Source organism: Adiantum capillus-veneris, chromosome 6 (assembly GCF_014529385.1).
Source record: "Adiantum capillus-veneris isolate H3 chromosome 6, ASM1452938v2, whole genome shotgun sequence".
Lineage (NCBI taxonomy): Eukaryota > Viridiplantae > Streptophyta > Polypodiopsida > Polypodiales > Pteridaceae > Adiantum > Adiantum capillus-veneris.
In genome coordinates, this window is record NC_140936.1 from 52,683,202 (window position 1) to 52,971,559 (window position 288,358).

The 288,358-nt window shown below is 41.2% G+C and overlaps 1 pseudogene; it reads right to left on the reverse strand.

Annotated features, from left to right (window-relative positions):
• Positions 1 to 30,381: 30,381 nt before the first annotated feature.
• Positions 30,382 to 30,960, reverse strand: LOC147455509 (uncharacterized; annotated as a pseudogene).
• Between the last annotated feature and the right edge of the window lie 257,398 nt (positions 30,961 to 288,358).

The following is a 288,358-nucleotide window of genomic DNA, read 5'->3' on the forward strand; positions in this document are numbered from 1 at the left end:
TACCCATCACTACCAAGGGATTAACTATAAAGGGAATTCTTGATGGTGGTGCGGGAGTTAGCATCGTTACAAAAGATTGTTGGGAATCCATGGGAAAACCCCGCCTCAGTGTTACTAACATTGTGGTAAAGATGGCAAATGGTACCATAGCCAAACCTATGGGGATGCTCAAGGATCTTAAGATCAAAGTTCTAGGACACAAGGTACGACATACGTTCATTGTAATGGATTTCTCTAAACACCTTATGTCGTATGAAATGATTTTAGGACGACCATTCATGAGGGAAGCACAAATGGTTCACGATTGGTCTAAAAATCATGTCTATTTGCAATTCCAAGACTCTGTCCTTAGAGTGGATTTGGTGAATGGTAAGGTACACCCCTTAGGGAGTAAAACCATTATTGATCATCGCTCTGACACCACGGTTCACTCGGCCCCACTACAATATTGTTACACTTGTAAGAAGGATACAGACATTGGCCAAGATTCTCCTTACATGGATGTGTTACCGGGTATGACGGAATCAGACAATGTGGATTGGGTCCACCTAGCATCAACCATAGACACTTGGGGAAATAGGGGGACGACCTGGGTAACACCTGAGGGGGATGAAATGCCTATACCCTTAAATATGCTACAAGCAATGCATATCGCTTCCGACAAGACTCATCCTAATGTCACGAAAAAAACATACAAGTGGGTCCCTAAAGCTTCTTTAGTGACCATAGCTAGTGCTAAAAAACAGAAGCCTTGTAAGAAACGTACCATTCACTCCAAGAAAAGTAAGAAAATGTTGTGATGGATCCCTAAACGACTCTTGGAAGCCCAAGGCTACTATCAAGGAAATGATCAAATCTGGGTACCAAAACGTAGATTGTGCTCTTACCTATCACCTGACCCAAGTGAGCCCAATCCCGTAGCTCCAAAACGAATCAATGATCGTGGAAAGAAAAAAATCACAGAATGCTACACACCCGCTCCCGAGCTAGTTTGGGTACCAAAGAAAGGACGATTTGTTCCACCTAGCTCAGGAAGGGGGGAGTCCCATGAAGATTCTAGCTCCTCATGTAATACATCCATAGAGGTAAAAGATTCTACACAGCCTCCATCTATAGTAGTGGACCTCCATGAAGCTACAAAAGAATCCACACCTCTCAGTGTTCAAGAATCACCTGATGAACCACTTCAAGTTCGATCCTGGGAGAGAACCTTACCACCGTTGCAACTTGACAAGGCACCTAGGGTAATAGAAAACTACTGGCAAAAATCCTCACCTATTACCAACTGGAACAATTGGTTTCAAAGGGTGACAAGCTCATTTCAAACGGTATGATCTACCCAAGGAAGGGGGGAGTGTTTGCTGATAGTCATCATTCATTTGTTTCCCTCTCAACCTTTTTCCCTGACCTCTTAATCTCCGATCTTAGGGAATGTACATATAAAGCTTTATACTCAAAAAAAAAAAACAAAAACAAAAAATAAAGAGCAAGAGCAATTAGCAAACGAGTATGCACAATAAAAGTCAAAACATTGACTCAGACCTACACATGTCACATCTGGTACAGTGAAACAGAAACCTATGCCATAAAACACCTTTGATCCTCATCACTTGAGTGATGGAGGGTAGGTAAGATTAGTACGATAGGAGTGTTTTTGTTTTAGAGTTGAGTGATTAACAAAGTTCTCTTTTCCCACTGATGTGCCTCCTGGAGGTATTCCTTGTGTTTCATAGTGTGTACAGGAGCGTGTTGCTATTGATAGGATTTGGACCTTCATGGAACCTTTCTCTCGTTCACACTTCAAATCAAGCGCAACCATCAACACAAACAGGTGTTTCTTGTCCATTAGCATTGCCCTTATCTTTTTTGCATCTATGATTGTCTGCTTTGATTGTGATTGGTAGCATACTATTCAACGCATTTGCTTAGTATCAAACATTTAATTCAATGTAATGTTTTGTCATAATCACTTGTCTAGGTTTAAAAATCAAGCAGTCCGACTAAGGTAGTTTGACCAAGCTAGGTATTAGAAATCTTCTCTTAATACCATGGGGAATGCCTTCCTAATAATCAATGGTTACTTAGGTTCTTAATCCGATTTAGGCAGCATTGTATGAAATGTACTAGGGCTTTCTAGTGGGCTTAACCCTAGTGACCTTTAGCTTAAGTATTATAAAGGGAGTTTACTAATGTGATGAGCCTGGGGAATGTAACAGTGTTATATGGCCCCCCAAAGTTACAAAATTAAAATGTTGAAAATGAACAAACAAAAAATCAAAGTGCCACAATGTAAAATTTTAAGCTGGAAGAGAACTCTCAGCTTGATTTGGTACTTCACTCACATGTATTGCCTATGGTACTAGAGCCCTAGAGGTTCCCAGCGTGGGCGCTTTTTCTTGAAAAGCAAAAAACCCAAGGCATACAAAATAAGCACACACATCAAATTGAATCACTGTGAAAAGACTTTGGGGGGTCAAAGAAAAAGTAATCAGTCAGGCGATGATTTCATGAGAAATTCCTTTTATGGTAGCTTAACTACAAGATTTTCTAGATATAGCCTCTAGTCAGCCCTTGAACATGAATACTTGGCTCTCGCGATTAAACAACTTAATTGACCACTGAAAATTAAGAAGCTTACCCATGGTATTAATATTCGATCTCTAGTGCTTTTCGACCGTCATATTAGCGACCCCAGACTTGTTTAATTTTTTGCCTTTACATCTGTTTATGCATTTGATTACATTGCAATTTAATGTTCATTGCTAACAAATTGTTTGAAATTCTTTTACCAATCAATGTGTCTACCTAAAACTGCATATGCTTTTTAAGAGAATGCAATTACTGTGCCAATGTTGTTTGATTTTGCAGTGACTGAAGAAGGCTAAGGACATTCATCTCAAATGCTCTTCCACCTCGACGAACCAGCTTCAACTCAATAGCTTCCGAGGACGGAATCTACATCAGGAAGGGGGGCATGTTAACCCTCACGACACACGGACACCCTATGATCTATAAACGTTGTATTATTTAGAGTCAGGTACCGGGCTTGTCGGACCAATAGGGAAAGGTAGAGTGATCGCCAATGAGAGGCGCACTTTAACTTGGACATTCAAGGGATTAGTTGGTTAAGCATGGGCGCCCAAGTGTGAATGGGGTGAGCTCCTATAAAAGCCAACTAAACCTAATTTTTACTCATTCTCTCATTTGTGCAATTGAAGAGTGCTCTTGCTCCATCTCCATCTTCTTCTTCTTCACCTCCTTGTGTGTGTGTGTGTGTGAGAGAGAGAGAGAGGGAGAGTGTGTGTGCGATCGAGCATTACGAAGGCACGACGGCGGCGAAGCGGTTGAGCGCGGCACGACTGCAGCTTCTTCTTCATCGCGGCGAGGAATCCACCACGAAGGCGAGCGTAGAGCGGTGAGTGACACACCCTTTGTTTTCTTGAGCTTGCTAGTTTAGACTTGTTGTGTGCTTGGAGCCGTTTGTGGCTCGCATACGGTGTATTGGCAAGTCCCTTGCTTCGACAGTGCGGCAAGGAGCGCACATTAGGCAAGGCCGCATCTTAGGACACATTGTCTCAAGAAATGGCATAACCACAGACCTAGACAAAATCAAGGTCATAGTAGACCTGCCCTGGCCTACTAATGCGAAACAACTGAAATCCTTCATGGGACACTACGGGTATTATCGAAGATTCATATATATGTATGTAGTCATCGCACAACCTCTGTATCGTTTGGTAGTCAATTTCGACTGGACTGAGGAGTGTGAAACTTCATTCAAAAAGCTGAAGGAAAACCTTGTATCAGCACCTGTACTTAAAGCACCAGATTGGGAAAAGATATTCCATGTTCACATTGATGCTTCTGCATATGCAATCGGGAGTATTCTGGCTCAACCTGGAGACGGAACAATGGATTTTCCAGTTTGTTATGCAAGCCGACAGTTAAACAGTGCAGAAAAGAACTACCCAACCATCGAAAGAGAGGGGTTAGGAATGATTTATGATGTAAAGAAATTTCGGCATTATTTGCTCGCAAACAAATTTGTGTTCTTCACAGACCATCAAGCTCTTTTGTATCTGGTAAATAAACCATGCAATACAGGGCGCTGGTTTATTATATTGCTAGAGTTTGATTTCACAGTGGTAGTCAAAAAGGGTAAAACTCATCTACGAGTGGATCATCTTTCCAGGCTACATAACGGGGAAGCTCCTGAAGGAGTAGATGACGACATACCAGATGCTTATCTTTTCAATATTGAAATGATACCCAAATGGTCTCAGGAAATTGTTAGCATTCTTTCCTTTGGAGGTAGGTTTGAACGCAGAAAACAGATCTAAACAACAAACAATTCGACAAACAAAAAACTTCTAGTTGATTGCAGGACGGTTGTATCATCTAGGATCGGACCAAATTCTACGACTATGTATAAATCCGGAGGAATTCGAGTGTTATCTTGAAGCAACGCATGCGAGGATTGTGCATTTCATTGTTCAACAGTGAAAACACACCAGAGACTGAAACAGTTAGGGGTTTATTGGCCAACTATGTACGCTGACACACATGCTTATGTTAACAATTATACTATATGTAGTGCCTAACGACCAGTGGATCACGCGACATTGTTTCAGGTAAACATTGCATCTGCATGGAGTCAATATATCATTGATTTCTTAACCACAAGGACGTTTCCTAAAAACATAACAAGAGCACAGAAAAGGGCTATAGAGATGGATGCTTGCGACTATAATTTAATTGGGAACCAACTCTATAAGCGAGGAAAGGACAATCAACTTAGAATCTGTGCAAGTGAAAGTGAATACCTGCTGATTCTAGAACACGCACATGGAGGCATAAGTGGAGGCCATTTTTCAGATGATAAGATGGAAAAAATTGTCTTAATCGCAAGAATATGGTGGCCTACATTGCATATGGATGCTGACGAGTATGTAAAGCATTGTGATGCATGTCAGCGCACCAAGGTGCCGATAAAGAGAGATGAAATGCCACTATGGCCAATGATGGGAGCAAGGGAATTTGCAAAATGGGGCATTGATTTTGTGGGGCCTATTTCACCCCCTGCATATCGCACCCATACCCAATATATCATTGTTGCTACGGACTATCTCACGAAATGGGCGGAAGCCAAGGCAACACAAAAAGCAAATGCACGAACCACTGCACAATTTTTGTATGAGAATGTTTTTGTATGATACGGTTTACCAATAGAAATTGTCAGTGATCGAGGAACATATCTTCTTAATGAAGCATTGAATATCTGCTAGAGGAATTCATGGTCATACATAGAAAATCTGCTCCATATCATCCACAGGCAAATGGACAACCTGAGGCCACAAATAAAACATTATGCACGGTTCTCACTAAAATTGTATCAGAGTCAAGAACAGACTGGGATCAGCAGCTACACTCAACACTATGGGCATACAGGGTAGCTTACAAAACATTGATAGGAACGACACAGTACAACATGGTGTTTGGTCTAAATGCTATATTACCCATAGAGTTTTTAATTCCAACTCTACGAGTAGCGAAACGCTTAGACTGGACAGGGCATGAGCTCTCTTCAAGAATAGATGATCTTGCAAAGCTAGATGAACTTCTCTTGAGAGCTGTAGCTTCGATCTATGCTAAAAAGAGAAGACAAAAAGAGTTTTTTGACAAGCATGTGTGCACGAAAGAGTTCAAAACAGGTGATTATGTACTTGTTTATACCTTGAAGCAACATGCCAAGAAACTTAAAAAGCGAGGGATGGGACCCTTTGTGATTAGTGACCTATCACAAAGTGGAGCTGCAAAGCTTGCTACATTAGCAGGAGAAGAAATGCCAAATTTGATTAGTGGGTGTCGATTAAAGAAATATCATTTACCACTAACACAGGACATGCTTCAACAAATACATCAAGAAAAACAACAGATGAAGGAGAAACAGAGGGTACGGTGGGAAGAAGCCCAAGCAGAAGCAAAAGAACGCATTGCAAAAAGAAGGCTTCTACGACAACAACAACAATGTGGACCACCATTGCGAATAAATGCTATTCGACTAACGAATTTTGATGAAGACACAGTGGAGCCAATAATTGCAGTCAAAGTGGGTAGCAATCAAGTTGAATTGATGGCATTGCTTGATTCTGGAGCTCAAGCAAATTTGATCTCTTACAGATTATACAAACAGCTCAAGCCCATAGGTCAACTTCATCCAACTCCACAAGTGCTGGAAAGTAGTACATCACATTCACTGAAAACATTGGCCTGGACTATATTGCATGTACAAGTACATCAATATATTTACCCACACAAGTTTTATGTGGTGGAGGATGAAAGCACACAACACCCCATGTTGTTGGGACAACCTTGGCAAAAAGAGTACAATGTGCAGATAGATTGGAATGCGAATGCAGTCAAGATTTAGTATGCACAAGAACAACAGGTGATATCCTTTGCTCAGCAACCCCGGAAGAATCAGCTGCCAACAATGCAATCAGTGGATAAAGAGACAAAAGGAAGGGTGCCACTAAAGAACAATAGGATACCCAAGGCGAACAAAAAGGGAACATCCAACCATGTTCACTCCAAACATAAAAAGTCACAGACCACAGTGAAGAGATCGGAGTTAGCAACATGGGAAAAACAAGTATGGGTGCAGAAGGATAGAAGTGATATGGCAAACAAACCACAATACAACAGAAGAATTCAACAGAAACAGATAGTTCAACCAAAAACCAAGGGAATAAAACAGGTATGGATCCCAAAGAAAATTCTCAGCAAAAACTCAAATACGACTCGCATTTGGATCCCGAAATCGAAGCAAAAGGAACTCCCTTCAGTACAAGCAACATCGGAAGGCAGACAACTGCATATGAAATCAACAAACCGACTTATGTGGATGCCCATCAGCAACAAAACAATGACAACCGAGGCAGTAGCAATAAACCTACAAAAACTGGCAAGGCAAAGCTACACATGAAAAAAAAAGAGACAAGGTCTACGGCCAATTCCGCCACGGAAATTATCTCCAAGGACACGACTACGACTATATCGACAGTAGCGGCAACACTCACGACTTTTGCAAGAAAAACGATCAAACAAAGAGCAATAGAGTTACAGCTTTTACTTGCAAAGAAAACACGAAACCTCGACGGCGAATGCCAATAAGCATCTTGCTTATACCCTTCTCTTGCACAGCATTAATTTTTCTATGCATTGACCGAGTATGCATAAAATAGGGCCACATTACATGGCCAAGCATTACCACAATTTTTTTAAACCCATGCAAGGCACATACTCCGAGGCGATATCTTGTCATCCGGGAGGACTCCGGCTAGGAGGGGGAGAGGCATTCTCAAATGCCGACCCAATGGCAGAAAGAGCATGTTTTTGGACTATTTTTAAGGGTTGTTGTTTGATTGCAAATTTTTTTGGACTAACCCAAGTACATATGCCCTTATACAGCATGAATCTATAGGTATATGGGGCCAAACGCCAAATCAAGCCCCTAGGTGTGTGTATATAAGTAAAAATAGCAATTTTTCGGGCAAAATATTGATAAAACGGAGAAATCCGGTCATCAAAATTTCATGTGAGTGTATATAATGTTTTGCGGTGATGTTTTTGATTTATTATGATTTTTGGGTATTTTTTGGGTTTGATTTGCTATTTTCCTTGTAATTTTTCTAATTTTCGACAAAAAAACTTCAAAAATACAAAAAGCAGGTGAAAAACGGTTGTAATGAAAAAAAATAAAAATGGGGATGATCGATGACTATAGGACAACCTATGGTACAATGGGGGTGCAATTATGACACTGGAGCGAAAAGCGTGTTTTGGCTAGATTTTGACCGAAACGTCAAATTTCTTGCAAACTGGGTAAATGGAGTCCAAAATAAGAAATTTTTGAGCCTAAACCGCATCTCGCAAGAAGTTGGGAGCACATGTCAAATTTCATGAAAAGTGGTTCGGAGACCCCCATTATAAGAAATTTTCACTTCATTTTAAGCTCATTTCCACAATTGACCTTTGAGAGAGAGCTCCTGCCACCTAGAGCGAACGGAACTTCCAGCAACTTCTACGACGCACACGACTACCCGACGGGCTCCAGACATGAGAGGTAGGCTCACCACCTTGAGCTTTTCGCGCATGTTTGTCGTTTTGTCGCGAAAACTAGCGTAGGGTTCACACAGAAAGCGGGCAGTAGAGACCTACAAGTAGAAGTGGCCACCTAACAACTAACCCAAAAGCAATGAGACTTCATCAACAGCTTACCCTAGCATAGGAGACCAGTCTTGGATGCCCAAAGGTAGTAGAAAACCATCGGGAAAAACCCTAATTCCTAGAGCCCCGCAAGCGGCCACCAAATGGGAAATCGACGGAGAGGCGCCCAAATGCTACCAAAATTCATGGGTAGGAGCATCTCGACAGGCTCGACAAGTCTATGTAGCCCACATGACCAAAAGGTGACCCGAAGCAACACTAAACTTCAAAATCGGCATCAGACACACAAAGCGTCAAATAGCTCTTGCGGCCAAACCGCATGTCCATTTGCCACCAAACTTCACGAGCAGCTTTCCTAGACCATCAACAACCAAGTCCTATGGTGGTAGACCACCATGAGTCATCGAAGACATGTAAACGCAACCACAGGTGCTTCTAGAATGAAAAATTGCCAAATGGAGCTCCAGTGAAGCCAAAGTCGACAAAAACCATACGGCAAGGATCCCCAAGGAATCGGGAAGCTATGGAGACCAACATCAAGAAATTTCATTGCCGAAAAGCACTCCAAAAGTCAGAAAACGGCTCGGAGGTTTTGAAATTCACACAGGGAGTTACTTTCTATCTATTTGACTTTTTTGTTGAAATTAGGCTTAAAAGGGACTCAGGCGGACTAAAGGCAGGCACCAGTAGTAGCGGTCTCCACAAAAATTTCATCAGGAGACATCCTACGCGTAGGATGTCTCAAGGCCATTTCTGGGCAAAAAATCTAACAACTCTCATCACACACATTTTCTGAATAGCCTTTACATGCTAACCACCAAGCTTCATCACATTTGGACAAAAAATGACCTCATATGTATGAAAAAACGCAAAGTCAAGGCATAGAGGCAATAATGGGCCATAGACCTACCAAAACTTGTCCAAATCACATGAAACTTGCACAATACAGTCATGAGCACATTGCCAACCAATTTGTGTGGTCACCTGCAAAAAATGATGAAGTAGACATCCTACGCGTAGGATGTCTAAATGACATTTTTGGCCTGCAGAGTGTGTTTTTCAATTCCAGATCTATTTATACCACCTTCAAGAGCACATATATCAAGTTTCAAGCCATTTGGATATCGTTTTTGACCCCCAACACCTCCAAGATACACTTTTTGAGCCCAAAAACACTACACATGGTCTTACCAACATCAATTCTTGTCCAAACCAAAATCCAAGAGCAGGGCCATGTTCCACATGCCAAGGGCTACCCACAAAATCCCAAGCAATTTTGAAGAAATAGACATCCTACGCGTAGGATGTCTCAAGCATGTTTTTGAACTTCTGTGCAAGAAATGACATCATGAGAGCCATTACCATGGTACAAGGAGCCCATATATCAATTTTCAACCCATTTGGATATCATTTGCCACCTGTTGTGGACATCCTACCCAATTTGTGAGCCTAAAGCCTGAATCTGCCCAAAAATGCACTTTTTGATGCCCAAACTCAATTCCAATCATATAGCCATGTTGCACATGCCAAGGGCCACCAGCCTGCCAAGTATCACCAAAAACTGATGAAAAATACATCCTACGCGTAGGATGTCTGAATGATAAATTTTGTCCAGAATCATACTGTGAACACATGCAGGGTTGCCCAAGTTCCTTTTAAGTTTTATTTTCAATTTTCAAGTCATTTGGATAGTTAAAACTCAGTTTCTCAGTTGATATGGAAAAAACGCTAACTTCGGACTACTGAGTGTAACAGGATCTATGGCAGCCGCAAAATCACCGGCAAAAAAGAAGAGGATGACCATAAAAGACTATTTGGAAGAAGTGGAGCTATTTGTAATCCCAGAAGAAACTCTAAAGCCAACCAGCCGGTGGATTCAAGAGGACTTGCTAGAGTCTAATGATATGAAGATCTACCAAGGCGTGTTCAAAGACACTGAAGGAAATGTAATAGAGCTACCCATGCTACCACGGGAGCTCAATGAGTTTGTCAGAAGCAAGATGGCAGAGTACCCAGAGAAGATAGATCTCCGTAATTATTTTGAAGTTGTACCAGCCGAAATTGACATAAAAAGAGTATGGGAATTTGTGACTACAATCAAAGAAGATGGAGTGGCCAGAGTTACGGATCTGCAGGGCAAGCCAGACACTATGATTTTAATCACAGAGAAAGTAGTGGCAGCTGCACTAGACCTCTCCAACAAAGGGGATAGTGTAACCAAAAGAAGAGATGAAGTAAAGGTGTACACAGAAAAGAAGAGCAACTACACCTTTGAAGACATTGCAAACCCTAAAGTGGCCATCATGAGCCAGCTTTACAACCAGTATTTCCACATGTGTACAAAGCGGCCACAAAAGTACAGAATGCCACCTGGAGCAATTGCCACAACCTTCACCTGGGCAATGCAGAAGAGCAAGCCGAAGGTGATCAACTATGCTGCTTATATACATGACAATCTGGTGAAGATGGGCAACAAGAACCCCACCTACATTGTGCCGGGTGAGCTAATCACGAAAGTGGTTTATGGGGCATTGCATGCGAAGGGAAGATGGCCTGACCCTCCATCACAGAATGGCTGGCTAAGACTGAAAGAAGATAAAGAGGATGAACAGCCAAAAGCACCCAGGGTAGCAACACATTTGAAGCGCCGGTTAGAGACCGTGCAAGAGGAGCAGCCAGAGTTGAAGAAAGGAAAGAAAGAGAGTGTCCAAGTGCCGATCAAAGAGACAAAATCACAGAAAGAGGCACGGCTAGAGCGGCTAATGGAAAGTTTTAGAGCCGAAAGAGCCCTCAAGGGAGATTTGAGCGAGCTATGGAAGTCGTCACTAGAAGCAATGTCGGGATCATCGCGAAGGGTGCACAGAGACAGATTTGAAGATTATATTAAGAATTTTGAGATTCTACATGCCACGGCAGAAAATATCCCAAATGTACCATTTACAGAAGCAGAAGTGGAGGAAGTCCTATGGCAACTGCTAGAAGAGCAGGAAGGCCAAGAGAGAGAGAGAGAGAAAGATAAAGGCGGACAGGGACTTCAAGAAAAAGCCGGCAACTCCACCTTCCAGCCCGGAGTCTAGTCCACCGCCATCATCACCTCCTCGTAGCCCTCCACAAACTCAACAGAAGGAGGATCTAGACAAATCTGAAGATCAAGAAGATTCAAGGCAAGAACAGAGCCAAGAGCAAGAGCAAAAAGAAGAAGCTAAGCCCAAAAGTGAGCAGCCAGAGCCAAATGAAGCAAGGTATAACACATTTCTAGATCTACTAGCTACTGGATATTCAAGAGAAGAGGCAGCCATAGTCGACGAATTTGACTTGGCAAGCATAGGGCCCAAAGAGCAGATGCAGAGCCTGCGGTAGTGGAGCTAAAAGACATGGCCACTAATACAGTGGACCTGCAACCACCCACCAATGATTGGGATGTGGTGATGACCAAGCTAACCGGGCTCAGGGCACAATCAATGGCCACAGAAAGTGAAATGGCTACTCTCAAATCCAATGAAGTTTTTATCAAATCTGAAGTCGACACTCTACAAAAACAAAGCCAAAAGCATATAGAGAGAGAAGCAGAGCTGCAAGCTAGTCTGGCAAAGGCATTGCAAAGATGCCAAGAGATGGAAAGAGAAAATCAGGTAGCAGCTCAAAGACTGCAAGGAGCTGAAGACGAATACAAAAAACTCAGCAAGTCATTGACAGATGCAGAGAGGGAAAGGGACAACCTAACCCTACAACTTGCTGAAGAGTCCAAGGAAGTGGAAGCCATGCGGAATGACAAAGAGAAGGCAGAAATAGAGCAGGAGGCTAGCCAGGATGAGGTCATTGAGTTCAAGGACTAGATTAAAGTTAAAGATCAAATCATCCAACGGCTACGGGCATCTCCTGCCAGAGTCAGAGCGACTAGCTCGACTCACACCGCTTCAGAGAGTCAGCTTTATGAAGAACAAATGAAAGAGCTCCAAAAGGAGTTGACCTTAGAGAAAAAGCAGAGGCTGATGATGGCCGAGGGGTTAGTAGTCATGCAAAACTGCATGGAAGAAGAGCACAAGACAATGCAGAAGGAGCTGGAAACCATCAAGAGAAATCTCGAGGAGGCGGAGAAGATAAATGCCGAATTGAACGACTTCCTTGTGAATATGGGAGAGCAAGCTGAAGCAGAAAAGCAGACATTCCAAAAGCAAATAGAAGAGCTGAGAGGCCAGCAGACAGAAGAGCAGTTCAGCACCGGGCCAACAGCCATGGAAGGAATAGATTTAGAGAATGTGGCAGATCCTGTGGACACACCCATGCAAGAGGAAATCCTTGTAGGACCCTCTCAAGAGCCACAAGATCTGACACAAGAAGAAGAAGAGAAGCTGCGAAAGGCCATAGAAGCGAAAATCAGAGACATGGCCAAAGAAGCCTTGGAATGGGAGCAGAGGGTCTTTAAATCAATGAAGATTCAAAAGATAGACGCCAGCAACCTTCGGCGTGAATGGCTACAGCCCTCTCTCCCATATCCTCTGCTAACGTACGAAGCTGCCACAATCAACAAAAGAATCAGAGAGGAGCCAACAGTGCCACTGTACACAACAGACATCTCCAAGCCTGAAGGGGTAAAGTTGATAGTCGACTCTCAACCCAGGTGGAGAAAGGCATGGCTGACAAAGTATCCACAATACCTAATCCATCTAGTAGAGGCACCAAAAGTCATCAGAGATCACTTAAGCTTCTGCCCTCTACCAAGGATATGCACGTAGAAGGCCCATGAGCTACTGCAAAGAAGCCAACCTACTTGGCTAAACTATTCGAAGCTGCCAGGCTTGAAGGTAGGCGAGAGAATAAGTGTTCAATACATGGTGAAAACCCTAACGGGTGCCATCAAATTGTTCACTAGCTCGCCTGACCTATCTTGCATTATGATGAGAAAAATTTGAAAAACATTTTTGGCAGTCCTCGAGACGTTCAAACCAGGCTAGGGGACAGACAATATCTTCTTCTTTCAAGATACATACTGATGTGCATACGATCTGTCTGGTCAGCCTTCCAAGGAGGTGATACATGCATTGTATCAAAGGATCATGTTTTTGCCATCCTATCACCTCCAGGCCTTTGAAGAAGCTTTCTACACCGGCTTCTTCACAATCAGCATTGACATATTTGGCTCGACACTACTGGCTCAACATGCAAGATATGAGTCCCTGCTCAAGATGAGAGAAAGCCTAAGATGAAGAAGCAGCTCAACAACCATGTCGGGGATGACATGAGCAAGGAGGGGGGGAGTGTTAGAAGCTGGACACACCCTACGGAAAATGACTGCTCAACAGATTATTTTTTTTGTAATTATTCATTTATTGAGAAAACCCGACATTTCACCTTTGTAGATATTGGGGCTTACAGAAGTTTCCAGATTGTATCCCAGTTTTGACATTTAGATTGAGTAGATGGTTAAATTGGAAGATTAGGGTTTGAGAATTGTAAGGTATTTATACCACTTTTTGACCTTAATGAAAAACCTTTTGTCATTTTAAAAAGTTGGAAGTCTGTGAGTGAGCGTATTGTGTACGAGAGAGAGAGAGTGAGAGCTTCATCTTGACGCTACGTGCGCACCGGTGTTCAGAATTGAGTGCGGAGAAGTGCAGCGTGTTGCCCTCGACTAGAGCTACGCACCAATACCTACATTGCGCGTGTACGGTCCGGTTTTGCGAGCTCCATCTACGAGATTCATCTGGTGATTCGGTGAGCATACGTTGTCCGATTTTGCATTACAGTATATCCACGCGTTTGCATTGAGTAGAGCTACACATTAGGCACTTTAGATTTTGGAAATGAAGACATGCAAATTTCGACCAGACATCCTACGTGATTTTGCACCAGGTGTTTTGGGTTGGGATTTTTGGTTCATAGACCTTAGGGAGAGCGACCTATTGGTGTTAGTAGGGTCTCCTTCAAGTTCTGTGGTGTTTTGAGATTGTTTGATGGGTATTCGACTCTAGAAAGCATTGTAGGAAGTTTCCTCTTATGCACTCTTGAAGGATGTAACTTAGACATTGGGTAGAACCTCTGTAGGAATTAGTTAGGAGTCGGTCGAGTGTAGGTTGACACCTTATGCTTGCTTCCATGCACCTGCGGGTTGAGCTTCGTCCTTAGCTGACAAATCTTGTTAGGTGAGTTCTCGCTGTGCTGACGTCCGTCGCGGCGTATCCGTCCAACAACGGCCGATGCCGCTTTCAAGGGACAACAAGCTTCCGTCACTCCCTTGATTAGGAAGTTGAGGCTTCATGTCCAAAGCTATGTCAACAAAGAAGACTTCTTCATCTCTCCTCTCCAACATGAGGATGTTATCCTAGGGATACCATGGTTCAACCGCATGGCTGCCAACATGAAGTTCCCTCAAAGGAGAATCTACTTCACCCTATAGGGAAAAGAACATGTATATAGATGCTAATGAGTCTAGTCGTACTATACCACTTGTAAATCCTCTTGACCTTGATAAATCAATGAAAAACTCAGTTTCTGTGTACATGATTTTTGTCAAAGAACCCCAAAAAGATCCTAATGAGTCATCAAAGGTGAATGGTAGAAATCAAGAAGAGTTAGACTTGTCTAACTTTCTAAAAGGATTCCAAGATGTGTTCATTGATGATATCCCTATGGAATTACCTCCAAAACGAGGGGATGATGACCATCGAATTTAGCTCCTATTAGAAAGCTCACCGCCTAACAAATCTCCCTATCAAGTTTCACAAGCTCAACAAGAGGAGATCATGAGGCAAGTACAAGAATTGGTAGACAAAGGAATGGTGAGGCCTAGCTCCTCTCCCTTTTGCTCTCCAGTCCTTTTAGTGCAAAAGAAAGATGGTACATACCGCATGTGTGTGGACTATCATGCACTAAACCATATCACTATCAAAAACATATTTCCCGTACCCCGGGTAGAAGGTCTGTTTGATAAGCTACAAGCTCTACCTACTTCGGTAGGATTGACCTTAAAAGTTGCTACCATCAAATAAGGATAGTGAATGAAGATATCCTAAAGACTGCATTTCGTACAATGTGTGGCCTTTATGAATATCTACTCATGCCTTTTGGCTTGACTAATGCACCAGCTACATTCAATCGATTAATGGAGAAAATTTTTAGACCCTACCGCAAATTCACTGGAGTATTCTTTGATGATATCATCATCTACTCCACATTAGGGCCAAAAGGAACTCAAAAAGGGTTGTGTAAGGAATTGGTTAGTTTGCTAATTAGTGGAGCATTTGACGGTCAAAACGGCTCCAAATTTGACCATTTTGGGCATTCAAAGCATATCTAGAGCATTTAAAGAGTATCCCGATACAGATCTTGCAATATGAACAAAAGATGTCATTGTCACACTACTTTCTCCCCTACTGGACCTATTTTGTTGGCTTGGCGGCAAATACAAAATTTTCACTTTTGAATGATGGTTTTCCTCACTACTCTTTCTCTCAAGCCATTTCATTAGGCTCTCTTCACCCTCACTTTCCAAGCTCTCTCTACCTTCGCAAGAGGACCGCCATTTCTGGTCTGGCTAGAAGGACCACTGTGGTTTTGCACTCTTCACCATTGCAAGAGAACCACCATTTTGTTCTCTTCACCCTCACAAACTTTCCAATTTTTCTCACTACTTTTGCTTGGCTACAAGCTCGCTTCAATCTCACAAGTTTTCCCCATCATTTCTACTCTGCATAGAAACCATTTTTCTTTGCTCGCCCTCACAAGATTTCCAAATTTTCTCACTAGTTTTGCTCTTCCTAGAAGCTCACTTCAGCCTCACAAGTTTTCCAAACTGACTAGTTTTGCTCTGGTTAGAAGCTCCCCTCAGCCTCACAAGCTTTTTCACCATTTACACTCTGCCTAGAAACTCATTAAGTTGTTCCATATGAAAATCAAGCTCAACTAAGTGTAAGAAACCTTGAGGGTTGTGTATCAAAGGTTTCATGCGTCTGGGCTCAAGCATTACAAAGCCAAGGGAGCAAGCAAATGAATATGGACAGAAGTCAACTTGTATCCTGTTGATCCACGAACCGGAAGGTAAATAGAAAAAATTGAAGCCTTACTTTCATAAATAGATTTCCATGGTGGCCATCTGCATTTGGAGAAGGATCCAACTGTTTCTAAAAGTACAGGAAATGTTTTGCAGGATTCTTCAACAGGAGGTTTAAAAGCTAAAAGATTCACTTAGTTTTCTTAGAAGTCACATTATCAAGGACAACTTCATTTTTCATATCAACAAGAAAGGGAGGATGACAAAGAAGAAGCAATGCACTAAAATAACTAAATCGGTACCAAGGGAGGCAATTATAGAGGATGAGATGGAAGAACCAACAACAACCACCTTGCTGTGAACATCACAATCATTCCAAGGAGGAGACTATTTAAATGCAAGCTCTTTTGACTCAACTTAAAATTATAACTTTCAAATAGAGCAAAATGACAAAATTTTAACATCACAAATGAGTCCAAAATGCCCAAAAACCCCAAAAACGACCGGCTATATGTCTCGTTCTGACACTCAGAGAGGTCGGTATGGCCAAAAAAGGCCTCCGGAGGCACTATCCTGTACGGTGTGAGGAGAGGGGTAGGTAGAGGCACTATCCCGTACGGTGCGAGGAGAGGGGTAGGTAGAGTCCTATCCCATACTGCCTACCCCTCTCCTCGCACCGTACGGGATAGGACTCTGCCTACCCCTCTCCTCGCACCATACGGAATAGTGCCTCTGCCTACCCCTCTCCTCGCACCGTCCGGGATAGTGCTCTGCCTACCCCTCTCCTCGTACCATACGGGATAGTGCCTCCGGAGGCCTTTTTTGGCCATATCAACCTCTCGGGGTGTCAGAACGAGGCATATAGCGAGTCGTTTTCGGGGTTTTTGGGCATTTCGGAATCATTTGTGATTTCAAAACTTCTAAATAATATAGATTTTAAAAGCTACAAGTATTATATTTTGTAAAATAAAATTAAGTAATTTTGTGACTATGCTTGGGTCCAATATGCTTAATAGATCTATATATAAAAAGACATCTATAGTAGGCAGGAAAGGTGAATCTGTGAATGCAAATAACCCACATGTCATGATTGGGGTAATGAGATTCTAAAACTAACCCCCTATCCTGTTGTGCAAGTAAGGCATAGTGTGGCACCCAATTGGCGTTCCAAAAATGACCCACACAGCATGAGGGGGCAGTGAGATTCTAAAAATACCCCCTATCCCGTTGTGCAAGCAAGGCATAATGTGGCACCAAATAGGCCTTTTGGTAATATCTTGTATGCATGAGAAAAACCAATGGAATCCAAATAATAAGGTCACTCAATATTTTTTTGCATGGTGTGTGCATGCAGCTAGAATGATGTGATGAGGGGGGGAGTGACAAACTGGATGATGCCCTCTTCGCGCGGTCTGGGTAGGAGCAAAAATGACGCAACATGGGGAGTGTCAAAGTCTCTGAGCACTTTTGCACGTGGTTTAGAAAAATAAATCCAAATAATAAGGTCACTCAAGATTTTTTTGCACATGGTGTTTGCATGGAACCAAAACGACGCGATGAGGGGGGGAGTGACAAGCTGTATGATGCCCTCTTCGCGTGGTGTGGGAAGGAGCTAAAATGATGCAACATGGGGAGTGCCAAAGTCTCTGAGCGCTTTTGCACATGATTTAGAAAAATAGTCCAAATAATAAGGTCACTCAAGATTTTGTGCATGGTGTGTGCATGGAGCTTGAACGACGCGATGAGAGGGGGAGTGACAAGCTGTATGATTCTCTCTTCGTGCGGTGTGGGCAGGAGCTAAAATGACGCAACATGGGGAGTGTCAAAGTCTCTAAGCGCTTTTGTACATGATTTAGAAAAACCTTAGGGATCCAATTAACAAGGTGATTCAAGGTTCGTATGTGGTGTGGCCATAGAGCTAGAACAAGGTGATAGGAGGGTGACAAGCTCACACATGACAAGAGCACTGTGGGTAAGAGCTGGACCGGTGCGATAGGGGGACGAGTGAAAAATTCATTGAGTCCTTTTGTGCACGATGTGGGTACACTACCGAAACAGGGCGAGTGGGGGTAGAGCGACTAGATCAATCAAGCCACAATCGCATAGTGTGGTCCTTTATCCAAAACAATGTGAGAAAGGATGTCTTCAGGTGTGGTCCCATGTAGATGTAGATATTATGTACGCACGTGCTGAGTGCAAGCTCTCGATGCGGTGTTTAGAAGTAGAGGCTAAGTGAAAAGTAGACATTAAGAAAAATACGGGTTAGTCATTAATAGGTGTCATCATCACTATTTGAAAAGAAAGATTTCGTATCTTCTAGCTTAATATTGTACAATATTAAATAGAAAAGAGCACTTGTACATCAAGCCCAGAATATGATGTTATCCGTAAAAATTAACAGGAACGCCATCAAGTATAGGCAATTTAGCCAAATGAAAGTGACATTTACACGTTTTTCACTAAAGTGGAAGGACAAAAGCTCAAGCTAGAGGAGACAGGAATGCGATACTTTTGTATACATGTCAAGTGAGTATTGGCCTATTTCTTAATCCTTGGATTACCAAACAATCCTTTTTTAGACATTCTTGGCCCTAATGAATTCCTTGGACGAACAGAAGAAACATCTCCAAGTGATTTTTCAAGCATTAAGGGAGAATAAGCTTTTTCTCAATCAAAAGAAAAGCGATTTTTTCCTTCAAGAGATTCAATACTTAGGTCATATTATCTCTCGAGTATGGATCCATCAAAGCTGGAGGTAATAAAAGCATGGCCTAATCCAAGGAATCTACATGAGCTAAGAAGCTTTATTGGTATGTGTGCATACTATAGACGCTTCATAGCAAAATTCTCTCAAATAGCAGGACCATTACATGACTTAACAAAGAAAAACGTTAAGTATTCATGGATTGCTAAGGAGAAAAGTGCTTTTGACAAGCTCAAAGAGAAACTTATATCCCAACCAGTCCTTATGCTTCCGGATCTCTCAAAGCCATTTGAGGTCCAATGTGATGCTTGTGGTGATTGCCTTGGAGCAATCTTGCTTCAAGAAGGGCATTCCATAGCCTATGAGAGCTGAAGGCTCAACACGGATGAACGGGTCTTAGGCATTTATGAGAAAGAGCTGTTAGTTGTTCTACATGCCCTAGACACATGGAAGCAGTATCTATTGGGGACTCCATTCATCTTACGAACAGACTATCAAAGTCTCAAGTACTTCATGACGCAAACAAAGCTTTCCGACAAACAAATGAGGTGGGCAAATTTTCTTTCACATTTTAATTTCCACATTGCTCACATTGCTGGTAAGCACAATCAAGTGGCTGATGCACTTTCGCGACGACCAAAAGTTAATGCTGTGTCAATAGAAACTCACAATGATCTATCTTCTATGATAGATGAGTATGCTACTGACCCTGACTTTAAAGACATAATGTCAGCCCTTGCTTTGGGGAAGAAAGAGGAACCATTCACCTTGCAGGATGGTTATCTTCTCCATGGCAATAGGCTATGTGTTACCCACTCCCTTCGTGAGAAAGTCATGTATGAATCCCATGCTCCTCCCTATGCGGGGCATAGAGGCATTCAACCTACTCTTCGAGGAGTAGAGACGTACTTTTATTGGCGTACCATGAAAGTGGACATACAAGAGTATGTTTCCAAATGTGTAGTATGCCAAAAGACCAAGTATGATAGAGGGAAGCAACTTGGATTACTCCAGCCATTTCCAATCCCTAATTCACGATGGGAGAGTATATCCATGGATTTTATCTCTGGATTACCAAAATCTATCCATGGGAATACGGGAATATGGACAATAGTCGACAGGTTTAGCAAGCAAGCACACTTTATCCCTATCAAGAAGACTATTAAGACACACCAAATGGAAACTCTCTTCATATCACAGATTTTCAAACACCATGGATTGCCAACATCCATCGTGTCAGATAGAGATCCTAGAATGACCAGTAATTTTTGGAAAGGTCTCTTCAAAAATCTAGGTACAAGATTGAATTTCTCTTCGGCCTATCACCCACAAACGAATGGCCAAAGTGAGATAGCCAATCTTACGATTCTTGATCTACTAAAGACCTATGTTGCAGAAGCAGATCAATGCTCACATGGGAAAAGTACCTACCTCTTGTAGAATATGCGTATAACAATACTATCCATACTTCTACGGGAAAAGCACCTTTTGAAATCATAGAAGGAAGACCTAAAAGTCCCTTGCTACTTAAAGTACATGGGAAGATCTTCGCTGCCGATGAGTATAGCCGTGACCTGCAAACATCTTTTCAAAAGATTAAGGAGGCTATATCCATTTCCCAACTAATGCAAAAAGCTGCTGCTGACAAGCACAGAAGGGCCTTAACGTTCAAAGAAAATGATTGGGTCTTACTTAAGTTTCCTAAGGCTCGATTGAGGCAAACGACGGGCAAAAACCCTACGGGCCATCAAAAGTATTATGCTAAACTAGCAAAAAGATACTACGGTCCTTTTCAAATTTTGAAGCCAATCAATGAGGTAGCTTATCAACTCAAGTTACCTAACCATTGGCTCATACACAATGCTTTTTATGTGAGCCTACGCAAGCCCTTCAAAGGAGAGCCTCCAAATGAACCAATTATTGAAGACCCTCCCAAAATCAAAGATCAAGAAGAGGTACTACAACCCGAAGCTATCCTTCGGCATGAAGACAAGGTACTATGCCATGGTAAGATTATCCGACGGTATCTTATTAAGTTCAAAAATTATCCTTTTGAAGATGCTAGATGGATGCAAGGAATCCAGCATAAGGATAGTATGAACCTTGTCAACACTTACAATGCTACATTAGAGTAAAAAAATGTACATGTTTCTTTCAAATGATTAATGTTTTTGTCTTATAAGACTAATTCTCTCTTTATTGTGCACAAATTTAAGTAGTATGCATACTAAGAATCATGTTTGGGATGACGAGGTCTCTCAAAAACCATGTAGAATTTGTCACTCTACTTGGGAGGATGAAATGGACTAAAGAGCAGACATGCTTGCGGCAGCTATGTCTCCCAAGCACCAAATGGATTAGTCATCCATCTTGGAATGATGTCATAGGGTAAAAAGGGATCCTCTACCCGCTAAGATAAATTGACTAATGACTATGAATTTATCTCTTTTACCTCCTAGTCGAGGACGACTATGATTTCAAGAGAGAGGTAATGTCATCAAATATCTAATATCTAACCAACCCAAATGATTTTCTCATATTAAACTGATCATTTAATATGGGATAATAAATGGGAACAAGGGTTAGAATATAGACATGTGCTTACGGATCTATCTCTACACGGGGCCAACGGTAAAGGGGCTCAAATGAGAGATGGTTTGTCAAAGAGCAAGGTTAACTAATAAAGCTTAAAAGACCTTAGGGTTAGCTTCATTAAAGACCTCCAATGGTTAGTGTTAAAATTCCTTTTGACCTTAAGCAAGCTAGGGTTGTGCTTGAGGTGAGAACCTTAGGCAAGCTAGGGCTGTGCTTGAGGTGGGAACCCGATCTGAACTTAGGCAAGCTAAGCCTGTGCTTGAGGTGGGAACCCGACCTAAACTTAGGCAAGCTAGGACTGTGCTTGAGGTGGGAACTCCACCTAAGGTGCTTGTCATGCTTGATGACTAAGGTACTTGAGGTACGTGTCACATTTAATGAGGAAGTTGCTTGAGAAGCTTCCTATGCATGGGGGTAAGATGCTTGAGTCAAAAAGAGAACCTACTCACTTAATGAGAAAGTTGCTTGAGAAGCTTCCTATGCATGGGGGGTGAGATTCTTGAGTCAAAAAGACAACCTACTCACTTAATGAGGAAGTTGCTTGAGAAACTTCCTATGCATAAAAATCGCAAAGTTAGGGGAATTCTAAAAGAGCACATGGGACACATGTCAGACTCTCACTAAGCTTAACCACATGGGTGCTTGAATGCTATTGGTTGGGTTAAAGAGGGGTCCAATGAGCTTTTAATTCCACCTAACAAATATCTAGATATTTTCAAGCTCTCTCTCTCTCTAAGGGGTAAGGAGGAAACTTGTCAAAAGACTACCCATGTGATTGACTACAGGCTGCATGTGATTGGCTAAGGGGAGAGGGGTCCAATGAGCTTGTAGCAAGTAGAATTTTCGCCCAAAGAAAGGGGGGGGGGGGGGGGGGGGTGCTAGGAGGATATACACCATCACACACACTCACTTGAGAAGCCATTCTCACTTGGTGAAAGTAGAGGAACACCACCTCCCTCTCCAAGCTTGTGAGAGTGAAAGCCTACACCAACACTCTTGGCTATGGAATGCAAATCCAACCAAGAGTCATGCTTCAATGCTTAAGCTTGCCATCTTCTCCATCTCCATTACTATGCTATTATGTATGCTAGCAAGAAGAGTAATGATAAGTGAGGAACTACTTCTTTTTGTTATGGAATCTTTCTTCTTCCTCTTCCCTATCCTCATTCCCCGCTAGCTCTTTTCACCTTCGAAGGTGTTTGAGGCCTTGGGACTGAGGCTTGGGATAGTTAATGCTTTCTTTAAGTTTATGCTATGCTTGTGATGCATGAAGCTTTCCATCTTCATTGCATCACGTAGGTCACAAGGAACACAAAGATTGTATTGTACCAAGTCTCTCTTGATGGGAGAAACTATAATACAAATGCCTATTGGAGGGGGGACCGGCTCCATATGAATCCGGTCCTCAACTATTGTCATGTTCTCTAAACTCTTTCTCTCTTGCAAAAGTATTGTTCATGCCAAGTTAACTAAGTACCATGTTTATGTTGCTACCATCAAATAATCTCACCCACTATGCTCACAAAGAATCTCTCAAAAGTGCTTCACCTAATTTCCTAATTCCGCTACTCTCAAAGTTCATAGGCAATTTCCATTACACGACAAGTGGGAGCAAAAGTCTCTTCATAATCTATGCCTTTTTGTTGTGCATAACCCTTTGCAACAAGTCGAGCCTTATGGCGAGGCGATCTCACCATCCGGCTTGCGTTTCAACTTGTAAACCCACTTCATACCAATGGCCTTTTTGCCAGGAGGCAAATCACATAAAGTACATGTGTCATTTTCTATAAGTGCATCATATTTTGATTGCATGGAAGCCATCCAATTTTCTGAATTCTGTGCTTCATCAAAAGACAGAGGCTCCTCAACATCATGTAAGCTAGACACAGCCAAAGCATAACAATCTGATGCATAAGATGCATGGCGAGAGCCTGAACGAGTACGACTAGACGTCACACAAGTGTGCACTAGCCATTTTGGTATACCTCTAGCCTGCTCATTTTCAGCCCTTTCCTCATCAAGTACATCATGTACATCTGCATCAGTAATAGGCTGATCTGTAACATTTCAGAAACCCCTATAGGCTGTACATTTGCCTCATTGGAACTTACATTCGTATTTCGACCACTGAAAAGAGGCAACAAAGTGTCATAAATGTCCTATGAGCTTACATTACTGTCTCTAGTACATGACAGCAAGGGCTGAACAGAATCTTCCACAAACACTACATCCCGTGAAACCAGAATACGCTTTGTTTGTGGATGATATAACCTGTAACCTTTGCTTTCAGCACTATAACCAACAAAAATACATTTGACAGCATTATCATCCAATTTTCTGCGCTGTGTTTGTGGCACCAAAGCATATACCAGACAACCAAAAACACGCATGTGCTCAATAGAAGGATTTCTATCATGCCATGCTTCATATGGAGTAATAGACTGCAAAGCTTTCATAGGACACCTGTTAAGTACATAAGTGGCACACATGATGGCCTCAAGCCAAAAAGAATGCGGCAAAGCTTGACTTTTGACCATACATCATGCCATTTCCGTCAGTGACCTGTTTTTCCTCTTAGCAACACCATTTTGCTGAGGTGTATAAGGCACTGTACATTGGTGTTTTATCCCAGGACTAGCCAGAAATGCATTAAATTCATGAGACATATACTCCCCCCCTCGATCGGAACGAAGGGTGCCCATAGTACATTTAGAGACATTTTCAGCCATAGCCAGAAATTGTTTGAAGCACATAAAAACTTCGGACTTCGCTTTAAGCGGAAATACCCATGCATGCCTGGAGTAATCATCAATGAAAGTCACGAAGTACAGGTAATTGCCCAAGGACAGAGTTTGCATGGGCCCACGAACATCACTATGCACAAGCTGCAACCTACATGTGGCCCTAACTGAACCATCCTTTGGAAACTTAGAACGCTGCATTTTACCCAAAATACAACCTTCACAAACATGTTTGACAGGTGCTTCAAGAGGCGGCAAAGAAGCAACCATATCAGATTTCTGCAAACGTAGCAAACTGGCAAAATTCAGATGACCAAAACGTGCATGCCAAAGTTTTGCATCTAAAATAGCCCTTGAATCTGCAACAACATTTGCAAAATTTTGTCCACACTTGTCATACAAAGTGAGCTTATACAGCCCACGGCACAAAAGGCCAGATACAACAATTTCATCACCAAAACAGTGATCATGAACTGTACATCTTTCATCCACAAATTTGACTACAAGTCCAAGTCTAGCAAGTGCAGATACAGACAAGAGATTCTTCTTGATCCAAGGTACATAAAGTGCATCAATAAGTGTGAAGGAATTGCCATTTGCAGCAGTAAGCACAATCTTTCCAACTCCCTGAACCGGATAAGAGGCATTGTTGGCACAAGTGACTGAATTCCCATGAGGGACAAACTCGAGAGAGGTGAACAATTCACGATGTGAGGTAATATGCTTTGTTGCACCACACTTTTGAATCTACAGCAATTTACAAGCTTGCATCATGGACAGTAGGATTGTAAGTGCACTCTGCGCTAAAAGCCCATTCTACATCAACATCAGCAACACAGTCTCCTTTCATAGAAGACTGAACAATGCCTGCATTTGTAGTGGAACCAACATTTGCAGTGGAACTACCCTCTTTCTTCTTAGCCTCTTTGGCCTTCAACTTAGGACACGACTTGATCAAGTGATCATTAGCTTTACAATAATGGCAACGCATCTTCTTTTTGCCCTTATCACCAAAATTTCCAGAAGAATTGCTACCAGCAGAAGCATTAGGAACAAAAGTTTTGCCACTCGCAGCAGAATTATAAGAAGTGGCTGCATTGCTGTTACCACCCTTTCTTTGAGAAGTAATAAAAGCCTGTTCAATTGCACGCTGCCTAGTCCTGTTTTTTCTGGAAAGTGACTCTTGCAACAGTAATGTGCATAATGTATCAAACTTCCAGAAGAATTGCTGCCAGCAGAAGCATTAGGAACAAAAGTTTTGCCACTCGCAACAGAATTATAAGAAGTGGCCGCATTGCTGTTACCACCCTTTCTTTGAGAAGTAATAAAAGCCTATTCAACTGCACGCTGCCTAGTCCTGTTTTTTCTGGAAAGTGACTCTTGCAACAGTAATGTGCATAATGTATCAAACTTGACAACTTCTGGATTTCCTTGGGCCATAAGTCTCCAAGTACTAGCAAAAGTCTGGTAAGAATTTGGTAAGGCATCAAGTACAGTCTGCACAAGGGAACTGTCTGAAATGACTTCACCTGCAGAAATAAGTTGCTCATTGATATCCTTGACACTAGCAAGGAAAGTGTCTATATCATCTTCCTCATGCATAATCTTCGACTCCAGCTCTTTACGCAGCAAAGCAGTTTTAGCCTCATTGCGGCTTGCATAAAGACCTGCTAGAATATCCCAAGCCTGTTTTGCAGATTTTGCTGAACGGATGTGAGGAACAATGGTGCGCTTCATAGACAACACAATCAATGCATGAGCCTGCGCATCCTTTACATCCCAAAAAGCTTGTTCTACCATAGGCAAAACAACTCTAATAGCTGCAATCCTTGCAGCAAGACCTGGAACATCCTCAACATCGCCTAGATCCTCAGAACCAGGATGTACATCAATGCCCTGCACAATGTTCCAGATGCCCTTTGACACAAGAACATGTTGCATCACATTCCCCCCCATAGGGTAGTTGTTCCCATCCAACGTGTCCTCAGCAGCAAACATCTTGAACACATCTGTGTTGTTGTCAGCCATGGTAAATGCTGCACGTGATGTGAAAACTGCCCGAAAATAGGAGAAACGGAGCGGGAACAATACGTGCTATATAGCACAAACCGTAGAAGACTATGAGACACCCGATATACAAAAAACGGCACTGACAGAAATTCTGCACAAAATGACGAAATTGCCTGTGCAGACCTTCATGTAGTGGAAACGGAGGCCGAAATGAGTCCGAATCAAAAATCTGAGTAGACTAAGCTCTACGAGCCCTCCCGAAATATTTGTCGACCTGCGAACGCTTGCCAGACCTCACTGAAATCGGAGAAAGTGAGCAGGCGTGTGCCTGAGCAGCTGACGACTGAGCCCGGGAGGACGCAACCTGCTCTGATACCAATTGTTGGAATTAGGGTTGCAGAGAAACACACACAGCTTGGAGAAGACGAAGGAATCTCAAGGCACACAATAGAGAGTGTGTCACTTAGTGTGCAATGGAAAGATAGATAGCCCTAGAGTGATGGACGTATATACAATGCTCGGGGGAAAAAACCTCCTAAAGAGGGAAAAAATTGCCCTGGCGGTCCTAGTGTGTTCACACACATCACTACCACATGTATATGGTAACAGTTGCGGTTTATTCTCCCACATTAAATGATCAGTTTAATATAAGAAAATCATTTGGGTTGGTTAGATATTATATTTTATGACACATAAATTTTTTTGTTGTGTTTTAATATGTAATTGTATTATCTATTATTAAAAAGTGTCTCCTACGGGATCACCTAAAATAAAATACATAATTGAAGATGCCTTCAAGATTCCATATGCACTCATTGCCTAGTCCTCATCTCCTTCGCGTGTCGCCAAAACCTTCTCCCGCATGTGTGTTGCCCTTCCCTACCTCTCCACACATCCATGTGAGCCTGCAAATTAGCCTTCCCTGCGAGCTTGCACCTGAGCTTCCCCCACCATGCATGAACTTGCACCTAAAGAGAAGTCCCCCCATGTCATCTCCACTATGTCTGTGTCGAGTAAGGATGCAAGAGTTAGAGAGAGAGAGAGAGAGAGAGAGAGAGAGAGAGAGAGAGAGAGAGAGAGAGAGAGAGAGAGATGAAGACGAAAAAGAGATTCTATTTGCCTGTGCGTATGAAGTGTCCCTACCTCTGCTCTACGATGAGAGAGAGAGAGAGAGAGAGAGAGAGAGAGAGAGAGAGAGAGAGAGAGAGATTCCTAATTGGGAGACATGGCCTCCACGTGGCCGGCCTCCCCCTTCTCACTCTTCTACCTCTAAATCTCCTTAGGTAGCTTCTTGTCATCTCCACTAATGGGCCATTTTTAACATTTTTTTTCAATCGATATCCTCTACTCACAAATGGTTTATATATAACGAAGGGCCCCACTTAAATAATAAGATAAAAGGTGCACATTGCACATCAGTATTTTGAAACAAAATAAAATAAAAGAAAAATTTACCAAAATACCCCTCTAATTTAAGGAATTTTTTTGGTTAGATTATTCAAGATTTTCTAATATTCTTCATTCCTCTTTGACAATTAGGATCTGTTTTTGTGTGCTTAGCATGTAATTCGTCACTAATTATCTGGAAAAAGAAGGCAATTATGTCTAAAAATTATGAAGCAATTCATCTCCATAGTCTACATAACCAACTCAAATTCTAGTTTTAACATCTTGTGTTGATAGACGAGTAGTCTTCTCATGAAAAGCTACAAAATTTGAAGGGCATTTTGGGAATTTATGACAAAATAATGGGAGTATTTTGAGATTTTTTGAAATTTGAGGGGTATTTTGGGAATTTCGCCATATCAGAAGAAAATTTTCCAAAATAAAAAGACACATTAAAATAAAACCAAAGAATATTTTAATGCTTTCTTATTATAAGAAACGATACAATATTGATAAGCATAGAAAATGTCGTTAAATCCGGTGTTGCATCCGTCTAGGGCTGGTCCGTGGCCGTAGGCAGAGCAGAAACGCAGCACCAAATTATGGGTGCGCTTTCCAGTCGCATTCTCAGTATGGCCTTTCTGCTTCACTACATGATCCTCAAGTAGCACAGGCCGCTGGCAAGGGCACTGTCGACTTCACGATTACAGAGATCCCTCTTCAGCACAGCTCCTCCTGGACGTCCACGGCAAGCTGCTGGCAGCCAAAAGGCTGAACCACAGGTGGACAGCGGCGCAGCTTGCTCGTGAAAAACGCCGAAGGCAGGCGCCACCTGCTCCGCCAAAAGAGACACGAGTCGTGTCCGGCTTTCAGTATGCAGATACCGACTACTTTGCCCGGCTCACATGAGTCGGCGGTCGCGACTTTTACCTCACCATGGACACAGGCGGCCAGTTGACGGATCCAATGCCAGCATTGCTACGAGCAATTCGACCAGCCCATCGTCGACCCCTCCCTCTCTCCCACCCTCATCGACGTCATGGGTGGCTCCCCTCTTTGCGACCGCCTTCCCGGACGGACGTCCGGCCGCGACAGCCGCACTTGCACGTACACGGTTACATACGCCGACGACTCCACCTCTTCTGGCAGGCTCGTCGCCGACACTTTCACGCTGGGCTCCGGCCACAGCTTCCGTCTCATGGCATTCGGCTGCAGCAACCGAAGCATCGGCGACTTCAACCCAACGGCCGGAATCCTAGGCTTGAGCCGCGGCTCCTTCTCTTTCCCTTCCCAGCTGCGAGCAAACGGTCACTCCAGTACTTTCTCCTACTGCCTGCCGCCTATGTTCTCGCCGGCTATCTCTTCGCTCACGTTCGGCGGTGCCCGCCTCACCCCCAACACCATCTTCACTCCGCTCATTGCCAACCATATCGCCGCTCTCCAGCATTCTACTACGTTCACATCACGGGCATTAGCGTCGGTGGAGAACGCCTGCCTCTCCGCGCCGACCTCTTCGACATCAACCCCGAGACCGGCGCCGGCGGTACCGTCATCGACTCCGGCGCAGCCGTCACTGAACTGACTAGTCAGGCATACAACGCACTGCGTGACAGATTAAAGGCCGCCATAGCTGCTGCTGCCCAGCACCTCTTAGTCGCCGCCCCTCTTCGACACCTGCTACCGCTTAACGGGCGGCGTAGAAGAAGATCTTCGTGGCGATGGCGTTCCGTCCGTTGTTATCCACTTCGCAGGGGGCGCTGACCTTGAGCTTCCTCCCGACAATGTGATGGTTTTCTTAAGCAATGAGGGACCTGACAAGCGTGTGTGCCTAAGCTTCAGGAGTGCCACTGGATTTTTGGGCATCTTTGGCAGCCTTCATCAGCAACACATACGCATGACCTTTGACACTGACAATACCAAATGCCTGCTAATGGCAAATTGCAACTCAGCAGCGCGCCTCTCAATGTCATCTTGTAAAATGTACAAGGGCTTCTATGGGGAATGTCGATGTGCTTCATTTTCTCTCAAAATTCGCTTAAACCATACAAGAAGAAGAAGAAGAAAAATACTGCCCCGCCAAGGGTATTGATTTCAAAGATCCAAAAGTTAGTTAATTCATAGACTAATATTAAGTCCCATTACTTTAATTCTCTCTCACGGCTATCAACTCTCTCTAGAAACGAGTGGAGCCGAGTGATAGGATTTGAACGGGGTAAGTGATAGGATTTGAAGGGCTACCCCGAATGTCCAGTGACAAGCATGTGTAGCTTATGCTCTTCTACATTGAAGGGAAAATTTTACAAATGCCGAACAAAAGAAAAATTTTGCACCCTTCTACCTCAAAATTCCAGAAAAATTAATATTTCGTTATCTTATACTCTCATAGATTAATATTTCACTTATCTCACTCTCTTCCATGCATTTTAACCATTCTTTTAGTATAACTTTGACAAAATTCATTATTTAAACAATGTTTTCTCAAACCACGATCCACGGACCACAACTTGGTAAATTTTTAAAGATTACATAGAAATAGAGCAAATGAAACCAATGACATAATGAATATGAATTCATTTTCATCATTAAAGTACAAAATTGAAGAATAAAAACTGCCTTGAAATAAGATTAAAAGTCCTTCGATACTAATACAATGCAAAAGAGCCCTTGACAACAAAATCATATCGCTTGGCTTGAATATCTAAGCAAATAAAACTCCATAGTAACAATCAATTTGTTTCCAAGCTTCCTATCCTTCGCTTCCTCATAAATTTCCACATATCAAAGCATTCTTCCCACAATATATCTTGAGGACATGAAGCCTTCCGAGTATTGAGTCCAACAAACATTGCTAAGCCCAATGATAAAAGAGACAATCTATTAGGAGACTTGTTTTTTATCTTATTCAATTTTTAGAAGCCTCTTTCACAGGCAACTGATGAAAGTGGAAGTAGAAGCAGAGCTCTCTGTAATTTCATGGTCCATGGAAAAGAAACCTCCCATTCTTCATGGTTGCAACACTCTTGCCAAGCTGAATGCATACTCTTACCTTTGAAGCAATTACGAGTTCGCGTGATAAAAGATATGCGTTCTCCTTTGCATTCTTCTTCATTAATGAAAGAGTTGGCTCCTTTTCCAAAATGTTTGCACAATACATCTAGCCACCTTATCGTAAAGAAATCAAGTTTTTGCAAGTTTTGATCATAATCCTTCGGGCTAAAGTACTTTGCTGCTTCAAAGAGATCAAAATCAACCTTAAAACGATTTGACAATGAATCCATCAAGCCTTTGATGTACATAATTGCCATGTAAGCCAGATTATTCACCACCCCGTGCAAAGTTTCATGTGGATCAAGCACATCCTCATCACACATAGGGCCAAGATGTAGTTGATGAGAATGTGAATTTCCTAAGGAATCAATGTAATCAACGATGCCATGTTGATTTATCCCCTTTGTAAAAAAAAAGGTGAGTATACATTGCCTCACACCCAAATACATTCCCTAGAAAAGCCATTTGCAAAGACTCTATAGCAGCCGTCAAATGGTTACCGATAGCAGAAATATCAATGTGATCCTCTTGAAGTTTACAACTCAAGACATTGAGCTCTCCAAGGACACCTGCAAAGAAGTGTAAAAGGAACTGTATTTTGTAGTTTGTGAGGTATGCATACAAGTCCGCTTCTTCTGCCTTCAAGACAGTCAATAACGTTGGCATTAAGTGCACTACCCTTATCATAACTTGCCCTTTTGAGATCCATGGAACATCGTGCCTTTTTAACAACTTTAGTTTTCCATTGCGACCAATATTGAAGTCGTTTACAACTTCTGCCAATGATAGATGTCGCTTTGCAGGTTGGAACCCCATTCATACAACTTTTTGGCCACTTTGTCCACAAAATTGAATTCCTTGTATAGTTTGAATGCATCACCTACAGCTAAAGACTCCCTATGTGCAACACAATGAAAACTCAAAAGATGTGGCACAACCTTCTTTAATCTCAAAACCACATCAATATTAGCACCTATCATAACACTAGCACCATTAGTTGCAATGCCTATCATTTTTTATGCAAGGGCATCTTCATTTTGACCAGAAATGCCATGAAGGTAGAATACAAGCTTTCAGCTTCAGCATTTTTGATATGCAACAAATCCACAAATGACATGCATATAGATCCATTGCCATTCTCCCACATGTAAGTAACATAAAGAATCATGTAGTGTTGAGTGCTCTGTACTCTCATCAATTTGCATAGAATAAAAGGGACTAGCAAAAATTTCCCCTTTTAGTCTCTCCCAATAGACCCGTTTGATGGCATTTGCAAACTCCTTTCCTGCGCTTGTGCTCGTATAAACAGAATATTCACTTGTAATTGGCATATTTGGTGTCCGCATGAAATGCTGAAAATCGCAAAGCTTTGAAAACTCATCAAAAGGCAAATTCTACGAACCACAAACCACAAAGTTTGCATGATTGAGATGATTCTTTCTCTCTCCTCATCTGTTAACACTTCAACGTGTTTCTCTATGGGAATTGTGGTTTGTTTAGTGTGAGCATTCCATATTGCCTTTGCATCTAAATGCGGACCTGACGTCGCATGCTTATCTAATGCAGACCTTTGCAAGGTTGAAGATCCTTCTCCACTAAATTGAGTCTTTTTATGTGCAAAGATAAACCACCTACATTTGACTCTCTCTTTTCCATCATTATCAACTGTTGGAAAAGCCCAAGGATGAGGTATCCTCCAGCTTTCTATCCATCGTCGAACATACTTCTTTTTGCTTGAGCTACCTTCAGCCTCAGTGTTACCTAAAGCTATAGTAGCCGCCTCACCAGCCTCTTTGTCAAGAGAAAGTTGAGGATCATGCAAGCCAAGGACTTCTTGAATGGTCCTTTGCTTTTTATTTTTCTTGGGTCGTCCAAGAGGATCCATTTACAAATAAATTCCAAAAACATAGTATAAACTATCTTCATGACTATGAAAAGATATATTTAAAATATACAAAATAAAAACACTTGCGATACATTGATTGAAAACTAAATAACACATCTTTGATAGCCAACATCTACTCCAAGAGAAAGTTATATCTTCGATAGCCAATATCCTATTACAAGGAAATTTCACTTTAACTCAATAAAAGGCTGACATCATTTCTATCAATGGCCGCAGACATTTGGTCCCATCCAATTGCATGTGGTGATATTCCCTGTTGAGAGCCCTGACATAGTAGTAATGTTGGGTTCCTCTGAACTGCTAATACACTTTGACTATCAGTGTAGATAGTGTTGGCAGTGTCCTGTCCAACATCCAAATCAATCCTAAGGCGTCTGAGCCATACACACTCAACCGTAGCTGTGAAGACTGCATTGTACTTAGCCTCACAATTGTAAGTGGCCACAGTTGGTTTCTTCTTGCTCAACCATGATATGCATGAGCTGCCAAGCATGAAACAAAAACCACTTATGGACACTCATGTGTCAAAACAACCAGGCCAATCTGAGTCCGAAAAAGCATGTAAGTCTGGCGGCAATGATCCCCCCATGGGATAAAACAATCCAAGATGTAAAGTTCCACTCAAGTAGTGGAAAATCATCTTGACAACCTATCAATGCTTAGACCCTGGGCTATGCATAAATGTGCTGAACTGTGAGACTGCAAACTAAATATTCGGCCTTATGTTGCATACATAAATGAGGCATTCAACAGTTTGGTAAAGTGTGACTTTTGTAGGATCACCAACATCATGAAGACTCAATTTCAAACCTCTTTCCATGGGAGTGGCAATAGGTTTGGAATCCTCAAGTTCAAACTTACATAGCAATGTCTCTATGTAACTTTTGTGACACAAGGCAATACTACCATCACACTGCTTAAATTGTATACCCAAGTAATGATGCAGCATCCCCAAATCTTTCATCTTGAAAGTAGCATTCAAATCAGCCTTAAATTCAGCAATATGTCTCTCATTTGGTCTAGTGATCAGCAAATCATCCACATAAAGAACCACAATGAGAAGTACATCACCCTCACGCTTTACATACAATGTGCTTTCTATTGGACTATTACGAAATCCTCATTTGACCAAATGAGTGTCAGCCTTCTCATACCACGCACGAGGAGATTGCTTCAACCCATGCAAAGCTTTGTTACATTTGCACACTTTATCCTCTTGTCCTTTCTTGACAAAACTGCGAGGTTGTGTCACATAAACTTCCTCAAATATGTCACTATTCAAGTAAGCAGTAACAATGTTTGATTGATGTACATCCCAAAAAAAATGAGCTACCAATGCACATAGAAAATGCACAGTAGTCATAAGACAAGTAGGAGCAAAAGGTTCTTCATAATCTATGCCTTTTTGCAATGCATAACCCTTTGCAACAAGTCGAGCCTTATAGTAATCAATCTCACCATCTGGCTTACGTTTCAACTTGTAAACCCACTTTGTACCAATGGCCTTTTTGCCACGAGGCAAATCACATAAAGTCCATGTATCATTTTCTACAAGTGCATCATATTCTAATTCCATGGCAGCCATCCACTTTTTTGAATTTTGTGCTTCATCAAAAGATAGAGGTTCCTCAACATCATGTAAGCTAGACACAACCAAAGCATAACAATCTGATGCATAAGTTGCATGGCGAGAACGTGAACGAGTACGACTAGACAAAGGTGCATCCAATTTATTGTCACACAATGTATGCACCAGCCATTTTGGCATACCTCTAGCCTGCTCATTTTCAACCCTTTCCTCATCAAGTACATCATGTACATCTGCATCCGTAATAGGTTGATTTGTAACATTTTTAGAAACCCCCATAGGCTGTACATTTGCCTCATTGGAACTTACATTTGAAATTCTGTCATAATAATCAATATCTAATTCTCCTAAATGATTTTCTCATATTAAACTGATCATTTAATGTGGGGAAGTGCCAAGGGAGAAAAAGCTAGAATATTGGTTAAGCTAGCAGACCGGCCACAGTAGGGATCCAAAGGAGGGAAAATAGGGATCCAAAGGGGGGGCCATCTGCAAAAGAGCCATGTGAAACAATGGGCCAAAAAGACTCTAAGGTTCAGCCCATTAAGACTTCCAAAATGCTAAGGTTCCAAAATTCAAAGGTTGAGTCCAAAGGTCAACCCTAGGGAAAATTGGATGCTTTGTGTGTGCCCTAAAAGTCTTTGCACATCCCTACATGGGAGGGGGCGAGCCCCAAAGCTAGGGGATGAGAGAGAAAACCACACACACACACACACACACAGGCTCCCTTTACACAAAGGGAATAAGGGACACATGTCAGCTCCCTAGGCCAGATGTCCACAAGGTGTGCCCAATTCCTATTGGAAGACCCTTGAAGTGGACCAATGAGAATTAAGCTAGAGTAAATCTAGTTTAATTAATTTAAAAACATTTAATAAAAGAAACCAATAAGAAATAAGTCTCCTAGAAGACTATTGGGCAGTCTCCCAAAGGGTCCAATGAGCATTCAGGAGCCCCATGGCTTGCCTGATTCCTATTTGCCAGGAGACAAAGGGGTCCAATGAGAGTTTTGTTTAATTATTTAATTATCTAAAGCTCTCACAAAAGGGGAAAGGGGGACACATGTCTAAAGGCTATCACTTATGCTGCTTAATTCCTATTGGCTTGACCCGGGGAGGTCCAATGAGGCAAAAGCCAGACCTATTTAGCAGCTAGGGCTCGCCCAAGAGAGAGGGGGGGCTGATTTTTGCTTGGCATTGACACACACACTCTCACACTTGACTATGTGTGAAGGGAAAATACTCTATCTCCTCCCAAGCTTTAATGGAGAGCTCATCACCTACTCCAAGCTTGTGAGATAGAAGCCTACATCAACACTCTCTTGGCATGTGGATGCAAATCCAACCAAGAGCCAATCTTCAATGCATGCTCATCTTCTCTACCAAGCTAATTACTAAGCTAAGCTATGCTAATATGAGTGATTATGTGAGGAGATGTACGTCTTTCTCGTAAGATACTTCTTTTTCCTCTCAATCTACTCTCATACCCTGCTAGCTCTCACCATCTTCGAAGGTGTGTGAGGTCTTGGGTCTGAGAACGGGGATAATTCAAGTTGTGTTTGATTAAGTGTTTTGCTTGGTGTATGAAGCTTCCATCTTCATTGCACTAGCTAGTCTTGAAGGAACACAAAGAATTGTATTGTACAATGTCTCTCTTGATGGGAGAAACCATAATACAAAGCCTTTTGGAGGGGGGACCGGCTCCATGCAAATCCGGTCCTCAACTGTTGTCAATAGCTTAATTGCTCTCTCTTTTGAAAGTATTGTCGATGCTATCTAACTAGGTGTTATGATTTTTGTTGCTCTCTCCACCCAAGCACTCTTGTAATTCTCATTAGGAATCTATTCTAATGAAATGCCCACTATGTTCATGCTAATTTCCGCTACACATAAGATTTTAGGCCATTAAATGTTACATTGGTATCAGAGCTCAAGGTTTCTCTTTTCTTGCTTAAGAAGGGAGGTCCTCAAGCTAGCTACAAATGGTTGGTATTATTAATTGCCTGTGAGTAAGTAGAATAGGGATTTTTCAGCCTTGCAGTGCGCCTGCCTTTGTGCAGTTAACGGGGCATCACCGTCGAGAGCTATGGTCTTAATAGTGGAGTCCTACGGGGCTTGCCTATGGCTTAACCACTATTGAGCTATTAGAAGCTTGACAGGAGCCGGTGCTGTCTTGGTGTCGAAAGACCCTCTCTTCTATTCCTTGCAATTAATGGTATTCGAGCCGCGGGTACAGTAGCTTGAGTGCTTTTTCTAAAGGGGTAAAGAGGAGTAGCAACTAGGGCTTGAAGTGCCAAAGTACACCTAAAAAGTTTACACCTAAAAGTTGTTAGAATGGCTGACAATAGTAAAGAGAGTGAAATTAATGTTGATAACTTTGATTTTGCTCATGAGCAAGCTACTAATGATGCTTCAATGCTTGTTAACTATCTTGTTTCTAGGCTTCAACAAGCCATGGGCAATCCATCTCTCCAAAGTGAAGTGCAACGGCAGCTCCGTGCTCACGGGATTCTCCAAGCTCATCACCATGACGAGAGAACACCTAGGAAGCCTCCTTGTGAGACTACCAAAAGAGGTCTCTCTCCGATTCGGGAAGAAGAAGAGAATCCATATAAAGGGCTCAAGAACTTACTTCTTGATGATGCATCTCCTTCCCAAAGGAGAACTCAAGAGCCTCCACCGAAGGAACGAGAAAGAAGCGAGTCTCCCGCCACCTCGGCGGAGATGGCTCCACGAAGACGGCGGGCTAAACGCTCTCCATCACCACCAAAGCGGAGAAGACCATCATACTCTTCTCCACGCCATAATTCAAAGAGGGATGATAAAAAGCAAGAGAAGAAAAAGGCGAGAAAGAGGACACCCTCTTCTCCATCTTCTTCATCCTCTTCCTCTTATGAAAGCTATCGTGAAGACGACAAAGATCAAGACAAGAAAAAGGCGAGAAAGAGGTCACCCTCTTCTCCACCTTCTTCAAATTCTTCATCTTCTGAAGAAAGTGATGGTGCAACTTTTGAACCATCAAAAAGAAGAGGCCATAGGAAATCCTATGCCGCATGGAAGAGGTCGTCCAAGCTGAAGAAATTCAAAGAGGGAGGGAAGAGCATCTCTTTCCTTACCTATGATGGCACCTTCGGTGCTACAGACAAAGTTTTGGCCTTTATCTAGCAATTCGATGCGGCGTTTGGAGATGAGGGCTTCACGGAGTCCTCTAAGCTACGCCATGTAGCTATGCACTTTCAAAAGTCCGCCAGACAATGGTGGTCTAGCCTACGAGCCAACGGTGAAGCTCCACGAACATGGAAGGCTTTAAGAGCTTCCATTATGAAGCAGTTTTTGGCCACCGATGCCAAAGACAAAGTACTCACCGAATGGCGAAGCTTAAAGCTCTCTCCCAATGAATCCATCCACAAATATGTAGACAAGTTTTGGGACCTACAACTCAAAGCCACTGTCTTCAAAAAGTTGGATTTTGGAGAGCAAAAGCAACAATTTTGTGTGGGCTTAACCGAAGAAATGGCGGAGTATGTCAACTCCCAAAGGCCACGTACCATATCGGCGGTAATACACCATACTATGGTGGCCTCGCGAATCAATTTCCAAACGGGGGGTAAAAGAAATAATAAGCCCCCGGAAAACAAGGGTTCCAATGAGCCTAAGGGGAAGGACAATGTCCAAAAGTCTCCTAAGGGCAATTCCAACAAAGCTAAAGAGAAGGGAGTTTACAAAGGAAAGAATAAACTCTCTCCTGAAGAGCTTGAGCGTTATCGTAAAGATAACCGGTGTTTCAAGTGCGGCGAACAAGGGCATGCGTACCGCGCTTGTCCGCAAAAGAACAACCGCCAAGATCCTCCTAGAGCTTCTTTGGTTGAAATCCAAGAGGAGGAGATTCATCAAACTCACCACAAAGGATCTCCTCTATGCCATGCTTGGGGAAAGGTAAGAGAACATGATGCTTTTATTCTTTTTGACCCTGGTTCTACTCACAATTTCATATCTATGGAGTTAGCCACCAAGCTAGGCATACAATCCTACGAGATGGGAGATATCCTACCCGCAGACAGTGCCTTCAAGGGGCAAGAAGCTTCAGTCACTCCCTTAATTGGGAAATTGAGGCTTCATGTCCAAGGCTATGTGGACAAAGAGGACTTCTTTATCTCTCCTCTCAAGCATGAGGATGTAATCCTAGGGGCACCATGGTTTGACCGCCTGGCTGCCCATGTTAAATTTCCTGAAAGGAGAATCTCCTTTAAGTTCAGGGAAAAGGACATGTATATAGATGCTAAGGAGATGGGTAACACCATCCCCATTGTACATACACCAGCTTTCAACAAGTCAATAAAGAGCTCTATTTCCGTGTACATGATTTTTGTTAAAGATTCTCAAAATGAACCTAATGCTTTAGCAAAAGAAAATAAAAGCAACCAAAAGGAATTAGAGTTATCCAATTTTCTCAAGGGGTTTCAAGATGTCTTTATTGACGACATCCCTTGTGAGCTACCTCCTAAACGAGGTAATGACGACCATGCAATTGAACTTCTTCCAGGAAGTTCACCGCCTAACAAACCTCCTTATAGAGTTTCTCAAGCTCAACAAGAGGAGATTATGCGGCAAGTGCATGAGTTAGTTGAGAAGGGCATGGTTAGGCCTAGCTCATCTCCATTTTGCTCACCTGTGCTATTAGTGCAAAAGAAAGACGGCACATATCGTATGTGTGTCGACTATAGAGCACTAAATAGGATCACTATCAAGAATAGGTTTCCCGTTCCACGGGTAGAAGACCTATTTGATAAGCTACAAGGATCGACCTACTTCAGTAGGATTGACCTAAAAAGTGGCTACCATCAAATAAGGATAGTTGATCAAGACATTGTAAAGACCGCATTTTGTACTACATTTGGTCTTTACGAATACATTGTCATGCCTTTTGGCTTGACTAATGCACCAGCCACATTCAACCGCTTGATGGAGAAGCTGTTCAGGCCTCATCGAACCTTCATTGGAGTGTTCTTTGATGATATTATCATCTACTCTAATTCATTGGAGGAACACAAGCAACACCTCCAGGTAATATTTCAAGTTTTAAGAGAGAATAAACTTTATGTTAATCGAAAGAAAAGTGATTTTTTCTTGCAAGAGATTCAATATTTAGGTCACATTATCTCTCAAGATGGAATCCAAATGGATCCATCCAAGTTAGAGGTAATAAAAGGATGGCCTAAACCAAGGAATCTTCATGAACTAAGAAGCTTTATAGGTATGTGTGCATACTATAGACGCTTCATAGAAAAGTTCTCACAAATTGCGGGACCATTACATGACCTAACAAAGAAAAATGTTAGGTATACGTGGTCTGCTAAGGAGAACAATGCTTTCGAAAATCTTAAAGAAAAGCTTATCTCTCAACCTGTGCTTACACTACCGGATCTCTCAAAACCATTTGAGGTCCAATGTGATGCTTGTGGTGATTGCCTTGGGGCTGTTTTGCTCCAAGAAGGGCACGCCATAGGCTATGAGAGTCGAAGGCTCGACCCTGTTGAGCAAGCTCTAGGCATATACGAAAAAGAACTCCTTGCAGTTCTACATGCCTTAGACTCATGGAAGCACTATTTATTGGGGACTCCTTTCATTCTGCGAACGGATCACCAAAGTCTTAAGTACTTCATGACGCAGACCAAGCTCTCCGACAAACAAATGAGGTGGGCAAATTTCCTTTCGCAATTTCATTTTCATATTGCTCACATTGCTGGCAAGCATAATCAAGTAGCCGATGCACTCTCAAGACGACCGAGAGTGAATGCGGTTTCCATAGCAACTCACAATGATCTATCTTCAATGATAGATGAGTATGCTATTGATCCCGATTTTAGAGATGTGATTTCAGCCCTTGCATTAGGGAAGAAAGAAGAACCATTTACTTTACAAGATGGTTATCTTCTCTATGGCAATAGACTATGCGTTACTAACTCACTACGTGAGAAAGTAATGTATGAATCTCATGCTCCCCCATATGCGGGGCATAGAGGGATTCAGTCTACCCTAAAGGGAATTGAAACATATTTCTATTGGCCTACCATGAAAGTGAACATACACGAGTATGTTTCCAAATGTGTGGTATGTCAAAAGACAAAATTTGATAGAGGGAAGCAACTTGGATTGCTTCAACCCTTGCCAATCCCTAATTCACCTTGGGAGAGCATATCCATGGATTTTATCTTTGGATTGCCTAAGTCTATCCATGGGAATACGGGAATATGGACGATAGTAGACAGGTTCAGTAAACAAGCTCATTTTATACTTGTCAAAAAGACTATCAAAGCCCATCAAATGGCAACCCTCTTCATTTCACAAATTTTCAAGTACCATGGCTTGCCAATGTCCATAGTGTCGGATAGAGATCCTAGAATGACCAGTAATTTCTGGAAGGGTCTCTTTGAGAATTTGGGAACAAGGCTAAACTTCTCTTCGGCCTATCATCCACAAACTGATGGCCAAAGTGAAATAGCTAACCTAACCATTCTCGATCTACTAAAAGCCTATGTAACGGAAGTAGATCAAAGATCCCAATGGGAGAAGTACTTACCTTTAGTAGAGTATGCTTACAATAACACTGTACATACTTCCACAGGAAAAGCACCTTTCGAGGTAATTGAGGGAAGATCAAAAAGTCCCTTGCTACTTAAGGTACATGGGAAGATCTTCGCTGCAGATGAGTATAGCCGAGACCTACAAGAATCTTTCCAAAAGATTAAGGATGCTATCTCTATCTCACAGCAAAGGCAAAAGGCTGCTGCTGACAAGCACAGAAGAGCCCAAGCCTTTAAAGAAAACGATTGGGTCTTGTTAAAGTTTCCCAAGGCTCGTCGATTAAGGCACACGACGGGCAAGAATCCTACGGGCCACCAAAAGTACTATGCTAAACTAGCAAAAAGGTACTATGGTCCCTTCCAGATTCTTAGGCCAATCAATGAGATGGCCTATCAACTTAAGTTGCCCAATCATTGGCTCATACACAATGCTTTTCATGTGAGCCTCTTAAAGCCTTACAAAGGAGAGCCACCTCAAGAACCAACTATTGAAGAACCACCGGAGATCGAGGACCACGAGGAGGTGCTGCAGCCCGAGTCCATTCTCCGACATGAAGACAAGGTATTAAGAGGCGGTAAGACTATCCGACGATATCTTATTAAGTTTAAGAATTATCCTTTTGAAGATGCTAGATGGATGCAAGGCATACAATTAAAGGATAACCTAAACCTTGTCAATGCTTACAATGTTTCCCAAGAGTAAGCAAATGTACAAAATGTTAAAAATGAACAAAATTTTTTGTCTTATAAGACTCTCTTTTTCTTTATTTGTGCACAAAAATGAAGTAGTATGCATGCTTAGATCAAGTTTGCGGAGACGACGTCTCCCAAACACCAAGTAGAGCTTGTCACTCTACTATGGAAGACTGATAGGACTAATGTGCAGACATGCTTGCGGCAGCCTCAGGCTCTCAAGCGCCAAATGGACTAGTCATCCATTATGGAATGATGTCGTAGGGTAACATAGGGATCCTCTACCCGCTAAGAAAAGGACTCATGCATATGCTTTATCTTCTCTACACCATAGTCGAGGACGACTATGATTTCAAGAGAGAGGTAATGTCATAATAATCAATATCTAATTCTCCTAAATGATTTTCTCATATTAAACTGATCATTTAATGTGGGGAAGTGCCAAGGGAGAAAAAGCTAGAATATTGGTTAAGCTAGCAGACCGGCCACAGTAGGGATCCAAAGGAGGGAAAATAGGGATCCAAAGGGGGGGCCATCTGCAAAAGAGCCATGTGAAACAATGGGCCAAAAAGACTCTAAGGTTCAGCCCATTAAGACGTCCAAAATGCTAAGGTTCCAAAATTCAAAGGTTGAGTCCAAAGGTCAACCCTAGGGAAAATTGGATGCTTTGTGTGTGCCCTAAAAGTCTTTGCACATCCCTACATGGGAGGGGGCGAGCCCCAAAGCTAGGGGATGAGAGAGAAAACCACACACACACACACACAGGCTCCCTTTACACAAAGGGAATGAGGGACACATGTCAGCTCCCTAGGCCAGATGCCCACAAGGTGTGCCCAATTCCTATTGGAAGACCCTTGAAGTGGACCAATGAGAATTAAGCTAGAGTAAATCTAGTTTAATTAATTTAAAAACATTTAATAAAAGAAACCAATAAGAAATAAGTCTCCTAGAAGACTATTGGGCAGTCTCCCAAAGGGTCCAATGAGCATTCAGGAGCCCCATGGCTTGCCTGATTCCTATTGGCCAGGAGACAAAGGGGTCCAATGAGAGTTTTGTTTAATTATTTAATTATCTAAAGCTCTCACAAAAGGGGAAAGGGGGACACATGTCTAAAGGCTATCACTTATGCTGCTTAATTCCTATTGGCTTGACCCGGGGAGGTCCAATGAGGCAAAAGCCAGACCTATTTAGCAGCTAGGGCTCGCCCAAGAGAGAGGGGGGGCTGATTTTTGCTTGGCATTGACACACACACTCTCACACTTGACTATGTGTGAAGGGAAAATACTCTATCTCCTCCCAAGCTTTAATGGAGAGCTCATCACCTACTCCAAGCTTGTGAGATAGAAGCCTACATCAACACTCTCTTGGCATGTGGATGCAAATCCAACCAAGAGCCAAGCTTCAATGCATGCTCATCTTCTCTACCAAGCTAATTACTAAGCTAAGCTATGCTAATATGAGTGATTATGTGAGGAGATGTACGTCTTTCTCGTAAGATACTTCTTTTTCCTCTCAATCTACTCTCATACCCTGCTAGCTCTCACCATCTTCGAAGGTGTGTGAGGTCTTGGGTCTGAGAACGGGGATAATTCAAGTTGTGTTTGATTAAGTGTTTTTCTTGGTGTATGAAGCTTCCATCTTCATTGCACTAGCTAGTCTTGAAGGAACACAAAGAATTGTATTGTACAATGTCTCTCTTGATGGGAGAAACCATAATACAAAGCCTTTTGGAGGGGGGACCGGCTCCATACAAATCCGGTCCTCAACTGTTGTCAATAGCTTAATTGCTCTCTCTTTTGAAAGTATTGTCGATGCTATCTAACTAGGTGTTATGCTTTTTGTTGCTCTCTCCACCCAAGCACTCTTGTAATTCTCATTAGGAATCTATTCTAATGAAATGCCCACTATGTTCATGCTAATTTCCGCTACACATAAGATTTTAGGCCATTAAATGTTACAAATTCCATCACTAAAGTGTCATAAATGTCATGTGAGCTTACATTACTGTCTCTAGTACATGATAGCAAAGGATGAACAGAATCTTCGACAAACACAATATCCTGTGAAACTAGAATGCATTGTTTTGTGGATGATACAACCTGTAACCTTTGCTTTCAGCACTATAACCAACAAAAATACATTTGATAGTCTTATCATCCAATTTTCTCTATTGTGTTTGTGGCACCAGTGACCAAAGCATATGCCAAACAGCCAAAAACATGATGTGCTCAATAGAAGGCTTTCTATCATGCCATGCTTCATATGGAGTAATAGACTGCAAAGCTTTCATAGGACACATGTTTAGTACATAAGTGGCACACATGATGGCCTCAAGCAAAAATGAATGCGGCAAAGCTTGACTTTTGACCATACAATGTGCCATTTTTGTAAGTGACTTGCTTTTCCTCTCAGCAACACCATTTTGCTGAGGTGTAAAAGGCATTGTTCATTGGTGTTTTATCCCACAAATAGCTAGAAATGCATTAAAATTATGAGACATATACTCCCCCCTCGATCGGAACGGAGGGTGCCCATAGTACATTTCGAGACATTTTCAGCCTTAAGCTAGAAATTGTTTGAAACACATAAAAACTTTGAACTTCGCTTTAAGCGGATACACCCATGCATACCTGGATTAATCATATGAAAGTCACGAAGTATAGGTAATTGCCCAAGGACGGAGTTTCCATGGGCCCACAAACATCACTATGCACAAGCTGCAACCTGCATGTGGTCCTAACTGGACCATCCTTTGGAAACTTCAAACGTTGCATCTTACCCAAAATACAACCTTCACAACATGTTTAACATGTGCTTCAAGAGGCGGCAAAGAAGCAATTATATTAGATTTTTGCAAACGCAGCAAACTGGCAAAATTCAGATGACCAAAACGTGCATGCCAAAGTTTTGCATCTAAAATAACCTTTGAATCCACAATTGCATTTGCAAAATCTTCCCACACTTGTCATACAAAGTGAGCTTATACAGCCCACGGCATAAAATGCCAGATGCAATAATTTTATCATTGAAATTGAGATCATGTACAGTACATCTGTCATCCATAAATTTGACTACAAGACCAAGTCTATCAGTCCAGATACAGACAAAAGATTCTTCTTGATCCTAGGTACATAAAGTGCATTAACAAGTGTAAAAGAACTGCCATTTGCAGTAGTAAGCACAATCGGATAATAGGCATTGTTCGCACAAGTAACTGAATTCCCATGAGGGACAGACTCAAGAGAGGTGAACAAATCACGATAGGAGGTAATGTGCTTTGTAGCACCACTGTCAAAATACCACACATGTGAATTTGCAGCAGCTGACATGCATGCATCATGGACATCAGGATTATAGGTACACTCTGCACTAAAAGTCCACTCTACATCAACATCGGCATCACAGTCTCCTTTCGCAGAAGACTCAACAATAGCTGCATTTGTAGTGGAGCCACCCTCTTTCTTCTTTTCCGCTTTGGCCTTCAACTTAGGATACTACTTGATCAAGTGATCATTAGCTTTACAATAATGGAAACACATCTTGTTTTTGCGCTTATCACTAGAATTTCCAGACAAATGGTTGCCAGCAGAAGCATTAGAAACATGTGATTTTCCACTCGTAGAAGAACCATGAGGAGTGGTTGAATTATTGTTACCACCTTTTCTTTGAGCAACAATAAAAGCATGTTCAATTGCACGCTGTCTTGTCCTGTTTTTTTGGGAAAGCGACTCTTGCAACAGCAACGTGCATAATGCATCAAACTTGACAACTTCAGGATTTCCTTGGGCTATAAGTCTCCATGTACTAGCAAAAATCTCTGGTAAGAATCTGGCAAGGCATCAAGAACAGTGTGCACAAGGGAACTGTCTAAAATGACTTCACCTACAAAAATAAGTTGCTTATTGATATCCTTGACACCATCAAGGAAAGTGTCCATGTCATCTTCCTCATGCATAATGTCATAAAATCTAATATCTAACTTTACCAAATGATTTTCTCATTTTAAACTGATCATTTAATGTGGAGAGATAAAAGGGGACCAAGAGTTAGAATATAGATAAGTGCTTTTACACCTATCTCTACCAAGGGCCTACATGAGAGATGATGGCATCTCTACTATGGATAAAAGAGGGATGGTCTATCCAAGAGCTAGGTACAAGAAGTGCTTTAGGTTCATCTCACGACGGGACCAAAAGAGAGATAGTTTTATCTCATTACAGGTCCATATGGGAGATGGCCTATAAAAGGGCAAGTACACTTAATGAGCATTAAGACCCTAGGGTTTGCTTCATTAAAGCCTCCAAGTGTTAGTGTTAAATGCCTTTAGACGTAGGACATTATGTTGCATTTGTTAATTTTCCAAGGTGGGAACCTATGCTAAGCAGTTGGTGACTAAGCGGCTTGAGGTGCTTATTGACTAAGCACTATGACTAAGGTGCTTGAGGTGCTTGAGTCAAAAATCGGGCCTACAAAGGAGGGGGCGAGCCCTAAAGGTAGGGGATTAGGGAGAAGAATATCTCTCTCTCTCTCTCTCTCTCTCTCTCTCTCTCTAGGCCATGCCCCTTATGGGCCAAAGGACACATGTCAACACCCTAGGCCTCCTGCTCCCATAAGGTGCTAAAAGGCTATTGGCTAGCCACCTTAAAGGTCCAATGAGCATTTAAATAATTGATATAAGCATATCTTTTATTAGGAAAGGAAATTTCATTTTCTAGTTAATGCTAAATGATGCTAAAATCCTATTGGGTAGCCTACCAAATGGACCAATGAGAATTAAGATAAATTATCTTAATTCCTATTGTCTAGTTGACTGAGAGGCCCAATGAGGATTTATATAAAGTATTTTTGATTGCCAAAGCTTGTGATAATAGGGGTATCAAGGAAACTTTTCACAAGGCTACCCCTGTTGCCTTGGATGATCGAGGCCAACCATTGGCCAGCCCGGAAAGCATCCAATGAGAGAGTAGGTAGTGTAAGAAGCCCAAATTCGAATTTCCTTCTCTCTCTCATGAATCCTAGGCCCCATTCTTGTGTGGAGGAGTTTTGAAGCTCACAAGTCTTCTCTCTCTCACACATGCAAGAGGAAGGGAGGTGCCTACACCAACACCTCTTGGCTATGGATGCAAATCCAACCAAGAGCCAAGCTTAAAGCATGCTAACATCTTCTTAATATCTATGTAAGCTAAGCTATGCTACTTATGAGTGATTATATGTAAGGGGATGAAAGCTTTGTTGTAGAAATACTTCTCCTTCTCTATTCTTCCTCGATCCCTGCCAGCTCTCCTCACCATTTATGGTGTTTGAGGTCTTGGGATAGAGGCTTGGGATATTTCAAGTTCTTGTTTTGCTAATAAGTATGCTAATGGTGGTGCATGAGGCTTCCATCTTCATGGCACCCAAATGATTGAATGAACACAATGATTAATGAGTTCACAAGTTCTTATTAATGATTTCAAGCATGCTAATTGTTTTACAGCAAAGTCTTGGTACATGAAGCTTTACATCTTCATGCTATCAAAGAGGTCTTAAAGAACACAAAAGATTGTATTGTACCAAGCTCCTCTTATGAGGAAATCTATAATACAAAAGCCTTTTGGAGGGGGGACCGGCTCCAAGTAAATCCGGTCCTCAACTGTTGTCAAATCTCTATATCTCTCTCTTTTACAAGTTATTGGTCATGCCATGTTAATTAGGAAGTGTGTTTATTGTTGCTCTCTCCATCCAAACACTCTCTCCACCCACATGAAGGAATCTTCTTAATAAAATGCTCACAAAGTTATTCTCCTTCCGCTACAATTTAAGTTAATCGGCCAATTCCATTACATTGGTATCAGAGCACATGGTTTCTCTTTTCTTGCTTAAGAAGAGACGTCCTTAAGTAGCCTATGAATGGTTGATTTTGTTAATTATATTTGGGTAAGTGAGACTGGGATCTATTATCGGTTTTGTCAAGCCCACTTGGTGGGGTATGGTGCACACCATTGGGAGATTTGGTCTTAATAATGGAGTCTTTCTAGACTTGCCTTTGGATTTACCATTATTGAGCTACAAGAAGTCCAAAAGGAGCTATCCCTTGGCAACTCGGCTATGTTAGACCCACTCCACTACTCTCTATAATTAACCGAATTCAAGTCGTGGGTGTAGATGCTTAAGTGCTAATTTTCAAAGGTTAAGAGGAGTAGCAACTAGGGCTTTGAAGCTAGCAAAGCATAACTAAGTAAGCACATAAAAGTTTTGTTAACATGGCTAACAATAATAAGGAGAGTAGGATAAAAATTGATGATTTTGATTTTGCACATGAAGGTGCTAATTATGATACTCCTATGCTTGTTAACTATCTTGTTTCTAGGCTTCAACAAGCCATAGGAAATCCCGCTTTACAAAGTGAAGTTCACCAACAACTTCACAGCTTTGGAATTTTACCAATTCCTCAAGAAAAGAGAGAGCCTAAGAGGTCTCATGGTGAGACTTCCAAAAGAGGACTCTCTAAAGGAAAAGAAAAGTACCCTCAAGATGAACAAGCAAGAAGTGAATCTTCTAATGCTTCAATGGATGATGATGTCGCTCCACGAAGACGGCGGGAGCCAAGATCTCCAACTCCCCCAAAGAGAAAGATATCACCACATAACCCTTCCCGTCAAGAACAAAAGAAAGAAGAGAAGAACTCAAGGAAGAAAAAGGAGAGAAAGAGGTCACCCTCTTCTCCATCTTCATCTTCTTCTTCTTCCAATGAAAGCAGTGGCTATTCCTCTAAGGATTCCCAAAGGAGAGGCCATAGAAGGTCTCATGCCATTTGGAAGAGGTCCAACAAGCTTAAAAAGTTCAAAGAGGGAGGAAAGAACATCTCTTTCCTTACCTACGATGGAACTTATGGGCCACGGACAAAGTGTTGGGCTTTATCCAACAATTTGATGCCGCCTTTGGAGATGCTTCACGGAGTCCTCAAAGCTACGTCATGTTTCTATGCACTTCCAAAAACCCGCCAGACAATGGTGGGCTAGCCTACGGGCTAATGGAGAAGCTCCTAAAACATGGAAGGCCTTAAGAGCTTCAATCATGAAGAAATTCCTTGCAAGCGATGCTAAGGATAAGGTCCTCACCAAATGGCGAAGCTTAAAGCTAACTCCTTATGAGTCTATCCACAAGTATGTCGACAAGTTTTGGGATCTTCATCTCAAAGCTATTGTCTACAAAAAGTTAGACTTTGAGGAGCAAAAGCAACAATTTTGTGCTGGGCTACCTAAAGACATGAGTGAGTATGTTAACTCTCAAAGGCCCAAAAGCATTTCGACGGTCATACATCATACTATGATTGCCGCAAGAATCAATTTCCAACAAGGGGCTAAGAGAAATCTTAAGCCCATGGAAATAAATGAGAGACATGAGCCTAAAGGGAAGAACAATTCACAAAGTTCTCTCAAGGGCAACACTAACAACAACAAAGCTAGGGAAAAAGGAGTCTACAAAGGAAAGAATAGGCTCACTTCCGAAGACCTAGAGTGCTATCGCAAAGAAAACAAGTGTTTTAAGTGTGGAGAACAAGGACATGCTTATCGTGCTTGTCCTCAAAGAAATGCACACAATGAGTCGCCTTGAGCTTCTTGAGTAGAAGCCCAACAAGAGGATACTCATTGCCAAGGACTTTTCTTTCTCCATGCTAGGAAAATAGACATGTACATAAATGTAAATGAATCGGGTAACTCTATACCCTTTTGTAAATATGCATGTTTTTGATAAGGTCATAGAAAAGATCTAGTTCCATGTACATTATTTCTCTTTGTTCTTAAAGAGTTTGCAGATGTTTCTAATGTCTCAACAAGTAGCAATAAAACAAAAGATGAGAATCAATAGGAATTAGAGATGTCTAATTTCCTCCCTAAGGGGAGCTATCTCCAAAATGAGAGGAGAGTGAACATGCAAAAGAGCTTCTTCCTAGAAGCTTACCGCCTAATAAGCCTCCTTATTGAGTTTTACAAGCTCAACAAGAGGAGATCATAAGGCAACTGCATGAATTGGTAAGTCTTGAAAGAGACTAAGCTTTCTTTTAATGAAAAAAAAAGTGATTTTTTCGTACAAGAGGTTCAATATGTAGGTCACATTATCTCTTAAAATGGTATCCATAGGGATCCAACAATGATAGAGGTAATAAAAGGTTGACCTAATCCAAGGAATCTACATGAAAAATGAAACTTTATTGATATATGAGTATACCATTGATGCTTCATAGAAAAATTCTTGCTAATAGCAGGACCATTACATGACTTAACAAAATGTTAAGTATAAATGGCTGCAAAAGAACATTCCTTTTTAAAAAAAGATCAAAGAGAAACTTATCTCTCTCCTTAGGTTTACAAACTCGGATCTCTCAAAGCCAATTGAGATCAAATGTGAATGCCTATGGTGAATACCCTTGAACAAATTTTGTTTCAAGAAGGGCATGCCATAGCATATGAAATTAAAGGATTCAACTCCAAGGATAAAATGACGGGCATATATTCAAAGTAGCTATATGCTATTCTACATGCCCTAGGTACAAGCAAATACTATCTTTTAAGGACTCCGACTTCTACAACGGATCACAAAGATTTTGAAGTATTTCATGACGCAAATCAACCTTTCTGACAAACAAATGAGGTGGGCAAATTTATTTTTGCAATTCAAAGTTCATATTGCTCATATTGTTAACAAGCATAATTAAGTGATCAATGCATTTTCACAATGACCAACGTCAAATGGGGTGTCGATAACTACTCACAATGACCTATCTTTTAACACTAGAATGGTAACCTAACAGGACATAAAAGTGTCCTTTCAGGGTTTTGGGAAAAAATTCCAAAACCATAGTAGATCCACTCATTTTGAAAAATCCTTTCATGAGCTTATAGTTCAATAACTAATTCATATGGAAAAAATGGGAAACTTGTAATTTTTCTCATCACTCGGTCACTACAAGCCTCCAAAGTTGATGGATCAGTGCATTTTGCCCAAAACAACAATTTCTTACGGTTGATTGCGTATAAATAAGAGTGGAGATTTTTGTAGGACATGAGATAAAATGCCCCGTTAACTTCAATGGGTTGTTAACCAAAACATATGGTTGCTTTTACCTCACTAATTTTTTTTTGGGCAAAAAAAATAGGTACAAAAAAGTTGCATTTTTTCCATTCTGCGGACCTATCATCAAAGTTTCTATAGTCACGCTCAACACAGATACTATATACATTTTTTCTTAGTTCCCTTTGGGCCTTTGGATTCAAAAGGAGCCATGGAGCATGTCAAAAGGATAATGGATCTCTTACAGTTGGAACTTTGGGGGCAATGATAAAGTGCTAAATACAGCAAACATGAAAAAACTGGGTTTAGCATTATGACCTCTAGAAACCCATAAAAACTACTCAATATCTAGCCAAGTTTGTAGTCTATGATTAGATATGGTTACTACCTACAAAATACACACAATTGGCCTAAGAAACTATCAATATTGAGAAAGTTATACTTGCTACTCCAAAATGTATCGTATTCTTCAGCAATCAAAAAACTCAACCATCATGATATACTATGCTATATAGCATATCAGGTCCCCCAAAACTCAAGGAAGATTAGCTTTATGTTATACATTACACTTACACAATCAAAATTGAATTTGGATATCAAGAAAGCCACCCAAAAAATCATAAAAGTGCTAAGTTTGGCCAAAAAAAGGATTATGCAATTCTTGTAAATTGGTCATAACTTTCAATTTTAACACTAAGCTCTCCCTACAAGCATCAAAACATGTTGAGAACTATGAAGGCCTAACATCTAACCATCTAAACCTCACAAACATGAATTTTAGAGTGGTATAGTTGCCAAAAATTGAAAAAAAGCCAAAAACAGGACCCGTTTTTTCACACAGTTTAGGTTCAAAAATGTTGTGCAAGAGTAAGGTTAATGGTGAGATCGGTACTAAAAAAAAAATGCTAAGTTTTTTTCAGCTCATAAGGCAACTTTGTGGATATATAGCACCTAGAAATTCATTTTCATACTCTTCAAATAATTCAAGCAAAATGGTCACTTAAAAGGACACAAAAGTGTCCAAGGACATAAAAGTGTCATGTTACCATTCTAGTGTTAAGATAAGATGAGTATGTTACTGACCTAAAATTTAGGTATGTAATCATAGCCTTTGCATTTGGAAAGAAAAGAACCACTCACCTTAGAGAATGGTTATCTTCTATACGACAATACAATATGTCTTCTTCACTCATTCCTTAAAATAAGTCATAAATGAACCCCATTCTTTCCCCTTTTGCGGGGCATAAAGAAATTCAATCTACTCTTTTAAGAGTAGAAACATATTTCTTTTGACCTACCCAAAAAGTAAACATAAAAGAACATGTTTCAACATGTGAGAAATGTTAAAAGACCATGGCTTATCTAAACACCTATTATGTCGGCGGATATAGAGATCCTAGAATAGCCAATAAATTTTAGAAGGATCTAAGTACAAAGTTAAGACCTAATTAATGGAAGTACAATAACGCTCAAAAAGGGAGAAAGCACTTACCTCTAACAGAGTATGTGTACGATGACATTGTACATACTTATTCCAAGAAAGACACCTTTTAGAGGTAAAACAGAAAAGATCTAAAAGTCCTTCCTATTTGAGGAACATGTGAAGATCTTCAATGTTGATGAATATAGCCAAAATCTAAAATAATCTTTCTAAAAAATTAAAGAGACTATATCCATCTCAAAGCAAAGGCAAAAGGGTTGTTGCTAATAAGCACCAAAGAGCCTTAACCTTTAAAGAAAATGATTAGGTCTTGCAAAGGAGAGCCACCAAGAGAGGCCAAAAATTAAAGACCCTTCACAGAGCAAGGACGAAGAAGAGGAGCTGCAACCAAAATCACATCCTTTGACATGAAGACAAGGTAATAAGACATGGTAAGATTACTGACGGTATCTTATTTTAATTTAGAATTATCCTTTTGAAGATGCTAGATGCATACCAAGAACATAGCTTAAGGATAATATGAACCTTGTGCATGCTTACAATGCTAAAGAAGAGTAAGTAAATGTAAAATGCATTTTAAATGACCAATGTTTTTGTCTTATAAGACTGTCTCTTTCTTTTATTGTGCACAAATTTTAGAAGTATGCATGCTTAAGATCATGTTTGTGGTAGATGACGTCTCCCAAACACCAAGTAGAACTTGTCAATCTAATTTGGAAATATGATATGGACTAAAGAGCAGACATGCTTGCGGCAGACGGTGTCCCTCAAGCACCAAATGGATTAGTCATCCATTATGGAATGATTTCGTAGGGTAAAAAGGGATCCTCTACCCGCTAAGAAAAATGGAATAATGACTATGCTTTATCCTCCTTAGCTCATAGTCGAGGACGACTATGATTTCAAGAGAGAGGTAATGTCATAAAATCTAATATCTAACTTTACCAAATGATTTTCTCATATTAAACTGATCATTTAATGTGGAGAGATAAAAGGGGACCAAGAGTTAGAATATAGATAAGTGCTTTTACACCTATCTCTACCAAGGGCCTACATGAGAGATGATGGAATCTCTACTATGGCTAAAAGAGGGATGGTCTATCCAAGAGCTAGGTACAAGAAGTGCTTTAGGTTCATCTCACGACGGGACCAAAATAGAGATAGTTTTATCTCATTACAGGTCCATATGGGAGATGGCCTATAAAAGGGAAAGTACACTTAATGAGCATTAAGACCCTAGGGTTTGCTTCATTAAAGCCTCCAAGGGTTAGTGTTAAATGCCTTTAGACCTAGGACATTAAGTTGCAGTTGTTAATTTTCCAAGGTGGGAACCTATGCTAAGCAGCCGGTGACTAAGCAGCTTGAGGTGCTTATTGACTAAGCACTATGATTAAGGTGCTTGAGTAAAAAAGGGGGACGACAAAGGAGGGGGCGAGCCCTAAAGGTAGGGGATGAGGAAGAAGAATCTCTCTCTCTCTCTCTCTCTCTCTCTCTCTCTCTCTCTCTAGGCCATGCCCCTTATGGGCCAAAGGACACATGCCAGCACCCTAGGCCTCCTGCTCCCATAAGGTGCTAAAAGGCTATTGGCTAGCCACCTTAAAGGTCCAATGAGCATTTAAATAATTGATTTAAGCATATATTTTATTAGGAAAGGCAATTTCATTTTCTAGTTAATGCTAAATGATGCTAAAATCTTATTGGGTAGCCTACCAAATGGACCAATGAGAATTAAGCTACATTATCTTAATTCCTATTGGCTAGTTGACTGAGAGGCCCAATGAGGATTTAATAAAGTATTTTTGATTGCCAAAGCTTGTGATAATAGGGGTATGAAGGACACTTGTCACAAGGCTACCCCTGTTGCCTTGGATGATCGAGGCCAACCATTGGCCAGCCCGGAAAGCATCCAATGAGAGAGTAGGTAGTGTAAGAAGCCCAAATTCGAATTTCCTTCTCTCTCTCATAAATCCCAGGCCCCATTCTTGTGTGGAGGAGTTTTGAAGCTCACAAGTCTTCTCTCTCTCACACATGCAAGAGGAAGGGAGGTGCCTACACCAACACCTCTTGGCTATGGATGCAAATCCAACCAAGAGCCAAGCTTAAAGCATGCTAACATCTTCTTAATATCTATGTAAGCTAAGCTATGCTACTTATGAGTAATATGTAGGGGGATGAAAGCTTTGTTGTAGAAATACTTTTCCTTCTCTATTCTTCCTCGATCCCTGCCAGCTCTCCTCACCATTTATGGTGTTTGAGGTCTTGGGATAGAGGCTTGGGATATTTCAAGTTCTTGTTTTGCTAATAAGTATGCTAATGGTGGTGCATGAAGCTTCAATCTTCATGGCACCCAAATGATTGAATGAACACAATGATTAATGAGTTCACAAGTTCTTGTTAATGACTTCAAGCATGCTAATGGTTGTTTTGCAGCAAAGTCTTGGTACATGAAGCTTTACATCTTCATGCTATCAAAGAGGTCTTAAAGAACACAAAAGATTGTATTGTACCAAGCTCCTCTTATGAGGAAATCTATAATACAAAAGCCTTCTAGAGGGGGGACCGGCTCGAAGTAAATCCGGTCCTCAACTGTTGTCAAATTCTCTATCTCTCTCTCTTTTACAAGTTATTGGTCATGCCATGTTAATTAGGAAGTGTGTTTATTGTTGCTCTCTCCATCCAAACACTCTCTCCACCCACATGAAGGAATCTTCTTAATAAAATGCTCACAAAGTTATTCTCCTTCCGCTACAATTTAAGTTAATAGGCCAATTCCATTACACATAATGTTTGATTCCAGCCCTTTACACAACAAGACCTACAACATCCTCAACATTGCCTACATCCTCAGAACCAGTACGTACATCAATTCCCTACACAATATTCCAAACACCCTTTGACACAAGAACATGTTGCATCATGTAATAAGCCCACATAGGGTAATTGTCCCTATCCAATCTGTCGTCAATAGCAAACATCTTGAACACATATGTGTTGTTGTTGGCCATGAAGAATGCATGCACCTGATGTGAAAACTACCCAAAAAAAGGAGAAACAAAGTGAGACCAACACGTGCTATATAGCACAAACCATAGAAGACTGTAAGGGACATGTTATGCAAAAAACGACACTGACAAAAATTCTGCAGAAAATGACGAAATAGCATGTGCAGTTGTCATGCCAAGGGTAGGACCGGGCAGGGCAAAGACGGACATGCATTCAAGGGGGTATCTATGTTTAGCAGGCCAAGGGTGCATATAGAGCATGGCTTGGTGGAGATTAGCATGTTCTAGTCCCCTCTGTCTCACATTGGTATCAGAGCTCAGGGAAAGGGAGAAGCTATGGACGAGGGAAGGAGAAGGAAGAGCATGGCTTTGCATGTGTATTCTCTCTTTCTCTTTCTTTTCAACTCCTCTCTCTTGGTATCTCACCAATGCAAGGCTATGGAGATTTTTTTCTCTCTCTCTCTGCACAACCGTGGCCAAGCTCCATGAGGAAAACCCTATTCTTGATGCTGCACGGTGGGCATGGCCCCTTGAGTAGAGAATGAGTATCTTGGTTACCGGCATGGGAGGGGCCGCTAAGCAGGGATGGCCCACAATCGAGCTCAGTAGGGTCACACGGGCGAGGGGATCCATTTTTTATTCTGCTTGAAGGGTCAAAGCGGGCTATAGCGACTGCTCCGAGCGGATTTTCCCATGTGCTACCTGCGAGCTGCTGCTACCATAGCTTTTGATGAGCTTTCACATGTTGGGTGTCCAAATGCAAGTGTTTTGGCCAAACACCCCTTGTAGGGGAGCTTTTCCACACGAAGGCAAAAAATGGTTAGTTGCCATGGCATGCATAAACATGCAAGGGCCTCTGCAAAGGGACCATATTTACATGGCCGAGTACAACGGGGAATCAGATGAACTCAATACTATCATATTTGCAGTCATTCAGAGTTCACTATTGAGAATTCAAAGGCAAAATTTCCAAGGCAATCAAGGCAAAGCTCCGACTTGTTGTAGGCACGACCTTGGTCTTGGCTTTATTTGCGGTGACAACAGCTTACTGTCGTGTCCAGAAAGTGCCACTATACACGTTTAAGCTCTCAAGGAGGGCCAACCTTGAAGCAAAAAGAAATTTTCACTTACAATCAATGGAAATTACGTAACTCATGCAATGCATGGTGTTTGGTTGTGGATTGTGATCGACATGCGAGTCGCAACCAAGCGAGTATAGCCTTCACATTGAGCCTTCATCATGACCATCAACATTAAAATTTTGATGCATATATTATTGGCAAGGATCAGTGACTAGTTTGCAAACCCACATCAAGCACGACTTGTGTACAACCTGCCTCTCTAGCATCTCAAGGAGATCGGCACGGTCAATTGCTAGACTTGGTCCTACCGTAGGAGGAGACTACTCCAAAGGAAAGGTGTAGTATGGAGTTTTGTTTTTTTAATCGATCATGTACGATGCGCAATGGCTATGAGCTGCAATCGAGACGATAAAGTCTCCGGACCACTTGTTCTAGCTTAAGAAGCCGGCATGGGTTTCTCTATGTCATAGTTTGGATTTGCAATTTTGTTAGGACATGGCCCATAGGAAAACATGCTTTACACATTTGTCGATTAAGATAAATCTATATGGTCAAGGACAAGGATAATCATGCCAACAAGCAAGTATGAGGTACGTCCTTTGCAAGTATTTTCCTGCGTTTCAATACGTCCAATACGATTCAACAAGGTCAATTATCTGTGAATGCTCGACACGGTCGACTTTCTTTTGCTATTTCATTGTAAATTGGCAAGAGTATATGTTTAGAAGATTGTTAAAAATTGCCAAAGCAGACTCAAGATTTCACTTTTGGTTAGCAAAAACTTATCCAAATTCAAAAAGATTCTGGGGATAGGCTACAAACATTATAAGATATCAGCTGGCCAAATCCCAAGTTTAGAAGTGACCAAACATGAATCGCGATCCATGTACCTCATTTGAGCTTTGTTGCAAAAACTATATCAGCATGTAGCAAAGACCATTGTGAACAAAACTTCCCAAAGCAAGATTGCCAAAATAGTCCAAAAAGCGAATCAAAAGGGCTAAAAACACTTCAAAGTGAAAACTATTAAAACAAACCCAGGGTTTCACTTTTGATGATCAAAACTTGTCTAAATCCAAAAAGATACTGGGAATAGCCTAGAAATACCTTCATCTATAGGTAGTTCAAATTTGGGGTCAAAAGCTCTTTAAACATGGATTACGATCCATGTACCTTTTCCAAAATTTTGAGCCATAACCAAGCCACTATGATCTATATGCTATTTCTAGCCTATTCCCAAATTTTCATCTCATTTGGACATCAAAACTCAAGTCAAAATCCCAAAATTATCCAAGTACTCTGAGAAAATACAAAAATTGACCTAATTTTCACTCTAGAGTTCCAAACTCAAAAGGTTTGATATCATAGCATCTAGTAATCATGTTGACCCTAATGGTACCAAGAAAAGCCAGTTTGGCTTTCAAACATGGATCGTGATCAGCTTGACGTGAGGCTTTCCCTGACTATAGTGCATACATAAGGAGACATATTCCCAAGTCCAACTTTGGAAAATAATTGAGTAAAAAGGCATCAAAATAGAAGACAAATTGAAAATCGTAGAGCAAACCTAAGGTTGGGCATTTGACCTATCAAAACAACTCCAAAGTCAAAAACATTTGAGATATAGCTTGTGGTGGACATAGAGTGTAAGAAGCTCCCATAGATCAATTCTAGATGTGGTGGAACATGGATCGCAATCCATGCACCTCAACCTCAAAAATTGATACAGATCTTGTTGATGAACTTGTTTAGCTACTATCAAAATTTTAAGTTAAAATTGGATAGAGGAACATAGATCGCGATCTATGTACCTCTTTATAGTGGGGGTATCTAACTTGATGAGCTTTTAGATATCCTTGAGTGCATCCAAATTGCTATAACTTTTGATACACAATTCCAAATTGAGTCAGGTAAAGCTAGGATAAAATTTTAGTTATAAAACTAAATTTTTTCAGGTTTCCTGATTCCAAACTTTTAGGGTATCCAGAACCAGTTTCCATAGACCAAAGAGCCACAAAGACTTGACTTTTGAGAGACATGATCAAGAAAAAAGGAGATAAGTGCAATACGCAACCATGGGCTTGTTAAATACTCTCTTGAGAGTATTGAGCAAGTCTTAACCATGACAAATCATCCACCACCAAGGTTTTCTACTCAACTCAAACACATGCAAACCACATGAAATTTTGCAACAACCTCAAGAGTGAGAATCGATGAAGGCCTAGAGGAGAGGCATCCACTAATCAAAAACCCAACATGAGAGTCATCAAAACCAATGAAGCCATGAAAGTTTCAATGGATTATGCTCATGAGGGCTTGTATAGGCTCATAAAGGGAATCAACATATCTTCCACAAGTGTGTAGAACCCAATGCCAGAGAGTTGATAGACCATAAAAACCTCTATGCAATCACGTATACAAATTCCCATGGAGTGCAAGTTTTGATGGTAGATAATTATGGAAGAGAGTACAAATTTGTTGATCCAATTGACCTAGAAAGATATAAATACAAGGATACTTCTATGTACTTTCAATCGCGTGTCGGACACAGATTTCCAAATATGATGCCAGAGCACGTATCAGAGAGGATTTCACCAAGATTCTCTCCAAGATGAGACGAGAGAGTGAGACATGTATTTGTAAGAGACCCCGGATTGGTTAGATTGGTGATGGAACCACAACAAATGAGATCATCTCAAGTGGCCAAATGTGTCAAGACAAAGTATAATGGATCAAGGGATCCATATACGCATGTCTCACTCTTCAAACGAGTATTTGAGAGCTAAGCAGGTTGTGGATTTCCATACTCAGTACAAAGGATTTGGGTTGACATTGGAAGGAACAACCTTGTTGTGGTTTCAATTATTGAACAAAGATGATTTTCTACACATTCAACAACTCTTGCAAGAATTTGCAAAGGACTTCTCTAAAATAAAGATCAAGCACAACACGGTGTCACAAATCTATGCTTTCAAGCAAAACGAGAATGAGAAAGTGAATGAAGCTTTTCTTTGCTTCAAACAATACATAGAGATATGCCCTCTAAGAGAGTAACCACAAGACAAAAGGCTATCATCTCTCTTCATAGAGGGATTGAAGAATGAAACTCTCAAGAAGGACCTACATTTGAAAGCATGCACAATATTTGAGCAAGTCTCTAGAGAAGCCACCACGTTGTTAGAGGGTCGTCACAATGGGCGTCTATAGCATAGCTATTTGGCACTAACATAATATGTCAATACTCAGGGAAGTGACTTGAATTTTGCATGGATACTCTTTGAGGTTTTCAATCCTCAAGAAGTGAACCTAACAAGCAAACGCATCAACTCAACAAGCAAATCACCACTCCATGAATGGAAAATATGCCTATGTCCTTTTTCACTACTCTCAGTCATCATGCCATTTTGTCAACTAAATGGACTCAAATTGTCACAAAACTTTAAGAGAAGCATCACTAGGCCTATAGGGAAAATCCTACAAAGTCTGACAGCATTCTAACAAGGTACATGGATCACGATCCATCATGACCAAGTCACAAAAACTACAACAACAAAACTGTCCAAATAGGTTTCCCTAAGGTCTAGTAACACTCTCCTATGGTCAAAACATCAAAAAGCAGTGATTTAAGCACTCAAATATGAAGATTAGGTTCGTAGATGTGTAGTTGTGAACCACAACGGCATTTGCAATGCTTACACTTAATTGCAAGAGCATGGAAAGAGGAACACAATGCAAGTTTTGGAATTGAAATGAGATTACCCAACCACAAGATATGTTGATTACAAGTTGGTGCTGCTTGGCTGCTTGAGCATACGTACAATAGAGTTCCTTTGTTCTCCCAAAGATAAGCCTCACCTTTCACACTAACATTATTATCTTTCATACCTAGGGCTTTCTGAATGACCAGTGGCCAGCTCACATGGGCCTTTACACATAGCATGAAATAATTACAACTCAAGGTGTTGACCTACTACTCTGGGATCAAATTTACACACAATGTAGCTTCACTAGATTGGAAAAATAATAGAGTACATATACGGTGTCCGTCGGCCAGGAAGAGGGTGTTCTCGGCTATGTGTTAGTCGGCTAGGTGGATGCCCGTATGCTAAATTGCCAAACACCCAAGGCCTTGAAAGTAGCAAGAAAAAAAGTTTCTTATAAGATTTTATGAGCACGCTCAGGGCCTCCACGTGGTGCAAAGAATACCACATGGGGTATAAGCTTGATATAAGGAGCGTATTGCCCGTAGTATGTATAGTACAAAGTGACTACCTCAAAGGCATCACAAGGAAGAGCCATGGGCTCTTAGAGCACCTAGCTATGGCATTCCGGTCTCCTTGCTCGTGATGGGCATTGCATGCGGCCCTACATGGTGGTGATAGGCGCTCTCGAGCGTGTCTTGGAAAAGTTTGCAGGAGGCAGAGGCACGACTGTTGGTTGACGGTCCCAATAACAGATGATGATTGTTGTCGTGGCCGTTGGGCCTCTATTCACACGCGGGGTCCCCATTTTAAATTGGAGAATAAGGAGCACTAATGCCCCCCCCAAGCTTGATAAGAATGAGAGAGTAAGTGATGGAGTTGACTACGGGGTGCCAAGCCCTTCAAAAAAATACCAAATTGGGTGTTTGAAAGGTCAATGAGTGAGCAGTTGCTAAAAATGGTCGAGAGGTCCCTATAAGTTTTTTTAATCATTTTTGGGGGGTCTTTTTGGCAGTTTGTAGAGACTTTCTTGTTTGTGAGACCTCAAGGAGGCGTTTTTTTCCAAGCCAGCCATAGAGTGGCACTCGAGATGTTGTAAAGATCTTTTTAATCAAGGTCAAGCCATGCATTGCTCCATTTTTGGTGCCAATTATCCCCTTTCCCTCCTCTTTCTCCTCTTCTCATCTTGTGTCCACGGTGCTGGCAATGTGGATGTGTGTGCCCACCCAAACAGGCGGTGTGGAGAGAGAGATAGAGCATTGATGTGTGTGTTGAGAGGGTCAAGATGGATATTGATGGTGTATGAGTGTGGTATGGTGAGCTTGTTGTGCATGTGTGTGTTGGTTTGCGTGCAAATGGTGCCTTGTTAGTGTGAGTTGGCTATTTTGAAGGTGTTTTTGGGAGGACAGGGATTCCTTGAGCTATAGGGAGGCCTTGTGTTGTGTGATGGGTGTGTCTTGCCATTCCTCTCCCCATCTTTTGGTGGCCCCATTGAGGAGCACACTAATTGATCCTAAGTTGACAAGAAGGCACAATTTTTTACACTGGTGGAGATGGCTATATGAAGCTATGGACCAATTTTCATAGTTAAGGAGAATCCAGAGGAGTGGATACTAGATTTTGAGCTGTATATATTGTCATAATGTATGACTAACAAGGATAGCAAGATGAAAATGTTTCGGTTGGTGATGCATGGCAAAGCTAAGGTATGGTATGAAGCATTGGAAGGTGAGGTGAGGCATGCTTGGCCAGCCCTATGGGTGTGATTTTTGCACAAATTTTCATAAGGAAGCGTCCCTAATCAAAATGGATGCAATGTTGAAGGTGCTTAAACAAGATGTAAGGGAGGATTTCAATTTGTTTTTGGATTTCCTTGAAGCATGTTGGGTAGAGCTAGTGCCAACCATGCAGTTGGCTAATGGTGACTACTTTAAACTAGATAAGTTCATGGCATGCCTACATCCTACAGTGAGGGAAAAAGGTGGACTTGGAAGCTCAAAGAATTACAATGGTGTGGTGGTGATTGCACGAGCAAAGAGCACGAAGATTAAGAAGAAGATTGAGCAGGACGTGTTGGGCTACAAGATGGTGGCTCCTACCCAACCGCAGATCCCCCATGATGTTGTTCAGGAGAAGAATCATGGAAACCAAGGCAATCCATCTTAGGAGATGCAAAAATTACAACTAAGCATGATGGATAGAGGACAACTAAGAGGAGTGAGAGGCAGGGTGATGCCATTTCTTGGTAGGTGTTATAACTATGAAGAGAGAGAGTCATTATGCGCCAAATTGTCCGCATTCACCTAGAGAGAGAGGAGGCATATACCTACTGTTTAGTAGAAAAAGAGGATGGGGGCAGTCTCATGGCTAGAGAGAGCAGGCAATTGAGAACCCTATACCACCAGCTCCACCAGACTATGGTAAAGTTTCTAGAGTTAACATCATTGGAGTGGACAAGGAGGATGTGGAGGTTCTAGCTAAGCAAAACAGAGACCGAAAAAAGACCAAAGATCATAAAGGCAAAAAGAAAATGTACAAAGGTAAAGAGTAGTTGGAGACTAGCAAAAGAAGGAGGCATCAAAAGATCAAGGAGATGGACTTTCAGTTAGGGCGTGGTTATCGTGAGTATGACCAGATAGTTGATGTGTAGATTCGAAAGGCTAACATTACTTTTGGGTAGCTATTGGCATTAAGTCCGAAGATGGGGAGGCAATGGTCTACAAGTGCTACATTAGGAAAAATATGAACCCTCTAGGGGCCCTTTGGGATTAAGGTTAATTAGAGGCCAGGCAATGAGAAGAGGGTGGTGGACACACTCTATGCCCTCAAAATGTAGGGGGACAAAGTAGTCTTACACTTCTTAAATGGGCTCTTACCTAGTGCGAAGGTGGGGTAGGGGGGGGGGGGGGTGGGCCATATGGAACCTCCAACTTCCCTCCTTTTTGATCCGGTTATGAAAAAATCCCAAAAATTTGAAATTTTTAAAAATTTTCAAAACTCAAATTTCATCTTCTTAAAACCCCCCTAAAACTATTTTATGGTCAAAAAAGCATTTTTTGACCTCAAAAAGTCAAAACGTGCACCCAAAAACCCTAAAATTCAATTTTTTTAAAAAACTTTTGAAAAATATTTTTTTGCTATCTAGAGCTCCCCCAAAAGTAGTTCTTAGGCAAAAAGTGATTTTCTCTCTCTAGAACCCCTTTTCCAACCCCTCCTTGGTTGCAACCATCACACTCATCCTCTACTCCAACACACTCTCTCTCTCTCTCTCTCTACATCATCTCCATTGCTGCAGCAAGGAAGCTCCTCTCTTCTCCCCTACCACCTTCCATTGCCACACCAAGCAAAGGTTATCCACCTTCTCCTCCCATTGTCACACCAAGCAAGGGTTATCTACCTTCTCCTCCCATTGCCACAAGGGTTAACCACCTTCTCATATCACTTTATCCCACCTACATTGTAGCAACAAGCAAGGTCCTTCTCCTCCTCCTAGTTTTCTTTGCTCAACCATGTCCAACTCTACTTTGCAAAGGCGGCCAAAGGATGAGGTCATAACACTTGCATGCCGGAACACTAGAGGTGTAGATGATGAGTGGGTGCCACAAGAGTTCACCAAAGATGCTTGGGTATACATGCAACCATTTGCTATTGGCCCTCATCGTGTGCGGAATCGTGCAAACTTGGATCTTCATTGGAAAGGAAAGCTCCTTGGCTTGAAGAACCGCAAAGACAAGGGGACCGTAGCCATTGTGCAACATGTTTTCTCAATGTCAACCATGCATTTGCAACAACCACCTCGATTTCCAACACATTGTAAGTACATGTTTTGAGAATACAAAGCTAGGTGTGAAATCATAGTGTAATGTTATTATGGATTCATACTTAAGATTTGTCATGCATTTATAGTCATATTTCCATGCACGTTGGTGGAGGAGCAGCCACTACATAGTCTCTCTGGCACATTCAATGCTATACATGCGGATATTGGAGCAATAATGTTCCCACATCTTTGCCCAACCAAATTGGTTCAAAGAAGGATTTTCTTCTATTCTCACTCCTATATTGTCCCTACTTCTACATAAGCGTTTGGAACGCTTGAACCCATCAAAGTAACTTCCTTATTAAGTATGGAGTGGCCGGTGCTAGATTTGTGGTCGGTAGCATCTTTCAAGCAAAAGATGATAATGGATGTCCAAAACTCTTTGAAATACTCTAAAGCTTCTAGGTCTGTGGGCTTGAGTTGGTGTTTGCCTATTCATTGTTTTGTGCACATTTTTAAAGAGTTTGGATTTGTGGAGACTACCACAATGCTTGTATGTAAAGGTGCGCATTACGAGGAATTAGGAAGGCTTTTAGAAGAGGACTGGGGTTTTGTGGAGGGCATGCACAACGGGGACCAGTACCGTTGTAAGGTTGGAGCTTTAGGTATTGGAATGCGCTATTTGAAATCCCGCACCTCCTTGTACATACGATTTCACTATGATCATTGGATGTGCAAGCTTGGAGTGTGGACTCCCTTACAAAGTGTAGCCGGCGCTATTGCAAGCTTTGACATTGCAATGAAGATGCCTAATGATGCCTTGGAGGGTGTCCAAGTGAACAAGCATTGGACTCTCAGTAATGTTCGAAAAAATTTGGTTATTATGGGTTTTGAGGCCCTTCAACAAGCACAATTTTGTTTACAAGGTCACAAGGTGAGAATCCTTCCACCACATTTTCAATACATCATGGTTTGTCGATCATTGGATGCTTATTGTAATGAATGTCCGCAGATTGGGAAGAGAATGGAAGACAAATTGAAGGTCGAGGAGGACTGGGGGATGGATGGAACTATGCTATCGATCTTATAACTTTGTAACTCTTGCAATTTTCAAATTGATCCCCGCTGTAATCAACATGATTTGCTTCGGCAAATCATGCCTTTGAATATAATTTTTTGCATTGGGATGAGAAATCATTTTTTGGTGAAAGTGCCTTTTTTTTAATGTCGTAAAAAAAGGGTCCATTATAAAAGGGGGGCCACCTAACTCATTCACTATTTTCACTTTTGCAACTCTTGAGCTCCTCCACTCTCTATCTACACCCCAGGCTAGACATGGATTCTTCCACAGTCTCTGCATCTGCAGCCACATCCACCTTTTTGACACGATTCATCCTCTTCCTCGAGGACACCAAATACAAAGGGAAGTTGGACCTCCACACCTTTTTTACTCGTCTCCCTGACCTTGATGCCACATTTGCACTTCACATGGATGCATTTTCTGAGATTTTTGCGTTCATGGAGGAGCACATCATAAAATATTCTGTATCTATCCCCCCACATGTAGGGATCTGGGTGCCTTGCAATTTTTTGCGCTATATACACAAAGGTGATCGCCCATTCTCCAAGCGGTTGCAACGATTCCAAGAAATTGAAACTGGTGCAGGCCATTACTTGGACGAGAAAGCCCCAGGGGTGTCAGCGCTCAAGAAGCGCAAGTTGGGGGTGGAGTACCTTTCTCGGCTCGCAACATTTATCTTCTTGGTGAGCGAGGAACCTGATTTGGAGGAGCTTCGCTTACCACACCTTCAGGTTGGGTCCTTTATCAAGGACACCAAGGAGCAACAGGTTATCCCCATGAACCCTGCAGCGGAAGGAAAGGCACACCGGCTCGAGTACCCTAGGGGTATTGAGGAAGTGGTTGAGAAATCCATAGTTGCGGCTGGCCCTAGTGACAATCTAGTGCCGCTACCATTGACGGATGTGGATATCCCAGAGGTAGAAATCATCCGCTTCTCCTCAGTGTTAGTGGATGGGGAGGAGTATGTGTTCCTGCATGATTTGGAGAAAGCATTTGGCCTGCGCATGGATGAATGCTTGGGCGTGCTATGCAACAGCACCGAATGTCCCTTAGACAATACGCCAGATGCCCTAGAAAGCAAGCTCTTGCCAGATGGGGACTCTATTGTTGACACTATTGCAGTTGTATGTGCGGAGGTCCTCGCAGCAGAGCAGTTGCACGTGGCTGATGAAGAATTCCAAGCCACACAAGCCAAGGTTGAGGCAGCTAGGATGCCTATGCCATTATGCAACCTCCCATCTGATGATCCAAAGGTCGTATCTGTGGTGCATGGGAGCATTGACTTGGATGCAAAGGACAACAAGGAGGAGGAAGACAAGGAGCAGGAGGTAAATTGTATCCTAAATTTCATGTTACTATTTTATCCTTCATTGTATTTTTTCTCAACCTTCAGCATGGCTCGACGCCATGGATGATTATTTCTTAGCAGCAGGAACTGCTTCAGAGAATCAAGCAATGTTAGGAATGTTCCGACTCACCGGAGATTCCAAACTCTGGTGGAAACAATACTGTAGAGATAATCCTTCCATTAGTCCCTCTTGGGAAAGAATGAAGCAGGCAGTGAAAGAAAGATATCTTCCTCCAGCTCACCAAGCTATCAAGATGAATGAGTTCTTCGCCCTCAAACAGTTAGGGCTTACTTTGGAAGAGTATTATACCAAATATGTGTCTTTACGACGTTACGCCCCTCCAATGATTATGGAACAACAGATTGCTCGTTTTTGTCAGGGTTTAAACAAACCCTTGAGTAACCGGCTGGAAGCTATGAGACCCACCTCTATTCAAGATGCTCTTCTAAGAGCTAAACCACTTGCAGCGGAAGGAAGCCCTCCTACCGGGAACTATTACAACTACAATAACTCTAGAGGAAGAGCAAGGGGGAATTATAATCAAGGAGGTCAACGAAGGGCAGTGTCAGCTGCAACCACTATAGAGCAGACTTTTCCCAACATCAGATGCTATGGATGCAATAGAATGGGACACTACAGGAGTCAATGTCCTGAGGGGCAAAATCCTCAAACTGCTACCGGAACCCCTTCTCATACTCAAATAGGACAAGGGAATAATCAAAGAGGTAGAGGCAATAGAGGACGAGGCAGAGGAAGAGGTAGAGGAGCGAGAACTTATGCTGCATTAGGAGAGCCTACATTGCAGGATGAGGAAGATGAAAGAGCTACTCTTTTTGCTGCCATTGATAATCCTGGAGCTCGGCAACAGTACGCTGTCATCCAAACCACTGCAAACAGAGAAGGTGAAAAATTTGAACTACTTATAGATTGTGGCAGCACACACTCTTTTCTCTCTCCTAAATGTTTAAGAAAACTTAAATTGAACCAATATCCTACCAAGAAATTAGTAGTAGAATTAGAAAATGGGAAAGAGGTTCTATCTCAATTTATAGCTGGGAAAGTTGAGTTTGAACTAGGGGGAACCCTGACTTCATCCTACTTTCGAACTCTTCCAGTAGGAATCTATGATGGTATCCTAGGAATGGATTGGCTAATCAAAAATCAAGCCCAAATTCACTGTGCTCAAGGGAACTTAACCTTCAAAAATCACTTAGGCGAAGAAACATTAGTACAAGGATTAAATGAGAAACCTAAGGCTCATTTAGTCAAGGCTAGCCGACTTCTGAAGGGGTTACGTAAAGGGCAACAGATCTTTGTAGTAAAACTTAATAAGGCAGATGATTCAAGGGACAACCCAACTCCAGAATGGCTTAAAGAATTTTCAGATATATTTTCGGAAGATCTTTCAAATTTACCTCCTCCCAGAGATATAGACCACGAAATTGAAACCTTTCCAGGTAGTGAACCAATTTCAAGAAGACCCTACAAAATGTCCCTCCCTGAAGCTATTGAATTAAAGGAACAGCTTCGTCAGCTTATTGAGCAGGGATTCATAAGACCAAGCATTTCACCTTGGGGAGCACCTGTTCTATTCCAAAAGAAGAAGGATGGATCCTTACGTCTCTGCATTGATTATAGGGGGCTTAACCACGTATCAGTAAAGAATAAGTACCCCATTCCTCGCATCGATGAATTGCTTGATAGGCTACATGGAGCCAAGGTATTCACAAAAATTGATCTCAGATCAGGTTACCACCAAATCCGGATTAAGGAGGCAGATATTTACAAAACTGCTTTCAACACTCGGTATGGGCATTATGAATTCATAGTGATGCCCTTTGGCCTTACGAACGCTCCAGCCACTTTTAACCGTCTCATGCAAGATATATTCAGAGAATATCTAGATGATTTTGTGTTGGTGTTTTTCAATGATATCCTGATATATTCTAAGGATGAAAAATATCATGAAGACCATGTACGTAAAGTACTCCATCTTCTACGCCAACATCAGTTATATGCCAAGATGAGTAAATGTGTGTTCTCCACACCAGAAGTTAGTTATCTTGGTTTTATAATCAACCTTGAAGGAATTTCAGTAGACCCCACAAAACAGTCAGTGAGATTAGAGGATTTTTGGGCATTACAGGATGGTATAGAATCTTTGTCAAAGATTATGCAGTTATCGCCGCTCCCTTGACGCAGCTACTTAAAAAGTCAGCCAAACTTACCTGGGGGAAAGAACATGAAGATTGTTTCTTCAAACTAAAACAAAATCTCACATCAGCTCCCATACTCAAACTTCCTGACTTCACTCAAGAGTTTGAAGTAGTAACAGATGTCAGCGGTCACATCAGCTCCCATACTCAAACTTCCTGACTTCACTCAAGAGTTTGAAGTAGTAATAGATGTCAGCGGTCTTGCTATAGGAGGAGTCTTAAACCAAGAAGGTAGACCAGACGCCTTTACTTCGTGAAAATTAAGAATCCACGAGCTGAACTATCCAACTCATGATTTGGAACTTCTAGCTATCATCCATGCTCTAAAACTCTGGAGTCATTACCTTCTAGGAGGAAAATTTCAATTGATCATCGATCATCAGAGTTTAAAATGGATTTTCTCACAAGAAACACTCAACATGAGGCAGAGAAGATGGATTGAACTGTTACAGGAATATGACTTTGAGATAAAGTATAAACCGGGGAAAGAGAATGTGGTTGCTAACGCTCTTAGCCGTAAGGTTTTTCTTGGGGCTATTTCCACAGTTGAAAATCCAATCCTCTACAAGGTTAAAGAAGCTTCCCTGGAAGATAAGGATTATCAAAAACTTTGACAGGTTATCAATCAACAGGATCTAAAAGAAAAAGAGAAAGACAAAATCAAGGATTATTCACTTGAAGAGGGGCTTCTCTATTATAAGTATCGGCTTTACATTCCTAAGAATCCAAAATTAAAGGAGTTAATCCTTTATGAAGGACATAATGCTCCAGGTGCCGGCCATCCCGGTTATGCAAAGACCCTTAATGCCATAAGGAAAACCTATTTCTGGCCAGGAATGAAAGGAGATATACTTTGCTACATCAGACAATGTCTCTCCTGTCAAAGGATTAAGGCTGAACGAGTAATGATGCCAGGAAAACTTCAACCTCTGGATATTCCTCAGATGAAGTGGGAACTCATTAGTATGGACTTTGTAACAGGCCTTCCCACTGGTCAAGGGGGTTACGACTCCATTATGGTGGTAGTGGATATGTTGACTAAAGTCTCCCACTTGATGCCTGTAAAAACAACTTATACTGCATCAGACATAAGCCGTCTCTTTATCAAAGAGATCTTCAGATTGCACGGGCTTCCTAAGAGAATAGTCAGTGACAGAGATGCAAAATTCACTTCAAAATTCTGGAAAGCTTTATTTGAATCCTTAGGAACTCAGCTATGTTTCAGTACATCCTATCACCCCCAGACAGACGGCCAGATAGAAAGAGTAAACCAAGTCATTGAAGACATCCTTAGAGCCTATTGTGGTAGAGAACCCCGGAAATGGATCCAATTTCTTCCTTTGGTGGAATTCGCCTATAACTCTTCTTTTCATCAAAGCATTGGGATATCACCATTCAATGATCTTTATGGGCATGAGTGCATATCACCCCTAGATTTTTCTGACCCTACTACAAGGGTAGAAGTCTCAAAGCAAATGTTGGAGGAGATGGAAGCCCAAACCAAAGCCATAAGGCAAGACATTCAGGCAGCCAACGATCGCCAGAAACAATATGCTGATAAAAAACGGTCTGATCGGGTTTTCAAACAAGGAGATAAAGTATTCCTAAGGGTTCGGCCAAAAAGAAGCGCTCTATCCTTGGGAAAATACAAAAAACTAAGCCCCAGATATTGTGGACCGTATGAAGTGATTAAAGTAATCAGTGATCAAGCTTATAAACTAAAATTTCTTGAGCATCTCAAGGTCCATAATGTCTTCCATATCAGTCTTCTAAAACCTTACATCCCAAATCCAAATCATACTCTAGATGACGAACAAATTGTGATGCAGAAGCAAGGAATTCTTGAACTCCAACCAGATTGTATTCTCGATACCAGGGAAAGGAATCTAAGAAACAGGGTTATCAGAGAATATTTGGTCAAATGGAAGAACTACCCTACCGAGGATGCCACCTGGGAGGATGAAGTATCCCTTCACAAGGATTTTCCCAATTTCGGTTGAGATGAGGACATCTCAAAATCCTTAAGTTGGGGTGATTGTAAGGTTTCCAGCTTCCGAAACCTTAACGATTGTACTAAGTTTGCAAAACTTAATGGAAAACACTATTGCAGGACTCCAAACACTATTAATTTTGGTATTATTGGAATCATAAGCAGAGCTTTACTATGTTTAGAAATTTTCAGAATCTGATTCTGATAAAAACGGGAATAGTTACGGGTCCTGGAAAATTACCATAGAAATTTAATTAATAACAAAAATTGGATAGTTTTATTATTAATCATTAGCAAAGACTTCTTTACACTAAGGTTCTAGAGTTAGATAGGAAATTCCAAATTTCATCATTAAAATCTGCAAAAATCAACCAGGCAAATTCTAGAAGGTATGGGGTGAGTGTGGAAGCTGGGGAAACTTTCCAAGAGCAGTGATGGCTAAAAATGGCGCAAATTTCAAGCTGGGGGGATGCTTGGACTAGGGGAAAGCTGCCAAAATCTACCAGATGCCCAGAAAAAGTTATAAATAGGACCTTTCTCTTCATATTTTGTTAGACTCGGAGCCTTGAGAATTTCTCTCTCATCTAGGGAGAAACACTACGCAGAAATCATTAGATTTTAATCTCTAATTGATTAACCCTAACGATAATTAACCTAATCCTTCTTAATTAGTAAGGTTCGATTAAGATAAATTGTTAATAAATCAAATATTAGGCCTATGCATGCTCCTTAAACCTCTTTAAATTAATTAATCTCTACTGATTATTATAATTAAGCTTAGTAATACTAAGCTAATTATTTATCCTATCATATTAGGGTGGAATTTTGCCAATTTAACTATGAGTTAATGGTAAAAATATTAATTAGGATTAGATTAAGTTGAATTATTTATCAAAGATACATTAGATAGTTATTAATCTAGGAAAATTATCCTATAATTTTCTGAGAAATTTTCCTAATTAATTAGGCCTAATTACTCTGTTTTTTGAACAATTTTAGTAGGGGAAATTAGTAAATGGAATTCAAATGCTTCCATATCATTATCAGTAGTTAATTAGGTATTCAAGAACCCGTGATAATTAGAAGAAGTTCAGAAAATTAATTTAGCTAATTATTTTAGATAAAATACCGTGCTTTTTGAGCAATTTTAATAGGGGAAATTAGTAAATGGAATTCAAATGCTTCCATATAATTATCAGTGGTTAATTAGGTGTTCAAGAACCCCTGATAACTAGGAGAAGTTCAGAAAGATAATTTAGCTAATTATTTTAGCTAAAATACCCTGTTTTTTGAGAAATTTTAATAGGGAAAATTAGTAAATGGAATTCAAATACTTCCATAAAATTATCAGTGGTTAATTAGGTGTTCAACAACCCGTGATAATTAGGAGAAGTTTACAAAATTAAATTAGCTAATTACTTTAGCTAAAATACCATGTTTTTTTTTAGAAATTTAAATAAGGGAGATTAATAAATGGAACTCAAATGCTTTCATATAATTATAAGGATTTAATCAAGTATTAAAAAACCTATGATAATTAGGAGAAGTTCAGAAAGATAATTTAGCAAATTACTTTAGCTAAAATACCCTATTTTTTGGAGCAATTTAAATAGGGGAAAATAGTAAATGGAATTCAAACGGTGTCATATAATTATCAGGGGTTAATTAAGTATTTAAAAACCTATGATAATTAGGAAAAGTTCAGAAAGTTAATTTAGCTAATTACTTTAGCTAAAAAACTCTGTTTTTTGAGCAATTTAAATAGGGGAAATTAGTAAATGGAATTCAAATGCTTCCATATAACTATCAGTGGTTAATTAAGTGTTGAAAAACCAATGATAATCAGGAGAAGTTCAAAAAATTAATCTAGATAATTACTTTAGCTAAAATACCCTATTTTTTGAGCAATTTAAATAGGGGAAATTAGTAAATGAAATTAAAATGCTATGATATAATTATCAATAGTTTATTAGGTGTTTAAGAACTTGTGATAATTAGGAGAAGGTCAGAATAGGGGATATTAGAAAATTAGTTTAACTATATATCCCAGTAAAATTACTCCAATTTTTGGGAAAAATAAAAAGGGAAATATAGTAAAGTAAATAGAAACCCTTTGATATCAATACCAGAGAAGGAATATACCTTGGGAACTCTATGATAATTATCCTAACCTTAGATAAATAGTTTAGGTGCGTATTTTGGTCAAAAGTAACCAATTTTTGTATATAATGGATAAGAAAAATTAAGAAATAAAATTATCTAACTGCCAAAGAATTAACCCAGGTCCAAAATCCTTATTTTTGGGTAAACAAGGAAAAATAAATGTTATTCAATTAATCCTCTAATGGATTAAGTCTTTTTATAAGGCTGCCGAAATGGCTCCCAAGAGAACCAAGGGGAACCCTTTGACTGAAGATGAAGATGTTAGTAACAAACGCAACAAAGCAACTGATGACCATGAAGCAGGGCCTAGCCATAGGCCAACAGAGGAGAGTTTACGGGCACCTGCCCCACAGCAGATGGATGACCAGTCCCAGGTGGATTTCAATTATGCCATTAATAGCTTTTAGAGTTCATTTTAAGTTAAGCATTGCATACGTAAGGTTAGGAAGGAAAAAAAATTGGCCGTAAATGGAAGGTAACTTCCACGAAACCCGCGAGAAATGATTGTAATTAGAAAAGGACTGATTGGGTTATGACTGGTTGAAATAGGAAAGAAATATTTGGCCATCCTTAAGACAGCTTGTCTCAAGACACATATGATTCCTTGGAAATATTTTACTCCAGGTAATGAGTAATGATGGAGATACCATCATGGAGGAGTCGGTTACCTCGGCACGTGTGGAGTCTTTACCCCGTGCTTGTTTATGTTTATGGATAGTACTTTTAAGTTTATCCTAGAGGAACCGCCTGGTTGTATGGGCAACTAGTTTTGGTGTATGGGCGCCCGGACTTTGGGTGAAGACTTTCCACCCCGGTTATATAAATAAGGAATGGGTGCCGTTTTTCACTCTTGTATAGGTGGTCTTGAGACAAGTTAGTATTGGTCACTGATACTTAGAAATGACAGTACCTTGTCTTAAGTTTAAAGATGCTGTTTTCTGAAAGAATGCTTTCAATACTGTTTTCAAAGGTTGTCTTAAGGAAATGCAGTTTGAAAAGTTAAAAAGGAATCATTATTTTAATTGTGAAAAGAATGTGGTAGTAATTAAACAACAATAGAATCATGTGTGAGTGCGGGGTGGTAAGTGGGGATTGACCAAGGTTGTCAATCATGGACGGGTGGACCTGATTAGTCAGGTAACTATCCATTCCCGCGCACTAAAACGATTAGAAACTTCTTCACTTGGACAAGGAATCCACCAGCGGTTGTGCCCTCACATATGCTAGAGGGAAAAAAACGTTGGCTAAGGAAACCTTAATCTAAAGGATGAAGATTTAGGGCCGGATTTTTTTTTATAGGGTCCCATTTCCTCTGCGAGACAGGACTAGGTCTCTTCTAGGGCTATAAACCTAAACCATTATCAATGGTAAGGGTGAATTCCCTGGAACTTTCCTTGTTTAAAGACTTTGACCTTAGTAGGCCTAGAGACCTGTCAAAGGTTCCATCTCGCTTTTGGTGTTGGTGGGTTTGGAGACCTTACAATATCCCTAAGCTCAGCATACTACTTAAATGCTTGTATATGAACATCAAGGTCATCCTTTTTCCCCCTTTGACTATTGCAAATGATATTTTCAGACTGGTGGAATGCTTGTAATTGTTGGCTCTGGTTTTGGAAACTAGTTTCTTGTCCTTAAATTTTTGCTTGCTGTAATGATCACTATCCGCTTCCTAGTCATTGTCTAAATTTTCTGTTTCGGTCACTGTATCTTCAACTTTCTTCTTTGCTAGCTTGTGTCCTATTGAATGATGTCTTCTCTTGCTACCCTCACTTTTCTTCAACACATCCTTGGCTATGCTAGGATCCATGGGATTGGTTACGTCATTCTGCTCTCTCAATCTGTCTACGCCTAGAATGAGATGAATGTTGAGAATCCCTCAATTCATCAGCTATTTTTTGTCGTGGAGGAACATTGGTTTCATTCCCAGGGGCTCTCTTTGTTGTAGAGCCTCGGTCTGACTCTTTTGGTACAGGGCTGACGCGATCCAGATTCTCTATGAACCTCATAGCTAGCCTTCTGTCTCGTGATGTTCCTCTGGGCGGCATGATTGATTATGTTGGCTCTAACACCAACAGGGAGATTAATCTGTCAAAAAAAAAAAAAGCTTAGGTCACTGTGCTCGCCAAAATGGAATGATCTGGAAAATTTATGATAGTTATTCCAAGTTGGTTTAGGAGTTGATTCAGACTAGACATAAGACTTCAAATCTATGGACCCCAAATCTAGCATGTTGGTTACTTGTAGTGACAGTAGTCTACTCCACAACTTTGTTTTGCATTTGAACAAATTTTTAGAGTTATGGTGTCACTCACCCAAATATGGTTTTCTGTAGTTTTTTCCTTGAACTTTTTAGCTCAATTTGATGGTAATGGTTGCTACTTAACCTACACCAAAAAGAACCCCCTATGGTTTAGGAACACTGTCCTATGGTCAAAATGTCAAAAAACAATCATTTTTGCACTCAAAACCGCAAATTTAGCTCACAGACAGGCATTTGCAAACCACACATTTTCAAACCACAATGAAATTGAGAATGATTACACTTAACTTTAAAGAGCAAGAGACAAGAAACACAATGCACTTGTCAAAATCAAAATCTGGTTACCATTGCTTGAGAAAAATGGAAGACAATTTGATGGTAATGGTTGCTACTTAATCTACACCAGAAAGATCGCCCCTATGGTTTAGGAACACTCTCCTATGGTCAAGTCAAAAAACAATCATTTTTGCACTCAAAACCGCAAATTTAGCTCACAGACAGGCATTCGCAAACCACAGTGAAATTGAGAATGATTACACTTAAGTTTAAAGAGCAAGAGACAAGAAACACAATGCATTTGCAAAATCAAAATCTGATTACCATTGCTTGAGAAAAATGGATTACAATGTGCTTCATAGTAGCCGCTCTCAGTCATATGCTCAGAGTTCTTCAAAACTTTAGATAAGATACAAAAGGTGTGTGTCAAAACTTGAAAATTTGAACTTTATGCATAGGGATTAATTGACCAATGGCTAGCTTATAAGGCTTTTAGATTAGGACAAAAGGATTATAACCCAGATTTACAATGATGTGTCTCAATAATCTTTGCTCCTCTTTTTAAACAAGGCTTTCTCGAAAAAGTAGTATGATTACAAAATATCTCAAGTGGCCCTATGATGATGTGGTTGGCTAGGAGAATGTCTATTGGGTACATCTGCTAACACTACCATATGACATCCAAATGGTGAACAATTGATTTCTTTTCATGAAAATATACAAGTTGTAATGAAACATAGACAATTATGGATAGTATCAACTTTGAAAATAGCACCGCCCACCCATATGATTTAAAATAAGGAAACGGTGTTCCTTGCATTAAAATAAGGAAAGGGTGTTCCTTGCAATAGTATGCAAATCGTATTAAAGCACAAGGTGCCAAGTTCTATGGAAGCATGTGAGTTTTGAGCGTGATTTTTGCAAGATGAAAAGAGACATGCATGTTGGTATTGCAACATAAAGGCAGATCACCTTGTCGGTTTTGATTCTCTCTCTCTCTCTCTCTCTCTCTCTCTCTCTCTCTCTCTCTCTCTCTCTCTCTCTCTCTCTCTCTCTCTCTCTCTCTCGTCAAGGATATATATCCTCCTCTTGCATGAAGCAACACCAACATTTCACACTTATTCTTGACAATTGCAAGTTGCAAGTTCAAGATTGACTTGGTGATGTCAATCAGGCTCACACACGTAGTCATGCGGAGGTGGCACCATGAGAGGCTGACACAAGTTGAGTGCCATGAGGGGTAATAGCTTCTTGCTAAATCTATTCTAAGGTTACCACATTAATGTTAACATTAGGATGCCCTATTAACCTTCTACCCTTCTCATATTTTGAAATAAATAATGACATGTGGTGCATTCATTTAAAAGATGTCAAAGTTGTATCAACGCTTTTAATAGCCTAAGGTTTTATCTTTAAAATCGATGAAATCTTTCTTTGTCTCATTGACTATGCTTCATGATCAATGCTAACCAGCAACTGCACGAAGCTAATCCCTATATATAAAATTTAGTGCATGTGGTAGAAGAAATATTTTGCAAGAGTATGATGGCACTTAGGATAATTGTCTTTGGCACTTTGTTGTGTGGCCAAATTATACCTAGATACTAGGTAGCAAGGAATCTCATGGCCTTACAGTAGATTAGGCCTTCCAAAAATTGGCCTTACATGAATAATACTCAATCTCAATGTTAAGATTCCAAGCCATATTCTTTCAAAAGACAAGCATTTGAGGATAGTACCTTGCCTTACGGATGTGCATAGCTGCAAGTTTTCCCTTCTAATGATGAAATATCACAAAAATTACAAGTCAATTTTGTCACCCAACAACATGTTTTGTGAAGAACATGAAAAGGTAGCTCTTTTAATGCAAGACTCATAAATGCTTTGACCTTCCCAAAACAAAAACATTCCACAAGAAGGGTAGACTAGCTTTACAGGTATAATAGACTGGCTTTATGGAAATAATACACATAATTCAAGTTGGCCTTGTGGGTATAGTGCTCACAACTCTAGAATTGTTGCATTTGACAACCTTTAAGAGCCAAGTCCCACACCACATCTATGATATTATTAGAATTAGCTTCATTTTCCTCACTACTAGTCAAATTGGGTTTCTTTTGTATTAGTAGAGGGTAGCAGTTGGAGGAAATTTTAAAAAAAAGAGAGAATCCTAGTTGATGCAATCGACCCCCCATTTTACAAGGGCGTGGAAGGTGCACAAGGTGTCAGGTGGGTGTGAGGGCCGACTGTAGGAGGTGTCAGGTGGGAGTAGGGGCAAGTGTGCTAAGGAGGTGGGCATTGCAAAGTGTAAGCAATTACCTTTTTTAATACATATGTGGGCACTCATCAAACAACGAAGCTCGTTGGGTGAGCTGGCTATTGCACCTAGAATGGAATCATTAATGCATATGTTTGAGTTCATTCGTGCTTGGGAAACTTCCATTTGAGTTTTTGACTCACACCCACAAAGGTTGGTTGAGGAGTGGAGCAAAATCTACAAAGATTCTACCTTTGTAGATTCCAACTAGACCAGCCAATAGGTAGTATGTAGCAGACAACGACCTTATTACCTTTGTATAAGTCATCCAAACAATAAGAATTCACCTTTACTTGCCTTCAACATTGCAACGTTTTGCACATCCGTTAGAAGGAAGCTAACATTCAGGAGACAAACGTGCAACCAATAGCTTGTTTTGTTGAAGGATTAGTGGGGCACCTGCACAATAGATTTACATATTAAATCCACTAATATCACTGAACCAAAGTGAGATCCTACTCTAAGGCATAAGAATTTTCAGAGTTCCACAAATAGCTCTATTGTGATGTTCTTTGAAGGTAGGAGACAATGCCAACTCCACTAATATCACTTAACCAAACTCAAACCTTGCTCTAATGCAAAAGAATTTTTTGAGAGCTTTACAAATAGCTCTATTGGGAGGTAATTCTAAAGACAGACCATCGGTAGAGCTAGAGGCTATATATAAATATATTAACCTACCTGTGTGTGTGTGTGTGTGTGTGTGTGTGTGTGTGTGTGTGTGTGTGTGTGTGTGTGTGTGTGTGTGTGTGTGTGTGTGTGTGTGTGAAGAGGAGGTATCGAGCAGCTTGGCCCTACGCATGTTTAGTACTGCACACATTTAGACCTTATGCGATGTGAGCCTCTACACGTTGTTAGCTTTGTGTGCCCTCGGCCCCTTCATTCTGTGTGAAATCCTGCATGCACTTGACCTATCTCTGTGAATTAACTATCCGGAGCGCTTTGAGTAATCTCTTGCAATAGTTAGCCCTCTACATAGCAGTTGGCCCCTGTGTAATCTTCTTTATTTTTGATACATCTTGTCTTCTGAGTTAGTGTGGGTGGGTGTAAGTGTGCGTGCGTGCGTGCGTGTGTGTGTGTTGTTGTTTTTAGATTTATACTTTTACACAAAAGAACATAACGGTTCAAAAAGCAGCTGGCTTTGGACAAAGGACAATGATTAGCACAAAAAAACTCAGTCTTTGATTCATTTTTGTACATCATAGTGAAAATGAGGTATAATGGACAACAAATTAGCCAAAAAAATCTAAGTAAAAATAGAGTCCTCACCTGCATCAATATATACAAGACAACATATTTGTTAGCTTTGAATAGGTATTACGTTGTCAACACACCTATCATTTGTTATCCATGTCCTACTTAAAAACTTTTTAACTATACCTACCATCCATGTAGTGTTACATATCAGCAAGTATCCATTCTAAAAACAGTAAGCCACATATGAAAGTGACATGTGTGTGTGTGTGTGTGTGTGTGCGCGCGTGTGCATGCACCCTAACTTAGGCACCATATTCAATGCCGATAGTAGGCCCATTGAGTATGGGCCTACTACCTCATTAAGTTTATGAGAATAGAATAGTCAAATCTGAATCCAAAGAGCTATATCATATTAGAAAATCCATGAGTCTCATTTGGAGCTATAAGTGACAATGTTAACGGAGAGGATTTTACCCTAGTTGGAGTTTTAAGGCTTTGTTAGCCAATAGAAAATAGTATGGATGCTGTTCATAGTCAGTTGCATAGAAGTTTTCCATGCTTTAACCGGTTTCTATGGATAGTCCTCAAACGAACCGTCCATCCAAGAGAGTTTTTTTATAGGTAAAATGTTCCTGAAATCATAAGAATCAAAATAATTACACAAGGACAAGTAATTTTGTATTAACCTGCCACCTAAAACCGACAGAGTCAAAGAATACAATAGCTATGAGCAGAATCCAATCTATAGACAAGGAAAGACCACCTAACACATGTCAAACCTAACAAGGAATTATAGACAGTGGGTCCATCAAAGCCTATAAACAAAAATCTCCAAAGTTAGTGTACTGGTTTCCTAGATTTCTGGGAGAATCTTGTGTTTAGGATGTGTGTGTTGCTATGTTTATATTTATACTTATACACAAAAAAACATAACATCTCTAAAGACAGATTGCTTTGGACAAAGGACAATGATCAACACAAAAGAAACTCAGTCTTTGATTCATTTTTATATATCATAGTGAGAATGAGGTATCATTCTACTGTTTTGTGCATAAGATAGTCACAATAACAACTTATCTGAAATGAAAGAGGTTAGGCTAGCCAAAAAGATCCTAAGTAAAGATAGAGTCCTCACCTGCATCCATATAAACAAGACAACATATTTGTTAGCCTTGGATACGTATTACAGGTGTCAACAAACCTATCAGTTGTTATCCATGTCCTACTTAAAACCTTTTTAACTTATACCTACCATCCATCTAGTGTTAAATATCAAGAAGAATCCATTCTCAAAACAGTAAGCCACAAATGAAAGTGACATGTGTGTGTGTGTGTGTGTGTGTGTGTGAGGAGAGTTAGTTCTTCTGGGTAAGAGTCCACAGATCATCTTGGTGGCATTTCTTCTCCATCATTTTTTCTAGGGTTCTTTTCATTTGTCTATTTTCTCAAAGGGTGTGGTGGTCTGTTCATTATGGTAGAAGAAGTAGTATACAAGCACTGAAAACAGGTTGATCTCTCCTCAATCATTAAAGAGTGTTTGCTAGAGGACTTTGTGGATGCCGGGAAGGCCATGAACCTACCACTGAAGTGGTTATTCCGGTTCAGGAGCTTATGGATCCGGTTGCACGATATGCATCGAATGATGTTATCTTGTTTTCCTTGGAAAAATGCCCTGGGCACGAGATGTAGGTGGGGCATATTTTGGTACCCAAGGTTTTTATGAGGTCTTATTGGTAGACATGGACACTCGTTGGCAATTTTTGGAAATGTTGTCTTTTTTTTCCAATATGCAAATGACACATGTATTGCCATGGAAGCTTACTAAAGACAATCAAAGTTTGATCCAACATAACTGTCTAGTTTGGGTAGAAATAGTGGGATTTCCATGTACTTGGAAGCACTTCTTACCTCTCTTGGCTTCTCGGTTGGGCAAAGTGATATGTCCCGCAAACTTGGATACCAATACCAATAGATTTTGTATGCTGTGGGATACAAATAAATCGATACCCACATGAATTACGGTCGATTCTAGTGATTGGGTAGTGGAAAAAAGACCATTTAAATTCAAATGGGAAAAAGTTGCAGGTGCATGTTTTAGCTGTGGTAAATTTGGCCATATGCAATATGAATGCCCAGAAACTTTGTTAAAACTGCCACCTTCTATTGTTCCTACATTTGGAACTCATGTTGCCTATCCCTACTCTTTGCCTATGAAGACAAAGCTGGGGGATTCTAATGGAAACATGCAGTCTCAAAAGGACAAAGATAAAATTAAGCATTTGGCTATGTGCAGTCTAGTGCAAAGCCTGATACCAAAGGTAAAGCCAAAATGGGTGATTCCACTGATGGTTAGCACACTCGAACTAGTCTTGCTTGGTGGGCCTTTGCTATGAATAATCTGATAGACTTTGGAGCGCATGTGGTTACTTGGGTTAGTGGGTTGTGATTGTTGTCCCCTTAGGTTTTGTTGTGAAACACGAGAAAATGAGTAGAACCAATTGATAGGCACCAATAATAGCTCAGCTTGGGATTTGATGAGCATTGGAAGAAGCAAGTTGTGTCCCATAGCGATCTCTATACAACAAAGGGCTACTAAAGAGGGTAAGATCAAGCAAAAGGGTTGCAACTTAACCTAGTAAACATGTACGTAGTGCATTGAATATTTCAATATATAAGTTGAATTGCCAAATTGTGAGAAAAGAAATGCGTGTCTATTTGATATATAGATACGCTCATCTAGATTGAGCATGCACTGGTGAGGAAAACATGTGGCTAAACTAAACTTAAGGAAGCTTTGACAAACTCAAAAAATACAGGAATCATAAACAGACTATAAAAATTGAACTACACTACCGACCTGATAATATTGTGCGAATGTCATCCAATTGTGCAAGCGAGAGGACAATGTTTAAGTCGAGCTACAAAAACGCAATGTGAATAGCTAAAAATATTGCCTTGCAATGAAACATCATAGGCTAAAATTGCAAAGTATACAGTGCACGTCATGCAAATGTGGCATACAAAAGTATGGTGGAGAGCTGGCAATGTGGTCTCTCCAAAAATTATAAGAAACGGAAGTCGTGTCCTACCCGGTAGCATTTATGTATTGCACCAAGAAAATGCATAGGCATGGGAGATTGGATGCAAATAACGGACCTTGTCATGTTGTCAATTTGGAGTCACACTTGTGCAATTGAAACATCCAGTGTTGCGAATATATGACATCTCTACCATACACAAAACACGCATTAAAACAAATACAAAAGATGTAAGATATTCATTAAGCTTAAAGAGAAGTAGATCTAACTTTGTGTTCTATGTCCTTCGATCAATATTAGCTTCTCCCTCTCTCTCTCTATGTGTGTGTGTGTGTGTGTGTGTTGTAAGTTGCTTTGGTTAGCACCTTTGTCTTCTTGCCTCCTTGCTGACCAACCCACGTTGTATATCCCCGTTTCAAATTATGCATCAAACTCCCTCTTTTAGCTACTTTGTCATCCATTATCTTTATAATGCGGATCATTGTTTCTCTATCCCAAACCATCAACACCATCACCCTAACTTTAGGACACGGTTAGAATGGCCAAGTGGTGGATCTAGGTGACATCAAAAATTGTATCTACAATTCAAGCCTTTTTTATAATGGCGAAGTGGTGGATCTTTGATGCACCTACTTACCAATTCTTACTCTAAATGGACAAGTGGTGAATCTAGGATCTACTCATCCCACAAACATTGTGTAAAATTACAAGTGTTATGATGGCCAAGTGTTGAATGCACCTAACTTTAAGACATGGTTAGAATGGCCAAGTGGTGGATCTAGGAGACACAAACAATTGGATGCACTTTTCAAGAATTTGTTATAATGGCCAAATGGTGGATCTTTGATGCACCTACTTCGCAATTCTTAGTCTAAATGGCCAAGTGGTGGATCTATGATCTACTCATCCCACCAAAATTTTGTAAACTTACAAGTGTTATGATGGCCAAGTGTTGAATGCACCTAACTTTAAGACATGGTTAGAATGGCCAAGTGGTGGATCTATGAGACACCAACAATTGGATCCACTTTTCAAGCCTTTGTTATAATGGCCAAGTGGTGGATCTTTGATGCACCTACTTCCCAGTTCTTAGTCTAAATCGCCAAGTGGTGGATCTAGGATTTAATCCCACAAACATTATGTGAAATTATAAGTGTTATGATGGCCAAGTGCTGAATGCACCTAACTTTAAGAGATGGTGAGAGTAGCAAAGTGGTGGATATAGGAGACACCAACCATTGGATCTACATTTCAAGCATTTGTTATAATGCCCAAGTGGTGGATCTTTGATGCACATACCTCCCAGTTCTTAGTCTAAGTGACCAAGTTGTGGATCTAGGATCTACTCATCCCACAAACATTGTGTAAATTTTCAAGTGTTATGATGGCCAAGTGTTGAATGCGCCTACCTTTAAGACATGGCTAGAATGGCCAAGTGGTGGATATAAGAGATACCAACAATTGGATCCACACTTCAAGCCTTAATTCTAATGGCCATGTGGTGGATCTTTGATGTATCCAATTCCCAAATTTCAGTATAAATGGTTAAGTGGTGGATCTATGATCTAGTAATTCCACAGACATTGTGTAAAATTACCAATGTTATGATGGCCAAGTGCTGAATGCACTTAGCTTTAGGACATGGTTAGAATGGCTAAGTGGTGGATCTAGGTGACACCAACAATTGTATCTACAATTACGGCCTTTGTTATAATGGCCATGTGGTGGATCTTTGATGTCCCTACTTACCAATTCTTACTCTAAATGGACAAGTGGTGGATCTAGGATCTACTAATCCCACAAACATTGTGTAAAATTACAAGTGTTATGATGCCCATTTGTTGAATGCACCTAACTTTAAGCCATGTTTAGAATGGCCAAGTGGTGGATCTAGGAGACACCAAGAATTGGATCCACATTTCAAGCCTTTGTTATAATGGCCAAGTGGTGGATCTTTGATGCACTTACTTCCCAATTCTTAGTCTAAACAGCCAAGTGGTGGATCTAGCATCTACTCATGCCACAAACATTGTGTAAAATTACAAGTGTTATGATGGCCAAGTGTTGAATGCACCTAATTTTAAGACATGGTTAGAATGGCCAAGTGGTGGATCGAGGAGAAACCAACAATTGGATCCACATTTCAAGCCTTTGATATAATGGCCAAGTGGTGGATCATTGATGCACCTACTTCCCAATTCTTAGTCTAAATGGCCAAGTGGTGGATCTAGGATCTACTCATCCCGAAAACATTGTGTAAAATTACAACTGTTATGATGGGCAAGTGTTGAATGCACCTACCTTTAAGACACATGGGCTAGAATGGCCAAGTGGTGGATCTAAGATATAACAACAATTGGATCCACACTTCAAGCCTTCATTCTAATTTCCAAGTGGTGGATCTTTGATGTATCTAATTCCCAAATTTTATTCTAAATGGCCAAGTGGTGAATCTAGGATCTACACATCCCACAGACATTGTGTAAAATTACCAGTGTTATGATGGTCAAGTGTTGAATGCATCTAACTTAAGGACATGGCTAGAATGGCCAAGTGGTGGATCTAGGTGACATTAACCATTGTATCTACAATTCAATCCTTTGTTATAATGGCCAAGTGGTGGATGTTTGGTGGATCTAGGATCTACTCATCCTAGAAACATTGTGTGAACCTACAAGTGTCATGATGGCCAAGTGCTGAATGCACCTAACATTAGGACATGGTTAGAATGGCCAAGTGGTGGATCTAGGTGACACCAATGATTGTATCTACAATTCAAGCCTTTGTTAAAATGGCCAAATGGTGGATCATTGATGCACCTACTTCGCAATTCTTAGTCTAAATGTTCAGGTGGTGGATCTAGGATCTACTCATCCGACCAACATTGTGTAAACTTACAACAACTGTTATGATGGCCAAGTGTTGAATGCACATAGCTTTAGGACATGGTTAGAATGGCCAAGTGGTGGATTTAAGAGACACCAACAATTGGATCCACATTTCAAGCCTTTGTTATAATGGACAAGTGGTGGATGTGTGATGCACCAACTTCCCAGTTCTTAATCTAAATGGCCAAGTGGTGGATCTAGTATCTACTCATCGCACAAACATTGTGTAGAATTACAAGTGTTATGATGGGCAAGTGTTGAATGCACCTACCTTTGAGACATGGCTAGAATGACCAAATGGTGGATCTAAAGATACCAACAATTGGATCCACACTCCAACAATTGGATCTAAAGATACCAACAATTGGATCTACACTCCAACAATTGTTATAATGTCCGAGTGGTGGATCTTTGATGCACCTACTTAAGTGGTGGATCTTTGATGCACCTACTTAAATGGTGGATCTAGAATCTACTCACCCCACAAACATTGTGTAAAATTACAAGTGTTATGATGGCCATGTGTTGAATGCACCTACCTTTAAGACATGGCTAGAATAACCAATTGGTGGATCTAGGAGATACCAACAATTGGATCGACACCTGAAGCTTTTGTTCTAATGGCCAAGTGGTGGATATTTGATACCCCTACTTACCAATTCTTACTCTAAATGGACAAGTGGTTGATCTAGGATGTACTGATCCTACAAAAATTCTGTAAAATTACAAGTGTTATGATGTCCAAGTGTTGAATGCACATAACTTTAAGACATGGTTAGAATAGCCAAGTGGTGGATCAGTGGTGGATCTAGGAGACACCAACAATTAAATCCACATTTCAAGCGTTTGTTACAATGGCCAAGTGGTGCATCTTTGATGAACCTACTTACCAATTCTCATTCTAAATGGACAAGTGGTGGAACTAAGATCTACTCATCCCACAAACATTGTGTAAAATTACAAGTGTCATGATGGCCAAGTGTTGAATCCACCTAACTAGCCAAGCGGTGGATCTAGGAGACACCAACAATTGGATCCACATGTCAAGCCTTTGTTATAATGGTCAAGTGGTGCATCTTTGATGCACCTACTTCCCAATTCTTAGTCTAGATGGCCAAGTGGTGGATTTCTACTTATCTCACAAACATTGTGTAAAATTACAAGTGTTATGATGGCCAAGTGTTGAATGCACCTACCTTTTAGACATGGCTAGAATGTCCAAGTGCTGGATCTAAGAGATACCAACAATTGGATCCACACTTCAAGCCTTTGTTCTAATGTCCAAGTGGTGGATCTTTGATGTATCTAATTCCAAAATATTAGTCTAAATGGCCAAGTGGTGGATCTAGTAACTACTCATCCCATAGACATTATGTAAAACTATAGTGTTAAGATGGCCAAGTGCTAAATGCACCTAACTTTAGGACATGGTTAGAATGGCCAAGTGGTGGATGTAGATGACACCAACAGTTTTATCTACAATTCAAGCCTTTGTTATAATGGTGAAGTGGTGGATCTTTGATGCACCTACTTACGAATTCTTACTCTACATGGACAAGTGGTTGATCTAAGATCTACTCATCCCACAAACATTGTGTAAAATTACAAGTGTTATGATGGCCAAGTGTTGAATCCACTTAACTTTAAGACATCGTTAGAATGGCCAAGTGGTGGATCTAGGAGACACAAACAATTGAATCCACATTTCAAGTCTTTGTTAATGTCCAAGTGGTGGATCTTTGATGCACCTACTTCCCAATTCATAGTCTAAATGGCCAAGTGTTGGATCTAGGATCTACTTATCCCACAAACATTGTGTAAAATTACCAGTGTTATAATGGTCAACTATTGAATGCACCTAGCTTTAAGACATGGTTAGAGTGGCCAAGTGGTGGATCTAGGAGACACCAACAATTGGATCCACTTTTCAAGCCTTTGTTATAATGGTCAAATGGTGGATCTTTGATGCATCGCAATTCTTAGTCTAAATGGCGAAGTGGTGGATCTAGGATCTACTCATCCCACCAAAATTGTGTAAAATTACAAGTTTTATGATGGCCAAGTGTTGAATGCATCTAACTTTAAGACATGGTTAGAATGACCAAATTGTGGATCTACGAGACACCAACAATTGGATCCAGTTTTCAATCCTTTGTTGTAATGGCCAAGTGGTGGATCTTTGATGCACCTACTTCGCAATTCTTAGTTTAAAGTGGTGTATCTAGGATCTAATCCCACAAACATTGTCTAAATTATAAGTCTTATGATGGTCAAGTGCTGAATGCACCTAACTTCAAGAGATGGTGAGAATGGCCAAGTGGTGGATCTAGGAGACACAACCATAGGATCAGCATTTAAAGCATTTGTGATAATGGCCAAGTGGTGGATCTTTGATGCACCTACTTCTCAGTTCTTAATCTAAATGGCCAAATGGTGGATCTAGGATCTACTCATCCCACAAACATTGTGTAAAGTTTCAAGTGTTATGATGACCAAGTGTTGAATGCGCCTGCCTCAAGACATGGCTAGAATGGCCAAGTGGTGGATATAAGAGATACCAACAATTGGATCCACACTTCAAGCCTTAATTCTAATGGACAAGTGGTTTATTTTTTATGTATCAAATTTCCGAATTTTAGTTTAAATGGTCAAGTGGTGGATCTAGAATCTAGTAATTCCACAGAGATTCTACAATTCAAGCCTTTGTTATAATGGCCAAGTGGTGGATCTTTGATGCACCTACTTACCAATTGTTACTCTAAATGGACAAGTGGTGGATCTAGGATCTACTCATCCCAGAAACATTGTGTGAACCTACAAGTGTTATGATGGCCAAGTGGTGAATGCACCTAACTTTTGTTTCACATTTTAAGACTTTGTTAATGGCCAAGTGGTGGATCTTTGATGCACCTACTTCCCAATTCATAGTCTAAATGGCCAAGTGGTGGATCTAGGATTCACTCATCCCACAAACATTGTGTAAAATTACAAGTGTTATGATGGCCAAGTGTTGAATGCACCTATCTTTAAGACATGGTTAGAATGGCCAAGTGGTGGATCTAGGAGACACAAACAATTGGATGCACTTTTCAAGACTTTGTTATAATGGCCAAATGGTGGATCTTTGATGGACCTACTTCGCAATTCTTAGTCTAAATGGCCAAGTGGTGGATCTATGATCTACTCATCCCACCAAAATTGTGTAAAATTACAAGTGTTATGATGGCCGAGTGTTGAATGCACCTAACTTTAAGACATGGTTAGAATGGCCAAGTGGTGCATCTATGGGACACCAACAATTGGATCCACTTTTCAAGCCTTTGTTATAATGGCCAAGTGGTGGATCTTTGATGCACCTACTTCCCAATTCTTAGTCTAAATGGCCAAGTGGTGGATCTAGGATCTAATCCCACAAACATTGTGGGAAATTATAAGTGTTATGATGGCCAAGTGCTGAATGCACCTAACTTTAAGAGATGGTGAGAATAGGAAAGTGGTGGATATAGGAGAGACACCAACCATTGGATCTACATTTCAAGCATTTGTTATAATGTCCAAGTGGTGCATCTTTAATGCACATACCTCCCAGTTCTTAGTCTAAATGACCAAGTTGTGGATCTAGGATCTACTCATCCCACAAACATTGTGTAAAATTATAAGTGTTATGATGGCCAAGTGTTGAATGCACCTAACTTTAAGAGATGGTGAGAATAGGAAAGTGGTGGATATAGGAGACACCAACCATTGGATCTACATTTCAAGCATTTTTTATAATGCCCAAGTGGTGGATCTTTGATGCACATACCTCCCAGTTCTTAGTCTAAATGGACAAGTGGTGGATCTAGGATCTACTCATCCCGAAAACATTGTGTAAAATTATAACTGTTATGATGGGCAAGTGCTGAATGCACGTACCTTTAAGACACATGGGCTAGAATGGCCAAGTGGTGGATCTAGGATATACAACCAATTGGATCCACACTTCAAGCCTTCATTCTAATTGCCAAGTGGTGGATCTTTGATGTATCTAAGTCCCAAATTTTAGTCTAAATGGCCAAGTGGTGGATCTAGGATCTACACATCCCACAAACATTGTGAAAAATTACCAGTGTTATGATGGTCAAGTGCTGAATGCATGTAACTTTAAGACATTGCTAGAATGGCCAAGTGGTGGATCTAGGTGATATTAACCATTGTATCTACAATTCAAGACTTTGTTATAATGGCCAAGTGGTGGATCTTTGATGCACCTACTTACCAATTGTTACTCTAAATGGACAAGTGGTGGATCTAGAATCTACTCATCCCAGAAACATTGTGTGAACCTACAAGTGTTATGATAGCCAAGTGCTGAATGCACCTAACTTTAGGACATGGTTAGAATGGCCAAGTGGTGGATCTAGGTGACACGAACAATTGTATCTACAATTCAAGCCTTTGTTAAAATGGCCAAATGGTGGATCATTGATGCACCTACTTCGCAATTCTTAGTCTAAATGTTCAGGTGGTGGATTTAGGATCTACTCATCCCACCAAAATGTAAAGAAAGAGGATGCAAGAGAGCTACACAAGACAAGCACAAAGTACACAGAGATGGAAAGCTTCTTCTTCTTCTCACAGAAAAGAGAGTACAAACTGACTAAGTGCTAAAACTGAAAAGTAGCACATATGTACATGCGGTCACTAAGTGTGAACACGCTAGAAGCGTAATAGGCTGCCACTATAAGTGTAGTCCAGCTGTAGAATCACTGGCAGAGATCCTACGTGTCGGTCACCTAACGCGCCAGTGAGTAAACAAGACTCGTAGTGGATGCCAGCTCAAGATGTAGAGCTCGACATCTCAACACTCCCCCTCGAGCTCTGCATGTTGCAGAGTCCAAGCATAGTCCGGAAACATCGAAGCTTCTCAGCTCCGAGGGCCTTGCTAAAGATATCCGCTATCTGTTCCTCTGTACTGACGTAGACCAAGTCGATGTCGCCCGCCAACACTCGCTCTCGAACGTAGTGGTAATGGATCTCTATGTGCTTGGTCCTGGCATGGAACACTGGGTTCCTAGCCAACTGCATGCTGCTGAGGTTGTCACAATGAATGACAATCTGCTGGTCCACCTGCACTCCCAAGTCCTCAAGTAATGTGCGTAGCCAAGCTACCTCGCACGCTGCAACTGTTGCACCTCTGTACTCGGCCTCTGTGCTCGATAAAGCAATCGTAGGTTGATTTTTTCTGCTCCAAGTAATAGCAACACTCCCAAAAGAGAACATGAAGCCACTCGTAGATCTCCTATCAACAATGCTACCTGCCCAATCTGCATCTGTATACCCATACAATGCTAATGGCGCATCTGCTGCATAGAACAGTGCGTAGTCAAGAGTCCCTTGCACATACCTAAGTGTGCGTCGTACTCCATCCAAATGTGGCTTCCTCGGAAGCTGCATGAACTGACTCTCCAAGCCTACTGTGTAGCTCAAGTTTGGCCTCGTGATAGTCAAGTAGATTAGACTACCCACAATCTTCCTGTACATCTTGACATCCTCAACAACATCACCCTTCTTTGCACTCAACTTTGCATTCACATCCAAGGGAATAGAAATTGGCTTACAATCAGCCATACCATACTTTGACAACATGTCCAAAGCATACTGTCTCTGTGACAACCATACACCCTCTGGAGTCCTGATCACCTCAATGACAAGAAAGTAGCGCAACTCGCCCAAATCTTTCATTTCAAACTCCTATTTGAGAAGACCCTTCACATGGTCAATCTCCATAGCATTGTCACCCACAATAATAAGGTCATCTACTTATATGGTAATGACCACAATCCCCACATCACTCTCACGTACATAGAGTGAATGATCAGCATGAGCTCTCCTAAAACCAATACTGACAAGATACTTGGCAATCCTGTCATACCATGCTCTAGAGCCCTGCTTCAAACCATACAAATCTTTGAGAAGTCTGCATACGTAATCTGGGTAACCTGGATTGACATAACCAGGTGGTTGATCCATATAAACTTCCTCTTGCAACTCAACATTCAAGAAGGCATTCTTTACATCCATTTGATGCATAATTCATCCTCTAGATGCAGCGACTGCTATGACAGCTCTCACAGTCGTCATCTTTGCCACTGGAGCAAAGGTCTCCTCATAGTCTATGCCATACGTCTGTGCATAACCCTTTGCGACCAGCCTTGCCTTGTGACGCTCAATGTTACCATCAGGCTTATGCTTGGTTTTATACACCCATTTACAGCCAATAGATTTCTTGCCACTTGGCAATGGCACCAAATCCCATGTGTCGTTTGCTTCCAATGCAGCCATCTCTTCATTCATTGCGTCATCCCAATGCACATTTCCAACTGCATCCTCAAAACATGTGGGCTCCACATCCTATATCACCTTAGCCATGTAGGCTTGGTGATGCGCTAGATACCCATCATAAGTCAATTTCTGAACTGGATTTCTGACTCTGTTAGATCTGCGTGGTCCTGGGTCACTCCTTTTCCCTCTAGCATCTTCTTGTACTTTCCTTACACTAGGTGTCCTGACAGCCGGAATTCCAAATTCCTCATCAAGACTTTGTTCAGAACCATCTGAATCCATGTCTACATGTGAAAACCCTGATGATGCATCAGCCATAGAGGGAGGTTCATCAACCTTTTCCTTTCCTTTTCGTGATACATTCCCTGTACCTGCTGGTGGAGTAACTTGCGTACATAGTCCACCATTCCATGGCTTCTCAACAGAGCCACGAGAACATGACTCTTGTGGTCCACTCAAAACCTGTGACTGTCGCATTACTGTACCAGCTGCTCATCTCATCAAAGGATACATCTCTGCTCACTTGTAATTATCGTGTAGTAGGATTGTAGCACCTGTACCCCTTTTGTTCAAGGGAATATCAAGAATACATTTCTCTGCTTTAGGATCCAATTTCCTACGCAACTCATCTAGTACATGCACGTAAGCTATGCAGCCAAACACTTTTAAGTGTGCCAAATCAGGCTTTGTATCTGTAAACTTTTCCTCAGGTGTTACATCATGCACCGCAGTTGTAGGTGTCCTGTTCATAATGTACACAGCTATATTTACAGCTTCAGCCCAGAAATGATGAGGCATGTTCTTCTCATTCATCAATGCACGTGCAACCTCTGTAATGTGCCTGTTTTTCCTTTCTGCGATCCCATTCTGCCGTGGAGTATATCTGCATGTAAACTGCCTACGTATACCATGCATTCGCAAAAAATCTGAAAAATCATTGGAGAAGTACTCTCCCCCTCCATCGGACCTCAATGTCTTGATTTGCATATCTATCTCCTTCTCAATCATGACTTTGAAGTCCTGAAAGTGACCAAACACTTCACTTTTGTTACGCATGAAGTAGACCCATACTTTCCTTGTATGGTCATCAATGAAAGAGACATAATACCTGCAACCATGTATACTTGCAGTATCGGTTGGACCCCAAACATCTGTGTGCACCACCTCAAGTGACTTTTTACATACATTGCGCTCATGTGGAAATGAGCCCTTTGACTGTTTTCCAAACTGGCATGCTGCACACACTTTATGCATACCATCCACCTTGAATTTGGGCAAACCTTTTACAATCTGTTTTGATTGCATGCTGCGCAATCTCTGCTCATTGACATGGCCAATGCGTTTGTGCCAAATGTCAACATCAGCCACAACACCTGTGCCCTGTGCAAATAATGCAGCTTTTACCTCAGGCATGTCTACATTCAGCGTAAACATTCTGCCCACACATTTTCCCTCTGTGATCAGCTTACAGCCATTCTGGAAATCTTCTACATAAGAGCCATTTGGATTGAAGCGAACCTGCAAACCCTGCTCAACCATTTGTCCAACAGAAACAAGATTCTTTGTAATGTTTGGGACATGAAGTACATCTGCTAAGTACTTTGAATTCCCATTCTTCGTATTTAGAGGTATGTCCCCTACATGAGCAATGGGGTGAGTTGTGTCATCTCCTGTCTGCACATAGCCTGACACATCTGGTTTGCGCATATCTCTAAACCACTCTCCACGAGACGTCATGTGATTAGAGGCACCTGAATCCACATACCAAACATCATCTTGGGTGGAATTCTCTACAGTCATTGTATTCATTACATGCTGCATAACAAACATGCGCTCGTTTTTGATGTCATTTGCATCTCTGCTAGTAGATGCATAGTTGCCGTGTTCTCTCTTTCCACTTGCTTTTCCCTTTGGACAGTCACGTGACATGTGACCTCTTTCACCACAAGTCCAACATTCTCTGCTATCTGCAGTATGTTGCTGCCTGCTTGATCCTGCACCACGACCTCTTTGACTCCCCCTGCCTTGAGACTGGTTTCGCCTGCCACCTGTATTGTTTTGATTTGATTGACCTTCTTGAAATTGGCCCCTGCAACCCCTTGGGCCTCGACCACGACCTCTACCTCTACCTCTGTTGGAGTTAGAATAGAAGGCCTGTTCAGAATTATTTCTGCCATGATAAGAAGATGTGTCAAGGTTCTTCTCCTCAAGAATAAGCATAGAAATCAAATCTTGGAACACGGGGATGTCGTCTCTTGTATTCATGGAAGACCTGAAATGTACATACTCATCTCCTAAACCATCCAAGCATGCACGGACAATGTCATCGTCTTCCACTGAGACTTTAATAGATCCAAGAGCCTCAATGATACTCTTGATCTTCAAAGCATAATCATTGATGGAGAGGTTGTTCCTCTTAACCTGATTTAGCTACGACTTTAGTTGAAGCTTCCTGGCCTTGGTGTTCACCTCGAACACTCTGCCTAAGTTTTTCCATGCAATGGCGGGGGTTTTAGCATCCTGTAGATATCCCATCATGCCATCTGTGATGCTCATAGAAAGCCAATACATCACTTTGCTCTGGCCTTGTTGCCAGTCCCTCAAAGCTTTCCTTTGTTCTGCTGTAGCATTTGCCTCGGGAATCTCTGGTTCCTTTTCATTGTCTCCTTCTACATAGTCCCAATAACCTTTTTCTTTTAGGAAATTTGTTATTCTGAACTTCCATGCAGGGTAGTTATTTTTCTCAAGCTTCTTAGTAACAATCTGACTGAAACCGTCAGACATCTTGAAGCACTAAGACAAAATAGCTGCAATCTGCAAAAACCTGCAAATCTGCTGAACCTGCTATAGTGGTACCTGTAACGCTTTCTACACTCAACGAGTATCCACAATCAAGCGTACATACAATCACTGTACTTGTACAGTAAATCTCTGTATACTTGTTAAGGCGGTTATGCCGCTAGCGGAAGCTAAATAGCGAGAACTCAACCAACAACAGAATTTGTCAGATGAGGACGGAGCTTGACCCGCAGGCGCATGGAAACAACTAGGTGGGTGTCAAATCACCTACTCGACCTTCTAATGACAATCACTACTAAGGAAATCAATTCTAAGTTCTAAAATACGCAAGTGACTGAAATCCGTACTACGAACGAATGCTATACGAAACAAAATCTAGAATCATTGAATCAATCTCAAACTCAAGGGGAAGTCTATACACTAGGTAAGAACAACACCCTAAAGACTTGAACTGCAAAATCAACCTATAACCACTCCGTGCGGAAAACGCGTATGAAGACAGGCCGAAAAATACAGGTGATCGAAACTTGACCCCGATGGTACTAATGTGTAGCTCTACTCGTTGTGGTTCTATAGATATGCTGCACGCTCCATTCCGACACACGAGTTGGAAGAAAACTCACACCGAAGCTCGTAGGAACTTACCACAGATAGAAGACGATAGCGCGCACTCTTGGTATCTGTGCGTAGCTCTCGCCGTTGCTAACACAATGGCGGTGTCGCTTCTCCAATGGCGGCTCCGTAGCTCGCGTAGCAAGTAGATAAGACTCTCACTCTCTCTCTCTCTCTCTCTCTCTCTCTCAGACACAGTCACGGCGCTCAAAAAACTCACTTTGATTAATAATCTGAATCCCCTTAGGTTACAAAAACTTTGGCTTATATACCTCATCCTTGGAGGTGAGAACATCTCTAACTAATTACATCAGCAAGTGAAATTACTTCGGGATTACAAGCTGGAAACTCAATTGAGTCCCGTTACTTAATGAATGGCTCAAATCAAAATTAATGTCGAAAAGACATTTATTACAATCAATGGTTACAAAATGATGAGTGTGAGCAAAAATGTGGGTGTGATCCTCTGCTGGCTCAACACTCCCCCCCCTCCGCGTTCATGTCGTCCCTGACATGACTTTTATGCTTGGTCAATAAAGTCCTGTCGTCTTGAGCATCTGCAAATGTGATTCGTATCATAGGTTGCCGATGGTCAAGGTTGGGCCGAATATTTTGCTTTCGTGGGTGAAAAAGCCGGTGTAGAAAGCTTCTTCGAATGTTTGCATGTGGAAGCTAGGCAAAAATATAATCCTTTGGTATAGGAGGTGTAACACTTTTGGAGAAGGCTGCAATGAAAGATCGTACATCATATCAGTCACTGTGTCGGCCGTCGATAGTAGACTCGAGGTCGTGGCTTTATCTGGCGCGAACACTTCAATGCAAGCTAAGAGAGTCCTACAGATTTTCTTGAGCATCTGACATGAAAGGTCAGGAGAGCCAGTAAAGAGCTTGATGGTGCCCGTTAGGGTTTTCACCATGTAGGCTTTACCTATTCTCTCTCCTGCCTTTGGTCCTGGCATCCTGGGGTAATTAAGCCAATTTGGCTTCTTTTCTACAATCTTGCCATGCTCATTCCAGTTTCTGACTCTTGGCACTGGGCAGAAGGTTGCATCCTCCCGAATCTCCTTTGGTGCCTCCACCAAGTAGATGAGGTAGGCTGGGTATTTGTTCAGCCAACCTTTCCTCCATCTAGGTTGTGAATCTACTATCTTCTTTGATTGTTCCTCCTTTGTGATGTCGCCTTCGTAAAGAGCGACATACTGCTCCTCCTCTATTCTCTTTTTCATCTTTAGCACTTCAAATTTCATCAAAGGGAAAGGCAGGCTGGGTTGCATCCACTGTTCATGGAGCACTTTTGTGTCTAGTCCCTGAAGTCTAATGGAGATTAGGAGTCTCCTCTCCCATTCCATTTCCGCCTTGGCACTCTCCTCTGCTGACTTTTCTATTTGGTCATGGAGCCTTTGTTCTTCTTCTTCAGAGATTCTTGAAGTCGAGGCCACCTCTTGAGCTGGGGCTGGATCTTCAATTGTGGTTGCCTCTCCAGTTTCAGGTAGCTCTATGGCTGCTCCACCTGATTCTTCTTGTGGTGTCTCTGTTTCTCTTCTTTGTTGCTCTTGTATATCTTGGAGCTGTTTGCGGAGGGCCTCATTCTCTGTCCGTAGTGTTTGATTTTCTAATGTGAGCCTCTCTTCTGCGGCCAATGATCCCTCCGCAATGTGCAACCTTTGCACTTGCTCTAATCTCAGCTCTCTTTGTAAGCTTAGGACCTGGTCTTCCAAAGCTGGTATGATAGCTCCCTCTTGTTCAGTTCCTGCTCTGCTAGCTCTAGGGGTAGTCTTGAGTCTAATGATTGTTCTTTCTTGGAGCTCGACTCTCTCCCTTAGATCAATGAGCTCATCCTTGGCCGCCTCCAACTCATCCTCTATCCGCTCCCTTGCTTCCTGTGCACTTGTTACTTCTCTTGAAGCCTCGGCTAGTTGGAGTATCAAGCCGTATCTCTCGTTTTCCGCGTCATAGAGTGATGCTTTATGACTTTCAGATTCAGTCATAGCATTCTCTAATTTTCTCTGCAACTCCGCTTCCCTTTGTTTGGCTGTCTCAATCTCTACTTCCTTTGCCTTGGACCTTTCTTTTATCTTGCTGAGCAGTTCATGCACCATGTGCATGTCTTTTTCATCATCATCTGTCAACTGTAAATCTCTTTCCGCCACTACCTCCACTGGCTTTGGCTCTTCAAGTACTTTCGGTTCATCCAGTTTCTCTTCACTTTCTTTTTTACTCTTTGTTTTTTCCTCCGTTCCTCTCCGTTCATCTTGTTTTTGTAGGGTGATCCCATAAACTGCCTCAAGGGCCTCTTCTTCGGTGTATCCTATCTCTACCAGATCCTCATAATCATTTCTCTTTTGCTGAACTGGATCTATCTTCTTTTCTTTGGTCTCGGCCTCTGGCTCTTCCAAATCATCTGTGTCCACCTCTACTGTGGTCTCTTCCACAACTTTTTCCGTCTTCTTCGGGCTTGGTACATCAGTCATAGAGGGATGTTTGTCCTCAGCTTCCTTGGCTTTCCCCTTGTTGGCTTGCCCATCTTTCTCTTGAGGCTTAGTAGACTCATCTACTTTCCTTTTCCCCTTGTCGTCTTTTTTCAGCTCAGCTTTTAATTGTTGTACCTCCTCTTCAGTGTATGGCTCGACAGGTTGCTGCTCCAGAATAGCCTATGACTCCTCATAAGCTTTAATATATTGATCGTATTGATCAATATGTGACCTGGCTGAGCTAGTTCCGACTTTAGTTGGGTCTGGCACCCACTTTTCTTCAAAGTCACCCTTTAGAGCTCTTTCCGCTCTAAACTGCTCCACTAATCTTTCCATTCTTGCCGCTTTCTGACTTTTGGTTTGCTTGGGAGCAACCTTCTTCTTTACTTTCTTCTTAAGTGGCTAGTCCACATCCTCTTCAGGTTCTGAAACTACTTCTAGTTTCCGGCGTGCTCTTGTGGATGCCCTCTTGGGTACTTCGGGCTGTTCTTCCTCCTCGTCGGCTTCTCTAAGCCACTCATTCTGGGAGGGAACCTTTGGCCACTGATCTCTAGCTCCAATAGCTTCATAAGCTATTCTTGTCAGAATTTTCGCTCCTCTTATGTACTTTGGCTTCTCGTTGTGCATGGCAATTACTTGCTCGTGGATGTGTTGAGCGTAATTCACCTCTTTTGGCATATTGCTCTTTAATGCCCATGTGATGGTGGTCGCAATGGCATGGGGTGGTGTCGTATACTTTTGCGGTCTTTTACTGCAAACATGAAGAAATTGGTTGTACAGTCGGCAAAGGGTTTCCGCTCTTGGGTCCGCCATATCTCCATAGGTCGCATTCTATTTCTTGGGCCCATAGACCTCTATGGCCTCTCTTCTTTCCCTTATCGAGCTCCCTTTGTTGTGCAGCTTCAATGCGTCTGCAATTAGCTGTGGAGTGATCTGTACTTCTACCCTCTCTCCATCCATGGCTGTCAATGTGGCTTTTCCATCCTTGTGAATGGATGTTGCCAACTCGTACACTCTTCTTGTATCCACACCTGATGGTCTCGAGGTGAAGAAACTGTGCAAGTCTGCCCTTTCCAGGTACCTGCTGATGTCTTCTGACCTGCTATAATCTACCAATTCCTTTGGGATCATCGGTACATCCACCGCTTGCCCTTGAGGATCTCTGAAAGTCCCCTGGTAGATCTTTATTCCCTCTTTCTCCAATACTGCTTCCTCCACCCAAGTTTTGGTTGGCTTGAGGGTTTCTGCTAGAATGTCAAAGGGTTCCGCTTCTGCAAGAGCATCTTTGATTGTCTGTCTTTTTCTCTTCGTTGCCGATGACTTGGTGGAATCCATGGATCCTATAACTCCAATTTCAAAAGTTAGCGTCTTTTTTAGTACTGAAAGCCGAAATGAAGCTTTTAACTATTCAAATGACTTGAAAATTGAAACATGAGCTATTCAGGGCCTAAGGATGCAAGGTAGGTGAAAAAATATGCAAAATGGGCTCAAAATCATGTTGGAGACATCATACGCGTATGATGTCTTTTGTGTCAAAATGGCTTCATATTGGTTGTGCTTGTAGCTGATAGTGTATACATGAGTATCATATGCTTGTATTTGAGTTTGGATCCCATTTGGTCAAGTTTTGGCCAATTTATTCCAGTTCCGGCTCTTGGCAAAATTTTGAAATGGAATTGGATTTTATGATCCAAATTGGATAAAACTTGGTGGTTCACTTTCAAATGGCATGTAGATCACTTCTTTTTGGTGGTTGAAGCCATGAGGTGCCAAAATCACATAGTGAGACATCATACGCGTATGATGTCTTTTAGTGTATTTTGGACCAAATTTCTCTATAAGCTTGGATTTGGCTTTAGATAGGCTTATTCAGTGGATTTATGAAGTTTGGATAGATTTTGGGCTAAAAATGGCTCTGGAGACATCATACGCGTATGATGTCTTTTTCATCAATTTTGCATGGGATTGGTTCTATGGACTCCCCATACTAGTGAAGGACTGTTTCTACTCAAATGTTGGTTTGGACTTGAGTATGTTGGATTTGGGCCAAAAATAGGCTTTAGGTGAAGGATTTTCCCTCAATTGGGCTAATGGGGTGATCCTCTTGACCAAATGGTTCCAAATTTCATATGTAGCATGTATTAGATATATATAATGGATGTATGATGACAAATGAGCAGTTTTGGCTCTGTAAGTGCAAATAGACATCATACGTGTATGATGTCTTTTGTGTCAAAATGGTGCTTTTTGGTTCCAGATAGCTTGTAGATGTGTTAATCAACAATCCTACAAAGTTTCAATGAGTTTGGAGTTATTTTGACAAAATTAGGACCAAAAATCAATTTTATGGCCTACTTTGCGTCTTTTTGGTTTTCCTTGGGTTTTCTAACTCCAATTCTCATGATACTTGGTTCATAGGATGTGATTAACATGTGGAATGAGGCTATGCACTCAAATGTTGGAATGGATGTGAAATTCATGCTGTGAGACATCATACGCGTATGATGTCTTTTCTTGAAATGTTGGTCTTTTTGTGCAAAGAATGCTTTGTGCTAGTGCCCTAAGCCCTGCTAGCTAGTTTTCAACTTAAAAAGTCATCAGTTTAGCTAAAAAGCCCCCTTATAGGCATTTCAGTCTCCGAAGTCGTCTTTTTGCCTTGGAGTTGAATTTCTTCAACTTTTCTTCTCGAGAGTTGCATTTCCAGCTCATTGGATATGTTGTGAAGCCATCTGTTTGGTTGAACTTGACTTTGGCTCCCCGTTCTCCATCTTTCTCCTTTTGGTTGCCCGAAAGCGTCTTTTTCACCATCGGTAAGTGAATCAGCTTTCTTTTGGGTTTTGCTTGCAAACATAAGTCATCCATGTATATTTGAAGCTGCTTGTGAAGTTTCATTTCATTCGGTCGTCAATTTCAGCCGTTATGCCAAAATGACGCTTTGTGTGTCTGTCGTCGAATTGGTTGTTTTGACCCACTTTTGGTGGTCCAAACCTGGAGATACTCCATGGTTGCATTGCCCTCGATGTTGTTAAGCTTCCTGAGAAGTTTTGTGTCGTTTCGACAACTTTTTCCTGTTTGCCTCTTGCAGGCTCCGTTGACCTAGGGTTTTTCCAGTCGTTCTTTCTCGAGCTTTGAGTGTTAGAAACCCATATTCTATACTAGGGTAACCCACCTATAAGTTCTTGCAAGGTTTGGTTAGGCGGTTGTGCCACTACCTAGCATTCTACCGCATTCCCCGTCTGCTCTTGTTTCTTGGTTTTGGTCAGTTTTCGCGACAAAAGTTAATGATAAGCATCAAAAGCTTATGGCAACGAGTCTACCTCTCATGTCTGGTGTCCTCTGAGCTCTCGTAGCAGTCGTAGAAGGCTATAGAAGGTTGGATGCTCCTGTGTGCTCTTTGCCCTCTCCAAGAAGGTAATAGTGGAAATGAGCTTGAAAGTGATGTGAAAAATACTTAACTTCGGACTTCCCGGATCACTTGTTACCAAATTTGACATGTGCTCCTATCTCGTCGTGAAATGCACTTTAGGATTAGAAATTTCTCAATTTGGACTCCGTTTGACCTGTTTCTGAGAAATCTGTCCACTTTGCCAAAATTCTGTCATTTCGGGCTTTCCGCAACTTTTCCCGAATTGTACTCAATTTTTACCATGGGTTGCCCTTGTCATTAGGATCATCACCATCTATTCTTTTCTTTTTTTTGATCTCGTTTCACCTGCTTTTTTATTTTTCTTTTGCTTTTATCAACAAAATTATAAAAAATAAAGGAAAATAGCAAATTGAAGCCAAAAAATTCCAAACATACACAATAAATAGCTGGTAACCCTGTGTATATGAATATACACTTATTTGTGATTTCTAGACTTGGATTACCACTTTTTTCCACTTTTTAGCTCCAAAAACACTCTTATTTAGTGATATTTACACGTCTAGAGACCCAAATTCATCATTTGATCTCTTCTTGTTGCAAAACAAGATATATAAGGGCATAAATATTATCAATATCCACAATCAAACATAAAAATTGCAAAATCATGTAAGACACTGCCCTTGTTATATATATATATATATTTTTTGTAGCTACTTTGTAGCTCCTGTATACCTGTATACCTCCCCCCCCTCCGAGTTTGAGTCCTCCCGGACGACTATGAAGTGTTTGTGAGCGAAGCATTGTAGTTGTTTGGGTCATAAGTTCCCAATGCAATTGTAGAGCGATGATACAACAGTCTTTCCAATAAAGCTGCTCTTTGTTTGATTGAAGGATTGGTAGTCGGGTTTTGGGTTGGTTTTGGCACTTCGGTAGTAGAATCAGTAGATGTATTCTTCTTTACCTTGTTGTTCTTTTTCACAATCCAAATCTGCTTCCACTTCGCTTGTGCTTGCCACAAACTCTTTGCGACCCAAACCTGCTTTGTTCTTTGTGTTGATTTCCTCGCCTTGAAATACCTAGGAGTTTCCGTGGATTGTACTAAAGGGAGTTCCTGTTTACAAATCCTTGGGATCCAAATTTGCTTGCTATAGCTTTGTGCCGTCATGAACTTCTTTGGAATCCAGATCTGTTTCACTGTCCTTGATTGTCTGAAATCACTCTGTTGTCTGGTATTGAAGACTCTGTTTTCCACCTTTGTGTTCTCTGGCACAACCCTTTTTGGTCTCCATACCAACTTTGACTCCGTTTTTTGCCAAGGTTGAGCTGTTATATTATTGCTTGTCTTCCTTATCCAATGTTGAGAGTTCCTCGTCGAAGAGCAATCCAGTTGTATAGAAACTTTTGGTTGCCATTGCTTCTTCTTTTTCTCTGGTTGTTGTTTACCTTTGTTCTTGGATTCTTCCTTTGGAGTTGGCTCTGCTCCTTTGGTGAACTCAACTGATTAACTTTCACCTTCGTATTTGATAAGCACTGATTTAGAACTTCAGTCAATCATTGCATTGTATTGCTTCTGCCATGGTTTTCCTAGCAATAATGGATGTTGTGTAGCTTGGTCTTCAACCACGTAAAACATATGAGGATACACATACTGGTTAATCTGTATATGTAAAACTCTACATCCGACAGTTTTGATTGAATTCTCAGAGTAACTCTTTAACTCTTGCTTTGCAGTTTGTAATTTAGTGTCATTTGTCAATTGTCTATACAAACTGAGTGAAAGTAGGTTAGTTTGAGCTCTTGAATCCAATAGTGCTCTGGCTTTGATTTGGTTGGTTCCTACTTTGCATTCAATGATGGGTTCTTCTTTGTCATTATCCATTTCTGTTATACTGACTGCGTTTATTCGTATTGCTCCTTCATTGCGCTGTTTCTGACGCAGTAGTCTTCTTTTCTCCATTCTTTCCTTTGCCTCGGCTTGTGCTTCCTCCACAATCTTTTTCTTTTTCTGGACACGCAGCTTTTCTTGATGTATTTTGAGAAGCATGTCTTGGGTTAGCGGAAAAAGATACTTTTTCACTCTGCATCCACTAATCCAATTGGGCATTTCTATTCCGTCTAATATAGCAAGCTTGACGGCTCCACTTGGTTATAGATCTTTAATCACCAGAGGTCCCATCCCTCGCTTTTTAAGCTTCTTAGCATGCTGTTTCAGAGTGTAAACTAGGACATAGTCCCCAACCTTAAACTCTTTAGTCCGCACATGCTTATCAAAAAATTCCTTTTGTCGCCTTTTTTGAGCGTAGATAGAAGCTACTGCTTTTAGGCGAAGCTCGTCTAGCTTTTCCAGGTCATCTATTCTATCAGAAAGCTCGTGCCCTGTCCACTCTAGATCCTTAGCCACCCTTAAGGTTGAAATCAAGAATTCTATTGGTAAGATAGCATTTAGCCCAAAAACCATGTTATATGGGGTCGTTCCTATTGATGTTTTATATGCTACCCTATATGCCCATAATGTTGAATGCAACTTCTGGTCCCAGTCAGTTCTCGACTCAGATACAATCTTCGTAAGGACCGTGCATATGGTTTTGTTTGTTGCTTCAGCTTGTCCGTTTGCTTGTGGATGATACGGGGCTGATTTCCTATGGATTACCATGAATTCATCTAGAAGGATCTCTATCACTTCATTTATAAAATGTGTGCCTCGATCACTCACAATTTCTATTGGCAATCCATATCGTACAAAGACGTATTCATATAGAAATTGTGCCGTGGTCCTGGCATCTGCTTTTTGAGTTGCCTTTGCTTCGACCCACTTTGTTAGATAGTCTGTAGCCACAACGATGTATTGTGCATGAGTCTTATATGCAGGAGGTGAAATGGGTCCGACATAATCAATCCCCCATTTTGCAAAAGCTCTTGCCCCCATCATTGGTCTAAGCGGCATATCATCTCTTTTAAGTGGTACTTTGGTCCGCTGACAGTCATCACACCGTTTAACGTATTCCTCAGCGTCCATATGTAATGTTGGCCACCATATTCCTGCGGCTAAGACAAGTTTTGTTGTCTTATCACCTGAGAAATGGCCTCCACCTACTCCTCCATGAGCTTGCTCCAGGATTATCACATACTCAGACTCTGATGCGCAAATCCTAAGCTGGTTGTCTTTACCTCTCTTATAGAGTTGATCTCCTATTAAAGCGTAATCTCTAGCTTCTGTCTCTACAGATTTCTGACGAGCTTTTGACGTTCCTTCTGGGAAAGTTCTATTTGTGAGATATTCAACAATATACTGACTCCATTCCAGCGATCATTATCTGATATAATGTCGAATACTTGCTGGCGGTTTTGATGAACATACAATACATACAGTGACATATTCATGTACGCTTTCTTTCATTCCTGGCCAATAGACTCCCAATTGTAACAAATTCCTATATGTGTTCCTTCTTGAACAATGAAATGCACATTCCTGAACATGTGCTTCGCGCAGATATATATTATATTCCTCAGGATTGATGCATAGTCGTAAAACATGATCATTTCCCAATTGATACAACCTTCCTGCAACCAATTGAAGATTCTTGGATTGCTGAATAGCAATATGTTTCTGGTTGTATTCTCTTCTATCAAACTCTCCTCCATAGGTTAATAAGCTAACGACATTTTGAGACCACTTCGGTATCATTTCTATGTTGAACAAGTACGCGTCTGGCATGTCGTCATCTACTCCTATAGGGTCTTCCCATTCGTCAATCGCGAAAGATGATCAGCTCTAAGATGTGTTTTTCCTTTCTTTACTACTACCGTGAAGTCGAATTCCAGTAAGATAATGAACCATCTCACTATTCTCCCGGTATTGCATGGTTTATTCACTAGGTAGAGCAAGGCTTGGTGATCCGTAAAAAACACAAACTTGTTGGCTAGAAGATAATGCCGAAATTTCTTCACAGCATATATCATTCCTAATCCCTCTCGCTCTGTTGTGGTGTAATTCTTCTCTGCATTGTTGAGCTGTCGACTGGCGTAACAGATAGGAAAATCCATGTTTCCTTCTTCTGGCTGAGCCAGAATGCATCCTATTGCATATGCCGAAGCATCTATATGCACATGGAATATCTTCTCCCAATCTGGTGATTTCAAGACTGGAGCAGTAATGAGTGCCTCTTTCAATTTCTTGAATGATTCCTCACACTCCTCTGTCCATTCAAAGTTCACTATTAGCCTGTAAAGTGGTTGGCCTATTATAGCGTACATGTAAATGAATCGTCTATAATATCCGCAATGTCCCATAAAGCTCTGTACTTGTTTCGCATTGGTTGGTCTAGGCATATCCACTATAACTTTTATCTTCTCTAAATCCGTGGATATTCCGTTTTGTGAGACAATATGTCCCAGAATTCTGCCCTGTCGGACCATAAACACACATTTCTCAGGATTGAGACAAATGCGATATGTCCTACATTTCTCAAATACTTTTCTTAGGTGTTCTAGATGCTCATCTCTCAGAAGAGAATGTACACATAAGTCATCCATGTATATTTCTAGAAACAACCTTAAGTATTCTTTGAAAGCATGCGTCATCAGCCTCTGGAAGGTTGCGGGAGCATTGGTTAGACCAAAAGGCATAACCCGATAAGCATAAATTCCCCACTCCGTTGCAAAAGCTGTTTTATGTTGATCTTCCGGTGCTATGGCTAGCTGGTTATATCCTGAAAAACCATCAAGAAAGGAGTATGCTGTTTTCCCTGATACACGCTCTAGAACATGATCAGTTATCGGCAGGGGATAATTGTCCCTGATTGTTGCAGCATTCACTTTCTTTAAGTTGACACACACTCGGAGTTTTCCGTTCTTCTTGGGTACCACCACAATTGGAGATACCCAATCGGTGTGTTCAATCTCGTATATGAATTCAGCTTCCATTAGCTTATCTATCTCTTCTTTGATTCGCTTAGCAAACGTATCATTATATGTGTATGGTCTCTGTCTGCTAGGCTTTGCGTCTTGTTTTAGTGGGATTGTGTGTTGGCATATCGATGGGTCAACTCCCTTTAAGTCCTTATAAGACCATGCAAACACATCCCTGTACTCTCTGAGAAGACTCAAAAGTCTCTCTTCCTTGCCTAGAGACAAATCTGTGGCTATGTACACCGATCTAGGTGTCTCACCTGGAGCTGCTAAATCAACTTTTTTTGCATCCTCCGGTCCGTCATAAGATTCGTTCTCCTTTCTCTCTCGAATAGGTTGGGTTAATACCACCTTCCTATCCTCTATTGTGAATTTCTTGTAGTGAGAGGGAACATCCATGTTTTCCTTGATTTTGGCATTTTCGTCCTCTCCACTCTCAATTTCTGTCGTCCAAACTTCTTTCAGAGTTTTCTTGAGCTCTCTGTACTTGTTTCTATGTTCTAACTTGGACTCCGTTTGTTCTCTGTTGCGCTTGTTCTTTTCTGATTTTTCTCTTTCAGTTTTCGTTCCATTCCTTTGAACTTGATTTCTTGAGCCTCTTTTGTCTTTTCGTAAGCTCTTTTGATCATTGCCTCTCATTCTTCCAGTAATCTTGTCCTTAACACAATCTTCCGCCTTTACTAGCATTAGGAATTGATTTTTTCCTCTTATTCTAGGCATCGGATTGGTTCTAATCCCCTTTGTTTTTCTCTTTGCTCTATAGCGTTTCTGGCGTTGTTTAGTTTGGTTCGGAAAATCATAAAATCGGACATCCGTTATAGTTTCTTCGTTTCCGCTTGAATTGTCCGTTGACTCGTTGTCTGCTTCATTTCCCCACTCTAGATGATCGGGCATGTCGTGAAACACCTCTTCTTCATCTTCCTTTTCCAGTGTATCGTTCTTTTCAGTTTCTTTTTCGAGTACAGTTCTCAACATGAAGTACGGAACCACGTCGTACCCGTCCTTGTCGCAAAATTTCGTTGTGGGACCATCCGGAATTGCACAAACATCTAGGGTTGCTAGAATGTGTGTCCATTCTAATGGTTCAAGCGTGTCCTCTGGAAAGGGTTCTCCTATATAAGTTTCGTCTTCGATAGCCCTTTCTAAAACATATTCTTCTCGCCTCAGACTTCCACATTTCGAGGCTCCACACATCCATAACTCCTTGGGCTTACCTAACCAAGCTGGAAATTCGGATCCCGCCAAAGTAGCTGAATCAAACTCCTCTACCGGTGTTCGGTTCACATCTTTGTAGCTATGGTCTTTCAGGTTCACACGTGTAGTGGTTTCCATATTTCTCAGGTATATGTGATCGTAGCCCCAATCCTGGACCATTTTCAACTGTCTCATGAATGGTCTTCCCAGTATGATATCATAGTTATTCTCCTTGCCAAAATCGACAATAGCAAAAGTATGTTCGTATTCAATGCCGCAAGAAGTCACTACGACTTTCTCTAATAACCCCATAGGTTTCTCCATGTGTCCATCTGCTAATTGGAGTTTCAACCTAGTCTTCCTTATTGCTGGTTTCCCCCATTTTTTCCAGATTTCTTTTGTAGCAATGGCTACCCCAGCTCCGCTGTCTAGTATTGCCATCGTGTTCACTCCTTGGAATTCAACTGGTAAGGTTGTATTCCCCTCTTCACCTTCGCAATACTCTCCGACCTTGTTTAAGGGTACAGGCTTAGCGTTCTTTTGTGGTTTGCTCAGCTCTTGTATACCCTCTTGCAGTCTCGATGTTGGGTCTTTTATCCCAAATTTCTCCAAGCATTTTCCTACAGTGGTCCACATATGTGGTCTTAGCCTCAAAAGCTCAGCTAGAGTGATAGTGCATGTCACTGGTGTTGACAAGATCTCTATCAATCCTTGCGAGTCCATGACTTTTTCTGATGAGATTCTTCGTGAGGGAAGTGCTCTAATCTCGGATTTTGCTTCACACTCTCCTAAGTATGAAGGTAAGGTATTCAGTGAATGAGGTTTGCTCTCCATTGTTCTAACAGAGCCCCCATCTCCCCAGTAAGATTGCAGATCCAAGTCCACTTGAGATCGTGCCTCAAATTCCACTATGGGAGGATTCCTGATGTCCTTTTCCCAATTTGTCTGATTAGCTTGGCAACTTAGCTCGTTTGCAAAGTTTGCCTCTCTCACTTGTTTCCAAAATTCATTGTAATCCTCATCTCTTCCGTAAGACCTGTGTATGACTGGATGAAAACTCTCTATCTCCTGATCGGTTGTGTTCAATACTATGTGGTCATCCTTGTGTGTATTTTTAGGCTTTTGTGCACTGGGAGTCTTTTTAGCTACACGTGAAATGATAGTCTCTTGCTGAATTGGGTTTTCCGTTCCACAATTCATTGTTTCTCTTGGTATTTTCAGGCTTTTGTGCACTGGGAGTCTTTTTAGCTACCCGTGAAATGATAGTCTCTTGCTGAATTGGGTTTTCCGTTCCACAATTCATTGTTTCTCTTGGTGGTTCTAATAAGGCTTGTGCAGTCTCGATCATTCTTTGGAACATTTCAAGTCTCTGCTTTTCCAATTCCGCGTTTGGGTATGTCATCCACCTCTGTTCTTGTGTTTGGTTGGTCTTTAACCTAGCTTCGTAAGCTCTCATCAGTGCGTCCAATGGTTCGTGTACTTTGTCGACTAGCACTGATCCCCCTGAGCTTAAGCTCGTTGTCTCTTTGATACTCTTTTGTTTCGTTCTTTCCGGGCTCATTTCTCGTTTCCCTTTTTGACTCTCAAGTTTTTCTAATCTATCTTTAGTTTGCTTTAGTTCCTCAGCTAGAATAGCGTCTTCACGTTCTTTTCTCAACTTCATGCGTGCTTTTCTAGCTTTCCATGTGTTTCTCTGACTCCGCGATCCTTGACTAACCACTTCAGTCGCTAACTTTCCATTCTCAGGTTCTCTAGTGGTTTTCTTAGCTTGAGCTCTAGTAACAACTTGCGTTGGTATCAGAGTTTCATTTTCAAACCCACTGCTGGTAGGAATAGTTTCTAGCATATTCAATGTTGTCTTTTGCACCTTGTTTGGATTCTTTGAACAATCCTCAATGAAGTGAGTAACCCCACACTCGGTGCTATAAGCGTTAATTCTAATGATTTCCGTATGTGGACAAACATTCATCAGATGGTCACCTCCACACTTGTAACAGGGTCCTAGTGCTGGTCTTGGTCCCACTTGATTCGTCCTTTGTGGATAGGATGGTCTTTGTCCTGTTAACCCTCCATGAGCTATGAACATCAATGTTCTTGTGTCCAAATTGTATCTCTCTTCATCAGAAGCACTTGTAAATGTTGGTGTTCCAACATTCCCAATCATGCCCCATGGTTCTGGTTGTTTGGGTTCTTTTGGTGGGTAATACACAGTTGGAGACATGTGTGCACCAGATTCTTCATAATAGGCTTGAACAGGCACTAAGGCTTGTTCTTCCTGATTCTCTAAGGTTGGGGCATATCTAATGCCCACTGGTCTTGCTCCTGGTAAAGGTGGTTGTTGTCCCAATACCGGTTGCGGTCTTTCTATCCCCATAGGTCCTGGTACATTTCCCGTTGGGTATCGAGGTACTGGATGTACCTGAGGTGGTGCTAATTGAGCAGGAGGTGCATACTGACGCTCCCTTACATACCCTTTGTTGTAATAGCACTCCTCTATTGGGTGGTTTGTCTATTTTTGTTCAATAGCACACCATTTCAATGGTTTTGGCAATGGTTTTTGGAATGGTGCCATCCTTTTTAGAGCATCTTCTATCATTTGCTCTACATTTGGCATGGTTGTTGTTTGAACATTCTTTTTAGTGGTAGTCTCGCTCGCTACGGAGGAAGAGCTACTAGATACAAGATCTGTATCCGTTGACACCTCTCCATAAACCGTACAGTTATCCACTAAGTACAATGCTTCTCTCATTACTTGCTCGAAACTTGTACAAGCTTTCAAGTGCAAGTCCTTCTTGAGAGTGTCGTTTCTCAATCCTTCAATAAAGAGAACATATAGTCTATCATCTTGTGGTCGTTCACGTACTGGACATCTCTCAATGTATTGTTTGAAGCGAAGTGAAGCTTCCTTCACTTTTTCGTGTTCTCTCTGTTTAAAAGCATATATTTGTGAGACCGTATTGTGCTTAATCCCTCGTTTTGAGAATTCCTCAGCAAACTCTCTTAGCAAATGGTCAATGTCATGGAATCCCCCTCTATTCAGTGGTTGAAACCATGTCAATGCCGTACCTTCTAGAGTAAGACCAAATCCCTCGTATTGTGTATGAAAATCTGTTATCTGCTCAGCTCTTAAGACTTGCTTAAAGAGTGACACATGTGCATACGGATCTCCTGAACCATCATACTTCTTTGGCAAACACTTGGCTACTTGAGATGGTCTCATACGTCTATGGTCTGCTACCAATCTCATTGCTCCTGTGTCCCGGCTAAAGATTTCTCTAGCATCATGGACTTCATGGGTAACCCCTTGTCGGTTCCCCTGCCCTGAATCTACTACTAGGAGGTAAATGTGATGGTTTCGCTTCGAACCTTGGACCTGGAGTGGTATATGTGGGGATTGGAACTGCACTACCTCGATTCGTATCCATTGACTCTCTAGAATGTAATGATCCCATTGGTCCGGGCTTCGAGTACTGAGGTTGACTGAAAGAGTCAGCAGCCTGAGTTCTTTGTCCTCCTGTTGTCATTGGGTTTTGCACTCCATTTGTTGGTGCTGGTCTTTGTGAGCTAGAAGTAACATAATACTGATGTAGTGGTCCCCCAAAGTATGTATATCCTTCTAATTCTTTCTTGCCCATTGTTGAGTATTGCCTCCCATACTTGTTGTAAGCGGCAATTTTCACTTCCGATCCCTCTGTGTAAGTAAAGACATAAAGTCTTTTTTGGTCTGTCAACTCTCCGGTGTAGGGTTCTTCACATCTATAATAGAGATCTTGCTCCCCATTATTATACTTGTATAGCCCCACATAGATGTTATCAGTGTTGATCCTTGTAGTTTCATTCTCTCTTCTTAACCTCGCATCAGGGAAGTTCATTATTGGTGCTTTCTCTTGAAGTTCTTCATCTACTTTGGCTTTGGTGCCCATCAATCCCCACTTGTCCACAATGTTAGGGTTTAGGACTACCAAGTACATGGTACCCTCGTCATCTAGATATCTATCTCCGCTATAGCTCACAGGCACTAAGTCCTTGAACTCACTAGGTCTATCTTCTATCTTTACACAATAGCGGTCCATTCCATCTTTGTAGATCTTGGCACCTTGCTCATTGTCGTACTGGTATTTTATGAATAATAGCTTCATTGTGGCGGAAGGGTTTGATGATCCTGCTGCCATATTTTCTCTGTTGTTCAGGTTCAAGTGTTCCAAGTGTTCGGTGAAAATCTCGTAAGATCTCTCCGAAGAAGTATCAGAAACACTTCCTTCAAAGATCGGCTCTAATGGTTGCACCCAACTTTGGTTTACACTTCCCTCGGTTGATATGACACTTGCTTGTTCCCCTTGTTTTGGTTGGTTATTCTGGAGATTCCTGCCCGATCTCAAATTCATCAATTCCCCTAAAGGACTTTAACTTTTCCGTCTCGGCAATTTGTTTTCCCAAGTTTTTGTGGTCAGAATTGATCCAAACTGATTGATACTTGGTCAATTGTTTAATCTTGTCAGTTGGACAACTTCTGTTTCATCAAGTGAGAATTTTGTTGAAGTTATGCTGAAAAAGACATTATACGCGTATGATGTCTTTTTTCACAGATTTGGACTATTTTGGTTATGCTCACTCTCAATAGCCCCCTTATGCTCTGTCCACTCACAAAATTCAGTTTGAACTCTGTTTGAGCAAGTTATGGCTAATTTAGGCTTTTCTTGGCAATTTTCCGCTTTTGACTTGTTTTGGGTCAATTGTGATCCAAATGGGATGAAACTTGAAATATAACCTCTAGACAGCTATTACAATGGATCTGTGTTGGCAAAGTATCAAAATATGTCCAAAATTAGGTCAAAGACATCATACGCGTATGATGTCTTTTTCATCAATTTGGGTCAAGACTTGATATTTATGCTTTCTACAGTGTTTGTAATAATCTTGTCAGGTCAGATATCAAAAATAAGCGGTGGATGTGCTAAAAGACATTATACACTGTGAGCGGGATGAAAACACACACAGAGCCTCTATAACGACCCGACACACACTCTTGGAAAGATACACACACACACTATGGGGCACCACTCGGCTTAGACAACACACCTGGCCGAGACAGGGAACACACCTCTGAAGTGAGAGGAGAGAGACTATCCACTTGCCCACTCCACGCAGACACACACACACACACCCAAAAAACTCAGCTCAAAAGAGGAGAATTTTTTACTTTTAGATACAAATGATCTTGGGCCAACACCAATGGGGCAAACAGCTCACACAATATAGGTAAAAGATACCAGATACAATCACAAACTAGAGCAGAAACTTCGCTCATAGGAGAAACTTACACAGAAAAATAGCAGGAAAAGAGTGAGGAATTTGGCAAAATGGACAGCGCCATCGCGTCCGGAACGGCCCAAAACCCCAGTCTACAATGTCAAAGTGCTCAAATCCGACCTCGGATGAGCAGTTTACGGCCAAAACATGCTCCAAAAACCCAAAAAACACACTTGCGGCTTTTCCTCCTCTCTTCTCAACGTTTTTTCTGGTCTTTTCTCTCTTTTTTCAGTTCCCACACTTAGCTTTATTACTTGGGCACCCTTGGCCTTTTAGATGACCTCAAACGGACCCCGAACAGGCCAAAAACTGACCTCGCAGTGCATAGTTGTCACCTTTTTGCATCATTCGCACACTTGGCACTCAGCTTTTTTCCAATAATGCATCTCGCCACCACGTGAAGTGGCCCCAAAAAGTGGTCCTAATGATGACCTTTCTGCATAACTCTCACCAGAAAACACCCACGTTTTGTTGGTCCTCATCCGCGTGCAAATATTGACCTCGTTCGCCCTCCTGACGCCACTAGATGCCATCTGATGCACCTGCTTACCTCACGTCGTCGGCCCACGGATAGCTTCCTCGAGAAGTTTTACATGCCATAAACTCCTCATTATTGTAGAAAAACACAGTAGTACTGGTAATAGCGAAAATCGATGCACTATGTACACCCTGTCCTACCTGTACACATGTGGGCCCCACGTAACCACCTGGCTCTGAAAAATGGGCAATTCTTTATTTGATGCACCATGCATGTGTATGTACATATGCACAATCCCTTGCTCCAAAAAACTCCTGACATAATTTGCCCACCCCCTAGCCTGATAGAGCATTCATGCTCAGTAGCAGCACTAGTAGATGCTCATTCCACCTGGATCAAAAGGCCAAAGGCATATTGCTTGATTCACAAGAAGCATCATAACACCACACCTATATTTGTCAACAATCAACCAAAATGCACCATAGGCATATCCAACTAACACATCCGCCCTGTCTGGAGTTCCAAAAGCATAAATATTGCACGCCACATTCAACCCAACCAATCGAGACAACTCAAGTGACTCATCACCTGGCATCTTGGCTTCACTAGCCATAGCAACAACATGCAAATCATGCACCCAAGTAGCTAAAAGCATTGTGTGAAGGTAAAGTTGTTGATATCCAAAGCACAAAAGTATCCCCGCGTCACACATATCCCTAGCATAGGCATCCATATATCTGAGATTGGACTCATATATGCCAAACCCCTTCTCATCATCATAAGCATACTCATCATCACACATAACTTCATGCCAAACCCCTTCTCATCATCATAAGCATACTCATCATCACACATAACTTCATCCACATCATAATCATGGCTAGCACCACTATCCATAGCTTCTAGCATGGGTTCATCAGTCTCCAAGAATACAGATCCCTGCTCTAAACCACAATCATGCTCACAAATCGGTTCAATCACTGCACATACATCAAAATATGGATTCAAAACAGGCTCCACATCCAACAAATCCACAAAATGGCTCTCAACCTTGCCCTCTTCCCTAATTTCCAAGGAACTAGTATCCAAAGATACGTGCTCATCATCAATAACCTCAACCTCACACTCACACCCAGAATCACAAGGTACACAAGTAGCCAATGCATCCTTTTCAAGACTTTTCAATCCTGTATCCAAAGCATTACTCACCTCTTTAAGCTCTTCCATAAACCTGTCAACCTGCAAGACCTCTTTACGCTTCACAATAGACCTTGGGAAGAAACGAGAAACATCATAGGATAGGCTACTTTTCACCTGCTTAGGCTTAACTTCATCTTCCATGTCAAATCCATCTTGCACATGCATACCTGTACTGATACCATGTTCCTCAAGACGCTTAAAGTTCCATTCCTTGTGCTTTGCAATGCATACTGCATCTTCAAAAGACTCGGGCGTCTTCAACTCAACCTTGAACCGCAACCAAGGTGACAAACCATCAACAAAAAAACTTTTCTTCAATGAATAAGGGGGGATCTCATCCTTAAGAGCAACACACCAACGAGTCCATAAATCTGTAAAACCTTGTACATACGCATCAACACCTTGACAACAACCTTGCTTAAAAGCATTGAGCTCATTCCATACTGCATTTGCATCTTCAAAAACCTGGAAACGCTCTAAAAAAGCTTCTATAAACTTGTCAAGACTCAAACCATAAGAAGAAGCCACTGCTTCTTTAGCTTCCAAATCCATGAACCAAACACGGGCCTCATCTTTCAAAAGCAATCCAAATAGCCTCAAAATCTTGTCCTCATCACACATTTTGTTTCTTATGCATGCCACCTCGACTTGCTCCAGAAATTCTTCCGCATCTTCACCACTTCTTCCATGAAATTCTAGATAAGAGAAAGCCATGGCTACCCAAATTATGATGCTTTGAGAACCCCTTCGAACACACGTGCAAGAACCCAAAACTTTTCACTACCCAATCCCCAGAAACTTCAATGGAGCTCAGCTTTAGATGAGAACAAACACATGCACATCAAATGAGTTTTCATAGTTAATCATCGGAATGACAACAGGCAAAGGACATTCCAGGATCTCTCTCAATCTTCTTGGCCCAAACATAAAGACTATGCGCTGTTGGAAAAAGATCTTCCTGGACACATGAACATTAATCTGAATTCTTTGAGTTAAATGAAAAGGAGTGAACTGAGGGCCATTTTGATCATCCATTAAAGCCAACCATGCAGCTCCCAAGAAGGCACACCTGACTTATCCTCTGATTTTGCCAAAATTTCAGCAGCATAACAGCATAAATGGCTCAAAAGACCAAAAAACCAGCCATCATAACTTGGAAAAATTTTGACAGAGTTTCCCCAGAAGTAGAGCAGTAGGAACCCAAAATATAGACTGTCTATGTATGCATAAACTGTCAACAATAGAACCCGAGCATCAAGTAGGACTCACTAGTACATAGCCTATGGCGAGGTCACAAAAAGGGTGCTCTAGCTACCTGTATCACCGAAAGGATCTCCACATTTGAGAATCCCCCAGCTCAATAAAAACCTCACGCTATCGACCCTCACACGAAGGCTAATGCAAATCGCATATAGTCAAGTCTCAGAAATGACTATCTTCCAGACCAAGTCTCAGAAATGGCTGGGACTGCCAAATACAACCAAGTATGGCTCCACAAATGCGTACAATGGCAGTTTCCACAAGTAACGTACAATCCAGCAGACAATGTGCTCAAATAGGCGCCAAGTGATGCATTCCGGCCACAACAACTACAAGTGACATCACTGCTAGTATATCACTGTACTCCAGCTACCTGTACCTGTGTGAATCACCTGTACCTGTACCTGTCCCTGTAACCTGTAACCTGTAATCTGCAACCTGCAACCTGTAATCCCGAAGCTCGAAGCTCGAAGCTCGAAGCAGAAGGTACTCGAAGAAGATCCTCCGTGGGGACGCCAAAAGAATGTGAGCGGGATGAAAACACACACAGCGCCTCTATAACGACCCGACACACACTCTTGGAAGGATATACACACACACACACTATGGGGCACCACTCGGCTTAGACAACACACCTGGCCGAGACAGGGAACACACCTCTGGAGTGAGAGGAGAGAGACTATCCACGTGCCCACTCCACGCAGACACACACACACACACACACACACACACACATACACACCCAAAAAACTCAGCTCAAAAGAGGAGAATTTCTGATTTTTAGATACAAATGAGCTTGGGCCAACACCAATGGGGCAAACAGCTCACACAATATACGTAAAAGATACCAGATACAATCACAAACTGGAGCAGAAACTTCGCTCATAGGAGAAACTTACACAGAAAAACAGTAGGAAAAGAGTGAGGAATCTGGCAAAATGGACAGCGCCATCGCGTCCGGAACGGCCCAAAACCCCAGTCTACAATGTCAAAGTGCTCAAATCCGACTTCGGATGAGCAGTTTACGGCCAAAACAGGCTCCAAAAACCCAAAAAACACACTTGCGGCTGTTCCTCCTCTCTTCTCCACGTTTTTTCTGGTCTTTTCTCTCTTTTTTCAGTTCCCACACTTAGCTTTATTACTTGGGCACCCTTGGCCTTTTAGATGACCTCAAACCAAGAACAGGCCAAAAACTGACCTCGCAGTGCATAGTTGTCACCTTTTTGCATCATTTGCACACCTGGCACTCAGCTTTTTTCCAATAATGCATCTCGCCACCACGTGAAGTGGCCCCAAAAAGTGGTCCTAATGATGACCTTTCTGCATAACTCTCACCAGAAAACACCCACGTTGTGTCGGTCCTCATCCGCGTGCAAATATTGACCTCGTTCGCCCTCCTGACGCCACTAGATGCCATCTGACGCACCTGCTTACCTCACGTCGTCGTCCCGCGGATAGCTTCCTCGAGAAGTTTTACACGCTATAAACTCCTCATTATTGTAGAAAAACACAGTAGTACTGGTAATAGCGAAAATCGATGCACTATGTATACCCTGTCCTACCTGTACACATGTGGACCCCACGTAACCACCTGGCTCTGAAAAATGGGCAATTCTTTATTTGATGCACCATGCATGTGTATGTACATATGCGCAATCCCTTGCTCCAAAAAACTCCTGACAACGCGTATGATGTCTTTTGTCCCAGATTTTGACTATTCTTGGTTTTAAGCCTTCTCCAATGTTTATAATTGAGTTTCAAGTGTTTTTGTCAGGTTTGAATGTAAAAACAAGATCTGAATCCAAAATTTCCTATTCTTTGCGTTCCTATTCTTTTTGGGTTTCTTTGAGTGTTAATGCTCTTGTTTTAAGTTGAAATTAGGGTATAACCCCCCTTTTGAACACTCTCGTAAAGTCAAAATTTCTGTTTTGGTCTCTGTTTGGTCATTTAGACATCATACGCGTATGATGTCTAAAGTTGCAGATTTCCAGTTTTTTGGCACAGAATCCTTCCTAAAGCTTTCTCAAGTGCTCAGCAACTCCCAGATACACAGAAAATTTCTCTGACTTTTGTTTATTGAAAGTTTCACTACTAACTCGACGGTTTAGTGATCTATCATGCAATCAACCATATCAAGCAAATACTCCAATGATTACTAGCTCCAGATCAGGATCAAATGAAGTCCTACCTAAGCTATTCCTAATCATAAAATGGGTTTGGTAATTGTGATTTTAAAGAGATCTACTGTCACTCACGGACTAGCAAATTCTTCTTCTATCAACAACTACTCAACAAAAAAACAACAAACAAATCTAAGCTAAACTAAAAATACTGTCAACACGGAAGACCCAGGAATACCCCACTTCCTAGTATCTCTCGAGATCTTCGGAGTCCACCACTCCTAGATCTTTTCTAACTAAAGTATACAAAGTAGTTTATACAACTCACCTCGTAGGATTAGTCTAAGGTCACCTACTTAGGGCTCTCGTCCCCGACAGCGGCGCCAAATGTTAAGGCGGTTACGCCGCTAGCGGAAGCTAAATAGCGAGAACTCAACCAACAACAGAATTTGTCAGACGAGGACGGAGCTTGACCCGCAGGCGCATGGAAACAACTAGGTGGGTGTCAAATCACCTACTCGACCTTCTAATGACAATCACTACTAAGGAAATCAAATCTAAGTTCTAAAATACGCAAGTGACTGAAATCCGTACTACGAACGAATGCTATACGAAACACGATCTAGAATCATTGAAATCGATCTCAAACTCAAGGGGAAGTCTATACACTAGGTAAGAACAACACCCTAAAGACTTGAACTACAAAATCAACATATAACCACTCCGTGCGGTAAACGCGTATGAAGACAGGCCAAAAAATACAGGTGATCAAAACTTGACCCCGATGGTACTAATGTGTAGCTCTACTCGTTGTGGTTCTATAGATATGTTGCACGCTCCATTCCGACACACAAGTTGGAAGAAAAATCACACCGAAGCTCGTAGGAACTTACCACACATAGAAGCCGATAGCGCGCACTCTTGGTATCTATGCGTAGCTCTCGCCGTTGCTAACACAATGGCGGTGTCGCTTCTCCAATGGCGGCTCCGTAGCTCGCATAGCAAGTAGATAAGACTCTCTCTCTCTCTCTCTCTCTCTCTCTCTCTCTCTCTCTCTCTCTCAGACACAGTCACGGCGCTCAAAAAACTCACTTTGATTAATAATCTGAATCCCCTTAGGTTACAAAAACTTTGGCTTATATACCTCAGCCTTGGAGGTGAGAACATCTCTAACTAATTACATCAGCAAGTGAAATTACTTCGGGATTACAAGCTGGAAACTCAATTGAGTCCCGTTACTTAATGAATGGCTCAAATCAAAACTAATGTCGGAAAGACATTTATTACAATAAATGGTTACAAAATGATGAGTGTGAGCAAAAATGTGGGTTTGATCCTCTGCTGGCTCAACAATACTGCACTTTGGAGACCTATTCAGAAACTTGGTCGTGGATTGCGAACGAAGGGATTGTGATGCTCTTGCTCTCTTAGCCTCTCTTGCCTGCACCAGGCTCTGATACCATGTAAAGAAAGAGGATGCAAGAGAGCTACACAAGACAATAACAAAAGCACACAGAGATGGAAAGCTTCTTCTTCTTCTCACAGAAAAGAGAGTACAAAATGACTAAGTGCTAAACTTGAAAAGTAGCACATATGTACATGTGGTCACTAAGTGTGAACACGCTAGAAGCGTAATAGGCTAGCACTATAAGTGTAGTCCAGCTGTAGAATCACTGGCAGAGATCCTCTGTGTCGATCACCTAACGTGCCAGTGAGTAAATGTAGTAAGCGACCAAGACTCGTAGTGGATGCCAACTCAAGATGTAGAGCTCGACATCTCAACACAAAATTGTGTAAACTTACAACTATTATGATGGCCAAGTGTTGAATGCACCTAACTCTAGGACATGGTTAGAATGGCCAAGTGGTAGATCTAAGAGACACCAACAATTGGATCCACATTTCAAGCCTTTGTTATAATGGACAAGTGGTGGATGTGTGATACACCAACTTCCCAATTCCTACTCTAAATGGCCAAGTGGCGGATCTAGTATCTACTCATCGCACAAACATTGTGTAAAATTACAAGTTTTATGATGGGCAAGTGTTGAATGCACCTACCTTTGAGACATGGCTAGAATGACTAAGTGGTGGATCTAGAGATTCCAAAAATTGAATCCACACTCCAACAATTGGATCTAGAGATACCAACAATTGGATCCACACTCCAACAATTGTTATAATGGCCGAGTAGTGGATCTTTGATGCACCTACTTAAGTGGTGGATCTAGAATCTACTCATCCCACAAACATTGTGTAAAATTACAAGTGTTATGATGCCCAAGTGGTGTATCTAGGAGACACCAACAATTGGATCCACATTTCAAGCCTTTGTTATAATGGACAAGTGGTGGATGTGTGATGCACCAACTTCTCAATTCTTAGTTTAAATGGCCAAGTGGTGGATCTAGTATCTACTCATCACACAAACATTGTGTAAAATTACAAGTGTTATGATGGCCAAGTGTTGAATGCACCTACCTTTAAGACATGGTTAGAATGACCAAGTGGTGGATCTAGAGATACTGATGGGGGCTTTTCACAAGCCAAGCTCCCATACCCCTCTTCTCTCGTCCCCACCCCATGAAAACCACCTCTTATGGAGGAAGTGATAAAAGGCATTGGAAAAAGTAAGAAGAAAATAAAGTATGATTATGTAAATATATAAGAAAGGTAAAATAGGCCACCTCATGCCTGCGGGGTAGCCCATCCCCACCTTGCCTCCTTTTTCTTCACTGTTGCCCCACCGCGTGTCCCTTTTCCTCTCCTCCACTCAAAAGGTCAACCCCCTCTCTCTTCCCCTTGTCCTTTCTCCTTTCTCTCTCCCCTCAAGCTACCCCACCTCTCACCAATAATGCATTCTAACTCACCAATAATGCACCCTAACTCACATGCCACCTCTCCTATCTTCCAAAACAGTATACCCCACCCCCCCTTTTCTCTCTCCTACACTCTCCCATGATCCAAATACCCCCCTCTCTCTCTAAAATTCAAAATCTCTCTTGTCTTGTAGCCAGATGGCCTCCCCCACACTCACACACACTCAGTTTCACTGAAAAAGGTGCCCACAGACCCATCCCCACCCAGTGGTTACCTGATTTTCTTGTGTTCACACACATCTGCACAGAGATTCACCTCTGAACACACTCCCCTCTCTCCCCTCTTGTAGTTACTTTATTCTCCATGTCACCTCTCGTTTTTCCATTCACCCATCTCTCTCTCTTAGTCTCTCTCTCATGAGACTACTGTTCTGGCACATATACACATAGCCAGACAAGTGGGGCACACAGTCACATGGACTATGTAGATAATGATTTCTTCATTTCTAAATTCTAGAATTCCTCCCCCCTCCTCCCCTATATAAAGAGGGGTCACCATCACACTAAACACACACACACCATCACCAAAGAGTACACTATGCACTGTGTGTGCCTAGTGCACACACACACACACCCACACCATCACCATCACCATCACCGCAATCACCATGCTCGTCTTGAGCATGACCTCTACACCCTTGGGCTATTGAAGATGAAGGGAAACTAAATGAAGGATGATGGTCATAACCCTCGTGCGATTCTTCGCCATCAACTCCCACCTATCCGCCATGTGCTCTACCACGCTCTCCCTTCTCATTCCCCTACCCTATGCTCCCCATTTCATCGCCTTATTCTCTAAATAAATCTTGAGGTTTTGTGAGTATGTTTTCTTGCAATGTTTTGCCCATGTGAGGTGTGCGGAATCGCCGCCTAGTCTTGTGTTTGGAGTGAGCTTGTGTATGTGTGAAGGGTGTGCGGATTCGCCATCCTTTTGTGGTGCCTAAGTACTAAGCCGCTACACCCCCTCCCTCACTCTCTCTCTCTCTCTCTCACTTGATCTCATTCCCTTTCCTCTTCATCATTACTCCCAAGCATCCATCTCTCTTGGATGAAAACTTTGTTATGGTGGTGTGTTGTTTGCGTCCTAGCCGCTGAAGCTAGGTGGTGCCCCCTGTTTGCTTTACCATGATAGGCTCGAGGCGCGCCATTCGGTCCCCGGTGTTTTAGAGGCCGTCGGGGTTTGGGGTTCGCTTTGCTCCCGTCATTTGGTGCCCCCACTGAGGATCTTTTCATGAAACCCTTCAGTTTACAAGACTGAAACCCCTAAACTATTGTGAATGGATGAATGGCTAGCAGGATTTGCTTATTGGACGACAGAAGAAGAAGAGCTCCAAGCACAACTAGACGAACTCCGCATCTCCATCGAAGCTCGAGTGCCAGGTGTAACGGTAATCGATTTGCAGTGCTAGAGTCAACCAACACGCCAAATCCAATGGATATACATAGGCCAAGTGCGAAGAAGAAGAAGGAGAAGGTCAAAACCATGTCCGCAACCTACAACCAACCCACAACAACAAAATGGAAGGATCTCTACACAATAGAGAATCAACACTATTCTACTTTGAGAATCGGGTAGCTCAAGTCACCGAGGTAATTATCACAGTCAGTTTTCAAGTCGCACCTGATGCTGCAGCACAAATAACGGAAGCATTGACTCACACTCTCACTAGAGGAACTAGGGATCTACTGAGTTTGTTTCAGGAAAGAACACCACCCTCTCCCATAAGCTTGGACAGTGACTAAGCACCTCTAAGCTTCACATGAATCACCACAACCTACCTCAAGACAGATCACACATACCAACACGTGTACGCTCCATCAAGGTAATACTGGATTTGAAGTCTCACTACCAGCACGTCATTGACACCATGTTGGGTGGGGAGCGGTTTTTTGAGGTTCTGGCATCAGATCAACCATTTGTCTTACCTTTGGTACAAGGCAATGTAGCGTTTGAAGTCTTTATCTATGTCCTGGTATAAGAGGTATACACACCTCCTTGTAAAGAAGAAAAAAACTTTTGCAAGTTAAGCAGTGTGTCTTTCCAGCTCTCTCTCAGTAATCATGGCAAGTGTAGCATTTCCAACATTTAAAGGAAAGAAGGGGGAGGATTTGGTGACAGACTTCCTAGATGACTTTGAAGTAGCATGTGTAGTGAGCAACAAAGATACGGATGAATCCTGGGTTAGAATGTTTAAGCATCTCATGAAGCTAGAAGCTAGATCATGGTACAATGCACTTCCACAAGCAACCAAGGATGACTGGGAACCCTTAAAAACCGCTTTTAAGAGGCGCTTTGGGGGAGGTACAAGTTGAGAGACTTGAAGCAGGAGGGTCTTTTAGAATATGCCACCTATGAGTCCAAATTTGTGGATTTGTGGGAACGGTGGGTTGAGTCACTCGCAAGGGGGGAAGCTGCACCCAATTTCCTAAAAAAAGATCGGTTCATGCATGGCTTATGTCCGCTTCTCAAGGAGAAGGTGAAAGGTAGATTCCCGGCTACGTACGAGTTAGCCGTTGAGATTTCTCGCCTTAAGGACAAGAAGCTGCAAATGAAAGCCAAAGAAACCGAGTGAATAGAAGCAGGAACATCGCGTCGACCAGCAACTATGACAACCACCATTCCACCACCACCACCGGCTCTTGGGGTAAGAGATGACCAACAATATATGTTGGCCCATATTACTGACCAACTGCAGAGTTTGTCTGTCCACTTAATACATCAAGGGAGGAGTCAAGAAAGAGATCAAGACCCTGGAAGAGCATGACGACAAAACAGGGAGTATCACTGCTACAACTACGGAGAAGATGGTCACGGTATGTACTACTTTCCCAAACCACAACAAAACTATAATAGAGAACGTAGGAGGAACCAATTGTCACCCCCTAGAGAAAGAACACCCCCACCCCGAGCACCAGCCCCACCAACACAAATTCTACGTCCGCCACAATCACCACTTACAATCATCCTACGCCCACCACCAATTGGTACCCGCACACCAAGTATCATTGGTCTTGCAGAAGAGGTCAAAATGAGTGTAACAGAAGAAGGATCAAGTAAGAAGACTATTCAAAGAACTCAAGCAGTGGAACAAGAGGTTATAGAATCAAAAGATGCTACCCATGTGGGGGAGGTAAGTCAAGAAAATTGTGTTACAAATGTGAGTACATCTTTAACCTTGAATGAAATAGGCACCAAAGTGATCAATCGACAGCATTGGGCAGTAAGGATAAGAAGGTGTAAAGTGTTGATTAGGCATCGTCAGAGTAAGAGGAATGCAAAGGTCATGAAAGATACAAGAGAAGAGGAAAACCAGCCTGTTAGCAAGTCTTTGCAAAAGATGGACAACATATCAAGCAAAGGGGAGGGCTTTGAAAACGGAAGCCTGTGCACCAACATGGACCCAAGACAGTGTAGCAAGCTAAAGGAATCTTGCATCAAGGCAGTTTCACTTAAGGACCATAACGAAGAGGTAAGTATGACTGAAGACTTGGAGTTGGATATTTCTCCAGAGGCTTGGCAGCCGAGCAGGACTTTATTGTGTAGTGTTATAGACTTAGAGATGGGTAATGCCTCTAGTCTACTGAAAGATGTTATAAACTTGGAGATGGGTAATGCCTCCAGTATATGTGAGGATGTTCAGAGTAAGTGTGATGATCAATATGTTGCCAACCTTTTAAGGATGTTCCAAACTCCTCCACAACACAGCATTGTGTTTGCATGGGATGCATCAGACCTATGGCTATGGCTAGCCGCTATAACATATAGAGAGAAGATCAGCATTGAGATAAGAGCTAAGGAGCCATGGATAGACAAAAGCCTGATAGAATGCAAGAATGAAGACCTCCTTCGCAATTTGGTACAATTTTTTACAAATAGTGCATCCTCTCTTTGGAGAAAGGTAAGTGGATTACGCTTGTATTTAAGCCGCAAGGTAGGTGGCTTGCTATTAGCATCAGTAAAGGAAGTTGACATGTTTGAGCACACCCAAAAGAAGCATGATATGCTTGCAGTTTTTTCTAATGGCAGTAAGCAGGACTCTGAAGACAACTTGAGCTCACCACACCAACAAGGCGGCCATATATGGTGGATTCTTGGTACACTCTTGGGAATCATAATTTTCAGTTCTGCCTTTGCAGGAGCCAAGATGCTCATTTCCCCTCTCGCTACTGGTGGTTACAAATTTGGTCCAATTTGGCATGCAAATTATATTGTTCAGACACTGCAGACAATGATCCTATTTTTCACTTGGGATCCAGGAGGACACTGGCAAAAAGTTCTGGAAGCCATGGGCTTCCCCTTTAATCAACCGACACTATTCCAAGGAACAAGCTATCACCCGGACCTGTTACAGATTCATGAATATTCTAGAAATCTCACCAATGGCCAAATGGAATGGCTAATTCAGAAGGCAACTCGATATCGGATCCTATGGCTAAGCGGAAGAAGAAATAGATGAGCTAGACGCATGAATGCCTCTAGCCAAAAGCGGAGGGCTAATGATGGGGGCTTTTCACAAGCCAAGCTCCCATACCCCTCTTCTCTCGTCCCCACCCCATGAAAACCCCCTCTTATGGAGGAAGTGATAAAAGGCATTGGAAAAAGTAAGAAAAAAATAAAGTATGATTATGTAAATATATAACAAAGGTAAAATAGGCCACCTCATGCCTGCGGGGTAGCCCATCCCCACCTTTCCTCCTTTTTCTTCACTGTTGCCCCGCCGCGTGTCCCTTTTCCTCTCCTCCACTCAAAAGGTCAACCCCCTCTCTCTTCCCCTTTTCCTTTCTCCTTTCTCTCTCCCCTCAAGCTACCCCACCTCTCACCAATAATGCATTCTAACTCACCAATAATGCACCCTAACTCACATGCCACCTCTCCTATCTTCCAAAACAGTATACCCCACCCCCCCTTTTCTCTCTCCTACACTCTCCCATGATCCAAATATCCCCCCCTCTCTCTAAAATTCGAAATCTCTCTTGTCTTGTAGCCAGATGGCCTCCCCCACACTCACACACACTCAGTTTCACTGAAAAAGGTGCCCACAGACCCATCCCCACCCAGTGGTTACCTGATTTTCTTGTGTTCACACATATCTGCACAGAGATTCACCTCTGAACACACTCCCCTCTCTCCCCTCTTGTAGTTACTTTATTCTCCATGTCACCTCTCTTTTTTCCATTCACCCATCTCTCTCTTTTAGTCTCTCTCTCATGAGACTGCTGTTCTGGCACATATACACACAGCCAGACAAGTGGGGCCCACAGTCACATGGCCTATGTAGATAATGATTTCTTCATTTCTAAATTCTAGAATTACTCCCCCCTCCTCCCCTATATAAAGAGGGGTCACCATCACACTAAACACACACACACCATCACCAAAGAGTACACTATGCACTGTGTGTGCCTAGTGCACACACACACACCCACACCATCACCATCACCGCAATCACCATGCTCGTCTTGAGCATGACCTCTACACCCTTGGGCTATTGAAGATGAAGGGAAACTAAATGAAGGATGATGGTCATAACCCTCGTGCGAGTCTTCGCCATCAACTCCCACCTATCCGCCATGTGCTCTACCACGCTCTCCCTTCTCATTCCCCTACCCTATGCTCCCCATTTCATCGCCTTATTCTCTAAATAAATCTTGAGGTTTTGTGAGTATGTTTTCTTGCAATGTTTTTCCCATGTGAGGTGTGTGGAATCGCCGCCTAGTTTTGTGTTTGGAGTGAGCTTGTGTATGTGTGAAGGGTGTGCGGATTCGCCATCCTTTTGTGGTGCCTAAGTACTAAGCCGCTACACCCCCTCCCTCTCTCTCTCTCTCTCTCTCTCTCTCTCACTTGATTTCATTCCCTTTCCTCTTCATCATTACTCCCAAGAATCCATCTCTCTTGGATGAAAACTTTGTTATGGTGGTGTGTTGTTTGCGTCCTAGCCGCTGAAGCTAGGTGGTGCCCCCTGTTTGCTTTACCATGACAGGCTCGAGGCGCGCCATTCGGTCCCCGGTGTTTTAGAGGCCGTCGGGGGTTGGGGTTCGCTTTGCTCCCGTCAATACCAACAATTGGATCCACACTCCAACAATTGTTATAATGGCCAAGTGATGGATCTTTGATGCACCTACTTAAGTGGTGAATCTAAAATCTACTCATTCCGCAAACATTGTGTAAAATTACAAGTGTTATGATGGCCAAGTGTTGAATGCACCTACCTTTAAGACATGGCTAGAATGACCAATTAGTGTATTTAGGAGATACCAACAATTGGATCTACACGTGAAGCCTTCATTCTAATGGCCAAGTGGTGGATCTTTGATGCACCTACTTACCGATTCTTACTCTAAATGGAGAAGTGGTAGATCTAAGATCTACTCATCCCACAAACATTGTGTAAAATTACAAGTGTTATGATGGCCAAGTGGTGGATCTAGGAGACACCAACAATTGGATCCACATTTTAAGCCCTTGTTATAATGGTCAAGTGGTGGATTTTTGATGCACCTACTTCCCAATTCTTAGTTTAAATGGCCAGGTGGTGGATTTCTACTCATCTCACAAACATTGTGTAAAATTACAAGTGTTATGATGGCCAAGTGTTGAATGCACCTACCTTTAAGACATGGCTAGAATGGCCAAGTGCTGGATCTAGGAGATACCAACAATTGGATCCACACTTCAAGGCTTTGTAGTAATGTCCAACTGGTGGATCTTTGATGTATCTAATTCCAAAATATTAGTCTAAATGGCCAAGCGGTGGATCTAATAACTACTCATCCCACAGACATTCTATAAAATTACCATTGTTAAGATGGCCAAGTGCTAAATGCACCTAACTTTAGGACATGGTTAGAATGGCCAAGTGGTGGATGTAGATGACACCAACAGTTGTATCTACAATTCAAGCCTTTGTTATAATGGCAAAGTGGTGCATCTTTGATGCACCTAGTTATGAATTCTTACTCTACATGGACAAGTGGTTGATCTAGGATCTACTCATACCACAAACATTGTGTAAAATTACAAGTGTTATGATGGCCAAGTGTTGAATCTACTTAACTCTAAGACATGGTTAGAATGGCCAAGTGGTGGATATAGAAGACACAAACAATTGAATCCACATTTCAAGTCTTTGTTAATGTCCAAGTGGTGGATCTTTGATGCACCTACTTCCCAATTCATAGTCTAAATTGTAAAGAATGAGGATGCAAGAGAGCTACACAAGACAAGCACAAAGCACACAGAGATGGAAAGCTTCTTCTTCTTCTTCATAGAAAAGAGAGTACAAAATGACTAAGTGCTAAAGCTGAAAAGTAGTACATATGTACATGCGGTCACTAAGTGTGAACTCACTAGAAGCATACTAGGCTGGCACTATAAGTGTAGTCCAGCTGTAGAATCACTGGCAGAGATCCTCTGTGTCAGTCACCTAACGCGCCAGTGAGTAAATGCCGCAAGCGGCCAAGACCCGTAGTGGATGCCAGCTCAAGGTGTAGAGCTCGACATCTACACACTCCCCCTAGAGCTCTGCATGTCGCAGAGTCCAAGCATAGTCCGGAAACGTCGAAGCTTCTCAGCTCGGAGGGCCTTGGTAAAGATATCCGCTATCTGCTCCTCTGTGCTGACGTAGACCAAGTCGATGTCGCTCGCCAACACTCTCTCTCGAACGTAGTGGTAATGGACCTCTATGTGTTTGGTCCTTGCATGGAACACTGGGTTCCTAGCCAACTGCATGCTGCTGAGGTTGTCACAATGGATGAAAATCTGCTGGTCGACCTGCACTCCCAAGTCCTCAAGTAATGTGCATAGCCAAGCTACCTCGCACGCCGCAACTGCTGCACCTCTGTACTCGGCCTCTGTGCTCGATAAAGCAACCGTAGGCTGCTTTTAGCTGCTCCAAGTAATAGCAGCACACCCAAAAGAGAACATGAAGCCACTCGTAGATCTCCTATCAACAATGCTACCTGCCCAATCTGCATCTGTATACCCATACAATGCTAATGGTGCATCTGCTGCATAGAACAATGCGTAGTCAAGAGTACCTTGCACATACCTAAGTGTGCGTCGTACTCCATCCAAATGTGGCTTCCTCGGAAGCTGCATGAACTAACTCTCCAAGCCTACTGTGTAGCTCAAGTCTGGCTTCATGATAGTCAAGTAGATTAGACTACCCACAATCTTCCTGTACATGTTGACATCCTCAACAACATCACCCTTCTCTGCACTCAGCTTTGCATTCACATCCAAGGGAATAGAAATTGGCTTACAATCAGCCATACCATACGTTGACAACATGTCCAAAGCATAATGTCTCTGTGATAGCCATACACCCTCTCGAGTCCTGATCACCTCAATGCCAAGAAAGTAGCGCAACTCGCCTAAATCTTTCATTTCAAACTCCTGTTTGAGAAGACCCTTCACATGGGCAATATCCATAGCATTGTCACCAACAATAATAAGGTCATCTACATATATGGTAATGACCACAATCCCCACATCACTCTCACGTACATAGAGTGAATGATCAACATGAGCTCTCCTAAAACCAATACTGACAAGATACTTGGCAATCCTGTCATACCATGCTCTAGAGCCCTGCTTCAAACCATACAAAGCTTTGAGAAGTCTGCATACATAATCTGGGTAACCTGGATCGACCTAACCAGGTGGCTGATCCATATACACTTCCTCTTGCAACTCACCATTCAAGAAGGCATTCTTTACATCCATTTGATTCATAATCCATCCTCTAGATGTAGCCACTGCTATGACAACTCTCACAGTCGTCATCTTTGCCACTGGAGCAAAGGTCTCGTCATAGTCTATGCCATACGTCTGTGCATAACCCTTTGCGACCAGCCTTGCCTTGTGACGCTCAATGTTACCATCAGCCTTATGCTTGGTTTTATACACCCATTTACAGTCAATATCTTTCTTGCCACTTGGCAATGGCACCAACTCCCATGTGTTGTTTGCTTCCAATGCAGCCATCTCTTCATTCATTGCATCAGCCCAATGCACATTTCCAACTGCATCCTCAAAACATGTGGGCTCCACATCCTGTATCACCTTAGCCATGTAGGCTTGGTGATGCGCTAGATACCCATCATAAGTCAATTTTTGAACTGGATTTCTGACTCTATTAGATCTGCGCGGTCCTGGGTCACTCCTTTGCCCTCTAGCATCTTCTAGTACTTTCCTTACACCAGGTGTCCTGACAGCCGGAATTCCAAATTCCTCATCAAGACTTTGTTCAGAACCATCTGAATCCATGTCTACATGTGAAAAACCTGATGATGCATCAGCCATAAAGGGAGGTTCATCAACCTTTTCCTTTCCTTTTCGTGATACATTTCCTGTACCTGTTGGTGGAGTAACCTGCGTACGTAGTCTACCATTCCATGGTTTCTCAACAGAGCCACGAGAAGAGGACTCTTGTGGTCCACTCAAAACCTGTGACTGTGGCCTCACATTTTGTACAACCACATCATCTTTTACATCAGTCCCAATAGTGCCATGTGCATTACTGTACCAGCTACTCATCTCATCAAAGACTACATCTCTGCTCACTTGTAATTATCGTGTAGTAGGATTGTAGCACCTGTACCCCTTTTGTTCAAGGGAATATCAAGAATACATTTCTCTGCTTTAGGATCCAATTTCCTACGCAACTCATTTGGTACATGCACGTAAGCTATGCAGCCAAAAACTTTTAAGTGTGCCAAATCAGGCTTTGTATCTGTAAACTTTTCCTCAGGTGTTACATCATGCACCGCAGTTGTAGGTGTCCTGTTCATAATGTACACATCTATATTTACAGCTTCAGCCCAGAAATGATGAGACATGTTCTTCTCATTCTTCGATGTACGTGCAACCTCTGTAATGTGCCTGTTTTTCCTTTCTGCGATCCCATTCTTCTGTGGAGTATATCTGCATGTAAACTGCCTACGTATACCATGCATTCGCAAAAAATCTGAAAAATCATTGGAGAAGTACTCTCCCCCTCCATCTGACCTCAATGTCTTGATTTGCATATCTGTCTCCTTCTCAATCATGACTTTGAAGTCCTGAAAGTGACCAAACACTTCACTTTTGTTACGCATGAAGTAGACCCATACTTTCCTTGTATGGTCATCAATGAAAGAGACATAATACCTGCAACCATGTATACTTGCAGTATCGGTTGGACCCCAAACATCTGTGCACACCACCTGAAGTGGCTTTTTACATACATTGCGCTCATGTGGAAATGAGCCCTTTGACTGTTTTCCAAACTGGCATGCTGCACACACTTTATGCATACCATCCACCTTGAATTTGGGCAAACCTTTTACAATCTATTTTGATTGCATACTGCGCAATCTCTGCTCATTGACATGGCCAATGCGTTTGTGCCAAATGTCAACATCAGCCACAACACCTGTGCCCTGTGCAAATAATGCAGCTTTTACCTCAGGCATGTCTACATCCAGCGTAAACATTCTGCCCACACATTTTCCCTCTGTGATCAGCTTACAACCATTCTCGAAATCTTCTACATAACAGCCATTTGGATTGAAGCGAACCTGCGAACCCTGCTCAACTATTTGTCCAACAAAAACAAGATTCTTTGTAATGTTTGGGACATGAAGTACATCTGCTAAGTACTTTGATTTTCCACTCTTCGTATTTAGAGGTATGTCCCCTACATGAGCAATGGGGTGAGTTGTGTCATCTCCTGTCTGCACATAGCCTGACACATCTGGTTTGCGCATATCTCTAAACCACTCTCCACGAGACGTCATGTGATTAGAGGCACCTGAATCCACATACCAAACATCAACTTGGGTGGAATTCTCTGTAGTCATTGTATTCATTACATGCTGCATAACAAACATGCGCTCGTTTTTGCTATCATCTGCATCTCTGCTAGTAGATGCATAGTTGCCCTGTTCTCTCTTTCCACTTGCTTTTCCCTTTGGACAGTCACGTGACATGTGACCTCTTTCACCACAAGTCCAACATTCTCTGCTATCTGGAGTATGTTGCTGCCCTCTTGATCCTGCACCACGACCTCCTTGACTCCCCCTGCCTTGAGAAATTGATTGACCTTCCAAAAATTGGCCCCTGCAACCCCTTGGGCCTCGACCACGACCTCTACCTCTACCTCTGTTGGAGTTAGAATAGAATGCCTGTTCAGAATTATTTCTGCCATGAGAAGAAGATGTGTCAAGGTTCTTCTCCTCAAGAATAAGCATAGAAATCAAATCTTGGAACACGGGGATGTCGTCTCTTGTATTCATGGAAGACCTAAAATGTACATACTCATCTCCTAGACCATCCAAGCATGCACGGACAATGTCATCGTCTTCCACTGAGACTTTAATAGATCCAAGAGCCTCAATGATACTCTTGATCTTCAAGGCATAATCATTGATTGAGAGGATGTTCCTCTTAACCTGATTTAGCTCCAACTTTAGTTGAAGCTTCCTGGCCTTGGTGTTCACCTCGAACACTCTGCCTAAGTTTCTCCATGCAATGGCGGGGGTTTCAACATCCTGTAGATAGCCCATCATGCCATCTGTGATGCTCATAGAAATCCAATACATCACTTTGCTCTGGCCTTGTTGCCAGTCCCTCAAAGCTTTCCTTTGTTCTGCTGTAGCATTTGCCTCGGGAATCTCTGGTTCCTTTTCATTGTCTCCTTCTACATAGTCCCAATAACCTTTTCCTTTTAGGAAATTTGTTATTCTGAACTTCCATGCAGGGTAGTTATTTTTCTCAAGCTTCTTAGTAACAATCTGACTGAAACCGTCAGACATCTTGAAGCACTAAGACAAAATAGCTGCAATCTGCAAAAACCTGCAAATCTGCTGAACCTGCTATAGTGGTACCTGTAACGCTTTCTACACTCAACGAGTATCCACAATCAAGCGTACATACAATCACTGTACTTGTACAGTAAATCTCTGTATACTGTACTTTGGAGACCTGTTCAGAAACTTGTACGAAAAAGCGGGTTCAGATTCATTACTTTCTTGATCTTTGGATTCCTCCTCTCGTATGGAAGAGAGTCTTCTTTTGGGGGTGTCATCAAGAGGCCTCCTAAGCTCTCTCTTCTCTTGGAGGGGAAAGGAAATCCCATAAGCACGAAGTTGTTGAGTAACTGAGGCATACAAAGCGGGGTTGCCCATAGCTTGTTGCAGCCTAGCGACAAGATAATTAACAAACATGGGGCATTATCATTAACACCTTTGCATCACCTAGGTCACAAGGAACATAAATATTGTATTGTACCAAGTCTCTCTTGATGGGAGAAACTATAATACAAATGCCTATTGGAGGGCGGACCGGCTCCATATGAATCCGGTCCTCAACTATTATCATGTTCTCTGAACTCTCTCTCTCTCTCTCTCTCTCTCTCTCTCTCTCTCTCTCTCTCTCGCAAAAGTATTGATCATGCCAAGTTAACTAAGTACCATGTTTATGTTGCTACCATCAATTTAGTTCACCCGCTATGCTCACAAAGTAATCTCACAAAAGTGCTTCATCTAATTTCCTAATTCCGCTACTCTCAAAGTTCATAGGCCCTTTCCATTACATTGGTATCAGAGTATTTGGTTTCTCTTTTCTTGCTTAAGAAGAGAGGTCCTTAAGTAGCCTATTAATGGTTGATTTTGTTAATTATATTAGGATAAGTGGGACTGGATCTATTATCAATTTTGTTGAGCCCACTACGTGGGATATGGTGCAAACCTCAGGAGCTTTGGTCTTAATAATGGAGTCTTTTTAGACTTGCCTATGGCTTTACCATTATTGAGCCATAAGAAGTCCAAAAGGAGCTATCACTCGGCAACTTCTCTATGTTAGACTCACTCCACTACTCTCTATAATTAACCAATTCGAGCCGTGGGTGTAGATACTTAAGTGCCTATTTTCAAAGGCTAAGAGGAGTAGCAACTAAGGTTTTGAATTGCCAAAGCATACACATAAGTTTAATTAACATGTCTGACAATAACCAAGAGAGTAGAATGAATATTGATAACTTTGATTTTGCACATGAAGGTGTTAATGATAATGCCCTATGTTTGTTAATTATCTTGTCACTAGGTTGCAACAAGCTATGGGCAACCCCGCTTTGTAGGCCTCAGTTACTCAACAACTTCGTGCTTATGGGATTTCCTTTCCCCTCCAAGAGGAGAGAGAGCTTAGGAGGCCTCTTGATGACACCCCAAAAAGAAGACTCTCTTCCATACGAGACGAGGAATCCAAAGATCAAGAAAGTAATGAATCTGGTCATGGATTGCGAACGAAGGGATTGTGATGCTCTTGCTCTCTTAGCCTCTCTTGCTTGCACCAGGTAAAGAATGAGGATGCAAGAGAGCTACACAAGACAAGCACAAAGCACACAGAGATGGAAAGCTTCTTCTTCTTCTTCACAGAAAAGAGAGTACAAAATGACTAAGTGCTAAAGCTGAAAAGTAGCACATATGTACATGCGGTCACTAAGTGTGAACTCACTAGAAGCGTACTAGGCTGGCACTATAAGTGTAGTTCAGCTGTAGAATCACTGGCAAAGATCCTCCGTGTCGGTCACCTCCGGGTCTGATACCATGTAAAGAATGCGGATGCAAGAGAGCTACACAAGACAAGCACAAAGCACACAGAGATGGAAAGCTTCTTCTTCTTCTTCACAGAAAAGAGAGTACAGAATGACTAAGTGCTAAAGCTGAAAAGTAGCACATATGTACATGCGGTCACTAAGTGTGAACTCGCTAGAAGCGTACTAGGCTGGCACTATAAGTGTAGTTCAGCTGTACAATCACTGGCAGAGATCCTCCGTGTCGGTCACCTAATGCGCCAGTGAGTAAATGCCGTAAGCGGCCAAGACCCGTAGTGGATGCCAGCTCAAGGTGTAGAGCTCGACATCTCAACATAAATGGCCAAGTGTTGGATCTAGGATCTAATCATCCCACAGACATTGTGTAAAATTACCAATGTTATAATGGTCAAGTGTTGAATGCACCTAGCATTAAGACATGGCTAGAATGGCCAAGTAGTGGATCTAGGAGATACCAACAATTGGATCCACTTTTCAAGCATTTGTTATAATGGCCAAATGGTGGATCTTTGATGCATCTACTTTGCAATTCTTAGTCTAAATGGCCATGTGGTGGATCTAGGATCTACTCATACCACCAACATTGTGTAAAATTACAAGTTTTATGATGGCCAAGTGTTGAATGCACCTAACTTTAAGACATGGTTAGAATGGCCAAGTGGTGGATCTAGGAGACACCAACAATTGGATCCTCTTTTCAAGCCTTTGTTGTAATGGCCAAGTGGTGGATGTTTGATGCACCTACTTCGCAATTCTTAGTTGAAAGTGGTGTATCTAGCATCTAATCCCACAAACATTGTGTAAAATTATAAGTCTTATGATGGCCAAGTGCCGAATGCACCTAACTTTAAGAGATGGTGAGAATGTCCAAGTGGTGGATCTAGGAGACACAACCATTGGATCCACATTTATAGCATTTGTGATAACGGACAACTGGTGGATCTTTGATGCACCTACTTCCCAATTCTTAATCTAAATGGCCAAGTGGTGGATCTAGGATCTACTCATCCCACAAACATTGTGTAAAGTTCAAGTGTTATGATGACCAAGTGTTGAATGCGCCTGTCTTTAAGACATGAGCCTGCCTTCAAGACCTGGCTGGAATTGCCAAGTGGTGGATATAAGAGATACCAACAATTGGATCCACACTTCAAGCCTTAATTCTAATGGCCAAGTGGTTGATTTTTGATGTATCAAATTTCCGAATTTTAGTTTAAATGGTCAAGTGGTGGATCTAGAATCTAGTAATTCCACAGAGATTGTGTGAAATTACTAGTGTTATCATGGCCATGTGCTGAATGCACCTAACATAAGAACATGGTTAGAATGGCCAACTCGTGGATCTAGGTGACACCAACAATTGTAGCTGCAATTCAAGCCTTTGTTATAATAGTCAAGTGGTGGATCTTTGATGCTCCTATTTACCAATTCTTACTCTAAATGGACAAGTGGTGGATCTAGGATCTACTCATCCCAGAAACATTGTGTGAACCTACAAGTGTTATGATGGCCAAGTCGTGAATGCACCTAACTTTTGTTCCACATTTCAAGACTTTGTTAATGGCCAAGTGGTGGATCTTTGATGCACCTACTTCCCAATTCATAGTCTAAATGGCCAAGTGGTGGAACTAGGATTTACTCATCCCACAAACATTGTGTAAAATTACAAGTGTTATGATGGCCAAGTGGTGGATCTAGGAGACACAAAAAATTGGATGCGTTTTTCAAGCCTTTGTTATAATGGCCAAATGGTGGATCTTTGATGCACCTACTTCGCAATTCTTAGTCTAAATGGCCAAGTGGTAGATCTATGATCTACTCATCCCACCAAAATTGTGTAAACTTACAAGTGTTATGATGGCCAAGTGTTGAATGCACCTAACTATAAGACATGGTTAGAATGGCCAAGTGGTGGATCTATGAGACACCAACAATTGGATCCACTTTTCAAGCCTTTGTTATAATGGCCAAGTGGTGGATCTTTGATGCACCTACTTCCCAATTCTTAGTCTAAATGACCAAGTGGTGGATCTAGGATCTAATCCCACAAACATTGTGTCAAATTATAAGTGTTATGATGGCCAAGTGCTGAATGCACCTAACTTTAAGAGATGGTGAGAATAGGAAAGTGGTGGATATAGGAGAAACAACAACCATTGGATCTACATTTCAAGAATCTGTTATAATGTCCAAGTGGTGGATCTTTGATGCACATACCTCCCAGTTCTTAGTCTAAATGACCAAGTTGTGGATCTAGGATCTACTCATCCCACAAACATTGTGTGAAATTATAAGTGTTATGATGTCCAAGTGTTGAATGCACCTAACTTTAAGAGATGGTGAGAATAGGAAAGTGGTGGATATAGGAGACACCAACCATTGGATCTACATTTCAAGCATTTGTTATAATGCCCAAGTGGTGGATCTTTGATGCACATACCTCCCAGTTCTTAGTCTAAATGACCAAGTTGTGGATCTAGGATCTACTCATCCCACAAACATTGTGTAAATTTTCAAGTGTTATGATGGCCAAGTGTTGAATGTGCCTACCTTTAAGACATGTCTAGAATAGCCAAGTGGTGGATATAAGAGATACCAACAATTGGATCCACACTTCAAGCTTTAATTCTCGCGGCCATGTGGTGGATCTTTGATGTATCCAATTCCCAAATTTCAGTATAAATGGTCAAGTGGTGGATATATAATCTAGTAATTCCACAGACATTGTGTAAAATTACTAGTGTTATGATGGCCAAGTACGGAATGCAACTAGCTTTAAGACATGGTTAGAATGGCCAAGTGGTGGATCTAGGTGACACCAACAATTGTATCTACAATTACGGCCTTTGTTATAATGGCCATGTGGTGGATCTTTGATGCCTCTACTTACCAATTCTTACTCTCAATGAACAAGTGGTGGATCTAGGATCTACTCATCCCACAAACATTGTGTAAAATTACAAGTGTTATGATGGCCATGTGTTGAATGCACCTAACTTTAAGCCATGGTTAGAATGGCCAAGTGGTGGATCTTTGATTCACTTACTTCCCAATTCTTAGTCTAAACAGCCAAGTGGTGGATCTAGCATCTACTCATGCCACAAACATTGTGTAAAATTACAAGTGTTATGATGGCCAAGTGATGAATGCACCTAATTTTAAGACATGGTTAGAATGGCCAAGTGGTGGATCTAGGAGACACCAATAATTGGATCCACATTTCAAGCCTTTGATATAATGACCAAGTGGTGGATCATTGATGCACCTACTTCCCAATTCTTAGTTTAAATGGCCAAGTGGTGAATCTAGGATCTACTCATCCCGAAAACATTGTGTAAAATTACAACTGTTATGATGGGCAAATGCTGAATGCACCTACCTTTAAGACACATGGGCTAGAATGGCCAAGTGGTGGATCTAGGATATACCAACAATTGGATCCACACTTGAAGCCTTCATTCTAATTGCCAAGTGGTGGAACTTTGATCTATCTAATTCCCAAATTTTAGTCTAAATGGCCAAGTGGTGTATCTAGGATCTACACATCCCACAGACATTGTGAAAAATTACCAGTGTTATGATGATCAAGTGCTAAATGCATCTAACTTTAGGACATGGCTAGAATGGCCAAGTGGTGGATCTAGGTGACATTAACCATTGTATCTACAATTCAAGCCTTTGTTATAATGGCCAAGTGGTGAATCTTTGATGCACCTACTTACCAATTGTTACTCTAAATGGACAATTGGTGGATCTAGAATCTACTTATCCTAGAAACATTGTGTGAACCTACAAGTGTTATGATAGCCAAGTGTTGAATGCACCTAACTTTAGGACATGGTTAGAATGGCTAAGTGGTGGATCTAGGTGACACCAACGATTGTATCTACAATTCAATCCTTTGTTAAAATGGCCAAATGGTGGATCATTGATGCACCTACTTCGCAATTCTTAGTCTAAATGTTCAGGTGGTGGATCTAGGATCTACTCATCCCACCAAAATTGTGTAAACTTACAACTGTTATGATGGCCAAGTGTTGAATGCACCTAACTTTAGGACATGGTTAGAATGGCCAAGCGGTGGATCTAAGAGACACCAACAATTGGATCCACATTTCAAGCCTTTGTTATAATGGACAAGTGGTGGAAATGTGATGAACCAACTTCCAAATTCCTATTCTAAATGTCCAAGTGGTGGATCTAGTATCTACTCATCGCACAAACATTGTGTAAAATTACAAGTGTTATGATGGGCAAGTGTTGAATGCACCTACCTTTCAGACATGGCTCGAATGACCAAGTGGTGGATCTAGGAGACACCAACAATTGGATCCACACTCCAACAATTGGATCTAGAGATACCAACAATTGGATCCACACTCCAACAATTGTTATAATGGCCGAGTGGTGGATCTTTGATGCACCTACTAAAGTGGTGGATCTAGTATCTACTCATCCCACAAACATTGTGTAAAATTACAAGTGTTATGCTGGCTAAGTGTTGAATGCATCTACCTTTAAGATATGGCTAGAATGACCAATTGGTGGATCTAGGAGATACGAACAATTGGAGCGACACCTGAAGCCTTCGTTCTAATGGCCAAGTGGTGGATCTTTGATGCCCCTACTTACCAATTCTTACTCTAAATGGACAAGTGGTCAATCTAGGATGTACTGATCCCACAAACATTCTGTAAAATTACAAGTGTTATGATGGCTAAGTTTTGAATGCACATAACTTTAAGACATGATTAGAATGGCCAAGTGGTGGATCTAGGAGACACCAACAATTAAATCCACATTTCAAGCCTTTGTTACAATGGCCAAGTGGTGGATCTTTGATGCACCTGCTTACCAAATCTTAGTCTAAATGGACAAGTGGTTGATCTAAGATTTACTCATCCCACAAACATTGTGTAAAATTACAAGTGTTATGATGGACAAGTGTTGAATCCACCTAACTAGCCAAGTGGTGGATCTAGAAGACACCAACAATTGGATCCACATTTCAAGCCTTTGTTATAATGGTCAAGTGGTGGATCTTTGATGCACCTACTTCCCAATTCTTAGTCTAAATGGCCTGGTGGTGGATTTCTACTCATCTCACAAACATTGTGTAAAATTACAAAGTGTTATGATGTCCAAGAGTTGAATGCACCTACCGTTAAGACATGGGTAGAATGGCCAAGTGCTGGATCTAGGAGATACCAACAATTGGATCCACACTTCACGACTTTGTTCTAATGTCCAAGTGGTGGGTCTTTGATGCATTAGGAAATTTCGGAGGTCATTTGGAGGGCCTTCTAAGAAAATGTATTTTTTGCACTCTCTCTCTAGAAAAAATGACAAATAAAAGAGCTGGGTCTTTCATAGTAAAACTTCAAAAAGTGTACTTTAAGTAGATTCCTTACCCCTCTGAACATTCGTTCGTAGTGATTGAGGGATAATACTCTTTTTAGTTGTATTGAATGAACAACGTCAATACGGAGGGAATGAGGCTAACATGGAGGGACGAATCCGCAGCCGCTATTCACTTTCCATTAAACCTGCACATTTGGCTAATGGCGCACTCCTCAAATGGCACAAATGTTACCCACAAACGAGCCAAATATCACCTTCACATTGATTTGGACAATGAGTACCAACCATTGATTAAGCGCAGTAAAACAAACACACATATACCTCCCACCTCCATAGACACGCTCAGAGCTCAAGGAGCTAAACACATAGATATCTGGAGGAGAGGCTCTCTCTACCCTAAGAATCCAATAACTAATGCGTCTCCACCGTTTGTCAATCCTACAAGCTTATTGACCTTTGCTGGTGATGGAGAAAACGGCCTTCTGGGTTATTGTAAATCACTTACAAGAGAAGTTGGAACTTACAAGAGCATTCTCCAAGCTCAACAATGTGAGATTGTTCGCCTTTCACATTTACATTCTACAGATCAGGTTACCATTTTGCAACATAAAACAGAGGTACAAGAACTGAAAGAAAAGGTGCAAAGTTGTCAAATGAAGGACACCATCTTGGGTGGTCGTATCCGAAAGAAGAAATTGCGCAATCTTGAAACATTGCAGGTTGCATCAGGAGGTCTCAAGAAAAGAATCCGAGCATTAAGGTGATGCTTCTTGGTTGGCTACATTGTCTTAGTTAAGTAATCTCTTTGTTTTTTCTTGTTATGCATTGTTTTCATGTGCCTAAATAGTGTTAGTGAAGCAAATTTTCTGTTATTTACTTATGCATTGTCTTCATGTAGAGACTCAATCTATCCTGACAAGGAAAACATTGACCCCAAAGCCAATATAGGAAAGAGATTGAAGCCACTTATAAGTAGAAGCCTGGCAGCAGATATAGTACATGACAAGAAGTTTAAGGTTCTACAAAGAAATGTAGTGGACCGCTTTATTTCAGAGAACTCAGTGCCTGCAAAAGAGATACAAGGCACACTTGATTCACTTGGTGTAAGCAAAAGAGGATATTCGGCTATCCAAAAGTCTGTCTCATCCATCTTTGTTAGGAAGGGTATAAAATCCAAACTTCTACCATCAGCCTCAAGTGTTTGGAAAGAGAGGCTTCAGCTTAACGAGGCACAGGGAGACTATCTTGGACAGCCCTTTCATATTAAAGCAACTTACAGTGGCCATGGAGCCAACATGGCATATGATGAGTTCAACAATATTTTTATGGACCTGCGGATACTACAGAAGAGAATGGTGGAGTTTTACAACATCACATTTGAAGAGTCACGTGGACTATTACATTTTGTGTTAAAACTGGATGAGTGTGAGCTTGTTAAAGAGAAAAAGCTAGAGCGTGTTACTATTACTTTAATGAATAGAGCCCTCTCAAAGTGTCCCAGTGATGATCCTTTATATTTTAGTGTTCAATCAGAATCTAACATATGGTGGCTTGGTGCGTTTGAGGTAAGCGATATTCTCAAGTAAGCTCAAATATTCAGATCTACTTAAGTCTCATTTATTTTGTGTTGCAGGTAAAGAAAGAAGATCATGAGATTCTATATTGGGTGTTCCATCGAACTAATATTCCGGAGCTGATTGATCGACAGACTAACCAGGGAGAGGTACTACGTCTAGATGGAAGGGGAGACTTTCAAGTTCAGTGGCATCTTGCAGGTGACCTTAAAACATTAAAGTGCATGTATAATTGTGGAATGGGTGCAATGGCAAAGTCACCGTGTTTGTTCTGCATGGAGCCTGCAAAGGTCATGAACCCAAAGTGGTGGAGAAAAGCTCCAACACGTCACATTGAGGATCCTGCTTTTCGACCAGTTTTGAAAATACCACTTGTGAATGTTCACATTTGTACAATGCATGCCCTTTGTAGAATTGTAGAGAAATTGGTCTACTTATACATCGGGTTTTCTTAGAAGATTAAGAACTCTGCAGAACGACAAGTAGCCTTGCAGTGCTTAGAAATGGTACTGTCGGATATGGGGCTTCATGGTGGCAATGTGAAAATCCAGCGGGATGAAAAGAGATCAACTGCTGAGAAGGATGTCCCATGCAAACCATCCATCGGTGGGGTGAAGGCACGGAGGTTTTTATCTAAGCCCCAAGGTACAAGAGATCCAAAGCTAACAAAACATGGAAAAATATATAACACATCTTATGTTAGCAAGGTAGAGTATCAGAGCTGGAAAAAGCTACATATTGCAGTCAAAGACCACGAACCAACTACTCGTAACGCGAAGGCTGAGGTTTGGCGATCAATAGACATCCTATTTTTGATGTGCGACAAAGATGACTGGTCACAAGGTGATATGAACAAGTTCAAGGAAAATCTCAACCTTCTGAAAAAATCATTCAAGACAGCATGGACAGACACCCAGATTACTCACTACATGGTATTATCATGTATTTCTTTCTCTCTTATGTGCAAATATGTGAGTGTAAAACATTCTAACTAATCTGTTTTCATATCCAGCACATCATCTTCAATCATTTGCCATATTTTATACAGAAGTATGGGAACCCGGCAATATGGAATACCCAAGGGATGGAAAAGTCTCATTACATGGCGAGAAATGCGTATTTCAGGCACACACGACATGGTGGCTCTCGAATCAAGGCTAACAGTTTGAGAGAACTATTTGAATGGTTCTATCGTAGAATCATTCATCGAATGCAGGCAAAAGAAGTCTTGGCAAATTCAGCAACAGCACAAGCCATCAGACATTTACAACAACAAAAAGCTAAAAGATCAATGGCATACAACAACTCCGGAGCTCGTGAAAGTCAACGAAGGTGGAGAGAGACAATGGTGTATGTGAATCACAAGTGGAGAAAGATACTCTGAGTGGATGGCATTGTAAAAAATTTATGTAATACATGATCTTATACAATTGCTACTTGAAGTGTATCAAGATTTTGCAGGTTCAATTTTGTTTTTTGGCACGTCACCCTTGTAACGAATCATGAGATGTTTGCCATACTCTAAAAGTTCATCTGGATTTTGTCTACCAAGAGCTAGTGCCATTGCTGTGTACGTGTAGTAATACGCTGCCCGACCACCTGTATAGCCTGGGCAGTAACCAAAACAATCTCTAGCAAACACTTTGTCAACAAGAATGACTTTATCTGCACTTTTGGGCAGCACCGGTCCACCCAAGAAGCGTGATAGTGTCTTGAATGTGTAAGTTGCTATTGAACCCTCTTGTGACATGGAATTGTGAAAAACTACTATCGGTGACTCGCAGAGCTTTGAAAGGTACTGTGCTAGGGCTGCATCCCTTCCTCGATACTCTCTTGTCCGGCGCCGAAGGAAGTCATCCTTGTCAGCAATCCAAGACTGCACATACAATGTCAGAAATGACACAAACACACACAGAGAGAGAGAGAGAGAGAGAGAGAGAGAGAGAGAGAGAGAGAGAGAGAGAGAGAGAGAGAGAGATACCATGAAGCTCTCATCCTGCAGAAAGAGGTTTTCTTGCCACAGGTCTATAGATGTAGTTGACCCCTGACCTGAATGGTTAAACCAATCCTCCACTTCTTTGTTACTTTTCGATGGTCTTAGGCTTTGTCTTATTGCTTGGAAGGTGGCTTCATCAGGTAGTGTCTCCTTGTATTTTTCAGCTTTCTCAAAGCATCTTCGAAGGCATTCCATTGGATTGCTGGATGTTTCCATTGCCTCATCATCACTACTATCCTCTGAAACAAATCCACTCCTCTCCTCTTGGACTCTGGAAATAATAGCCAGGGAGAAATCCTCCCTTAAATAAAACACACTTTGCACATCATGTAAGAAGATATAGGTCCTGTCTCCAATCCTGAACTCAGGCACAGCTGGCAACATCATCTGAGCATGCTTCTCAGTGAAGTTACTGACATCCAATGGAAGTTTGATTTCTGTGGTTTTCACAGAGAGCATCTTACTTCTTTGTACTTCAATTGCCTCAACCTCAAGGTCGACTGTGTCTTCAACCTCCTCGACTTCTTGCATATGAGTTGTCTCCTCGCATTCCTCTTCTGGTGCTGCATCCTGCTCCTCTAACACCTCATCAGGATTCTGCATGAGGAATCCAAACAGGCTGTTGAGGTAAATCATAAAGCCAAAGGCTTCCTGAATGAGTTTGCATTCTTTTTGGTGCAAAGGGCAGACTGAATGTCGGCAAGAGGGTGGTAATTCCCTATACTTCTTCACTCCCTGTCCCTTTCCACCACAGTCATTTAAATGCACAAGAGTCATAGTAGGCAGAACAACCCTTCCTACCTGCACCATCACCTCAAACTTATCTCTGTAGGACTGCAAGAAATTACTGTGCTGAGCTAATAGGTCTTCAATGTCAAACTTTGGATTAAACATAGAATGAATTAGATCATACTTGTCCCCAGCACCACAAGATGCTGCAAAATCAAACAGCCTCTCATCAGTTGCAGCTGGGTCTTCCAGAGAAGACACATCCTCCTTTTCTTTACATTTTGTACTTTCTAGCACATCTGCATCATCTGAGAAGTCTATATTTCTCTTTCTGGTATTTTTCTTGAGATGTACCTTACAGGGCACCACACCCTTGTCGGGTGAGGAATCTTCTTGCCCTGGTGACCTCTCTGATTGGTCTTCACCAAGAAACTTTTCCTCAGATATGTCCTGACAAAAGTCAACAGTTCTTTTGGCAGATACATTAAGCAACTGAGCCTGCAAGGTTTGAAATCCTGGCACAAGCCCTGGATCTGGTTTCAGCCTCTTCTGCCTACTGGACCTTAATCCTAATCATCAAGAAACATAACAAGTCAAAACCATGAGCAAACATGACAATTCTGCCAAAACCAAACCATCATGATCTCTCTCTCTCCCCTTATAGATATAAATATATCTATAAATATAAATAAATAAATAAATAAATATATCTGTCTCTCACCAAAACAGAAACACACCTAGTCTCTCTCTCTCTCTCTCTCTCTCTCTCTCTCTCTCTCTCTCTCTCTCTCTCTCTCTTTGCATTTGTCTATAGGACTAAAGGCGCGCGAGGAAGGAAATGTGCCTTTTGCAAACCTCTCCGCGCGCCTTAAGTACAACTGCCAGAGAAATAACATTACTAACGGCGCGCGGAGAGAGTAGCAAAAGGAACTTTCCCTTCCTCGCACGCCTTTAGTCCAATGGAACAAATGCAAAGAGAGAGAGAGAGAGAGAGAGAGAGAGAGAGAGAGAGAGAGAGAGAGAGAGAGAGAGAGAGAGGATGTGTCTGTGTCTTTGTCTATGGAACTATGGGTATTGAGGTGTGTGTGTGTTGAAGAACACACACACACACACACACACACACACACACCAACTGCTAGAAATACAGAGAGAAAGAGTGAGAGATCACCTTTTTTTGGTGGGGTTTGCAGGAACTCAAAGGGAGGTGTCTCCTCCATTGCTTTTCTCTGTGTCAAGCGGAGTCTGTCTTTCTCCCTCCCTCTCTCTCTCTCTCTCTCTCTGAGAGTAAGGACTCCCTCTTTCTCTATCTCTCTCAATCTGTGTCTCTCCCTCTCCCTATCTCTGTGACAAGCTGATCACGCTTTCTCTCTCTCTGAGACTCTCACTCTCTCTCTCTCTCTCTTTGTGACAATCTGCTCTCTCTCTCTCTCTCTCTCTCTCTCTCTCTCTCTCTCTCTCTCTCTCTATTGTTCTCTCTCTTTCTCTCTCTCAAAATCACACCTTTAACGGATACACACGGCGGCGCCCCACGTGTCACAATAAATTAAAATATATTTGCATGCGGTCGCACGTGTGGTCATTATTATTTCCGTATACTTTTTGTACGCCATATAAAGCGGTCAAGAGAGAGAAAAACTACACCTCGTGAAAGAGAGTGAGTGAGTGAGAGAGTGAGATAGAGAGTGTGCAAGAGCAAAGCCTGCGTCTCCGACAGCAACCCCACGCAGCGAGATAAAGAAGGTCTGCTTCTCCCTTTGGCTTTGCCTAAATCTCTCTATCTCTGTTTCTGTCACCCACACACAAACACACACACACATATACACACCCACACACACACACACACACACACACACACACACACACACACACACACACACACACACACACACTCACACACACACACACACACACACACACACACACACACACACACCCACACTCACAAACACACACACTTACACACAGACACACATCTTAAAAATACACACACACACACACACCCACACACACACACACATTCTCTCTCCCTCTCTCTCTCTCTCTCTCCCTCTCTCTCTATACCAACGGCGCGCGTAGAGAGTCATACCCGTAGTTCATGTGTCTATGCGCGCCGTTAGTACAGTCCATTGAGCAGAGAGAGAGAGAGAGAGAGAGAGTATCGGTGTGTTATTTTAACCTATACTAACGGCGCGCGGACGTGTTTGTTGAAAGGTCTGTGCGCGCCTTTAGTAATGTGGATTCTCTCTCTCTCTCTCTCTCTAGTTATATATGCTAAGCTAGAGAGAGAGAGAGAGAGTCACAGAGAGTCAGAGAGAGAGAGAGAGAGAGGTCAGAGAGAGAGAGAGAGAGAGAGAGAGAGAGAGAGAGAGAGAGAGTAGTTATATATGCTAAGCTAGAGAGAGAGAGAGAGAGAGAGAGAGAGAGAGTCACAGAGAGTCAGAGAGAGAGAGAGAGAGAGAGAGTCAGTCGGAGAGAGAGAGAGAGAGAGAGAGAGAGAGAGAGAGAGAGAGTCAGGGAGAGAGAGAGAGAGAGAGAGAGAGAGAGAGAGAGAGAGAGAGAGAGAGAGAGTCTGAGAGAGAGAGAGAGAGAGAGAGAGAGAGAGAGAGAGAGAGAGAGAGAGAGAGAGATTCATAGAAAGAGAGAAGGGGATTGAGACTCTTCTTTTGGTGTACAGTAAGATGGCTAGAACAAAAGCCACTGCAAGGAAGGCAGGCAAGGGTCCAGGATTAGCATTGAAAGCAAGTGGTAGATCAGCAACCCCAAAGAAAAGACTTGGAAAACCAAATAAAATTCTGAAAGGGCCAAGGATGAAGAAGCTCCAAACCTGCATGGGACTTTTCAGAGAAATCAGAAAGGCACAAAAATGTGTAGATTTATGCATACCAAAACTGCCCTTCCAGAGGATGGTGAGGTCCATATGTGATGAAGCTACCTGGGGCACCAAAAGGTGGAAGGTGGTGGCATTGATGGCTCTACAGGAAGCAACTGAGGACTTTCTACTGGAGTACTTCAGTGACATGACCATTGTTGCAGCCCATGCCCACAGGGTTACTATAATGGACAAAGATAGTGAGACATTGAAAAGAATAAGGTGGAGGTATGACAAACTGCTGGTCTTCAATGTCTGCAAGGATAAGAAAATGAGAAAAATTTTGTTATACCCCCCGGAGCTAGTGCCTCAGCTCACAGTTGTAGATGTCACACATGATGTGAATACAAGGGCAAAGGCAGAGACTATTGCTCGCCAAACAGAGGAAATGAGGGAAGCAGAGCTTCAGGAGAAAGCAAAAGTAGCAGAGGTGTCCCAGAAACAAACAGTGTGCAATGTGACCCTGTCTATAGAGGCAATGAATCAAGAAACTCTGCTTTCAATGAAGAATGGTTTGCTTGCAGAGATACCATTTGTAGATGGAACCAGAAGCCTAGCTCTGGAAAAGGTGGACATTGATTTATTGCGGAATCCAGATGCTCAGATTTCAGACACAATTATCTATGCTTGTCTTAAGTAAGTGTTACTATCTTGCTAGCTTTGAAAACTCAGATAATAGGTTTGCTAACTCAGGTAGAGTCTCTGCAGCCTGATCAAAAGTCAACTCCCACTGCACACTCACACAGAGGTGTTTCTCCTTGATCCACAAATGTCTGTAATTATTAGACAAAAGAATAGTCCATCTAGGACATTTGAGAGCTGGTTCCGCCACTGTGCTATGCTGGAAGTTACTGTGATCATCTTCCCATATGAGAACAACCATCACTGGAGTCTCATATGCCTTGATGTTGACCAACCAGCAGTGTGGGTGTTCAATTCAATAAAAGGAACCCACCCTGAAATTAGGCTGTAAGTGTTTTGTGTCAGAAAGTGTTTATTATAGATATCCATGTAAATTTGAAGCCTCATGCTAACATCTTGACATTGCCTAATGCAGTTGTATAAAGAGGTTGTTGCTTGCCTATGGCAAGCTATGTGGAAGGTATGAACTATACAAGGCCACAATCAAAGAAGTACCTGTCCCAAATCAAACCGATGGGAATTCTTGCGGCTGGAGATGTCTTCTCCATGCAGAATATGTCCTGCAAAGCTACTTTGCATTAAAACCTTTCATGACTAAGGTACCCATTTTGCAATGCATTCAGTTAGTTTTGGTTTAGTCTATAAAAGAATTCTCATCATGTGGTCTTTCAATTTTGCAGAGTGCTTTAAAAAACTACACATATGATTATTTGCAAAGATACCGGGTAAGTTTAATACAACACCTGCTTACTATGTCTAGCCCTAGAGAGCTTGAAGATAGCGGCTTGGATGAGCGCACTATTGATCTTACAAAACATGACGTGCCACCACAACAAACCCCTACATCCGATACAGTGGAATCGCATCGGGCCGAGGGTGTCATATCAGCAGAAGATCAAAGAGTCGAGGATGAGGAAAGGACAAATGAGCATATGGAAGCAGCTAAGGTTCAACCGGAGGAGACAATAAAAGAGGCAAGTCAGCCTGTGGAACAGCCAAAAGAGCCTATGGCTGAAACCGAAGATGAGGAAAGCAGGCCTATAGATGAGCAAAAGGATATGGATGAGGAAAGCAGGCCTCGGGACGAGCAAAATGATATGGATCAGGAAAGGATGTATGAGGCAAGCCGATCAACCTTGAATCAGGCAGAAAGGGCCATGGGGGAGACCCCTGATGAAGCTTTGAATGATGACTATGAAGATAAAGCGGAGGAGAGCAACAATGACATGAACACTACAGAGACCCAGTATGGACCCTTGCTACCTGTAGATACGGTTGTTCCGGTAATGTCTATTCAAGTATGGCAAAATATGTTCAGCTTCTAACTACTTATATGTACTTGTCAACTTTTACAGAGGTTGATTATCTTGGACGTCAATGGATTGCTGCTGATGCGGGTGCCTCTCGGTGACAGAGGACCCTTTGATGATTTGCAAACGTTTCGGATGGGAACTTGTCGAGTCGTGGTTCGTCCAAGGAGTTTATTGAGTTTCTTCTTCCGCGCTTCAGAGTTGGCATATGGTCTTCAATGCAAAGGCAAAACTTATCGCCACTAGTTGCAATAGTTTGCAGTGTATGCCAAGCTCACACGTCAGATTTTGCCTTTTTGTATGATCAAAGAAAATGCGTTACTGTTGAGGGCCACTACCACCCTAAAAAACCAGGATTACCTCTTTTGTACAAACCGTTTAGCCAAATCGGTGTACCCTTTGATGCAACTAATACACTACTAATTGACGATACTCCCGAAAAGGGAGAACTAAATCCGCCGGGAACAACTATCTCACCACCTTCTTTCGAGGGGCATTCCTTCGATTTTTACCTTGAAGATATTCTGATTCCATACTTACAGAAATTGTATCTCAGTCCATTGTTCACGGACGAGTTTGTACTTTCTAATGAATTAAGATGATTCTTCTATCTGTCTTTGTCTTGTCTAACACATATATATATATATATATATATATATATATATATAATATATAGACAGAGAGAGAGAGAGAGAGAGAGAGAGAGAGAGAGAGAGAGAGATTTGACGTGGTAAACAAATGTATTTCAAGCACACTTTTTCACAGGGCACAATTGAAAAATGAGATCAATAAACTTCATGTCTTGAAAGTCATTTGTATACACTTGGGTTTACAAGAATATCTGTTACATTGACACTACTTCAACCCGACCATCCAACTCTTTGCACAAAATATCTTTTTCTCTTCGCCGCATCACCTTACGGCCAGCTAAGAAAAAGGAAAAATCTGATAGTTCCTTGTCCATTGACTCTTCAATGATGTCATTTCGCAAATGCTGAAGACTGCATAGCTCCTTATTGTAACCACCAATAGTAGGCCATTCTCTTTATCAATCACTTCCACATCCACAGTAGGATTATCTTCCAAACCTGCAGAAACTTGGTCCATAGGAATGTACTTACCGTTTAGCATTTGTGATCGCATATACCAAAATGAGAGTAATAGTGATTGGCTTGCAATCATGTACTTGACAACTAGAGTATCAAGCGCGACCTCGCACCGTAAACCAATCTCTTCCTTTGCATACCATCCTTTGTCAAGAAGTTTGTCACAGGATGACTGCTGAAATGACTTGCGCATGAACATAGTTTTTGTAACTCTGATGTTGTAGCTATGAAACAGCTCTATGAAGAGTGCAACAGGACAAAAGTTTGCAATTCGAACCAGTTTGGTAGGAACAGAGCTACGCAGAGACCTTTGTATATCCTTGTAGAGCTTACTTCGCATTGCCTCCACCATTGTTTCCTCGGGAACTGGCCAGTCCACAGTGTTCCAATCGGTCGGTAGAGGTAGTTTCACCAACATGCCATTCTTATTGCCTGAGCTGAGTTGGTAAAAGTGGTCATAAAAAAAGATTCCCTCATCAGCCAATCTTTTGCTGCTCCTCTCTGAATACTGTAGAGAACCAATATGGGCATGTACAACATGGAAGAGGCCTATTATGCACTCCACAGGCTCCCATTGCTCATAAGAAGAGGGATAAACATCTGCAATATATATAAGAAGAGTTAAACTAAGAGTATCAATAAGTACAAATGACAAATCTAATGTAATTGAGTTGTGAAGAGTAGAGACATTACTCATAACAAACGGGAGAAACATTGCAAAATATATAAGAAAAGTTATAATGAGAGTATCAGTAAGTTCACATGTCAAGAGTACTTACAATTGCAACGTGGTTGATGTATATTTGATACATTTCCACCGTTTGCTATCACCTCTGGATGGGTAAACACATGCTGAACAAGAACTTCCTTTACAGATCTTTTGCCGATCTCAACTTTGAAATCCAACACCCTGGCCTTCCATGCTGAGCGGTAAACGTTGATACCACTAAACCTCTTGGGTCTTCTTGGTTGCATGAGGACCCATGAACCTTTGTTTATCCTTTGTCCAACCCATTGGTTGTCTGCACTTATTGAAGCTGGTATTGTAATTGAGGATATGCTACTACTTGGCCTTCTAGGCAAAGTGCCGTTGTTGTTTGTTGGTGTGAGAGACAGTAAACACCTTGAGGCTCTTGGGCGAGAAGACGTGGATGCCATAACTCTCAGAGAAAAGCTTTAGTGGAGGGAGATTCACTTTGAAAGCATTCTAATGGAGGGAAAGTGTTTCAAAATTCCAATATCTTGTGCGGGCTTAATGGTCACCCTCCAGTACGTTAATGACCATGAGAGAATATCAGAAGTGGGACCACACGCAAGCACCTAAAAGCTCGGTAAAAGTAAGGAAATTACTATGCTACAATCCTAGTTTCGTGAAAGTTTTATGCTATTTTCCTATTTTTTGAGTTTTTCCAGGTACTTTTCTACGTAACGTAGCCTTCATGCTCATTGGACGCGCTCTATTTTTCTCTCTCTTCATATGGCCCTCCAAATGACCTCCAAAATTTCCTAATGTATCTAATTCCAAAATATTAGTCTAAATGGCCAAGTGGTGGATCTAGTAACTACTCATCCCACAGACATTCTGCATGTAAAATTACGAGTGTTAAGATGGCCAAGTGCGAAATGCACCTAACTTTAGGACATGGTTAGAATGGCTAAGTGGTGGATGTAGATGACACCAACAGTTGTATCTACAATTCAAGCCTTTTTTATAATGGTGAAGTGGTGGATCTTTGATGCACCTACTTACGAATTCTTACTCTACATGGACAAGTGGTTGATCTAGGATCTACTTATCCCACAAACATTGTGTAAAATTACAAGCACCTAACTTTAAGAGATGGTGAGAATGGCCAAGTGGTGGATCTAGGAGACACAACCATTGGATCCACATTTAAAGCATTTGTGATAATGGCCAAGTGGTGGATCTTTGATGCACCTACTTCCCAGTTCTTAATCTAAATGGCCAAGTGGTGGATCTAGTATCTACTCATCCCACAAACATTGTGTAAAGTTTCAAGTGTTATGATGACGAAGTGTTGAATGCGCCTACCTTTAAGACATGGCTAGACTGGCCAAGTGGTGGATATAAGAGATACCAACAATTGGATCCACACTTCAAGCCTTAATTGTAATGGCCAAGTGGTGGATTTTTATGTATCAAATTCCCAAATTTTAGTTTAATTGGTCAAGTGGTGGATCTAGGATCTAGTAATTCCATAGACATTGTGTGAAATTACCAGTGTTATCATGGCCAAGTGCTGAATGCACCTAACATTAGGACATGGTTAGAATGGCCAAGTGGTGGATCTAGGTGACAAACAATTGTATCTGCAATTCAAGTCTTTGTTATACTGGCCAAGTGGTGGATCTTTGATGCCCCTACTTACCAATTCTTACTCTAGATGGACAAGTGGTGGATCTAGGATCTACTCATCCCACAAAAATTGTGTAAAATTACAAGTGTTATGATGGCCATGTGTTGAATGCACCTAACTTTAAGACATGGTTAGAATGGCCAAGTGGTGGATCTAGGAGACACCAACAATTGGATCCACATTTCAAGCCTTTGTTATAATGGCCAAGTGGTGGATCTTTGATGCACTTACTTCCCAATTCTTAGTCTAAATGGCCAAGTGGTGGATCTAGAATCTACTCATCCCATAAAAATTGTGTAAAATTAGAAGTGTTATGATGGCCAAGTGTTTCATGCACCTAATTTTAAGACATGGTTAGAATGGCCAAGTGGTGGATCTAGGAGACACTAACAGTTGGATCCACATTTCAAGCCTTTGATATAATGGCCAAGTGGTGGATCTTTGATGCACCTACTTCCCAATTCTTAATCTAACTGGCCAAGTGGTGGATCTAGGATCTACTCATTTCAAAAACATTGTGTAAAATTATAAGTGGTGTTATGATGGCCAAGTATTGAATGCAGGTGACCTGCCTTTAAGACATGGCTAGAATGGCCAAGTGGTGGATCTAGGAGATACCAACAATTGGATCCACACTTCAAGCCTTCATTCTAATGGCCAAGTGGTGGATCTTTGATGTATCTAAGTTTTAAATTTTAGTTGAAATGGCCAAGTGGTGAATCTAGGATCTACTCATCCCACAGACATTGTGTAAAATTACCAGTGTTATGATGGTCAAGTGCTGACTGCACCTAGCTTTAGGACATGGCTAGAATGGCCAAGTGGTGGATCTAGGACCTACTCATCCCACAGACATTGTGTAAAATTACCAGTGTTATGATGGTCAACTATTGAATGCACCTAGCTTTAGGACATGGCTAGAATGGCCAAGTGGTGGATCTAGGTGACACCAACCATTGTATCTACAATTCAAGCCTTTGTATAATGGCCAATTGGTGGATCTTTGATGCGCCTACTTACCAATTCTTACTCTAAGTGGACAAGTGCTAAATTTGGGATCTACTTATCCTAGAAACATTGTGTGATCCTACAAGGGTTATGATAGCCAAGTGTTGAATGCACCTAACTTTAGCACATGGTTAGAATGGCCAAGTGGTGGATCTAGGTGACACCAACGATTGTATCTAAAATTTAAGCCTTTGTTATAATGGCCAAGTGGTGGATCTTTGATGCACCTACTTACCAATTCTTATTCTAAATGGACAAGTGGTGGATCTACAATCTACTCATCCTACAAACATTGTGTAAAATTACAAGAGTTATGATGGCCAAGTGTTGAATCCATCTAACTGGCCAAGTGGTGGATCTAGGAGACACTTACAATTGGATCCACATTTCAAGCCTTTGTTATAATGGCCAAGTGGTGGATCTTAGATGCACCTACTTCCCAATTCTTAGTTTGAATGGCCAAGTGGTGGATCAAGAAACTACTCATCCCACAAACATGGTGTAAAATCACAAGTGTTATGATGGCCAAGTTTTGAATGCGACTAACTTTAAGACATGGTTTGAATGCTCAAGTGGTGGATCTAGGAGACACCAACAATTGGATCCACATTTCAAGCTTTTGATGTAATGGCCAAGTGGTGGATCTGTGATGCACGTACTTCCCAATTCTTAGTCTAAATGGCCAAGTGGTGGATCTAGGATCTAATCATCCCAAAAACATTGTGTAAAATTACAAGTGTTATGATGGCCAAGTGTTGAATGCACCTACCTTTAAGACATGGCTAGAATGATCAAGTGGTGGATCTAGGAGATACCAACAATTGGATCGACACTTCAATCCTTCATTCTAATGGCCAAGTGATGAATCTTGGATGTATCTAATTCCCAAATTTTAGTCTAAATGGGCAAGTGGTGGATCTAGGATCTACTCATCCCATAGACATTGTGTAAAATTACTAGTGTTATGATGGTCAAGTGTTGAATGCACCTAACTTTAGGACATGGCTAGAATGTCTAAGTGGTGGATCTAGGTGACACCAACCATTGTATCTATAATTCAAGCCTTTTTTTTAATGGCCAAGTGGTGGATCTTTGATGGACCTACTTACCAATTCTTACTCTAAATGGACAAGTGCTGGATCTAGGATCTACTCACCCCAGAAACATTGTGTGATCCTACAAGGGTTATGATGGCCAAGTGCTGAATGGACCGAACTTTAGTACATTGTTAGAATGGTCAAGTGGTGGATCTAGGTGACACTAATGATTGTATCTACAATTCAAGCCTTTGTTATAATGGCCAAGTGGTGGATCTTTGATGCACCTACTCACCAAGTCTTACTCTAAATGGAAAAGTGGTGGATCTACGATCTACTCATCCCACAAACATTGTGTAAAATTACAAGTGTTATGATGGCCAAGTGTTGAATCCATCTAACTGGCCAAGTGGTGGATCTAGAAGACACCAAAAATTGGATCCACATTTCAAGCCTTTGTTATAATGACCAAGTGGTGGATGTTAGATGCACCTACTTCCCAATTCTTAGTTTAAATGGCCAAGTGGTGGATCTAGAATCTACTCATCCCACAAATATTGTGTAAAATTACAAGTGTTATGATGGCCAAGTGTTGAAGACATGGCTAGAATAGCCAAGTGGTGGATCTGGAAGATACCAACAATTAGATCCACACTTCAAGCCTTCATTCTAATGGCAAAGTGGTTATTCCCAAATTTTAGTCTAAATGGCCAAGTGGTGGATCTAGGATCTACTCATTCCATAGAGGTTGTGTAGAATTACCACCAGTGTTATGATGGTCAAGTACTGAATTCACCTAACCTTAGGACATGGTGTCGCTTAGATCCAAGTGGTGGATCTAAGCGACACCAACCACTGTATCTACAATTCAAGCCTTTGTTATAATGGCCAAGTGGTGGATCTTTGATGCCCTTACTTACAATTCTTACCCTAAATGGACAAGTGGTGAATCTAGGATCTACTCATCCCACAAACATTGTGTAAAATTACAAGTGTTATGATGGCCAAGTGTTGAATCCACCAACTTTTAAGACATGGCTAGAATGGCCAAATGGTGGATCTAGGAGATACCAACAATTAGATCCACACTTTAAGCCTTCATTCTAATGGCAAAGTGGTGGATCTTTGATGCATCTAACTCCCAAATTTTAGTCTAAATGGTCAATTGGTGGATCTAGGATCTACTCATTCCATAGACGTTGTGTAAAATTACCAGTGTTATGATGGCCAAATGTTGCATGCACCTAAATTTAGGACATGGTTAGAATGGCCAAGTGGTGGATCTTTTATGCCCCTACTTACCAATTCTTACTCTAAATGGACAAGTGGTGGATCTAGGATCTAGTCATCCCACAAACATTGTGTAAAAGTACAAGTGTTATGATGGCCAAGTGTTGACTCCACCTAACTTTAATACATGGTTAGAATGGCCAAGTGGTGGATCTAGGAGACACCAATAATTGGATCCACATTTCAAGCCTTTGGTATACTGGCCAAGTGGTGGATCTTTGATGCACCTACTTCCCAATTCTTAGTCTAAATTGCCAAGTGGTGGATCTAGGAGACACCAACAATTGAATCCACATTTCAAGACTTTGTTATAATGTCCAAGTGGTGGATCTTTGATGGACCTACTTCCTAATTCTTAGTCTTAATGTCCAAGTGGTGGATCTAGGATATACGCATCCCACCAGCATTGTGTAAAATTACAATTGTTATGATGGCCAAGTGCTAAATGCACCTACCTTTAAGACATGGTTAGAATGGCCAAGTGGGGATCTAAGAGATACCAACAATTGGATCCACACTTGAAGCCTCCATTCTAATGACCAAGTGGTGGATATTTGATGTATCCAATTCCTAGATTGTAGTCTAAATGGCAAAGTGGTGGATCTAGAATCTACTCATTCCACATTCCACAAACATTGTATAAAATTACTAGTGTTGTGATGGCCAAGTGTTGTATGCACCTAAACTTTAGGACATGGTTAGAATGGCCAAGTGGTGGATCTAGGTGACACCAACAATTGTATCTACAATTCAGGCCTTTTTTATAATGGCAAAGTGGTGGATCTTTGATGCACCTACTTACAAATTCTTACTCCAAACGGACAAATGGTGGATCTAGCACCACTCACCGCACAAACATTGTGTAAAATTACAAGTGTTATGATGGCCAAGTGTTGAATCCACCTAACTAGCCAAGTGGTGGATCTAGGAGACATCAACAACTAGATCCACATTTGAAGCCTTTGTTATAATGGCCAAGTGGTGGATCTTTGATTCACCTACTTCCGAATTCTTAGTTTAAATGGCGGACTGGTGGATCTAGGATCTACTCATCCCACAAACATTGTGTGAAATTACAAGTGTTATTATGGTCAAAGTGCTGAATGCACCTACCTTTAAAACATGGGTAGAATGGCCAAGTGGTGGATTTAAGAGATACTAACAATTGGATCCACACTTCAAACCTTCGTTCTAATGGCCAAGTGGTGGATCTTTGATGTATCTAATTCCCAAATTTTACTCTAAATGGCCAAGTGGTTAATCTAAGATCTACTCATCCCATAGAGATTATGTAAAATTACCAGTGTTATGATGGTCAAGTGGTGAATGCACCAAACTTGAGGACATGGTTAGAATGGCGAAGTGTTGGATCTAGGTGACACCAATAATTGTATCTACAATGCAAGCTTTTGTTATAATGGCCAGGTGCTGGATCTTTGATGTACCTATTTACCAATTCTTACTCTAAATGGACAAGTGGTTCATCTAGGATCTACTCATCCCACAAACATTGTGTAAAATTGCAAGTGTTATTGTAGACAATTCTTGAATCCACCTAACTGGCCAAGTGGTGGATCTAACAGACACCAACAATTGGATCCACATTTCAAGCCTTTGTTATAATGGCCAGGTGGTAGATCTTTGATGCACCTACTTCCCAATTCTTAGTTTAAATGGCCAAGTGGTGGATCTAGAATCTACTCATTCCACAAACATTGTGTAAAATTACAAGTATTATAATGGCCAAGTGTTGAATGCACCTACCTTTAAGACATGGCTAGAATGGCACAGTGGTGGATCCAGGAGATACGAACAATTATATGCACACTTGAATCCTTCGTTCTAATGGCCATGTGGTGGACCTTTGATGTATTGAATTCCCAAATTTTATTCTAAATGGCCAAGTGGTGGATCTAGGGTCTACTCATCCCACAGACATTGTGTAAAATTACCAATCTATGATGGCCATGTGCTGAATGCACCTAACTTCATGACATGGTTAGAACGGCCAAGTGGTGGATCTAGATGACACCAACAATCGTATCTACAATTCAAGCCTTTATTATAATGGCCAACTGGTGGGTCTTTGATGCCCCTACTTACCAATTCTTACTCTAAATGGACAAATGGTGGATCTAGGATCTACTCATCCCACAAACATTGTGTAAAATTACAAGTGTTATTATGGCCAAGTTTTGAATCCACTTAGCTTTAAGACATGGCTAGAAGGGCCAAGTGGTGGATCTAGCAGATACCAACAATTGGATCCACACCTCAAGCCTTCATTGTAATGGCCAAGTGGTAGATCTTTTATGTATCTAATTCCCAAATTTTAGTTGAAATGGCCAAGTGGTGGATCTAGGATCTACTCATTCCACAGACACTTTGTAAAAGTACAAGTGTTATGATGGCCAAGTATTGAATCCATCTAACTGTAAAACATGGTTAGAATGGCCAAGTGGTGTTGGGGTATAAAGCCCAATGTGGTCGCCCAGGTAAGTGGGCGGGCCGCCAGGTATGTACACATATTCTTTTGTAAAAACCTAATAAGAACTCACTATTCTCTACACATTACAGTAGAGCGAGTTCACCATATCGTCGTGCTCTTCTTCTCGCACTCTCTCTCGCGTCACACTTCCGCTCGTACTCCTTCAGCTGGTATCAGAGCTCAGATCGAGGCTCGGGGCAGCACTGCAGGAGGCTAGAGTCACCAACTCAGATTGAAGTGAAATTTGACAGGCGAAGACACGGCCCCAAATCTCGTGGGCAAGCCCGAAGGGCTTGGTGTTGTCAGAAATTCATTCTGAGGTCATCTCAGCCACCGTTCGGCTTCGACAAAGTTCTGCGCAGGCCATTTTCGACTACGTGGTCTCAGCGGGTGCAGATCCGACTCTGCAAATTTGGGGTTTCCGGCCTTCGACTGCAGGTGCTGAGGATATCGACACTCCCAGAGTGTTGATTTGTGGCTGTCTACACATCGAAGGACGGCTCACAGTTCTGGGAGGCGTGTCACATACGACACGGGCGCATCTACACACAAACTGTAAGCGACATCCACTAGTTCATCAGGTTGATATTGGTTCAGAGGTCAGTTTACAGGGGAAACTCTGCCGAATTTTTCCCAGAAAAGTAAACTACTGTGAAGCGTAGCTATGGCTGGATCACAAGACACTGCTCTTTACAATATCAAGAAGCTGGATGGAACCAATTTCCCATTGTGGAAGAAGCAGATTTGGCACGTGTTGGTACAAAAGAAGCAGATAAAACCTATAAATCTCAAGGGGATAAAACTAGAAGATATGGACGAAGATGAATGGAGCAAAATGGATGAATTGGCACTTTCTACCATTATGCTGAATTTGGCAGAAAGCGTTTACTTCAATGTAGCAGACGAGATGTCGGCTTATCAAGCATGGTTAAAGTTGAGTGATCTTTATGAGAAGCAGAGTGCAGCTTCATAGGTATACTGGCTTAAGAAGCTTGTTGACTTGAAGATGAAAGAAGGGACACCTATGTCCAATCATCTGAATGAATTCAACACAATCTATAGTCAGTTGTCAGCTCAAGGTGTCAAGTTTGATGAACCTGTTAGAGCTATGTTCCTGTTGATCACATTGCCGGAAAGTTGGGACACTTTTCGCACAGCTTTGAGTAATTCTGCACCTCCAGATGGTTTGAACATAGCAGGTGTAGAAGGAAGTCTGCTTACTGAAGAAACCAATAGAAAGACAATGGACAAAGGCAAAGGAACAGCCTTAGTTGTCAGGGGAAGGACCAAAGATAAGTACAAAGGTGGAAAGAGGAATCAGTCTCGTAGCAAGTCCCGCAGTGCTAAAGGCAAGAGTGACATAGAATGCTACCATTGTGGCAAGAAGGGTCACATGAAAAGAGACTGCAAAGAAAGCAGAAAAAGGCAAAGAGAAAACTGAAGACCATGGTGAGAAGAACAAGTCCTCAGTGAAGATTCAAGAAATAAATGTGACAAACACTGTTGCAGAGGATGACAATCTAGTGTCAGGAGACATCTACTTCTTGAAGAATACAATGGACTTAGCTCTTCTTACAGCATCTGATGGAAATGCACTGAGTGACTGGATTATAGACTCAGGGGCATCACTTCATGTGTCTCCAAACAAGGAGTGGTTTACCTCTTATGTGCCCACTAAAGATCATGTTCGGCTAGGCAATGGGCAGACATGTGAGATCTTAGGTGTTGGAGATGTTCAATTGAAGTTTCAGAATGGCTCTTCTTTCACGCTGAAGAATGTGAGACATGTTCCCGCAATTACAAGGAGCTTGATCAGCACAGGTTTACTTGATGATGCTGGCTACGTCACCATTTTTGGACAGAACATGTGGAAGATATCCAAGGGTTCTATGACAGTAGCACATGGAGTAAAGTCTGGAGGACTTTACATGATTTATGTATCAAATGTCTCTAAAAATGTAATCAATGTAACCGAGCAGCTGAACGTTTCTTTGTGGCATAGCCGGTTAGGACATATGTCCAAGAAGGGAATGGAAATCTTGTCTCGTTCTGGTTATTTGCCTAGCTTTTCATTTAATGATTTTGAATTCTGTGAACATTGTCTGTATGGTAAGCAAACACAGCAGCCACATAAGCATAGAAGCAGTAGAAGAGATACACAGTTGGCACTTGTTCATAGTGATTTGTGTGGACCTATGCCTAACCTATCTCTAGGGGGAGCTTCTTACTTTATGACATTTATAGATGATTACTCGAGGAAAGTATGGGTTTACTTTCTCAAGCACAAGGATGAAGCGTTTAGTGTTTTCAAAACGTTTGTGACACTTGTGGAGAATCAAAGTGGCAAGAAGCTTAAATGCTTACGCACTGACAATGGTGGAGAGTATGTTTCAAAGGCCTTTCAGGACTTTTGTGAGTCAAAAGGTATAAAACGTGAACTTACTGCTCCTTACAATCCTCCTCAAAATGGTGTTGCTGAGAGGATGAATAGGACCATACAAGAGAAGGTCAGAAGTATGTTGTCTAATGCACAGCTGCCAAATGGGTTTTGGGCTGAAGCTGTATCAACAGCTGTTCATCTTGTAAATAGATCTCCTAGCAAGGTTTTGCAGAAGGATTCAGTGCCAGAGATGGTATGGTCAGGCAAAATGCCCTCATACAAGCATCTCAGAGTCTTTGGCTGTGAGGCATATACTCACGTTCCAAAGGAATTTAGGAACAAACTTGAGCCAAAGAGTAGAAAGTGCATCTTTCTAGGCTATGGTAATTCTGGTGAGATGGGGTACAGACTTTGGGATCCCGAATCCAGAAAGGTTGTCCGCAGCAATGATGTTCACTTTAATGAATCCAAATATCATTCTAAACCAGAGAGGGTTGAGGAGATTAGAAGAGTTGTCTTCCGAGAAGATGGACCTGCACGTGCAAGACAAAATGTCAGGGCTCAAGAGGAGCAAGGACAGGATAGAGTGGAACCACAGGTTGTGGCTGAGCCTGAGCCACCTATTGTGCGTAGATCTGGACGTGTCACGCGACCTCCTAATAGGTTTGTTCCATCTATGAACTATGTCATGTTGACTGATTGCAATGAGCCTTCATGTTACAAGGAAGCAGTGCAAATGAAGGACTCCGGGAATTGGAAATTGGCCATGCAGTCAGAGATGACAGCTCTGCATAAAAACAAGACATGGAAGCTAGTTAAATTACCACAGGGCAAAAAGGCTCTACCTTGTAAATGGGTTTACAGGTATAAGATCACCGCTCATGATAGTCAGCCAAAGTACAAAGCAAGGCTTGTTGCCAAGGGCTTTAAGCAAGAACAAGGCATTGACTTTGATGAAGTCTTCTCTCCGGTGGTCAAGATGACTACATTGAGATGCTTTCTTGCATTGGTTGCCATATAGATTTGGTGTTGCACCAAATGGATGTCAAGACAGCGTTCTTGCATGGCGATTTAGATGTGGAAATTTACATGCAGCAGCCAGAAGGGTTTGTTGAGAAACGCAAGGAAGATTGGGTATGCCAGCTGTTAAAGAGTCTTTATGGCTTAAAACAATCACCGAGGGCATGGTACCATAAATTCCACAAGTTTATGCTTTCTCAAGGCTACAAACGTAGTGAGTTCGATCACTGTCTATATACAAATAAGGCTAAGGATGGCAGTTGGCTGATCCTTATTTTGTATGTGGATGACATGTTGATTGCTGGCAAGCACTTGGAAGAAATTTCAGCTTTGAAGTCAAAGATGGCAAAATCGTTTGACATGAAAGACATGGGTGAGGCAAGTCATATACTTGGTATGCGCATTGAGAGACACAGATCAAAGAAGTTGATTTGGTTATCTCAAACAGAGTATATTGACAAGGTTTTGCAACGTTTCAATATGGAGAAGGGAAAGGCACTGAGTGTTCCATTGCCACCATATGTGAAACTTAGCAAACAAGATTGTCCTGTGTCTGAGGAAGAACAGGCTGAAATGGATAAGATTCCATATGAGTCTGCAGTGGGTAGTTTGATGTATGCAATGATTGCTACTCGCCCAGACATTGCATTTGCAATGGGAGTAGTAAGTCGATACATGTCAAACCCAGGCAAGAAACATTGGGAGGCAGTGAAAGGAACATTGAGATACCTGAAAGCTACAAAGAGTATGCGTATATGCTATGGGAGTCAGGAGCTAAGTGTAAAGGGTTTTACAGACTCAGATTATGCAGGTGACTTAGACAACCGAAGGTCTACGTCAGTGTATGTCTTTACATTGGCTGGTGGAGCAGTATCATGGCGTTCTAGATTACAAGATTGTGTTACTCAGTCTACTACAGAGGCTGAATATGTTGCAGCATCAGAGGCATGCAAAGAATCAATTTGGCTTAATCGACTAGTAACAGATTTGGGAATCAAAGAAGAGATGCCTGTGTTATATTGTGATAGTCAAAGTGCTATACAATTGGCTCGCAATCCAGTTTATCACTCCAAGACAAAGCATGTGGATGTGAAGTATCATTTCATCAGGGAAATGCTCGAGGATAAGCAACTTCAACTTGTCAAAGTTCACACCACAGAAAATCCTGCTGATCTACTTACAAAAGGACTTCCCTCAGAGAGCTTTGCGCATTTTCACAAGCAGTTAGGTGTAGGGTACTACATCACTTCTCTACATCTCTTGTATATTAGCATGTATAGTGGCTTCTCTCACACTTAAAGTACCACATTGGACTTTAAGTGGGAGGTTGTTGGGGTATAAAGCCCAATGTGGTCGCCCAGGTAAGTGGGCGGGCCGCCAGGTATGTACACATATTCTTTTGTAAAAACCTAATAAGAACTCACTATGCTCTACACATTACAGTAGAGCGAGTTCACCATATCGTCGTGCGCTACTTCTCGCACTCTCTCTCGCGTCGCACTTCCGCTCGTACTCCTTCAAGTGGTGGATCTAGGAGACACCAACAATTGGATCCACATTTCAAGCCTTTTTTATAATGACCAAGTGGTGGATCTCTAATGCACCTACTTCCCAATTCTTAGTTTACATGGCCATGTGGTGGATCTATAATCTACTCATTCCACAAACATTGTGTAAAATTACAAGTGTTATGATGGCCAAGTGTTGAATGCACCTAACTTTAAGACATTGTTAGAATGGCCAAGTGGTGGATCTAGGAGACACCAACAATTGGATCCACATTTCAAGCCTTTGTTATAATGGACAAGTGGTGGCTCTTTTATGCACCTACTTCCCAATTCTTAGTCTAAATGGACAAGTGATGGATGTAGGATCTACTGATCCCACCAACATTCTATAAAATTACAATTGTTATGATGGCCAAGTGTTGAATGCACCTAATTTTAGGACATGGTTATAATGGCCAAGTGGTGGATCTAGGAGACACCAACAATTGGATCCATATTTAAAGCCTTTGTTATAATTGCCAGGTGGTGGATCTTTGATGCACCTACTTCTCAAATCTTAGTCTAAATCGCGAAGTGGTGGATGTAGGATCTACTCATCCAACAAACATTGGGTAAAATTACAACTGTTATGATGGCCAAGTGTTGAATGCACCTATCTTTAAGACATGGCTACAATGGCCAAGTGGTGGATCTAAGAGATACCAACAATTGGATCCACACTTCAAGCCTTTGTTCTAATGGCGTAGGATCTACTCATCCAACAAACATTGGGTAAAATTACAACTGTTATGATGGCCAAGTGTTGAATGCACCTATCTTTAAGACATGGCTACAATGGCCAAGTGGTGGATCTAAGAGATACCAACAATTGGATCCACACTTCAAGCCTTTGTTCTAATGGCCAAGTGGTGGATATTTGATGTATCCAATTCCCAAATTGTAGTCTAAATGGCCAAGTGGTGGATCTAGAATCTACTCATCCCACAGATATTGTGTAAAATTACTAGTGTGTTATGATGGCTAAGTGTTGAATGCACCTAAACTTTAGGACATGGTTACAATGGCCAAGTGGTAGATCTAGGTGAGACCAACAATTGTATCTACAATTCAAGCCTTTTTTATAATGGATAAGTGGTGGATCTTTGATGCACCTACTTATCAATTCTTACTCTAACAGGACAAGTGGTGTATCTAGGCCCACTCATCCCACAAACATTGTGTAAAATTACAAGTGTTATGATGGCCAAGTGTTGAATCTACCTAACTACCCAAGTGGTGGATCTAGGAGACACCAACAATTGAATCCACATTTCAAGACTTTGTTATAATGGCCAAGTGGTGGATCTTTGATTCACATACTTCCCAATTCTTAGTTTAAATGGCCAAGTGGTGCATCTAGAATCTACTCATCCCACAAACATTGTGTAAAATTACAAGTGTTATGATGGCCAAGTGTTGAATCTTTAAGACATGGCTAGAATGGCCAAGTCGTGGATCTAGGAGATACCAACAATTAGATCCACGCTTGAAGCCTTCATTTTAATGGCCAAGTTGTGGATCTTTGATGTATCTAATTCCCAATATTTAGTCTAAACGGCCAAGTGGTGGATCTATGATGTACTCACAGACATTGTGTAACATTACCCATGTTATGATGGCCAAGTGTTGAATGCACCTAACTTTAGGAGATGGTTAGAATGGCCAAGTGGTGGATCTAGGTGACACCAACAATTGTATCTACAATTCAAGCCATTTTTATAATGGACAAGTGCTGGATCTTTGATGCCCCTATTTACCAATTATTACTCTAAATGGACAAGTGGTGGATGTAGTATCTACTCATCCCACCAAAATTGTGTAGAATTACAAGTGTTATGATGGCCAAGTGTTCAATCCACCTAGCTTTAAGACATGGTTAGAATTTCCAAGTGGTGGATCCAAGAGACATCAATAATTGGATCCACATTTCAAGACTTTGTTAGAATAGCCAAGTGGTGGATCTTTGGTGCACCTACTTCCCAATTCTTAGTCTAAATGGCCAAGTGGTGGATCTAGAATCTACTCATCCTATTTACATTGTGTAAAATTACAAGTGTTATCATGGCCAAGAGTTGAATGCACCTAACTTTAAGACATGGTTAGAATGGCCAAGTGGTGTATATAGGAGACACCAACAATTGGATCCACATTTCAACCCTTTGTTATAATGGCCAAGTGGTGGATCTTTGATGCACCTACTTCCCAATTCCTAGTCTCAATGGCCAAGTGGTGGAGCTAGGATCTACTTATCCCACCAACATTGTGTAAAATACAAGTGTTATGATGGCCGAGTGTTGAGTGCACCTAGCTTTAGGACATGGTTAGAATGGCCAAGTGGTGGATCTAAGAGACACCAACAATTGGATCCATATTTAAAGCCTTTGTTTTAATGGCCAAGTGGTGGATCTTTCATGCACCTACTTCCCAATTCTTAGTCTAAATGGCTGTTACCATATACATGTGGTAGTGATGTGTGTGAACACACTAGGACGGCCGGGGCATTTTTTCCCTCTTTAGGAGGTTTTCCCCCCCGTGCATTGTATATACGCCCATCACTCTAGGGCTATCTATCTTTCCATTGCACACTATGTAACACACTCTCTATTGTGTGCCTTGAGCTTCCTTTGTCTTCTCCAAGCTGTGTGTGTTTCTCTGCAACCCTAATTCCAACAATTGGGATCAGAGCAGCTCACGTCCTCCCGGGCTTAGTCACCAGCTTCTCCAGCACACGCCTGCTCACTTTCTCTGATTTCAGTGAGCTTTGGCGAGCGTTCGCAGGTCGACAAATATTTAGGGCAAACTCGAAGAGCTCGGTCTGCTCAAAAATTGGATTTGGGCTCATTTCGGCCTCCGTTTCCACTACAAGCAGTACTGCACAGGCTATTTTGTCATTTTGTGTAGAATTTCTGTCAGTGCCGTTTTCTGCATAACAGGTGCCTTATAGTCTTCTACGGTTTGTGCTATAAAGCACAGGTTGTTCCCACTCCATTTCTCCTATTTTCGGGCAATTTTTACATCAGGTGCAGCATTTATCATGGTTGACAACAACAACACAGATGTGTTCAAGATGTTTGCTGCTGAGGACAGGTTGGATGGGGACAACTACCCTATGTGGGCTTATATGATGCAACATGTTCTTGTGTCAAAGGGTGTCTGGAACATTGTGCAGGGCATTGATGTACGTCCTGGTTCTGAGGATGTAGGCGATGTTGAGGATGTTGCAGGTCTTGCTGCAGGATTACAGCTGTTAGAGTTGTTTTGCCTATGGCAGAACAAGCTCGTTGGGATGTTAAGGATGCGCAGGCTCATGCATTGATTGCGTTGTCTGTGAAGCGCACCATTGTTCCTCATCCGTTCAGCAAAATCTGCAAAAAAGGCTTGGGATATTTTAGCAGGTCTTTATGCAAGCCACAATGAGGCTAAAATTGCTTTGCTGCGTAAAGAGCTGGAGTCAAAGATTATGCATGAGGAAGATGATATGGACACTTTCCTTGCTAGTGTCAAGGATATCAATGAGCAGCTTATTTCTACAGGTGAAGTCATTTCAGATAGTTCCCTTGTGCCGACTGTTCTTGATGCCTTACCAGATTCCTACCAGGCTTTTGCTAGTACTTGGAGACTTATGACCCAAGTAAATCCTGAAGTTTTAGAGTTTGATGCATTATGCACATTGCTGTTGCAAGAGTCACTTTCCAGAAAAACAGGACTAGGCAGCGTGCAGTTGAACAGGATTTTATTGCTTCTCAAAGAAAGGGTGGTAACAGTAATGCAACCACTTCTTATGGTTCTGCTGCGAGTAGCAAAAATTATGTTCCTAATGCTTCTGCTGGCAGCAATTTGTCTCGAAATTCTGGTGATAAGGGCAAAAAGAAGATGCGTTGCCATTATTGTAAAGCAAATGATCACTTGATCAAGTCGTGTCCTAAGTTGAAGGCCAAAGAGGCTAAGAAGAAAGAGGGTGGTTCCACTACAAATGCAGCCATTGTTGAGTCTTCTGTGAAAGGAGATTGTGTTGCTGATGTTGATGCAGAATGGGCTTTTAGCGCAGAGTGCACTTACAATCCTGTTGTCCATGATGCATGCTTGTCATTTGCTACAGATTCACATGTGTGGTATTTTGACAGTGGTGCTACAAAGCACATTACCTCACATCATGAATTGTTTACCTCTCTCGAGTCTGTCCCTCATGGGAATTCAGTCACTTGTGCCAACAACGCCTCTTATCCAGTTCAGGGAGTTGGAAAGATTGTGCTCACTCCTGCTAATGGAAGTTCCTTCACACTTGTCGATGCACTTTATGTACCTGGGATCAAGAAGAATCTCTTGTCTGTATCCGCACTTGCTAGACTTGGACTTGTAGTCAAATTTGTGGATGACAGATGTACAGTTCATGATCTCAGTTTTGGTGATGAAATTGTTGTATCTGGCCTTTTGTGTCGTGGGTTGTATAAGCTCACTTTGTATGACAAGTGTGGACAAAATTTTGCAAATGTTGTTGCAGATTCAAGGGCTATTTCAGATGCAAAACTTTGGCATGCGTTTTTGGTCATCTAAATTTTGCCAGTTTGCTGCGTTTGCAGAAATCTGATATGGTTGCTTCTTTGCCGCCTCTTGAAGCACCTCTCAAACATGTTTGTGAAGGCTGTATTTTGGGTAAGATGCAGCGTTCTAAATTTCCAAAGGATGGTTCAGTTCGGGCCACATGCAGGTTGCAGCTTGTGCATAGTGATGTTTGTGGGCCCATGCAAACTCCGTCCTTGGGCAATTACCTGTACTTCGTGACTTTCATTGATGATTACTCCAGGCATGCATGGGTATTTCCGCTTAAAGCGAAGTCCGAAGTTTTTATGTGCTTCAAAAAATTTCTGGCTATGGCTGAAAATGTCTCGAAATGTACTATGGGCACCCTCCGTTCCGATCGAGGGGGGGAGTATATGTCTCATGAATTTAATGCATTTCTGGCTAGTCGTGGGATAAAACACCAATGTACAGTGCCTTATACACCTCAGCAAAATGGTGTTGCTGAGAGGAAAAACAGGTCACTGACGGAAATGGCACGATGTATGGTCAAAAGTCAAGCTTTGCTCATTCTTTTTGTCTTGAGGCCATTATGTGTGCCACTTATGTACTTCACAGGTGTCCTACGAAAGCTTTGCAGTCTATTACTCCATATGAAGCATGGCATGATAGAAAGCCTTCTATTGAGCACATGCGTGTTTTTGGTTGTTTGGCATATGCTTTGGTGCCACAAGTGCAGCGTAGAAAATTGGATGATAAGGCTGTCAAATGTATTTTTGTTGGTTATAGTGCTGAAAGCAAAGGTTATAGGTTGTATCATCCGCAAACAAAACGTATTCTGGTTTCACGGTGTCAAGAGTTTTTTGGATCAAGGGATTGCGCATATGTACATATACATGCATGGTGCATCAAATAAAGGATTGCCCATTTTCCTTAGCCAGGTGGTTATGTGGGGCCCACATGTGTACAGGTAGGACAGGGTGTACATAGTGCATCGATTTTCACTATTACCAGTACCAGTGTGTTTTTTCTACAATAAGGAGGATTTGGTAGCGCGTAAAACTTCTCGAGGAAGCTATCCGCAGGCCGACGACGTGAGGTCAGCAGGTGCGTCAGATGGCATCTAGTGGCGTCAGGAGGGCGAACGAGGTCAATACTTGCACGCGGAGAAGTATGGACACAACGTGGTAGTTTGCTTGTGAGAATTATGCGGAAAGGTCATCATGAGGACCTTTTTTTGGGGCCACTTCACGTGGTGGCGGGATGCATTATTGGAAAAAAGCTGAGTGTCAGGTGTGCGAATGATGCAAAAAGGTGACAACTATGCACTGCGAGGTCAGTTTTTGGCCTGTTCGGGGTCCGTTTGAGGTCATCTAAAAGGCCAAGGGTGCCCAACTAATAAAGCTAAGTGTGGGAACTGAAAAAACAGAGAGAAGACCAGAAAAAATGTGGAGAAGAGAGGAGGAACAGCCGCAGGTGTGTTTTTTGGGTTTTTGGAGCCTGTTTTGGCCGTAAACTGCTCATCCGAGGTCGGATTTGAGCACTTTGACATTGTAGACTAGGGTTTTGGGCTGTTCCGGACGCGATGGCGCTGTCCATTTTGCCAAATTCCTCACTCTTTTCCTGCTGTTTTTTTGTGTAAGTTTCTCCTATGAGCGAAGTTTCTGCTCTAGTTTGTGATTGTATCTGGTATCTTTTACCCATATTGTGTGAGCTGTTTGCCCCATTAGTGTTGGCCCAAGCTCATTTGTATCTAAACATCAGAAATTCTCCTCTTTTGAGCTGAGTTTTTTGGGTGTGTGTGTGTGTGTCTGTGTGGAGTGGGCAAGTGGATAGTCTCTCTCCTCTCACTCCAGAGGTGTGTTCCCTGTCTCGGCCAGGTGTGTTGTGTAAGCCGAGTGGTGCCCCATAGTGTGTGTGTGTGTATCTTCCCAAGAGTGTGTGTCGGGTCGTTATAGAGGCGCTGTGTGTGTTTTCATCCCGCTCACATTCTTTTGGCGCCCCCACGGAGGATCTTCTTCGAGTACCTTCTGCTTCGAGCTTCGAGTTTCGAGCTTCAGATTACAGGTTACAGGTTACAGGGACAAGTACAGGTACAGGTGATTCACACAGGTACAGGTAGCTGGAGTACAGTGATATACTAACAGTGATGTCACTTGCAGTTGTTGTGGGAATGCATCACTTGGGGCCTATTTGAGCGCATTGTCTGCTGGATTGTACGTTACTTGTGGAAACTGCCATTGTACGCATTTGTGGAGCCATACTTGGTTGTATTTGGTAGTCCCAACCATTTCTGAGACTTGGTCTAGAAGATAGTCATTTCTGAGACTTGACTATATGCGATTTGCATTAGCCTTCGTGTGAGGGTCGATAGCGTGAGGTTTTTATTGAGCTGGGGGATTCTCAAATGTGGAGATCCTTTCAGTGATACAGGTAGCTGGAGCACCCTTTTTGTGACCTCGCCATAGGCTATGTACTAGTGATTCCTATTTGATGCTCGGGTTCTACTGTTGACAGTTTATGCATACATAGACAGTGTATATTTTGGGTTCCTACTGCTCTACTTCTGGGGAAACTCTGTCGAAATTTTTCCAAGTTATGATGGCTGGTTTTTTGGTATTTTGAGCCATTTATGCTGTTATGCTGCTGAAATTTTGGCAAAATCAGAGGTTGAGTCAGGTGTGCCTTCTTGGGAGCTTCATGGTTGGCTTTAATGGATGATCAAAATGGCCCTCAGTTCACTCCTTTTCATTTAACTCAAAGAATTCAGATTAATGTTCATGTGTCCAGGAAGATCTTTTTCCAGCAGCGCATAGTCTTTATGTTTGGGCCAAGAAGATTGAGAGAGATCCTGGAATGTCCTTTGCCTGTTGTCATTCCGATGATTAACTATGAAAACTCATTTGATGTGCATGTGTTTGTCCTTATCTAAAGCTAAGCTCCATTGAAGTTTCTGGGGATTGGGTAGTGAAAAGTTTTGGGTTCTTGCACGTGTGTTCAAAGGGGTTCTCAAAGCATCATAATTTGGGTAGCCATGGCTTTCTCTTATCCGGAGTTTCATGGAAGAAGTGATGAAGATGTGGAAGAATTTTTGGAAAAGATGGAGGTTGCCTGCATTAGCAACCAGATTCATGACCCTACGCAAATGTTACGCCTTCTCCAAATTTGTTTGAAGAGTGATGCACGAGTTTGGTCCAAGGCATTTGAAGAGGAGTTGCGTGCAGCAGATCCACCTATAAGATTGAGTTGGGACAATCTAAGGCATGGATTGGAAGTGGAGTTTGTGAAGATAGAAGATCCTGACAAAGTGTGGCAAGAAGTACAAGGTTTGGTGCAGAAGGAAGGTGAGCCAGTAGATGCGTACATACGTAAGTTTTCATTGGCATGGGAGCGAATGTGCAAGGCCTTAGCACCACAGGTACCCCCGCCTGACATGATGAAGAAGGACAGGTTCTTGGTTGGTCTTTGGGAGAATATACGTTGGAGAGTGGAGCTAAAGAAGCCTAGGACATATGAGGATGCACTAGAGGTAGCAAGGAACAAAGAGTGGAAGCTGAGGAAAATGAGCCAATTAGGGGTGGAGTCTTTGCCAATGAGGTCTGAATTTCAGCCTATGGACTCTTTACAAGGTCGTATGTCAGGGGTTCATCATGAACCAGTGGTTCCTGTTACTACTCAGGTTATGCCAGCAGTGGTCACTACAGCAGTGCAAGATGATGGCCTAAGGCAAGACATGAGGCAAGTGGTTGATTTGATGAAGAATCTCAGTCTAAACATGCTAGGTCAAGTGGGAAATAATCGAGGTCGAGGGCGGTTTGCAAATCAGCTAGGAGGTGAAGAAAGGCCTAGGAATGGTGTTGGACAAAGCAATGGTAGGTTTTGGAGGCAGATGCCCACATGTTATAATTGTGGAGAGTTGGGTCACATCAGCCCGCAATGTGATAAGCCACCAAGGATGGGGGGAAACATGTATCCATTGCCAAGACAGGTGTTAACTAGGTCAAATGATTATGGCATTGAAATTAAGGGAGACGAAGGAACCAGTGGACTGACCCAGGAGGAAAAGGGAAAGACAAAAGTGCTAAGTGTAGTCACCTTGGAGAAGGCATCAAAGCTAGAGGATACATTAGTGATGCCTATTGGGAAGAGGACCACAGAGGATAAGGAACGAAGAAGTGCCCCAGGTCCTAGTAAGAATAAAGGAAAGAGCCATGAAGGCGAGGATGTCAAGGCCAGGAGGAAAAGGAGAGCTCGTCGAAAGTTTCATGTTTCAGATTTTCCACTAGGGGATGGGCAATTAAGCTATGACTTGAGGGAGGATCTGACGAGCAGGAAGGCAGATGTTACTTTTGGGCAGCTTATAGAGATGGTGCCTAAGCTAAAGCGACAGTGGAAGAGGATGGTTAACCCAATGGAGAAAGAGCCAGAGAGAGGTTCAGTAAAGGTGTTGGCAATGGATGAGCTACCAGACATTTGTCCAATAGTAGATGTGTGGCATAAAAGGAAAAATTTGGGACAAGGTTATGTGGATGGCGGAGCCCAAATATGCGTCATAACACACTCATGTGTTGAGAAGATGGGTCTCACAGTGGCTGGGGTGTCAGGGTTTCGGATCAGATTGGCAAACCATCAAAAAGTAAAATGCTTGGGTGTTGTAAAGAGCTTAGAAGTGGAGGCATATGATGCAAAGGCAGTGGTTGATTTTCATGTGATGCCAGCAGGGTTGGGAGCATATCCTATTATACTGGGCAGACCATGGTTACGTGCAGTGGGAGCTGTTCAAGATTGGCGACATGGTACGATTAGCCTCTATGGAAAGACAGGTACCAAGAAGCTTTATAATATGGACACAAGGAAATGATTAGAGGAGCTTTATGAAGATGAGGATGAGTCTAGTGATGAAAACTCTTCCACGGTGACAGATGAGGACAGTGATAGCACTACCAGTAGTGATGAGGATGCTGATGTTGCATTTCTTTTGATGGACAAAGAAATCCAGGAGATTGGTTTAGTTGCATTTGCGAATGAGGTTGAAGATGAAAGTGAAGGGCCTTATGAAGTGATTGAAGGGCTGATGCAAACCAAGGTTGAGTTGTCAAAGAAGCAGGAATTAATGATGCAAATGATTAGTGGAGACCTCTCAGCTATGGAGAAGGATATATTTTTGCATATGCTGGCTAGTTTTCCTGATTTGTTCATTACTTCATATGAAGAGATCAGAGGGTTCAAGGGTGAAGAGATGCATATAGAGCTGAAAGAAGGTGCTAAGCCAGTGCGGCAAAGGCTAAGAAGGATGGGTCAAGAGCAAATGGAAGCCTTGCGGGTAGAGGTGGACAAGTTATTGAAGGCAGGGTTCATAGTTCCAGTGGAGACCACAGAATGGGTGAGTCCAGTAGTAGTCAGTCCAAAGAAGGATGGGAAGTGGAGAATTTGTGTGGATTTTAAACCCTCAAACGCAGCCACTAAGAAGAACCCATATCCTCTTCCATTCATCGATCAGATCTTGGATTCAGTGGCAGGTTATGAGAGGTACAGTGTGTGTGAAGGTTTTTCAGGCTATTTTCAATTGAAGATTGCTCTTAAAGACAGCACAAAGACAACTTTCATCACGCCATGGGGCTGCTATTGCTACACAGTATTGCCATTTGGGTTATCAAATGGACCTTCCTTCTATCAAGAGAGAGAAAATTGGGTGTTGGAACCATTCATTGGTAGTTGTGTTAAAGCTTTTATGGATGACTTCTATGTAATGGTGATGTACTTCTCATTGTGGTTCTTTATGTTGATGATTTGCTGATCACTGGACCAAATGAGAGACACATTGCTGAATTTAAGGCTGATTTGAATCCTACTTTCAAGATGAAAGATTTGGGGCTGTTGCATCATTATTTGGGTATACAGTTTAAGCAGTGTGATGGTGGTATTGCCTTGTGTCAGAAAAGTTACATAGAGACATTGCTATGTAAGTTTGGACTTGAGGATTGAAAACCTATTGCCACTCCCATGGAAACAGGTTTGAAGTTGAGTCTACATGATGCTGGTGATCCCACTGATGTCACTCTTTACCAAACTGCTGTTGGCTGCCTCATTTATGTATGCAACACGAGGCCGGATATTCAGTTTGCAGTCTCACAGGTCAGCAGATTTATGCATAGCCCAGGGTCTAAGCATTGGAAGGCTGTCAAGAGGATTTTCCGCTACCTTGGTGGCACTTTACATCTTGGCTTGTTTTATCCCAAGGGGGGATCATTGCCGCCAGACTTACATGCTTTTTCGGACTCAGATTGGGCTGGTTGTTTTGATACGCGAGTGTCCACAAGTGGTTTTTGTCTCATGCTTGGCAGTTCATGTATATCATGGTTGAGCAAGAAGCAACCTACTGTGGCCACTTCGAGTTGTGAGGCTGAGTACAGGGCAATCTTCACAACTACGGTTGAGTGTGTATGGCTCAGACGCCTTATGGCTGATTTGGGTGTTGGACAGGACACTGCCAACACTATCTACACTGACAGTCAGAGCGCATTGGCAGTTGCGAGGAACCCAGTTTTTCATGCTCGCACAAAGCACATTGAGGTGCATTACCACTATGTCAGAGAGAGGCTCTCAGCAGGAGAGATCATCTTGGCTTATGTGCCAACACAGGACAACCTTGCAGATCTTTTCACAAAGGCATTGTCTCGTGAGAAGCTTGAAGCTTTCCGCAAAGCTCTGGGCTTACTCCCCTTTGTGGACTGATCCTGTCCTCAGGGCATGGTACTTCCCTTTACTCATGTGCCAGCTCTCGTTCACCGCATCACTCCAGGGGGGATTTGTTACCATATACATGTGGTAGTGATGTGTGTGAACACGCTAGGACCGCCGGGGAATTTTTTCCCTCTTTAGGAGGTTTTTTCCCCCGTGCATTGTATATATGCCCATCACTCTAGGTCTATCTATCTTTCCATTGCACACTAAGTAACACACTCTCTATTGTGTTCCTTGAGCTTCCTTCATCTTCTCCAAGCTGTGTGTGTTTCTCTGCAACCCTAATTCCAACAATGGCCAAGTGGTGGATCTAGGATCTACTCATCCCACAAACATTGTGTAAAATTACAAGTGTTATGATGTCTAAGTGCTGAATGCACCTACCTTTAAGACATGGCTAGAATGGCCAAGTGGTGGATCTAGGAGATACCAAAAATTGGATCCACACTTCAAGCCTTCGTTCTAATGGCCAAGTGGTGGATCTTTGATGGATCTAATTCCCAAATTTTAGTCTAAATGGCCAAGTGGTGGATCTAGGATCTACTAAACCCACTAACATAGTGTAAAATCACCAGTGTTATGATGGCGAAGTGCTGAATGCACCTAACTTTAGGACATGGTTAGAATGGCCAAGTGGTGGATCTAGGTGACACCAAAAATTGTATCTACAATTCAAGCCTTGTTATAATGACCAAGTGCTGGATCTTTGATGCACATATCTTTGATGCATATAATTCCCAAGTGTTATGATGACCAAGTGCTGAATTCACCTAACTTTAAGACATGGCTAGAATGGCCAAGTGGTGGATCTAGGAGACACCAACAATTGGATCCACAATTCAAGCCTTTGTTATAATGGCCAAGTGATGGATCTTTGATGCACCTACTTCCCAATTCTTAGTCTAAATATCAAAGTGATGGGTCAAGTATCTACTCATCCCACAAACATTGTGTAAAATTACAAGTGTTATGATGACCAATTGCACCTTAATTTAAGACTGGTTAGAATGGCCAAGTGGTGGATCTACGGTCTAGACCCACCTACCAATACTTGGTTAGAATGGCCAAGTGGTGGATGTATGGGAAACCAACCATTGCATGCACCTTGCAAAATTTGGTTAGAATGGCCAAGTGGTGGATCTTGGATGCACAGCTTTCAAAATTTGACTAGAATGGCCAAATAGTGAATGTAGTATCTAGCTATCCTACATACTTTATTTGAAGATTCAATGTGATGATCTATATACACCAACAATTGTACCCACCTTTCAAAGACTTGCTTAGAATGGCCAAGTGGTGGATCTTTATGGCACCCACCTTTCAAGGCTTGGTTAGAATGGAGAAGTGGTGGATCTAAGATGGATACAATCTTGAAAATTTATCTCAAATGGTTTAATTTAAAGGATTCAAGATAACCTACCTTGAAAAAATTATTCTAGATGACTTATGGGATCTAAGATACACCTACTTTGGCTATCAAATGTCTAAATTGAATAAGTATTTGAGTTTAGAATCTAAATGTCTTGAACAGTGTAATTAAAATGGTATGTGTCAATTTAATTTATACACTTTCAAAGCGTTATTACATTCAATGTGTCATTATAGATTCTAACTAGTTATTTGTGTTTTCTTTGATTTCAGAGAAAAAATGGTTCAAAAACAAAAATCTATGACGGTTCCTTTTAATATTGACTTTGCAAGTGATGATAAGAGAAAATGGTACTTAGACGTTTATGGAGTACAAGGTGCACAATTTCATAAAGTGGATGTCTTTGTGGCTAGTGATGAAGATGAGAATAGATTTGATGATCTAGGCAGCTAGTCGCTGCAAGTATTTCAACAGTTGAAGGACATCCCGACATTGAGTGCATTAACATTGGGATACGTGGAAATACTGAGTACCAACTATTGGCAAATTCCTATGTAGTTGAAAAAATGGTCAAATCCAAGGAAGAGACAATGTTTTCACGAGGTTGGGATGTTAATGAAGATTTATTTGATATCACTGCAGATAGGCTACAAGATGCAATTATTATTGCTTTAAAAGGCAAGCAAGTGAAGAATAAGAAATCAATTAAGAAGACCACAACCAAAAAGGCAAGGGGTGTTATAACAGTTGGTGTTGTAGATGTAGATAAGGCCATTTTGAGATCAAAGGACACAAGCAATCAACCCTTATTAAGGTTTATGGAGCCTGATCGCTTGTAGAACGAGGTCCAAAAAGCAAAGAAGAGTGCTACAGGAGGCATGGAAAAGTATTCGGCATACTTCCCTTTCAAGTATAAGGAATACGAGATTCCCATAACTATTTTTTTCTTGCTCTTCATCATTATAATTGTCATCAACTAAAGCCTGATCAAGTACAAAATTGTATGCTCTTCTTTAAGCAAGTGCAAATCGGCCTTCATCATGTGCTTATCTAATTCCTGTAAAGAATTGTGGCCAAAAGTCTGGAGTTCCAATGACACATACGGAGGTAGAAGAAGAAAGACTTGTTGAATACAAGTTTTGGATCATTGATGGACAACACTCAATTTATGTAGCCAAAATGTTAAGATTTCAAGAAGTGAAAAAGGATGGTGTCTCCCAGGATCTAATACAAGTTTATGAGAAAAGAAAGGCCCGGATTGTTGTAGATCCATCCCCACAAGTTGCAATAGTCATATCAGCCATAGAAAATGAGGAGGACAAGGCGCTATATGTAAGCAACCTTACAGTGACATTCTCAAGTATCTTCCCAGTCAGTGGATATTTCAAAAACACCCATCACGTCCAAACATTGGTGAAAAGGAAGGTGCAGAATCTCTCACACCTTGGGATGTAAGTTTTCTTTTTCTTTGTCCCTCGTGGTTATATAATGATAAAACAACTGAAATTCTTAGATTTAATTTGTTTTGGTTTTGCAGGCATTTCTTAACATGGCAAGGATTTCTGTTGGTGAGTCATTCGTCATCAAACAAGCTCATATGGTCACTTTGATCCTATTTATGATCGATGGCTGAAGATCATAGAGCAATTAGAGAGAGAGAATAAGAAGCCAGCGGCGGCCATAGTTTTTAGATATTTGTGTGGTCTAGACGAAGATGAAGTAGACAAGATTCAAACAAAAATAGAGAGTGGAATGATTGTTTTGTCTAAGGGTGTAAAGGACACACGTGTAATGGACATGACTGATCGTATCAAGTAACTGAAACAAAATCGAATTATTCAAGATGAGTTGCTTGAGCAATTCAATTTGCTCAATGAGGAGAATCCATGCATTAGGAAAAATTTGGACTCAAAAATGGGCCTTGTAAGAATTTTTGATGTGGCATATATGGCTTTCAAAAAGTGGGGATCGGTAAATTTTTTGCAAATAAGATCCAAACTTGTCGAAGGTTGGATATTTAGAATCTACTCTTCAAATGCTATCTATTGATATATAGCATGCATGTATCGGACATTGCCTTCATGTAGATCTAGAAAAAGGTGATTTTAGATTACCGTAACGGTAACAAAACCTGGCTGATTGAAAAAAAATGGCATAACTTTCATAGAAGTCATCCAAACTTTTCGGACCTTGACTCTTTAGAATCCACTTTTCAAGAACTTTCCAATGATAGGTCATATCATGGGGTTCTAAGCAATATTTAGAGGGGTCTACCGGGTTGCTTTCTTTCGTACAACTTTGATGATGTGGCACTCTTAAAAGGCCCAAAAATGAGTTCAAAATTATCCTAATGTGAAAATTGGGAGAATATTTCTACCACATACAACATTAATGATGTTGTTTACTCCCATTTCTTGACACTCTGTGATACTTGGCTGACATTACAACTACATCGTGGTACAAAGAAGATTGATTTTCCTAAAGAGGCAAGAAAATATATCCAATGGACTCAACATTGTGAAAGACAAATCAGATTCAACTATAGATCTTCCATGGTCTATATATGTTGTCAGTCTTCAAATGGAGGGAAGATCTTACTTAGAGCGCCATCTAAACAACCCTATCCCTATAGGATTGTGTATCTTGGACAACACACGTGATTTGGAGATCAATCTACAATGATCAGCTGAAAGATTCAAAGATCTCATAGATAGAATTATGGCTATTGCAGGTGGGTCAACAGAACCACAATGTGCGATCCTTTCTTTTTTGAATATTAAAGACTATGTGCAGTTACAGTCTGCTTTGTAAAGTATGACAAACATGGTCAAAATACAATTTTTGGGGCATTGCACAATGTGAAGCATTTGGAATTTACTGGTGCTATATAATTCTTCACCACACTTGTGTTCTCAAGCAAGGGAGATGCCTTTGAGGAACATATGAGTTCTTCAAATCCAGGGACACAATCCATAATACTAGATGCAGGACACCTTGATCTAGATTTTGGAAGTGTGACTCAATTGTCAAATGTCGAGTTTCTACACTCAAGAAGGAGATGACAATCAAGCAACATTCAAAAGTATTGGAAAGAAGATTTAAATCTTATTGACATGTTCAGTGGTGATGGCTACATAACAGAGTTGGGACTCAAGAAGAAAAGGGAAGTGCTATGCCTTGTGGACAATATTGACGACCAAAGAAAGCTTAAAACAAGACTTTTGAGCTTTGCAAATCAGCATGATGATGTTAAAAAATGGGAAAAACTTCAAAGTGATCAATAAGATCAGACCATTGATGACCATGAAGTATCGAATACGGTAGGAGCATCAACAAGTGAGACACTTACAGACTTTTTGAACCTTGAAGCAAGTATGAGCTAAGCTTCTATACCCACTTGTCATGTAATTAAGCTTTTTATTTTGAAATAAGTTTGATATTGTTTTTAAACATAAGACCTATTTAGAAATTTTGGGAATTATTCAAGTCCCATTTCTTATAACGCTATTAAAAAACTTAGTATTTTTGTGTAGTTTGAGCTATCATCTATTCACGGTTACACTCTATGTTTCATATACCCCTTAACACATATCTATAGGGATATGTGTATTTATATACATACTTATATGCATCAACTACAATGACATCAAAAGAATGAGGGAAGCATGGCACTAACTCAATTTGCATTATACTACATTATTCATGTAGAAAAAGTTCTTTGAATCAGTAGCTCAGATTTGAGACATTAACGTTAAAGAATTGGCTATATCAACACTCATAAAAAGAATACAATGATCAAAAACAAATTTTAGAATTGAAGGGACCTCAAAATAGTGTGGTGTTTAGAAACACCAAGATAAAAAATAAAATCCAATTCACGTATTTACATGGATCCAAGTATTGTACAACTCATCTGAGGAAATGATACTATGTCAAGAGGCTCAATGACTATAAATACATCATTAAACTTTGCGTTTTCTCATGTATTGCTCCAATACGTACAAGGTTTCTCTATCACAAGCTGCTTCATTTACCAACATATTGCAAGTATACTCTCGTTTGTCCCTTGCATAGATCCAACCAAGTAACCATGCAGTGATTGTTCTCTCCAAAAAACTTTCAAGCTCTTCATTTGATTGATTCCACATTTTTGGAAAAATCAAGTAGGTTCCGGGCATATTCCACATTACACTGTAAAGGGCCTCGTAAAAAATTAAGGTATTATTTCCATCCAGATCATGAAAAATTCTCCATGCTACATCCAAGTTCTTGTGGTATACAAATCAATATCCAATTAGAAGATCGGTCTTTTGGCATGCTGCCTGTCCTGCTATGACATTAAATTTTTGATGGTGTTGTGGAAAGCATAACTCAAGAATACGACGAGTCCTTTGCAATCTATTAGTGCTCCAAATCCACACCTCAAACCATTGCATGCAAAAATCAAGGAAAGTGAATGCATCTTTGCGAATAAAATGCCACACATTTGTACTCTCTTCAACGAGATGTATATGTTTTCCCCAATCTGGGCATACATCACCATGTTGCATTTCAATGGTCTTAAGTAAAACACCATTGAGTTCAAGGATCAATACTCTTCTTTGTTTCTGTATAGTATCTGAGGGTGGTGGAATCAATTTCCTTCTAGGCCTATGAGTCCTCAATGACATGTGCCACCTCAATAGTAAATGCTTTGTACATTTGAAATCAAATTTATATGCTTCAGAATCTCCTGTTGCAAAAAAAAGGCATGATGGTCAATGGAAGAGATATTATTTTCAATAAACACACTGTGCACCAACATTATTTATTTTATCCATGATATATATAGACTTAAACCTTGAGAAGACAACAAAAGAAAATATTTTTCTTCAATACACAGAAGAAATCTTGTACAAAGAGCTCCAACCACAAATAAAAGAGAGACTTCTTTTCCAAGGCTGAATAACATCTAGTTGATGAAATATAAAAGTGTACATATTTGGTTCATGTTCAAATAATTGGACCCAACACATTGTTTTGTCCAAAATACTAGAGCCCAACACATTGTTTTGGTCAAAATCTTCTTAACACATTTCCACCACTTTATATGTATGTGAACATTCCAGGTGATTGAGTCAACGCGCACGCCAAGCCCTTACTGGTTGTTTTCTTCCACCTGCAATAACAACTATGCTAGATTAGATAAAAATTTGATTTTATTTTTTATATTTTTTGATAAATCTAAAGTGAGTCCTACCCATAAGCTTAAGTAGGCCTTTTGTAGCTTTGATATGTATGCTTTTGCTGCAACTCCGCTAATGAAATGACCACGACCATACCCCAAGCTGGTAGCATAAGCAATAGCATGTTGATCACTCAAATTTTTTGTTTTGTGAGACAATTTTAACAAGTTCAGCTGGTTTGAAGACAATAGTGGCACACCAAACTTGGATGCCAACATAGCTGGATCCTTGCTTAAGGAGTTTACTACTTTCTTGCCTCTACTTTCTTGAACATAACTTAACTTGTTATTGCACAATGATAGTTGTGAAGATGCACAAGATGAGCTTTCCACTTCGACTGAATTGTTGTCAAGTTCTTCCCTTAGAACTTGGACATTGAACATGCCCCATTCTTCCATAATGTCTTGAAACTTTTTAAATAGTTCATGAACCTCTTTGATTGGAGATTGTCCTAGCCAATTGAGTGAAATAACATATCGAATGTCATCTGTATTATTTAGATTTAAAAGGTATGGTAGAAGCTCATTGCAAAGAATATAGTCAGGCCTCCCTTGAAAACTTTCAGGATATAAGCAGTTATCATTTGGGAAAATACATCCCTTGAAAGGGCTATCATCAATGAGCAATGTATTCTTTGTACTGCATAAATTCCTGCACTGATACCAAACCCTCAACAAAGGCTTAAACATAGCCTCAACATTAGGCTTATCCGGTCTATACACTTTTCAAAGATTATGGATGTAGCAATCTTCTTGTCCCCATACCATAAAGAAATGATATTTTTTATGTGCATGCTTTTCAAGAGTGTTCACATAAGTGCAAACATTCTTTTGTAGCATGGTGGACCAAATACCAACATGAAAGTACTGACATATCTCATCCAAAAATTCAAAACAACCCGGGCGAACAACAATTGTGGTGTGACCAAGGTCAATTTTGACACAATCTGTACATGGATACCTCTTATCTTCTTTGCTGAGTAAAACTCCATTAAGATCAAGAATGAGTGCTTGTTTCTTCATGCTAATTGCATGAGAAATATTTTCTGCATACGATACAAAAGAATGATAACAATTTAAGTTTTTGCACTTATAAATCTCAAAACAAGGGACCATATATTTGCAGCACACAATTGTAAATTGCACACATTTATTTACGTCTCATACTCCCATACTCATCTATAATGATGTCTCCTAAAAGTGATTGCATTTCTCTATTGATGTGGGAAGATTGAAAGACTAGTTTATCTCCATCTCTCTCAAAAGAATATAAGCTTCCAAGTGGCCTACGTTTTCGTGCATCAGGATGTAGCTCCTCAACGTTGATGTCTACTTGTGGCACACTGGATCCTTGATTTTGAATGTCAATTTCACCTACAAAGACAACATAATAGAATTTTGTATTATCTTCCAAAAAGGGCCATATCTATACTAATCACATTGGACAAATGAGTACCTTTGTTTTTCTCACCAACTTCAATCCCTTGCTCCCTTTCTTGAATGCTCTGGACTTTGTTTGTATTTGGTGTCGCTTTTCCTGTCCCTTTGTCAGTTTTTTCTTGTATGTCCTTGGTTGCAAGAGTCGCTTGGAGCTCTTCATTGGCTTCACCCTTCTTCTCACTACCCTCTGCATCCTCATATCTTTGAGGCATGTTGTTAGTGTCGTGTGAAGGTTTTGGAGAATTTTGCACAACAAAATCACTTTGATGCTCTACAACCACCATCTCCTCTTCACTATTCCTAATGTCACTTTCATGAATTTGGGTCTCTCCAATTGTAGGTAGCATGTTCTCGCTCTCTTTAGTCATGTCATTTGAAGTTTTTTGAGAGGTTTGTTCTACAAGATCACTTTTGTGCTCTACAAGATAACCTTTATGAAACTCGGTCTCTCCAACAATGGTGGATAGCACTTGTGCTGCTTGAGATATGTTATCTCCGTCTTCTATTTTGTTGTCTTCATCTGAAAGATGAAAAAAGCCAAATTTTTACCAATTTAGAAAATAGTCTAGTGGATTTTCAATAACCATAGAATCCATTTCATTTCCATCATCTAACCCAGACGTTTTATGCTAGAAAGGCTCCATTTAGCACATTAACACAAAAATGCTAACCTAGAATGATACCTAAAGCACATTTGAAAGTGAGGCTTAATCTTAAGCTCCAGCCTAAGGCTTAAGTCTCAAAGTTTAGGCTTTTGTTTTAAGCCTAAAACTTAAGTTTCAAAATTTATGCTTATGTTTGAAGTTTAAAATGTAAGTCCTAAGCCCTTTTTAGTCTTCATCATTCACTATGTGAAAACCTTTTATACTATGTGCACTGAAGACCTATTTATAAAACCCCTTATCTATGAATTTTTCAAGGTATCATCCAATTTTTTTCATAATCTATAAGTATTTTGTTATTTGTAACATTTTTTTGCTACAATGCTCATGAGACTGGACTCATATGGTAGTGCTACACTAACATACAAAGGCAAGGCTCGAGCTTAAGTTCGATCCTACAAAATAAATTTCAGTTTCTTGTTATAGATTATGACTCTTTCTTTTTCTTAACATATGTAATCACTACAATAGGATATGAAATTGTGAGCTTCACTTGGAAGTACTGAGGTAGGATTCTATGACAAGGACTTTTGTTGTTGAGGTAGGATTCTATGACAGGGAATTTTGAGGCTCAAACTTAATTTCATGCCTAAGGCTTAAGTCTTAACCTTAAGCTTATGTTTCAAGTGTAAGGCTTAAATCTCAAGCCATGTCTAGTCGCAACGCATTCACTATTTATAAAATTATTATATTGTGCACATCTAGGGCCTATTCAAAAAACCTCTTAACTATGAATTTTTCAAGGTATGATCCTTTTTACTTCATGATCTGTAAGTATTGCTATTTGGAAGATTATATTACTACAATGCTCTTGAGATTGGCATAACATGGTAGTACTCATGAGCTCGGCCTCACATGGTAGTGCTACACTAACATGTGGAGGCAAGGTTCAAACTTAAGTTCGAGCCTACAAACTAAATTTCAATGCCTTGTTAGGTACAAAGACATTATGAGTTTCACGTAACATATGCAAGTGCTACACTAGGATAAGGAAGTTCAAGTCTCACTTAGAACAACTCAGCCATGACTTTTTTGATTGAAGTTCATACACAAGTGCTTCACTATCTCTCCTTGTTAGGCTTGAACTTAAGTTTGAGCCTCATTAGTGTTTGGTAATGCTTCATTATTGTCTCACCAAAACCAAAATTTCTTACTCTTAAAACACATTTGTATGTTAGCTATGCTTTGTGAATTGACACTTTAAATAAAGACATGTGCTTTGTGATGGCTCAAACTCAAGTTTGATCCCCCCCATCATTTTTTAAAACAAAAAAAATTAAATCTAATTAAAATGATATACTTTTAGATAAAGACACAAGATAGTATTAAGAAAATAGTGTTTGAAGGACCTAAAGTATCACAATTGATCAATTCAATACACTATCCTACCTTTTATACTTTAGGAGTCTGTTGGTACATGATAATGGCATGCATCATTAAACCTAGTATCAAAAATACTCTAAGAAGCATTCACACCTTTTTCATCAGCTACTACAATTTCTTGAGGGGCTCTATCATTCTCTTGTGCATCCTCATTGCCTGCATCATCATCCTCATTATCTTCATCATTTTCTTTTGCACACTCAATATCCACAATTGGACTCATTTCTCCAACATTGTCTGCCCCCCCTTGATGATCAAAATTCGTAGCTTCTTGAACTTCACTATCATCCGTGTTGTCTACGTTATCGTTGTCTTCATTTCCATCAACATCCTCTCCACTGCTTTGTTGCTCATCGATGTCAAGATTGTTAAGGTCTTCTTTTTCTTTATCATCCACCTCCACTATTTGTCTCGCAAGTGATGCTTAACTTGCACCACACCACTCCTGCAAGGACGGTTTTCTCTCCAAAATACTAGAGCATTGAGATTCTAGATCCATTGCTTCAAAATCATCTTTACATAGAGAAATTGCCTGCCCTTCTCTTCTTCGACAAGCTTTGCTCCAACACAACTCCACCGCAAAAAAATTCCAACACATAGCTTTGCTCAGGACAAAACCCTGTGATAAGGCCATCAATGAAGTTTCTATCAATAAATTCATGATCCTTGCCACAAGAGCGTGAGAAAAAAGACTCTTTTTGTATGAGCTTTGTCAATAGCCTCAAATCTATCAACCTTGCTAACAAAAAGATCAACCATTGCAGAGTCCACAATTCCATCTATCCATGAGTCGTCTCTTGTTGTTTGGATATTTCCATATTCAATATGGACCTTAGTTGACTGGCTAGAAACCCCTTCAACAAGCATTCCGATATTGATGAAATCAATGAAACACACTAGCACATATTCGTATTGTGCATTCAATGTGTTTAGATTGAGTGCCAAATTTGCAAAAAAATATATAGAGAGCTTTTCTTTAGTACCATGAAGATCCAAGACAACCAATTGAAATGGTACGTGCTCTGTATTGCAAAAGTCTTTGATCTTCCCCATATCAAAGCCCACCCCCTTGATTCTCCATGGAATAGACTCATCTTGAGATATAATGCCCATATTAGCTCTATAAAGATGATTGAGTAGAGTTATTACACTTTTTGGAAGTGAGGGTGGAGTCTTCTTTGCTTTTTTGAGGGAGTCCTTGACATAGTACTGGCTATAGCTCCTCATTTGATTGTACTCATGCTCTCCTAGCTTGTACTTCTCACAAACTTTCTCCCAAGATAAATTTTCCCTTGTCAAATCAAAGAAGAATGATATTATTGCTTCTTTCAACACTCGATCTGTTTTTAGCTTCCAAGACATCTCATCCATGTCCATTCTATGAGGGGTATGCTTGCTCTTCTTTAGCAAGATGGTTTTGTCCAAGATTGCATTTTGTAGTTCAAGAACTTCTTTATTCTCGAGGCCTAAAATGCCCCTGAACAATGTAGGTGCCAGTGTTGCTGTGCCAGGTGCTTGTCGAATCTGACCACCCTTCATAGTTAGAAATTTAGGATTTTTGTTGGAACCTTCGTCAATTGTTTCTCCCTTTGTATTTGGTAGCAAGCCACGAGCATATTGTCTCATGATCTTGATCCAATTCTTCCATATCTTCTCATCACATAGAAGCAAATGCAAGTCGGTCTTGACAAATCCCTTTTGAAGTGTGTGCTCTGTTGTCTCAACAAAGGTCTGCAAAATTGAAAATTCCAACATCAATATTGACAAGGCTCTAACTTGTGGGATTGAGACGTATACTTAATAAGTTCAAGCCTAGCTAGATTGAATTGTTTCTTTATATGCTCACATACATCTATGCAAAGTCCAAAATACATGGGTATATGTAAGTGGGGCTCAAACTTAAGTTCGAGCCTCGCTTAGCCTCATATGCAAGTGACACTAAATCTTAAGTTCAAACCTCAATTTAAGTTCTAAATGATCACATGGAGGTCTTGCTTGAGCCTATGATAGACTCTAGTTTACAAATAGATATTGATTAAAAAGACTCACATCCATGTTTTCAAAGAATCAAACAAGTACCTTCCAAGCCTCAAAGTCCTTCTTGGTTTGGTTGACACCACGTGGTGGCTTAGAAGGACAACCATTTTCATGCCACTGTGCTCGTGCTTGCATAAGTTGGTCAAGAAATGGCTCCTTTTGCATTGACATTTGCAACAGATAGATTCGCATCTTTGGAGATTTCACGAGAGATCTTTGGTGGGCAATTGAGAATAATCTTTGATCGTCTATATTTGAATTGTTGACGCAATTGAGGGGTAACCTTTGCAACATTTGCACCTTGCAAACGTTTTGGAGCACTAATGGAGTGTTGTCCAGAGATGATCCAGTAATCAACATTGCAAACATCCTCTTTGGCAAGTTTGTCAAGAGGATGTTTTTTGGAAGGATCACAAGGCATCAAAATTGCTAGTATCTCCTCTTGCTTTGGTTCTTGAATGAAGTCTAAAGTCAAAATCCTGACCCAATCTAGATTTAATCTTCTGTACACATAGTTTGATGGAGCAGGAAAAAACCTTGTCACGTCAATGCTAAAGACTTCATTGATCCCAAAAGGATAGAATCACTTCTTGATTTCTAAAGAGGTCAGTGCCTTGTTATCTTCGGATGGAGTTTCCATGTCCATCAACTCCTCTTCCGAGACCTCTTTTTCTTTTGCACTCTTTTTCATCTTCCTCTTTGCTAGTTTTTGTCGATCTTCCTCAAGAGTAGAATCATCCTTTGCCTTTATTTTTCTTCTGAGTCCTTGTGCATCTTGCCCTTGTGAACCTTCTTGCTCCTCTAAATTAATGGTGGCAGTGATCTTCTCTACATGTGTTGAAGAGCTTACACGGGCACCTCTTGATGCTGGAAGTGCACTCCTAACTATGGCTTTCCCTGTCTTCTCCACAACTTTCTTAGGTAGTGCCCCTATTGGTTTCTTTGCAGGTACAATCTTCTTTGGTAAGCTCAAGACTTGCTTTGCATGTTTCACTACCTTCACTAGGTCTTCCACACAGTCCACACCCGAGTCTTCTTGATTAGTGAAGGTGGAGATCTTCAATCCTAATTTTACAATAGAATTTTCTTTTCCTAGTTTGCTACCATTCATGTCTGCTACATGAAAAGTGCCCAATGATAAGAAAAACTTGTTTGCCTTTATGGTCTCTCCAATAGGTAGCACATTACATGCAAAGCATGGCATTGTTGTTGCATCCACATCATCTTTCACACCCACAACAATCCCCATGTCTCCATATTTCATATCACCTTGTGACAAATATAGATGGATGTCACCTTTGTAGTTTGCATCTGTATCGTAGGTATCCACAAACCACTTCACTCCTTCTTATTTTGTTAACTCAAAGGTCTTGTCAACCTTTATTCTTGGAGCAGTAGTTTTGGCGTGAGTGGACATTCCAAGAACATCGAGTGTGAAGACTTGTGCACCCTTCTCTGGTATACTTGGTACATTGGAAGCCTCCATTCCTGAAACAACCAAAAAGAACAATGTTAGAACCTAAACAAGGAGCATATGTTTAAGTTAAATAGTACATTTAAAAAAAAAACACTAGCATGTGTAGGTGAGGCTCGAACTTAAGTTTGAGCCAAAAGATGTTGTTTTGTACCCTTGCTAGCCACAAGGATGTCATGAGAGTAGTCTTGCAAGTTAGTGCTACATTAAATTTGAGCCAAAAAGTGAAGCTCTATGATTTTTCTAGCTAGAAGGATGTATGAGGCTAGGCATGCACCCTAGTGCTACATTAGCATATGGAGAGGAAGCTCAAACTTAAGTTTGAGCCTAAAAGTGAATTTTTATTCCCCGATGCACTTGAGGCTCGAACTTAAGATTGAGCCTAAAGGTGCTATTCTATGCCCTTGATAGCCACAAATATGTCATCAAGCTAGCCTTCCATGCTAGTGCTACACTCAAATATGCAAGTGGGGATCAAACTTAAGTTTGAGCCTCTTGTCATTGGTAACCAAAAGGATGCCATGAGGCTAGACTTAAGTTCAATCCTAAGTGTTTTTCTATTCTTGCATGAATCCTAAAAGGACTTAATGAATCTAGATTTTCATGATAGTGCTATACTAACATATCTAGGTGAGGCTCGAAATTAAGCTCAAGCCTCTTGCCTCTCGTAGCCACAAGGATGTCCCTCGGCTAGCCTTACACCCTAGTGCTACAATAGCATATGAAAATAAGGCTAGCCACAAGGATGTCATGAGGCAAGCCTTGCATCCTAGTGCTAAAGAATATGCACTTGAGGCTCGAACTTAAGATCAAGCCTCATGCCTCTTGTATACTAACATATCTATACTAACATTTCATGATAGTGCTATACTAACATATCTAGGTGAGGCTTGAACTTAAGCTCGAGCCTCTTGCCTCTGGTAGCCACAAGGATGTCCCTCGGCTAGCCTTACACCCTAGTGCTACAATAGCATATGCAAATAAGGCTAGCCACAAGGATGTCATGAGGAAAGCCTTGCATCCTAGTGCTAAAGAATATGCACTTGAGGCTCGAACTTAAGATCGAGCCTCAAGGTGTTCTTCTATGCCCTTGGTAGCAACAAGCCCTACATGCTGGTGCTACTCTAGTATATGCAAGTGAGGATCGAACTTAAGTTTGAGACTATGGCATTGGTAGCCACACAGATGTCATGAGGCTAATAACCTTACACCCTAGTGCTAAAGTAACATATGCCAGACTTGCTACAATAGCATATGTAGGCAAGGTTCGAACTTAAATTTGAGCCACTTTCCCTAAGTAGACACAAGGATGACATTAAGTTAGACTTGCTATGTTAGCATAAGTAGGCAAGGTTCAAACTTAATTTTGAGCCTCTTTCCCTAAGTAGCCACAAGGATGTCATTAAGATAGCCTACAATAGCATATGCAGGCAAGGTTCGAACTTAAATTTGAACCGCTTTCCCTAAGTATTCACAAGGATGTCATTAGGTTAGACTTGCTATACTAGCATATGTAGGCGAGGTTCGAACTTAAGTTCGAGCCTCTTTCCCTAAGTAGCCACAAGGATATCCCTCGGCTAGCCTTACACATTGGTGCTACAATATCATATGCAATTGAGGCTAAAACTTAAGTTTGAACCTAAAGGTGTTGTTATGTTCCCTTGGTATCCACAAGGATTTCATGAAGCTAGACTTTCATGCTAGTGCTATACTAGCATATGTAGGCAAGGCTCAAACTTAAGTTCGAGCCTCTTGCCCTTAGTATACACAAGGATGTCATGAGGAAAGCCTTGCATCCTAGTGCTAGACTAGCATATGAAAATGATTCTTGAACTTAAGGTGCTATTCTATACCCATGGTAGCCACAAGGATGGCATTAGGCTTGCATTCTAGTGCTACACTAGCCTATGCAAGTGAGGATCAAACTTAAGTTCGAGCCTCTTGGAATTAGTATCTCTAAAGGATGAGTCTAGGCATACTCCCTAGTGCTACAGTAGCTTATACAATTGAGGCTCGAACTTAAGCTCGAGCCTCAAAGTGTTTTTCTTTTCCTTTGGTATCCACATGGATGTCATGAAGCTATGCATGCATCGTAGTGCTATACTGACATTTGTAGGCAAGGTCTACACTTAATTGCAAGCTTTTTCCCATTGTTTGCCACAAGGATGCTATTCTATGACCTTAGTAGCTATAAGGATTTCACAAGGCTAACCTTTCCCCCTAGCGCTACAGTATGAAATACTCAAACTTTAGCTTGAGTCTAAAGATATTTTTCCATGCCCTTGATAGCCACAAGGATGTCGTGAGGTTGTGCCCTTGCATAGTAGGGCTACACAGCAAGCAAGGATTTTTCCATTGGTAGCTACAAGGATGTTAGGAGGCAAGCCTTGCATCCTAGTTCTAAAGAATATGCACTTGAGGCTTGAACTTAAGATCAAGCCTAAAGGTGTTCTGCTATGCCCCGTGTAGCAACAAGCCCTACATGATGGTGCTACTCTACTATATGCAAGTGAGGATCGAGCTTAAGTTTGAGCCTACTGGCATTGGTAGCCACACAGATGTCATGAGGCTAACCGTACACCCTAGTGCTAAAGTAACATATACAGTTGAGGCTCAAACTTAAGTTCCAAACTTAAGTTCAAGGCAGACTTGCTATATTAGCATATGTAGGCAAGGTTCGAACTTAAGCTCGAGCCTCTTTCCCTAAGTAGCCACAAGGATACCATTAAGCCAGACTTGCTACAATAGCATATGTAGGCGAGGTTCGAACTTAAATTTGAGCCGCTTTCCCTATAGTAGTTAAGTCTCAAGCACTTGCATGAGGCAATGCTATCATGCTAAAATATCCACAATAAGCTCATGAGGTCACACTAGAGTGGAATATGCTCGTGCTTTGAGAGCATTAGAAGGTGAGGTTTAAGCTACATCAGCTCATTGTTCTAGTTTCGCAACAAGGAAACAAGGCACCAAAAACGAGCTAAATATCAAAAGCAAAGAATCTACGTCAAGTGGAAATGTCACACTCAATACCCAACCAAGTAAGTGTTGTTATCTATCTTTTTCTTTAAGTAGATTGAATACTTAATTACAGTTTTTTAAAAAGTTAATTAAAGTACTTATTGATTAAGTACTCTAATTAAAGAATAGCCACTTACTTTCAATTTATAGAGCGTGATTTTAGACGTAGTTGTAGTTTGATTAACTTAATGATAGAGTTTAAAAGGTGTATCAAGGAGACGGTAGCAAACAATAATGAGTATAAGTAGTCAATAGAAGTAGATTAAATAGAGATTAGAAACTAATAGAATGATATTGAAGACTGAAATTTTGAGATGCAGGTTTAGGAGAGATTAAGAGGAAGGGAGGGAGTGATTAAGAGGAGGCAAGGGAGATTACATAGAGAGATTAGAAGAGATTAGGGAGTGATTAAGAGGAGGCAAGGGAGATTACATAGAGAGATTAGAAGAGATTAGGGAGTGATTAAGAGGAGGCAAAGGAGATTACATAGAGAGATTAGAAGAGATTAGGGACTGATTAAGAGGAGGGAAGGGAGATTACACAAAGAGATAAGGGAGTGATTAAGAGGATCTGATGGTAATTACACAGAAAGATTAGAAGAAGATATCACACACACACACACACACACACACGAGAGAGAGAGAGAGAGAGAGAGAGAGAGAGAGAGAGAGAGAGAGAGAGAGAGAGAGAGAAAGAAGTGCACCTGGATAAGCCTTTCAATTTTGAAATTCAAATTTCAAATCTAAACTGCAATCAGATCTTCACCTGCAAATCAAAAAGAGAAAGATATGCACACACACACACACACACACACACACACACTATCTTAACTCTCTCTAGCTATGGCCGCTACCGGGACCTTTACACCTACTCTTACACTACCTACCTTAAAACTAGATTCCTAAACCCTCTAGCATGGGGCACACACACACACACACACACAATACCTATGAAGGCCTCTAGCTATTCAAAAACCTACATTACTCTTGACATTTATTCCTACACACTCGTACACTTACTTTAATACTACCTACCTTTAAACTGGATTATTAAACTCTCTTGCATGGGGAACTACCCTTACATGATAAAACTTATTATCTCCTAATATTGGGGGGCATATGGCCATTACACTTAATGCCCTCCCCCAAATCGAGTCGGCCTGCGATCTCTGTTCTGTCTCCCCACTCTACACGGCGCACTCATTCCCTCACTCCTGCACTTTGTCGCGCGGGTTCCTATATGCTCTGCTCTGCTCACTTAGAACGCCACCGAAGGCATTAACCTCGGGGATCGTCCGTATGGATCTCTCCCACTCCTCCAGCTGCTGCGCGAGTTGTATATAAAGGTGAGCTCTCTTGGAGCTCACTTAGTGTTGTGCACTTGTTCATTTCGTTGTGTGTTTGCAAATACCACTTAGTAGTCACACTATCTCTTGTTGGGGAAAAGCTTTGAGTGATGGTTAAAGGGAAAGATAAATTGGCAGTTGTGGAGCTGGCTGCTCCAACTCAAACACGGGTATTACTGTTGGACATGGGCTTTCAAATACTTGATCTCTTGTTTAATTTTTGTGGTAAAAAGCTGGCTTGCGGTTTGGAAGCAGTCTAAATAGTTTTTTTCTCTCCTTTACTTAACTCAATGTAGTTGGTTGTTTCCGTTATAATCCGACTGTAAGTTGCCTACGATGTTTTCATATCGTTGTTTTGGTTATCTACCCATGACTAAATGAGTAGGAAAATCTCATTGGTTTGGTTGTTTTCTGCTGGCCGGAGATTTTGGGGATGGTGCTGTAATGAGAAAACTCTGATCTGGAAAATTCTAAGGTTAAAATATCACCTAGGTTCTGTCTCTATTTTGTACTACTAAAGGATATCCAGATTTTGTCGATTATTCTATGAACTTCTATCTAGGCTTGCTTGCTTTGGAGACCGGACTGTTTTTAAAGGGCTCTTGTGCTTAGCCAAGCAACTTATGTTCTATGGTTATAACTAAGTAGTGGGATTTTGGTCTTTTAGCGTGAATACCATGCCTGACTTAAGGATACTCACAGAACTCGGTTGATTGAATGCTTATGCCTGCATTTATATTGAGCTTTATTTAGGTTCTGCTTCATGTGGTTTTGTAGCTGCTCTTCTCCATTCTGATAGGCCATGTGTGGCATTACAGCAATATAACATACATATTATAACTGGTGATTTTGGTGGAACTTGGCCTAGTGGAGCTTCTCTAGGTCTGCCTATGGTATATGAATGGTTCTTTGTTTGGGAGATGTGTTACTGTTCTCTTTGGGGTTGAGCTACATCTATATGGCTCCATGAAAGTCTGGCCATTTCACTGCTTTGCTTAAGGGGGCAACTGATTGTGACTGAATTCACTTTTGCACTATTGGCATGAACTTTATTTATTTGTTTGGAAAGCCGTATCGGTTATATTCTGCAATCAATTTACCTATACAACTATGAGGTGGATACCTTGATTTTTAAGCTTCATGTGTTGTTGCTGCTCTTCTTAATTTAATAGGACTTATATGGCTTATGGACTGGTTCTTATGGTCTTTTTTCCTACATCTCATGACAGCATTATGGCTTGTTTGATATAGCCGATGGTTTTGATAGAACTTGGCATGCTGGAACTCCACTAAGGTTGACTATGGGTTTGGGAATATTTGAGTTTTGGAGCTCTGGTTGGGAGCTAGGCCGCTTCTCTGTTTGGGGCTGAGGTGCATCAGTATAACTCTATGAAAATCTGGTCAATGTGTTGGATAATGGAGTGGCTAATCATGGCTGCAGTCTCTTTTGTTTTGTTACTAACCTGAACTTTTTGCTTATGCAACTATATAGTTGGCTTGTGACTTAATGCAACTATGCTATTTTGTGGTATTGGCTGCCTCTTTGTTGATTGAATGCTTATACCTGCATTTGAATTGAGCATCATTCTTATAAAGCTTTTTGTGTTTTTTTTGGCTGCTATGGTGTCCAAGAACACAACTTTGGCAACATTCGGATACCGGATTCTTGGTTTTTTGTCAAGATAGCTTGCGGATCTGGAAGCGGTCTAAATGGTTTTGTGTCTCTCTTTTACTTCACACAATATAGTTGGTTTGTGTCCTTTAGGCCTGGATGTTTCAACAGCATGTGGCCTACGATGGTTTCGTATCTTGGCTATAGTTTTCTATCCATGGTTAAATAGGTAGAAGCATCTCATTGGGTTGGTTTGTTTTTTGCTTGTCAGAGATTTTGGGAATGTTGCTATAGTGGAAAACTTTGATCATGCTGATCTGGAAAAATTATGAGAATAATTTTCTTAAAAAGTTATCCAGGTTTTTTGTATTAAAGGGTATCTCATGGCCCTTTTTGACTGGGTGTTGATTGATTTTCTGTACTAGATTTTGGGCTGGGTCTTGCTTATTTTGGATGTTTAGCCATAACCAAATATGGCGCTCATAAGCTGCCTGCTGGCTAACGGTTATCGGTTAGAACTTACTTTTCTTCTGTACATCAGGTTATGTAAATACTTATGGCTTAGTAGATGATGATAACATCCATATACTGCCGTAATAACTAGTTTCTACTCAGTACTGAGTTGCCCTTGTAAATAATGAGTGCTGACACCTGTTACACTAGGTCTTATGTGTTTATGTTATGGTTTCCTTGAACCTCCAAGATGGGGAAGAGGATACCTTTGTTTCTTTTTGAGCTGGGATCTACTGGATCAATGCTTAAAAAACACGATCCTGGTTTTGAAAAAAATCTAGCAGTTGTCATCACTTTGGTGGTTGCTGTTTAAAAGCCTAAATAAAGCTTGGGAGTGGTTTTCCTTTGGTTGATTACTTTAAATATCTTTTTTTCTAACAATAGCTCTGCTCTGTAACACATTTTTTATATATTTGATTGATTTGCAGTTTCTTGACAGACTGGTCCCTCTTTTTATTTGCTATTTACTGACTTTTTTTGGGCGATCTTTGGAACTCGGTAGGATCTCCTCGGGAGTATGCTACCAGGACTGAGCTGAGTCTTCTTGGTATTTTAAGTCTTATAAATCTCAGACAGACGTTCTTAGGCCAACTCCACTTGGCTGTAACTAGTTTTTGCACTTTGCTTGTTTTTCTAAAAGCTTATTACATGTACCAGCTGACTGTGTCATCTCTTTTTACATGCTAAAAGAGGGCTTATACTTCTTATGGCTCTTTTTTTGAAACTTTGTGATATGTTTCTTGTAATTGATAATTCTGGCAGGGCCGTCACCTAGTAAGAGTATTGATATTTACCTTTGTGTCATCTCTTTTGCTCTCTGAAGACCGGAATGAACCTAGCTATTGGGCTGTTGAGAGTTTCTTTCTGCTAAAACCTTAATAGCAGCAACTTTTTTTGGGATATGACTAAGATGACCCGTAAAACACCTAAAAAGTAGTAACTAATTCAAGTTATTATTATTTACCTTGGGAGCTAATACTTGTATATTTACAGGATACACCAAAATATACATTAACGGCACGCATGAGCACAATTTCAGAACCTAAAAAATTGCGGCAATAAATGCCAAACTCCGCCAAGTGGAGAGACGGGCGTACGTAGTCCACTTCGGGGCAAAGATAGCCTCCAAAGCTCGCCTCCGACCTTTCCTTTTTAGAGCTTGTAAAATTAAAAAGAGCTCCACTTAGAATTCCTAAATCTAAGTTTGTTTTGGTTAGACAAATCTGTTTTGATATCAAGAATTTTGCTAATTAAAAAAAACTACATTTTGTCCCCATACAGCTTGGTTTTTTATGATTGTTAAACTGATAGAGTTGTATGGTCTTTGATATCGTGAAACACATAAGTCTAAAACATTTTTTCCCATCGCACTGGTTAAAAGTTTTCATCTCTTTACTTTAATTGATAGCAATTTTAAAGTTGGGTGACATCGATAACAAGTGGGATACATATGCATCACCTGCAGTCAGTACCAATACTAACTAAATGTTATATTGTCTCTATGGATGCAGGTGAGGGTTACCTTCTCAACTCTAAGCTATCAAATTTTTGCTGGTCTGGAGATTTGCAGGACTTGTATCTCTTCATCCTTACTAGGGAAGCTTTTTAAATTTCCCCACTTGTGTATAAGACCATTTTTTGACATGATAATGGAATTATACAGCCCTCTTTCCTGACATAGTTTCTAGTGTCTTTTGAATTTGGTCAAATTCTTTGGTGTCTATGTATTAATATTATTGAAACACACACACCTAACACCAAGAGTAATATCACTATTGCTCAAAGACCTAGACACTATATTTAGTTTCTCATACCTAGTCTTTGGTTAACACCAATGGTCTTGGTATTGGGGAATGGGGCCATCTTCACACGACCCTTATGGTTCGGCCTGGTCGGTTTAAAGTTGGAATGGCTACCTTATCTCTGCTCATCTTTATTACTAAGACTAAACCTTGCTTACTTCATTTGCAGACTTTGACTCTTTCCCAAGGACTTGAGCTTCCAACTGAACCCCTTTCTAATGCATCCTTACAAGTGTTAAGATGCATTCAAGACCCCAAAGCCTCTCACCTTATTGCTGGTGCCTCAGAGGACCTAGCTAACTCTCTTGTGCAAACCATCTCCTTTGACAAATGCGTGCACACGTTGGCCCAACTGGTGAATAATCCGAAGGAAGGAGTTATTGGCCTATCAGAGTTCATTAATAATATTCCAGCCATGACTCTTGCCCACAAATCTGAACTAATCAAGTTTTCCTTTGAAGGAGCTGAATTGGTTAACTGCTTACGCAAATTATGTGGCCTTACTCCAGGGTTTGTTTCTACCCCTTCTATGCCCGTACAGACTGTCTCCAACAGTCTGTTCTACAGGGACCCCCTTGCTATGGATGCTGTAAATGCTTTCCAAAAGGAATTGTGTTCACTTAGTGAGGGCTCGCTCATGGATATGGTTCCAAAAGTTTCTAGGGTGTTTCCCTTCCTGCCTTCCAAACAGGTTGAGATCGAATCCTTTGGTGTGGATCACCACCTGTGGTCCCTACCTAATAAAGGCTTTTTGGCACCAATCTCCATTGAAACCTGGGTGTTTCTTGCAAATCTTCCGGCATCATCTATGGAAGATGCAAGATTAAAGGTGCTCAGAGGAGTTCAATCTTTAGACAAGGGGGATCTTATCAAAGCTCCCTTTACTATGAAATTTCTTGACAATAAAAAATGTGGTTCAAATACAGGATTGTATGTGCGGACGAAAGGCCTCATGGAGTTCGCAAAAAGTAACTCGGAATACTATACCGAGTCTATCTGTAATATCTACAGGCCCTATGTCAAATGTGCCTGTCGTTTTCTTGACCCGAAGGCCTCCTGTGATTCCAGCATTATTTGGTTTGACCATGCTATATGGTTTGCCCTTAACAACCTGGACCTTCTATTCTCGGACACCCCTGCGGCACATTACTTACCTTTGTTCTGCTCCTGGCTTGGAGGCCAGGCCAAAGAAGCCACGCTCGCACAGATGGCCTTTGTTCAGTTTCGAAATTTGATGCTTGCTCTACTTAAGGAATTGGCAGCAGAAAAGCCTAGAGTGTTACTGACTACGTATGGAAGTCACCTCGGTATAAAAACACTCCTCGGTTTGCTTAAACCCAATACTGACCTTGAAGACTCCCCCAGCCTTAAAAGTCCTAACTCTCTCATCTCCCCAACCTCCTCCTACACATCTTTTTTAACCCCTGCTGCCTCGTTAGCTGACTCTTTTGGAGGGAGAGGAAAGGCTAGAAGTGTGATTAGAGGAAGAGGAAGAGGATACCCGGTTAAACACTTGTTGGATCCTTAATTTTGTAGGTGCTTTGTAACAACGTGGTCAGATACCAGCTTACTGGAAAGGAAGAAAACTTGAATGGTGTTTTTATACATTGTGTGTTTGCCAACAAGTTACTTGACTTTTTTTCTCCTAGGTTTATATTTAACAAATGCTTTATGGCCAGGTTTGGCAACCTTGAGTTACTTAACAATATAAATATTGGATGGAAATTTACTGAATCTATCTCACAAATTGTTTTTTCTCATGACTTCCTCAGAAAAACCAGGCCGATGTCGTGTGAATGCCACCTCTTGAACAATTATTCTAGGGATTTTGGAAATATTGGTAAACATGTATGTACCACCGATTTGACTATTATTGGGAACTTGGCAATACAAAACCTCTTATCCCAAGGTCTCAATCATATTCCCCCTCATCCACTTAACCCTCAAAGTGCCTTGAAAGCACTTAATGAATGTCTGACCGACTTGGTCAGCAGGCTTCAGCTGGAGCCTTCAACTCACCAAGAATTGAAAATTATTATGGCAGATATGTTCGCTCAACTAATCTCTCAACTTCCATCCGGATGGATTCAGAATGAGTCTACATGGCTCAATGCTGACCTTGCTTTAGCCTTTGCACAACTAAAGAATAAATGGTTCATTGTTGGACTGGATAAAGCATCTAACACAGCGTCAATACTATGCAAAAAACTTGTCTATGAAGCTGTGGAGACTCGACTCCGCGGTAATGAATTCCAGTACATTGGTAACAATCTGAAAACAATAATAGAAAATACTTGTAAAGAGATCTCATACTTAGGATATCAAGCTGAAAATACTAAACTTCCCATCTTATTTCCCACATATAAAAGTCATAAAAATAAATTCCGGTGGATATCAGATGCCTCCAGCTGCCTGTTCACTAATATCACTTATCATGTTACCGTTGGGCTTAACATAATAAAAGATGAACTCATACAGATCTGTGCGGATAAAAGGGAAGTCTTGAAACGGTTTTCAAGAGTAGACATCCAACCATTTTGGCTAGTTAACAATTCTGCTGAAGTACTTTTAAACTTTCCCCCGGCGGTCTACTGCATGTATACTGCTGACATCACACATTGTTATGAAAATATTCCATTGGTAGGTGAATATGGTCTTATCAATGTTCTAAACACGCTAATTGACTTAGCATTCTCCAATAGAGCTAGCAATGGTTTCTCTGGCTTATCATTTGTTCACTCGGGAAAATGGATTAAAAAGATTACAAAAAAACCCCCCCCTTCATGTATCCCAGATACAGTTTCAAGAGGTAATACATTGGGTTCTAAATCACTGCTATATTCTTATTGGAAACAATTGTTTCCAGCAAACTTGTGGCATTCCGATGGGATTCTCATGCTCCCCGGCCATGTGTAATCTTTATTTGTTCTACTATGAGTATAAGTGGATTACCAAACATACCAACAACTTAGAAAGTTTAGCCTTACTCACAAAATGTAATCACACCTATAGGTTCATGGACGATATTTTAAGCATCAATAATCCTATTTTTGCCCTGCTGGCTACTGATATTTATCCTCCCTGTTTAGCTATTGAAGCCACTTTTTTAGAACAAGATAATTTCAGGGATTTACCCTCCTCGAAGCGAGTTAACTATCTTTCCATCGAGATAAATATCATTAACCCCCTAGATGGCGTGTTTACCACACGATTCCTTTGGAAAAGAGACCAACTCAAACTCACGGCAGTTGAATTTGTTAAGAAAAAGAGTAATAGACCCTTTAAATTAGCCTTGAACACTTGTCTAAGTATACTACACTTAATTATCTACTCTTCCTCTGATGTGTTCTCTGCCTTCGAAGAAACCAAAGCTCTTATCAGGAAATTTCAAACCAATGGCTTTCGTAAACAAGATTTGATCTCTACTATAATAGCTACCTTAACAAAGAGTTCTTGGCCTGGCGCCAAATTTAATACTGAATCACTTATTCTCTTACTGAGGAAGTAGGCCCATATCTAATGGGCCTACTAGACTCATTAGATATGGTGCCTGGATATGGGCGGGCACACACACACACACACACACACACACACACTATCTTAACTCTCTCTAGCTATGGCCGCTACCGGGACCTTTACACCTACTCTTACACTACCTACCTTAAAACTAGATTCCTAAACCCCCTAGCATGGGGCACACACACACACACACACAATACCTATGAAGGCCGCTAGCTATTCAAAAACCTACATTACTCTTGACATTTATTCCTACACACTCGTACACTTACTTTAATACTACCTACCTTTAAACTGGATTATTAAACTCTCTTGCATGGGGCACTACCCTTACATGATAAAACTTATTATCTCCTAATATTGGGGGGCATATGGCCATTACACTTAATGCCCTCCCCCAAATCGAGTCGGCCTGCGATCTCTGTTCTGTCTCCCCACTCTACACGGCGCACTCATTCCCTCACTCCTGCACTCTGTCGCGCGGGTTCCTATACGCTCTGCTCTGCTCACTCAGAATGCCACCGAAGGCATTAACCTCGGGGATCGTCCGTATGGATCTCTCCCACTCCTCCAGCTGCTGCGCGAGTTGTATATAAAGGTGAGCTCTCTTGGAGCTCACTTAGTGTTGTGCACTTGTTCATTTCGTTGTGTGTTTGCAAATACACTTAGTAGTCGCACTATCTCTTGTTGGGGAAAAGCTTTGAGTGATGGTTAAAGGGAAAGATAAATTGGCAGTTGTGGAGCTGGCTGCTCCAACTCAAACACGGGTATTACTGTTGGACATGGGCTTTCAAATACTTGATCTCTTGTTTAATTTTTGTGGTAAAAAGCTGGCTTGCGGTTTGGAAGCAGTCTAAATAGTTTTTTTCTCTCCTTTACTTAACTCAATGTAGTTGGTTGTTTCCGTTATAATCCGACTGTAAGTTGCCTACGACGTTTTCATATCGTTGTTTTGGTTATCTACCCATGACTAAATGAGTAGGAAAATCTCATTGGTTTGGTTGTTTTCTGCTGGCCGGAGATTTTGGGGATGGTGCTGTAATGAGAAAACTCTGATCTGGAAAATTCTGAGGTTAAAATATCACGCAGGTTCTGTCTCTATTTTGTACTAGTAAAGGATATCCAGATTTTGTCGATTATTCTATGAACTTCTATCTAGGCTTGCTTGCTTTGGAGACCAGACTGTTTTTAAAGGGCTCTTGTGCTTAGCCAAGCAACTTATGTTCTATGGTTATAACTAAGTAGTGGGATTTTGGTCTTTTAGCGTGAATACCATGCCTAACTTAAGGATACTCGCAGAACTCGGTTGATTGAATGCTTATGCCTGCATTTATATTGAGCTTTATTTAGGTTCTGCTTCATGTGGTTTTGTAGCTGCTCTTCTCCATTCTGATAGGCCATGTGTGGCATTACAGCAATATAACATACATATTATGACTGGTGATTTTGGTGGAACTTGGCCTAGTGGAGCTTCTCTAGGTCTGCCTATGGTATATGAATGGTTCTCTGTTTGGGAGATGTGTTACTGTTCTCTTTGGGGTTGAGCTACATCTATATGGCTCCATGAAAGTCTGGCCATTTCACTGCTTTGCTTAAGGGGGCAACTGATTGTGACTGAATTCACTTTTGCACTATTGGCATGAACTTTATTTATTTGTTTGGAAAGCTGTATCAGTTATATTCTCCAATCAATTTACCTATACAACTATGAGGTGGATACCTTGATTTTTAAGCTTCATGTGTTGTTGCTGCTCTTCTTAATTTAATAGGACTTATATGGCTTATGGACTGGTTCTTATGGTCTTTTTTCCTACATCTCATGACAGCATTATGGCTTGTTTGATATAGCCGATGGTTTTGATAGAACTTGGCATGCTGGAACTCCACTAAGGTTGACTATGGGTTTGGGAATATTTGAGTTTTGGAGCTCTGGTTGGGAGCTAGGCCGCTTCTCTGTTTGGGGCTGAGGTGCATCAGTATAACTCTATGAAAATCTGGTCAATGTGTTGGATAATGGAGTGGCTAATCATGGCTGCAGTCTCTTTTGTTTTGTTACTAACCTGAACTTTTTGCTTATGCAACTATATAGTTGGCTTGTGACTTAATGCAACTATGCTATTTTGTGGTATTGGCTGCCTCTTTGTTGATTGAATGCTTATACCTGCATTTGAATTGAGCATCATTCTTATAAAGCTTTTTGTGTTTTTTTTGGCTGCTATGGTGTCCAAGAACACAACTTTGGCAACATTCGGATACCGATTTCTTGGTTTTTTGTCAAGATAGCTTGCGGATCTGGAAGCGGTCTAAATGGTTTTGTGTCTCTCTTTTACTTCACACAATATAGTTGGTTTGTGTCCTTTAGGCCTGGATGTTTCAACAGCATGTGGCCTACGATGGTTTCGTATCTTGGCTATAGTTTTCTATCCATGGTTAAATAGGTAGAAGCATCTCATTGGGTTGGTTTGTTTTTTGCTTGCCAGAGATTTTGGGAATGTTGCTATAGTGGAAAACTTTGATCATGCTGATCTGGAAAAATTCTGAGAATAATTTTCTTAAAAAGTTATCCAGGTTTTTTGTATTAAAGGGTATCTCATGGCCCTTTTTGACTGGGTGTTGATTGATTTTCTGTACTAGATTTTGGGCTGGGTCTTGCTTATTTTGGATGTTTAGCCATAACCAAATATGGTGCTCATAAGCTGGCTGCTGGCTAACGGTTATCGGTTAGAACTTACTTTTCTTCTGTACATCAGGTTATGTAAATACTTATGGCTTAGTAGATGGTGATAACATCCATATACTGCCGTAATAACTAGTTTCTACTCAGTACTGAGTTGCCCTTGTAAATAATGAGTGCTGACACCTGTTACACTAGGTCTTATGTGTTTATGTTATGGTTTCCTTGAACCTCCAAGATGGGGAAGAGGATACCTTTGTTTCTTTTTGAGCTGGGATCTACTGGATCAATGCTTAAAAAACACGATCCTGGTTTTGAAAAAAATCTAGCAGTTGTCATCACTTTGGTGGTTGCTGTTTAAAAGCCTAAATAAAGCTTGGGAGTGGTTTTCCTTTGGTTGATTACTTTAAATATCTTTTTTTCTAACAATAGCTCTGCTCTATAACACATTTTTTATATATTTGATTGATTTGCAGTTTCTTGACAGACTGGTCCCTCTTTTTATTTGCTATTTACTGACTTTTTTTGGGCGATCTTTGGAACTCGGTAGGATCTCCTCGGGAGTATGCTACTAGGACTGAGCTGAGTCTTCTTGGTATTTTAAGTCTTATAAATCTCAGACAGACGTTTTTAGGCCAACTCCACTTGGCTGTAACTGGTTTTTGCACTTTGCTTGTTTTTCTAAAAGCTTATTACATGTACCAGCTGACTGTGTCATCTCTTTTTACATGCTAAAAGAGGGCTTATACTTCTTATGGCTCTTTTTTTGAAACTTTGTGATATGTTTCTTGTAATTGATAATTCTGGCAGGGCCGTCACCTAGTGTTTGGGGCTGAGGTGCATCAGTATAACTCTATGAAAATCTGGTCAATGTGTTGGATAATGGAGTGGCTAATCATGGCTGCAGTCTCTTTTGTTTTGTTACTAACCTGAACCTTTTGCTTATGCAACTATATAGTTGGCTTGTGACTTAATGCAACTATGCTATTTTGTGGTATTGGCTGTCTCTTTGTTGATTGAATGCTTATACCTGCATTTGAATTGAGCATCATTCTTGTAAAGCTTTTTGTGTTTTTTTTGGCTGCTATGGTGTCCAAGAACACAACTTTGGCAACATTCGGATACCGATTTCTTGGTTTTTTGTCAAGATAGCTTGCGGATCTGGAAGCGGTCTAAATGGTTTTGTGTCTCTCTTTTACTTCACACAATATAGTTGGTTTGTGTCCTTTAGGCCTGGATGTTTCAACAGCATGTGGCCTACGATGGTTTCGTATCTTGGCTATAGTTTTCTATCCATGGTTAAATAGGTAGAAGCATCTCATTGGGTTGGTTTGTTTTTTGCTTGCCAGAGATTTTGGGAATGTTGCTATAGTGGAAAACTTTGATCATGCTGATCTGGAAAAATTCTGAGAATAATTTTCTTAAAAAATTATCCAGGTTTTTTGTATTTAAGGGTATCTCATGGCCCTTTTTGACTGGGTGTTGATTGATTTTCTGTACTAGATTTTGGGCTGGGTCTTGCTTATTTTGGATGTTTAGCCATAACCAAATATGGCGCTCATAAGCTGCCTGCTGGCTAACGGTTATCGGTTAGAACTTACTTTTCTTCCGTATATCAGGTTATGTAAATACTTATGGCTTAGTAGATGATGATAACATCCATATACTGCCGTAATAACTAGTTTCTACTCAGTACTGAGCTGCCCTTGTAAATAATGAGTGCTGACACCTGTTACACTAGGTCTTATGTGTTTATGTTATGGTTTCCTTGAACCTCCAAGATACAATCACAAACTGGAGAAGAAGCTTTGATCATAGGAGAAACTTACATAGACAAAACAACAGAAAAAGAGTAAGGAATTTGGCAAAATGGACAGCGCCATTGCGTCCAGAATGGCCCAAAACCCCAATCTACAATGTCAAAGTGCTCAAATCCGACCTCGGATGAGTAGTTTACGGCCAAAACAGGCTCCAAAAACCCCTAAAACACACCTACGGCTGTTCCTCCTCTCTTCTCCACGTTTTTTCTGGTCTTCTCTCTGTTTTTTCAGTTCCCACACTTATCTTATTTACTTGGGCACCCTTGGCCTTTTAGATGACCTCAAACAGACCCCGAACAGTCCAAAAACTGACCTTGCAGTGCATAGTTGTCACCTTTTTGCATCATCCGCACACCTAGCACTCAGCTTTTCCCAATAATGCATCCCGCAACCATGTGAAGTGGCCCCAAAACTTGGTTCTCATGATGACCTTTCTGCATAATTATCACAAAGAAACACCCATGTTGTGTCCGTACTTCTCCACGTGCAAGTATTGACCCCGTTCGGCCTCCTGACGCCACTAGATGCCATCTAACGCACCTGCTTACCTCATGTCGTCGGTCCGCGGATAGCTTCCTCAAGAAGTTTTACGCGCTACCAACTCCTCATTATTGTAGAAAAAACACACTGGTAATGGTAATAGTGAAAATTGCTGCACTATGTACACCCTGCCCTACCTGTACACATGTGGGCCCCACGTAACCACCTGGCTCTGGAAAATGGGCAATCCTTTATTCGATGCACCATGCATGTGTATGTACATATGCGCAATCCCTTGCTCCAAAAAAATCCTGACAACGTCGTCGTCCGTTTTTTCACTGTCTGCACAAAAATCGAAACCCTGTTTTAATGTAGAAGAGAGAGAGGCAGAGAGAGAGGATAGAGAATTAATCTAGAGTTGTGAAAAAGAGCCTTGTGGTGCCGCGAGCAGATTTGCAAAGGGCAAGGAGATGCGGGAGTAAAGAATCTCACCTGTCGCGCTGTCGTCGAATTCGTCACAGTCTATAGAAAAATCCAAACCTATTATAATATAGAAGGTTTTAAAAGCATTAAAAAGCCTTTAATAGCTTTTCCCACCAACCCTACCAAGGTTATATTAGCAAACTCACATGCATGGACCAAAACTAATGGTTTTCATGATGGAAAGAAGTGAAAAAAAAACTTTCCACGAAAATCAGCATAACTTTCACATACGGAGTCCGATTGCAAAACTTTTTTTATGAGCCTGTAGCTTGAGAGCGGCTCTACGCTTTTCTGAACAAACCCTATTCATAAAACTTGTTGTGAACAGGTTTTATGAACAATTTTCAAAAAAACGACGTTTAAGGGGTCAAAAAATTCGACGAAGTTAGGGGTGTCTAGAACTAGTTTTTTGAGAGTTTTGGGAAAATAATACTCACAAGTTGGACATAGTTTTGACTTCCCTTGGCTAAAACCTCTTAGGATCAATGAGTGAGGGACCCACCTCCACCAACCCTCTTCCTTCACCGATTTCCTTGCACCTTTTTGCATGTAAAATTGTCCTGCTAGAACACGTAAAACACCAGGACTATAATCACCAAGAATCGATTTACACATAAACAATTGAGAAAAAAACCTCATTGTATTTTGAATGTCCATCAATGCTCAATTTTCATAGCATAATCTCCAAGGCCACCTATACTCGAACTAATGTCCTATCCTAAAAGAAAACTATATGACTAACTAGGCTCGAACTTAAGTTTGAGCCACTCATGCAACTACTTTGAAGCCTCACCTTCTTGTAAGCTCTGACTCTTTTGATAGGTCATTCAAGGAAACTTGGGTTTGATGTAAAGCTCATCATTACCTTGGCTCCACCTTACAACTCTTTAAATGTATAATATAGCTCGAACTTCAATTTGAGTCTCCTTCCAAGTTCAAGGCTACTTCAACATAGCTTGGGTTTTTTCTTACACCTTTTGTTGCTCGTAGATTTCTAACACTTGAATGTGCATCTATGCTCAAACTTGAGTTTGAGCCTTCTACCAAATTCCATGGGTGCCTCCATGTAACTTGGGCTATATCTTGCAACCCGTGTGACAAGTATAGATTTCTAACACTTGGATGTACATTTAGGCTCAAACTTGAGATCGAGCCACCAAAAAAGTTCCATGCTTGCCTCTATGAAACTTTGGCTTTGTGAAACTCTTTTTATCTAGGTATTTATAGCACTTAGATGTACATCTAGGATCAAACTTGAGCTTAAGCCTCCTACCGTCGTGCGTGGGTTGACTTATAGCTTGAGATCCATCTTGCAACTATTTTAAGCTAAAGATTTCTAGCACTTAGACCTACATTTAGGCTCCATCTATGCTCCGGCATTGTAACTTAGGCACCATATTGGACCTATTTTCAGCTTTAGATTTCTAGCACTTAGATGTACATTTAGGCTCAAACTTGAGCTCGAGCCTCCTACCATCCCCAATGGGTTGATTCAGTATAACTCGAGATCCATCTCGTAACTCTTGTGAGCTATATATTTCTAGCACTTGGATGTGCATAAAGGCTCCATCCTCTTATCAAATTCCATGGGTGCCTCTGCAATGTAACATAGTCCCTATCTTGCAACTCTTGTCATCTTTATATTTCTAGCACTTGGATGTACATACAGGCTCAAACTTGAGCTCGAGCCTCCTACCATCCTCCATGGATTGACTCAGTGTAGATTTTCTGTTAACCCTCACGGCTCACGGACACCTGATCACCTACGATGGACGCGTATTATGTATTTGGTAGAGTCAGGTACCGGGCTTGTCGGACCAATAGGGAAAGGTAGAGTGATCGCCAATGAGAGGCGCACTTTAACTTGGACATTCAAGGGATTAGTTGGTTAAGCATGGGCGCCCAAGTGTGAATGGGGTGAGCTCCTATAAAAGCCAACTAAACCTAATTTTTACTCATTCTCTCATTTGTGCAATTGAAGAGTGCTCTTGCTCCATCTCCATCTTCTTCTTCTTCTTCACCTCCTTGTGTGTGTGTGTGTGAGAGAGAGAGAGAGAGGGAGAGTGTGTGTGCGATCGAGCATTGCGAAGGCACGACGGCGGCGAAGCGGTTGAGCGCGGCACGACTGCAGCTTCTTCTTCATCGCGGCGAGGAATCCACCACGAAGGCGAGCGTAGAGCGGTGAGTGACACACCCTTTGTTTTCTTGAGCTTGCTAGTTTAGGCTTGTTGTGTGCTTGGAGCCGTTTGTGGCTCGCATACGGTGTATTGGCAAGTCCCTTGCTTCGACAGTGCGGCAAGGAGCGCACATTTTTGGCGCCGTTGCCGGGGAAATGCCCTACACTAAGCTCGGTTAGCACTTTACGCTTCCTTGTGGTGCAATTTCTATCATAGGAAAGGCAGGGAAGGAGTGTGTGGAGATTTCTGTTTTTTGCGTTTTCTGCAATTGCTGTCAAGTTTCAATTTCTGTTATTGTCTGCGTTTTCCAAATTCTGCAATTTCTGCGTTTTCAAGTTCGGCGTTTCCACTTCCTGCAATTTTTCGCATTTCTGTCAAGTTCTGCAATTTCTGCGCATTTTCTGCATTTTCAGCAATTTCAGTGTATTTTCTGCATTTTTCTACAATTTCTGCGTTTTTCTGTGTAAAACGCGAGCGAGTGGGTGGCGAAATTTTTCGAAAATAAAAAACACGACTCTTAAAACGTACGGGTTGGTTTGTATAAAAGATAGATCAGGATCGGGATCATTTTCCCAAGCCCAAGCCCAAGCCCAAGCCCAGGCCCAGGCCTCAGTCCTCAGTCTTATGATATATACTAGACTCACTCTTATATATATACCCTACTCCCTCAAGAGAGAATGAGAGCATGTGGGACAAGTCCTCCACTCTCCTCCTTTCTCTTCCCACTTGCACCCTTAGACTTTCTAGTTTGGGCCTAGTTCCCTACTGGAAATTGACAGTTTTAGGGATTCCGAGGGCATAGAGTGACCAAACGGAGGGCTGTAAAGCACGGCACGACCCTCTGACCGATACGCTCGTTTTGAGCTATCACACGGCCCATTCCACGACACGCTCAAAAAAATCTAGCAAAAAAACAAACAAAAAACACGCTAAAAACTAGTCACAAGGCCTCCTAGAGCAGCTTTTTGACACCTTAGGGTATCAAAAGCACATGCACTTACGCTCTGGGCGGGTGCTAGAACACGAGCATATTGAGGGTGCCTCTGTTCATACGGACACCCATTACCCATCCACGATAAGCTCTAGACCCTCAGCGGGGACACAAGGTAGCACCACCCAAGACCCTAAAATAGCCGCTAGTGATTCCTCCTCCGACTCAGAAATCATGGAAGCATACCCTACCCAAAACACTGAGAGAGAAGGCCATGCACCTCCCGAAGCTCCACAGCCTAGTACTAGTATGTTTAGCCGTTTCATGGAAACGTTAGGTAGAGCTACTCGCTCGGAACCTGATGCAAATGAAGCACACGAAGGGGGTGGGGAAGTGGACTCTCCTTTCACATCGCACGTGGACCCCACACCCCCAAAGAGTGTCCATGTGGATATCCTACCAACTTCTTACCAAGAAGGCCCTGTTGAGCTACCTCCTTCAGAAGTTCCCTCTAGAGTACCGTTGGTGGCAAGTAAAACCACGGGGAGCAACATTGCTTCTACCTCACAAGAAACCATTAACACGTCGACTCTAGAAGGATTGTTCATTAATGATCATTGGACATACAACCTCCACACTGAGGTGTTGACGGATCTACACTCTGGCCACGCCTACCATGTAGGATGGATAGAGATTGTACAATCCACCTCTAGTGCCACGAGCATCGAAGATCAACAGAAAATGATCTGTAATGTTATCCATGGCATTATTCAATTAGAAAGGCAAAACCGAGGGGTAAATATACTCTCAACTGGCCCCATGAGATTTCTGGATACGAGCAAGGCTCAACAGCCTACTCTATCTCAAATGGAGACTCCTCTAATGAGCCCCATGGACCCATCTTACATCATTTCACCTGGGGTCTCTATGCAATCTGAGCCTCCGAGCGACAACTTTAGCTTCCCTAACTTGGCTCAACCCTCTATTAAGGAAAACACAGTGCTCACTCCAGGGATAAGCCTAACAAAGAATGTACCGATGACATCTACGGTTAGCGCAGTGCCACTACCTAGTGTTGTAGTACCTAATATGGGGCCTCGACCATATGTGCCTCTAGCCCCTTATGCACACATGGCCCCCACACCTCCAATTGTACCACTTGCTTATGCTCCTCGAGTGCCGCTCCCTAGCCCTTATCCAAGTGGACCTATGCCCGGTTATGTTCCATATCCTGCATCATCTACACATATGCCAAGACCGATACCCGTTCCTCTCCCACATATGATTCCAAGAGTACCTCCACCGGCCCTGCCTCCTCACATAGGTGACTTGGCAGCGTTTGCTCAAACCATAGGTCGATCTATCGCGGAAAATATGCGTCATGCTTCTGATAGAGAGCCTAGAAGTAAGGCAGTACAAATTGCCAAACTCACGCAAAAATTCAATGGGGACGAAGATGCTAGGAAACACATTGAAGTGTTTGAACAAGTATGTGATTCCTTAGGGGAACGCAACGAACTACATAAGTGCAATGCCTTAAGCTTGACATTAAGTGGGAAGGCTGGAGATTGGTATAGGACCCTAAGGGTGGACGAGAAAACAATCTACCCTACCCTTCGTAGGTTGTTCCTAAAGGAGTACATACGAGAAGGTGTGCTTTGGGGTGTAGCATCTCAGCTACAGAAGGCCGAACGTAAGGAAGGAGAGTCAGTAAGGGACTTCATTAGTCGTCTAAAGCACTTAAACTCTCGCTGCCCTGTAAATGAGCGCTTCAACAATAACCAACTGCTTGATCGATTCATTCGAGGGTTGAGGAATGAAGGAATCTATAATGGACTAGTGATTAGAGGTATCACAACCTGGGAAGATGTCACTGCCAATGCAATCCAATTAGAGGACAACTTGATGATAGCAGGCATGAGGGTGTCTACTGACACGAGATCCACTAGCTCACAAGCCATTGAGTATGAACCCATGACTGCAAAGCCCATTGCCAATGAGCCAAAGGTATTTGAGACATTCTTGACAGACCTCACCAAGGCAATCCAAGAGTCTCTTAAGGATAATCGACCCCCTCAAAATAGTCACATGTATCCAAGAAGGGAGCAACAATGGTGTTCCATTTGCTTAGGTCCACATAGCACTAGTGAGTGCCCTACGTTTCGAGTAAAATTTAATGGAACTTGCAACGCATGTGGTAGGTATGGTCACCAAGCTAAGGATTGTTTAATGATCAAACGTATGATGGCAAATAGACCACCTATAGCCTGGACGGATGCACCTCGAGCTCCTGTATTGATGCCTGCTCCACCTGTTGAGCAGCTACCACAACACATGGTCCCTAGACCTCAAAATGTTGTACAAGCTACGCCGTTACCACCTCCTGTGCTAGGACCGCAGCCCCCGCATCCAAGAGTCGCCCCTATGAACCAAGTGGGTTGCGAGCCATCAAATGCTTATGCAGATGGTTGTGAGGAGGAAATAGACACTAGTATTGCCTACGGACTTGATACATTGGAAGAGTGTCCTATATACTACATGGAAGATTGTTGGGGACAAGTCAAGCCGGTTTATCAAGCTGCTGCTCTCGCATCCAGAGGTCAAAATATCAACACCCAGGCTAGGAGGCCACCTCTTCAATGCTACGAGTGTGGTGGACCACATCGAGTAGCGGAGTGCCCTATTAGGCTGCAAAAGAATGCTGCACAGATGCAAGTGAATCAAGGGAGCACGTCTGCAATGCCAATACTCACATGTAATCGTTGTGGCATAGATCACTTGATTGCCCAATGCCCCTATAACCCAAATGCGCCTAAAATCACACCCCTGAATTTGGTCGAAATTGCTAGTGTGACGTCACCAATACCACCCATCGCACCTGCTTATGCGATTACACGGTCCATGCTTCAAGGGCCAGGACATATCCTCGAAGAGAGAGATACCGCGTCAATTATCCAAGCAAAGAAAAAGAAGACACGAAGGAAGAAGTCGCAGAATACGGAAAATTCAAAGCCAAGTTCCAAAACAAACATAGGAACAGGAGATGACCCCGTGTATATGAATGACCTCGAGGATGATTCAGATTCAGTCGAGACAATGGAGACTAGAACCAATACCACAAAGGGAAAGACCGACAAGGAAAACCGTAACATGGAACCAAATGAAAACCGAATGAGAGAAAACCATAAAGAGCCTCTGAAAACACCACAAGTGTTTCCAAATCCAATCCAAGACCCCCAAGATAAACCGCAGGGGCAAAAAGGGAAGAATTGTAAACAGAAGATTGGGACGTACCCAAACCCAGTAGATGAGATTGAGCAGGTGAAACATCTAAGAGGTTTAGTGGAGGAGACTCAAAGGAAACTAGAACCAGAACCCATGCATGTAAAAATTCATGACACAGTGTTTCCCACGCAAGTTCATCCACCCCACATGAACCATAGACCGTTAGCCATATCTAGTATCATCCAAGAAGGGAGTGAGGACAGGACATCAGAAAGTGAGCATACACCCTTCTTGTTGGAAAGGATGTTTAACGAAGGAATACCTGATCCCATTGAGGAATATGAGATTCCATCCTCACCAGTTCCTAGTCAAGGACCTACACCCTGCAAAACGCCAATGAATGTTGCCAAACTAGTGGACTTCATGTCTTCTGAGGTCCGAACCACGATCATAGCAAAGCTGTATGGAGATCCTGAGTTATTCCTTGCACTTCGAGCATTCCTTAACGGAGAGCTACGAACGGGATTACCGCAGTTTGCGCAACCAAATAGGCCTGACTCGATTATGATTGATGAGGAAAATCATGTGCAATCACTTGACTTAGATGGACACGAGTCTGTGATCGAGGTACCCATTAACGAATTAGGGCAGTATTTTGAAGGCGACGAGTCTAATGCGACCCTACCCATCACTACCAAGGGATTAACTATAAAGGGAATTCTTGATGGTGGTGCGGGAGTTAGCATCGTTACAAAAGATTGTTGGGAATCCATGGGAAAACCCCGCCTCAGTGTTACTAACATTGTGGTAAAGATGGCAAATGGTACCATAGCCAAACCTATGGGGATGCTCAAGGATCTTAAGATCAAAGTTCTAGGATACAAGGTGCGACATACGTTCATTGTAATGGATTTCTCTAAACACCTTATGTCATATGAAATGATTTTAGGACGACCATTCATGAGGGAAGCACAAATGGTTCACGATTGGTCTAAAAATCATGTCTATTTGCAATTCCAAGACTCTGTCCTTAGAGTGGATTTGGTGACTGGTAAGGTACACCCCTTAGGGAGTAAAACCATTATTGATCATCGCTCTGACACCACAGTTCACTCGACCCCACTACAATATTGTTACACTTGTAAGAAGGATACAGACATTGGCCAAGATTCTCCTTATATGGATATCCTACCTGGGATGACTGAGTCGGACAATGTGGATTGGGTACACCTAGCTGCAACCATAGACACTTGGGGAAATAGGGGGACGACCTGGGTAACACCTGAGGGGGATGAAATGCCTATACCCTTAAATATGCTACAAGCAATGCATATCGCTTCCGACAAGACTCATCCTAATGTAACGAAGAAAACATACAAGTGGGTCCCTAAAGCTTCTTTAGTGACCATATCTAGTGCTAAAAAACAGAATCCTTGTAAGAAACGTACCAATCGCTCCAAGAAAAGTAAGAAAATGTTGCGTTGGATTCCTAAACGACTATTGGAAGCCCAAGGCTACTATCAAGGAAATGATCAAATCTGGGTGCCAAAACGTAGATTGTGCTCTTACCTATCACCTGACCCAAGTGAGCCCAATCCCGTAGCTCCAAAACGAATCAATGATCATGGAAAGAAAAAAATCACAGAATGCTACACACCCGCTCCCGAGCTAGTTTGGGTACCAAAGAAAGAACGATTTGTTCCACCTAGCTCAGGAAGGGGAGAGTCCCATGAAGATTCTAGCTCATCATGTAATACATCCATAGAGGTAAAAGCTTCTACCCAGCCTCCATCTATAGTAGTGGACCTCCATGAAGCTACAAAAGAACCCACACCTCCCAGTGTTCAAGAATCACCTGATGAACCACTTCAAGTTCGATCCTGGGAGAGTACCTTACCACCGTTGCAACTTGACAAGGCACCTAGGGTAATAGCAAACTACTGGCAAAAATCCTCACCTATTACCAACTGGAACAATTGGTTTCAAAGGGTGACAAGCTCATTTCAAACGGTATGATCTACCCAAGGAAGGGGGGAGTGTTTGCTGACAGTCATCATTCATTTGTTTCCCTCTCAACCTTTTTCCCTGACCTCTTAATCTCCGATCTTAGGGAATGTACATATAAAGCTTTATACTCACAAAAAAAAAAAAAAAAAAAAGAGCAAGAGCAATTAGCAAACGAGCATGCACAATAAAAATCAAAACATTGACTCAGACCTACACATGTCACATTTGGTACAGTGAAACAGAAACCTATGCCATAAAACACCTTTGATCCTCATCACTTGAGTGATGGAGGGTAGGTAAGATTAGTACGATAGGAGTGTTTCTGTTTTAGAGTTGAGAGATTAGCGAAGTTCTCTTTTCCCACTGATGTGCCTCCTAGAGGTATTGTTTGTGTTTCATAGTGTGTACAGGAGCGTGTTGCTATTGATAGGATTTGGACCTTCATGGAACCTTTCTCTCGTTTACACTTCAGATCAAGCGCGACCATCAACACAAACAGGTGTTTCTTGTCCATTAGCATTGCCCTTATCTTTTTTGCATCCATGTTTGTCTGCTTTGATTGTGATTGGTAGCATAATATTCAGTGCATTTGCTTAGTATCCAACATTTAATTCAATGCAATCTTTTGTCATAATCACTTGTTTAGGTGTAAAAATCAAGCAGTCCGACTAAGCTAGTTTGACCAAGCTAGGTATTAGAAATCTTCTCTTAATACCATGGGGAATGCCTTCCTAATAAGCAATGGTTACTTAGGTTCTTAATCCGATTTAGGCAGCATTGTATGAAATGTACTAGGGCTTTCTAGTGGGCTTAACCCTATTGACCTTTAGCGTAAGTATTATAAAGGGAGTTTACTAATGTGATGAGCCTGGGGAATGTAACAGTGTTATATGACCTCCCAAAGTTACAAAATTAAAATGATGAAAATGAACAAGCAAAAAATCAAAGTGCCACAATGTAAAATTTTAAGCTGGAAGAGAAATCTCAGCTTGATTTGGTACTTCACTCACATGTATTGCCCATGGTACTAGAGCCCTAGAGGTTCCCAGTGTGGGCGCTTTTCCTTGAAAAGCAAAAAACCCAAGGCATACAAAATAAGCACACACATCATAATTGAATCAATGTGAAAAGACCTTGGGGGGTCAAAGAAAAAGTAATCAGTCAGGCGATGATTTCATGAGAAATTCCTTTTATGGTAGCTTAACTACAAGGTTTTCTAGATATAGCCTCTAGTCAGCCCTCGAACATGAATACTTGGCTCTCGCGATTAAACAACTTAATTGACCACAGAAAGTTAAGAAGCTTACCCATGGTATTAATATTCGATCTCTAGTGCTTTTCGACCGTCAAATTAGCGACCCCAGACTTGTTTAATTTTTTGCCTTTACATCTGTTTATGCATTTGATTACATTGCAATTTAATGTTCATTGCTGACAAATTGTTTGAAATTCTTTTTCCAATCAATGTGTCTACCTAAAACTGCATATGCTTTTTAAGAGAATGCAATTACTGTGCCAATGTTGTTTGATTTTGCAGTGACTGAAGAAGGCTAAGGACATTCATCTCAAATGCTCTTCCACCTCGACGAACCAGCTTCAACTCAATAGCTTCCGAGGACGGAATCTACATCAGGAAGGGGGGCATGTTAACCCTCACGGCTCACGGACACCTGATCACCTACGATGGACGCGTATTATGTATTTGGTAGAGTCAGGTACCGGGCTTGTCGGACCAATAGGGAAAGGTAGAGTGATCGCCAATGAGAGGCGCACTTTAACTTGGACATTCAAGGGATTAGTTGGTTAAGCATGGGCGCCCAAGTGTGAATGGGGTGAGCTCCTATAAAAGCCAACTAAACCTAATTTTTACTCATTCTCTCATTTGTGCAATTGAAGAGTGCTCTTGCTCCATCTCCATCTTCTTCTTCTTCTTCACCTCCTTGTGTGTGTGTGTGAGAGAGAGAGAGAGAGGGAGAGTGTGTGTGCGATCGAGCATTGCGAAGGCACGACGGCGGCGAAGCGGTTGAGCGCGGCACGACTGCAGCTTCTTCTTCATCGCGGCGAGGAATCCACCACGAAGGCGAGCGTAGAGCGGTGAGTGACACACCCTTTGTTTTCTTGAGCTTGCTAGTTTAGGCTTGTTGTGTGCTTGGAGCCGTTTGTGGCTCGCATACGGTGTATTGGCAAGTCCCTTGCTTCGACAGTGCGGCAAGGAGCGCACATTTTCTTAATTGAATGGGATGCAAGATTTTGCCAAAATTGTGAGTGTATCTTGGGAATGCATTAAATTTTGAGTTATATGTTCACACATACAATTTTACTGATATCTCTTGATTTTCTCAAAAATTGCAGGGTCCAAAACAAGGTGATTCAGTGTTTCTTGTTGATGGTTCCACAAGGAAAGCTCGTGGGGTTATTCATTCCACTGATGCATCTCAACATTGTGGTTTTGAATTGATTGGCACAACATGTGTGGCGATACATGTACTAGAAAGTTTTGATGACACCTTCTTGATTCCATTCGTCACAATGGATGCAAGAACCATGTCTCAAGCAGTTGGAAGCATCATCAAATGGCCATTGCATAATATTGTTATGGACAGAGGAAAATCTCACACAATAGATGAGGATTTTCTTGTTGGTCAAGAAGATGGCTTGATAGATAGAGCGAGTTGGAAAGAGAAAAGAGTCATCCTTTGGGCTGACAATAGATCTACAAAACTTGGTAATGGAGTGGTATTGTTGGTCCACCCATATGAGGCTATAAACTGTACTGAACTAGGTGAGAGTAGCTTGGGTTTCATTGTGGAAGGGTCGATGCATCCACATCAAAGTGATATTTCAAGTTTGAATTTGGTAAGCTGGCCTATTAGGCAGCTCACATTTGAGAATGGTGAGCCCTTGATCAAAGACACTGGATCCTCTTCTGCCATTGAGGGTATTCAAGATTTCATGGAAGAAACGGGAGATTCCCTTGACAGCTTATATGCTTCCAGTGATGACTATGAGGATGATGGCATACATAACAACACGGAAACTAGTTTTGAAGAAGGTACCACCAGTACAGAACTAGGTCTTCTTCTTCATACTCAAAATGATAGAGAGCAGGATGCCATTGCCGGTGACTATGATATAAGAGATGGGACAGGTAAGAAAAGGAGTTATGTACATAAAGTTAGGCCTAGAAAAAAAAAAGGTAATGTTCATGCTTTCAACAAACAATGTGATGCTGCAAACATTCACAAAGTTGCAACAATTGATTGTTGTGAGATGCGATGCTGCCAGATTGGAAACAGATCCAAAATCATGCAAGCAAGGGCAGACTTTTGGGGACAAAGCTACACTAGTCGATGCACATTTGTATTGGATTGTATGAGCATGGCTCATAGACAAGATCAAGAAGAGGAATGCTTTGAGTTTACTTTTGATGGAAAGAAGGTATGTAGTAAAGCATGGTATGTAATGCATGGAATAGGAAAGTCAACATTTTACAAGCTCCGTAAAAAATTCTTGGATGGAGCATGCAATGGCAATCATGGAAACACTGGAATAATAAGGAAGAGCTTGACACATGTTGAGATGGAAAAAGCACTCATACAAGGCTTCATAGATAATAATGCAGATCAAATGCCACATAAGTCAAGGACAACCATGCATGGCACTCGGAAAACTCAACGTGTTCTACCAACGATGTACAAACAAGTGGAAATTTTGCGGGAAGTAAACGACACACTTGTCACAATGGAATACAAAACGTTGTCACAGCCAACATTCTCAAGGTTGTGGAACACAGTCTTCAAGACAGTCACTTTATCAAAATCAAGAACATTCTCTAAATGTGAGTGCCTTTTTTTAGAGAGCTTCTAATTTAGAGCTTTTTGCAAAAATTTAGGTCTTTCTTGGTTTTGAGCTGATATAGCTACATGAAAACATGCATCATTGTGAAAATAATTTCCATTGAAATTTCACACTTCTATTTTGTGATTTTGGAAAACTCCTAGCTCCCACTTTACAGATGGCCAATCTAGTAAATCTCAATAAACAAATGTAATGTAATCTATTTTTGAAAAATATCTAATGGTAGCAAGAAGGCTAGGGTCTACATGACTTCAAATTATCATGGTTATGGTAAATTAATATTTTGGTTAGCATACGTAAAAGATTACTAGCTATCGAAGTATTAAGAGGTATCCAGAATACCAAAGGGGAGGGGAAGGGTGCAAAAAAGTACACTAAGTAGAAGAGGTGTGTTTTACATTAGACAATGGGAATATACTTATGTTTTATTCTAAATTCAATATCCTTTTTGGTTTGATGTGGTTCTCAAACTTTCATTACTTTTTAGAGATATAATTTGGTGTCATTTAGAGCAAAGTCTACTTTATATGATAGCATCTTAAATTGCTATAAAAGTCTGCATGTTAATAATATACCTCACATTCAAATCCACTATGGAGAACAATTGCTCATTGTGTAGAAATATTCAATTACAAAATCCTAAAACATTATCGTTGGGTCTTCATTTAAACATGTGGAAAACATTAGAAAGGGTTGTGGATGTATCATAAAAGAATGATTTATTTGTAGAAGTAATCTAGCCACAACTTAACCTGTACGAGAACACAAGCACATACATTCTCTCTCTCTCTCTCTCTCTCTCTCTCTCTCTCTCTCTCTCTCTCTCTCACACACACACACACACACACACACACAAAACGACTCAATAGAGGTGGAAAGATGACTCTTTAGCTAGGTAGCCAATGTAGAGTTTAGCTAGTGGAATCCTTAGTATATCTATTTTAGAGGATATAACCTTGCAAGTAATCGACTTGTAGCCAAGCTATACAAAGTGGAGAAAGATAGGGTGATAATTGTTATGGTGGGTGGTAAAGTGAGGGTGAGAATTTGGTCAATAGAGCTAGCATCAAAGGAAATATATTTGTTGGGACAATGGAGGACTAAATGAGTGAAATAAAGTATATAACTATCAAAGAGGATTGATTCTTGGTGGGTGATCAAATGGAGACATAAGGGAAAGATTAAATGAACTTTTGGGTGTGTTGAGTTCAAGACTCCATGCCTCAAAGAAGATCATATTCTTCAAAAATCTAGGGAGCTCGAGGTACTAGGGTTTTATAGACCCATCAAGAGTAGAGGTTAATAGCCCTCCTCTATGTATCTACATATCATTTGCGATAGTCTATCTACAACATTCCAAAGTCCTTAGTCATAGACTTAGATATTAGGGATTGATGTGTGGAAGTTCATTGACATGAAAGATTAGGGCAACAATTAGACACCGTGACAATTTTCCTCATTACTAGACCAAGGTGCTAGTGTGCCAATGGTTGTTGTTGAAGACTCTAGAGACTTAAACCCATTACCACTAGCTTCCACCTTGATTGCATTATTCAACCAAGCCTAGATAGTCAGAACAACTAAAGTCAATCTTGATAAAGCAGTGGAAACAAGTTCCTAGGAATAAGGTACAAGCTTAGAATAGTTATAGCTAAAGCACTCTCATGGATCACTTTTTGTGCTATAATTTGTGTCACATGTGTTTTGGAAATGTGCCATAGTTAGTGGCTCTTCTAGACATAATTGTCTACATGTATGATTTCTAAGAGCTTCGATTAAAAATATGATTAAGGCATGTTATTATGTGATTACATCCTTGTCATGAGAGAGGGGTTACAAGCTAAGGCATGTTATTACGTGATTGCATCCTTGTCATGAGAGAGGGGTTACAAGCTAAGGCATGTTTTTACGTGATTACATCCTTGTCATGAGAGAGGGGTTACAAGCTATAGGGACATATTCAATAATAAAGAACCTATGTGTTGCATGTGTTTTAGAAATGTGCCATAGTTAGTGGCTCTTCTAGACATAATTGTCTACATGTATGATTTCTAAGAGCTTAAATTAAAAATATGGTTAAGGCATGTTGTTATGTGATTATATACTTGTTACAAGAGAGGGGCTACATACTATAGGGACATATGAAATAACAAAAAACCAATAGTAGTAGAGTTCTCGGTGCATCTTTGAATGGCAATGCCATGTAGCAGTGGTCATTTCCATCATCACACGATCCTTGATTTGGAAGCATTTATACAAAAATTGGTGGCAAATAAGATGTGTGGTAGCTATTTTCCCCTACTATCAGTAGTTAGACATGGGTTCTCAATTAGTATTTCTATTTAAGTGTACTTCCATGCCTACTATAACGCAGAAATCATTTCTTCCATTGTTGTCCATTTGGATGGACATGTTGAAGTGACCTCTCTAGTTACATTCTCATTACTAATTCCACGCTTGTTGGATTGGCCTTTTAGAGATTCCTCCTATAGCCTGAGGAAATCTTATAATATTTAAGAGTCCCCAAAAATTTATGAATATGAGGATGATGAAGGGGCTCTTGGACCTGAGTCATCTTCTACATTGTTCCCTTTTTGAGGTTACCAAGCACTAAGAGAAGCCAACATCCTTGAGCTCCAAGTAGTATTAGTTAGTAAAGGTTCTTGTAACAAGAGCTTTGGAAGGCAATATCCTTTGCCAATGTTTTCTCATAGAATAAGAACATGGAACACATGAATATCATTTTCTTATAACAAAAAAGGGGTAAGGAGCTCAACAAAGGACCGGAGTAGGTGCTACCCATTTTGAAAAAGGAATAGACCACAGAATCAACATAGGTTCTCTCTTATCTCACTCTTGAATAAAAAGCGATGCCATTATTCAAGCTCTGCATGAGCTACCATTTTGGGAGGATTCTCTCTCTCTTTAGCTCCAACCACGTAGACATGCACACTCGAATCAGGGACTTGAGGAAAGCGGGGAGAGAGAGAGAGAGAGAGAGAGAGAGAGAGAGAGAGAGAGAGAGAGAGAGAGAAAGAAAAGGAAGTCAAATTAGTCTCTCTCTCTCTCTCTCTCTCTCTCTCACTCAGTTGCACTATGCACAGAGCTCTCTCCTTTTGTCATCAACCATTGGACTGAGATTTCAACATGGTTATTCACAGTCATGGTGGTCATCCACCACAATTTCCTTTTCTGTCACTCAAGTGATTCTCTCTCATGTAACCTCTAGGCCTATGATCTTTGTGATTTTCCCTAGGCTGCAACTATACTAGGAACCGTGGTGGTGGGGGTACATTGTAGTCCTATAGGCGAACAAAGGGTTCCTCTACTTAGAAAGGGGGTGACAACAACAGGGTACTGTGAGGAGGAAGGAGCGAGAGTAGGAGGAGCACTCGCATGGGATTTTAGGTGGGCAAGAATGCACAAATCTTTGAAGGTATCATTGTATTTTATTTAAAGGCATACCAATCGAGGACCAGAGAATATTCTTCTTTTTTACCAAAAAAAAAAGCAACTTCAAGGAAAAAGTGAGTCAAGAGCTCTTTGATCGTCCGTGCGCATGCAGACGCGGTCAGTGAGCTCCTAAATTTTTAGTACAAACTAAAAGATTAGGAGTTTGAAAACAATCTCGTACACATGGATGATCAACAAACTCTTGAATTTTGAGATCAACAAGGAGATTGGGAGCTTGGAAATAGCATTGCGCATGCAAATGATCAGTGAACTCTTGAAAGTTGAGTTCGAGCAAAGGATTAGGAGCTTACTAATCGTCCTGACATATGTGGATCATCAACTAACTATAATTTTAAGTACAAAGAAAAAGATCAGGAGCTCGCTGACCGTCCGCGTGCGCGCAGACGGATTGCGAGCTTCTGACCTCAATTTTCAAAGTGTGTGAATGATAACCTTCCCGAAGTCTTTAATTTTTTGGCTTATAATTGTGAAAAAACTAGCTTAAAAAATGAGGCAAACAAAAGATGCAATGGGAGCTCGTTGGCCGTCCGCGCGCGTGGATAGTCAGCGAGCTTGCAAATTGGCACTTTGCTGCTCAGCGAGCAAGAGCAGAGTCAAGAGCGCTATTATCAGGAGTTTTTGCTGTTGAAGAATCCTGCCACACTGTCATCAACTCTGCATCGAAAGCGATGTGTGTGTGTGTGTGTGTGAGAGAGCGAGAGAGAGAGAGAGAGAGAGAGAGAGAGAGAGAGAGAGAGAGAGAGAGAGAGAGAGAGAGAGAGAGAGAGAGAGAGAGAGAGAGAGAGAGAGAGAGAGGGCATATCAGCGTATTGCATAGTGCCACATGCCCTCAAAATGAAAACTACATCTGGAGAGATGCCCTGATCGCTTCTCATCCATTGAAAACAGTCGCCCAAGAGCTTCTTTTATAGGCCTTCCCCTGTTGGGAACATCCTGCAATCAGTGCGTTCCAAGAGACGACGTTCCGGGGATGAAGCACTTATTGAGCTCTGGCCGCAGTTGCACTGCAGTGGACATGCATACCAATACATGTGCTAAGCTGTGGCAATTGCACGACAGTTGAAATACATTTTGAGTACTTAATGCGTTGCCCAAGTATGCCCCCCCCCCCCCCCCCACCAACCCACCACAGTACACACACACACACACACACACACACACATGGCTCTGTAAGATATTTTCTATCCTTGCACTACCTGATTCTTGATGGCTCTATGCTACAGCTCTCCATCGCCGAGCGCAGCTGCATACGAGCTTGCATGGGGTCAACAGCACAACTAAATAGCGATCTATTTTGCAAAGAGGCTGGCACCGGTGAAAGCCATTGCAGGAGCAGGCGCTGCAACTCGGCCCTCATGCAGTGATGAGAGCAAGGATATGATCGGAGGTAGGCAGCAGCGGGGGATTACGGGATGGGATGCCGTGGGGAGATGAAGCATCCGTGCAAGATGTAGAGGAGATGGGGATGAAAAGAAAGGGGTTGCAAGCCAAAGATTTTTCATGGTGTTGCTTTTTGCTATAAACTATGGTACTAATCTTGGCTTTTGTCCACCCACTCGCCCCTAAGTTTGAGGTTTACTTGCTACCTTCTTTTGCTAATATTCTCAACTCAGCATGCCCGGTTAACCCTCATCAAAGTAGTTAACCCTCATCAAAGTGTCATCAACAACAAGAAAGGTGTGTGATGCATGAATTTATTTCATTGTTTAATCATTTAAAGGAGTGTCCAGAGGGATAATGGAGTCTCCTGCGTATCACACGAATGGCAATGTGCTTGGTCGTAGAGTAGGACACAGAGGGCTGAAGATGACACTTTTTCTTTCTCTTTTTTTCAGTGGACTAATCGCAGAGGATTCTTATTCGTCATGCAAGGATGGAAGAACCCACATTTAGAAAAATTGAATCATTCAAATTAGAAAAAGCTCTCTCTCTCTCTCTCTCTCTCTCTCTCTCTCTCTCTCTCTCTCTCTCTCTCTCTCTCTCTCTCTCTCTCTCTCTCTCTCTCTCTCTCTCTCTCTCTCTCTCTCTCTCTCTCTCTCTCTCTCTCTCTCTCTCTCTCTCTCTCTCTCTCTCTCTCTCTCTCTCTCTCTCTCTCCCTCCTTGTATTGGCGACCGCAGGTAGGGTTCTGCATTCATCTTGTACGTAAGAGGAAGATAGGGAAAGTGACGATGATAAATTTTGAGCTTGTTCTGGTTTTGTGTTCGAAGTGAACATTGTGTTTGCTCAAATAGGCTCAAATCCCTTCACCCTCCATATACATGTGGTATGGCATCATCCTCGCACATGATGTTGCCAAGCATTGAGAGATGACGATGGACTTAGATGTGCAGATAGGGATATGAGAAAAGGATTCTTCAACTTCTCCACGCGAGTGCACGTAGCAAGGATGTGGTTGAAGGTAGGGGTCGTCATCAAATTAAATCACAGAGCACGTGCATGGAGGAGGGGCAATGCACACAAATGCTATGTAGAGAGAGAGAGAGAGAGAGCGAGAGAGAGAGACTTACCTGATGAGCCTCCACTCGATCCCTCATGCACATGCTTTGAAGAATTTCCTACTCCTGTGAAACTTTATGTCTTCACAACGGTTGCCATCATAGCCACTATTTCTTAATTACATTTGAATGTTTGTGATTTTACCAAGAGCAGTCACATGGCACTTTCTCCAAAATCATCTCTTCATTATAATAGCTAGATGTATCCTACTTCTCCTACATGTGCACTGACAAGCAAGTGGCAAGTCCCTCTCTATCTACGTATGGCCTTAGGGCCACAAGGACTATTGTCCCCTTCATATCCTTCTTTCTATTGTGTGAGGGAATAGAAGGTAGGGAGTAGGGGGTCAAGGATGCCTTGGCACAGAACGAGAGGTAGCATCATTGGTGGTGTCAAATCTTTAGCTATCTTTCCACCGAGGAGTCTCCAAGAACTCTGTTTGTAAAGATTACTGCTAGTATGTCTCTACGATAGAATGAATGGTAGATCTAGTGATGTATACCTCTTGTGTTTTAGTGACATGCGGCTCTAGTTATCATATATCATGTTCAAATTTCATTCATAATTTTTTAAAGGACAGGCATTGATTTTGAAATAAGCTTAATTATGAGCTCTTAACAAATAAATTACTAATGTAACACCTAGTTCAATGCCCATTTGCTTATACACTTTGAGGCATTGACATATACTCGTCCTTCGGGCTAGATCCCAACCAATTCAGATGTGATCGTTGGACCTTTTTGTGATCTCAATATGTAGGCAATGGTCATGTGATGCATAGTCATCGATTAATTTTTGGGATAGTTGGGCCTCTTGCATGATCACACATGCACGAGTTATTTGTCTTATATGCAACTATGTCAATTTTGGCATAGTTGTGTCAACAATATCTTACTTATAGCTATGCTTTCTGTGACCACATCCTTAAATCCCATACTGTAAGACACACAACTTTTCCTCCATTGTGTCAAAGACTCTAACTTTAGTTCAAATTGTATTTTTTACAATGCAAATTTTGGAAGGTGCACTAATCCTACAGACATCTCATTTTAAAAAAGCACCTTCTTTAATCATCAAGAGTATTGGTTAATGTATCCGTATCAAATTTCTAAGTAGCTCTATGCACATTGTTGGACTTAATCTAGTCAACTATCCACTTCACCTCCGTTCCACTTGTTTTTTCTTCATCCATCCATCCCATTTGTTTACTCCTTTCTCTGGGACCCTCGACCTTTGTCCACCTTCCTCCATTTCTCTACAACTTAGCAACTTTGTTGGATCTCCATATTTCAACGAAATATGGAGGAGAGAATCAATATTGGAGGTAGCCTTTCCTCATCTAATTGAACAATACTTAAAACTCTAAAGTGATACTTCAAAAAGATGCTTCGTAGGAGAGCTAGACTCTAAAACCTCACAATTAGTTCTATCTAACTTTTCAACTCTACACTTTGTAGATAAGAATCTCAAGTGTAGCCTATCTCAATTGTTATGGACTAAAGTTAAACCATTTACTAGCAAGTTCTAATCCTTCGGTCCTATACGTTGGTTCCTTACTCTCATATCCATTCAATCTCGACAAGCTCTCAAGTAGTAGAATGCCCTTTAGCCTTGTATTGGTCCTTAAGTTGGTCCCGAAGTCTCTTACTCGGTCCTAAATTTACTTCTAACTAACCAATGAGAACCCATCCCTATCCAATCTTGAAAATCTCTCAAACAATAGATAATCTTTAGCCCTACAATAACTTCCAATATCATTTTTATAAGCTCCACATTCTTATTCTCAAACTATACATAAGAAGTGTGTATGGCCTTTACATAAAGGCTCAATCTTCGTCACTAATAAAAATGTGCAATAAATTTTCTTCAATTTGAGCAATATAATCTTTGAAATGAAGCTTTTTACTACTACACAATGAGTGCAAGGTCGTGAAATTTGTAAAGCGTTATTTAAGTTGAAAGAGTGAAACCTTCAAAATGCCAGTGAATCTTCCCTTCAAATTCTCCAATAGGCTTCTTGTTGTAACACCAAGAATGCTTGAGAACTTGCAGACTCTAAAGCATCCATCACTGTTAAGCTCATGAGCTTAAATTAATCTATAGAAAATGAGATCAAAATGATTGTCATTATATTTTAAGAGATGCATGACCCATTAGCTATAATCCATGCCACCATATGTAGTATGGGATGTTTTAGTTCTTTTGGAGAAAATGTTTAGGTCTTTCTAACATAGTTTTGTAAACATAAACAAATAAACACCTAGCCACACGAGGTAATGTTATGGGAGATGAATACCTTCCATGTGTGAAAAAGTAAAATGAAACTTGAAATCAAAAGCTTTTTTATAAGAGAAAAATACCTTACATGGGTGGAAAAGGTAAAATGAAGCTCGCAATCAAAATGGCTCTAAATTTCTAACAAAAAAGCTCTAAATGATAAGCTCACATTTTTATCATCCCCTCTAAATGTGACATTTGCACATCCATAAAGGTCAAGCTGGAGTCTACCAAAAATCAGGTGGAGCCTGCTAGATACATGGCATAGAGGAGATCACACATGTTGCAACAAATGAGCTGTAGAAATCTGTACTATGCTTGGAGGAGCTCTTCATAACTGAATCCAACCAAGTTCTTGTGCATTATACATGACAAGATGGACCAGAGTAAGACTGCTATACCACAAATTAAACCAGTTCCAAAATCTCTCAATGGAGTTGAGAGGCTTCCAGTATCCTTGACAGGAATGCTCACTCATGGACATGGACAAACAACTTATGGTCACTTTGCATTGGGATTATGGCCGAGTAATCCCAACTTCACAATTGCATCTCTCTCAAAATGTCTAAGAAACTTAGAAAGAAGAGATAAACATATGTTTGGTGACTTGAGCTTAGAAAACTCAAGTGTATAACCACGAACAAATCTTTTTTATTGTGTTTTCTACAGCTTCTCTCTATCACCATATGAAAGTGCTTAAGGAGAAAAACGAGTACTGCAAGGAACAGAGTGCTCAGAATGAAGAAGCAGAGACTGATCTAATAAAAAATGTGAATGTGGACACTGAGAATTTTGCTTCTAGACAGGGAAATGATTGTCCAAGAATGCAATCAATCTTTGATACTAATGCACATGTACAGGAGGATGGCAATGTATTTGGGTTCGAGAGGTTTCCAAGAACATTGTTGTTGCAACTTGACAATTGTGGTTCAGAAAATAAGAATCGATATGTGTTTGCATACCTATCATTGTTGGTTGCACGAGGAGTCTTTGACATTGTACAACTTGGATTTCTTATGGTTGGTCACACTCATGAAGACATTGATGCATTGTTCAGTCGCTTTTCTGAGAAGCTTAGAAAACAAGCCATTTTTACATTTCCACATTTGATGAAGATCTTCAGTGAGTGTGTTAGCATGCATCCAGCACCTTTTCTCCTACAAAAGGTGGCAGACTTTAAAGGATTTGTAAAGGGGTTCTTACATGATGGAGTAGATAGCTTAGTGGGTCATTCAAAGCCATTGCAATTTAGGTTCTATATGAGTGATGGAATACCTTTGATGCAATACAAAGTGCACCCTAAAAATGTGGATTGGTTACCCGAAAATGGTATAGAGTTATGGAAGAGAAATGACCAAGGAGGAGCCAAGCTTCCTAAAGGTGTTCCAAAAGTATTACCACCCTTTGAGTATGTTAAAGATAGTGAGAAAGTTATGGAAGGAATAAAGAAGTATGTTAGTTGGTGGAAAGATCACTTGCAAGAGAAAGGAGATGAAAGTGAGTATGCTAGGTGGATCAACCCAATTCTTATGTACTGGGAGAATCTCATGCAAGCTATGCAAAACCCTGGACAAAGTGAAAACACTTTATTTGATGACTTTTGGCCAAGGAGTATGCGTGAACAAGATCATCCTCTTGGAGTTCCATTGGAAGATGGTTTAGATGAAGCACTTAACATAATAGAGGGCCACTATTGTGGTCCAATGCGCAGCAAACCTGCTGAGGAGTTCAACCCAACTCTTGATGTGGCAAAGGGAGACTTTGTACTTGTGCAACCTTGTGATGAAAATTACCCATCTTGGTTAGGAGTGGCAGCAACAGATATTGATAAGAACAATGACTCGGCAACCTATCTTCAAGTGAAGATACAATATTGGGCACCAATTTCAAAGAAGAAGAATGCAAGTGATGTGGAGGTTTACAAGGATTGTTGGAACAGGTATTGGAGAGAGAACATCAATGATCCTCAACGTTGGGAAGACACTAGCTGCATCATTTGGGCATGGAAGCCCAAGGGTGGACGAATTCCTGAAAAAATCAAGATTCCAAAGGCAATAATCCTCAAGGCCAAAGAGAGTCAGTTGAAACTTGATGAACATGAGGCACCATCAAATGTCAATGCAAATGAAGAGGAATGATCGCTTAGCATTCACCTTTCAACTTTGTAATCTTCTAGCAATGGGTCCAATTAGTCAACCCATAGCTATGGTCATTATCAACATTGATAATGGCATCCCACCTTTGTAATCTTCAAGAAATCTTATTCAATATGAATGGTGTTTTTTTTCACATTAGTCACCCAAGTTTTTCTTGCAACTTACATTTTAATTGTTTTATCAAATGAAGCATGTGTGGGAAGAAAATTTTCGGTGCATGAGCATGTGTGTGTGTGTGTGTGTGTGTGTGTGTGTAAACTAACATGTGCAAAAACACTCTAGTGTATAGTATGGTTGTTGAAAACGGACCATATTGGATCTTGCAGACTCATAATCATCCACTAAACATTGTATCTCAGTTTTCATATGTGCAACAACTTAGTACAATACAACCTTACCTCAAATCCATGAGACACAAAGAATCGTCCCAAATGTGTGAATTTTTCCCTATTTTCCTAAATAGGTGTTACATGTAATGATAGTTTCATCATGTATATTGTCAAGTATATTAATCATTGATTTAAGATCTTTGACTTTATTTTTGCTCAAAAGTATCATGCAATGAATTCCTTTTCTTAATAGTTTAAAATTGTAGGAAAGATAAATCATTACTTATTACATCAATAATTTGAAGTAACATATCTACTAAAAAATATTTTAATTTAAATTGGCATACAAAAAATTGATTCTTTACTATGTTGAATTGATACTTCATGACATAAGAAGCTTAACTAAAACATATAGTCTACAACGTTTGACATTTTTTAACCAAAATATGTTAAACATTTTTTTATTGCAGACTCAAAAATGATAAGAGATATTAAAAGACAATGTCTTTCACATTATGTGTGGCATGATGATCCTCTTGGTATACAAACTTTTCCCATTCCAAAGGATAAAATCTTTGAGATAAGTGGTATTATCTTTGAAGTACGAGCTTCCAATACACAAGGAGCTGGTTATGGGCTTTTTGTGCATACACATCTTCAAAGGGTATGACTATTCTCCATTATGGTGGTGATAAGTATTTCCATGATACTTGGAAGAAGTTGTGCAAGATATCCAGGTACTCACTTCTGGAGGATCCAAATGTCAATTGTGTGGACGATGAGATATATATTGTTGGTGATGTAGAAGATGGAAATTTGGCAGGATATATAAAGAGTACTCATGGTTTAAGTATGAGCCCAAATGTATGTTATACTTTTGATCCCAATTTTCACCTTGGCACAAAGCCATCACAACACAAATTAGCTTGGATAACTGTGGCTATGTTTGTGTTGAAACCCTATGCCACATAGAAAGTGGTGAAGAGCTTCTTGCAGAATATGAATTTACATGACATCACTCAAATCTCATGATAAAGTCCCTTATATGAAAGTTATTGATAATCTATTTGAAATCAACTCATTACTGAGTATGTATCATGATAAACACCATGAGTTGTGATTGCATTGCCATGTTATGCAATGAATACTTGATTTCATACAAAAATATGTTCCTAAAGTGATATCCATAGAATTTCATAAGATTTTTGGAGCTTGCATAATAATGCTCTATTTCAAAGTTCATGTATCATGTTAAACATAATCCATACAAGAATTTGTATCTCATTGTACATATTTTATCAGAGCATAAACTTATGCATTAGCAATTTATGCAATAGTTCATTTTGAGTGCATTTTTTATTTTCTATCGTTAAGAATATCCCAATAGTGGATTTTGGATGTACCAAACCCATGTAAAACTTGTTTAGAATTGCTAAACATTAAGTAAAGGATGTACTTTTCCATCCATACCTTGCTTAAAGTGTCTTGATGGTGGATTGAAAATTTCCTTGCTCCTCTCAAGAATTTTTTTAGATTGGACAACTGGCGGATCTAGGATGCACCCATATTTACACAATGAAATAGTACTAGTTTATTGAGTGCACCAACCACTCTTCCACAACTTGTTTGGAATGTTTGGTTTAAGATGCTACCACCTTCTAAGACTTGTTTAGAATGGCCACATGGTCATTTTAAGTTTCACTCATTTGTCTTTTGGCTACATAGAAGTGCCAAGTTATGGGTATACATTTCACCTCCCATTTTTAGGATGGACTTTGAATCTTCATTGGTTCTACACACATAACCAACACAAACAATTTCATTGTCAAGTACCATGTGCACTTTTTTTTTAGATTCAAAGCTCATCCTAAAAATGAAAGAAGTGGTAGACCTTATTCTTGAACGATCCTTTATGATCGAATGGAGCATAGCTTGGACAAGTGGTAGAAATTATGGTTCTCTATGCTTCAATAGAACTTAGATTTAGTGGTGGACCTTTTGGCTACCTATGGTGGAATGAAGCATAACTTGAACAAGTGTTGGATTTAATGGCTCTCTATGCTTCAATAGAGCATAAATTGGACAAGTTGTGGACCTTATGGTCCTCTATGCTTTAATGGAGTATAGCTTAGAAAAGTGGTGGACCTTATGGATCTCTGTCTTTCAATAGAGCAGAGATTGGACACATGGTGAACCTTGTATCTTTCTATGCTTGAATGGGTTAGTTCCTTAGACAAGTGGTGATCTTATGGCTCTATACCCTTCAATAAATCATAGACTAGACAAGTGATGGACCTTGTGTTTTTCTATGCTTGAATCGATCTTAGCTTGGACAAGTGGTGGGTCTTGTGGCTCTCTATGCTTGAATGGAGCATAGATTGGACAAATGGTGGACCTCATGCCTCTCTATGCTTGAATAGAGTATAGAATGGGACCTTATGGTCCTCTATGCTTGAATGAAACTTATCTTGGACAAGTGGTGAACCTTGTGGTGGATCTTATGGTCCTCTATAACTCAATAGATCTTGGCTTGGACAAGTGGAATGGAAAGTAGTGAATCTAGGGTGCATTTTTTCTCTTACACCACCATGTTTCGAATGGTCTTGTGATGGATCTTGGATGTACCAGACCTTCCTTAATTTGTTTCAAAAGGGCAAGTACTAAATACAAGATGCAATTTTCCTTCTCACACCTTGCTTAAAGTGGCTTGGTGGCGGATTAATATTTCCCTTACTCTTCAACAAGAACTTGAACATAAAATCTCCAAGTGATGCATCTAAGAAACAATATGTGTTCTAATTTTTTTTAAAATGGACAAGTAATAGATCTAAAATGGAACAAAGCTTATATAAGTCGTTAAAAATACTCACTTATTGTGGATCAAGGATGTGATAAGTGGTGAAAAATGTTTGTGGTGGATTTAGAATACACTCACTCTGATAAAAGCCATTAAGGTTGGTCAAGTGGTGGACCTTGGATGGATGGATAGTTCAACAACTACGATTGAATCTTTGATTGATCTAGTATCTACTCTTCCATGATTTCTAGATTGGCCAAATGGCGGATCTAAGATGAGTACTAGTCTTCCACAACTTGTTTTGATTCGATATATAGGATGCACACCAACATCCAAAACTTCATTAGAATGACTTTGATTTTATTTAGGATGCATCCTTCATTGCACAAACTATATATAATGATAAGATGGCTGATTTAGGATCTAGGATCTAAATGGCCAAGTGGTGGATCTAGAATCTACTCATCCCACAAACATTGTGTACAATTACAAGTGTTATGATGGCTAAGTGTTGAATGTACCTAACTTTAAGACATGGTTGGAATGACCAAGTGGTGGATCTAGGAGACACCAACAATTGGATCCACAATTCAAGCCTTTGTTATAATGGCCAAGTGGTAGATGTTTGATGTATCTAATTCTCAATTCTTAGTCTAAATGGCCAAGTGGTGGATCTAGGATCTACTTATCCCACAAACATTGTGTAAAATTACAAGTGTTATGATGGACAATTGTTGTTTGCACCTAACTTTAAGACATGGTTAGAATAGCCAAGTGGTGAATCTTTGATGCGCCTACTTTCCACTCCTTAGTCTAAATGGCCAAGTGGTGGATCTAGGATCTACTCATCCCACAAACATTGTGTAAAATCACAAGTGTTATGATGGACAAGTGTTGAATGCACATAGCTTTAAGACATGGTTAGAATGGCCAAGTGGTGGATCTCGGAGACTCGATAATTGGATCCACAATTCAAGCCTTTGATATAATGGCCAAGTGGTGGATCATTGATGCACCTACTTCCCAATTCTTAGTCTAAATGACCAAGTGGTGGATGTAAGATCTAATCATCTCACAAACATTGTGTAAAATTACAAGTGGTATGATGGCCAAGTGATGAATGCACCTACCTTTAAGACATGGTTAGAATGGCCAAGTAGTGGATCTAGGAGACACCAACAATTCAATCCGCGTTTTAAGCCTTTGTTATAATGGCCAAGTGGTGGATCATTGATGCATCTAATTCCCAATTTTAAGTCTAAATGGCCAAGTGGTGGATCTAGGATCTACTCATCCCACAAACATTGTGTAAAGTTACAAGTGTTATGATGGCCAAGTGCTGAATGCACCTAGCTTTAAGACATGGGAAGAATGGCCAAGTGGTGGATCTAGGAGACACCAACAATTGGATCCACGATTCAAGCCTTTGTTATAATAGCCAAGGGTGAATCTTTGATATATCTAATTCCCAATTCCTAGTCTAAATATCCAAGTGGTGGATCTAGGATCTACTCATCCCACAAACATTGTGTAAAATTACAAGTGTTGTGATGGCCAAGTGCTGAATGCACCTAACTTTAAGACATGGCTAGAATGGCCAAGTGGTGGGTCTATGAGACACAAAGAATTGGATCCACAATTCAAGCCTTCGTTATAATGGCCAAGGTGGTGGATCTTTGATGTATCTAATTCCCACGTCTTAGTCTAACTGACCAAGTGGTGGATCTAGGATCTACTCATCCCATAAACATTGTGTAAAATTACAAGTTTTATGATGGGAAATTGCTAAATGCACTTAACTTTAAGACATGGATAGAATGGCCAAGTGGTGGATCTAGGAGAAACTAACAATTGGATCCACAATTTAAGCCTTCGTTATAATGGCCATGTGGTCGATCCTTGATGCATCTAATTCCAAATTCTTCGTCTAAATAGTCAAGTGGTGGATCTAGCATCTACTCATCCCACAAACATTGTCTAAAATTACAAGTGTTATGATGGCCAAGTGTTGATTGTACCTAACTTTAAGACATGGTTAGAATGGCTAAGTGGTGGATCTTTGATCCAACTACTTCCCAATTCTTAGTCTAAATGGTAATTGTTGGATCTAGGATCTACTCATCCCACGAACATTGTCTAAAATCACAAGTGTTATGACGGCCAATTGTTGATTGCACTTAACATTAAGACATGGTTAGAATGGCCAAGTGGTGGATCTTTGATGCACCTACTTCCCAATTCCTAGTCTAAATGGCCAAGTGGTGGATCTGGGATCTACTCATCCCACAAACATGGTGTAAAATCACAAGTGTTCTGATGGCCAAGTGTTGAATGCACTTAACTTTAAGACATGGTTACAATGGTAACATCATCTTGGAGTGTTCTTTGATGATATCATCTTTGGAGGAACATAAGAAACAGCTCCAAGTGATTTTTCAAGCATTGAGGGAGAATAAGATTTTTCTCAACCAAAAGAAAAGTGAATTCTTCCTTCAAGAGATTCAATACCTAGGTCATATTATCTCTAAAGATGGTATCCAAATGGATCCATCAAAGTTAGAGGTAATAATAGTATGGCCTAACCCAAGAAATCTACATGAGCTAAGAAGCTTTGTTGGTATGTGCGCATACTATAGACGCTTCATAGCAAAATTCTCTCAAGTAGCAGGACCACTACACGACTTAACTAAGAAGAACGTTAAGTTTGTATGGACTGCTAAGGAGCAAAATGCTTTTGAAAATCTCAAAGAGAAGCTTACTTCCCAACCAGTCCTCGTGCTTCCGGATCTCTCAAAACCATTTGAGGTCCAATGTGACGCTTGTGGTGATTGCCTTGGAGCAGTTTTGCTTCAAGAAGGGCATGCCATAGCATATGAGACCCGAAGGCTCAATATTGATGAATGAGTCTTGGGCATTTATGAGAAAGAGCTTTTAGCTGTTCTACATGCCCTAGACACATGGAAGCACTACCTATTGGGGACTCCATTTATCCTACGAACCGACCACCAAAGTCTCAAGTATTTCATGACGCAAACGAAGCTTTCCGACAAACAAATGAGGTGGGCAAATTTTCTTTTGCAATTTAATTTCCATATTGCTCACATAGCTGGTAAGCACAATCAAGTGGCCGATGCACTTTCACGAAGACCCAAAGTTAATGCGGTGTCTATAGCTACTCACAATGCACTTTCACGAAGACCCAAAGTTAATGCGGTGTCTATAGCTACTCACAATGATCTATCCTCTATGATATATTAGTATGCTACTGACCCTGACTTTAGAGACATAATGTCAGCCCTTGCTTTGGGAAAGAAAGAGGAACCGTTCACCTTGCAGGATGGTTATCTTCTCCACGGAAATAGGCTATGTGTTACCGAATCCCTTCGTAAAAAAGTTATGTATGAATCCCATGCTCCTCCATATGCGGGGCACAGAGGTATTCAACCTACTCTCCGAGGAGTAGAGACGTACTTCTATTGGCCTACCATGAAAGTGTACATACAAGAGTATGTTTCAAAATGTATAGTATGCCAAAAGACCAAGTATGATAGAGGGAAGCAACCTGGATTACTCCAGCCATTGCCTATCCCAAATTCACCATGGGAGAGTATATCCATGGATTTCATCTTTGGATTACCCAAGTCTATCCATGGGAATACAAGAATATGGACAATAGTTGACAGGTTTAGCAAGCAAGCACATTTTATTCCTGTCAGAAAGACTATTAAGGCACATCAAATGGCAACTCTCTTAATATCTCAGATTTGCAAGCACCAAGGATTACCCACATCCATCGTGTCAGATAGAGATCCTAGAATGACCAGTAATTTTTGGAAAGGTCTCTTTGAAAATCTAGGAACAAGATTGAATTTCTCTTCGGCCTATCACCCACAAACGGATGGCCAAAGTGAGATATCCAATCTTACGATACTCGATCTACTCAAGACTTATGTTACCGAAGTAGATCAACGCTCACAATGGGAAAAGTACTTACCTCTTGTAGAGTATGCCTACAATAATACTGTACATACTTCTGTGGGAAAAGCACCTGTTGAGATCATTGAGGGAAGACCTAAAAGTCCCTTGTTACTCAAAGTACATGGGAAGATCTTCTCCGCCGCCGATGAGTATAGCCGTGACCTACAAGAATCTTTTCAAAAGATTAACGAGGCTATATCCATCTCTCAACAAAGGCAAAAAGTTGTTGTTCATAAGCACATAAGAGCCTTAATGATCAAAGAAAATGATTGGCTCTTACTCAAGTTTCCTAAGGCTCGATTAAGGCAAACAACGGGCAAAAATCCTACGGGCCATCAAAAGTATTATGCTAAACTAGCAAAAAGATACTATGGTCCTTTCCAAATCTTGAAGCCCATCAATGAGACAGCTTATCAACTCAAGTTGCCCAACCATTGGCTCATACACAATGCCTTTCATGTAAGCCTACTTAAGCCCTACAAAGGAGAGCCACCAACTGAACCAATTATTGAAGACCCTCCCGAAGTTGAAGACCAAGAAGAGGTGCTACAACCCGAAGCTATCCTTCGGCATGAAGACAAGGTACTACGACATGGTAAGATTATCTGACGGTATCTTATTAAGTTCAAAAATTATCCTTTTGAAGATGCTAGATGGATGCAAGGAATACAGCTTAAGGATAGTATGAACCTTGTCAATGCTTACAATGCTACATTAGAGTAAGCAAATGTACAAATTTCTTTTAAATGACTCATGTTTTTGTCTTATAAGACTAGTCCTCTTTTTAATTGTGCACAAATTTAACTATTATGCATGCTTAGAATCATGTTTGTGACGATGACGTCTCTCAAACACCAAGTAGAATTTGTCACTCTACATTGGGAGAATGAAATGGAATAAAGAGCAGACATGCTTGCGGCAGCTATGTCTCCCAAGCACCAAATGGATTAGTCATCCATCTTGGAAAGATGTCGTAGGGTAGAAAGGGATCCTCTACCCGCTAAGTAAAATTGACTAATGACAAATTGACTAATGACTATGTCTTTATCTCTTCTACCTCATAGTCGAGGGCGACTATGATTTCAAGAGAGAGGTAATGTCATAAAATCTAATATCTAACCAACCCAAATGATTCTCTCATATTAAACTGATCACTTAATGTGGGAGAATAAACGGGAACAAGGGTTAAGATATACACATGTGCTTATAGATCTATCTCAACATGGGGCAAATGGTAAAGGGGCCCAAATGAGAGATGGTCTATCAAATATCAAGGCTAACCAATGGAGCATAAGAACTTAGGGTTAGCTTCATTGAAGACCTCCAATAATGTGTGTAAAAGTCCTTTGACCTTAGGGAAGCTAAGGCTGACCTTGAGGCACGGGAACCCGACCCAGCTTGAGGTGCTTGTCCTGCTTGTCAAGGTTGATGACTAAGGTGCTGGATTATTGAGGTGCTTAATTATTGAGATGCTTGCGGTGCTTGACATGCTTGAGATGCTAGGGTTTCACATAAGGTGAGAACCTAGCCCAAGCTTAAAGTGCTTAACGGCCAAGCTTATGGTGAGAACTGGGCCTATGTATTAGGGGCTTGAGGTGTCAAAAAGTCAAATATTCAATCCCTACAAGGAGGGTGAGAGCCCTACATGAGGGGGGATGAGAGAGAACACCCACACACTCACACAAGGCATGCATGGTACAAAGAAAGCAAGAGGGACACTTGTCAAGTTCCTCCTCATGTTGCCCTCATGGTGTGCCTGAAGCCTATTGGTTGGCCACCCAAGAGGTCCAATAATAATTTAGGAGATTTAATTAATTGATTTAGAATTTTACTAGCCCTCTCTCTCAAAGGAGAAAGGGGGACACTAGTCTCAATGCTACTCTTGCTGCTTGTAAAGCCTCCTCCTTGTGATTGCCTAGGCCTGGAGGGGTCCAATGAGCTTCAAGCATGAGCTACAAGGGGGGGTTGACCCAAGCAAGCTAGGGCGTTTCTTAGGGGGTATACTCACCCACACACACTCACAAACACTCTCATTGTGTGCTATGCAAAGTGCAAGAGCTCCCTCTCCTTCTCCAAGTAAGTAGAGGTTGAGAGCCTACACCAACACTCTTGGAGATGGAGTGCAAATCCAACCAAGAGCCATGCTTCAATGCTTAAGCTTGCTATCTCCTTCTTATTCATTACTATGCTATTATGTATGATAGCAACAAGAGTTATGATAGGTGAGGAACTAATTCTTTCTCCTACGAAATGTTTATTCTTCCTCTTCCCTACCCTCATTCCCTGCTAGCTCTCTCCACCTTCGAAGGTGTTTGAGGTCTTGGGACTGAGGCTTGGGATAGTTAAATCTTTCTTCAAGTTTATGTTATGTTTGTGATGCATGAAGCTTTCCATCTTCATTGCATCACTTAGGTCACAAGGAACACAAAGATTGTATTGTAACAAGTCTCTCTTAATGGGAGAAATCATAATACAAATGCCTATTGGAGGGGGGACCGGCTCCACATAAATCCGGTCCTCAACTGTTGTCATGTTCTCTAAATTATCTCTCTTGCAAAAGTATTGTTCATGCCAAGTTAACTAATTGCTATGATTATGTTGCTATATTCAATTATGTTCACCCGCTATGCTCACAAAGTCATTTCTCAAAAGTACTCTCATTAATTTCCGCTACTCTCAAACTAAATAGGCCAATTCTATTACATTGGTATCAAAGCATTTGGTTTCTCTTTTCTTGCTTAAGAAGAGAGGTCCTTAAGTAGCCTATAAATGGTTGATGTTGTTAATTATATTAGGGTAAGTGGAACTGGGATCTATTATCGGTTTTGTTGAGCCCACTATGTGGGGGATGGTGCACATCTCAGGAGCTTTGGACTTAATAATGGAGTCTTTTTAGACTTGCCTACGACTTTACCATTATTGATCCATAAGAAGTCCGAAAGGAGCTAGCCCTTGGCAACTATGCTATGTTAGACCTACTCCTCTACTCTCTATAATTAACCACTTCGAGCCATGGGTGTAGATACTTAAGAGCCGATTTTCAAAGGCTAAGAGGAGTGGCAACTAAATTTTTGAATTTCCAAATCATACACTAAGTACATACATAAATTTTGTTAACATGGCTGACAATAATCAAGAGAGTAGAATGAACATTGATAGCTTTGATTTTGCACATGAAGGCATATTTGTGAATTATCTCGTCACTAGGTTGCAGCAAGCTATGGGCAACCCTGCTTTCCAAGCCGAAGTTACTCAACAACTTCGTGCTTATGGAATTTCCCTTTCTCTCCAAGAGGAGAGAGCTTAGGAGGCCTCTTGAAGAGACCCCCAAAAGAAGACTCTCTCCCATTCGAGAGGAGGAATCCAAAGAGCAAGAAAGCAATGAGAGTTTAAGTTCCTTTGAAGATGTGGCTCCACAAAGACGGCGGTCTAGACGATCGCCCACTCCTCCCAAGAGGAAAAGATCAACACATAGTCCTTCTCCTCATCACTCTAGAAAAGGACTAGGAAGAGGTCCCCCTCTTCTCCTTCTTCTTCACCTTCCTCCTCTTCTGACAAAAGTTATGGCTATTCTCCTAGAGAATACAAGAGGGGAGGACATCGCAAATCATTTCCTGCATGGCAAAGGTCACAAAAGTTAAAGAAGTTCAAGGAGGGAGGAAAGAGTATCTCTTTTCTCACCTATGCTGGCACCTTCGGTGCTACCGACAAAGTGTTGGCCTTCATCCAGCAATTTGATGCGGCCTTTGGAGATAAGGGCTTCACACAGTACTCCAAGCTATGCCATGTAGCTATGCACTTCCAAAAATCATCTCGTCAATGGTGGGCTAGCCTTCGTGGAAATGGTGAAGCCCCAAAGACATGGAAAACTCTACGAGTTTCCATCATGAAGAAATTCCTTGCAAGCGATGCAAAGGACAAAGTGCTTATCGAATGGCGCAGCTTGACGCTCCTCTCCCATGAGTCTATCCACAAATATATAGAAAGTTTCGGGATTTACATCTCAAGGCTGCTATCTTTCAAAAGATAGACTTTGCCGAGCAAAGGCAGCAATTCTGTGTGGGACTACCTGAAGAGATGGCCGAATACATCAACTCTCAACGGCCTGGTACTATTAGCGAAGTAATCAATCACACCATGGTTGCTTCATGTTGAGCCAGCAGAGGATCACACCCGCATTTTTGCTCACACCCATGGATCACACCCGCATTTTTGCTCACACCCATCATTTTGTAACCATTGATTGTAATAAATGTCTTTCCGACATTAATTTTGATTTGAGCCATTCACTAAGTAACGGGACTCAATTGAGTTTCCAGCTTGTAATCCCGACGTAATTTCACCTGCTGATGTAAATAATTAGAGATGTTTTCACCTCCAAGGCTGAGATATATAAGCCAAAGTTTTGTAACCTAAAAAAAAGATTCAATTATTAATCAAAGTGAGTTTTGAGCGCCGTGACTGTGTCTGAGAGAGAGAGAGAGAGAGAGAGTCTTATCTCCTTGCTACGCGAGCTACGGGACCGCCATTGGAGAAGCGACACCGCCATTGTGTTAGCAACGGTGAGAGCTACGCACAGATACCAAGAGTGCGCGCTATCGGCTTCTACGTGTGGTAAGTTCCTACGAGCTTCGGTGTGAGTTTTCTTCCAACTCGTGTGTCGGAATAGAGCGTGCAGCATATCTATAGAACCACAACGAGTAGAGCTACACATTAGTACCATCGGGGTCAAGTTTCGGTCACCTGTATTTTTCGGCCTGTCTTCATACGCGTTTACCGCACGGAGTGGTTATAGGTTGATTTTGCAGTTCAAGTCTTTAGGGTGTTGTTCTTACCTAGTGTATAGACTTCCCCTTGAGTTTGAGATCGATTCGATGATTCTAGATCCTGTTTCGTATAGCATTCGTTCGTAGTACGGATTTCAGTCACTTGCGTATTTTAGAACTTAGATTTGATTTCCTTAGTAGTGATTGTCATTAGAAGGTCGAGTAGGTGATTTGACACCCACCTAGTTGTTTCCATGCGCCTGCGGGTCAAGCTTCGTCCTCGTCTGACAAATTCTGTTGTTGGTTGAGTTCTCGCTATTTAGCTTCCGCTAGCGGCGTAACCGCCTTAACATTTGGCGCCGCTGCCGGGGACGAGAGCCCTAAGTAGGTGACCTTAGACTAATCCTACGAGGTGAGTCGTATAAACTACTTTGTATACTTTAGTTAGAAAAGATCTAGGAGTGGTGGACTCCGAAGGTCTCGAGAGATACTAGGAAGTGGGGTATTCCTGGGTCTTCCGTGTTGACAGTATTTTTAGTTTAGCTTAGATTAGATTGTTTTTGATGGTGTTTAAGTGGTTGTTGACATAAAAAGCATTTGCTACTCCTTGTGTGGTAGTAAATCTCTTTATATTTTCAATTGCAAAAAATCCATTTTATGATTAGAAGTAGCTTAGGTAGGGCCTGATTTGATCCTGATCTAGAGCTATCAATTGGTGTTCTATTTGCTTGATGTGTTTGATTGCATGTTAGATCACTGAAAAAGTCTCTTTGGTAGTGAAATATGCAATAAACAAAGTTCAGAAAAATTTTCTGTGTAACTGATTGTTGCTGAGCACTTAAAAGAGCTATTGGAAGAGTTCTGTGCTGAAAAACTGGAAATCTGCAACTTTAGACATCATACGCGTATGATGTCTTAGACCTAAACAGAGACTAAAATTGAAAATTTGACATTGCCAGAGTGTTTAGAAGGGGGGTTTTACCCTAAGATCAACTTAAAACAAGAGCATTAACACTCAAAGAAACCCAAAAAGACAAGTCGGAGTCCAAGAAACGCAAAGAATAGGAAATTTTGGATTCAAATCTTGTTTTTACATTCAAACCTGACAAAAACACTTGAAACTCAATTATAAACATTGGAGAAGGCTTAAAACCAAAAATAGTCAAAATCTGGGACAAAAGACATCATACGCGTATAATGTCTTTTGGCACTCCACTGCTTATTTTTGAAATCTGACCTGACAAGATTGTTACAAACACTGTGGAAAGCATAAATATCAAGTTTGGACCCAAATTGATGAAAAAGACATCATACGCGTATGATGTCTTTGACCTAATTTTGGACATATTTTGATACTTTGCTAACACAGATCCATTGTAATAGCTGTCTAGAGGTTATATTTCAAGTTTCATCCCATTTGGATCACAATTGACCCAAAAAACAAGTCAAAAGCGGAAAATTGCCAAGAAAAGCCTAAATTAGCCATAACTTGCTCAAACAGAGTTCAAACTGAATTTTGTGAGTGAACAGAGCATAAAGGGGCCACTGAGAGTGAGCATAACCAAAATAGTCAAAATCTGTGAAAAAAGACATCATACGCGTATAATGTCTTTTTCAGCATAACAGTAACAAAATTCTCACTTGATGAAACAGAAGTTGTCCAACTGACAAGATTAAACAATTGACCAAGTATCAATCAGTTTGGATCAATTCTGACCACAAAAACTTGGGGAAAACAAATTGCCGAGACGGAAAAGTTACAGTCCTTTAGGGGAATTGATGAATTTGAGATCGGGCAGGAATCTCCGGAATAATCAACCAAAACAAGGGGAACCAGCAAGTGTCATATCAACCGAGGGAAGTGTAAACCAAAGTTGGGTGCAACCATTAGAGCCGATCTTTGAAGGAAGTGTTTCTGATACTTCTTCGGAGAGGTCTTACGAGATTTTCACCGAAAACTTGGAACACTTGAACCTGAACAACAGAGAAAATATGGCAGCAGGATCATCAAACCCTTCCGCCACCATGAAGCTATTGTTCATAAAATACCAGTACGACAATGAGCAAGGTGCCAAGATCTACAAAGATGGAATGGACCGCTATTGTGTAAAGATAGAAGAAGACCTAGTGAGTTCAAGGACTTAGTGCCTGTGAGCTATAGCGGAGATAGATATCTAGATGACGAGGGTACCATGTACTTGGTAGTCCTAAACCCTAACATTGTGGACAAGTGGGGATTGATGGGCACCAAAGCCAAAATAGATGAAGAACTCGAGGAGAAAGCACCAATAATGAACTTCCCTAATGCGAGGTTAAGAAGAGAGAATGAAACTACAAGGATCAACACTGATAACATCTATGTGGGGCTGTACAAATATAATAATGGGGAGCAAGATCTCTATTATAGATGTGAAGAACCCTACACCGGAGAGTTGACAGACAAAAAAGACTTTATGTCTTTACCTACACAGAGGGATCGGAAGTGAAAATTGCCGCTTACGATAAGTATGGCAGGCAATACTCAACAATGGGCAAGAAAGAATTAGAAGGATATACATACTTTGGGGGACCACTACATCAGTATTATGTTACTTCTAGCTCACATAGACCAGCACCAACAAATGGAGTGCAAAACTCAATGACAACAGGAGGACAAAGAACTCAGGTTGCTGACTCTTTCAGTCAACCTTGGGACTCGAAGCTCGGACCAATGGGATCATTACATTCCAGAGAGTCAATGGAGACGAATCGAGGTAGTGCAGTTCCAATCCCCACCTATACCACTCCAGGTCCAAGGTTTGAAGCGGAACCATCACATTTACCTCCCAGTAGTAGATTCAGGGCAGAGGAACCGACAAGGGTAACCCATGAAGTCCATGATGCTAGAGAAAGCTTTAGCCGAGACACAGGAGCAATGAGATTGGTAGCAGATCATAGACGTATGAGACCATCTCAAGTAGCCAAGTGTATGCCAAAGAAGTATGGTGGTTCAGGAGATCCGTATGCACATGTGTCACTCTTTAAGCAAGTCTTAAGAGCTGAGCAGATAACAGATTTCCATACACAATACGAGGGATTTGGTCTTACTCTAGAAGGTACTGCATTGACATGGTTTCAACCAATGAACATTGGGGGATTCCATGACATTGACCATTTGCTAAGAGAGTTTGCTGAGGAATTCTCAAAACGAGGGATTAAGCACAATACGGTCTCACAAATATATGCTTTTAAACAGAGAGAACACGAAAAAGTGAAGGAAGCTTCACTTCGCTTCAAACAATACATTGAGAGATGTCCAGTACGTGAACGACCACAAGATGACAGACTATCTGTTCTCTTTATTGAGGGACTGAGGAACGACACTCTCAAGAAGGACTTGCACTTGAAAGCTTGTACAAGTTTCGAGCAAGTAACGAGAGAGGCATTGTACTTAGTGGATAACTGTACGGTTTATGGAGAGGTGTCAGCGGATACAGATTTTGCATCCAGTAGCTCCTCCTCCGTAGCGAGCGAGACTACCACTAAAAAGAATGTTCAAACAACAACCATGCCAAATGTAGAGCAAATGATAGAAGATGCTCTAAAAAGGATGGCACCATACCAAAAACCATTGCCAAAAACACTGAAATGGTGTGCTATTGAACAAAAATGGACAAATCATCCAACAGAGGAGTGTTATTACAACAAAGGGTATGTAAGGGAGCGCCAGTATGCACCTCCTGCTCAATTAGCACCACCTCAGATACATCCAGTACCTCGATACCCAACGGGAAATGTACCTGGACCTATGGGGATAGAAAGACCGCAACCGGTATTGGGACAACAACCACCTTTACCAGGAGCAAGACCAGTGGGCATTAGATATGCACCAACCTTAGAGAATCAGGAAGAACAAGCCTTAGTGCCTGTTCAAGCCTATTACGAAGAATTGGGTGCACACATGTCTCCGACAGTGTATTACCCACCAGAAGAACCAAAACAACCAGAACCATGGGGCATGATGGGGAATGTTGGAACACCAACAGTTACAAGTGCTTCTGATGAAGAGAGATACAATTTGGACGCAAGAACCTTGATGTTCATAGCTCATGGAGGGTTAACAGGACAGACCATCCTATCCACAAAGGACGAATCAAATGGGACCAAGACCAGCACTAGGACCCTGTTACAAGTGTGGAGGTGACCATCTGATGAATGTTTGCCCACATACGGAAATCATTAGAATTAACGCTTATTGCACTGAGTGTGGGGTTACTCACTTCATTGAGGATTGTTCAAAGAATCCAAACAAAGTGCAAAAGACGACATTGAATATGCTAGAAACTATTCCTACCAGCAGTGGGTCTGAAAATGAAACTCTGATACCAACGCAAGTTGTTACTAGAGCTCAAGCTAAGAAAACCACTAGAGAACCTGAGAATGGAAAGTTAGCGACTGAAGTGGTTAGTCAAGGACCGCGGAGTCAGAAAAACACATGGAAAGCTAGAAAAGCACGCATGAAGTTGAGAAAAGAACGTGAAGACGCTATTCTAGCTGAGGAACTAAAGCGAACTAAAGATAGATTAGAAAAACTTGAGAGTCAAAACGGAAACGAGAGATGAGCCCGGAAAGAACGAAACAAAAGAGTATCAAAGAAACAACGAGCTTAAGCTCAGGGGGATCAGTGCTAGTCGACAAAGTACACGAACCATTGGACGCACTGATGAGAGCTTACGAAGCTAGGTTAAAGAACAACCAAACACAAGAACAGAGGTGGATGACATACCCAAACGCGGAATTGGAAAAGCAGAGACTTGAAATGTGCCAGAGAATGATCGAGACTGCACAAGCCTTATTAGAACCACCAAAAGAAACAATGAATTGTGGAAAGGAAAACCCAATTCAGCAAGAGACTATCGTTTCACGGGTAGCTGAAAAGACTCCCAGTGCACAAAAGCCTGAAAATACACAAAAGGATGACCGCATAGTATTGAACACAACCGATCAGGAGATAGAGAGTTTTCATCCAGTCATACAGAGGTCTTACGGAAAAGATGAGGATTACAATGAATTTTGGAAACAAGTGAGAGAGGCAAACTTTGCAAACGAGCTAAGTTGCCAAGCTAATCAGACAAATTGGGAAAAGGACATCAGGAATCCTCCCATAGTGGAATTTGAGGCAGGATCTCAAGTGGACTTGGATCTGCAATCTTACTGGGGAGATGGGGGCTCTGTTAGAACAATGGAGAGCAAACCTCATTCACTGAAAACCTTACCTTCATACTTAGGAGAGTATGAAGCAAAATCCGAGATTAGAGCACTTCCCTCACGAAAAATCTCATCAGAAAAAGTCATGGACTCGCAAGGATTGATAGAGATTTTGTCAACACCAGTGACATGCACTATCACTCTAGCTGAGCTTTTGAGGCTAAGACCACATATGTGGACCACTGTAGGAAAATGCTTGGAGAAATTTGGGATAAAAGATCCAACATCGAGATTGCAAGAGAGCATTGAGGAGCTGAGCAAGCCACAAAAGAACGCTAAGCCTGTACCCTTAAACAAGGTCGGAGAGTATTGCGAAGGTGAAGAGGGGAATACAACCTTACCAGTTGAATTCCAAGGAGTGAACACAATGGCAATACTAGACAGCGGAGCTGGGGTAGCCATTGCTACAAAAGAAATCTGGAAAAAATGGGGGAAACCAGCAATAAGGAAGACTAGGTTGAAACTCCAATTAGCAGATGGACACATGGAGAAACCTATGGGGTTATTAGAGAAAGTTGTAGTGACTTCTTGCGGCATTGAATACGAACATACTTTTGCTATTGTCGATTTTGGCAAGGAGAATAACTATGATATCATACTGGGAAGACCATTCATGAGACAGTTGAAAATGGTCCAGGATTGGGGCTACGATCACATATACCTGAGAAATATGGAAACCACTACACGTGTGAACCTGAAAGACCATAGCTACAAAGATGTGAACCGAACACCGGTAGAGGAGTTTGATTCAGCTACTTTGGCGGGATCCGAATTTCCAGCTTGGTTAGGTAAACCCAAGGAGTTATGGATGTGTGGAGCTTCGAAATGTGGAAGTCTGAAACGAGAAGAATGTGTTTTAGAAAGGGCTATCGAAGACGAAACTTATATAGGAGAACCCTTTCCAGAGGACACGTTTGAACCATTAGAATGGACACACATTCTAGCAACCCTAGATGTTTGTGCAATTCCGGATGGTCCCACAACGAAATTTTGCGACAAGGACGGGTACGACGTGGTTCCGTATTTCATGTTGAGAACTGTGCTCAAAAAGAAACTGAAAAAACGATACACTGGAAAAAGAAGATGAAGAAGAGGTGTTTCACGACATTCCCAATCATCCAGAGTGGGGAAATGAAGCAGACAACGAGTCAACGGACAATTCAAGCGGAAACGAAGAAACTATAACGGATGTCCGATTTTATGATTTTCCGAACCAAACTAAACAACGCCAGAAACACTATAGAGCAAAGAAAAAAACAAAAGGGGTTAGAACCAATCCGATGCCTAGAATAAGAGGAAAAAATCAATTCCTAATGCTAGTAAAGGCTGGAGATTGTGTTAAGGATAAGATTTCTGGAAGAATGAGAGGCAGTGATCAAAAGAGCTTACGAAAAGACAAAAGAGGCTCAAGAAATCAAGTTCAAAATAATGGAACGAAAACTGAAACAGAAAAATCAGAAAAGAACAAGCGCAACAGAGAATACACGGAGTCCAAGTTAGAACGTAGAAACAAGTACAGAGAGCTCAAGAAAACTCTGAAAGAAGTTTGGACGACAGAAATTGAGAGTGGAGAGGACAAAAACGCCAAAATCAAGGAAAACATGGATGTTCCCTCTCACTATAGGAAATTCACAATAGAGGATAGGAAGGTGATATTAACCCCACCTATTCGAGAGAGGAAGGAGAACGAATCTTATGACGGACCGGAGGATGCAAAAAAAGTTGATTTAGCAGCTCCAGGTGAGACGCCTAGACCGGTGTACATAGCCACAGATTTGTCTCCAAGCGAGGAAGAGAGACTTTTGAGTCTTCTCAGAGAGTATAGGGATGTGTTTGCATGGTCTTATAAGGACTTAAAGGGAGTTGACCCATCGATATGCCAACACACAATCCCACTGAAACAAGACGCAAAGCCTAGCAGACAGAGACCATACACATATAATGATACGTTTGCTAAGCGAATCAAAGGAGAGATAGATAAGCTAATGGAAGCTGAATTCATATACGAGATTGAACACACTGATTGGGTATCTCCGATTGTGGTAGTACCTAAGAAGAACGGAAAACTCCGAGTGTGTGTCAACTAAAGAAAGTGAATGCTGCAACAATCAGGGACAATTATCCCCTGCCGATAACTGATCATGTTCTAGAGCGTGTATCAGGGAAAACAGCATACTCCTTTCTTGATGGTTTTTCAGGATATAACCAGCTAGCCATAGCATTGGAAGATCAACATAAAACAGCTTTTGCAACGGAGTGGGGAATTTATGCTTATCGGGTTATGCCTTTTGGTCTAACCAATGCTCCCGCAACCTTCCAGAGGCTGATGACGCATGCTTTCAAAGAATACTTAAGGCTGTTTCTAGAAATCTACATGGATGACTTATGTGTACATTCTCTACTGAGAGATGAGCATCTAGAACACCTAAGAAAAGTATTTGAGAAATGTAGGACATATCGCATTTGTCTCAATCCTGAGAAATGTGTGTTTATGGTCCGACAAGGGCAGAATTCTGGGACATATTGTCTCACAAAACGGAATATCCACGGATTTAGAGAAGATAAAAGTTATAGTGGATATGCCTAGACCAACCAATGCGAAACAAGTACAGAGCTTTATGGGACATTGCGGATATTATAGACGATTCATTTACATGTACGCTATAATAGGCCAACCACTTTACAGGCTAATAGTGAACTTTGAATGGACAGAGGAGTGTGAGGAATCATTCAAGAAATTGAAAGAGGCACTCATTACTGCTCCAGTCTTGAAATCACCAGATTGGGAGAAGATATTCCATGTGCACATAGATGCTTCTGCATATGCAATAGGATGCATTCTGGCTCAGCCAGAAGAAGGAAACATGGATTTTCCTATCTGTTACGCCAGTCGACAGCTCAACCATGCAGAGAAGAATTACACCACAACAGAGCGAGAGGGATTAGGAATGATATATGCTGTGAAAAATTTCGGCATTATCTTCTAGCCAACAAGTTTGTGTTTTTTACGGATCACCAAGCCTTGCTCTACCTAGTGAATAAACCATGCAATACCGGGAGAATAGTGAGATGGTTCATTATCTTACTGGAATTCGACTTCACGGTAGTAGTAAAGAAAGGAAAAACACATCTTAGAGCTGATCATCTTTCGCGATTGACGAATGGAGAAGACCCTATAGGAGTAGATGACGACATGCCAGACGCGTACTTGTTCAACATAGAAATGATACCTAAGTGGTCTCAAAATGTCGTTGACCTATTAACCTATGGAGGAGAGTTTGATAGAAGAGAATACAACCTGAAACATATTGCTATTCAGCAATCCAAGAATCTTCAATTGATTGCAGGAAGGTTGTATCAATTGGGAAATGATCATGTTTTACGACTATGCATCAATCCTGAGGAATATAATATATATCTGTGCGAAGCACATGTTCAGGAATGTGCATTTCATTGTTCAAGAAGGAACACATATAGGAATTTGTTACAATTGGGAGTCTATTGGCCAGGAATGAAAGAAAGCGTACATGAATATGTCACAGTATGTATTGTATGTTCATCAAAACCGCCAGCCGAGTATTCAACATTATATCAGATAATGATCGCTCCAGAATGGAGTCAGTATATTGTTGAATATCTCACAAATAGAACTTTCCCAGAAGGAACGTCAAAAGCTCGTCAGAAATCTGTAGAGACAGAAGCTAGAGATTACGCTTTAATAGGAGATCAACTCTATAAGAGAGGTAAAGACAACCAGCTTAGGATTTGCGCATCAGAGTCTGAGTATGTGATAATCCTAGAGCAAGCTCATGGAGGAGTAGGTGGAGGCCATTTCTCAGGTGATAAGACAGCAAAACTTGTCTTAGCCGCAGGAATATGGTGGCCAACATTACATATGGACGCTGAGGAATACGTTAAACGGTGTGATGACTGTCAGCGGACCAAAGTACCACTTAAAAGAGATGATATGCCGCTTAGACCAATGATGGGGGCAAGAGCTTTTGCAAAATGGGGGATTGATTATGTCGGACCCATTTCACCTCCTGCATATAAGACTCATGCACAATACATCATTGTGGCTACAGACTATCTAACAAAGTGGGTCGAAGCAAAGGCAACTCAAAAAGCAGATGCCAGGACCACGGCACAATTTCTGTATGAATACGTCTTTGTACGATATGGATTGCCAATAGAAATTGTGAGTGATCGAGGCACACATTTCATAAATGAAGTGATAGAGATCCTTCTAGATGAATTCATGGTAATCCATAGGAAATCAGCCCCGTATCATCCACAAGCAAACGGACAAGCTGAAGCAACAAACAAAACCATATGCACGGTCCTCACGAAGATTGTATCTGAGTCGAGAACTGACTGGGACCAAAAGTTACATTCAACATTATGGGCATATAGGGTGCATATAAAACATCCATAGGAACGACCCCATATAACATGGTTTTTGGGCTAAATGCTATCTTGCCAATAGAATTCTTGATTTCAACCTTAAGGGTGGCTAAGGATCTAGAGTGGACAGGGCACGAGCTCTCTGATAGAATAGATGACCTGGAAAAGCTAGATGAGCTTCGCCTAAAAGCAGTAGCTTCCATCTACGCTCAAAAAAGGCGACAAAAGGAATTTTTTGATAAGCATGTGCGGACTAAAGAGTTTAAAGTTGGGGACTATGTCCTAGTTTACACTCTGAAACAGCATGCTAAGAAGCTTAAAAAGCGAGGGATGGGTCCTCTGGTGATTAAAGATCTATCACCAAGTGGAGCCGTCAAGCTTGCTACATTAGACGGAGAAGAAATGCCCAATTGGATTAGTGGATGCAGAGTGAAAAAGTATCTGTTGCCGCTAACACAAGACATGCTTCTCAAAATACATCAAGAAAAGCTGCGTGTCCAGAAAAAGAAAAAGATTGTGGAGGAAGCGCAAGCCGAGGCGAAGGAAAGAATGGAGAAAAGAAGACTACTGCGTCAGAAACAGCGCAATGAAGGAGCAATGCGAATAAACGCAGTTAGTATAACAGAAATGGGGAATGACAAAGAAGAACCCATCATTGAATGCAAAGTAGGAACCAACCAAATCAAAGCCAGAGCACTATTGGATTCAGGAGCTCAAGCTAACCTACTTTCACTCAGTTTGTATAGACAATTGACAAATGACACTAAACTAACTGCTGCCAAGCAAGAGTTAAAGAGTTACTCTGAGAATGCAATCAAAACTGTCGGATGCACAGTTTTACATATACAGATTAACCAATATGTGTATCCTCATATGTTTTACGTGGTTGAAGACCAAGCTACACAACATCCATTATTGCTAGGACAACCATGGCAGAAGCAATATAATGCAATGATTGACTGGAGTTCTAAATCAGTGCTTATCAAATACGAAGGTGAAAGTCAATCAGTCAAGTTCACCAAAGGAGCAGAGCCAACTCCAAAGGAAGAATCCAATAACAAGGGCAAACAACAAACAGAGAGAAAGAAGAAGCAATGGCAACCAAAAGTTTCTATACAACCGGATTACTCTTCGACGAGGAATTCTCAACAGTGGATAAGGAAGACAAGCAATATTATAACAGCTCAACCTTGGAAAAAAACGGAGTCAAAGATTGTATGGAGACCAAAAAAGGTGGTGCCAGAAAACACAAACAGAGTCTTCAATACCAGACAACAGAGTGATTCCAGACAATCAAGGACAGTGAAACAGATCTGGATTCCAAAGAAGTTCATGACGTCACAAAGCTATAGCAAGCAAATTTGGATCCCAAAGATTTGTAAACAGGAACTCCCTTCAATACAATCAACGGAAACTCCTAGGTATTTCAAGGTGAGGGAATCAACACACAGAACAAAGCAGGTTTGGGTCGCAAAGAGTTTGTGGCAAGCACAAGCAGAGCGGAAGCAGATTTGGATAGTAAAAAAAGACAACAAGGTAACGAAGAATCCATCTACTGATTCTACTACCGAAGTGCCAAAACCAACCCAAAACCCGACCACCAATCCTTCAATCAAACAAAGAGCAGCTTTATTGGAAAGACTGTTGTATCATCGCTCTACAATTGCATTGGGAACTTATGACCAAAACAACTACAATGCTTCACCCACAGACACTTCATAGTCGTCCGGGAGGACTCAAACTAGGAGGGGGGGAGGTATACAGGAGCTACAAAGCAGCTACAAGCGGGAAAAACAAAGAAAAACAAAAATTATATTACAAGGGCAATGTCTTACATGATTTTGCAATTTTTTATGTTTGATTGCGGATATTGATAATATTTATGCCCTTATATACCTTGTTTTGCAACAAGAAGAGATCAAATGATGAATTTGGGTCTCTAGATGTGTAAATATCACTAAATAAGAGTGTTTTTGGAGCTAAAAAGTGGAAAAAAGTGGTAATCCAAGTCCAAAAATCACAAAGAAGTGTATATTCATATACACAGGGTTACCAGCTATTTATCATGTATGTTTGGAATTTTTTGGCTTCAATTTGCTATTTTCCTTTATTTTTTATGATTTTCTTAATAAAAATAAAAGAAAAATAAAAAAGCAGGTGAAATGAGATCGGAAAAAAGAAAAGAATAGACGGTGATGATCCTAATGACAAGGGCAACCCATGGTAAAAATGGGGTACAATTCTGAAAAAGTTGCGGAAAGCCCGAAATGACAGAATTTTGGCAAAGTGGACAAATTTCTCAGAAACAGGTCAAACGGAGTCCAAATTGAGAAATTTCAAATCCTAAAGTGCATTTCACGATGAGATAGGAGCACATGTCAAATTTGGTAACAAGTGATCCGGGAAGCCCGAAGTTAAGTATTTTTCACTTCACTATCAAGCTCATTTCCACTATTACCTTCTTGGAGAGAGCAAAGAGCACACAGGAGCATCCGGCCTTCTACCGCCTTCTACGACTGCTACGAGAGCTCAGAGGACACCAGACATGAGAGGTAGACTCGTTGCCATAAGCTTTTGATGCTTATCGTTAACTTTTGTCGCGAAAACTCACCAAAACCAAGAAACAAGAGCAGACGGGGAATGGGGAAGAACGCTAGGTAGGGGCACAACCGCCTAACCAAACCTTGCAAGAAATTAGAGGTGGGTTACCCTAGTATAGGAGATGAGTTTCTAGCACTCAAAGCTCGAGAAAGAATGACTGGAAAAACCCTAGGTCAACAGAGCCTGCAAGAGGCAAACAGAAAAAAGTTGTCGGAACGACACAAAACTTCTCAGGAAGCTTAACAACATCGAGGGAAATGCAACCATGGAGTATCTCCAGGTTTGGATCACCAAAAGTAGGTCGGAACAACCGATTCGGCTGCGGACACACAAAGCGTCATTTTGGCATAACGGCTAAAATTGACGACCAAATGACATGAAACTTCACAAGCAGTTTCAACTATACATGGATGACTTATGTTTGCAAGCAAAACCCAAAAGAAAGCTGATTCACTTACCGATGGTGAAAAAGACGCTTTCGAGCAACCAAATGGATAAAGATGGAGAACGGGGAGCCAAAGTCAAGTCCAACCAACTGGATGGCTTCGCAACATATCAAATGAGCTGGAAATGCAACTCTCAAGAAGAAAAGTTGAAGAAATTCAACTCCAAGGCAAAAAGACGACTTCGGAGACTGAAATGCCTATAAGGGGGCTTTTTAGCTAAACTGATGACTTTTTAAGTTGAAAACTAGTTAGCAGGGCTTAGGGCACTAGCACAAAGCATTCTTTGCACAAAAAGACCAACATTTCAAAAATAGACATCATACGCGTATGATGTCTCACAGCATGATTTTCACATCCATTTCAACATTTGAGTGCATAGCCTCATTCCACATGTTAATCACATCCTATGAACCAAGTATCATGAGAATTGGAGTTAGAAAACCCAAGGAAAACCAAAAAGACGCAAAGTAGGCCATAAAATTGAGTTTTGGTCCTAATTTTGTAAAATAACTCCAAACTCATTGAAACTTTGTAGGATTGTTGATTAACACATCTACAAGCTATCTGGAACCAAAAAGCACCATTTTGCCACAAAAGACATCATACGCGTATGATGTCTATTTGCACTTACAGAGCCAAAAATGCTCACTTGTCATCATACATCCATTATATATATCTAATACATGCTACATATGAAGTTTGGAACCATTTGGTCAAGTGGATCACCCCATTAGCCCAATTAAGAGAAAATCCTTCATACAAAGCCTATTTTTGTCCCAAATCCAACATATTCAAGTCCAAACCAAGATTTGAGTATAAACAATCCTTCACTAGCACATGGAGAGTCCACAGAACCAATCCCATGAAAAATTGATGAAAAAGACATCATACGCGTATGATGTCTCCAGAGCCATTTTTAGTCCAAAATCTATCCAAACTTCATAAATCCACTGAATAAGCCTATCTAAAGCCAAATCCAAGCTTATAGAGAAAATTGGTCCAAAAATGCACCAAAAGACATCATACGCGTATGATGTCTCACTATGTGATTTTGGCATCTAAGGGCTTCAACCACCAAACAGAAGTGTTCTACATGCCATTTGAAAGTAATCCACCAAGTTTTACCCAATTTGGATCATAAAATCCATTTCCCTTTCAAAATTTTGCCAAGAGCCTGAACTGGACTAAACTGGCCAAAACTTGACCAAATGGTATCCAAACTCAAATCCAAGCATATGACACTCATGTATACACTATCAGCTACAAGCACAACCAATATGAAGTCATTCTGACACAAAAGACATCATACGCGTATGATGTCTCAAGCATGTTTTTGAGCCCTGTTTGCATATTTTTTCACTTACATTGCATCCTTAGGCCCTGAATAGCTCATGTTTCAATTTTCAAGTCATTTGAATAGTTAAAAGCTTCATTTCGGCTTTCAGTACTAAAAAGACGCTAACTTCTGAAATTGGAGTTACAGGATCCATGGATTCCGCTAAGTCATCGGCAACTAAGAGAAAAAGACCAACCATCAAGGATGCTCTTGCAGAAGCAGAACCTTTTGATATTCCAACAGAAACCCTCAAGCCAACCAAGACTTGGATGGAGGAAGCAGTACTAGAAAAGGAGGGAATAAAGATCTACCAGGGGACTTTCAGAGATCCTCAAGGGCAATCGGTCGATGTGCCTATGATCCCACGAGAATTAGTGGATTATAGCAGATCAGAGAACATAAGCAAATACCTGGAAAAGGCTGACTTACACAGGTTCTTCACCTCGAGACCATCAGGTGTAGACACAAGAAGAGTGTATGAGTTGGCAACATCCATTCAGAAGGATGGGAAAGCCACGTTGACAGCCATGGATGGAGAAACAGTTGAAGTACAGATCACTCCACAGCTCATTGCAGATGCATTGAAGCTGCACAACAAAGGGAGTTCTGTCAGAGAAAGAAGGGAGGCCATAGAGGTCTATGGATCAAAGAAACAAAATACAACCTATGGAGATATGGCAGATCAACGAGCGGCAACCCTTTGCCGATTATACAACCAGTTTTTCCATGTGTGCAGCAAAAGACCGCAGAAGTATACTACACCCCCCCATGCCATTGCGACAACCATCACATGGGCACTGAAGAGCAACGTGCCAAAAGAGGTGAATTATGCTCAATACATCCACGAGCAAGTAATCGCCATGCACAACCAGAAACCAAAGTACATAGGAGGAGGAGAAATCCTAACAAGAATCGCTTATGAAGCTATTGGAGCTAGGGATCAAGGGCCACAAATTCCCTCCCAGAATGAGTGGCTTAGAGAAGCCGATGAGGAGGAAGAACAGCAAGAAGTGTCCAAGAGGGCGTCCACAAGAGCACGCCGAAAACTAGAAATAGTTTCAGAACCTGAAGAGGCCATGGACGAGCCGCTCAAGAAGAAAGTGAAGAAGAAGGCCGATCCCAAGCAAACCAAAAGTCAAAAAGCTGCAAGAATGGAAAGGCTGGTGGAGCAGTTTAGAGCGGAAAGAGCTCTAAAGGGGGACTTCGAAGAAATGTGGGTGCCAGACCCCAGTAAAGTCGGAACCAGCTCAGCCAGGCCACATGTTGATCAATATGATCAATATATTAGAGCTTATGAGGAGTCGGAGGCCATATTGGAGCAGAATCCTGTCGAGCCTTATACTGAAGAGGAAGTACAGCTTTTAAAAGCTGAGCTGCAAAAGGACGACAAGGGGAAGAAGAAAGCAGAGGAGTCTACTGATCCTCAAGAGAAAGAAGGGCAAGCAAACAAAGGGAAAGCCAAGATGACTGAGGACAATCAGCCCTCTTTTACTGTTGTACCAAGCCAGAAGAAGATGGAAATTATTGTGGAGGAAACCACAATAGAAATAAAAACAGAAGTTATGGAAAAGCCGGAGGCCGGGACCAAGGAAAAGAAGATAGATCCAGTTCAGCAAAAGAAAGATGATTATGAGGATCTGGTCGCGATCGGATACAGTGAAGAAGAGGCCCTGGAGGCAGTTTATGGGATATCCCTACGGAAACAAGATGATCGGAAAGGGACGAAAGAAAAGACAAAGGGTACAATGGAGAGTGAAAGGAAAATGGACGAGCCGAAGCCATTGGAGGTGGTGGCAGAAAGAGCTGTCAAGTTGACAGATGAAGATGAAAAAGACATGCATATGGTGCATGAACTGCTCAGCAAGATTAAAGAAAGATCCAGAGCAAAGGAAGTAGCACTTGAGACAGCAAAACAAAAGGAAGCAGAGTTGCAGAAGAAGTTAGAGAATGCTATGACTGAATCTGAAAGTCATAAAGCATTACTCTACGACGTAGAAAACGAGAGGGACGGCTTGATACTCCAACTAGCCGAAGCTTCAAGAGAGGTAACAAGCTCACAGGAAGCAAAGGAGCGAATAGAAGATGAGTTGGAGGCAGCCAAGGATGAGCTCATTGAGCTAAGGGAAAGAGTCGAACTTCAAGAAAGATCAATCATGAGACTCAGGACCACCCCTAGAGCTAGCAGAGCAGGAACAGAACAAGAGGGAGCCCTCGTACCAGCTCTGGAAGATCAGGTAAGAAGTCTGCAAAGAGAGCTGAGGTTAGAGAAAGTGCAAAGATTGCACATGGCAGAGGGATCATTGGCTGCAGAGGAGCGGCTCACATCAGAAAACCAAACACTAAGGACAGAAAATGAGGCCCTCCGCAAACAGCTCCAAGACCTCCAAGAGCAACAAAGAAGAGAAACAGAGACACCACAAGAAGAAGCAGGGGGAGCAGCCATAGAGCTACCAGAAACTGGAGAGGCAACCACAATTGAAGATCCAGCCCCAGTTCAAGAAGTGGCCTCAACTTCAGGAATCTCTGAAGAAGAAGAACAAAGGCTCCAGGACCAAATAGAAAAGTCAACAGAGGAAAGTGCCAAGGCGGAAATGGAATGGGAAAGGAGACTCCTCATCTCCATTAGACTTCAAGGTTTAGACACAAAAGTGCTCCATGAAGAGTGGATGCAACCAAGCCTGCCTTTCCCTCTGATGAAATTTGAAGTGATAAAGACGAAAAAGAGAATAGAGGAGGAGCAGTATGTCGCTCTTTACGAAGGCGACATCACAAAGGATGAACAATCAAAGAGGATTGTAGACTCTCAACCTAGATGGAGGAAAGGTTGGCTGAACAAATACCCAGCCTACCTCATCTACTTGGTAGAGGCTCCAAAGGAGATTCGGGAGGATGCAACCTTCTGCCCGGTGCCAAGAGTCAGAAGCTGGAAAGAGCATGGCAGGATTGCAGAAAAGAAGCCAAATTGGCTTAATTACCCGAGGATGCCAGGACCAAAGACAGGAGAGAGAATAGGTAAAGCCTATATGGTGAAAACCCTAACGGGCACCATCAAACTCTTTACTGGCTCTCCTGACCTTTCGTGTCAGATGCTAAAGAAAATCTGCAGGACTCTCTTAGCATGCATTGAAGTGTTCGCGCCAGATAAAGCCACGACCTCGAGTCTACTATCGACGGCCGACACAGTGACGGATATGATGTATGATCTTTCATTGCAACCTTCACCAAAAGTGTTACATCTCTTGTACCAAAGAATTATGTTTTTGCCTAGCTTCCACATGCAAACATTCGAAGAAGCTTTCTACACCGGCTTTTTCACTCATGAAAGCAAAATATTCGGCCCAACCTTGACCATCGGCAACCTACGCTACGAATCACAATTGCAGATGCTCAAGACGACAGGATTCTATTGATCAAGCCTAAAAGTCATGTCAGGGACGACATGAATTTGGAGGGGGGGAGTGTTGAGCCAGCAGAGGATCACACCCGCATTTTTGCTCACACCCATGGATCACACCCGCATTTTTGCTCACACCCATCATTTTGTAACCATTGATTGTAATAAATGTCTTTCCGACATTAATTTTGATTTGAGCCATTCACTAAGTAACGGGACTCAATTGAGTTTCCACCTTGTAATCCCGACGTAATTTCACCTGCTGATGTAAATAATTAGAGATGTTTTCACCTCCAAGGCTGAGGTATATAAGCCAAAGTTTTGTAACCTAAAAAAAAGATTCAATTATTAATCAAAGTGATTTTTGAGCGTCGTGACTGTGTCTGAGAGAGAGAGAGTGAGAGAGAGTCTTATCTCCTTGCTACGCGAGCTACGGGACCGCCATTGGAGAAGCGACACCGCCATTGTGTTAGCAACGGTGAGAGCTACGCACAGATACCAAGAGTGCGCGCTATCGGCTTCTACGTGAGGTAAGTTCCTACGAGCTTTGGTGTGAGTTTTCTTCCAACTCGTGTGTCGGAATAGAGCGTGCATCATATCTATAGAACCACAACGAGTAGAGCTACACATTAGTACCATCGGGGTCAAGTTTCGGTCACCTGTATTTTTCGGCCTGTCTTCATACGCGTTTACCGCACGGAGTGGTTATAGGTTGATTTTGCAGTTCAAGTCTTTAGGGTGTTGTTCTTACCTAGTGTATAGACTTCCCCTTGAGTTTGAGATCGATTCGATGATTCTAGATCCTGTTTCGTATAGCATTCGTTCGTAGTACGGATTTCAGTCACTTGCGTATTTTAGAACTTAGATTTGATTTCCTTAGTAGTGATTGTCATTAGAAGGTCGAGTAGGTGATTTGACACCCACCTAGTTGTTTCCATGCGCCTGCGGGTCAAGCTTCGTCCTCGTCTGACAAATTCTGTTGTTGGTTGAGTTCTCGCTATTTAGCTTCCGCTAGCGGCGTAACTGCCTTAACACTTCACGCATCAATTTCCATTAAGGGGCTAGACGTAATGTCAAGCCCATGGAAAACAAAGACAAAAATGATGCAAAGGGGAAAACCAATGTTCAAAATACCTCCAAAGTCAATTCCAACAATAACAACAATCTGTCCAAGGAGAAGGGAGTTTACAAAGGTAAAAAAAAAACTCTCTCTTGAAGAGCTTGAAGCTTTTCGCAAGGACCATAAGTGTTTCAAGTGTGGGGAGCAAGGACATGGCTATCGTTCTTGCCCCAAGAAGAATACTCGTAATGAGACTCCTAGGGCTTCCACCATCGAAGCTCCAAAAGAGGATGCTCATTGCAAAGGATCATCACTTTCCTATGCTTGGGGAAAGGTAGGAGAGCATGATGCCTTCGTCTTGTTTGACCCTGGCTCTACTCTCAACTTCATATCAACGGAGTTGGCCACCAACTTGGGCATTCAAGATTTTGAGATGGGAGATATAGTAGTGGTTGATGCAGTTTTCAAGGGACAACAAGCCTCCGTTACTCCCTTGATTGGGAAGTTGAGGCTTCATGTCCAAAGCTATGTCAACAAAGAAGACTTCTTCATCTCTCCTCTCCAACATGAGGATGTTATCCTAGGGGCACCATGGTTTGATCGCATGGCTGCCAACATGAAGTTCCCTGAAAGGAAAATCTACTTCACCTACAGGGGAAAGAACATGTATATAGATGCTAGTGAGAGTGGTCGCACTAGTCCACTTGTAAATCCTCTTTCTTTTGATAAGTCAATGAAGAGCTCAGTTTCTGCGTACATGATTTTTGTCAAAGAGTTTTTAAAAGATACTGATGTTTCATCAAATATAAATGGTAGGAATCAAGAAGAGTTAGACTTGTCTAATTTTCTAAAAGGATTCCAAGATGTGTTCATCAATGATATCCCTATGGACTTACCTCCAAAAGGAAGGGATGATGACCATCGCATTGAGCTCCTTCCTGGAAGCTCACCACCTAACAAGCCTCCTTATCGAGTCTCACAAGCTCAACAAGAGGAGATCATGAGGCAAGTACAAGAGCTGGTAGACAAAGGGATGGTGAGGCCTAGTTCCTCTCCCTTTTGTTCTCCAGTCCTTCTAGTACAACAGAAAGATGGTACATACTGTATGTGTGTGGACTATGAGCACTAAACCATATCACTATCAAAAACAGATTTCCCGTACCTCGGGTAGAAGATCTATTTGATAAGCTACAAGGCTCTACCTACTTTAGTAGGATTGACCTTAAGAGTGGCTAATAAGGATAGTGGATGAAGATATCTTAAAGACAACGTTTTGCACAACGTTTGGTCTTTATGAACATCTAGTCATGCCTTTTGGCTTGACCAATGCACCAGCTACGTTCAATCGTTTGATGCAGAAAATTTTTTGACCATACTACAAATTCACTGGAGGGTTCTTTGATGATATTATCATCTACTCCAAGTCATTGGAGGAACATAAGCAACATCTCTAAGTGATTTTTCAAGCATTGAGGGAGAATAATATTTTGCTCAACCAAAAGAAAAGCGAATCCTTCCTTCAAGAGATTCAATACCTAGGTCATATTATCTCTAAAGATGGTATCCAAATGGATCCATCAAAGTTAGAGGTAATAAAAGCATGGCGTAACCCAAGAAATCTACATGAGCTAAGAAGCTTTGTTGGTATGTGCGCATACTATAGACGCTTCATAGAAAAATTCTCTCAAGTAGCAAGACCACTACACGACTTAACTAAGAAGAACGTTAGGTTTGTATGGACTGCTAAGGAACAAAATACTTTTGAAAATCTCAAAGAGAAGCTTACTTCCCAACCAGTCCTCGTGCTTCCGGATCTCTCAAAGCCATTTGAGGTCCAATGTGATACTTGTGGTGATTGCCTTGGAGTAGTTTTTCTTCAAGAAGGGCATGCCATAGCATATGAGAGCCGAAGGCTCAATATTGATGAATGAGTCTTGGGCATTTATGAGAAAGAGCTTTTAGCTGTTCTACGTGCCCTAGACACATGGAAGCACTACCTATTGGGGACTCCATTTATCCTACGAACCGACCACCAAAGTCTCAAGTATTTCATGATCCAAACCAAGCTTTCCGACAAACAAATGAGGTGGGCAAATTTTCTTTTGCAATTTAATTTCCATATTGCTCACATAGCTGGTAAGCACAATCAAGTGGCCGATGCACTTTCACGACGACCCAAAGTTAATGTGGTGTCTATAGCTACTCACAATGATCTATCCTCTATGATAGATGAGTATGCTACTGACCCTGACTTTAGAGACATAATGTCAGCCCTTGCTTTGGGGAAGAAAGAGGAACCATTAACCTTGCAGGATGGTTATCTTCTCCACGGAAATAGGCTATGTGTTACCCATTCCCTTCATGAGAAAGTTATGTATGAATCCCATGCTCCTCCATATGCGGGGCACAGAGGTATTCAACCTACTCTCCGAGGAGTAGAGACGTACTTCTATTGGCCTACCATGAAAGTGTACATACAAGAGTATGTTTCAAAATGTGTAGTATGCAAAAAGACCAACTATGATAGAGGGAAGCAACCTGGATTACTCCAGCCATTGCCTATCTCAAATTCACCATGGGAGAGTATATCCATGGATTTCATCTTTGGATTACCCAAGTCTATACATGGGAATACAGGAATATGGACAATAGTTGACAGGTTTAGCAAGCAAGCACATTTTATTCCTGTCAAAAAGACTATTAAGGCACATCAAATGGCAACTCTCTTAATATCTCAGATTTGCAAGCACCAAGGATTACCCACATCCATCGTGTCAGATAGAGATCCTAGAATGACCAGTAATTTTTGGAAAGGTCTCTTTGAAAATCTAGGAACAAGATTGAATTTCTCTTCGGCCTATCACCCACAAACGGATGGCCAAAGTGAGATATCCAATCTTACGATACTCGATCTACTCAAGACTTATGTTACCGAAGTAGATCAACGCTCACAATGGGAAAAGTACTTACCTCTTGTAGAGTATGCCTACAATAATACTGTACATACTTCTGTGGGAAAAGCACCTGTTGAGATCATTGAGGGAAGACCTAAAAGTCCCTTGTTACTCAAAGTACATGGGAAGATCTTCGCCGCCGCCGATGAGTATAGCCGTGACCTACAAGAATCTTTTCAAAAGATTAACGAGGCTATATCCATCTCTCAACAAAGGCAAAAAGTTGTTGTTCATAAGCACATAAGAGCCTTAATGATCAAAGAAAATGATTGGCTCTTACTCAAGTTTCCTAAGGCTCGATTAAGGCAAACAACGGGCAAAAATCCTACGGGCCATCAAAAGTATTATGCTAAACTAGCAAAAAGATACTATGGTCCTTTCCAAATCTTGAAGCCCATCAATGAGACAGCTTATCAACTCAAGTTGCCCAACCATTGGCTCATACACAATGCCTTTCATGTAAGCCTACTTAAGCCCTACAAAGGAGAGCCACCAACTGAACCAATTATTGAAGACCCTCCCGAAGTTGAAGACCAAGAAGAGGTGCTACAACCCGAAGCTGTCCTTCGGCATGAAGACAAGGTACTACGACATGGTAAGATTATCCGACGGTATCTTATTAAGTTCAAACATTATCCTTTTGAAGATGCTAGATGGATGCAAGGAATACAGCTTCAGGATAGTATGAACCTTGTCAATGCTTACAATGCTACATTAGAGTAAGCAAATGTACAAATTTCTTTTAAATGACTCATGTTTTTGTCTTATAAGACTAGTCCTCTTTTTAATTGTGCACAAATTTAACTATTATGCATGCTTAGAATCATGTTTGTGACGATGACGTCTCTCAAACACCAAGTAGAATTTGTCACTCTACTTTGGGAGAATGAAATGGAATAAAGAGCAGACATGCTTGCGGAAGCTATGTCTCCCAAGCACCAAATGGATTAGTCATCCATCTTGGAAAGATGTCGTAGGGTAAAAAGGGATCCTCTACCCGCTAAGTAAATTTGACTAATGACTAATTGACTAATGACTAAGGCTTTATCTCTTCTACCTCATAGTCGAGGACGACTATGATTTCAAGAGAAAGGTAATGTCATAAAATCTAATATCTAACCAACCCAAATGATTCTCTCATATTAAACTGATCACTTATTGTTGGAGAATAAACAGGAACAAGGGTTAAGATATACACATGTGCTTATAGATCTATCTCAACATGGGGCAAATGGTAAAGGGGCGCAAATGAGAGATGGTCTATCAAAGAGCAAGGCTAACCAACGGAGCATAAGACCTTAGGGTTAGCTTCATTGAAGACCTCCAATAATGTGTGTAAAAGTCCTTTGACCTTAGGTAAGCTAAGGCTGACCTTGAGGCGCGGGAACCCGACCCAACTCGAGGTGCTTGTCCTGCTTGTCAAGCTTGATGACTAAGCTGCTTGATTAATGTTGTGCTTGAGATGCTTGAGGTTCTTAATTATTGAGATGCTTGAGGTGCTTGACATGCTTGAGATGCTAGGGTTGCACTTAAGGTGAGAACCTAGCCCAAGCTTAAAGTGCTTAACGACCAAGCTTGTGGTGGGAACTAGGCCTATGTATGAGGGTCTTGAGGTGTCAAAAAGTCAAATATTCAATCCCTACAAGGAGTGGTCAATCCCTACATGAGTGGGGATGAGAGAGAACACCCACACACTCACACAAGGCATGCATGGTACAAAGAAAGCAAGAGGGACACTTGTCAAGTTCCTCCTCATGTTGCCCTCATGGTGTGCCTGAAGCCTATTGGTTGGCCACCCAAGAGGTCCAATAACAATTTAGGAGATTTAATTAATTAATTTAGCATTTATCTAGCCCTCTCTCTCAAAGGATAAAGGGGGACACTTGTCTCAAGGCTACCCTTGCTACTTGTAAAGCCTCCTGCTTGTGATTGGCTAGGCCTGGAGGGGTCCAATGAGCTTCAAGCATGAGCTACAAGGGGGGGTCAACCCAAGCAAGATAGGGGGTAACTTAGGGGGTATACTCACCCACACACACTCACAAACACTCTCATTGTGTGCTATGCAAAGTGCAAGAGCTCCCTCTCCTTCTCCAAGTAAGTAGAGGTTGAGAGCCTACACCAACACTCTTGGAGATGGAGTGCAAATCCAACCAAGAGCCATGCTTCCATGCTTAAGCTTGCTATCTCCTTCTTCTTCATTACTATGCTATTATGTATGCTAGTAACAAGAGTTATGATAGGTGAGGAACTAATTCTTTCTCCTACGAAATGTTTCTTCTTCCTCTTCCCTACCCTGATTCCCTGCTAGCTCTCTCCACCTGCTCCTGGTTTTTCCTCTGGAGTGTTTCCACTTCTGTTTTCACATTTTCTTCACTCAACCTCAGCTCTTCATACTCTATTTCTTTGGCCATTGATCTCGCTCTCAATCCTTGTAGTCTTTGTATAACTTCTTCCCAATTTTCCTTTTGTGGTTGCAAATCTATGTTGTCTGTTGCATTCTCCTTCAACTCCGCCAAACAAGTGCTTAGTGTGGATTTTTTTGGCTTAGGTGTTGACAATTGAAATGCTATCCGAGCTGCCTCCTCTCAGGTATATCCAGCAGCTAGCAGATCTAGGAATATTCCATAATTCTTTGCCTCAGGATCTTGCTTCTCATTTTTTGGTTCAATTTCTGCCTTCTGCTCTTTCTCTTTGTTCTCTTCTTCCTTGGAGTCTTGTTGCCCATCAGATTTGTTCAACTCCTCAGTTTCTCAGGGTTGAGGAGGACTAAGAGGAGGAGGTGGTGATGGTGGAGGACTTGACTCTCGGCTTGATGGTGGGGTTGATGATTTCTTTTTGAAATCCCGGTCAGCTTTTGTTTTCCTCTCTCTTTCTTCCCCTTCCTGCTCTTCTAGCAACTGCCGCCTGACATCATCAACCTCTTCGTCAGTAAATTGTGCGATTGGAATGTTCTCAGCTGCCGCATCTAGGATATCAAAATTCTTTATGTAGTCTTCGAAGCGATCCCTATGTGTCCTTTGAGAAGATCTAGACATTGCCTCAAGTGAGGGCTTCCATAATTCATTTAGATCTCCTTTTAGCATTCGTTGGGCTTTGAAACTTTCCATCAACCTTTCTAGCCGAGCAGCCTTCTAGGATTTGGTCTCTTTTGCTGGCATTTGTACAGTAGCTTTCTTCCATTGAGCAGGCTCTTCTTCCAATGTCTCTAGCTTTCTCTTTATTTTGGTGGTTACCCTGGGAGCTGTAGGTTGTTCCTCTTCCTTGTCCTCTGTCAGCTTTAACCAGTCATTTTGTGATGGAGGAAGAGGCCACTGGCCCCTTGCATGTAAAGCTTCATATATCATCTTTGTAAGCATATCCCCTGGTGCAATGTGTGTAGGATTCGGGGCTCCCATTCTCACAATGTTGTATTGTAGGTACGCCCCATAATCTCTCTCTTTTGGCCTGCCTATCTTCATTGCCATGTAAATGTCATTCCAATTGCAGCCGGTGGTGCAATGTACTTTTGAGGTCTCTTTGTGCACATATGGAAATATTGGTTGTAAAGTTGGCACATGGTTGCCACCATTGGATCAGCAACGTCCTCGAAGGTGTAGTTCTTCTTGATTTCTTTGTATACCTTTACCTCTTCTCGCCTCTTGTTGACATTGTCGCCTTTGTTAGAGAGGTTTAATGCACTTGCGACCACTTCTGGCACGATTACAATTACTCTGGTCTTTCCTTGCAAATCTGTCACTTTGGCTATGCCATTTTCTTTGATTGTGGTGATGAATTCACAGACTCTCTGGATGTCAATTCCTGATGGCAACGCTTCAAAATAATTGTGTAAGTCCAGCTTTTCCAAGAGAGACAGTATATCTGTCTTTCTCGTGAACTCATTGAGTTCCTGAGGTATCATTGGCAGCTCTATGGCATTGCCTTCTAGGTCCTTGAACAGGCCTTGACATATCCTGAGGTTGTTTGCTTCTAGTAGGTTGCTTTGTAACCAAGTGGTAATGGGCTTTATGGTTCCTACTGGTATTACAAATGTCTCCACTTCATGTAGGTAATCTTTTTTGTTCATTCTTTTCTTTTTTGCTTGTGACTTAGCGGCTGCCATGGATCCTGTTGCACTCAGTAGTCCAAAGTTAGCGTTCTTTACAGATTAGCTGATAAACTGAGTTTTAACTATCCAATTGACTTGAAAATTGAAACATGAGCTCAAGAGGGACTAAGGGTGGCTTGCAAATGAAAACAGTAAGAATTGTGCTTCAAATTAAGCCTGAAGACATACTACACGTAGGATGTCTTTATCCTCAGAATGACTTGAAACTTGTAATGATGATAGCCTATGACCTGTACATCACAGCTATGTGCTTGGATTTTGATTTGGACACCAAAAAGTGAAATGTTGGACTATTTTAAGGTTTTGGTTCACAACTAAGGAGGATGTCCTGTAATGATAAGCAAATGTTGTCCAAATGTCTTGAAATTTGATATGTTGTAGCATCATGGTTCCATTTATGATGTCAAACTTTGCTTAGTAGGTCAATATAAGTTTGGAGACATACTACGCATATGATGTCTTTTTTTTCTCAGAATTGCATTACATTTTTCAGTATGATAGGGCATAGCCTGTGGATCATGGCTATGTGCTTAGAATTGAATTTGGATAAGTTTTGAGGGTAGGAAGACCATTTCTGGTGTTTGGGACTCTGAAAAGTACATCTATGGAGCTATGAGGCCAAAAAGTGATTTGTTTGGCTGGACACCTGGTGGGTGGGCTTGTATGAATGTGATAAACATGTATGAAGGCCAAAAAATCCATCTGGAGGACATTTCAAGCTTAGAAACATACTACGTGTAGGATGTCTTTTTTCACGATTTTGTAGATATGACCTCACAGTTGGCTTTGACATAATGTGAAGAGTGTATGGTCCAAGTTTCACTTGATTTGGATCATTTTTGTCCAAATGGGGTGAAACTTGAGGGATAAGCTGTAAATGACATGTAGAAGCTGTGTGTATGGTTGAATGATGAGTTGGGTGCCCAAACATGGCCTTGAGACATCCTACGCGTAGGATGTCTCCTGTGCACTTTTTTGTAATGAGTCCTACTAACATGTGCATATGACCTCCCTAAGTCCCTTTGTGCTTTATTTCAATTTAAAAAATCAAATGGTTAGTTAGAAACTCCCTTCTTGGCTTTCGGAGCCTCAGAGATAATTTTTGACTCTTGGAGCGCTTTTCCGCGATGAAATTTCTTGATGATGATCAGCATAGCTCTATTATCCCTTGGGGAACCTTGCCATGTGATTCTTGTTGGTTTTGGCTTCACTTGAGCTTTGTTTGGTGATTTGTCGCTCTGGACGCACCCATGATTGCGTTTGCATGCTCTCGATGATTTGTAGTGGTCTACCACCATAGGATTTGGTTGTTGAAGGCCTTGGTAAGCCACTCGCGAAGTTTGGTGGCAAATGGACGTCTCGCTTGGCTGTGAGAGCCAAGTGGCGCTTTGCGTTTTCGATGTCGTTTCTGAAGCTTAGGCCTACTTTTGGTCACCTTTTGGCCATGTAGCCCAAGTAGCCTTGTAGAGCTCGTCAAGAAGCGCCTACCCATGAGTTTTGGTATGATTCGGGCTACTTTTTCCAGATTTCCTCTTTGTGGCTTCTTGCAGGGCTCTAGAAGTTAGGGTTTTTCCCGTTGCTTTCTTGCCTCTTTCGGGCATCCAAGGTTGGTCTCCTAGGCTAGGGTAAACCCCCTATGAAGTCTTGTTGGTATTGGGTTAGCCGTTAGGTGGTTATCTACGCTCACAGGTCTCTACCCTGCAAACCTCGTTGGAGTTCTATGCTAGTTTTGGCGACAAAACATCACATATACATGAAGCGCATAAGGTGCTGATTCTACCTCTCATATTTGGTAGTCGTCCGATGACTGTGCGCGGTGTATCGGTTTGCAGGAAGTCTTGTGCGCTCTAGGTGGCTAGAGCTCTCTCTCACAAGTGAATAGTAGAAATGAGCCTTAAGTGAAGTGAAAAAATCTTATAATGGGGGTTCCAGAACCATTTTTCATGAAATTTGACATGTGCTCCTAACTTTTCGCGAAACGCGGTTTAGACGCGAAAAGTTCTCCATTTGAACTCCATTTGCCTAGTTTCTGAGAATTTTGACGATTCGATCAAAATCTTATCACAACACGCCTCCCGCTTCATTCTCATAATTGCACCCCCACAGCACCCTTGGTTTTTTCTAGTCACTAATCATCCGCATCTTTTTTGTTTTTCATTACGATTGCATTTTACCTGCTTTTTGTATTTTTGAGGTTTTTCTGTCAATAATTAGTAAATTTAAAAGGAAAATAGCAAAATCAACCCAAAAAAACCCCAAAAATCAAAATAAATCAAAAACTTCATCCCGACACATTATGTACACTCACATGTAATTTTTATGTGGGCCGAATTTCTCTGTTTTATCAATATTTTGCCCAAAAAATGGCTATTTTTATATATATACATACACTTATCGACCCCAATTTGGCGTTTGGCCTCATATCTCTGTAGATTAATGTTGTATAAGGGCATATGTACTTTGGTTAGTCCAAAAAATTTCACAATAAAACATAAACCCCTCAAAAATAGTCAAAACATGCCCTTTTTGCTGCTTTTTACTGTCATTGGGTTCGCATTGAGAATGCCTCCCCCCCTCCTAATCGGAGTCCTCCCGGACGACAAGGTATCGCCTCGGGGTATATGCTGTGCATGGGTTAAAAAAAACGGGCTAATGCATGGCCTTGTAACATGGCCCTACCTGATGCATACGCGGTCAATGCATGGTAAAAGTAATGTTGTGCGAGAGGAGGGAATAAGCAAGACGCTTATTGGCATTCGATGTCGAGGTTTCCTATTTGTTGTTGGTTTGGTTGGCATATTTTCTTTGCAATTAAAAGTTGTAATTCTGCCGCTCTTTGTTTGATCGTCTTCTTTGCGAAGTTTCCCTGGTCTTCCGCTACTGTAGGTATGACTGTTGTGGTCTCCGTGGAGAGAATTGTCGTGGCTCATGTGGCCGTAATCTTTTTCTCTTTTTCTTGCCATTTGTAGCTTTGTTTTGGATGCGTTTGTAGGTTTATCTTGTTGGCTTTTCTGTTGATCGGCATCCACACAGATTGATTTGTCGATATCGTTTGTCTGGCTACTGGTTTTGCTTGTACTGAAGAGAGTTCTTGTAGCATTGCCTTGGGGATCCAAATGCGTTTCTCATGTAGTTCGCGATTGAGCATGTTCTTCGGTATCCATATATGTTTGATGACTCTGTTTGGTGTTTGATTTACCTGGTTTTTCGGTGGCTGTCTGCTAGTGCACTGTGGTTTGTAGACTCGTTCACGTAGATCTTTTCGTACCCATACTTGTTGTTTGCTTATTGCTGACTTTGATCTATTCTTTGTCGCCTGTGGTATCTCATTTTTTGATTGAAGACAGTTGGTTGTTTCTTGTGTATCCTTCGTAGGTATCTTTTGCTGGTTAAGTGGTATCCATCTATTTTTCTCTTGATCAAGTGATTGTTGCACCATTATTGGGTTCTTTCGGGTTGTCTGAGCAAAGGCTACCACTAGGTGTTCTTGTGCTTGTTGAATTCTCACTGTATTCGAACTCCAATCTATCTGCACATTATATTCTTTCTCCCATGGTTGTCCCAATAACATTGGGTGTAGTGTGCTCGCATCCTCAACCACATAAAACTTGTGGGGATAAATATTCTGATGTACTTGTATATGCAATATCGTCCAGCCCAATGTGCTTAATGAATTTGAGGTACTGCTTTCCAGCACTTGTTGATATGATGTAGTTGAGCTTTGAGTTGGAGCTGATTATATAATTTGCAAGAAATTAGATTTTCTTGAGCTCCAGAATCAAGCAATGCCGTCGATTTTAACTTGATTGCTACCCACTTTGACTGCAATTATTGGGTCCACTGTGTCTTCACCAAAATTCGTTAATCGAATAGCATTTATTTGCAACAGTGATCCACTTTGTTGTTGTTGTTGTAGAAGCCTTCTTTTTTCAATGTGTTCTTTTGCATCTGCTTGTGCTTCTTCTCGTACCCTCTGTTTCTCCTTCATCCGTTGTTTTTCTTGATGGATTTGTTGAATCATATTCTGTGTTAGTGGTAAATGATACTTTTTTAACCAACACCCACTAATCCAATTTGGCATTTCTTCTCCTACCAATGTAGCTAGTTTGACAGCTCCGCTTTGTGATAAGTCACTAATCACAAAGGGTCCCATCCCTCGCTTTTTAAGTTTTTTGGCATGTTGCTTCAAAGTATAAACAAGTACATAATCACCTGTTTTGAACTCTTTCATACGCACATGCTTGTCAAAAAACACTTTTTGTCTTCTCTTTTTAGCATAGATCGAAGCTACAGCTCTCAGTCGAAGTTCATCTAGCTTTTCAAGATCATATATTCTTGAAGAGAGCTCATGGCCTGTCCATTCTAAGCGTTTCGCTACTCGTAGAGTTGGAACTAAAAACTCTATGGGTAATATAGCATTTAGACCAAACATCATGTTGTATGGTGTGGTTTCGATTGATGTTTTGTAAGCTACCCTGTATGCCCATAGTGGGTGAGTGTAATTGTTGATCCCAGTCTGTCCTTAATTCTGATACAATTTTAGTCAACACAGTGCATAGTGTTTATTTGTGGCCTCAGCTTGTCCATTTGCTTGTGATATGGAGCAGATTTCTTATGTATGACCATGAATTCCTCTAGCAGGTATTCAATGACTTCATTAAGAAAATGTGTTCCTCGATCCACTGACAATTTCTATTGGTAATCTGTATCGTACAAAGACATTCTCATGCAAAAATTGTGCAGTGGTTCTTGGATCTGCTTTTTGTGTTTCTTTGGCTTCAGCCCATTTTGTGAGGTAGTCCATAGCCACAATGATATATTGGGTATGGGTGCGATACGCAGGGGGTAAAATAGGCCCCACAAAATCAATTCCCCATTTTGCAAATTCCCGTGCTCCCATCATTGGCCGTAGTGGCATCTCATCTCTCTTTATCCACACCTTAGTGTGCTGACATGCGTCACACGCTTTACAAACTCCTCAGCATCCATGTGCAATGTAGGCCACCATATTCCTACAGTTAAGCGTAAGTGAGGGAAGTATGGAAGCAGGCTCATGGAGGCAAGAGTGTACCCCCCAGCTCCTTGACACCTTGCATGTTTTCCAAAGCTCATTTATCCCGAGTGGATCCATGAGAGAACAACCGAAGCAAAGGCATGCAAAGAGGACATCACCGACAAAGAATGGGAGTATGTATGAGGTTACGTGCCAAAGGTAGAGTACTCCTATACACCTAAACCATATTGTAGTTTTAATTTGATTTTATCTTTGTGATTGGTTGTATACTTTTTTATTTTCTATAGTTTCTTTCCTTTAACTCTACGTGGTCAAAGAGTTGACACTTTTGTACATGCCACATTGACAAGCATTGAACCACCATGGATTGTGGCATCATGGGTAGCTTTGAGACAGATAGTGATGAGGCCAGGTACTATGGGACTATTGAAAGGATACTATTTTTGTTGTCTTATCGCCTGAAAAATGGCCTCCGCTAATTCCTCCATATGTGTGTTCTAGAATCAGCAGGTATTCACTTTCACTTGCACAGATTCTAAGTTGATTGTCCTTTCCTCTCTTGTAGAGTTGATTTCCAATTAAATTAAAGTCTCGAGCCTCCAACTCTATAGCCCTTTTTCGTGCTTTTGTTATGTTTTCAGGAAATGTCCTTGTTGTTAAGAAATCAATGATATATTGACTCCATGCAGGTGCAATGGTTACCTGAAACAATTTAGCGTGATCCACCGGTCGTTTGGCACTACATATAGTACAATTGTTAACATAAGCATGTGTGTCAGCATACATAGTTGGCCAATATACTCCTAAGTGTTTCAATCTTTGTTGTGTTTTCATTGTTGAACAATGAAATGCACAATCTTGGATGTGTGCTTCTTCAAGATAACACTCGAATTCCTCTGGATTTATACATAATCGTAGAATTTGGTCCGAGCCTAGATGGTACAGTCGTCCTACAATCAACTGAAAATTTTTTGTTTGTCGAGATATTTGTTGTTTGGATCTTTCTTCCTTGTTATCTAACCCACTTCCAAAGGAAAGAATGCTAACAATTTCCTGAGACCATTTGGGTATCATTTCAATATTGAAAAGATAAGCATCAGGTATGTCATCATCTACTCCTTCAGGAGCTTCCCCGTTTTGTAGCCTTGAAAGATGATCCGCTCGTAGATGAGTTTTAACTTTTTTTACTACCACTGTGAAGTCAAACTCTATCAATATAATAAACCACCGTACAATTCTCCCAGTATTGCATGGTTTATTTACTAGATACAAAAGAGCTTGATGATCTGTGAAGAACACAAATTTGTTTGCAAGCAAGTAATGCCAAAATTTCTTTACAACATAAATCATTCCTGATCCCTCTCTTTCAATGGTGGTATAGTTCTTTTCTGCACTATTTAGCTATCGGCTCGCATAACAAATTGGGAAATCCATTGTTCCGTCTCCAGGTTGATCCAGAATACTCCCAATTTCATAAGCAAAGGCATCAATGTGAACATGGAATATCTTTTTCCAATCTAGTGCTTTAAGTATAGGTGCTGATACAAGGTTTTCTTTAAGCTTTTTGAATGAAGTTTCACTCCTCAGTCCAGTCGAAACTGACTAATAAGCGATATAGTGGTTGTGCAATGACCGCATACATATATATGAATCTTCAATAATATCCGCAGTGTCCCATGAAAGATTGTACTTGTTTGGCATTAGTAGGCATGGGAAAGTCTGCTATGACTCTAATTTTGTCTAGGTCAGTGATTATGCCATTTCTTGAGACAATATGTCCTAACATGCGGCCTTGCCTTACCATAAAAATGCATTTTTTCGGGTTGAGATAGATTCGATATGTTCTGCACTTCTCAAATACCTTTTGTAAATGGTCAATATGTTCTTCTCGTATAAGAGAGTGGACACAGAGATCATCCATATATATTTCTAAGAATATCCTCAGGTATTCTTTGAATGCATGAGTCATTAACCTTTGGAAGGTGGCTGGGGCATTGGTTGGCCAAAAGGCATAACTTTATACGCATATATTTTCCACTCTGTGGAAAATGCTATTTTGTGTTGATCCTCTATTGCAATTGCCAATTGGTTATACCCCAAAAGCCCGTCTAAAAAGGAATAAGCCCATTTTCCTGCTACCCTCTCAAGCACATGTTCCATGATTGGTAAGGGATAATTATCTCTTATTGTGGCTGCGTTTACTTTTTTGAGGTTCACACACACACACACACACACACACACACACACGCAGCTTTCCGTTATTTTTGGGGACGACCACAATGGGTGACACCCAATCTGTATGCTCGATTTCATAGATGAATTCAACATCCAAATCATCTTGTCAATCTCTTCTTTCATTCATTTAGCGAATGTGTCATTATATGTGTAAGGACGCTGTTTGCTTGGTTTGGCATCTAATTTTAAAGGAATTTTATGTTGGCATATCGAGGGATCAACTCCTTTGAGGTCTTTGTAGGACCATGCAAACACATCTTTATACTTCTTGAGAAGTTGTATTAGCCTTTCTTCTTCTTCAGGATCTAAATTAGTTGCGATATAGACAGACTGAGGCTCTTCGCCTGGCGCAGTGAGGTCTATCCGTTTTGCATTTTCCGGCCCATCATAAGATTCTTGATTTATTCTTTCCCTTGCTGGTGGTGTCATTATGATTTTTCTATCTTGGATAGTGAATTTTCGATAGTGGGATGGTACATTCATGTTTCCTTTTTCTGAATCCTCCTTACCATCACTTTCTCTCTCAGTAGTCCATACCTCTCGTAATGACCGTTTTAGTTCTTGGTATTTCTTTTTACGCTCCATTTTTGTCCACTCTGGATCTTTTGTCTTTTCCTGTTTTGATTGTTGAGATTTTCTTGATTTTGTTTCTGTTTTAGTCTTGCATGCTTATTTTATTTCCTCATGTGTCCTTTGCCATCTAACTCTTGAGAATCTTCCTGATATTTAGTCTTTTACACAATCCTCTGCCTTGACAAGCATTAGATAGTGAGTTTTATCTTTTATCCTGGGCATCAGGTTCTCTCTAATTTTGTTTTCTGCTCTTTTTTTTCTATAGCGTTCCTGGCTCTAGGGTGTTGATTTGCAAAATCATAAAACTTGATATCTGCGGTTGTCTCCCCACGCTCGCCTGAACTATTTGAACACTCGTTATCTGCATCATTACTTAATTCTAGATGCTCAGAGGAGTTATAAAACTCTTCTTGTTCTAGTGAGTCTACATTGTCATCTCCTGCTGGTATAAGGTTTACCATTTAATAGGGTAACACATCATTGCCATCCTTATCACAAAATTTTGTCGTTGGGCTATCTGTAATGGTACAGACGTCCAATGTTGCTAGTATGTGTTCCCATTCCAGAGGTTCTAAGACATCTTCAAGAAAAGGTTCCGAAAGATAATCCTTGTCCTCAATCGCTCTTTCTAAGATGCATTCTCTCTATTCAAGCTTCCACAATGTGAAGCTCCGTGCATCCATAGCTCTTTTTTCTGCCCTAACCATGCTGGGAGTTCGGACCCTGCCAATGTAGCTAAATCAAAATCTTCCACTGGTGTCTGGTTCACATCCTTGTAACTATGGTCTTTTAGGTATATTTTGGTTGTAGTCTCCCCCCGTCTGAGGTATACGTGGTCATAACCCCGATCCTGGACCATCTTTAATTGTCTCATGAATGGTCTTCCCAAGATGATCTTGTAATTGTTCTTTTTGTCGAAATCAACTATTGCAAATGTATGCTCATACTCGATTCCGCAAGAGGTGACAATTACTTTTCCTAAAAGTCCTAGAGGCTTTTCCATGAACCCATCTGTCAGTTGCAATTTCATTCTGGTAGCTCTCAAAGCCGATTTTTCCCATTTTTCCCAGATTTCTTTGGTGGTGATAGCGACTCCCGCTCCACTGTCAAGAATAGCTTTGGATACTACTCCCTGGAATTCTACTGGTAGTGTGGTATTTCCATATTCTCCCTCGCAATATTCTCCAACCTTGTTTAAAGGTACTGGCCTAGTATTTAGTTGAGGCTTGTCCAATTCTCCGATCCCTTCTTGAAGCTTCGAGGTAGGGTCTTTTACTCCAAATTTTTATAAGCATTTGCCTACGATGGTCCACATGTTTGGTCGTAACCTCAAGAGTTCGGCTAAAGTTTTTCTAAGCATTTGCCTACGATGGTCCACATGTTTGGTCGTAACCTCAGGAGTTCGGCTAACGTGTGGCCAATAACTCAATCAACCCTCATGAATCCATTACTCTGTTAGGAGAAAGTCTTTGAGATGGGATTGCTCTCACCTTAGACTTAGCTTCATACTCCCCTAGGTAAGAGGGTAAATTTTTTAGCGAGTCTGGTTGGCTCTGCCCCAAACTAATTGAACCCTGGTCCCCCCCTTGTGAGTGCATATCAAAGTTCATTTGTGATCTTGCCTCAAACTCTTCAATGGGAGGTAAGATCTCATTTTTATCCTTTCTAGTGCTATTTATTTGGTAGTTCACCCTGTTAGCTTCATTTTCTTCCCAGATTTGCTTCCACAGGTCATCTAGACTGTTACAATCCTTACCCATTTCTACCAATGTTTTAGGCTGAAAACCATCAATTGTCTCATCTGTTGTATTTGGCACTATGATAGGTTCTCTCCTAGACTCAAAGGCAGTCGTGAGTCTCTTCTTCGTGTCTACTTGTTTCTTTAGAGTTGGTTTGATAGGGGTTGGAGCTGGTACCTCATGCCAATTTGCAGGTCTACCAAGCAGATTTTCTATCAAGGATTGGGCTGTTTCAATCATCTTTCGACACATTTCCAACCTCTGTTTTTCTATTTCTGCATATGGATAAGTCATCCATCTTTGCTCTTGGTTTTGGTTGTTTTTGAGTCTGGCTTTGTATGCTTTTAAAAGTGCGTCCAGCTGCTCATTTACTTTTTCTACCAGCACTGATCCTCCCGATCTTGCGCTTTTGGGTTCTACCATTTCCTTGGCTCCTTTGGTTGTAGCAGCGTGTGAACTTAAACTAATTAGATCCTCTAACCGCTCTAATCTATCCTTTGTGTGTTTTAACTCCTCCGATAGAGCCGTTTCTCTCCTGGATTTCATACGCGCCTTTCTAGCTTTCCAAGTGCTTCTCTGATTTTTCATTTCTGCACTTGGAGCATCGGTCTTTGGCTCTTCAATTATGGGTTCGTTTGTCATTCTTTGAGCTTGTGCTCGTGTCACTGCCTGAATAGATATTACTATCTCGTTTTCTGACCCCCCACTGGAAGGCACTGCTTCCAGCATGTTCAAAGTAGTTTTTGCTCCTTTGCTCGGGTTCTTAAGGCAATCAGGAATCAAGTGAGTAATTCCACACTCGGTGCAATACGCGTTGACTCTAATGATTTCATCGTGAGGACAATCCATTAGCCAATGATCTCCGCCACACTTGTAGCAAGGTCCCTTAGGCTGTTGAGGTTCTCCTTGAGCTCCTCTTTGTTGGTACGCATGCCTCTGTCCGCCCACGCCTCCATTGGCTATGAACAACAGTGTTCGTTCATCTAGGCTGTATCTTCCTTCTCCTGCTACTTGTGTAGCTGTTGGTGGTCCTGTAGTTCCAATCATGCTCCAAGGTTCTGGTGTTGTGGGTTCTTCCGGTGGATAATAGACAGGATTTACTGCATATCCATTGGAATCTTTGAAATATGCATTCATAGGTACCAAAGCCTTCTATTCTGGTTCGTTTACCATTGGTGTGTATCTTATGCCGACCGGTCCTAATCCTGGTAGGGGTGGTTGTTGCCCCAATACTGGTTGTGGTCTTTTAACACCTACAGGTCCTGGTAGGTTACCTGCTTGATACCTAGGCATAGGTGGAAGTTGAGGAGATGCTACCTGAGCTTGGGGAGCATAAGGTCGCTCTCTCACATATCCCTTGTTATAATAACATTCCTCTGTCACATGGTTTGTCCATTTTTGTTCAATTGCACACCACTTTGGCTGCTTAGCCTGAGGCTTGGCATACATATTAATTTTTTTTAGCACTTCCTCCACAAGCTGCTCCTGGCTTATAGCTACTTCTCCTTTCGGTGATGTCTTAGCGGACTTGCTTCCACTTTGTTGTGAGGATGAATTGTCATACAGATCCTTGATTTCACCCTCCTTATAGACCGCACAATTATCTACAAGGTAAAGAGCCTCCTTAGTTAACTCATTTAACGTTGTGCTCCTCTTCATATGTAAGTCCTTCTGGAGATCTGCGTTCCTTCGTCCTTGAATAAATATCAACATAAGTCTGGACTGAGTTGGCAGTTCTTCCACAGGGCAGAACTTCACATATCTTTTTAGTCATAGGGCTGTCTTCCGCACAGATTCCCCTTCTTTCTGTTTGAATTTATGGATTTGTGAGACTGTATTATGAGTCATCCCCCTTTCTGAGAATTCCTCAATAAACTCATCAAAAACCTCCTCCATAGAGTCAAAATCTCTACGCTCCACAGAGTCAAACCAAGTAGCGGCATCCTCTTCTAGGGTAAGTCCAAACCCTCCAAATTGAGTAGGGAAGTCCAAAACTTCTTCATCTCTAATTACATGCACAAAGGCTGCTACATGATCCCTAGCATCTCTATTTCCCGTGTATTTCTTGTTTACCCATTTTTGCACCTGAGAAGGTCTAATTCTACGATGGTCTACAAATCTCATCATTGGTTCTCCTCGTCCTACTCGATATACCTCCTCTAGCCTTCAGTAGTGGGAGGGTTCCTCTCCCAGAGGTACTCCTAAGCCATAATTTCTGACCGTTCTTGCAAGAGGTGGTTCATCTCTTCGAACTCTTTCTATGGGTTGTCTTCCGGGCTCTGCCGACTCTTGCGTTTTTGGCTTACTCTCGCCTTGATACTGTGAATAGAGTGGTGGTTCTTGTAAATCTCTTAGCCCTCGTGTGGCTGGATAACCATCTCTGTTTCATTCTTGTTCTAATGTCGCACTTTGTTGAAGCCATGCCTGCAATGATGGTTGGGTTGCTTGTTGGTTCTGGTAGTTGAACGTCTGTTGTCGGTTAGAATGTGATGTTGTCTCGTACTCCTCTGAAAATGGGTTTGTTGACTTGCTAGGGGTATAGGTGGACCTTGATACTTCTTCGGGGGCATATGTTGATGTTTCTGGAACTGTTGCCTTCTCTACCTCCTCTGGGAGAATTCGTTTATATTCTCGCCCGTACCTGTCAACAAAAATGATATCCTTCCCCATAGCAATTTCATAAGAGAACAAGTAAAGAACCTTGTCTTTTCTTAATTCATTTGGGTAGGTTTTGCATCGAAAATAAAAGACTACTCCCTCGCTCTCATGCTTGTAAATTCTCACATTCTCACTATAGGTAGAGACCCTGGTTGTTTTTTTATCATACATAAAAAGAGCTCCAGGTCGATCAATTTTTGGAGGCGGCTCTTGAGCTTTTGAGACCATTTTTCCTTTTGCCACATTATCTCCATATTTGTTGTAATCCTCAGGGTTACTAACTATCAGATAGTGGTTCCCCTTTTCGTCTCGGAATCTATCTCCATCATCATAGATTCGAATTATCTCTAGTCTCTGAGAAGGTCTTTCCTCTATACAAATACACTTGTGTCTCCAATAGTCAAAATAAACTAGGGCTCCCCTAGAGTTTGTTCCTTCTAAGAAGATTATAGTGAACTTGGCATTGTTCAAAGGGTTTTGGGAGGTACTTCCTCCTAGCATTGGTCCTTCACCGGAGAAACCTCCTGGCTATTGACTACCCATCATGAAGAAGGACTTATCTAATGAAGTGTCGGTATCACTACCTTCCTCAATGATTGGGGCTAATGGATCTTGCCTTGCCTGGGTTACACTTTCTTCAGTGGATACTAAGCTACCCTGATCACCTTCCACTTTTTGGTCTCTTGGAATGTGTCTTCCTAATCTTAAATTCATCAAACTTAGCAATGCAATTTATCATAAATCCAACCACTCACCTGGCAAGGGATCAGTTTCCGCTCAACTTCTTGCCTTGCTTTATTGAATATACATGTACACAAGCATTTAATTTCACAATCGAATCAAAGCATTTAACCACTGGAGGTGGTCTTAGTAATGATTGGTATAACTGGTGGGTTAACCTCAACGACTACTATACTCTATACACATCAGATGTTTCTGATTAGGTATGTCTCAAATAGGAATTTGGACTTTTCTTCATGCATTAGACATACTACGCGTAGGATGTCTTCTGCAATAGAATTTTACCAAACTTAGCCCACAGCCTTTCCTTGGTTTGTTGAGCTCACTGGTGTGTTTATATTTGTGTTTGAATGTCAAAAGATCCCAAATTTGCTATTCTAGCCTTTTTCAGTCAAAAATGATAAAGTCTGCTTAAACCCCAATTTTCTCACCCAATTGAGATGAAACCTTTCTCATGCACTCAATAATTCATGTAGATCATGCTCATGAAGACATCCTATGGTTTTGGTCTTAAAATAATGCCTTGGCACAATTTGGATAGGATGTCTGGCAATTCCTGTCTTTTGGCCACAATCTATCAAGATATGGTCAATCTTCCACTTTCCAGGTGAAATTAGGGTAAAACCTACCTTCTTAACACTCTAGCCAACTCAGATTCTCCAAATTCCTGCCAGATCACCCTGTAGACTACTACGCGTAGAATGTCTACTGCATTAAATTTTAATTTTTCTTTTTCAATGGGCTTCCCTATGATCATCAGCTCTCTCAGAAATACTCACAGAAACTTTTGGACTTCAATTCAGCTTCTAAACAAAAATTACCATCTTTTACAGCTCTTTGATGAGCCTAACAACAAATATAGCATGCATGAAGTGCTCCAGATCATAAATCATGATGTCCTACTTATCCTACTCCTACTCATCATGTGAGATGATGATTTTGGTGTCTCGGTTGCTTCTGGTCTCCCCGGACTCTCAAGCTATCCTTTCACCGCCTCTACCACTCCAACTCCTACTCTCCTACCTAATACTACCTAAGTCGAAGGATCTAAGCCAGACACTACCTAAGTCGAAGGATCTAGGCTAGACACTCGCTTGCTCGGTTTCTTCTGGTCTCCCCGGACTCTCAAGCTATCCTTTCACCGCCTCTACCACTCCAACTCCTACTCTCCTACCTAATACTACCTAAGTCGAAGGATCTAGGCCAGACACTCGCTCACTAGACTCCTCCTAAGACCTAGAGAGTCCCTCACCCTCTGATCCTATCTAAATGTAAAATAAGACTCTGGCAAGCCAGAGAATCCCTATCCTCAAGGACTAGTCTCAGTCACCTACCTAGGCTTTTCGTCCCCAGCAGTGGCGCCAATGTTGGCGGATACGCCGCGACGGACGTCAGCACAGCGAGAACTTACCTAACAAGATTTTTCAGCTATCTAAGGACGAAGCTTGACCCACAGGCACATGAAAGCAAGAATAGGGTGTCAATTTACACTCGACCGACTATTGACTACTTCCTACAGAGGTCTCTACCCAATGTCTAAGTTACAGCCTTCAAAAGTACATAGGAGGAGATTTCCTTCAACGCTTCCAAGAGCCAAATACCCATCAGAATTTCTCGAAACGCGACGAAACTTGAGAAAAATCCTATTAACACCAATAGGCCGCTCTCCCTAAGGTCCGAGACCCAAAACCCTACCCAAAAACACCCGGTGCAAAATCACGTAGGATGTCTGACAGGTTTTTTGCAGGTCGACGTTTCTGAAAACTAAAGTGCCTAATGTGTAGCTCTACTCATTGCGAATGTGTGGATATGCTGAAATGCGAAAACAGACACCATATGCTCACCGAATCACCAGAAATAGCTCGCGGGTCAATCTCGCCAAGTCGGGCCGTACACGCACAATGTAAGTGTTGGCGCGTAGCTCTCTCCTCGGGGCAACACGCTGCACTTCTCCGCACTCAATTTCGACCACAGTGTGCACATAGCGTCAAGATAAACTCTCACTCTCTCTCGTACACAGAATACGCTCTCCACATACACTTCATAAAACTCAAAAAGAGGGTTTTTTCATTAAGGTCAAAATTTGGTATAAATACCTTCCAATTACAATATCTCAAGTTCCAAAGTAAAATCTTACTCAGTCTAATGGAAAAAATAATATACAAAATTGGAAACTTCTACAAGCCCCAAGTGTTTACAAATGAAATTACAGGTTTTTTCTTAATCAGGGAATGACTACATAGGATTTCTTTCTTTCCATAGTCCGCTAGTCTTTAGTTGAGTGTAGCCGCCAGTCTTCTGCTAACATGGTGGATCTAGGAGACACCAAAAATTGGATCCACAATTCTAGCCTTCGGTATAATGGCCAAGTTGTGGATCTTTGATGTATCTAATTCCCAATTCTTAGTCTAAATAGCCAAGTGGTGGATCTAGAATCTACTCATCCCACAAACATTGTGTAAAATTACAAGTGTCATGATGGCCAAGTGTTGATTGCACCTAACTTTAATACATGGTTAGAATGGCCAACTGTGGATCTTTGATGCACCTACTTCCCAATTCTTAGTCTAAATGGCCAAGTGGTGGATCTAGGATTCACTCATCCCACAAACATTGTGTAAAATCACGAGTGTTATGATGGCCAAGTGTTGATTTCATCTAACTTTAAGACATGGTTAGAATGGCCAAGTGGTGGATCTAAGAAAAAATATGTGTTCTATAACTTTTTAGAGTGGACAATTGGTAGATCTAAAATGCAACAAAGCTTCTATAAGTTGTTTAAAATATTCACTTATTGTGGATCAAGGATGTTATAAGTGGTGAAAAATGTTTTTGGTGGATTTAGAATACACTCATTCTGACAGAATCCATTAAGGTTGGCCAAGTGATGGACCTTGGATGGATGGACAGCTCAACAACTATGATTGAATCTTTGATTCAGCTAGTATCTACTCTTCCATGATTTCCAAATTGGCCAAGTAGTGGATCTAAGGTGAGTACTAGTCTTCCATAACATGTTTTGATTCAATATATAGGATGCACACCACCATTCAAAACTTCATTAGAACAACTTTGATTTTATTTAGGATGCATCCTTCATTGCACAAATTGAGAAAAAGTGATGATTATGTGGATATCAATAATCATGTCAAAATTTTGTTTGTTAATATGTCATTCTCTAGGAGGCTATTGTGTGATCTTTTATTGTTTTTTGCTTAGATCCAAGGATTGAGGGTGGGATAGATAAGGAATCCTTCAATCCAGCAGCAAATAATGAGAGCCTTCCACATGTATCCACAAAGGTCTCACTTGAAGAATTGAATCCAATTATTGATACTCAAATGCAAATACATGAGGCCTCTTTGCTACATCTTTCATCGAAGGAAGCCATGGGTCAAAACTTTCAATCTATAAAAGATGTGCAAGAGAGTGTTGTTGATGCAACTACTTTGGTTTCATGAAATCCCTACAAATCCATGTTGATAGTAATATTGGACTTGAATGGTCTACTATTGAAACAAAGTCAACAACCATCATCTATTCATGAATCTATTCAATATGATTCATGAAGGCATATTGTTTTACGGCCATTTTGCATCCATGTTTTAAAGAACATATTGAAGAGATTCAATGTTGGGATTTGGTCAACAGCTATAGAAGCTAATGTTTACCAGATGTTTAGAACACTTCAAAGCACTGTAGAGGAGATATTGCCATTTTTTGTAGTTTGGTCTCAAGAATCTTGCTATGTTCCCAAAGGCGTGCAATTTTTTAGACCAGACAATCCTCAAGTTCCAGCTATGTTTAAGCCATTGGCAAAAATATCTGCATGCTTTGAATGTGATCCATGCAGGACAATTCTTGTTGATGACTCTCGATACAAATGTTGTGTTTCACCTACAAATAATTGCATATTTCTTCAAAGTTTGATGAAGAAAATATGGTTGATAATGTTCTCATAGAAGAGTTTCTCCCATACTTGTTGCAACTTGACGAGAGCAAAGACGTGCGTGAGTTTATTGACTCTAGACAAGACCCAATTTCCAATGACAATGAATACAAAGGTCTCATGGACTATTGGAAAGATCAAAACTCGGAGATAACCACAAATAAGCTACCAATGTTTGAGAAGCTAGGAAACCTTTTTGGCAAGCAAGAGGAGTCAACTAATCCAAGCAGGGAAAAGGAGATTAGAAAGAACAAAATAGTAGAAATAATGGCAAAAGAAAAAACCAATATTGATATGATGAAGGGAGTACAATTAATATCCTTAGCAAGGAAGCTAGGTTGTGCCACACCATCATTGAAGGCTGTAACAGCTAAGGGTTTTGTGAAGAAGCTACTGAATGAGCACAATCTTCTCAAACACTAAGGTACTACTCACTAGAAATCATGTTGAATTTTCAATAAATACTTTTGCAAATGATATTTGTATTTTGGTTCAAAACACTCTCTTCATCATGGTTTCTTGCAGATTTCATCCAGATTATTCTTTGAAGGAGTATTTCATAGGGAGTTTGGACCATTTCATTCAGATGAAAGAAGAAACCTCTAAAAACAGCCAGGGGTTACTTTGCAAAATTTTGTGTCTTTGCGATCTAAAAACAATTCTCACAAAGATCTTTGTGCTTGAGTTTTTCTTGATATTGAACCATTGGTTTTTAGACCAATTTTCACCTAATTGTACTTCACCATTGGTTTTTAGACCAATTGTATCAATTGACTTAGAGAGCTTTAAAGTTTACTTGTGTATTGACAAATTGCCCTACTTTTATAATCACATGGTTTTTTAGTATTGTGATACCAATTTAACATTCTTTTGGATGTCTATAGTGATCAAATGTTGAATGCTAAAACCATCAATTTTGTTTTAAGGTTTAAAAATGAATAGCAACTAAATGTTTCGTGTTAGAAAGAAATATGTTGTTTTTAGATTGGGATAATTCATTTGAAAGAGAAAATTCTTCTATTCAACCTTTTATGGGGCCTCATCCAAGCCATCAACTACCCCCTACTCAGTTACTACTTACCTTGAAGCAACAACGGAGGGTTCTTATCTTAGATACAGAGGGTTTACTACTTCATTCAGTTGAAATGCGACATGGTGATATTGTTCCATCATGGGCCGAGCACATGCAAATTGTGCTTGAGAAAGATGAAGTTTATCATGTTGTGCGTCGTGATGCTGAAGCTTTCTTCGACTTTTGTTTTGATTATTTTGAACCTTGGATATGGAGGTGCTATAACCTAACCAAAGCTCAACATATACTTGAGATGTGCTTTCCTAGGCATTGTTCAAAGTTCAAGATGTTTATGAGCAATAAGCATTGTCAAAATCCAAATATCATGATTAGATATGAAAGAGTTTATCATAAGAATTTGACTTCGGTTTGGGAGATGTTTGAGGATCTACATGCTAGCAACACATTAATTTTTGATGATACTCCATATAGTGTGATGTGGAATATGCCAGGAACTAATCTCATATTTTCAAAATTTTGGAGACAACACCTGAACAACTTCAATGCTTCTTAGAAGGCACAATAGCTTTATGGTTGTGGGATGGTTGTGTGTAAGAAACAAGAGGAGTTATACTTCCAATACAATTGTGAACAAGGTAGAGGACCCTGAGACAACTTATGTCATGAATGTCTACTTGTCAAGAAGACAGTGTTGAGAGTCACATGTTGAAGTTGTTTGGCAAGAATGTAGTGACATAGATATCAATTGTACACAGAACCACATATCAATTAGAATTGGTTCATTGTAAATTGTTATTCAATGTGAATATAAATTGTACATTTATCTTTCATCCAACCATTTATCACATTATTTTTTTCTACTTGAAGTGTACCCTATTGTAGGGGGACTTATGTTCAATCTAATGTGTTTCACATGGAGTACACCTTAACCATTTGGAGGACTCTTAATTAATGGAGTGCATCCTTCTTGTGGGTGCTCTTTTTCTTGTTTCTTTGAGTAGAGAATTATCTATATTGTGCTCATATCTTGTGTAAATGGATCCACTATAAATATTTAGACCTTGTTGTAACTTGGATGTTTCCACAAAGTTTACCCTAGTGAAAGGGGACTTCTTTATTAATGGAGTGAATTCTAATTTAAGGATACAAATTTTTCTTTGTATTTTAAGTTTGGAATGTGATCACTATTTTTGTTTACAATGTATAAATTTATTTAGTCAAGAGAACTCTTTTTGCTTCAAGACACAAGTACAACATGAACACTGTCCTTTTTTCTTTGAAACATAAGTATGACTTCTTATGCTGGGTCAATGGGTGGTAAATATTATTTTGTACTTAATATAAGTTGTATCAATAGAAGACCTCTTTTTTTATACTCATTCAATAAATTAAAAAAATACATTGAACAATGTTGTTGTTATATTAGCATGGAGACTAATACAAGAATATGCCATGTTGTTGTGATATTGGCATGGAATTCATATGCATGTATTCATGCACAAATAAAAAAAATATTATCTAAATCAATCAATTTTGAAAAATATGCAGCATAACCCATTCATTTAGAACATAATATCAAAATTGCAACTCTTTATCATAAAATCCATTATTGACATTAGTTTAATTCTTCTTCCTTAAGACGTGTTTTCCAAATATGTTTAATGATAAGAACAATGTAATAAACACAAGAGCTTTACCTTTATTATAGCTGCAAATAGATTGAAATTTTCTTTATAGCAACTGCTTTTTTCTTGTAAATACACATAGAATAGCATTGACACAAGTAGCATGAAATTGATTAAATAGTTTAGAATAGCCAAGTGGTGGATTTAAAAACCCCTTTGTTATAAAATGTATAAAATTAGGATGACTTAACATAAGTGTAGCTGAATACCTAAATGTCTTATCCTCATGAACATGTTTGAAACAATACATCTATGTGCATAAAGTGGCGTATCACATGGTATTCTAGAATGTAATATATGTGATCTTGACACTTGTTAATGTATCTCAAGAAATATTTAAAAAAGCAAAGTGAAAGCGATATCTTAAATAAAGTTCATTTTTTTGTTTGTTAATGGTCAAATTGGCATTTAGAACAACTTAAAAATATATATAGGTACTCATTTTAACATATCACTTTGAGTGTAGCTTGGACAAGAAGTTGACTTTGTATTCCTCCATAGGTTAAGGGAACGTAGCTTGGACAAGTGGTGGGATTTATATTCCTCCAAGGGAGCCTAGCTTAGATAAGTGCACCATGAAACCAACACTCTTATGATGCAACCAATCATATGATACATGTTTTATGTATGCTTCATGCATCATTAGGAAAAATATGAACCCTCTAGGGGCCCTTTGGGATTAAGGTTAATTAGAGGCCAGCCAATGAGAAGAGGGTGGTGGACACACTCTATTCCCTCAAAAATGTAGAGGGACAAAGTAGTCTTACACTTCTTAAATGGGCTCTTACCTATTGAAAAAGTGGGGGGGGGGGGGGGGGAGGGGGTGGGTGGGCCATATGGAACCTCCAACTTCCCTCTTTTTTGATCCGGTTATGAAAAAATCCCAAAAATTTGAAATTTTTTAAAATTTTCAAAACTCAAATTTCATCTTCTTAAAACCCCCCTAAAACTATTTTATGGTCAAAAAAGCATTTTTTGACCTCAAAAAGTCAAAACGTGCACCCAAAAACCCTAAAATTCAAATTTTTAAAAAAAACTTTGAAAAATCTTTTTTTGCTATCCAAAGCTTCCCCAAAAGTAGTTCTTAGGCAAAAAGTGATTTTATCTCTCTAGAACCCTTTTTCCAACCCCTCCTTGGTTGCAACCATCACACTCATCCTCTACTCCAACACTCTCTCTCTCTACACCATCTCCATTGCTGCAGTAAGGAAGCTCCTCTCTCCTCCCCTACCACCTTCCATTGCCACACCAAGCAAAGGTTATCCACCTTCTCCTCCCATTGCCACACCAAGCAAGGGTTATCCACCTTCTCCTCCCGTTGCCACAAGGGTTAACCACCTTCTCATATACTTTATCCCACCTACATTGTAGAAACAAGCAAGGTCCTTCTCCTCCTCCTAGTTTTCTTTGCTCAACCATGGCTAACTCTACTTCGCAAAGGCGGCCAAAGGATGAGGTCACAGCACTTGCATGCCACAACACTAGAGGTGTAGATGATGAGTGGGTGCCACAAGAGTTCACCAAAGGTGCTTGGGTATACATGCAACCATCTGCTATTGGTCCTCATCGTGTGCGGAATCGTGCAAACTTGGATCTTCATTGGAAAGGAAAGCTCCTTGGCTTCAAGAACCGCAAAGACAAGGGGACCGTAGCCATTGTGCAACATGTTTTCTCAATGTCAACCATGCATTTGCAACAACCACCTCGATTTCCAACACATTGTAAGTACATGTTTTGAGAATACAAAGCTAGGTGTGAAATCACAGTGTAATGTTATTATGGATTCATACTTAAGATTTGTCATACATTTATAGTCATATTTCCATCCACGTGGGTGAAGGAGCAGCCACTACATAGTCTCTCCGGCACATTCAATGCTATACATGCGGATATTGGAGCAATAATGTTCCCACATCTTTGCCCAACCAAACTGGTTCAAAGAAGGATTTTCTTCTATTCTCTCTCCTATATTGTCCCTACTTCTACACAAGCGTTTGGAACGCTTGAACCCATCAAAGTAACTTCCTTATTAAGTATGGAGTGGCCGGTGCCAGATTTGTGGTCAGTAGCATCTTTCAAGCAAAAGATGATAATGGATGTCCAAAAATCTTTGAAATACTCTAAAGCTTCTAGGTCTGTGGGCTTGAGTTGGTGTTTGCCTATTCATTGTTTTGTGCACATTTTTAAAGAGTTTGGATTTGTGGAGACTACCACAATGCTTGTATGTAAAGATGCGAATTAGGAGGAATTAGGAAGGCTTTTAGAAGAGGACTGGGGTTTTGTGGAGGGCATGCACAACGGGGACCGGTACCGTTGTAAGGTTGGAGCTTCAGGTATTGGAATGCGCTATTTGAAATCCCGCACCTCCTTGTACATACGATTTCACTATGATCGTTGGATGTGCAAGCTTGGAGTGTGGACTCCCTTACAGAGTGTAGACGGCGCTATTGCAAGCTTTGACATTGCAGTGAAGATGCCCAGCGATGCTTTGGAGGCAGTCCAAGTGAACAAGCATTGGACTCTCAGTAATGTTCGAGAACATTTGGTTATTATGGTTTTTGAGGCCCTTCAACAAGCACAATTCTGTTTACAAGGTCACAAGGTGAGAATCCTTCCACCACATTTTCAATACATCATGGTTTGTCGATCATTGGATGCTTATTGTAATGAATGTCCGCAGATTGAGAAGAGAATGGAAGACAAATTGAAGGTCGAGGAGGACTGGGGGATGGATGGAACTATGCTATCAATCTTATAACTTTGTAACTCTTGCAATTTTCAAACTGATCCCCGTTGTAATCAACATGATTTGCTTCGGCAAATCATGCCTTTGAATATAATTTTTTGCATTGGGATGAGAAATCATTTTTTGGTGAAAGTCCATTATAAAAGGGGGGCCACCTAACTCATTCACTATTTTCACTTTTGCAACTCTTGAGCTCCTCCACTCTCTATCTACACCCCAGGCTAGACATGGATGCTTCCACAGCCTCTACATCTGCAGCCACATCCACCCCTTTGTCACGCTTCATCCTCTTCCTCGAGGACACCAAATACAAAGGGAAGTTGGACCTCCACACCTTTTTTACTCGTCTCCCTGACCTTGATGCCATAGTTCCTCTTCACATGGATGCATTTGCCGAGATTTTTGCGTTCATGGAGGAGCACATCATAAAATATTATGTATCTATCCCCCCACCTGTAGGGACCTGGGTGCCTTGATATCTTTTGCGCTATATACACAAAGGTGATCGCCCATTCTCCAAGCGATTGCAACGATTCCAAGAAATTGCAACCGATGCAGGCCATTACTTGGACGAGCCGCAACTATGGATTTCTCAACCTTCATCGATTTATGACAGGATGTCGTGGAGGTTGATGATTTTGCTGCAAGGACGGGTGGCAAGCGAACGGGCTTTGGACCTCAAGCTTCCCTTGCGCATTACCTAGGACAACTCCCCCCTGGCGATGTGGCCATTATCCATAATGAATTTACTCCCCAAGCCCATTTTATGACTTGGTCATTAAAAGCTTTGAGCAAGTTTTTTTGTTTGAGCACCATTGCTCAAACTGCGCATCAAGTGTTCCTAGTGCGTAGATCCCTTGTATGCACAGCGTTTGGCACTGGCTTTCGTGGTAAAGTGCTTGCCCAGATAGGGATACATGCTTCCATTGGCTCAACTGACCCAAAGGCCATAGCGCGGTCCCTCTTGACTGGGGAGTTGCCTTACGTGCAAAATAGGTGCCAGGAAATGGTCAAAAAAATTATGAACTCCTCAGATACATGATGTAAAATCACCGTTTTGGAAGTAATAAAAAATATTTGAAATTGTCTCTCTATCTTGCAAATTCTTTTGAATGTGATTTGTCAATCTTGAAAATTGTTTCAATTAGTGATATGAAAATTGTTTTGATTGGTGACTTTGTAATTTCAAGTTCTGTATGTAATTTCAGTCAATTTCAGTAAATTTAGGTATTTTATGTTCCCTAGGGGGTAGATAAGCCTACCAAGGGCCAAAAAAAGACTTGCCACAAGGGCACGCAAATGGACCATCCATCAGTTTTGGATGGGCCATTTGTGCGCCCTTGTGGCCAGGCTTTATTTTGCCCCTGGTAGGCTTATCTACCCCCTAGGATACTTACAAAGCACAAATTTATTGAAATGAATTGGTTTTGCATCATTAATTTAGATGCACCCTTTTTATGGCAATTCCAGCATATGTTCACACTCAAGGACACTAGAAAAGGCGAAATCAATTATAAAATGAAGTTTCCAGCACACTATCACTTGCTTTAGCTCTACCTAGTATACCCCTGCACCAAAAAGTCCAATTACATTGGACATTTGAAAAATCCAAATTAATGTTGCATAGACACTTGGTTTCACAATATGTTGTTTTTTTTTATATCCTATAGGGAATTCAAAGCTTGAAATGGCCAAAAAAGGGTGTCCACAAGGATCCATGTAAAATAATGTTGCAAAACCAATAGGTTTTAGTAAATTTGTGCTTTTTAAGTACCATTGGGGGTAGATAAGCCTACAAGGGGCAAAAAAAATCCCGGCCACAAGGGCGCGCAAATGGCCCATCCAAAACTGATGGATGGGCCATTTGCGCGCCCTTGTGGCCAGGCTTTTTTTTGCCCCTTGTAGGCTTATCTACCCCCAAGGGTACTTGAAAAGCACAAATTTACTGAAATTGACTGAAATTACATACAGAACTTGAAATTACAAAGTCATTTCATTACAAAAACTCTTTCCCTGATTCTTCTGCAGCCTCTTCTGATTCTTCCTCTTCCCTTGGCTGCCGATCTTGACGTGTGGGGAGAGCTCCCTGGCTTTGAGGCAATGTCTTCCCCCCAACGGTCACCCGGTGTGTGCGCGGTATTTTATTCGCAGCCATGGTGGCTCACTCTCTGATTCAGTGTCTGTATGGACCACCCGAGTCCTGGATGGTCCTACTTGTGATTGGTGGCGCAACGGCTGCTCCCTATCGGACTCTGTTGTTTGCTGGCCCTCTTCTTCTCTCCAGCGCTGGGCACGTTGCTTCATTCTCC